At 40.1% G+C, this 288,358-nt stretch overlaps 12 protein-coding genes and 1 long non-coding RNA gene across 27 annotated transcripts; 5 read left to right on the forward strand and 8 right to left on the reverse strand.

Annotated features, from left to right (window-relative positions):
- Positions 1–12,945: 12,945 nt before the first annotated feature.
- On the reverse strand, positions 12,946–18,640 carry nrarpa (NOTCH regulated ankyrin repeat protein a). 2 transcript variants are annotated; one of them, XM_046375843.1, is made up of 3 exons: positions 17,363–18,640; positions 16,351–17,173; positions 12,946–14,017 (listed from the first exon to the last, which is right to left on the reverse strand). In XM_046375843.1, exon 2 carries the CDS (start codon positions 16,704–16,706, stop codon positions 16,368–16,370), a length of 339 nt encoding a protein of 112 aa, XP_046231799.1. In that variant the 5' UTR covers positions 16,707–17,173; positions 17,363–18,640; the 3' UTR covers positions 12,946–14,017; positions 16,351–16,367. The 2 variants fall into 2 exon arrangements, with proteins under 2 accessions (XP_046231799.1, XP_046231798.1); XM_046375842.1 differs by lacking the exon at positions 12,946–14,017 and having other exon boundaries at positions 16,276–17,173; positions 17,363–18,624.
- Positions 18,641–23,475: 4,835 nt separating this feature from the next.
- exd3 (exonuclease 3'-5' domain containing 3) lies at positions 23,476–59,411 on the reverse strand. Of its 2 annotated transcripts, none has more exons than XM_046375026.1 (21): positions 59,096–59,411; positions 58,077–58,136; positions 54,782–54,846; positions 53,853–54,014; positions 53,128–53,313; positions 52,956–53,009; positions 52,687–52,826; positions 52,489–52,595; positions 52,333–52,406; positions 51,480–51,518; positions 51,159–51,325; positions 50,596–50,749; positions 50,265–50,463; positions 50,061–50,170; positions 49,040–49,223; positions 48,724–48,896; positions 47,746–47,964; positions 47,574–47,627; positions 47,334–47,465; positions 24,606–24,672; positions 23,476–24,423 (listed from the first exon to the last, which is right to left on the reverse strand). In XM_046375026.1, exons 2-21 carry the CDS (start codon positions 58,102–58,104, stop codon positions 24,074–24,076), a joined length of 2,664 nt encoding a protein of 887 aa, XP_046230982.1. In that variant the 5' UTR covers positions 58,105–58,136; positions 59,096–59,411; the 3' UTR covers positions 23,476–24,073. The 2 variants fall into 2 exon arrangements, with proteins under 2 accessions (XP_046230982.1, XP_046230981.1); XM_046375025.1 differs by having other exon boundaries at positions 59,044–59,411.
- A 318-nt stretch (positions 59,412–59,729) lies between these two features.
- On the forward strand, positions 59,730–68,782 carry cdc37l1 (cell division cycle 37-like 1). Of its 4 annotated transcripts, XR_006841842.1 has the most exons (9): positions 59,730–60,114; positions 61,130–61,429; positions 61,643–61,736; positions 62,003–62,118; positions 62,704–62,826; positions 63,022–63,195; positions 64,879–65,194; positions 67,146–67,235; positions 67,724–68,782. XR_006841842.1 is itself a non-coding variant. In XM_046375033.1 (7 exons), exons 1-7 carry the CDS (start codon positions 60,010–60,012, stop codon positions 64,975–64,977), a joined length of 1,011 nt encoding a protein of 336 aa, XP_046230989.1. In that variant the 5' UTR covers positions 59,730–60,009; the 3' UTR covers positions 64,978–68,782. The 4 variants fall into 4 exon arrangements, 1 of the variants encoding a protein (XP_046230989.1); XR_006841840.1 differs by having other exon boundaries at positions 64,879–67,235; XR_006841841.1 differs by having other exon boundaries at positions 67,146–68,782.
- A 232-nt stretch (positions 68,783–69,014) lies between these two features.
- On the reverse strand, positions 69,015–74,936 carry ak3 (adenylate kinase 3). Of its 3 annotated transcripts, none has more exons than XM_046375034.1 (5): positions 74,412–74,936; positions 72,453–72,572; positions 72,037–72,209; positions 71,289–71,407; positions 69,015–70,452 (listed from the first exon to the last, which is right to left on the reverse strand). In XM_046375034.1, the coding sequence occupies exons 1-5, from the start codon at positions 74,557–74,559 to the stop codon at positions 70,341–70,343; spliced, it is 672 nt and encodes a 223-aa protein (XP_046230990.1). In that variant the 5' UTR covers positions 74,560–74,936; the 3' UTR covers positions 69,015–70,340. The 3 variants fall into 3 exon arrangements, with proteins under 3 accessions (XP_046230990.1, XP_046230992.1, XP_046230991.1); XM_046375036.1 differs by having other exon boundaries at positions 72,453–72,537; positions 74,412–74,546; XM_046375035.1 differs by lacking the exon at positions 74,412–74,936 and adding an exon at positions 73,779–74,355.
- Positions 74,937–75,540: 604 nt separating this feature from the next.
- On the forward strand, positions 75,541–85,051 carry rcl1 (RNA terminal phosphate cyclase-like 1). The gene is made up of 9 exons (XM_046375030.1): positions 75,541–75,763; positions 76,219–76,290; positions 76,562–76,737; positions 77,596–77,670; positions 77,778–77,902; positions 78,372–78,497; positions 78,672–78,828; positions 83,848–83,951; positions 84,887–85,051. The coding sequence occupies exons 1-9, from the start codon at positions 75,634–75,636 to the stop codon at positions 85,038–85,040; spliced, it is 1,119 nt and encodes a 372-aa protein (XP_046230986.1). The 5' UTR covers positions 75,541–75,633; the 3' UTR covers positions 85,041–85,051.
- Positions 85,052–85,215: 164 nt separating this feature from the next.
- anxa3b (annexin A3b) lies at positions 85,216–90,566 on the reverse strand. Of its 2 annotated transcripts, none has more exons than XM_046375032.1 (14): positions 90,432–90,566; positions 89,313–89,355; positions 89,157–89,204; positions 88,881–88,968; positions 88,632–88,726; positions 88,395–88,508; positions 88,216–88,306; positions 87,995–88,074; positions 87,480–87,536; positions 87,004–87,097; positions 86,337–86,432; positions 86,177–86,235; positions 85,667–85,789; positions 85,216–85,542 (listed from the first exon to the last, which is right to left on the reverse strand). In XM_046375032.1, the coding sequence occupies exons 2-14, from the start codon at positions 89,322–89,324 to the stop codon at positions 85,483–85,485; spliced, it is 1,017 nt and encodes a 338-aa protein (XP_046230988.1). In that variant the 5' UTR covers positions 89,325–89,355; positions 90,432–90,566; the 3' UTR covers positions 85,216–85,482. The 2 variants fall into 2 exon arrangements, with proteins under 2 accessions (XP_046230988.1, XP_046230987.1); XM_046375031.1 differs by lacking the exon at positions 90,432–90,566 and adding an exon at positions 89,795–90,010.
- Positions 90,567–90,799: 233 nt separating this feature from the next.
- On the forward strand, positions 90,800–101,188 carry si:ch211-282j22.3 (ER degradation-enhancing alpha-mannosidase-like protein 3). Of its 2 annotated transcripts, none has more exons than XM_046375027.1 (21): positions 90,800–91,285; positions 91,405–91,872; positions 92,013–92,058; positions 93,047–93,147; positions 93,429–93,468; positions 93,589–93,701; positions 93,897–94,050; positions 94,480–94,614; positions 94,771–94,876; positions 95,096–95,193; positions 95,383–95,508; positions 95,627–95,710; positions 95,830–95,913; positions 96,078–96,202; positions 96,374–96,539; positions 96,692–96,849; positions 96,945–97,062; positions 97,330–97,503; positions 97,623–97,788; positions 97,915–98,106; positions 98,396–101,188. In XM_046375027.1, the coding sequence occupies exons 2-21, from the start codon at positions 91,721–91,723 to the stop codon at positions 98,653–98,655; spliced, it is 2,598 nt and encodes an 865-aa protein (XP_046230983.1). In that variant the 5' UTR covers positions 90,800–91,285; positions 91,405–91,720; the 3' UTR covers positions 98,656–101,188. The 2 variants fall into 2 exon arrangements, with proteins under 2 accessions (XP_046230983.1, XP_046230984.1); XM_046375028.1 differs by having other exon boundaries at positions 90,800–91,072.
- LOC124051553 lies at positions 95,728–103,274 on the reverse strand. The gene is made up of 3 exons (XR_006841843.1): positions 102,878–103,274; positions 102,602–102,691; positions 95,728–96,520 (listed from the first exon to the last, which is right to left on the reverse strand). It is a non-coding gene; the product is annotated as an uncharacterized LOC124051553 (long non-coding RNA).
- A 2,319-nt stretch (positions 103,275–105,593) lies between these two features.
- On the reverse strand, positions 105,594–168,987 carry ank1b (ankyrin 1, erythrocytic b). Of its 5 annotated transcripts, none has more exons than XM_046375354.1 (44): positions 168,910–168,987; positions 166,389–166,680; positions 165,884–166,169; positions 139,915–140,016; positions 136,369–136,467; positions 135,905–136,003; positions 135,570–135,668; positions 134,917–135,102; positions 134,474–134,572; positions 134,211–134,309; positions 133,934–134,032; positions 133,586–133,783; positions 133,131–133,229; positions 132,423–132,521; positions 131,286–131,384; positions 130,834–131,031; positions 130,398–130,496; positions 130,075–130,173; positions 129,647–129,844; positions 129,370–129,468; positions 128,839–128,937; positions 128,488–128,586; positions 128,124–128,216; positions 127,883–127,955; positions 127,685–127,705; positions 126,160–126,283; positions 125,817–125,880; positions 125,369–125,481; positions 124,189–124,413; positions 123,481–123,635; positions 123,050–123,261; positions 121,130–121,334; positions 120,838–120,934; positions 120,048–120,276; positions 119,545–119,673; positions 118,025–118,144; positions 117,675–117,759; positions 116,454–116,528; positions 116,244–116,375; positions 115,880–116,038; positions 109,523–110,174; positions 109,238–109,367; positions 108,665–108,736; positions 105,594–107,921 (listed from the first exon to the last, which is right to left on the reverse strand). In XM_046375354.1, exons 3-44 carry the CDS (start codon positions 166,007–166,009, stop codon positions 107,844–107,846), a joined length of 5,637 nt encoding a protein of 1,878 aa, XP_046231310.1. In that variant the 5' UTR covers positions 166,010–166,169; positions 166,389–166,680; positions 168,910–168,987; the 3' UTR covers positions 105,594–107,843. The 5 variants fall into 5 exon arrangements, with proteins under 5 accessions (XP_046231310.1, XP_046231311.1, XP_046231313.1 ...); XM_046375355.1 differs by adding an exon at positions 108,145–108,239 and having other exon boundaries at positions 165,884–166,680; XM_046375357.1 differs by lacking the exon at positions 127,685–127,705 and adding an exon at positions 108,145–108,239 and having other exon boundaries at positions 165,884–166,680.
- A 24,947-nt stretch (positions 168,988–193,934) lies between these two features.
- Positions 193,935–198,632, forward strand: nefma (neurofilament medium chain a). Its single transcript, XM_046375994.1, has 3 exons — positions 193,935–195,149; positions 195,891–196,015; positions 196,125–198,632. The coding sequence occupies exons 1-3, from the start codon at positions 194,091–194,093 to the stop codon at positions 197,725–197,727; spliced, it is 2,787 nt and encodes a 928-aa protein (XP_046231950.1). The 5' UTR covers positions 193,935–194,090; the 3' UTR covers positions 197,728–198,632.
- Positions 198,633–202,136: 3,504 nt separating this feature from the next.
- On the reverse strand, positions 202,137–205,029 carry nefla (neurofilament light chain a). Its single transcript, XM_046376074.1, has 4 exons — positions 203,989–205,029; positions 203,703–203,827; positions 203,084–203,502; positions 202,137–202,991 (listed from the first exon to the last, which is right to left on the reverse strand). The coding sequence occupies exons 1-4, from the start codon at positions 205,027–205,029 to the stop codon at positions 202,648–202,650; spliced, it is 1,929 nt and encodes a 642-aa protein (XP_046232030.1). The 3' UTR covers positions 202,137–202,647.
- A 3,669-nt stretch (positions 205,030–208,698) lies between these two features.
- On the forward strand, positions 208,699–210,539 carry pgam2 (phosphoglycerate mutase 2 (muscle)). The gene is made up of 3 exons (XM_046375786.1): positions 208,699–209,221; positions 209,327–209,507; positions 210,057–210,539. Exons 1-3 carry the CDS (start codon positions 208,805–208,807, stop codon positions 210,224–210,226), a joined length of 768 nt encoding a protein of 255 aa, XP_046231742.1. The 5' UTR covers positions 208,699–208,804; the 3' UTR covers positions 210,227–210,539.
- Positions 210,540–211,730: 1,191 nt separating this feature from the next.
- On the reverse strand, positions 211,731–215,946 carry LOC124051959 (syntaxin-2-like). Of its 2 annotated transcripts, none has more exons than XM_046375784.1 (9): positions 215,885–215,946; positions 215,470–215,542; positions 215,289–215,388; positions 214,552–214,626; positions 214,010–214,077; positions 213,649–213,757; positions 213,111–213,184; positions 212,809–212,946; positions 211,731–212,702 (listed from the first exon to the last, which is right to left on the reverse strand). In XM_046375784.1, exons 1-9 carry the CDS (start codon positions 215,923–215,925, stop codon positions 212,514–212,516), a joined length of 867 nt encoding a protein of 288 aa, XP_046231740.1. In that variant the 5' UTR covers positions 215,926–215,946; the 3' UTR covers positions 211,731–212,513. The 2 variants fall into 2 exon arrangements, with proteins under 2 accessions (XP_046231740.1, XP_046231741.1); XM_046375785.1 differs by having other exon boundaries at positions 215,860–215,933.
- Between the last annotated feature and the right edge of the window lie 72,412 nt (positions 215,947–288,358).

A 288,358-nucleotide genomic window follows, 5' to 3' on the forward strand; every position in this document is an offset into this window, starting at 1 on the left:
CAAATACATGCTCACTGTTTTTTACTGACCGGGCATAACCAGGAGGGGGCGATGTGGCTTTATATATGCTTTACATTTAGAGCTTTTCACACAATTTCAATCAGAGACACGCAGACACATTGAAAAGACACAAAAAGTAGACAGTGGATCCTTCCTCATTCCTGTGTCATTAGCTCCTCTGTTTCCATTCCAACCTTCTCCTTGCTGCTTGCATTTGATTTTCTTAACAGCAAACGAGTCATTCAAATCACAACTTCTCACACCCTTCTCTCACTCTCTCTTACTCCTTCTCTCTCACTCTCTTTCTCTCTCTCCCTCTCTCTCTCTCTCTCTCTCCTGTGAAGGAGCCAGGTTTCCTGCTCTTACTTCCCAGAGTTCCCGGCTGCTGGCAGCAGAATGCTGGGAATATCCGGAGAGGAAGGGGAAGTGACATCACAGCAGTGACCTTCCGTACCAGGCTATATTACCTGGTGCTGGCTGAGAGCTGCTAAATAAATACACACGCACACATACACACACACACACACACACACACACAATGAATGACACACTTCGCTTAGCTTTTCAGGAGACGAGAAAGGGAGAGGAAAAACTGCAAGCAAGTTCCCATGAAGAGAGAGAGGAAGTGATAACTTCATGTGGTCATGCAGAAAACATTCCAGTACCTTTGCACAGACAGGCTGAGCTGACCACATATTTCACAGGAAAATTCACAGCACACACACAAAAGTCAGTCACAGCATGTGGTGCCATGCAGGTTCACTCCCTCAAAATGTTTTGAGAAAATACAGAACTTGAACTAGGTTAGAACACGTTAGAAGAAGGTTTGGGGAAGTAACATTAACATTAACAAAGACAGCTGGATGAAACCAGACCCCCATCCTCAACCCTCCACTGTACACTATACTCCTCTACTGTCCATATGAGGCTGAAGGTGGGTTTGTATGTGTTTTCCAGCTTTTGCCTCTGCTCTCCAAACTCATTAAATTACTCCACCATGGGCCATATGTTAACTATGTGTAAGTCCAGCCTCCATCTATGTGGAACCTGTATGCACTGATGTCTGTTTATCAAATTACGACATAAGCACTCGCAGATAAGTATGTGACACTTTTAATATACACAGCAGAAGGAGGAAACGACTGCACTCGTCAAGAGTGATCTCACAGCCTCATGAACTGCAATATGAAATGTCAAAGTAGCATAAAGAGGAAATATAATGTACCTAAAAACTGCACTTACCTACATAATTAAATCTACTTTTATTAGTGTATGTTTCAGACGTGTACTTTATGTGTGTGTGTGTGTGTTAACTTTTATTTTTTAAACAAAGGCCATTTATGTTTGATCAAAAACATTTGTACAGAGAGAACAGTCATTCCTGCCATATCTTCAACTGCTGAAAGCTGTTTCAGGATGTGACCCTGAAGAGTTTTTCTAGTAAAAAGACTAATGACGACCCTTCCAAAGGTGAAGTGTGCTTAATACACGAAAGTGGACAATATGGAGGCCTTCAGCTTCATATGGACAGTAGAGGAGTATAGTGTACAGTGGAGGGATGAGGATCAGGATGGAGATCTGGTTTTATCCAGCCGTCTTTGTTAATGTTAATGTTACTTCCCCAAACCTTCTTCTAATGTGTTCTAACCTAATTCAAGTTCTGTATTCTCTCGAAACATTTTGAAACATTTTATCTGCGAATGCTTATGCCGTAATTTGATAAACAGACATCAGTGCATACAGATTCCACATAGATGGAGGCTGGACACATAGTTAACATATGGCCCATAGTGAAGTAATTTAATGAGTTTGGAGAGCAGAGGCAAAAGCTGGAAAACACATATAAATCCACATAATTGCACAAACACACACCAAGACACACATACACGGCAAAAGACATACTGAAAGAACATGTGTCCCTGAAGAGAAGACGTAAGAGTCAACAGGGGAGGTGTGGAGAGAAGGGAGCAAATAGATGCCAACAAAGAAGGATAAAGCTAAAGAGAAAAGAAGATGCAGAAGCCCCTTAATGCCAAATCAGGAAGAGAGGGAGGAGGGATGAGTAGCAGTGGGGTGAGGAGGGAGGGAGGGAAAGGGAGAGACAGTGAGTGTGTGTGGTGGAGACGTCATTATGCAGGATGACAAAAGAAGAAGGGATTCTCTGGTCAGCTGCTGCTGCTGCTGCTGTCTATTGTCCTTCCAACAGAGGACCCCCCCCCCCCCCCCCCCCCCCAAGCACACACACACACACACACACACACACACACACTCATTACTCTCTCTCATCTTGTGTCGGACATCACTTTCTTTCCCTCTTCAAGTTCAACTCTGATTACATGGCCGACCAACTGGCAGCCCCCGACATTTAAAGACCCTGTGAACCCCCTCCCCTAAACCCCAGCTGTGTTTTTTGAGTGTTTTCACTAAGTCTGGGATCTAACAGATGTTTTCCCCAAAAAGGCAGAATCCCCAAAATTTTCCAAAGAAGTTCACGCAGGGAAAGAAAGTACTTGAACATCTAGGTAGAAGTAAGATTATTAATAGAAGCTGATGTTGCAAACTCATAAAGTAAAAAAAAAAAAAATTATCTTAAAGTCTTTTTTAAGTATACATCCTACCAAGTAATCTGTTTGTCTGTCAGTCCGGTGGTAACCAGCAACTGACTCATAAATACCTTTATGAGGGACAAGAGATTCAAATAAAATGAAATATCTACCTGACTGTGTCAAAAAAGCATCATGGAAAGACAAGTAACCTGCTGCTGACTTCTTTACTAACCTTTAGAAGCAAAGGTCTTCTTTTAATAGATTTATTTTAAAAAGATATAAGGTAGGAATTTAACTTGAAAGCATTCTTTGAATTCATTAGCATTATTTAAAGTCAAACTTTTATGTTAAGTTATATATCTTAGCCACAAAGTTAGTTAAGTTGAGTTGTTACAGTTCAACCACAGTGCTGGGAAGTTACTGTAAAACTGCTGTCAGTTCAGTCATATCAAGCAAGGGCTTGTTTGTTATTTTCATTTGTTTTCCACCTACTTTTCTTGTTTTTGATGAATGACATTTCTTAAGTCGACAAACAGCAGCAGCTATAACTGAACTTCCTCTCGTTCCATTGTGTGTGGTGTGCATGTATGTGTTGCACGTAGCTGCCAAAGGTGCTGAGGTCTGCATTATCATTTATCTGTCTCCGTGGTGTTTTCTCGAAACTGTACAGTGTTGGGGTGTGTATTGTGCATGCAGTGTACAGCGTCGGGGTGTGTATTGTGCATGCAGTGCAAGTTCCTAGATGTTTAAATGTAATTTTTCAGTGTCTTCATTTCAGTGTCTAAGTCAATCCAGATCCAATGACCAACCAAACTCAAGAATATTCAACTCTCCACTGTGTCTGTGTGAAACTCTGGGCCTCTTCTGATTGGCCTCTGTTTGAAACTACTTACACACAGAGAGACACTCATGGACATATGACCACTCTGTGACACTCACTGACAGACAGACACAATAGGGACCCAGCACATTCCTTTCCCCAGGTGGCATAAAAGACACAGACAGATCAATGGCCTAATGTGCTCCAAATCAATGGCCGACGATCATTAACCCCTGACGAGAGTCAGTTCTTCATGCCCCAAGCCAGACAATTGTGTGACCACTGTGTGTTCACATACAGGCTATTGTGCAAGGGTTCTTTCTGTCATGTGGAGCTGGTTAACTGTTGGATGAGGGGTCTAACTTAGGGCATGAGGTGGTGACAACATGTTGTCTTGACCTGAGAAAAATATCGAAAACTAGATTTAAAAATAAATAAATAAGAAAAAAAAACAGTGTAGGAAGTGTCAGACAGTGCAGGTACTTATAGCTATTTCTCAGATTAAGATTTTACATAAACCATATCTTATCAAATATGACGCATTATTTAATTAAACTGTGTAACTTACAAAATTACTTCATGTTAAAAAAAAATTTAAGTATTAAAAATGAATGCCTCATAGTGATAATCCAGCAATATAACTGATAAATTACACTTTATCTTTTTTGCGTAATTGCTTGAAATACACTGAAACACTGAAATACCTTTACTCACGCAATAATTTCCAATAAGATTTTCAATCAGAGTTTTATTCTGTGGTGCTGCAACTTTGCTACACTAGTCTTTAAGTGATGAGTGATAGTTACGAATTTCTGGTTTAAAATGTCACCAACTGAACAAAAGTCATTTATCACAGCATCAGACAACTGGAATTTTCTCGAAGTTCAGAGCACAATGATTAAAAAAGGCTCTCATCACACTGTGGCTCTCAGATTAACACACCAAGCACCAAACCTACTGGTTTGTATATCTGCTCTGGCACATGATTTCTAAAACATAGCATATTATTGATTAATCAACACAGAGGACTGCGTGCAGTGTGGCGCAATCAACAGTCATAGCTACAGAGCAGCTCAGGATTCTGCACCAGGACAGGTGAGTGGGGTTAAGTTCTGTGCACGCATGGTTGAACAACAGCACTTTCTGCGACATCGTGAACATTTTGGCAGCACTCAGATTCAGCAGGAGCTCACTTCATACATCTTTCTCCTCCAGGCCTCAACTGAGTCCCTACAGCCGTGTGTGTGTGTGTGTGTGTGTGTGTGTGTGTGTGTGTGTGTGGAGGACTGGTGGTGGGAGGACAATGGGCAGTAAGGGGGCTGGCTGAATAGGACCATTGAGTCTGCTCAGCCAAACAGAAAAGCATCTTCCATCGCACTTCAAAACCCACAGTTTCACTCCATACAACCAGGCCTTTATTCTCCTTAATTACTCCCTGACACACATGTATAGACATATGTGCACACACACACATACGTGCACATGCATACATAAGTATAAATATATGAATGCACTAATCACAAAAATAACACAAGCAGACTGACTCTTGACAGTCTCAAACTGTGTCAAGTGTCATTTGAACTGTTTAAATGATACAGCTCAATATTTCATTCTATGCATGGGCGGATACATAATTAGTACACCCAAATAAGACCTGTATTTGTATCTCAGTTTATATGGTACACGTTATCAGCACTAATCATCCCTGTAGATAACCACAACAAATACAAAGGGAAACTGCCATTCTTTATACTCACTAAATAACTCTGGTAAACACGTCTATTGCGACTAAAACATTTTCTCAGTATGTTCAGTTCAGTAAGATTTGCGTTTTTTTTTAAATGAATAAAATATATTTTCAGAGACTCGATCTTATGTGAGTAATTGCCAACATAACATTGCGTACTGAGATCATTTTGTTCATAATAATCAGTCTATGGATTTTTCATACCTAAAAACACCTGCCTTGTTGTTGTTGTTGTCTTTTCTCATGGCATCACATTTAGGCTGCTTCCAGCTGAAGGTGCTGAAGATCCAGCAGCAATGCATGCAGTGTTTTACTGTTGTGCTTAGACACTTGCAACATAAAGCCTTTGGATTCGAATACTTCAAACGTCATTCAACAACAGGTTTTGAAATCCTATTTTCACTTGATTCTGGATGTTTTCATTTGTAGAGATATTGTCTGGCATAATATATATCCAAATATTTTGCGCATATCATTTTTGTGAGTTCTGAGACTTGAATGTCTTATTATAGATGTAATCAGTTTTATGTGTATGCAGCTCACCCCATGTCACATTAACCATTTGACAGACGAAGACCTGATAGGGTCAACTGTTGCCTGTCTTCAATCCAATAAAGCTTGGATGCTATTCTAGTCAGTCCTAGAATGCTTTCTATTACATTTGCTGTTCACCTGCACCTGACCTACATGGGATGTGCACTCATTCACCCTGCCCATTCTTCTCAAAAGCCCACAGATAGAGAGAAACAATTCAGTCAGTGTACAAGGAGATTAATTTCCAAATCTCTCTAAGCATCATTTTCTTTACAGTAATCGAAAAAATAGCCACAACAGCTGTGTCACAATATGTATTAACAACCTAATTCACTGTAAGCCCTTTAACAAGAGGTATTATGGTAAAGAGCCTGTCAGACAATGGCAGCAAGCCTTGACAGAGAAAGTGTTGTCACAGAGTGCAGTATCACCGACAGGTTTTGTCAGTGTTACACTGGGCCATTTAAACTCCACCGAGCTCGTTAGCCTAGATCCAGCCCTGCGGCCAGCCTGCTCATTGTGCGTCCGGCACACTGAATCATTGTGTAGGAGGATAATCCATACAGGGTAATTGTTACACCCTATCATGCAACACATAAGGACAGCAGGGTTTAGGTATGGATGGATGTGTGGGTTGATCCAGCCATCCAAAAGACAGATGTAGATAGATATGAAGTACTTACAGCATACAGAAACATGACCATAAATGCAAACATGAGCAGAAGAGTTTCAACACAGACTTGATTTCAAAACTTAACATTTGTCTGTTTGTGTAAAAAATGGCCTCTCGCTCACGCACACACACACACACACAAACACAACACACTCACTTTAAGAGTCCAGCTGGGCAAGGTCATGACACAGTGGCCCCGGCAGAACTGTGAGCATGTGTCTGCTTTTCTATCTATCTATCTATCTATCTATCTATCTATCTATCTATCTATCTATCTATCGATCTATCGATCTGTGAATGCAAACAAACAGTCTCAATCTCAATCCTCCTTCTACCCACCTGGCTTGCAGCAAGTCTGTGTTGGAATGGCATGACATCTAACACACACACACACACACACACACACACACACAGAGGAACAAAGCATGTAGAAGATGTGTGTGTGTGTGTGTGTGTGTGTGCATGGGGATGGGTAGAGGGGCTGCTGAAGCTCCATATGGACACCCCACCCCTTGAACCCCCATCTCCTCCCCCCCCTGCAAACAGGCAGATGTCAAATGGGACGTGCCTCCCTGATGGGCCACAGGGTCACACTGCACAGGGGTAAATAACAGAACAGGAGGGACAGAGAAATGCCTTTCTGCAACACCCCCCCATCCTACCCCAAGCTCCCTTCCCTACCCCAAAAGAGATGTATACATATGCTACCAGAAAAAAAGCTGCTGACGCAAACATGCCAACACACCAACACACAGCCATGGCCATTTAACTGAATTACAAGCAGCCTGACAAACCTCCAGCATATTGAACCTGATTTTTGATCAAATCAAGTTGTTTCAGCATTGGCTTTCATGCAGGAGAATTTTTAAACAGCAGAAGCAACTGTTTACACAAAATCTACGTCTGGTAACTCTTCAGATTCAGATTGTTTAGAAGAATTTTTCAAGTTCACTGGCGCATTTGTTGTCATATTATCAGAATCATCAGAATATATATGTTTATATATTAGAACATATATATAAATATATATCATCTCATTCTGGTCAGGCCTCAGGTATCCCACCTCAATTGCATATATTTTTCGAGGCACAACCCTTTTTAACTTTTCAACTTTTTTATTTATTTTATTTTTATTATTTTATCTATTATTATGTGGCACTGTTACAACAGGTCAAATTCCTGTGTACATTGTATATTTGGCAAATAAAGAGATTCTGATTCTGATTCTACTACAACTGATGTGAAGGGGGTGGTCAAAATGTGGTATGACACACTACAAGTCAAAGTACAGCCTGCAAATTAGCTATAAAATTGATTCAGCACTGCTCTAAAACAACTTCACTGAGCATTACTCTTTAAGTTAGTATTTATTGCAGGGCTGTTGTATTAAACTGCATTATTTTTAGCAAGGTGTACCTAATAAATTGGCAATCTAATCATGATTGGTGTGTGTTTGTGTGAAGAATGCACGTCTCTAACGTGTCTGCCACTACTTGACTAGGTAAGGAGATGCAACTCAACTCAAGGACAGGTGTCAGTTTTGTGTGTGTGTGCGTGCATGTGTGTGGAGGTATGGGCTGCAGTGCTAAACAAAGCAGGGGAATGGACTCACACACACACACACACACACACACACACACACACACACACACACAGGCTATTCTCTGTGTATTGAGCCCTGAATGGCTACGCCCGCAGGGCAGGAGTAAGGTTACTTTACATACTGCACTTACAGCTCCCTTTACCACTGGGGTATAAAATGGATTTGAATGAGAAAGGGGGGAACAGAGGAGTGGAAGGAGTGGGGGGAGAGTGGTGAGAAGAAGGGGGAGGAGGACTGGGGGAATCCCTTTGTGTAACAGGAGGTCTGCTGCTGCTCTGGCATGGCTATGGAGATGGAGGAGTGGGGTCACTCTCCCTACCCTCCCTCCCTCTGTCCCTTTACTATAGGCTGGCTGCTGTGTCTCTCCTCCTCATCCCTCCCTCCCTCCCTCTCTCCATCCATCCCTTCCTCCCTATTAGCATAGCAGCTGCCTGATACAGGGTGTAGGGTGGGGTATGGCCAGGTTGCTGTGTGTATATGTGTGTGTGTGAGGGTGTTTGTCGGTGGGAGGGATGTTGGGGGGGATCCAGTCAATGGCGGTCCGTCTGGCTGGTGAATAGCGGCTAAAGCAGGCCCCCGCAAGCTAGACAAAGGAGCCGGGAGGGAGGGGATCGGGTCGGGGTGTGTGAGGGAGATGGAGGGAGGAGGGAGGGGTGGAAGAATGAGGCAGTGAATGGAGCGCCTTGTCACTAGAGCTATGGAAAGAAGCACAGAATGAACTGGAAGAATGAAAGAAAAGTTCAAAAAGGAGCGGAGGGCAAGGAAAAGACCGGCCCAACCACCTGTCTCTCTCTCTTTCTCTCTCTCTCTCTCTCTCATTTTATTTCTTTTACTCCCCTTCTTACTCACAGGCAGACTTAGAGGAGGGGGGTGTTCAATTGGTTGTGTTTAGCGACAGACATGTTTTTGTTTTCAGAGAGAAAGTGTTATATCAGCAGGATTTAAAGCTCACTGTCATCCACCGGCAGCGCTGACTCTGTGCTGATTTCACTGCCTATAGGCTGACACTGTGGTTGAAATGATTTTGTGCTCCGTTCTGTGAAAAAAGCAACCAGCATAGTACAAGACAGTCAGACAGGATGAATCCACAGTAAATGTGCCGAAAAGTTAGGAAGTGCGGCTGAAGAATGTGACTATGGACACCCGGAAGAGTAGTTGTTGCCAAGATAACAACTAAACAGGGTCTGAATGAACAATAAACAATCCTATGTTTAACAGTAGCAGCTGTTGACACCTGGCCTGATAGACTGTGGACAGAGAAAATCTGATAAAATTGGAGGGGGAAGCTGTTTTATTTATCAAAGATTATTGTTGCATATGGAAGGGAATCTCACTGATTTTCACACTCTGCAATTAACAGGAATGCTGCATGAAAACGTGTCATTTTTGAGTGAAGAAATAGATAATTAGACAAGCGTTTTTTTTTCCTTTAAGCTGCACTTCTGTTATGGTAAACTACACCATGTGGCTAATGTTGGCTAAACTTAGCTAGATCGTGTGTAGCTGACAATGCACTCAGTCCACTGACTGAATTCAATGTGCTCACCACATAAACACACATTTCTGGCAACAGTAGCTGCAGTTCACCCAAGTTTGAAAATAAACTCATTTTACATTAAAATGTAACTTTTTGCAGTCATGTTCACGCAACAACCAGTGACAATGCATCTGTAATGGGTAAATTTAATTTCAAAGATAAGCTGATAAACAGAGAATGTCAGTTAGTTACAAACTCATGGAGTGCAAATCATCATGACTGTGTTTTGAAGGTTTGTTGATTACGATCATCTTGAACATGTTTACATTAACGATTGCTAAAGTGATTACTTGCTAAGTAATGGAGTAGTTTGTCGTGATGCAACCTGAGAGAGTTATTGACCAAGTCTGTAGCGAGCCTTCTATCACCTTTAAAGTCATTCTTTTGGTTTTGTAGTGCCCAGTCTTGCTTTTGTTAAACATCTGCATGCTACTTGACTGTCATCAAAGAGCACACTGAAAAAAAGTTAAAGTTAGCAACTAACCATTGAACATAGTGGAACATTTAGCCGCTGAAGAGATGTTTCCCACAGCAGTCGGTTGAGACCAAAACTGAACAAAAAATGAAAGTTTTACTCTTGTTAACCATTCAGTCAAAGCCTAAAATTGTTTCTAAAATCAAATTGATCCCAAGTACCAAAATTATTTGGTAAAAATAAAAGGATAAATATCTTATGGTTTAAGACAGACTCATTCATTGACATCATCCTCTAAAAGAGTACATGCGGGATCTAACAACATCTATGGCGTGTACATTGTGGAAAATTCCCAGAACAGTTGTGAGTGATAAGTACATGTCAGGACAGCTTTCCCTCTGCGCCACAGTCCAGTAATTCTTGTAAACACCCACACAAGCATTTTCAATTACTTTGGATCATTAGACCTCTAGCCAGGTGGAAGTCAGGTGGAAAAGAAAGGAAGTCCCATGCAAACAGGTGCAAAAAACTAAGAGCAAGTCAAGAGCAGTTTGCACTCGTAGTCTTGAGAAGAGCTCTAATTGGGTAACATAAACGATAACATGTGTGTGAACTATGGGCGTGTATCCCAAGTAAAGTCTGGGGTTGGTAGGGAAAACACTGAAAGCAAAATATCTCTGGAGGCTGACGCTGCTTGGTGTTTTCAAGGGACAAATACAAAATCTTGCCACAAGGCTAAATTATTTTTTCCCAAGTCCCACCTTAACAACCTGAGGTCATTTATCACATATCACAACATCGTTCAGTATAATGCAAGACACTGGAACAACTGTTAAACACTCCTCTAAGTTCCTCTTTACGTGGCTGTCATCACTCCACAGTTTCCCACAGCAGCTCTAAAAGTTCCTCAAACGTGTTCTCATATAAAATATTTCGTATTAAAAAAAGCCGTTTGTCTTACATTATTACTCAGATCAAGGCACATCGAGGAAGTCATATACAGCATCTTACAATCAAAGCTTGTGCTGGAAAACCAATTAAACTCTATTGTACATGTATCACAAGATGTTCACTTAATCTTGTGTCTTACAGATCAAGTGTAAATGAGGGTATAAGCATGGATATGAATATTTTATGAGCCAACGAACAATGGCCTTTTGAAGGAAGATTGCAGACAGTCACACGGTTGTACTTGATTACAGCTGCTGTAACACTGACGCACCGGCAATATTTTACTCAGTTTACCTGTAAAAGAAATACAAAAATAGACCATACATACACATACATGGGAGTGTAACTGTTTTTTTTTTTGTTTTTTTTTGCTAATGTGGCCTTTTTCTTAATGAAGTGATTTTGATGCATCTCTCTTAAGCTTCCTGTACTTAATAGGATTTCCCAAACAATTCTTCTGATTTTCTCCCACTGTCAAAATTCCTCTCAACATGCCTTGTGTTGTCTGGCTCACTAAAGCAGGCTGCTCTGCGCACAAGCCAGACCAAGACGAGCAAGGAAAGCCAAGGCACATGAAGAACCTATTAGGGGGCCTAGCGGCCAGCAGCAACCCTGGGAGGCCAGCCAACTCAGTGTGTGAACAATAGGGAACCCAGCTCAACAAAAACATCCTGCAGAAGTGAGAGACTGGGAGGGAGAGAGGAAAGGACAAGCCAACGGCATGCCAGATAGCTCATTCGTCCTGCCACGGTATCAAAACACAGAAGGGCTGGTGTTTAGAGGAGCTAACTTTCCTGGTGTTGAGTTTGACAAAGAAATGCATCAGATTGGTGCACTTGGTGTGGTCGGTGCAGAACATTTGAGCTGAGGTCAGGGATGGTTCAGCTGCAGCCCAGAGTGCAAGTTTAACGGTCGCTCTAACAATAGCACAAATTTTCCTTGCCGGTGAAGACCAGATGTGAGAAACTACATTTTTTTTCCCCACTTAAATTCAAAGTCATTCTGAAATGAAAATTCTCAAAGCACAACCCAAAGCCCTCTTTGCTCCAACATTTGCAGTTAACAGCAGGTCAACATCCAGTTAACGTTACAACACGAACAGGTCTGACATGTAGAAAGATGTACTGTCATGTTGCTTTTTCCCACGACCCTCCCACAGCCATGCAATATCAGTTGCAGCTCAGCATTTCCATGAAACGAGGAGAACATGACTCAATGAAAGGTTTCTTTTAAAATAAACAGGTGCTGAGACTTATGAGTACAATGTAAAAAACAAATTTTGCAGAGCTGCACTTTTGATCAAACTCTGCAAAGCTTTAAACCTTAACTATAAAAATCAGAGCAACTCTTTTTGGCCAGCATATGAGACACACTTGACACAGTGTTTCCCAACCATTTCCAGTTCCAAATGAAGCCTTGTTCCAGTTTTTGACTCATGACCGGTCTAAATGAAGTGAGAATGGTTAACAGTTTAACCAACCATTTACGGGGCCATTTAATGCATCATTACAGGAGGCCAGAGGCTTCAGGGTACATATTTCACAAGAATCACAGAAACAGACATAAAAAATAACAAGCATGGCTGGTTCCCCTTCCAACAAATCGGCAGAGCCATCTTTAGAAGCTTATGAGAAGGGTTTACTGAAATGAAATGGACAAAGTTAATGTGAGAAAAAGTATATGGATAATGAGTAAAAGACATATTGTAGTGAGAGGCGAAGGCAGGTTGTTGGCAGAGAGCTGAATTGTAGTGCAGGGACTGGGCCTCAGAGAGCACAAGAGAGGAGTGTGTGTTGGAAAGTTTTTGAGTGTGTGGGGGTAACATAAAACCAGCTCTCCCACAACACACACAGGGGAGGGGTCCCTTCTTTAAACTGAGCCTACCCACAATGCAGTGGGCTCTTTTATCCCGGCAGTGAAAGGATGAGGCCAGATGAATGACAAAAGGAGAGAATGGGGATCTGGGTTGGGCCCGGCTTGGAAGACAGGGGAGGGAGAGGAGTGAGAGGAGGGTAGGGGTGTGTTTCCCAAACCAACCTTTTCTATGAAAATTGCAGGAGGAGGACGAGAAGAAGAAGAAGAAGGGGTAGATTTTGCTTGGGAGATGAGAAAGAAATGTATGCATACACAGAGAATTTGAGTTTAATGATTTCTTTACTGGCTTGTACACAAACGTACAAAAATAATACAGCACTCATCTCCACATGACATCACGTCATCATCACAGTGTTACAAACGTTCAAAAATAAAAGAATACAAACAAAAACAAACAAAACCAAAAATCAAACATGATGGAACATCTGCATCACTCATGAAAATCAGCTGTTTCCTCTCGCTTGAAATGAAGCAAGACCAGAAACACAACTTGGTCCAAAGAAGTCAGCACTTTTTTCTATTTTTTTTTTAAAAAATCATCTCACTCATGTACACCAATCCGGCGGCTGGCTCCTTACGTCATAAATGTTATGACCCTGGTAAGCCAAACAACCACACAACCGTGCAATTTTTAATCATGTTACAATGATCTTACCATCAAATGTATTATTCCCCTTTCAAATAAACAGGAAGACAGCACTTCAGAAAAGAAAGTGCCCCAAGATGTCATCATCATCATCATCATCATCAGCGTCGATATATATATCCATTATGTATATATACATACACCCAATCACAGAGATACACGCATCTTTGTTAAAAAACATCATGTTTTTTCCACAAAGTAACACACACATTAGGACATTATCACCTGGAGCATATATTTATACAATAGTATTTTGTTGTGTTTGTTTTTTTCTATTCAGAAAAAAATTCAAATGTTGACACATAAAAGCCAACTTTTCAACAACAGTCATCAGTGCAATATTCAAAAAAAAAAGAAAAAAAAAAGAAAAAAGAAAGAAAAACAAAACAAAAACACCCATCAAGTTTAAGACAAGCGATGCATATTTCATTTGTTGCCTGATACCAATCTAATACCTTGATGTAGTGGATCTATTGCTTCAGTTACTTGTGGTTGTTTCCAGGTTTTAAATGGGAAGATGTCAGCGACACAGGGAGGTCTCATGAGAGGCACACACACACACACACACTTCATTTAAAACACACACACACACACCCTTAACAGCTTCTCATGAAGTGAGCCGGTGCTGCTGTGAAGCTTCTATACAACTGTTGGCCATTTGAGCAGTAGGCTTAAAAAAAAAAAAAAATAACATTAACATTAAAAAAGGAAAAAAAACAAAAACCAAAACAAAACAACATACAAGCAGCATTGATACAAATGTTAGGGTGCCATGACTTTCAAAATGCAGCAGGCAAGTTTATGAAACCAATTTTCTTCCTTTTCTGTGACATCCTGCAACAGTCATGTGTTGTTGTTCTTTTTTTTTCTTAAGTCTTCATCGTCCAACAGTAATAGGGTCCTGCTCAGTAGTCGTAACTATTCCAAAGCCTTGGCTCCTGCAGTTACCCCGTACAAACACTGGGGGCGCACAAGGCTCCGCATTTTTGTGCAATAAAACTCTCTGCATTTATAAGTCATGAAATACAATTCCATTTTTTTTTGTATGACTGAAAAAATATAGAAATAAACGACCATACTAGCTGATGAAGACAGACAGACAGAGAAAGAGAGAGACAAACAGAGACAGTGGAGGTTTATAGGGTAAACATGCAACAATGGCAGTGTGTGACAGACACATGCACACACACACACACAGATAGAGAGAGGGAGAGAGAGAGAGAACCACAGACTCCCTTGCAGAAAAGGCAAGACGATGCTTTGCTTGTCAGAATTGGTTTGGTTGTAGTGTAGAATAAACTGTCCCGACTGAGGATGCAGGAATTGGGTTCATTGCATCTTTTTCTACTGAAGTCCATCATGTCTGCCAGGCTAAATTGCCAAACAAAAAGAAAAGAAAAAAAAAGAGAGAGAGAGAAGAAAACATACTGGCATGCATCACAGACAAATTGTGAATCTCTTCAAACTCCAGACAACGTGGCAGAGTGGTGAGGGAGAGAGAGCTGAACAACTTGAGAATACTTTATAGACGAGGTAGCTGGCAAAAGGCAACCAAACAAAGTCCTTTTAAAGGAAAAGGAGGGGACAGGGGGTGTCCTCTTGAGGGGGTATAGCGGAGGGGTTTTCTGGGGGGGGTGATGGTGGTGGTGAGGGGAGTGGCAGGTATACCTTCACACGGGACAGTTTATACTACGAGTCTGAAGCAGCTTGAGTCACCCTAGATATTCTTACACGTATAGATTACTCATAGATCAATTACAGAACCACAACATATCTAAAAAAAAATGCATCTTCTCAATGTACCTTCATAAATTAAAAAAAACAAAACAAAACAAAAAAAAACCCAGCCTGCTTTCACAGTGATGACTAGGATGTTAATAAAATACTGAAAGGAGATTATAAAGTGAATTCCAAATGCGATTTTTTTTTTATACAAAGCAGAAAGCAGCGGTTTTTTTAATAACACATTGACCACTGGCGAAGTGGTCGCACTGGCTTGAACAGATGGACGCCAGCACAGCAAGATCTGCAGAGCGCATTCAGCTACTGTCTCTTCTTTCTTTCTTTCTTTCTTTTTCAAATACAGAAACAAAGTAAAGCTATTGTGTACAGTACTTCACAACAATGATGGAGTCGATTGTTGTTTCATAATGATTACACATCTGAAAGCGTGTTGGATAGCCATAATGCCGCTCTTTGAGTAAAAAAAAAAAAAGAGAGAAAAAAAACAACAACAACAATAATAAAAAAAAACAAACAAACAGAAAAAAACGAATGAATGAATTAAAGAAAATAGACCTCTGGTGGCCAACAAAGGGCAACCCTTCTTCTCTTGTTCATGTGTCTTCCCTTTCAGATATTCCAGCATGCAGCCAAGTAGCATCAAGTGCCGTGTTTCATATAAAATAACTTAAAAGGGGTTTTACAAGACTGAACAATGAGGAGCAACAGGTCAACTCTGATGCCCCCCTCCCACAAAGAAACTATTCAACTGTACTGGGGATGGGAGAGAGAGAGAGAGAGAGAGAGAGAGAGAGAGAGAGAGAGAGAGAGAGAGAGAGAGAGAGAGAGAGAGAGAGAGGAAAACTGGGCCAACTGCACTCTGGAGTCCAAACACACACACATGTGATACACAGACACTGGCTTCTTTTATAGTGGACGACAAGATCTAGCAAACACATTCAAGAGGAAAGCTTTAGTACCAACAAACTCACCGAAATGGCGTTTCTTTTGTTAAAGGTTCGTGTTGAAGCGCTGTGTATGAACCATGCGGTGCTCCACTCGGGAGTGCACGGAGGGCCCCGTTTGGTTTACAATGAGGGAACAATATTGTGCAGGCCTATTCTTATTTTCCTTTTCTATATAATTTGGCACAACTATGTAGATAATGGCAGTTCTGTTTGCTTTTACAAAAGCCTAGCTTTCCCGTGTGCTGCAATTTTATTTTCCACTTGTTGTATTGTACATTTTTTATTTTTTTTTGTTGTAATTTTCTTGTTTTACCTGACAGCAGAGACAGATCACCGGGCGCCAGAGGAGTACTTGGCCTTGGTGATGAGGTATAGCACAATGTCTTGGTGGCCCCCGAAGGCGGCGATGTGTAAAGCGCTCCACCCTTCCCTGTTGGCCAGCCGGATATCTGCACCAAACTTCACCAGCAGTTTTACCAGCTCCAGGTTGCCGTCAATGACAGACTGGTGTAGGGCCGTCTGTCCTTCTGGCCCGAAGGAGTTGACGTTGAACTCGCAGTTTGTCATGTTCTGCAGCAACGAGTGCAACTCCTTGGTGTTGCCCTTCTTCACCGCCTCCTGGAAAACTCTTTGCGGCGCGGAGCAAGTCGACACATCCGCCTGGCTCATGGCTGCAGCTCGCTGGAGGGTGGGGAACCAGTAATCCTGCCTCGGCCCTAAAGCTGATAATAATCGTCTTCTCCCTGTTGAGGTGTCTCTGGTCTGGTGACAATGCCACAATTATACTGGATTATAGCCAGTTAATAAGGCACTTTAAAGTACTAAAACAGAAAAAATGAGCACTGTATATATCCCAAAAAGGACAAGAGAGGAAATAACACACGTGGTGTGAAAAAATGTTAATATTTGAGAGATCCTAAAATCCCTAAAACATAAAAAAGGGTGCTCTCAAGCGATCCAGGGGTCTCTAGATGTAGTTCCCCCTACTCCGTAGCAGCAGCAGGTAGCCTGTAGCAGGGGATGGAGTATGACCACTATCTCCACAGGACAGTCTCCGCAGGTTTTCCTTGAACAGTCCGACCTGTTTCCTGGCTACACGTCCCGGCTATATGTCGCTGCTCATGTGGCCAGAGTGTCTGGGAAAGACAAAAAAAAAAACAACAGAAGTCCGCATGAATCCCGACTGCGAGAGAGACCACACATTCCGCCACATCCAAGAGTCAGAGAGGAGACCCCCGTGCGCACAAGTTTACGCATGGACACACGCTTGATTTTTGTCACTTAACATGTCTGGAAATGGAATCCGATGCAGATATGCAACTTACCTGTGACAGATGGACGGGTCCGTAGCGATGAAAACGATACAAATCCACCGTGGCCCGGTTTGTGTCCTCCGCGGGGTCCGTATGAGTCTCTGCCTTGCGCTGCGCTATGGGGGAATCTTTTACGCGTCCTTTATTTGCATGACAATACCATCCCAAAGAATCAACTGTGGAGGAATGGGCGGAAACCCGGGGAGGTTATAGGCTGCCGGCTCGGCTAGGGGGAGGGATCAGGGTCCTGTGAATCTGCAGGGGGGGGCGTGGTTTCAGAGGGGGGAGCCAAATGTTTCTGCAGAAATATTAAACAAGCCGCCCGCAGCAATATTACGGTGAGCTCTGTATCCGATCTCCTGAACCCGACCCCGGGAAGCAGACTGAAAGCTAGAGGCATGGTGCTGCCAGAGCTATAAACTGCTGAGAAAGCGGGCACGTTGTAAAGGATCATCCACTGGATTAACGGCAACAGGAACGTGAAACAAAACTCTCATCAAACTTGGTGACTGAAGAGCATTGGAGAGGATATTTTTAAATAGCAACACAGAGTCTATAGAAATAAAATCACACAGCCACTTTATTTAAAACACGACGTCCCACATCAGTGAGCTACCTTTACGCGGAGTTAAAATGTAATGCATGTTGTACTTTGATTCTCTTAGCAAAATTTGCGGAAAGGCGATTGTACCATCTCACCTCAGTCCCTAATTTAACTTGCTATAAGGAAAGCAAAATTCAAAAGGTGCTGATAATGATACACTATCCAAGACAGGGTGGGGTTACAGCTATGTGCTGCTGTTGGAGTCGTACGCGGCCCAGCTTTCTCCACAGCTACCCTGTAGACCGTACGGCGGCTCAGCGATGACCGAGTGTCAGTGAAACCTTTAGTTAACCTGTGCGCAAATGTGAAACAAAAAAAATGAACAAACGTGAGCTTTCAGATTTGCTCGTGGGTAAAGTTAAAAGCAGGATGTAAAGAGCTTTACTGCCCAAAAGGTTAAATACATATGGTCTTAAGGGCCACTGTCTGTAAAACCTCAGAGTCGGTGCGCTCTCTCAGACCTCCGAACCAAATGGGAAGGACAGTAAAATAAAAACCCCCAAACGGTCGTACCCCTCCATATAAAACACCTCCGAGGAGGAGATTATGGGTGGCTGTTTAAATCATAAACTGCGGATATATTCCAGTTGTTTCTAAATGACTAGACTGTAACAAAAGCCCTGCGCTACTTCCTTTTTGCAACTGAAAAGACGTGACGCTGAGCGCAGATTGACACGCCGCTCAGCCCCCCCACCACCACCACCACCACCGTGGGAACTGGGTGCCTGTGTGTGTGTGAGAAAGAGAGAAGGTACAGATATCGCTAGATAAAAACACACATTGACAGAAAGAATGCATGTGAAAGTGACAGATGGATAGATTGAGGGATAAATATGTGGAAACCACACCAGGTACATCTCAGCCTCTCTCGGGCCGTTTGCTCCGTTTGGCGGCCTGCAGGCCTACTTCATCTCATCTGTGTAACACTTTATAAACTGCTCTCCGCTCTGATGGTTTGGTGGCTTTGACACTGTCCTCTTTTCCCACACTCTGAACTGTACATTTGGCGCACCTCTGAGGCTGCATCTGTTTACACGGGTGTGAGCTTGTGCATATGTGAGTCAAGTGTGGGAGAGACAGTAATAGAAATCCCACACATGAAGGTCATGACCTATTTTATTCAATCTATAAAAGTGTATATGACTGACTTTATGGCTGCTTGTGGAGTACAGACCCTCTCATGCCCCTTTCATATCATATCATGGTAGTATCACCTGTTTAGAACGAAGCTGCTCACCTGTGGGATGTTTTATTTTGAGCATTTCACAACTTTTCACAACAACCTTCTCAGCCTTTCACACAGAACTCCCCCCACCCAACCTGTTTGTATAGTATATAATATAATACAACCTTATTTTTCTGTAGAAGTCCATCACCATATACCCTCACTTACTAATCAAAGCTGTCCATGGTTGGCTTTGAAACTAAACTAAGCTATCATGTAAATCCAGCAGACTGCTTGTGTGCTTCTATAACAGGACACTTTGGGGTGTGTTTTCAACGTTTAAACCATGGCCACAAGCCTTCTGAACAGGATCCACCTTTGCAAGGTCTCACTTCCCTTTGTGACTTTTACTCTATGTCAATAAAACTGACTTGACTTGAACCCATGGTACGTTTAGGTCCAACAGTAACGTTACTGTGGTTAGCTGCAAAATATCATACCACCCACTCTGAACCAGAACAATATAAAAGTGTCCCAGTATACAATGAAATTTAATCTGCCGCAGTGTGCCACTGTGTCTCAGATGTTTGTCAGAGATTTGCTGGACAAAAGGCCAAACGCTCTGTTTGGGGATACTGTGATTCATCTTATTTGGACACTTTGAGGTGCACGTGCAGGTGACTGTGCGCTGCCTGTTTACTGTTTGTTCCCCTGCGTCTACAGCTGCAGATGCTCCAAAGCAAAGACTGCAGGGCTGACTCATTTACAGAAATGTGGTGAACCTAACACAGAGCTATTTTTCATAAGCTACAGTACCACGTTGCTCTTATTGACCTGCATAGTGGAGTTTGTTGTTAAAAACTCTCTGTCAGTATTTTAGCAGAAAATGCTCAGAGGTTATGCTTAGATTATTGGATGCGATTTCAACTTTGGTATTTTGAGGATCAGAGTAAGATTTTATTATGTTTGTTATAAATACATTTTTTTTTCTTCTGGTTACTGAATGTTGCAGAACATCTTCTCGAAAATCAGGAACATCTGTCCGCTATCAGAGCTTTGGCTGCGGTGCGTCTGGACACTTGGAAAACATTTGCACAGACCGCAGGAGCCAAGTTTCTCTGACTGGATGGGATGAACACCCCCTCCCAACCAGCACTTCGCTTGTGAGTCTTTTCTTGGTAATGAGCGTCTGGGAAACAGCCCAAACCAGATACAATCATGGGACTTTGTGTGGATATACTTCAAGCAGAGATTAAACACCTTGAACAATTATTTTACCATCCCCCAGGTCGCATTATTAAAGCAAGTGGATCTGACTAGAACGCGTTCAGTGCGTGCGTAAAAGCGGACGCCAGTCACAGTCATAATTCAAAAATCTTCTTGTTGTCATCCTTCGGTGAGGATAAGTCACGTTTTGTGCAGTTACCCTTAAACTAATGAAAACAGAGAATACAAGTCTATTCCGGTTGCTTCTATTATTGCTATCTCTGTTCTGTTGCTGTGCGTTGATAAACACACCAGCGAGTCGCGCTGTGTTGTGTTGCTGTCTTGTAAAAGGAGCGCCGGACAGATCGAGGCAGATCCGTGCGCTGTGCAGAGTTTTGGCGCCGAGATCCGGGACAGCCGGGGCCAGACCAGACGGGAGGAGCTCCGCCTGTCCCGTCCCGGCATGTCCTCCGCTGAAGAGGACAGTCACTAGGAAAAACTCATACTGCGATAAACTTTCATGTAAAAAAAAAAAAAAGCAAACCATCGACTTTAAAATCATGACGCGTTGGCAGTATTATTTTACATTCATGCCAGAAAACTTGTTTTACTAAACTCGGTGTGTTTGTGTGTGAGAGCAGATAGAGAGAGAGAGAGAGAGAGAGAGAGAGAGAGAGAAAGAGAGGGAGAGGTGACGTTTTACCAGGAGGGATGGCCTTCTGAATCCAATTCATTCCGGGCACCACGTGTCCCCCGAGCGTGGGAAAGAGGCGAGCTTTTCTTCCCAGCAAAGAAAGAGCAAGGATCAAATAACACGGTGCTGCAGCAGAAAGCTCGCGCTCTGCGCAGAGGCAGGGGCTGCGACCACCCGGACAAGGACGGGACAGGACACACAGAGAGGGGCTTATTCAGGAGCCTGGGTGTAGACTTCATTCATAGCAATAAAAATACTTCACGACAGAATAATATTACTGTAGCTATTTTGCAGCCTGGTTTAAATAAAAACAAAACAAAAAAACGCGCACGGCAACATGCCAGGATTTTTGATATTCCAGGATGTATGTTTGAGAAAAGATACGCCATTTTGTGATATATTAGGAGTAACTATAAAAGACTGGAAACACCCTCGTATTTCGAGTATTTTTCCCCTTATAATTTAACGTCCCACAGACATCTCAAAGTCTAATTTGAGCTATTGTAATATATAGATGGGAATCCGTTACCCTTATCTAAATGCATATGTAACATACAACAAATACAGAACTTTAATCAAGTTTCATTGTATTTGGTATCTCTGAACACCAGCAGATTCAAAAATACTCTACAGTCTCTTTTTTTTAATAAAGCACACTTTAGAAAGGGTTTAACTACCTTTAACAGTGTTTCTAATAATTCACTAATGTTACTAAAAACAACTTTTGGGTGCCCGTGTTGTGAAAACTGCCATCAGCCGCTGTTTATCCTACCCCAGCATGACACTTTCTTTGTCAGCCTAATCCAGACCTGTGAATCACCGCTCACAAACTCCAATTCTGTTCAAATGCAAACAAAACGAAAGAAGTCTGCTTATTAGGCGGGCAAGGTTTGGGAGAACATTTTGGGAAATACGCTCATTTTCTTTCTTCCTGAAAGTTAGATGAGAAGATTAAGACTGAAATCTCTAACTTTCATTGAGCTACAGCCTGCAGCCACTTAGCTGAACTTAGCACAACGCCTGGAAACAGGGGGAAAACAGCTAGACTGGCTGCCCTTTAAAGCTCACTTTTAACACATTATATCTTGTTTCTTTTATCCACATCAAAACTGAAACTGGGCTAGGTGTTACCCTCAAGTCTTTTAGCTAAACTGACCTGAAAGTGGCACAGATCATCTCAGAAAGAATGATCATATTTTCTTCATTTTACCCTCTGAGAGTCTGGATCACAATCCATGTAATGAACTTGCCGGCTTGGTTCATCTTTAATTAATAACTTAACATTTATGAGAAAGTTACATGCTGGAGGGGAATGTATATCAGACATTTTAAACAACCTGGCACCAAAGGCATTAGTCATTACATAAAAACCCTTTTTGTGAGAGTATGGTACCAACAACAGACTATATATACTTGATTAAATCCCACATTTTACAAACCTGAAACATTGACAAGAGGGTTACTGTCTTAAATTAAAACATTTTAAGTTTGAGAGTAACTCATAAGCAAAACATCACAGGATGCTCTGCTTCAGACAGTAATCCATATGATCTGATCTGTGACAACACAGAATCCAGCGTCCATACAAGCTACAGGTTCACATCTTGAGTACCACAGCTCACCCAGCACTCACAACAACAACAAACAGTGAACACCACATTCACAGCCATAGACACCAAGCCTTGTAACTTTATTCTTCCTGGAGTTACACTGCCTGCATCCTTACAGATAACTGCAATACTGATGGTGCAACGTTACGGCAACAAAAACCCCAAGCCTACATTTTGTAATGCTCTTAAGATTATGCAACTGGTAATATGGTGTGGCATGACTTACATGTACTGGTCCTGACTTGCTATTCAGAGGTGATGTTGAAAAGCTTCTTCCAAATTACACATCTTAACCCAAGTGATTCATAGTATGATCTGTCTTTGGAAATTAACGCGGCTTTTTTGATGCATGCTAAGTGATCAGTGCACATCTGGTTATGCTTAGCTTAGGTTTTATGAGAGTTTTATAAAAGTGAGCCTTTTCAATGTAGTTTCAAAAAACGTACTTATCCCCCCCCAAAAAAAAGAAAAGAAAAAAAAAGCTGAACATCTTTAATTACAGACTTTTCCACATTAGATCTCTTAAAATCCTTTGGGGCAATCTCATTTTCTGCAATTACACAAATCCAGTGTGGGATTTGTTAACAGAGGACAGCAGAGTTAGAAAGAAGGGGTATGAGAAAATATGAAGAGATTCAGGCGGTGTGTGTGTTGGGTTACTCCGTGACCTGTCTGCTCTTCAGCTTCAGGGCAGGAAACCCCCACACTGTTAGTGTTACACCTGACGGCCATCAGTGAAGCTTAGATGATCTCATCAGTCTGCCCCCTCTTAGTCCATTACCATCTGTTTTCCAAATCCTGAAACATACTGGCAGACTGACAGAAGCAATTATGACCTCTCACAGATTATTACATGAAAATCTGTTTATTACTACTTATTCACCTTCCAGCTAAATAACTGAAAGTTACACAAATGTAAACACAGACTGCTAAAGCACAATGAACTGCTAAAAAGGCAAAGAAAACGAGTCCTGTTATCATTTAAATGCAGCTCTTAAATCAAAAATGAAATTTTTAAAAAGATGCCACAAAATACGACCCCAGAAAGTGTTAAATGGACCAACATTTGCTTAGTGCACTCTGTAGGCTGATGATATGATTCCCAGCTGAGTGAAAGAGTTCTTGAGGAATAAATGTATTACAATTCAGATGATTTCAATAGGATCCAAAATGTAAATCACGATGGATGTGCCATCTTATAACGGTGAATACAACAAAAAATAACCACGTGAGAACACTGTCTTTGGTTGACTGAATTTGAAACCAATGAAACCTTATACAATTAAAAAGAACTTTAGGAAGACAAAAGATGTAACTGCATGCACTGTATAAGAGGTGATTTAATTGGACTGCATGGTAAATGTATAAAAGATGAATCTGAATGTTGGTTTTAAAAGAAATGTCAGTTACTTGTGTCAAATTAATTATAGCAGCTCTACACATATCAGTCACGCTGAGCTGCTGTAACGGACACTGCAGCTGATTCAGTTTCTGCTATGTGGAAGACCTCCTCAAACATGGAAAGGACACGGCTGTAGTGAGAGCCTTCCCAGAACACCTTGCCACACCTGGTGCAGACGTAGAAGAGTGGTATCCTCGACAGGAGGCTGGGAGGCACGGTGTGGAGCTGTATGGATGCCCCCCCGGGAAAAGTCAGGGTGTCGGGATCCAGATCTGAAAGGGGGGCCCACTGACACTGAAGGGCATACCTGGGGAGGTCAGGGGTCACACTGGGGGTCATCTCCTCATCCTGTTGTCGTATGTGGTCAGCGTTGTCCTGGTCCTGCAAAAATCCTGCAAACAAAATTCTAAAACTTAATGACTTTATTAGAGTTAGGTCAGCCATAGCAAGTTCAAAACTGCATGGAAACAGATGAGTAGTACATGGAAGAGGCATTCTGTTATATTCTACTCAGCATCATAAGGAATGGACAGAAAATAAAACCACTTCCGTGATATTTTGTGGTTTGACTGACCCTTTTGTTTAAGCATCCTGACCATGTCCTTTGCAGGCACTGCCACGTACTGATCACTGTTACATGCCTGGACAAACAGATGAAAACATTCAGTCATCAGAAGCGGGGTTAAAGGAACTGTTTTCAAGAGCTTTCACTAAATCAAAAAATATCTTGAAGAGGGAAAAAAAGAGGAAATTTAAAAAAGTCAGTTCTCCTTTACGCTGTCTGTCGGATTTGTTTGACATAAACCAACCATAAAACCATAAACTTTGTTGTTTGTTCTTCTCTATCCAATCATGAAACAAAAATAGGAATTTGAGAGAGAATAAAATTAACTGAAGCCAAAAATAATTTCAAAACCAAAGCGAACAAATTATTTGTGCGCATATGTAAAGATCACTCATCGGGCTCTATCGTTTACAGCTCAGTGCCTCAGATATTATTCAGTGCAGCAGGCACTGGCCATTCACCGCCCACTAGCTAACTTAACTGGATTTGTACAGGATTAATAAAGTCAAGTGTGAGTATTGATCACATATCTTACTGTGACTCAAAAACTAATCAGCCAATAGGGCTGCACCTCTGAAAAAACCTGGCCACCCAAGATTTGTGTCAGAACAGGGGGGAAAAAAATAAAAAAATTAGGCAGCACAAACAAAAGAGCTGGCAGCATGACTGCAAAGCCAACACTGGGAGCAAAAGTCTGATGAATGAGAAGGAGGATGGAACTGTAAACAAATAGCTTCTTAAGCTGTTTGACAATCTGACAAGCACTTAGCTGGAAACACACAAAACCCTCAAACGTGCTACAGCATATAGCGACTATTAGCCGTCTCAGCCACGTAGCAGCAGTGCAGCGTAGTGTTCAGAGTTCCCTGTTCATGTTGAAAAGTATGAGGCCTGTGATAGAAACCAGGTGTAGACCAGAGTCGCAGAGCCTGAAAACTTGTGCTGACCCATTCAAACAAATGGCATACAGAAACATTTCCTTAGCGGCTGCTTTGGGGCGAAAGAGGCTAAGTGCTACAGAAAGATCAGATCAGAGTGTGTGTGCGTAGACAGCATTTACGCCTCAGTAACATTCACATGTCCATGCTGTCCTTTCCCTCTCCATACTAAAGGTCTCCCGGGTGGGACATTAGTGACCTCTTGTTCGCCGGCCCCTAACGTGCGCACACACACTCGTCTGTAAGAGATCCTGACAGCATGTCAGTGCTAAAAGCCTTGTCAACACACCTGAGCTCCACCCAGCAAACAGCATTCCACTTAGAGCTGGGCCGTAAATCAAATCACAATTGCAGACCTAACAAAGCAAGGATTGAGGACAGCTTGCTTCTCTCCACTTGGGAGAAGTTTAATGAAGACTGCAGGTCAGAAAAAGTATGTCCACTCCTGTGTGTGCACATGCAGAGAGGTGTTTGCCTCTGCGGTAACTGAGGTCAGGACAAGAGAAAGCGACGAGACAGTGGAGGTGTGGGAATAGCAGAGGTGTCATCTCCTGTCTTGCCTGTGGGAATGAAGCTCATCTCTCCCTCAGTACATTCTGTATTCTCCTCTTTGTATTCTGCCTTACCCACACACGCACACACACACACACACACACAGACATACATACACACAAGCTCACCGCACAGACAAAACACTTAAACAATTCACACAGGCAACACTACAGTGCGCAAAAACCACATGCATACAAGTGCTCACAGCGCATACACATGGCTCACACATACAAGCATGGCTGCAGCCAGGAAAACAGACCCAGCTATTTGCTCAGCTCAAAGTTTCCCAGAGTTGAGCAAGCCAGAACCTGCTCTGAACTCTCAAGGCTAAGCCACAGGCCGGCAGGCACACACGCACACCATCTCAAACACACGCAACCTGAATGGAGATAATTCAATGTATAATTAATCAAAACACAGCTATCTACAAGTGCAAAGATCCTGCAGAGATCTATTAGATAAATAAAGCAAAGGAAGTTGCGAACAAAGTGAAATGATCAAAATTTAGTAACTGCATTATGAAAGATGTAGCCTTGCTACTGAAGTGTGATATTAACAGACATGCAAATAAAAATCTATTTATGAATCATCAGTGCTTCATGTGCATAATGTTTCTCAGGGAAATGGCAATTACAAAACATACGCGGATGAAGTGGGGAAGTATTGTGGTGGCCCAAATATGTGACTGAACACAGATGGTGGCTCTGTGCCTTCATCTAAGTTTTGAAGCTGGGAGGGACAGGATCATTTGCCTTTCTGCCGGAGAGAAAGCTTGATTTTTCCACAGCACCTCTTAAAAGCGGAATATTTAACATGTATGTAAGAATATAAGGTCAAAACATTCACTGATTTTAGCATGCTAACCACGTAGCCGTAGCCCATGCTGGATCGTAACGCCACTTTGTGCTTCAACAGGTGATACTCCAGTAATAGTATAGTAGGAGATGTTACTTTACTAAGTCTCAAATTTCCTTTAGTCTTATGAATAAGCAAAATGAACACACAAAATGTCAAGAGAGAAAGTATTCATACAGGTTGCGATCCAGATTAGTGTTGCCAATATCAATCAATCAAAAGAAAATGAATTGCCAATTATTGTGATGATTAATCACTTCAAGCAAATTTGTTGGTTCCAGCTTCTTAAATGCTTTTCTTTGTCATTTCTTGTAGTAACTGTAAAGTCTTCGGGTTTTGGACTGTTGATTGGACAAAAGAGGCGATTCTGAAAGATCACTTTGGGCTCTGACAGACTGTAATGAGCATTTTTTTTTCACATTTCACAGACTAAATGATAAATCATCAAAATACTTGGCAGATTAAACAATGTTCAAATTAATAGTTAGTTGCAGCCCTACTCTAGGTAGAATACAATCAGCTAATAGGGCCACTAGTAGCACAACTAACTGAGCTAACTAGCTAATGGCAGCTAACAGCAACAGTCATAGATAGCAGATGAGACTATATACTATACTATATTTTTGGAGTGACCTTCAACAGGTACCAATTTTTACATATTACACCTTAAAAAACTAGACTAAAACTAGAGCCTAGGAAACACAAAGGTAAAGGTGCTGTCTCTGCAGCTCCTGCACGTCCTGCGACACAGAAAGACTTAAGACTGAATTTATTGTCAAACCAATTCAAATTTGGCATGTTTGCACAGGCAAAATATGTTTGTGATCATAAAGATGCACGGCTTCACTCAGCACATTCTGTGCAGGTTGGTCAGCCTGGCTTTTTAGACTTTTTCTGGAACTGATGCCCGCAGCTGATCCACACTGCCATGTTGATTTTTGCTTTAAACACGTCTTTGAGATGCATATCTTCACTAACCACAACTCGCTTCTTATGGCACCAAATGTACCGACTATGGATCCTGGTTTTTGCTCACAGTTCAACAGCATTTGCAAACATAGCAAATTATATTTCAATACTGGCTTTAAACTGACAACCAATAAACCAAAACATTATTTCTTATCTTTATTTATTTAACTCTATAAAGATTTAGGCAGTTGCTACATAGCCGCATTACTTTGTCTTTTGTTCTTTCTGTGTTTTTCAGGGGAACCTCCTTCATTCTCACACTCCGTGGCCATGCCAGAGAGAGAATGCTCCTTGTCGTGACAACAAAAGCTATCTAACGTGTGATACTGTGTTTCAAAGGATGGGAGGTGGTGGAAAAAAGAAGAGAGAAAGGGGGATAGTGGAGAGGAGGTAGGAAAGAGAGGGAGGGGAAAGAGAGAGGGAGGGCTGTGGGGAGATTTTTCCCTAACGTTCTCAAACGCACACACACACACACACTACACTGGTTCTGTAGGCAGCTCCCATGGGAAAATCCTAGACCAATCTCAAAAGGCAGTGCTTTTAGGGCCGATGTAGGTCACATGGCCTGAGCAGCCAATTGGCCGCTAGTGATTTGATTCAAATTGTGGCAAGTCAGGTAAGGGGCAGCGTGGGAACCGGAGAGAAGAAGAGCGAGACTGGAGAGCAAGAAGTGCACCATCGTTTCCTTTGGAAGATGTTGTCTTTTCTTTCACAATGTGAGTTTCAAGTTCAAGATAAGGTTAATCTGCTGCCATGGTCTAAAACATACACATATATTTTTTTAGCTACTACAATATTCCAAAGGAAGGAAAAATAAAACATACAACATCAACATCAGAGATTCACTGCCTGCTCCCATCATCCCACGTCTGGGACTTCTGCCATCATGATTACCCATCATTCTGTTGGGCAGATATGAAATTTTTTGTTGGCGCTGTGAAATAATGTAGGTTGACTGTAAGGGAGATGGCAAGCTGAAAAGGAAAAAAGCAGACTCATACTACTGTAGATATGATGAGTAATCAGAAGCTACGCGGCCACAAACACTGACCTTGTTCTTTTCGGTCTCACACAGGCCCAAGGTCATGCTAGGTGGTTTGGAAAGTTTCCAACAGGGATGAACAATCTCACATATGTTTTTTTACTGACGGATGCAAACTGCGGAAAAGTGACCCGGTTTAATTTTCCTTTGCTGGACAGAAGGGATGAGAAAGCAGTGGAAACAGTTGACGTCATTAAGCACTTTCCCACTGTGAAAGCTGACATCATTTCAGAGTTAAACATTAAATAAAGTTATCTTTAAGTGGAAAATGAAGCCTGGAAACCAACCGTCTGTCTCCAATGAAATGCCGGTGACCAAATAAGCGAGAGAGTCATAAAATTCCTGTTACTGATAAAACACATATTGGAACACTCGCTTTAAAAATTCTTGTTATTCAGTAGCTACAACATCCTACTACAGGTTTGAACTTGGCTGTAGGTATTATTTTATCACATCATCATCTATGCTGTTTCTTTGGTATGTAATGGGCAGAGAGAACGCATTCCACAAATAAGTTAGTAAGTAAGAAAATAAATAAATAAATCACGGGAAAATACAACTGGTTATTAGTTTAGAAGTTCATTTTAAAACAGTGATTTGTCACATTGGAAAACAAATGAAATCAACAGACTTTCATACGTTTTAAAGTAACTTCTTCTTGTAGATACTGTATCTGAACACCTGAAAGAGGGGTCACTTCTCTGCTGCAGCAGGAGCATGAGGGAAATACGGCAATGACCTACTAAATGTACTTTCCCACAGTATCCTGAGGGTATCTGGCCAGCGTCTCAGCCGGACACTCTGAGGTAATTACCAGCTCTGTTAACTAACCACAACCACCTGACAGCAACCTGAACTTGGACCACAGCACAGCCTGTCTGGGCTTGACATCACACACACCTTTCTCTGACTCACTTCGCTCACACACATGTACAAACCATACACACTCGCACATACTTACCAGGAATGCAAAAGATGTAAAAACTCACATACACACACATGCACACCCTTCCCTGACTCATGTTTGTGTGCACTCATTTCACCTTGCATGAAACACAAATTATATAAGTCACATCATGTTATTTCTAATTTTCCCAGGGATGCATGTCATTCAGTTGTGCTGCATAGAATATAAGCCTGCTGTATGAATATTGGCTACTTGTGTAGGAATAAATCTAATAAGTTGCATACAGGTGTACAATATGCTGCTAGGAAGTAGCAGGGTCACGTTTCCAATAAATAAATTATACAGCTTCAGTTCGATGCACAGACACATGTAATTGACACTACGCGATCCAGCATTTTGGACAGTCTCAGAGACATTTCTAATAGTGGTATCAATATCAGAACAACCACGTTTTTAATATCAAATTTTATGCTGTATCATTTAATTACTCCTTGGGCTCTACTCAAGTCAAGTCTCTAAGGGTTGAGGGGGTGTGAACTCATCCACCAGCATCTATCTTTTTCCCTATGAATATAATAGTTCCAATCCCTGAGTCTGTTTGACTGTCGGCTCAATCTCTTTTTGTTTCTTGTTCTTCTCGTCAACTTTGTTGCCCACTTTTAACCATCTTCTTACCCGCCACTTGGTCTCCACATTTCTGCCTTTTCTCCCTTCCCTCCTTTGCTCCCTTTATTGGAGCTCACTAAAAGAGGTAATGAAGAAGATAACAGTCTAGAGTCTTGCAGATAACAGCCTAGCCGTCCCACAAATAGCACCAATGCTTTCTCTTGGCTTGGCACAGCCAGTTCATTCTGTGTTTCACCCACTCAACCTTTAACCTCAGCCCCTATCTCTCCCACTCTCCATTTGAACCTATGTCTTCTCTCTTGTTCTGCGGCTTGCTTGAAGCACCATCTACCCCCTTTCAGTGTTCCCTTCGCTGTAGCTGTCTTTCACCTCTCACCTCTTTCTCTCCTTCTACAAGTACTCTTTTTTCCCTCTTTCTCTTTAGATGCCAGATAGCTGGGGCCGGTCTAAGCCAAACAGCTGAGAGGTAACAACGTACTGAAAAGGTCCGTTGACAATGCTACTCACTGGGCAATGGGATTTGAAGAGGGATCAAAACAGCTTATCTCAGAAACTTAAAAGCTGGATTAAACCACCAGCCAGCCTTTACTGATATGCTGCTTTATTGTATTATGGGTTAAAAAAACAACAACTAAATTTCAACAAGTTGGAATGGCAGTATTCTCTGCCACTATGACATTCATCACATGTCATACTGTGGTGTTCAACTGTGGCAGTTAACTCACATGTCAGTGTTGGGTTAGGTGACAACGAACAAGTGTTCAGTAATTCCAAAGTTCACCTAAACGGGATGTCTAAGAAATTCCAGTGGCTGATTTATGGAGAGCATATGGGCCAAAGTTCACACAATGCCAGCTGACTGATCTGGGACTATTTTAATAATCAACTGATTGTCATTCATTATGCCATTATGCCAAACAGCTGCTGGATGTACAGCAGCTCCTCGATTGCCAATCTTTCGCTTTTAGGAAAGTCAACTGAATGTTGGAGTGTTAGAAGGAGCTCCACTGAATCACACTCTGAGAAATTACAGACAATCCTTACTTGTAGGGTCGTACATGAGACGTAACAGTATTCTGAATTGTTACTTTGTACAAGAATAAACTGGGAAAGCTCTGAATGCTTGAGTGCATAAGTTTTAGGAAACCATGAGATCCTTCTCTCCCTGTTTTCTTTTGCAAAATATGATTGTTGAGGAGACAAATGGTGGCTTTTATGGCGCCATCCTATGTGCCATAAAGACAACTGGTTCAAGCAAATACAGAGCAACCATGCAACTGTCCATTAACATTTGTCTTGGAGGTGGACTTGCTGCTTCAGATGTTCTCCCTAGTCAGTGTGACGTTTACACACACTTACACGCTAAACTGTCTAAATATGCAAATTTTTCCCATTCCTTCAATGCGCCCATTCAACCCAATATTGTTACGACATCCAGTTTCCCTTGACATGCGCTAACAGTTCTCAAACTGTCATTACACCCACACACTGCAAACTGAAATTACACCCAGTCAACCTGAGTCCATCAACCTGAACTACATCTGCGCACACACACGCACAAACATACAGACAGTCCCGTCATGGGAGAGCCACCAGCAGATTCCTCTACTCAGCGTTTATCTCTGCTGGCACATATTTCACCCTCCAGCCCCCCCGCCCCCCCGTCATCCCTTCTCTCCCTTTTCCTTTTTTTCCCTCATCTCTTCTTGATGCAGAGGCACGCAGGGAATGTTATTGTAATGCAGAGCGATTCATCCAGGACTGTAAATATTGACAGTGGTGGCTGCTGCTGCTCTGGTCTGTTCTCTCCTGGGGAGCGGTGAGGGGGGAAAAAAACGAGTCTCCCACATGGCTTTTCTGACAGACAAGGTGTCAGGATGGGGTAGCAGCAAATCATTTTACATACTGGTCTTCGTGTCCACCGGTTCAAGAGTCAAATGCATTAATGTGTGTAACCAGATGTGGGAGTTCCATAGCAACAAACACATGTGAAGTATTAGACAATGGCTAAAAATAACCAAGATCATCACTTTATAGTCTTGGTTAGTCTAAAATGTTTTCATTTTAAAACAGAGATTCAAAACAAAAAACAACATCCTCCCAGCAGTAATGCATCGTTTCACAGATAATCTCCATCCATATAACACACTTGAAAATACATATCACCAAGACCGTTCACATGCACATATTTATTGACTGACTTTTATTTTTACCTTCTATTACTTTACTTTCTATTCTATTAGCTACCGGGGCTGATACATAGGTAACAGATAATTTTTCCTGAAATAAAGGACTATTAATAATTATGAAGCAGGCAAACGTGGCTGCTTTTGAACAATTATTTGAGCACCGTTTCTTCCTGGCCTAACTGATAACACTCTTGGACACAGGAATTGTCACAAATTGCTTGAATAATGCCTTGTCTCCTGCACATGTGGGCAGCAGCAGTATTATAAAATGCAAAATTTAACTGACATTTTCTTCCGGGAAAGGGTACAAAGACAGGGGAGTGACAAATTAGAAAGAAACATATCAGAAACAGAAAGAAACATATCAAGACTTCAAAAAGTATCCGTGTCTGCTTGTCCAGACTAAAATGTAACTGTAGAGTTTTCAAACCAAAATAGGGTCGGCGGTGCTTTCAAACATCTTCGTTTTAGGAGTTTTAAAATGGTGGGGTGGTGAGAGGCAAGGTACAAAGATAGGAAAAAGTTATGCCCTTTAAACTGAAAATGTATCAGTGCGGATGCAGCCTTATTCTCTGAGTATTTGTCTTTCCAGCTGAGCTGTAGAGAACAGGAACATCTCCAGTATTTCATCATACATTTTGATTTCACTCAGAGTGGCAGATATCCTGTCTAAATCTGCAGCTTGAGACACTGCCAGCCAGATTCACACAGGTTTGGGCTGGTCTTTGTTTATATGTCACCCATGAAGGATTCAAATGAAAAAAGTGTGGTCTCTCATTTTGGTGCAATTTGCTGAATAAGTGGGTAGACTAAATGAGATAACAACATCCTTTATCATCTTAAAAAGTAATTTCAGATACAGCAATGGCACCTAAAGCAGTACTGAGCACAATTTATAGTTCATGCATTCATCTATGTTTTTATTCCATTTTTTTTACTCAAAGTAGTGAGTTAAAATCCTAAGAAAAACACACAATCAGAGCAGTTGAAGTCAATTATATCAGACTCACACCCCAAACCTTCAACATCAAATTTTGTTCAGCAGTAAACAGATTCAAGGAGGAAACAACGTGTGCACACCCAAAAAGCAAGTGTTTATCTCAAGAAAAGCATAAAGATAGTAAGCTGTGCTATGATGTGGTTTTATAGGCGCCACAAATAACCAAGTGGTCCATGACATAATGAAAAGAGATGCTGAGCAAGATAGTACCATCATTACTGCTTCAGACTGTTATCAAACCACTGCTGAGCTTGTGGACACACACATACACCTCACAATGGACAAGCTATGGAAGGGTAAGATAAAGGCAAATAAAAGAGGGAAAGGGCTCAGGGTTAAGTGGCAATAATGATGCAGAACAAGACATCAGTGCGTGTGTGTGCGTGTGTGTGTGTGTGTGTGTGTGTGTGTACTCAAACTAACTTCAAAGTGTCTCTGGTAGCCTTGTTCATGTCAACAGGAGACACAGGGGAGGAACATAGCATTAAGTAATGCAGAGAGGTAGAGGGGGAGGTAAAAAAAGAAGGGGTACGGGGGTAAAAAGGAAGCAGTACACAAAGGCTGAAGGGAAAGAGAGGACTGAGGTTGGAGGAGGGTAAGGGAGGGTCAGGGAGAAGTGGGTCGGAGGTGAGAGGTTGGGGTATTAGGACAGAGGAGGGGAGGGGACTTGTGGTGAAGGAGTTCACCTCTAGTGTGAATGCAATGAGGTAAAACCAAAAGAAAAGACGATGGAGAGAGTTCCTGTGTCATACACGCTCTTTAATTCCACCCTTCCTTCCCTTCCTCCCCTCCTCTCCTCTGTCCTCTTCCCTCCCTCCAACGCTGCTCCCTCTCTGCGACCGGCCCCAGCAAATTCCCTAGGGCCAGGGGCAGTCCCCTTTCAGTCTCCAGTGACACAGTAATTAGAAGTGTGGGAACTGGATCCGTCCCTCTTTCTGAGCCCTGCACTCCCTCCCGCGCTCCCTCCTTTCGCTGGCCCTCACCCCCCTCTACCCTTCCCCTCCACTTCCTTTGCCACCTCTCTTTGAGCACCACACCTCATTTCTCAATCTCAGGAAGTAGCATCTACCCTCTGAAGGAGGTCTCACATGAGATTAAAACGCATATGTTGACATCTGAGGCTGACATTGAACTTCTATGAAAAATACAGTATATGCAAGCCTGCATCATTTAATATGATGGACAGCTTTTAAATACATAAAATGTTATTGGATCTTTTTAATTTTAATTAGCAGTTTTAACGATACAGAAGATATATTATCACCTACTATTAAATTCAATTAAACATAATACATCCAAGGAAAATCCATATGGGGTGAATCCTCTTGGGCCACCTGTGATGGTTATGGGAGCTACACATCACACACACTCACACACATTCAACCCCATACCCTTCATTCAACCCCCCCCCCCCCCCAACCACCACCAGTCCACCCCACCTCACCCCCGCCTCCTCTACAGTCCCCTATCTCTTAGAACAGAGCAACGCTGTCTCTCCCGCTCTCTGTCAAGCCCACCACCGCCCCAACCCCCATTCGCTATCTCCGCAGCGATAACCATGGGAACAGCAGCACTGTGGGAACGGGCCACCAGTTGACCAAAATAGACAGCAGGAAAATGGAGGGAAAGAAAGAAAGAAAGGGCTCCCTGCATCCAAGGAGGCCTGTGTGTGTGTGTGTGTGTGTGTGTGTGCGCGAGTGTGTGTGTGTAGGAGGTCCATGGGATCATCGAGATAGACAGGTACTCAGGCACTCCAGTCACCTCTGGTTTCCATTGGTAACAAAGGGGATGGCTTGAGATGCCACATTAATTCATGAATGGTTGGAGTTTGTGGGACATACCGAAGATTCTCCTTCTCACCCACACACAACCACACACCCACACCCACACACTTTTAACAATCCTACAGTGACTAGGTAGCAGCGTCCCATGCGAAAAGACTACACCCTTAACCACAAACACTCACACCCTAGTAGCACATTGATACTACACCATCACACACCCAGTCACACAACAGTCACCTCTGAAAGCACACTATTCAGACTGGATGTTCACACAAGTTCAGGATTGAAATGACTGGAATGACTGGCATTCAAAAACTCAAAAATAGCTATGAGATAACAACTTTTCAGTTTTAGGCTGATTCTTTTGTAAACTGAAATTCATTCATTCATTATTACTTTTTTGACCTTTAATTATGTTTATCATCACCTTATTGCATGGATCTCTGCAGATGGTGCAGTCTTTCTCTATCTTCATTATTAAGGACATGCCAACTTTGTTTTATGAATTCAGGTTACTCTTATCATCATTTGGTTATTTAGATAAAAGGATTCTTTTATTTTTGTTTTTTTTATGCAGCCTCACTGCATCCTGGATGTCAGAGATGTGATTCTTGCCGTCATCATCACAGCTTGAATACACGGTTCTGTAGAAATCAAAAAAACATTACTGCAGCCGACCTATGTATCAAAACTGCTCGCACTTATTTGCTTTGTTTATACTGAATTTGGTATATGTATATGCAATGCTGCTTGTCTCTAGAGAGTATGGATAAGAACACATGCATGCAGACTTCATGGTATTGGTTAAAATGCTAGGATGCAGTTCCTGTGAGAAACATTACACACTGGCTTCTGGCTTTCCTTCGGCTGAGAGAGGAGGAGGAGGAAATGGGAAAATGACGCAAGTATCATCATCATCATCTTTTTTTTTTTTTTACCTACTGCTGGTCTAATTTTCCATCCCTTTTATATACTGTATGTCTCTTAGTAGCTTAGAAGTATAAAATCTTGGCTTCCAGTCTTATTTTATTTCCCCTTCTCTCTCATCTTCATCTTTCACTCTGTTGCTCTGTGTTTGTTCCTCTTCATTGTACTCTCTTTGGTCTCTTCTCTTCTGATTTCTATCAATCCACCCATCTACCCTCTCTATCTATCTACCCCCCCCTTTCTATTTTGCTCTTTCAGGCCTTTCCCAGGCCAAGTAGCCTGACCCCTTCAGCCTTCTACCTCTTTGCTCCCTGGGGGTAGGGGGGGTGTCTGCCTGTGACTATTCCCACCCCACAAGGACTTTCACTTTAATCTGACTGTGAGTAAGAGAGAAGACAGCGAGAACAAAAAAGTGTGTGTGTGTCTGTGTGCCGACCAAGTCCAAGGTTCCCAAAGAACACAGAGATGAGTTAGAAAAACAGCAATACATCGCAGGGGCATCAGCATAACATGCAAACACACAGACTACAGCGGGTAAGTTCACAAACCATAGACTCTGCGGGGCGGGGGGGTTACCATCTATTATCTCAGTCTCCATGAGGTTTAAATCTAATTGTTGACACAACTCACTCTCGGAAACTGCACACACCCCCACAGGTCTGCATAGTTATCCTCGTAAGAATATTGCACTGATTTCAATGCATTGTGGACAGCCTAAGTCAAACTCTAACCTCAATTTACACCTTGAGCTAACACACAGCATGTTCAAACCCAGGGAGAGATAGGTTCAGAGGTTTCCAGTGTTGCTGGTGTTCTATCCTTTCAGTCACATTAAATACATTCTCATGAAACTGAAGGTGCGAAGGGAACAGAATAAAATCCAGCAGGGCTCCAGTTGTCCAGGATCTGAGGTGCATTTTACATCAGAAAGTACATATCCTGCACACAGTAAAATTGTACAAAACCTGGAACTCATGGAGCATTCACCTTTTCTTGACTCCAACTATATTCTAACAGCTTCCATATTTTTATTTACACTCACCAGTCATGAAAGTTTAAACAGGAGACAGGAAGGCACATACAACCACAGCATTTCAATACTCCTACTCTTGTGCGACTCTAAGCACATCAACAACAGACCACACACATTCATCATGCGGAGAGACAGCAATCATGAGCTGAAAGGTAGCTAAAATTATGCAGTTAATAACCTAACATTAGCAAAAGCACAGCAGGGAAGGACAGCATGATGTGCTTCCTAAAACTCCCTCATGTCAATGGGGGATGCTGTTATTAAAGCGCAAACCTACCTATAATGAGGTACCTTTTATACTCAAGTATTGTTTTATAAATGTCAAATGTCTTCTAGACATTATACTGGTGTCCTAAACCTGTTAAAAATCTGCCCCCCACGTACAGAAACATACATCTTCAGTTTCTAATTTTCTCAAGTCTAAGGCTGGGTGCTACAGTGCTGTCTGGCAATGGAATTAAACTGGAATAAAATTTAGCACAATGACAACAACAAGGTAATAACCAGTCTTGAATCAATCAGTAAACAGAAGACAGGCTCCACGGTAGTCTTTTAAGTTGTCTGCCTCCACAAAAACTGATGTAAGCCAGGTATTCTAGGCTTAAACCTACAATCAAACAGTTCTCTCTCCTGGAAGTCGCAGCAATCAGGTCACAGTACAAAAAAAAAAAGAACCCTTCAAATCCAACACCAAAAAAGAAAAAATTTGGGTTTCTGCCAAAAGGACTCATTTGCAATATCCCATGTGAGCAAGCACGGCTGCCTCCAAAGCGTGACTGCATGTGGAGGAGTTACCCAAGCTACTAAAGTGGGCCCGTGTGCCACAGAGTTATGATAATAACAACACTAACCCTCTCAGCTATTCCTCACTGGCAGGTATTCACATGGTTGAAAAGAGTTCTTTATGATCTTAGATGCGTGCAGACTGAGTTTGGATGGTTTTGCTATGTTGCTCTGTGCGTTAAGTGTGAGAGAATGATCTATGAATCACAAATCACTGAGCTGCGAAGACTGAAGATCACATTTCACTATCACAAGGGAAATCACTATACCATGACCGCATACACAAAGACAGCCATACTAGCAGTATCTCGGTTTCTCAAAACATGATTGCTGGGGCTAGTTCTCACAACACTTCTCTAAACTTCCCTATTTAATTTCCATTTCACTGGTTGATGCAAAGTTTACAGGTAACCCCCCTTAAATCTAGACGAGATATTTGCATGGGTATGCACACTTTAGATGGGAAAACAAATTGAGTGCAATTGCTTGGAAATATTTTCAGATATTCAATCAAAAAATCTTTGACCTACTTTTGCAATTGGTTTCATACAGCCAAGGTCTCAGCATGTCCCAATTAAGTGCTTGGCCTGACCCACAAGAATGCACACATTTTCCAGGTTATTCAACAGAGTGAACAATAATGCATTTTTAATAGGTTCATGTGTGTTTGCTGTGTGGTACTGTTGTCATTAGCTGACCCAAGCTTTGTTATTATACTCCAAAGAATTTTGCCTCCCTTAGGAGACTGTTTAGAAGCAGAGGGCAATCACTCACAGCAGCACAGTCTGGCTATGCAGCTACTGTGCTCTGAAAAACATGAGAAACTTCCTCTTTCTGTGTGTATGTTTCAGAGGAAGGCATCAGTAAGTGGTTCCCTCTCCCCGAGCGGCAGGGGAAAGTAGACCCTCTCGAGTGCCTCTCGGCTTCCCCACCTCCCCCATGAGCCAATAACACAGTCAGACAGAGATACACACATTCATGCTTATGCTCACACACACACACACACACACACACACACACACACACACACACACACACACACACACTCTCAGACACACAGTGCGGTTTCTCCTCTGGAGGGGAACATAAACAGGGCTGTCTGTCTGCGAGCGCAGAGCTAGTTCTCATGACATCACCACCCAGCAGGAATGCTCCGCTCTGCCCCGTCAAAACCCCTCCATCGGCCAGCAACTCGTGCATGCATGCACGCACACACGCACACACACAAAAACACATGTTGAATGATTTATGCACATCCACATTTTCACAGGGAAACATAACACATACACAACACGCACAAAAAGGCATTTTGAGTGACTTTCTCTCGTCTGGCATTCTCATTTTCATCAAGAGTGTTTTTTCCTTTTAATTTCTCGTTACTCACAGACATATTCTTCCTCTGCAAGTCTTGCCTTATCTTTACTGCACTGTTTTGCTCATTCTTTGCCTATGGTTTCTCCTCTCCTCATACACGCATATTGTCTGCGCTGTTCGCAGTGTCAGACCACACACCCACACAGAACACATCAACCATGACAGATAAAGGAAAATACTCAAATATAACCACCTGCATACAGTGAACAAAGTGTGTGTGTATGTGTGTGTGTGTGGGTGTGGGGGACATGGGAAATTACGCACTACTTCATTGTATTGGTGTTTGGAGGAAAAGCCCTATTGAAGCTCTCCCTCCTTCCTTTTCACCTCTCTTCCTCCCTCTCTAACTCTCTCCTCCCTTCTCCATCCCTTCATCACTTCCTGCCTCATCTCTCTCTTCCTAGTGCCCCCATCCACGCTTACTATTTTTTTTACTTCTTATACCACCCTCTAGCTTCCCTGTCACCATCTCAACTTGTAACTGTAATGTTTTCTAGTATCTTCTCTCCCTACTCTTTTTCCTCCTCTCTGTTTCTGTAAAGCTTTTGGAAAGCAGGAGCAGGAAGCAGCTTGGCTCTCAGACAATGGAACACATCAAAAAGCAGCACCAACCTCACCAACTTCACACACACACACACACACACACACACACACACAGCAAGACAAACAGGACATTCCAGCTGCCGGCTGCACCGGATTCCTCGCCTTGGCTAATCTGAAACGGAGGAGAGTGAGACTGGGAGTGGAGCGGAGCAGGGAGGCAGGGTGAGAACCAGGGTGAGAGAGAGAGAGCAGGGGAGATGGAGATGGAGAAAGAGAGAGAGAGAGAGAGAGAAAGAGAGAGAAAGAGAAAGAGAGAGAGAGAGAGAAGCAGAGAGTGCAAAAGTGAAACAGAGAAAAACGTGGGGAGCAAAAGAGGGGAAATTGGAAAGTGGGGATTACAGAAAGTGAGGCACGACACGGTTTGTGAACAGGAAACAAATATGTTCCTGTAGAATCAATGTTTTCATATTGTCTAAGAAGACACAGGTTAATTGTAGTATGGATACAAATTTTGATATGCATATTACATGAGACTGCAACTACCTTCTAAGGCACTACTTCTGAAGGAGCTGGCATCTAACTATTATTTTTGTGTTTGTCATTAATGTTTTGTACAAACAAAGTTAACTTAGGGAGAAATGACAGACATACAAAGGCCATGTCTACAGCATTGCAACACTATATACAGTTAATTAAAAGGTAGGCCTGCTGTACAAACTGAACTGAGAGGCCTTCTTCCACCTTTTTTTAGCAGTTGGCAAACAAACTAGTAAAAACTTTGTCTGAACATAAAGGTCGTTTTGGCACAAAACTTAGATCCTCATAGTCTCTCTGTGCTCACTTATTTTCTGTTTCAACCCACAGACTGCATGAGATGAGTATGCCCTGTAGTTCTTAACTCAAAGAACTATACAACTGTAAAAATAATTACTGGTGTGTTTGAAGTGATGTCAAACTGTTGTGTAAGGTGCAATGGAATGAATGACATGAGAGAAGTGAGACTGGCAAAACATGGTCAACTTTTAAGGTATGATAGTACTGACATATGTTTTTTGGAAATATTCATTTGTATAATTCAAGGGATGCACAACATTAAAATTGGTACAGTTCACCTAATGCACCAAACTCCATTGCCAACTTCCATTGCATCATACACACCAATTTGGCATTGTGGCTATTGAGATCCCATCACATGATGGACTTAAGTTCTACCCAGTGTGGTAGCTAACATAAATGGTTATTAAAACTTGGACAGTGATCAATGAATTCAATGAATGTGGGCCGGGGCTTCCCTATATCCTACCCACGTCTATTTTCCAGCACCCTTAACTGGACCACACCCTTCTTCAAACTTGGCCTTCATTTTGATCTCAACAGCACACCTGTGAAGTTTCATGGCTGCACCTCGCACGGCTCTGATGATAATACACTGACAACATCTGTTGAAAACAATACTGTGCTGCAGCTGGTATTACAGTATATCAAGCACAATGCCTGCATTGTGTAATTGGCTATACTCACAAAAAGTACTACACAGACAAAAGTATTATGATATTGCATTCTAAATATATACACAAGATTCTGAAGCGTTTCTGTGGGAATTTTTGCCCTCTCATGCTGCAGAACAATATTGAGGTCACGCACTCATTTTGCCACAAAGTTGGAAGCATAGCATTGTCCAAAATGTCTTTGGATGCTAAAGCATTTTATTACTTTTAAGGTTTCCCTTCATTGGAAGCCAGAGGCCGACGCAAGACCCTGAAAAACAGTCCCATCCCAACACTTTTGTCTAGTGTAAGGCAAAGACAGGGAAAGCTGGAAACTGTAGAAAGCTATCTTCTTAACAGATTCTTAACCTCTTGAACGATCCCTAGATCTAAATTTAAATGTCCTAAAAACAGTTAAAATGCACTTTCATTTGAGGGCTAGGAGAAACATTAGTGGTGTTTGACCAACTATAAATTCACACACAAGCAAGCAGAGAGACAGACAGATGGACACACAGACACAAACACACAGATACACATCGTGCATAAACCCACATGCACAGGTGTGATTGTGTTGCTATGCTATCCTGGGGCCAACTAGACTGTGGGAAAAAGGAGCAGGCATGATTTCTTAAAGACCAGATGCTTGGTGAGTGATGGCTCATCTCCATCCTTATCTATCTGTGAGTATGTGTGTCTACGTGTATCTGCTATTGTGTCTGCTCAGACAGCCATGAGGATCAACTTCAAAATGAGTCAGGGACACTACAGACACCATCAAGACACGTCTTACAGGTTACAAGTCATCGACCCCCTCGCAAAAAAACAAAAAAAACAAAAACTAAACAAAACTACCTGCTTCTCTCAACAATTAACTACTACTTTCAGGGGAATCATATTGTGACAATAGTGCGTACTACCCATCAGTTTGGTTACGTCATATGATTATTTTTATATGAACACATTAACACATTTCTTATATCATGATATACCTATCAGATAGTATCCTTCTTAAATCCAATTTCAGTTTTTCTTTTCAGTGGCTTCTGCATGAATTCCAGTGTAATCCAGTGAGTCACACAAGAATACATTTACAAGGAACAATAACTCTTTGCCACAGAGGACATTAGTAGCAAAGTGAAAGCTTAATATTTGTGGTCTCACTAGCTTATTCATTCATTCATGTATTGGTGTGACACAACAATCTGGCCTTTGTTGATTTGGCTCCCCTACAGACAGACAAAAAGACTGACTGTGTGACAGCAAGTCAATCCTGCAGACAAGAAATTGACAAAGGAGACGGACGTAGAGCCTGCCAATAACTGCACCCACTAACTATCATGTGTGTACAAGTGACCGGTGTGATGCGTGAGCAACTCTTTCTCCCAGTATGTGTGTATTCGGTTTTAGCACTTTCTCAAGCCGTATGTGTATGTGTGAGTGTGTAACAGGAGACGCAAAGCCCTCACCACAGACAGTGGGAAATATTTGGGATGGTTTCCCTCGGAATGTCTTGGCGTGCCTATGGAATGCCCCCCTCCCCATCGTCTCCACCTCCTCCCCTCTCGTCTCTGGCGAGGGGAGAGAGAGTGGGAAAAACGGCAGGACGCACAAATCTGAACGCCTGTTTTTTCGCCACGAAGAACGGTACGTGCGCAAAACGACCGCACCGCAAAAGCAGGGGAAGCCGCAGAGCTCAAACACGCTCAAGCGCACACACATGCACATAATTTGAACGAGTTTGTGAAAATGAAAGAATGCAACCAAAGCGTGACACTGTTCATATTTGTGGCTATCTACAAACACTGTGCGAATGTGGATTTAAAAATGGCAAATATGATTTTAACTCATGACAATCTGTAAGTCAATAAAAGTGAATGTTTTCTGCTGGATTTTAACACATGCGTACATCCCCGTTCTGACTAACAATATTTCACTCGCACATGGTCGAATACCCACACAAAGCCAGTGAAGGGTAACTTTAAACGTGTCTCAACCTTTCACATTCCTCCTGTTTCTCAGCCTGCGGCTCTCTTTGTAGTTCAAAGGACAGACAACAAGTCTTTCTATCGCCTCTCCCTCCACCACCCCTTCTGTTCCTTCAATGCCACCTTTCTCAGACACTCTGTCTTCCTCTCGCTCTTCCTCGATCAGCAAACACTCATCTCACTGATTATTTCTAACACAATCTCTGTTATGCCGTCTCAACTACCTCACGTTATTTTTGTCTTTCTCCCTATCTCTGACTGCCTTCTTTTTTGCTTTCACTACTCTTCCCCCTCTCTCTCTCTCTGTGTAATTTTACCTCACTGCCATCACCTCTGTTCTCACTTCTCTCCCTCCCTCCCTCCTCTTTTCCTCTCCCTAACCCCCCATCTCTCCCACCCCTCCTCTCACGGTGTGGCAGTTCCTGTTGCTCTTGTTTTCACTTCCTCAGTAGTCTGGTGCGTGGGAACCAGTGTTTCTGCTGTATTAGTGTCTATGACTGAGCATGTGTACATCTACAAGCGAGTCTGTGTGCTTTTAACCGCTGTTTGTGTGTAAAGAGCTGCTGAGGTGACTGGTGTGTGTGTATATTGTGGTGTCAATATTTGTTTGTGAATTTACAAGCATGTGTATCACTGTATTTTTTTTATTTTGTTTTGTTGGCTTCATGTCTACCTCTCAATATATCTCTGTCATCTTAACTTGTCTACAAAAGGCCAGTAAGGGACAGCAATGGAAGAGTGTGTGTATGTGTGTGTGTGTGTGTGTAAAGTATAGACACAGCAGGCATAAGTGGTAAGGATAGGACATAGCTGAATAAGGAAAACTGTAATGGACCAATGGCCAACTCCACCCTCTTACCCAACCCCTTGCAGGAATCAACATGTGTGTCAGCCTCTTCTTGACAAAGTTAAATTTATCTTTTGAAATAAATTAAGAAATTTTATTTTTATTCTACAAATGTACAAATGTGAATAAACTATAAATAAATATTTATCACTTGAAAATAAATGTATTATATATGCTTATTCCAGTACGATCAATATTCAAAACACATCCACTGTATGCTTACATCCTGTAGCTCTTGCTTGTGGCAGAGGGGAGTGACAAACAGGGCTGCGTATTGGCAAGAATCTGGTGATATATTAAGTATCATGATACAGGGATTATTATTGAGTATATTGTGATAGCCTATATTGTGATACTGTACACCAGGCCATGTACTGTTTCTTACGTCTGTGTTCTTTGTGTTTACACTAGTGATATGTGCTTCTTCCTGTCTCAGCTGATGTTATTATGTTGGGTATTTGGACAACAATGTTGTGCCTTGGTCACACTACACCACTTTCAAAGTCGTCAGATTGCTGCATTGTTCACACTACACAATGTTCTGTTTTTGTGATTGTGAATCTTAAAATCTTTGTGGTTTGCACACTATACCTGTGGTCACACATTACAAGAAATTTCACCAGGAGGAACCCCCAGCCATCTGTCTGATCTCCAAACTACATTCTGCCACTGAAACGTGCAAATAATGAAACAGGGAAGTGTACCATGAAAAAACCCTTTGAATGATAATTTTAAAAAACTTTTTACCTTCTTATCTCTTTTTATCCGCTGCCTTATTGTACAAGTACGTATGCCATCGAGGAAACACATTACATTTCCTTCTTGGGATCTCGATGGTGGACACATTCCTATGCCACTAAAATGCCTATTGATGCACAGAGACAAACTTTAACCCTTTTCCTGCATAAATCTTTACACATATGCAAGCAAGCCTGTGGCTAATCACTTCTTCTCTATCTTTTTATTACTTTTTTTTCATTACATTCACCATGAGGGAGAAACAAAAAGAAACAAAGAGAGAGAAACTAACACATCCATTGCTAATCAGAGAGCTTTCACAATCAGATAACAAAGGGGGTTAACTTCGCCTGGGTGGGCCACAGAGAAGCCCAGCCCCCCCTTTCATTCACACACACACACACACACAAGTATTAACTAGTATTTAAATATTTCAGTAAAATGTTTCACTTTTCATGCAGTACTGAAATGTGTATCAAGTTTTCTAGCCCGCATGCTTGAGGTAAGATGCTTCAATACACTCATTTATTGCAAAGGCGGGTCCTGTCTTCTTTTTCTTTTTAAAAAAAGATTTCAAGTTCGACTGAGGGGGGAGAGAGATATGCTCTGGTTGAGGTTGTAAAAGATCACCCACATGCTGGGACAAAAGTTTTCTCAGGTTTGCTGGCTAAGCTGATGGCAAAGATGGAAGGCAGACCTGCTTTTAGTGGTATTTAACACTTAAGTCACACATGCCTTTCCTTTAGCCATAATATATCAAAATGACTGCTGAAAGGAAAGATAGGTGGATGACCATTTGGTCACCGGTCATTTAAGCTGGTTTTTTGCGTTCAAGTGTGAATGTGTGTGTGTTTGTGTTGTCATTGCATCATAAAGTCTGGAGGTAGCATGAAGGTGGTCCAAGGTTTTTACATTTTGGGTCTGAGACAAATGCACCCGGTGGTGTATCTGAACACATTTAGGGCCCCCTACTAAGAACAGGACAGAACACCCACGTTTAGAGACTGTCCTGGAGAAGACATCCCTCTCACAGACACACAAACATCGTAGCACACACAGGATTCCCTAAACAGCCACCCACTGAGATATCTGCAGGAGGTCAGGTACCATAAATCTGACAATGACTGGCAACAACAAACTGACTAACAAATAGGTTCAGGTTCCACAAACATGATTAGCGAGGAATTATGTAGGATAATGCAGTGCGTGGCACCTTTATGTGAATCCATGTGTAAGTACGCAGTGTGTCTGTAACTGTGGAAAAATATGATACTGAAAGGTGGAAAGGAGGAAAGCACCCATTCAAACATATTCAGTTTCTCTATCAGGTTCAACTTATTTCTATCCTGGTTCCCTGCTTAAATTACATCCCAACTGCCACCACATGGTGAAAAATGTCTTTCTCAGAATACCTAATGTTTAGTTCTTTCCACTGAAACATTTATTTCTGATTCCTTTCATTTCTCTTTTCTCCCATTTTCCAACACCTGTACAAGTCCAGGTTGTGGTGGCAGCCCAGACATCCTTCTCCTCAGCCACACCCACCAGCTCCCTCTGGGGTCCCAGAGCCATTCCTAAGCCATATGGGATATGCATATCCATTTCAGTGTCTCCTGGGTCAGCCCCAGGGTCTGGACACCTCCACAGGGAGGCCACCCCAGGGGAGATGCTGATTAAATACCTTAACAGTCTCAACTGGCCACCAAACTCAAGGTCATTCCAAATGTCAGACTTCCTTGTCTTTGAGTGAAGGTGAACCCACTTTGGTTGCCATTATCTAAAGTCTCATTCTTGGGATCAATCCAGTACAATCACATTACCAGTCAAGATGTCAATCTTTCACTCATGAACAGGGCTGTCAAAATTGACCAAAAGTCACATCTGATTATTCCTTATAAAATACATGCATTCCTTGACAGCCCTACTCATGTACAAGATCATCTACGATCAGCATTTAAATCTTTCACTCACCCTCTTCCTTCCTCCTAATTTGTCTGTTTGTTTTATCTCAGATGTCAGTTGGCAAACTTAAGACTGCCTGTGATCATTGTACTTATTCCTCTTGTGTATACAGATAATCATGAACGCTGTTTTAGTAAGCAGAACATGACAGAACTTGGCCAAGCTGAAGTTACACACAGTTCATTTACTTACTTGGCAGCGGCTGAATACATCATTGGGAGTGGGCTGGATGTTGAAGTGTCTGAGGACTCGAACCGCCTGGTCCCTGGCTTTCTCTGTACAGTCGAGGGACAGGCAGCGACCCTCACCTACTTGGGAGCGTAACTATACGGGGAGAAAGAGACAGCATATGTAAACGCAAACACACATGATATGCACCACAAGTTTATAGATTTGAGATTTGTTCATGAGTTCCCACTAGTAGCTACTTACAGTCTGGAATGGTTGTCCACAGGTGAGTATGACACGGCCTTCAGCTTGTGCTAACTGACATACAGCAAACACAAAACAAAAACACATAAACGCAGTAATGCTACAATTGATAATCCAAAATACAAATTTGTTTTACTTAGTTTCTTCTCTTCAACTTGGGACGCTAACTAACCTTTGCAGCTACTCTGTGATCGTCAGTATTCTCCAACATGATCACATCGACTCCTAAACAGCGCAGGTACCTCCCAAGTCCCTGCAGCATGTTGTCACACACCACCCGCAACTGCTGTGGGGGCAGAGGGGGGGTGTCTTCTGAGGGCTTCCCACCACACAGGAGGTCTTTTTCTGTGTCAGAGCAAGGGGGTCTGACCCTTTGAGCCCCCTGACATTCCTAAATGGACAGAGACAATAATGTGAAACTTAACTGATCCCCACATGGGGATTCTTTTCATTTGCACCACAGTACATGGAGGTCAAAGCACAGGGTGAGCTATACGACTGCACCACTGGAGCTGATGGGAACCGTTGAAGTGTATCGGTCAAATATGCCTTATCCTTCCAAGCAGGGTGGATGCTCAAACTCAGGTTCTTCAGTTAGATTTTTCTTGGAAGTTCAAAGAGGATTGTTCAGTGTAACAGCACAATAGTTAATAAAAATAGAAAATGTCAAACACATCATCAGAGATCACCCTGTCAGTGTTCTTCTGACTGAATCTTCTGAAGACAAGCAGAAAAAGGCTGAAATTTGCTATGTTCTTCCTCATGCTCGTTGTTTATTCCAAACAAAGTGTCAGGAGAATGTGCAGAAATGTGTTTTAATGAAGTGAAGCAACAGTTTGTAGGCCTGAGAGGATAATGCAAACATGAAGTTGTCAAGGTCAGAGTCAAGGGCAGGTCAAGTACTAAATGGATCTTAGCTTCTATAGTTATTTTTGTATTTATGAGATTTTCAGTTCTTGATTTCAAGCAAAAGTAAAAGGAACACAAAAGGAAAAGTTTTCCTGAATTACATAATTTAGAAGCTTAGAAATTTGGGATTTTCATTCACTTATCTTCACATCCTTAACCTCACAGCATACATCCACCTCATAAAAATGATTCAAAACTATCAGCAACTTTAAACAATGGGGAAGGTAAATTGAAGCCTGACCTCTTCACCATGGTTCTGTTTCATCTGCGCAGCCTGTTTCTCCTTCTGCTTCTTTTCTCCACTCTTCTCTGATTGGCTTAAAGAGATGCTGTGCAGGTCAGCCGGTAGCCCAAAGCACTCTGGGTTGCTGGAGAGGACGGAGTACACCTCCAGCAAACAACAGGCATCTGCCACTAGAAGGAGAAACAAGAAGAAACTATGTATTTGTTTGCAATTCATCAGGGAATAACAAAATAATCTTTGATGCTCCATAGTGAAACAAACAGCGGCCATCTGTTTCCCTGTCATTGTCTGCCTGTGCATCCAAATACGTTACCTGCATATCTAATTTGGCTGATGCGCAGTGGCCGTTTCTCCCAGTTGGACATCTGCTCTGCCTTGTCCAGGGGCTTTCCCAAGACCTGTTGTACCAGCAGACTGAGGCCTTTCTCGGCAGAGTCCTCTCCTACCAGCACCTCTTTTGGTCCATTTTGAGTCCTCTTGACATGACTACGCTGGATCTGTAAAAAGCAGTACAGAAATTCAAGTTAGGATTAAATGCTATGGTCTGTGGTTGAATATTTCTCCACTAAAAACTCAATGTCTGTGATTAAAGCCACTCTGTTTGCTTTAAAATACATAAAATTTGTGACCAGGCAAGGCTCCAAGCAATACATGTTTGAGCTTTCCATCTTATAACCTTAACACCTTCTGTCAACTAAATATTCCTGGTGATTTTCAAAAACATTTCTCAGGTTCCTCACATCCTGCAACATGCAGCCTACTCCAGCAGATGGTGAAGCAACCTCATCAGATACAGACCCATGCTGCCGTTCCTACATTCCTATCCACTGTGAGCTCAGCTACATACATCTCAGGAGGACGACTGTGCTACAGCTGCAGTTTGTACCTGAGTTATGACCATGAAACCAAACACAGACAAGAGAAGTGCTGACTATACTGATAAATGTTACAATCCTCTCCTGTAGCCCTGGCTGAATGGAGTACAGCAGAGAAGTGGCAATGCCAACACTGATGCTTGCTGAGCTCGACCAGACAGCCTTCTCAGTTCCAGCAGCACATACACACACTCACACATACATTTATAAACACACTCTGCAGTTACAAACTACTACATGTTTATACTGAATGTTAAATTGAAAATAAAGGAAATAAAGACAATTCCCAAGCACTAGTTTTTGCTGTGTGTGATGAATTTAATAAAACATTACTTACACCACTTTTGATTAAGGTAGCATGATGCTCACGTACAGTATTTTCTAGTGCTGCTATAACTGAAGAATTTAATCTAGAAGTAATTCATCTGAAGTTATATGAATGACATGTGATAATGTTACCTTCTGATGTACATTAAGAAGATCAAGCATCCCCTCCATCTTCAATGGCTCCTCTAAAAACTGCTGCCAGGTGGCCAAAACACATTTGAGATCCCCTGACATACCATAACCTGAATAGGAACAAAGTAGAAATGTTAGAAATAGAAGTATGGATAGAAAAACCCTGGATGAATTGTATTTTATTTTGTCAAGTTTGTTTCTTACCCAGTTTAAGAACATCTTTCATAGAGAACAAGCTCCTGATGAAATTAACAGTATCTGGGTGTTGACAGAATCCGCTTGCACAGAGGTCTAATAAGAATACCTGGTCAAAAACTGCAAGCTGTATCAGAGCAACTTTCTGAGTTGCAATACAGCCAAATGTAGGCGGCCACTCCATGTCAAGTCCTACTACACTACCATCCTAAGAAAGAAGCAAACAGAAAATGATTCGTCATAAATACTTCCAGCAGTAACCCCATTTGCCTATTAATCTTATGTACAAGTTTTCATTACAAGACTGCTCTCAAATAGAGACGGAAAACATCCTCTATACCTTCAGCACAATGTTTTGACATAACTGGAGGGCTTCCGGTGTGTCCACAAAGTGAACCTTGTCTCTGGTGAGTGGCACCTGGTAGAACTTCTCACAGTGAGACTGAGATGGTATCCACTCCTCAGTTTCTGCTGAATTACTCAGTTGTATCTGTCTGAGCAGAGGCAAGAAATGTGCATGAGCGTGCACATCAAAAGGAGACAAAAGAGGGCGGGGAAAAAAAAAATAAAAACACAAAACGGGCAAATGCAGAATGAGAGAGGACAGATAACCTTAGACATACAGGAGAAACAGATATGTTCCATCTTCCATCATTAGAGGGCAAAATGGGTCATCAGCAAAGTAATTTTGTTTCAAACTCTAATAACGGCTTTAATCCACACGAATATTTTAGCGTCACAGTCACAATCCAGGTTAATAGTCAAAAAGATAACTAGATAAAAGATAACTCCAATTGTTTGTTAATAAAACAGCATTGAACTGAACTGAGATTGGAACTATTCCTGTCCTCAGCCTGTGCATTTCGCAATTTTCACCACAGGATATGATAATGTGTCACTCACCTCAAATGAGGTGGTAGACTCTGCTGCGTTTCCCACACCCCACTCGGAAGTCGATATCTATGGATGTTGTATCTCAGTGACCACTGAGCAGCTTTCCGAAGACCACAGTGCTTCACCAGCATCTGCACCAACTGGATCTGTAGCTCAAGGTCATCTGCCACTACATACTATACATACATGATGCACACAAAAATCACACATCTATCTATCTATCTATCTATCTATCTATATAGATATAGATATACACACACGTATATATATATATATATATATATATATATATATATATATATATGTGTGTGTGTCTGTATATATACATACCTGTACATGGTCACACCAGTTCTGCTCTGTCATGCTTTTCTAAAAGAAAATAGAGGGTGAAATACGGGAAAAAAAATCACAATGTGTATAATTAATGAATTCTGTAAATGGGCAACCTGGCTCTGATATTGCCTTTTCCATATTGTGGTGTTTCTAAATAAACCACGATTGCCATTAGTCTAAATTTTCACTCTTTCCAGCAGTTCTTTCAACATGGATTCACGTAATTTCCCGATGGTTCCCAAAAGTCCTTGCTCCAGATGTTGATCAACTGCCATCAATATCTAAAACCTGGACCTCTGACTGCTCATGTTTTCAGAAACTGAATCTATCTCTCATTCTAAAATCAACCAAGATTCCTCTGAGGGTCATTACTGGCTTTTATTGGCTAAAAAGAATTTCAACAATTTTGACAGTGATTTAAGTTGACATAAAGAATGTGTAACCAAAACAGGAATATTAGCAGAAAAACATGACATTTTGAATAAACATTTCCAAGATACGATTAAGTCCTGAAGACACAGGGGGGTGTACATACTTCTTTTACATGCTTCCTTTCTTTTTTATGTGATGAAACCACATTAAACTAATAAAAATAAACAACTGTACTGTTGTAATTGAGTTAAAAAAAACTGCATGTATCAATGAAAAAATCCAACATATTTAATTTTAAAAAGGTGTTGTAGTTAAACAATTTGAGCAAAAATCCATAGGTTGTACATATGTCGTATATACATACTACGATTATTCCCATTAGTTCGTACCACCTAAAACAAATGCCACTGATCAGCCTCAATACCTGGTATATTTCATGATGTTTGAGTAAAACAAAAAAACCTGCAGCATCTTTTACCTCCACAAATCTTGCGTACATGAGGAAACGCAAAGAGTCCAATCTCCTTTTGTGCAGCGCATTGGGACACAGTCCTAAAAAGATGAGGTCACAATCATTTCTGCCTGATGAGCATACCCATACATGATCAACTTCACATGTGTTTCCGTCACACACCTTGGTCAATGTTGAATTTCTCCACGAGCCTGAAGACTTGCTTGGTGAGCATTTTGGGCTGGATCTGGTCCATGCACTGTCTGGACAGAGAGAGGTGAGGGAACCGCCTGTGGAAACACAAGCAGACACAACCATATGAGTTCATATAGCAGTGCACCAACACACACATGTTCCATTATGTTTTCCCATGCTCCATACCTCCTTACGTCGTTCACATTGAAGCTGGGATGGCACCACGAGTCTAGCAGAGTCACCAGTTGTTTCTCTAGATCACTGTGGTCTGTGACAAAGGACTCTGCCAACTGAAACTTATTCTGCAAGATTAGCGGTATACACATCTGTAGGAGAAGATTGGAGACGACAATTATTAAAGTTGGGAAGACATTTTAGAGAGGCCATTTTGAAAATTTTAGATCTTAAGCACACTAATACAGTATAATAGCTGCTCATGACACATCATGTCTCACCTCCTCCATATTCAGTTCTTTTTGTAACTGCAGCTTTGTGCTGATCACTGCTGCCTGTAAAAAACACAAAGTGAAAAATCTAATTTTGTAAATGTTTTATTTTTTTTTGTAAAAGTAAATATTTTGTTTCAGCATTCATTCACTTTGGCTACCCAATAAATGAGGCACACACCTCTTTGTAGCAGTTAAGAGACTGCAACCTCATAATGTGCAGTCGAAGTACGGCCAGATCCAGGGACTTGAGCTGGTAGATGTTCATGAGACTATCTACAAAGCTAGCCTGGGCGTCCGTTAACAAACCCAGAGCCCGCTGTTGGAGCGCCATTGCTTGTTGCTCTGAGAGTGAGTTCAGGGTCACCTGGTGGAGGGACATTAATAATGAAAGGAGGAATGAAAACAAGAATGGCCCATAAAGCAATAACCGCTGGAACTAATGGAAGTAATCCCACTTGCGATGGTAGTGGTAACATGCGGCTCTGCAGGTGGGTCAGCAGGAGGTCAGTGATTAAAAAAAAATGTACCGTACACAGGAATGCAAGATGCAAGGCCCTTTATGCGCTGGTATCTTAACATGTCGCCATGGTGTTTGACAAAACACCTGTAAATATGACTCAGGCAATGTGACAACTTAACACCTAGTTGCATTTATCAAATATATATACATGTATTATAGGGTAGGATGCATGTCTTCTGCCAGCTTACAAAGATGGCTCTTCAACTGTTTTAACATATAAGCCAAGTCATTACAGCATGCACAAATGAACTGATTCATTCTTTAAGCTGTTAAAAAAATGCAAACGTAAAACTCATTGTCAGCAGGTGGCACAAACAGAAAAAAAACTGCGACTCTGCAATACATTTCTTTGGTTTAAAAAGGTTTGTTTGAAACTTGTCAACCTGCGGATGTTCCTTTAACCATGTCTGGAATTCCATGAGGATGTGATGGCCGAGGGTGTGGCTCCGACCCTTCTGTTTGCCTGGACAGCTCTCCAGGATTGTTAGCAAGGCCTCCAGAGGCTCGGAAAGCTTTGAAAATCCCTGGAGGGCTGCCAAACGTAGCTGTGGGGAAGGGGAGGGAGTGGTGTGAATTAAAACCAAAATTGTAAAGAGAGAGATAAGACAAATGTATGAAACATTACAGCTTATCTTTTTTTTAATATATTCAATCCTATTTTTGAGTAGATTTATACAAATCAGGACCTAGTGTGTGTCATTCTTATTATACCCACACGGTATTCATTGACATAATCTCAGTTAGTTTGTAACTAAAATGGGAACTATTCAATTATATTGTAGAAACCTGTAATCAGGTCATGAATTTTTAGAAAATCCAAACCAAAGTAGCCGGTCAAGACAAACAGCTAATCTCCCTGCCTAACACCAGCAGAAACATGAACCTGTGACACATTTTAGATCTCTCAACTAAAGAATGCAAACTCCGGCATTAGAAACTTCCTACACAGAGAATGAAAATAATATCTGTGTGAGAAAATACTTTGCGCTGTGTCTTAATTTGCAAAACAGATGTCATCCACTCAATATCCTCCTCACACAGATCTCAAGTTCATTCAGTGCAACACAAATTCCTTCCTTCCTACAGACAGACACTCTGGTTTCCTCATTAACACACACACACACACACACACACAAACACACACACACTGGTAAGTGTCATTTAAACATGCTGGTATCCAATCTCTCTCTCGTCTTCCTTCCTGTGCAAGTGCTTCTTGCAGACACACAAATACTCTATCTCTCTACCACTGTAAACACACATGCACACTTGCATGTGTGGAACTGACACATGCTGTGAAAGTGACTCTCACCGTCTGCAGATCTTTCCGGTTCCATACCTCCAAGAGTTCATCTCTCAGCACGGCAGGGTCAAGACCTTGGGGATCACACACAAACACACACACAGAGAAGAGGTGGGGTTTCACTCTGACCTTTGACCTCAGTCAACCTGTCAAGGTATCAAACCTATTTGCCTTCTTAGTTGTTTTCTTAATTAACCATATGAAACAGCCTATGGGGCCTCATTAAGAGTTCCAATTTGGAAAGATGAAACCTTAGCAAGATACAAATCCTCTAGATCTAATTCCGAAAAATAAATAAAATAGAAAAATGCAGAGGCTATGCAAATGGGTCATTTTGTCAATAATTACAATACATTTTTTTGCTGAAGCCTCCAGGGACATTTACTTTTTCCAGTTAGCACGATAGCCTGCTTGGAAAAACATTTTTTAATCAGCTCTTCCTGGCTGTACCTGCCCTTACCTTGCTATGCAAATAGCAAGCTTGGTACAGGTTATGAAAAACATTCTGTAAACCACAAAGCTGATTTGCCCTTTCTAGTAAGTAGTGGTCACAATAATAAAAGGTCACATTTGCTTCCAAAAAGTCTTGAAATTCCATGTTTTGTGTCCAACCTAAATCTTAGCTTATAGGTAATGTGATATACTGGAATACACTGGAAATATTGTTCGTTAAAACAGGCAAAGCTGAGCAGCCATAACGAGAAATATTATTTCTTTAACAGGCATAGCAAAGCAGCCATAACATCGGATTAACAGCTGATGCTAGTTGGATAGTAGAGGAACCTGGCATTAGCTCTGCATTCCAGTCGAATCTGCAGCCAAAATACTCTAGGGACAACTCTCAGGGCATAATTTTTTGGAAGACCACAGTGGGTAAAGAGGCCTAGAACAAAGGAGAGATGTAAGCATGCATGTGTGCTTGACGTTTTATCCATCTGCCTGTGCATGTATTCCATTGAGCCTTCTCAAAAGTACCAGCTCCTTTCTCTGTCGCTCATGCTGTGTGGGCTCCACTGTACCTGCCCCCATACCCCCCCCCCTCCCTTCCCAGGACTAGTTTTCCTGTTCTCCTCTCCCTCCCTGCAGCAGCCTCTCTCGATTTTGTCTCGGATTTCCCCAGGAAAGGGCTATGCGGTGGTCATGGTGTAAAAAATACAGCCTTCCTGATGCACAGCCTGGGAAAGCAGACCAAAAGACCTCTGCCTCTCTCTCTGTGTTGGCCTCTTTCTTCACTGTATTTCTGCTGGCCTGACATGTTGCCTTTTAAACATGAGATGAAACAGGAGATTCTCATTTGGTATAGCGTTTTCATTTTAAAAAATGCCAGTTGTGTTTTCACCAGTGGTTTTTGCATTGTTGTGTTTGTTAGTACAAATCATGCACGGTCAACATTAGTGTCAGTCACTCTCTATAATATATATTAGTTTCAGATTTTTGTAAATGCATTTACTACCTTTCAGACAATGACTACACTGAGATAATTCCCATTTGACATGAAAAATTTATTTCCAGTTAGTTTGAAGTTGATCAAGAAACTGTTTGTACTCCACTTCAATGAATGCAATATCTGCTTTTACTAAAGCAACAAAGGCCTTTCAAACAAACCTACACTGCAGTATCTCACCATGACGCCACAGCTTTGATAGCAACATTACAGCATACCATAGAAAACAGCAAAGCAGACTGGATATGTAGTAAATGGGTTACGACATCCAAAAAAACACAGCAACAATCCATTGAAAGGCCCTTGAATTTCAAGCATTTGAATGGCTACAGAGTTTCCTTTGCTGTTCTGCATGGTTCTCTGCTGTTAGACACCCCACTCCAGCCCATTCATCCCACTGGTGAACATGCGTACGTGCACAGAGACTCACACAAACACAAACAGCACAACCCACTTCACTTCACTTTGACTGTTCGTGTGAGCACAGAGGAGGATAGAGAAGGAGAGAAGGAGAGCAGAAGAGAGGAATGTGGAGCATGAAGCTTCTTTATAGTCTTGGCTTGTGGGTGAATGACAGAGCTGTAGGCTCCCCATTCACTACAACATAATAACCTCCATCACAAATACACACGGACACCCGTACAGTACTGAACTCATTCACCCCTGACAGAGTGATTTTTTTTTTTTTATTATTTGATAATATGAAACGTGAGAAAACACCTAATTTTACACTAAGTAGGCTTTAAAGTAATTGTATACTATCCTAACCTCCCACTCTGACAAAACAATAAAAGTCAAACTTTAATTTTGGTAAAATAAGACAGAGATTAAATCCACAGGCAGGTCTAACTGCCTGTTGCCAGGCAGCTGCCAAAATAAAAGAAACACAAAGATCAAGTGTCTAAATGGGGCATTTGGTGTCACTACAGCCACCAGAACAGCTTCAGTGTGACTTGGCAGAGGTTTTGCAAGTGGCTCAACTCCACTGGAAGGATGCCACAACATTCTTCTACAAGCACTTCTCTCCTTTTGTATTCAGCTGTAGGTGCAAGAAAAACCTTTCAACAGGTGCCATTACAAAATCCTGAAAATGAGGAGAGTACAAGCACTTGCAGAATTTGATGCTTTTTATAGCAGTGTTTACATGTTAATTACTTCTTCAGAACTGACCCACTACAGCTTGGTTTCTATCCAAATGCAACCTGACACATACCTACAGGCTCAACAGTGGAAAAAAAAAGAATAATGATGTTGATATCACTGTACAACCCTTGAGCTCCTTGTGTTCAGCAAATCAGCCCTTCCAAGAAACGTGTAAACAAAGCTACAAATCAAAGCTACAATTCACTGCGCTGTGGCAACACATTAATCTATTACAATATGGAATACCTTTAAAAAAACTGTTGTAGCTGAACAAGTGTTACAACAACTGTTAGTTCGGATTTAACATTTCATCTATCAAAAGGCCCAAGATTATTTTGATAATAAAGTTAATTTTTACCTGCTAAATTCATTAGAATGCATGTTAATACACACACCTTAATATACACCACCATAAAAATGATATGTTGCCTGACATGAATTCAAGATTCAATTAATTGTCATTATACAACACAAGCCTGTGTAATGAAACTCCAGTTGTAGTTCCTGATGCCACACACACACACACACACACACACACACACACACACACACACAAAGGCATCAGAGAAAATGTATATATTTTCACTGGAAACTCTGCTCAAATATGCCTTGAAGCTTTGGGATCTGCATACACACAGCCACCGTACAATTAAACCTCCTTTGTTGTTTCTATATTAAATATTGAAAAAGAATTATGTGTAAAACTGTGATACACACCCTCTGTCTCCTGAGTAGTATGGCTCATTTGTGTCCACAGGATGGTATGCTGCTGTCACACTGTTGAGGAAGGCACACATAACAACACAGCACTATAAACAGGACAACTCCACCATAACTGTACAAATATATCACTGTCACAATATAAAAGTAGAGATACTTTTATTTGCAAAATGTGCAATTGCACACCACACCAGCTAAGAGGCTGAAACAGATTACTTTATGTATAGTTTGTAAAATTATGAACTTATTCCCAACTATTTTGGGCAACAATTTTGCAGTATCTTGAATTATGTTACTGTGATAAGTTAAATGACACCAAAATAAAGTGAGAAAAAATATATATGATTATTAGCCAGTTTATCTGATATTATCATCCCTGCCCACACAGGCACACACACAGAAACCTGTGGGAACAGCAGCCTGAGAAAGGGCAAGATGCCAGCTGGCTATGAGACTTGATTTCAGCCGGAGGATGTTTTTTTTTTTAGGCCTGAAGTTTGGTTGTTTCTCCTTGTCTAAATGTCTGTAGCCTCTAGAGGCAGGCATTGGCACTTAACCCTGTCCGTGCAACAGCATGAGGAGCAAGAAAACAGAGCCCTGGTATTATCTTCTATCCCCACCTAGAGGTGATCAGACACATTCTACTTCCTCATTGCTTCAACTCACATTTTATGCTAGCAAACATTAGCTTGTTTGGCTCCGACAAATTAAGCAGCACCTTCTGGTGGCATCAGTCACAGTGTTAATTTAGTACTTGCTCGAGTATTTCTGGTGTTAGAGCCAACCAAAACACCAACAGCGCCAACAGAGACGTTGTATTGATTAGCTCGTGACTCACTTCAAGCTAGCTCAAAACTCAGTGCTAGGCTGTCAAGCTGGGCTCCGATACACAGTCGACTTTAGTGTGTTAGCAAACGAAATATATTTAATTACAATAATGCGTTGTCGATGTGAATGGACTCACCATGTATTATTTGCTTCCAGTAAGTTAACATCAGGTGGACTACAGTACCTACCTAGTTAACTTTAAATACACAGTCTATAGTGGGGACTTCAGACCAATATCTCAGTAGTTGTTTTTTTTTTACTTGTAACAATTTTTACTCAGAGTAAATCCTCCCAGGCAGTGTCATGGTCTCACACTCTACACAAATCCGGCTTTATTCGTCAAGACTTACAGATCGAAACCATGAAATATGTTATAACCCTAACAGAAAACATACATAACTACAAGTTCAGATATTTAATTGATTGCGTTTAATCAGGAGCGATGAATATTCTGTTGGTAAGGTTGCCTGTAAAACTAAACATAGGGCGAATTAAACCCTCTTCATTCTTGGTCTACTACTTGGTTTTGAGTGAAGACTGTCAAGCAGGATCAAGGTGCACTATCGCCACCTTCTGGTCATGGAACGCGGAGCAGATATTTTTGTGTTAGTTGAGTTTCTTTTCCACATAAACAACAAAACAGAATAACAAAATCGAAAATACAGTTGAACACAATAGAAATAGCTGAACATATGAATGGGCCTTATGCATTCATTCCTCAATAGTCATTTATCTTTGTGTAATGTAGGTAAACATATAACAGTTCTTAAAACTTTACTCTGCGCGACACTTGGTCACGTGGTCGATGTTGTTTACCACGTGCTCTGCGTGTCACCACTTAAAATGACGTAGCGGCGGTCCGCTGTACTCCAGTCAGTTTCTGTTGTAAATATAGTTAACGCTGTTATTTATAGGAGCTGAATTCATCGCCGCTCTGCATCATATTCCGCCGTGGGCTCTGCTGAATTGTCACATTGGCATCAAACATAAATCTGGCTGACAGCTGATCGAGGAGAGCAACGTTGTTACTGTTTATTCCAATACAGTTAGCATTAGCTGCTGGATCTCACAGCAAAGCTAGCCAGCTAGTTGCTTAGCAGTTATGGAGTGGCTGAGCAAAGGCTCTTCAGTTTACTCCTGTGAAGAGTATGACAGTGAACCGTCTTCTACAGCCAGGGGCTTCAGTGGTACTAATCCCCACCAACAGGTAATTAGCTCATGCTAGTGACCGGGTTGTTGGCGAAAGACTTTTACCTTACTTGACATCACAGACATAACGGAATGGTGTTAAACGCATGCTAACTAGCTAAACCTATTTAGGGATCACTGGAGTGTGTTCTTGCCAAGTTCGTTTGCTTGTCAGTTAGCAGCGCAGTATTTACCTGTCTTTCGATAGTGTTAGATTTATTTTTTTATTCCGTTTCCCAGTTTCTTCCTTCGCCACTGTGGCATTATTATATTAGATTTGGGGGAGCAGCTGCCATCGTAGTTATCCAACAACTGTCATGGTGCAAAACATTAGTGTCCAGGCTGCATACTATAGGGAATGCTAACCCAGATATGCACAGTCTGGCTGGCTGTTTTCCACTTTAACGCACGGTTGCAAGGTAAACATATCATTGTTAATGTCATCGCCCTGTCAGGACGTTGCTGAAATCCGCGTCAGATAGTACATAGATCCTCGGTACTCACATACTGGCTGCTATGCGCCGTGTAAAGTGGAAACAAGCATTGACTTATATTTAGCCCTGTCGCCCCGCCCTGTACCAAATACTGCATGGTTGTGGTCATGAAAGCTTTAAAAGCAAAAGGCCTACATTTTATTTGTGATTCAGAGCGAGTAGAGCCAATCCTGTCTCCTCAGGAAGAGGTCATGACTGTGACTTCCGCATAGCAATTTTTGCATGTTCAACCTAAACACTGATAGACTGTGCTTGAACAAGTTAATATACACTACTACCACAGGATTCTTGCAGGCATGCAAGTGTTTGCTCTGATATGCTAATTTGATCTAGTAGATAGTGTAGATCTTTTTTTTTGAGATGGGAAATATTTCCTTCCGTAATTTGTACAAACTACAATAACACTGGATAAATGTGTAATAAATGTGGAAATAATAAGGGCTTGCCTGAATAAGGACAAAAGATCTACTGTTAATTTGAGTCACTGACAGTATGTTCCTCAAGTACTAATGTCTTTGTCTTCTCCTGATCTCACACCAGTCAGCATCATCGCATCTTTGTGATTGCGCCATGGTGTCACTGTGTCAGAGCCAGCAGCGCTGTGTCAAGGCCTCTATCGTCTCCAGCTGGAGGCTGGCCGAGGCCCAGGATCAACTGTGCTCTCTAGGCGTCCACAGCTCCGAGTCCCTCGAGCAGGAACGCGCTCGGACTCTGGCTTGCCCCAGTGAGCTCACACACACTGAAGAGGAGTGGCGCCGCAAGGAGAGCATGCTGGGAGGTCAGGAGCCCAGCCGCAGTCCTGTGCTCGGAGCTGTTGGAAGCTGGGACGTTTTTGATAAGGTAAGTTTGCAAATAGTTTGGATTTTTAATTATTATTATTTTTTTTTAATTCTTGTGAACAACTGTGACATGTTAAGCGTGACCTAGAAAAATAAAAGCAATCAGAACATTTAAATGATGTCTATTAACATTTTTTTATATTTATTTGACTGTCTCTACCTGCTGTATACTAACCATGTAGCAAAGTCAAAAGTTAATGTCTATCTGCTCCAGAGTATCATCAATGTCCCAAATCAGCAAGTAGAAAGGGATCAGGACAAGTGCAAGACGTTTCTTCAAAAGTATGAGAAAGAGCTCAGGCATTTTGGTAAGTGAGATGCCAAATATGAAGTCTCTAATATGACTAGTCTCACCCTCAGAAGTTATGGCTGAAAGGTGAAAAGGTTAACTGCATGAGCTTAAGCATCTAATGATACAAAACTGTCTCTGTTTTGCATTTATGAAAGGTACAAAACAGTAGCAAGCAACAAGCTTTTGTTTGACCATAGTTTCACATACAGAGATCACCCATTTGGTCCTTTTTCAGTGAATCTGAAATTATGTTTTTTTTTTTTTCTTCTATCCATTCATCAGGTATGCTGCGGAGATGGGACGACAGTCAGCGATTCCTTGCAGACATACCTCAGATCATCTGTGAGGAAACGGCAAACTACTTAATTCTGTGGTGCATCCGACTACAGCAAGAAGGGGTAAGGCGGCTAGTGTTATTTTATCTTTTTACCAAACCAACAAGGAATTTATCCTGCTAATTATTATTGACATTTGAGTCAAATCCTAATATAGCTTATACTATAAGAGTCGTGTTGTATCCCTTTATTATGAGCAGGGCCAGCGCAGCTCATTCCTCCTAGCTAGTCAAATTAGAAAAGCAGTGGAAACATGGAACCACATGCCTGAGTATGTGCACTGACATCTGCAGGCACTGACAGTGCTGTTACTAATAACAGTAAGGATGGCGCTGTTGTAATCAAGTGTACCAGCGAGTCATGACGGTGAGTCAGCATGTGCAAGACAAACTGGAGCAGCAAAAATGGAATTCAGCCATCATCCATTTAAAATGTCTTCTGTTAGACAGGCTGTAAACAGCACATATTGCATCGACGATAAGTGTTAAGATTTCATCAATTATGCAGCACAAATGATTTGAAACAAGACAGAAAAATGTAGTGTTTGAGGGGAAAAAGTGTTTTTGAGGTTAGTGGACAGCTCAAGAGGCGAGAGAGGACGACCTATTAAACAGTCAGACATAAAATCATTGTTTTCGTTTCCTGCAGAAAGAAGCATTGATGGAGCAGGTGGCTCACCAAGCTGTAGTCATGCAGTTCATTCTGGAGATGGCTTCAAACTCCCAGCAGGATCCTCGAGGCTGCTTCAGACAGTTCTTCCAGAAAGCCAAAGTAAGACGCACAAATCTAATTAATACTGTGTGCACATAGTGAATCTGTTGATTCAGGCTACCTGGAATACATTTTGTTTTGTGTTACAGACATTGCTATGCTCTGTGCCTGATTGATTCCATGTCAAACAGGTGTTGTTTGCTTTATGCCATTCGTATTCCTTTTCTTTGTATCTTTGCTTTTGTTACCATGTAGGATGGACAAGACGTCTACTTAGAAGTCTTCCACACAGAGCTTGAGGCCTTTAAATACAGAGTGAGAGAATACACAGTCAAAAGCAGAGGCGATATAGTCAACAGCGTTGAACAGCATAACACTGACACAAACCGCAGACTCGACCCCAAAGAAGCCCTGGACTCTTTATCTCCAGTAAGTGCTCCTTCTCTCTTTTTCCCCATTGCTGCTGAGGCTCATACACGCATGCTGTTACCCCACACAGCTGTGAGGTGGCACCACTGACCGATTATATGTTATTCCCCTGATATACTGCACTCAATACAGATCATCTTTGTCAGGTTGTAAATTGTCAGCACACAGAAGAAGCAAATTATTTTTGCTTGCTCATGTTCAGTTTCAAGATGTGTTTTTCATACACTCTGACAGCACCAGGGACATCATGGCAATTAGAAAAACATGGATTAGCCCACAAACCGGTGAGACCAGATGAAAGTCTTTGTGGACCACCTAAAGTGAAAGCCCAGTTTTCTGCCACACAGTAGAAACTTGATACGCACCTTTAATTTTGCATGACTCAGTCAAAGGTGCTCGCTGGTTGTGTGATGTCCGAAGCTAAAGCTCGACAATCTAGCAGTGGTACCTGTTGGGAAAAGACAATAAATTTAACATGGACTCAGTTGGACATCACACAGACTTCGTACTAGTGAGACTGCAGGATTAAGTCAACTTGGTGTCCAGTCACACATGTGAAAGGGACTTAAAATAATCGGAACTGTGAGCCTGTATGAGTGAACGACCCGCTGAGGCGGATTAATAATCTGCCTGAAAATGTATCAGTTAAATCAAGCATTCATGAGGTACTTTAGAGGAGATTTCAAAATATCAAGAAATATGCCTTGTTTCCCTATATACCCTTAAAACATTGCAATATTATTTCCAGACCACATTGTCCAGCCTGATGTGTTTGCGTATTTCCCAAGTCTAAACTATAGATACTACCTTCATGCCTGCCATCAGTCCGTCTTTGTCCCCGCTCTATATTCATCAGCAGCTCAGGTAAATTCCCACTTGGAAGAACATTATGCTACATCATTTTGTTTCCTGGATACATGAGTGGAGCTTCAGCAGCTCTGCCATTTTAAAGAAAAGGAGAGGTTTCATCTGAGTCACCCTGAGTTGTCTGTCTCTTACACACATACACATTAAAGGCCCATTGTATATGAAAGTGTAAACTAATGACAGGCATAAAAGATATTTTATTTTAAGGAAAGCGTTTCAATATTCAGATGACGTAGAGTGTGAAAGTTGCCTAACGGCTACTTAGTAAACTAATCTCTCTGTAGTGTAAAAGCCTTTTGTTGAGTGAGAGAGAATGAGGCTTCCTCCCCCTCGTTGGCCCCACAGCCTGACTAGCTGCCAAACATCTACTCGGAGAGAAGAAAAAAACCTCCTCCTCTCCCCCCACAGAGGGAAATTGGCTACCCAGGAGTCTGACTGAGCCTGTTGAAACTGAGGCCTGCCTCTCTAGGACCTGCATTTGGATTTGTGCCATTTCCTTCTTGTAGCATCTCTCCTCACCCTCAGTTTGAGCTCCTGTCAGTCTCTGAGGAGCATGTGTACATGCGAAGCTGTCTATTTATAAAGAGCATTTGTTTGGGATAAATTCAAAATGTTAGTTTTAGGTCAGATCAGTGTTGAAGAGGCAGAGTGCAGTTACGTAACCATTATAATCCTCTAACCAGGCAACAGTAGCTTAATCCCCTAGAATCTCTCCAGTGCTGTTAAAACCTATTTTTGATTTTAATTTGTGCATGACAGTCCTCACCTGTGAATGGATTATTGATCGTCTCTCCCTCTCTTCTCTCCGTCCACTAGGTGGCAGAGTATCCAGTCAAGCGTTGCATAGAGACCGGATTGTGGACAAAGGATGACATTACAGAAACAGACGATATGCGCATGATGGAGACCTCGTAGGGATTGTAGGATTGGCCCCTGCTTTTCTCCCATCTCCACAGCCTCCCCATTAAGGAACTACATGAATTTTAAGCCCCCTTCACACAGCAGACCCGCCTGAAAAACACCAGTGCAGAAGAGGAATAAACAGAGAAATGATTAATCTTTTGTGGTGAAAATTTCAGTGGAGAACCTGCGGGAAATAATGTTGCACTGATGGTAAACATTTCTCATTGAGGTTGGTATATCACTGTGGTTGGCCTCTGGCGAACGTGGTTCCTCCGCGGTCTCTTGGTGGCTAAATGCATATGTTGTGCTGTAACCCTGGTTATACAGATGGAGTTCTTACACTCTTCAAGCTGGTATTCTGAAAAAGGGAAGCATTCGTCAATTAAAGCAAAACAACAAGTTGACAAATCCAAAATAAAAATCCAGACAACACAAAGAATACTAAACCCATAAAATCTTTGGGCCAAAGTCAGTTATGTGTGAGTATGAGTACTGCTCACTGGGACTCATCTGAAGAGCATCGTTATAGCTGCTTAAAATGAATCGTGTCAAGTATAAGGGAAGAATGACAGACGCATGAGTGGTGAGCATTTAATACATACAGTGTACTAAAGTAAGACTACCTGATCGTGTTTCTACAGGTTCAGTGTACAGTAACTACTGTGACGTAGGAGGTGGTTGCTCAGCAGTTGTGACCTGTTTGATTTGTGATCAGACTCTTCCGAGCACGTTTGGGACGCAGTTCACCTGAAGGCAAGGCTGTGGTTTTATGTCCAGAATAATAGCTGTCATACCTTTATATTTGGTACAGACATGTATGGCCTCACATCTTCTATTATTTTTTGCAATAAGCAGAAGCAGTTTGTCCCTATTTAATGGCATCATGTCTCAATTTGTAAAGTATACAGTAATTCAGTTGTGGTTTTTCGTGTTTTCCCCAGCATTTAACTTGTTAGGCTGGAATGAAGTCTAGGAGGGGGTCAGACAAAACAGGTGTTCATGATGGTAGCAACAAAAGTTACTAAAAATGATTGGTTATGCAAATGCAGAGTAGGAGCTTACATTGTTGGTTTTGAACACTTGAACCATTTGTGTCATTTTGCATCTTTCTAAAAGGACAAAAGTGGTTTTAATGTTTAAGGGGGTGGGCAGTCGGAGGATCTTATATCGTCATTGATCTCGAAGGCATCCACAATCTACCTCAGGTGAATCGTTAAGATTGCAGTGTTCAGAGTACCCTTCTATTTCTAAACTTAACATAACCCCATTGACTGGCAGATCTACATGCACATATCATGAGTGATGTAGAAAAGTATTCCTAGTGTTGTCTGGAGCATAAAGCTTAAATGTTAAATAAGATTTCCTCCATTACCACTACATGTTCAGATTTTTATCTAGTGTTTAAATCTGTAGATAAACATACAAAATTACTGTTAAATCAATTGACTTTCCACATTGTCCACTTAGAAAAAAAAAAACAAAAACGTGACAATTATGACAGTAATTGTTGTGCCGTGGCTCACATTGACCTTTGCTGTGACGGAGCTGATCAGCCTTTCTTAACAATAGTCAGTTGTTATTTATGCGGCATGCTTTTCAGTTTGTGACAGTGATAACTCAGTATTTATTACATGGCAAAGCACACAGCTTTCGATGCAAATTTGCATTTTAGATGGACAAAGTCAACCCAATTATATCAGGATATTTGAGGGTGTAAATGTGAATTATCCATATTCTAAGGTGTGTCTGTGTTGTTTATGTATAATTAAAGCCTTAAGTTACAACTGGCATGCAGCTGATAGAGTTCAAATCAATTGATCTCTTAGTACATAAAAGGCTTACTAAGCCTTCAAGGCCTTTGTGTATTTATTTTGGGCCCAAGCAAAACCTTCTTATATTTTCTTTACCAGCTTGCCATCTGTATTCAGCCGAGTCACAACCACCAGTTTCCTTATAGCTACAAGTTCTCTGTGCAGACTGTTGTTGGTGTTGTGCGGGTTAAACTTCTGGATTCTTGGTTATGCACCTGAGCAGGAGCTTAAAAAGCACCGTTATGGAAGGGAGGGTTTGGGAGGGGGGGGGCGGGGGGCTGAGCTCTCCACAAAGACTTTTACTGTATATTTGTATCTGAATGCATCTGAATGTGTGTCCTGCACTTTATATTTCTCTCTTCAAACCAGAAAACGTTTTAAAAAAAGAGGCCAAGGTGGAATGAGTGAAGCACTTGACTGTATTTTTCTTCCCAGTCATCAAGAATTTTTATTTTACAGGTAGGCTGTAGGCTGAGTTTGTGTTTTGAAATGTGTGACATTTTGCATTGTTTTACTTTTGTACTCTGTTGTTGGTTGACTTTGGTTTCGAGGGTTGTGCCAGATTTATTAGGCTTAGAGTTAACTGTCACCCTTAATGATGACAGTATTGTTTAACATGACAGCTAAAATCCGTGTGAAAATCTGCTGAGTAACATGATCAGTAAGACTTATTGCAGGCTGTGGAATTAAAGATGCCATATGATGCATTAAAGTACGATACGCGTGTTTATGAGTCAGAGCTGTTATTTGATGCATAGTTGATGCTACAGTGCACCTGGTGTTATCTCACTGGTCATTGTGTCTACTTTACCATACAGTGCTAGTGTCGGGCAGTTCGCAGATGTATCATAAATACTGTAAACATAAACAGGTATTGTGAGCATCGAAGCTAAAACAATGTGCTTTAGTGGTCTAATTGTGTTTCTTTTTTCTCTTTTTGTCCACAGTGACTAATCAACTATGCAAGATAATCATATGGCTTATTCTGTTGTACTGAACCTGTGGTCAGTGTCCATAGTGTCTTAACTTCCCAAATTATCTAAAAATTATTGCAATATTTGCAACCCTGAGATTGAAAGACTTGTGAGAACTGTGAGCTTTAAGAAAATGAGTCATTCACAGTAGAACATTTGGCTTCTCTTGCCACTGTTGAAAGCTCAAATATAAAACCTCAATATCTGTGTCTTGTGGTCAGTTGCCACATTCCTTTGTTGACGTGCATTAATTATAAATCGGGATCCTCTTGACGGGTTCAAAATTAAGAAGTCTAAAATGGTGCCATCTTTACATGGTAACTAACTTGACTGTTTTTAATGCTGCATGTCACTTGAACCAAAATGCTCACCTTATATTTAGTAACAAACAAAAAGAAGAAGGAAGAAGAAAAGAGGAAGCCGGTAAGGGCTTTAGACCCAAATAACAATGAAATGACCAACTTTTTCACTCAGCTCAGAGAGCTGCTACCAGCCAGTGACAGCCAGGAGGCTAATGTTACTAAAGACAAGATGCTAGTGCCAGTGAAGGAGCCACCACTACCTGAGAGAAAGAGGACACTGTCAGAAATAGAGAACATGTCCTCCGTGTGTTAACGTGGAAGAGAGTTAGGAACCGCATGCATGTGCTGGTTTGAGTGAAACAGATGTGGGAAGGGCCTGATAACTGGACCTGGTCCTGCGCAGGACTGGTCACTACTGCAGGTTCGCATTAAGTTCTAGGAAGCTTTTTGCGGCTCCAGATGGAGCTGCGTCGAGTCTGATAAATGAATAAAACAGTTTTATAGGTTTGGTTTAATTTTTTTTTTTAAAAAAGAAGTGTTACATAGAGGTGAGCTAGCAGACTTCTGCGGTCCGCTTCTCGTATGGGCTTGAGCCTAGCAGCAGTAGCCGAGGGGGGGACTTTAGCTGCTGCTGGCACACAACACCTGAATCACCATCTGTCTGTGCCCGAGTTGCATTGTGGGCAAAGTAGGCGCCAGGTTTGTGTGGAATAATAAAACAATATCTCTGTTTCTGTTGCATTGATTTGAATTCTTTGTCTGTGTTTGTAACTGCCAATTGTGAGTCTAACTGTGTTACTGAAGCACAACGCTCAGCCGGTGGAGTACTGTTTTAACTGTCTGCTTTTGGAGCAGGTGTGTTAACTGTCACAATCAATCCAATTAAACAGTGATTGGGAAGCTATTTAGTTGTTTTATCCTGGTGTAACGTTATAATAATATACTACATACAGTAGCCTAACTAGTATCAGAAGTTTATTATAATTCATAATAAACACACAGCTGTAAGTTGTCCATCAAGAGCAGATGTGCTTTTAAAAATTCAAGTGTTGAGAAATACACATAGGAGACATTCACTATAGGTGAACACATCAGTGTACAGTACATTGTAAGGCATGTTGGCATTTCTGTGTTTTTTAACATGATGAAACATTCTTCAGACAAGGTGCAAAAACACAGAACTGCAGATCAACCTTGACAAGATGATAAACTGCTTGAAATATTTTAAGTTAATATATGTATCAATAAGGTTTTCTGCTGTTCAAGTCACATTAAATGGCAAATATTGGTATACATACATAGACTTGTTCAAAACAAGGTGGAATGCCTGGTTAAAATGGAAACAATGTGGTGTGTTTTGAAAGACAAAACAATTAAGACTGGTATTTAATATGATAAGTGTATTCAGGTTATATATTAGCCTGTTCACTCTGTTGTCCATATGAAAAATATAGATTAAAAGTCTACATTCAAAAGCAGCAAGAGGCACTTGAGTGGAAAAGTGAATTTACAATAACTCGCGGAAAATGGCACGTATCCCTTTAGGGCAGTTACCCACACTATAAGAACAGTCCCAAAGCCATATTTGGACTGTTGTGTTGGAGCAATAAGTTCATGACATATTGCTTTCACAGGATGTCTAATGAAAAAAATCTTAGTCTCTTATTTAACTCAAGATATCTCGGTGTTGTCTATTTTTCGTTGTTGCTGCCATCAACTACAATTAGAAGTCATGTTTGAATTTAGCAAACCTTTAAAGGCAAAAGTGTATACATGACTCCACTCCTAATAGTTGTTTGCATTCACCAGAGGACATGCCATTAAAACGATTCCTATCTTCGTATAAATATAAACATTTCTCGGGAATCGAACTTTGATTTTGGATTGTACAAGATCTTGATATTTGCTTCGGTGATGTCTCCTGCCTTTATAAAGGCACGTTAACCAATAAGGAGATTTTTTTTTTTAAATTAAAAGGACTAATATTGAATCTTTGAATAATTGATCTTTTTGCATGCATCCTGAGAGTTTTCCAGCATTGTGGAAACGGCACCACAGTAGAGCCGTAAGTACTTCAAAAGTGGAGTTTTTCCCCACAATGTCTGTAGTCTTACCATGACTTCCTGACATAAACTGAGGTTGCTCCTCATTCTGAACATTTAGAATGTATTATTACACAGATGGCTCTCCTTGTATTTCAGAGAGAGTGGCTCCTGATTGATCAATGCGTACAGAGTGGTTTCTCATGGTAAACTTTAACCTTTCTTGTGCCCTTCTGTTCTGGCTTTCTATGCAACTTTCTGGTTGACGGAGGAGAGTTTTCTGTGGAGGAAAGCCTCGACATGCGGCCAGATTTTGTTGGTTTCTGTCCCAGAGAAGGTCTGTAGTACACCTTTACTCCTGGAGGGGAAACACAAAAAAATATTTTTTTATTACAGTCACTGCTGACCGTTTTTCCCCCAATATTACACAGCAAAAATATGTGCATATTCTAAATGTATTGTATTGAATTTACTGTTTACTGTATTGCCTTAAAATATTCTGTACAGGGAATAAACTATGTTAAGCAGCATTCAAATATTACAATAATAATAATAATATGGTCAAATATTTGATGATCCCATAAAGTCAACACTTTTTATACTTTTCCATTTCCAGTCTATCACTTTGTGTACTTCCTTCAGATGATGAACAGCCTCTCAAACATTGTGGTAAAAATAAGTGGGGCACTTGCTAAGCACATCCCTGTGGTTTGAGGGAGCACAGTGTATTTTGTTTTCCTGCCTAATTAGTCCAAAAATAGCAGTTATGATGAATGCACTTGTACACTGGTTCCACAGTCTCATAACTCTAGTATTTGTACTTCTGTATTTCTTGCCTGACTTTTAGTTAATATTTGTGTCTTCTTTTAACTCGTGTAAGGACTCTTGTGAAATGCGTGTTTGCACTTGTTAGCTTGTCCTCCTGGAAAGTGGCTCTTAAGCAGTTTTTTTTTTTTGTCATGCAAGCAATTGTGTTGAACGACAAGGAAGGACAAGGCCCAAGACCAAAGTTCAGTAGCATTTGCCTGTAGCCTTTGAGTGGAGTATACTTTTATATTTATTATAATGATTTCCTCTTGAGTTTCTTGGTACAGGGGTACAAAATAGGTTATTGTAAAAAAGCAAAGTCCAAGTGATATCAACATATAAGCACGTAGGTGGAAGTATATTTTGATTTGTCTGTGCTTAGAGTACCTGTAGTACTCTAGGACTGGCTCTGTCTGGGTTTCATAGGACTTCAGTCTCCTTGTGACTGTCTCTGGTGTGTCATCGTCCCTCTGGACCAGAGGCTCCCCCGTCACATCATCAAAACCCTGGAGAAAACACATAAACAGATGTCACTTACTTCATTACTCAAAAACGACACCTGTACATCATTCTGTAACAGTACTTTGTAACCATATTTACTCATTAAATGAATGCTTTTGTTCAGTTTTCATGCCTTCTGAATAATACATGAGAATATAATGTAATGAATGTTTACCAGAAAGAAAATATAAAGAATCTGTTGAGACAGAGTTGTTTAAGTAAATGCTTAAGGCACTGTAACTTTTAGCCATTTTACTCGTCCACAGTCATAGCATTTTGTCCAGCCCGAAGCCCAGACACAACACAGACAGGACTGGAAACATCGCTCAATAAACACAAAGTATTGTCTCTGCTCTGCTGGTCAAAGGCAACTTCAATAAAACAGCCTCAGCACACACACTTTTGGCCATAACCCAAGAATTCATACATTAACTATGACAACATTTCAAGCAAATGTTTAATAGGATAAAATGAGGAAGTGATGACATTTTTGGAAGTCAACTTCTAAGTCAAGGGTGGAGTGTGACCACATTTCATATTTTATGGATGTCTCTCTGACAGAGAGAGTATTTGTGAATACTTCCCCAGAATCTAAATCAGTGGAGGATTGACTAGAAAGAGAAGATGTGCTTACAGGGACTTTAGGTGGGTTGAAGTCTATGTTATAAACTCTGCCACTGGGAAGGTGAGTCCAGCGAGAGGTCAACCTCTGTTTGATGGTTTGGAAAGGGACATTGAGGTTAATGACTGTATCCACACTGTAGGCGTCATCCAGAGCCTCTGCCTGGGATACTGTGCGAGGGAAGCCTGGTAGAGAGACAGGTAGGCACGGGAAAGAAGGGTGTGATAAATAACTGTACCAGGATTTGATTTAAATAGCAGAAGCAAACAAACAGCAACAAATGATGTCTAGGAAAATGTTCTCCTAAAAGCACAAATCTAAAAACAGGCCATACAAAACACTTAAAGTTAAATGTGAATGTAACTGTGAATAACGGTCTCAGTTTAACCGAAATATCCTATCAGAAATGAGTTGTGATATAAACTTACCATCAAGCAGCCAGCTGCTCTGGTCCAGTGCTCTCAGGTCATTCAGGATGAGGCGAGACATGACGTCATCGGGTACCAGCTGACCCTGATCAATACAGGACTTCATCAACAGGCCGAGCTCTGACACGCACACACACACAGAAGCACACAGACTTATACAGAAGGATATTGTTTATACTCTATATTGGCTGCTTTAATTACAACATGAAAAGATTAGCTGTACCTGTTCGCTAAAGGCGTCTCATGACATTCACGTACTCCCTAAAAATATTCACTTTTGAATGTCTTTAGCTGCTTCAACCCTTTGTTTTAAGACATGCATCCAAGCATTGTTCAACACCACAGAGTGGAATTTAGATGTGAAAAAAGATGGAGAATGCATATAAAATGATGCACAAAAAGTATAATTCAATTTGAGATATCAGTGCAGCTTTGGTACAGTACAGTCAAATAGAGGAATATGTGTGCACTGCGACACATTGCAGGACTTTTTTTTTAACTTAAAAACTCCTTTATGGAAAATTATTTGAAAAGATAATCCGGGTGTAGGAGGTTAAGGCATGACAGGTTTTCCCCCTTCCACTTCCACTTTAATCGGTCATATTCCAGATGAAGAAGGAATTTCCTGACAAGCCTTATTGATATGAATGTGATTACTTGCTAACGATGTGATGTCACATTGAAACAAAAGGGTCAGACTGACTATAAAACAACAGGCAACAACTGGGATTTCACACAGACATTACGCTACTCTGTGTTGCTTTGACATACAAAGACATTACTGTTTCCTTTGTGTTTAGTAAATACAAAGCCTGCATGCTGAGGTTGTTTGGGACAGCAAAAATGAGCCCTAAACAAGGATTTTAGAAAGCAAATGCATTCTTGCATGATTACTACTTTAGCAAGGCAAGTATTGGCAGAGTGACAACTTAACTACTCGGTTAAAACATTGTGACAGAGTTTATATGCAATGCCAACACCCAAAAAAAATGCTTTTCTAAAGTTCAGTATGACTTGTGATACGGTCTTGGGGAGTGGAAGATCGCTGGTTCATATCCAAGGTTTGTTTGGGAAAATGTGAGCAGAGAATGTCAATAAGAAGATCTGCTGTGCCTGCCAGTTGCTCCACTGGAGCTGCACAGCTGCTAACAACACAAGGATTTAGTTCAGGTGAGGAGCATGAAAATGTCCACATGTGGACAGTATGAAAAGTATATGAGAACCTGAGGAAGCATGCAAGTGTGCATAGTTTTAAATCTGGCTGTACAGCTACAGTCACCCCAAACCCCACTTTAACTGTGCATTACTGCTGTAAAATCCTCCAACCTGCAGTAGTCCCTCTGTCATACATCCGTAAAAAGACACCTGCTGCAGCCATATCATCTTTACATCCCTCTTTATCTTCATCCAAGGTGATATTGAGAAACAAAGGGCCTCCTTCCAAAGTTCAGGAAATGTGGAGGAGTTCGAGTGTTTGAAGTATCAACATGAAACAACACGCTCTATAACCCTGCTAACCAGTTTGACCTTGCCTGAAGTGAACGCAGATTCTTCAATCCAATCCCATTTCAGCCTCTGTACTACGTAACGTAAGATAAGAAGTCAGACTGGTGGAAGGAGTGGCGCTGTTATCACGGTAGTCCACATTACTTTTCACACTATAATTTAACTTCCTGCAAAGGGAGTTTTAGTGCGTGTGCGTGCTGATCTGCTTATCTTTTGAACATTCTAGTAAGTGGTGTTTTGTAATTATGTGGATCATTTCGAACGAACCATCCAGGAAACGGTGACGTGAAATGAGGTTTCTTAAGCGTCTGTCTATTTGTTCAACAGGTGACACATTATGCAAATCCCAAATAATCTCGTGTTGCAGTCTTTTAACTTTTAAGAAACACGCATTCAGCTCATATATAAACTCTTTCTTAAATACGTGTTTGAGATTGCGCACCACTGTCTTACCGGTTTTGGCGTTGATGTTTGCTCTCAAAATGTCCCCACTAGAAAGGTGCTTCAGTCCAAAACTTTTTGTTATGCGCCCAGACACTGTTCCTTTCCCCGACCCCGGTGGTCCCATTATGACAGCACGAAAGATCTTATGCAGAGCCATATCTGGACGGTTACTTGTTAAAACTGACTTTAGAGGAAAAGAGCAGCCGTGTCCTTCCCATGAAACCCCCCTCTGGATGTGGAGCCAAGACTGGATCGCTCAGACTGACCAATACTTTCTTTCCTAAGAAGTGCGCAACGTTGTCGAAAGTGGGCGCGTCTTCTGCAGCCAGGCTCGACTATCTTTGGACCTTCAGTTTGATCTCGATTAACGTCGCAGAAACCGAAGGAAGAGGTGGTGCAGCAGCAGAAGGAGGAGGAGGAGACAGAGGAGGAGACCTGCGACGCGTAACCTACAGTGTCAGTGGGGGCCAGATGATGATGATGATGATGCACGATGAACTCCGAGCTGTGATGTTCTTTCTAAAGCGTGTAGACAAACTTCCTCGCCTAGATCACTGTTTACGGTTTGCTGGAGATGTATTTATTGTATAATACGGTTATGTAATTGGTCTACAGGCGGAAAAAGCTTGTTGGCAAGGTTGCAGTGATTAATCCCTTCCGCGCCCTCGATCTCCTCAGCAGGCAGATCTGCAGATTGGCAGACAGGCTGGGCTGAACAACAGCCAATCACCTTCAGCATCCAAAATGTACTCGATGAGTCTGGCGTTTCAATGGAGCTAAAATAATGGTTGTAGCCATTACTGCCTTGAATAACATAACAATAACAGCTCAGTAACAATAACTTTTGGGTTAGATTTCATCATAGTTTCAGTCATTATTAAAATCACAGTGGATTTCAGTTCAAATTAATTTGCTTTATTTTCTACCTGAAGTCCATATTAAAGAAATATAACAGAAATGGTCCAATTAATTACAAATATCGATAGTAGCGGATTTGTTTACACTTTGTAACACGTTCTGTGCCTTTAAGACGCAACGATATTATTTGGCCGTGCTCACATACTGTGGACTGAATGGTGGCCTGACGCCATCTAGTGGTCACTTGTGACAATGCAACCTTAAAAAACACATTTTTGATCCCCTTGCTTTGCCGTATCTCCGCCTCCCACCAGCGTCTTCCTGGACAAACACACGTGGATTTCCACTGACGCCAGGCAGAAACAATAATAACATGGCAAGCCACGGGCTTGTGTACGACGGCTGCAATTTCTTCAGACAGCGGCTCGTTTTGTCCACACTCAGCGGGAAGCGTGTTAAAATAAAAAACATAAGGTCTAAAGATGACGACCCGGGACTCCGCGGTGAGTTTGCAGCTTCACTCTGCATGTGGCGTCGCAGCTAGCTGGGCAGCTAACGAGCTAGCTGTTACGCAGTTGGGAGTGTGTTTTATCACTGGGCGTAGGAGGTGGGGAAACGATGGGACAATAGTGTAAACGTGAGATAAATTCAATTTTACTTTGCGTTATAGGGTTGGGTTGTTGTTTTGCTTGTCAAGAAAAATTGCGTTTTTATAGTGTCGTTTGAATGACATACATATTCGAGATATTTTCGCAGTAGACGCAAAACACTTAAATCCACTTGTTTGACTCTATGTTTTGGTCGTGTACACCAAATATAAAAAAAATGCATTAGACCTAGTTGTTCACGTTAAAAAAAAGTTTAGGTATATTTTGCGTGAAAAAAACACGTCTTTCATCCTCAGAGTGAAATGTTGTAGGATATTTGGTTTGACTAACTGAATGTCTGCCTTTTCCAGATTTTGAGGCCAGCTTCATCAGACTGCTAGACAAAGTGACCAATGGCTCCAGAATAGAGATTAACCAAACAGGTGTGTGTTATAATTAGGATATAACTGATATTACTTTTGTCGCAGACAATGTGGTTTATCTAATTACCATTTACTGTCAGGGGAGTGTGTAGATTTAGCACTAACAGGCACACTGATGATGAATATTTGCAGTTTAGCTTAAGTCATGTAGTTTTTTCTACAGTGTGTGTTCCCTCGTAATTACAACAAGACTTCATTATAACAAGACTATAAAGAATCTTCCACTACAGTGAGGACTCACGTCTCGTTCTTCTGTGTTTTTCTTTACAAGGTACTGTGTTATTCTACCAGCCTGGCTTGTTGAGCGGTGGATCTGTAGAACATGAGTGCAACACACAGCGCTCGATTGGCTACTATCTGGAGGCCCTTCTTATGCTGGCTCCGTTCATGAAGACCTCTCTGAAGGCCACACTGAAGGGGGTCACCAATGATCCTTCTGACCCGACGGTGAGAACACACATGCATCTGATCACCTCGTAGCCATTGTTTCTTCATTTTGATCCTCATGATTTAATCTGGCTAAACCAAAACACCACTGTCTGTGGTGTGGTGAATTTGATGGAGTTGGCAGTTCTGCACACAGACATGTCAAACAAAGTACTCAGTCTGTAATTGTTATCATTTACAGGGATATTGCATTTTTGTAAAAGAAACTTGAAAGGCTCATGGAGCTAAAGCTTATTGCTGCAAAGGAAAGTGTCAGCTTCCTTGTATAGTAATTTCTAGGTAAAATTCACACCTCTCAAATCCAAATGGACACGCCTCCCTGCTGCACACATAATTATGTGCAGTAATACTTATTGTATGTCTGTTCCAACAGTGCTTCAGAGGAAAGCTGGCGTCTTTACAGACTGCGCTTTTGATGTCTGAGGTAGTTTTAGAACATAACAGGTCAGGGTCTTAGTAAGATTTTTTACACAATTCAGAAGTTCTTATATTGACTTGAAAAAGTTTATTAATGTTCACAGTTGAACATTACACAGTCTGTTTTTCTTGCTGTCACACCCATTGCTGATTGACATGTTGTTATATCTCACCCACGCTATCATCCCTTTGTTGCTCTTTGATATGACATGCACTGTTTAGCGCATAATGTCAGCAAATCACAGACAAGAAAACAGTAAGAAGCAGCAGCACACCGGTGTTTCCATGGAAACAGTGAACAGCGTCTCTTTTAGTTGGTGTGATGAGCAATGGTCTATGATAGACTCTTGTTTTGGTGTTCTTTTGCAAGGTAGTCTCCATTTTGAACCATTGGAAGACACAGAAGCTTGTTTTAATTATTTAAACACTTGTCTCCTGCAGGTCGACCTGCTGAAGTCCACGGCCCTCCCTCTGATGAAGAAATTTGGCATAGATGGAGAAGGCTTTGATCTCAAGGTGAGAACACAGTGGTGGTGCATGGTATAATGTTATAAATTTTACTTTCAAATGTAGTGCTGCAGCTGCTTTAAAACAACTCACTTGCTCTGTTGCTGCGCCCTCAGGTGGTGAAGAGGGGGATGGCACCTGGTGGGGGAGGAGAGGTAGTGTTCACATGTCCCGTCCGCCGGACCATCAGGCCAGTGCAGCTGACTGACCCAGGAAAGATCAAGAGGATCAGAGGAGTAGCGTATCCTTCTCAAGCTCACACTGCCTTTTTTTCCACCTGTAAACAGAGTTGAAGTGATGCAGATTTTCATTTACCTTTTCACAGTTCAGTCTCCTTGTTATGGGTTGTGTCTATTTGAGCTGCAGATAATTTTGTATTATTGATTAATCTACTGATTAGTCCGTATGCCATAGTGATAAATCACAATTTCTCATATTGATAACATCCTGAAACCCAACGTAACAGGTGTTAAGCGTCTGGATGAGTTCATTTTTGCCATTTCTGCTCAAAAAATTTCTGTTGACCAATTGATTAATCGAATACTCTTTTGATGACTCTCCTTCTTGTATCTGTCCACCGTGGATGCCAGAAACTAAACACGTCTTTGTGTTGCTGAAATTTGTTACCACACGGTGTGCTCCGTACACCTTGATTTCAAGCTATGGTTTGAGTCATCAGTGTTCAGTGGTCCTTCACAGTCGAAACTCAGATATTCAGTGCGAGTTTCTCCTCAGATGGCCAACAGGATAGTGGAGTCAGCCAGGGGAGTCCTCAACCAGTTCCTTCCAGACATCTACATCTACACTGACCACATGAAAGGAGCCAACTCTGGCAAGTGAGTATCTAACCCTTTGGATTACATAGATTATATATACAGTATGTGTGCAGCCTGGGGAAAACTGCCTACTTACATGAGGACACCAGCAGCATCTCCCAGTTTAACGTGTAAAAACTTTGTGTGGTTATAAAGCAAGTTTCAGCAAGTTTAATTCGTTTTGGTTAACCCCAGGTCTCCAGGTTTTGGTCTGACCCTGGTGGCGGAAACACTGAATGGCTACTTCCTCAGTGCTGAGATGGCGTCCACGCCGCAGGGGCAGGGAGACCCCGTGCTACCAGAAGACCTTGGCAGGAATTGTGCCAAACTGCTTTTGGAGGAGGTACATCGGGTAGGTACTGCAAAGACCCTCACATACAGTACATACTCCCAGTATGCAATCAGGGCAGATGGTTGATGTGAAGAGGGTATGTTTCTCATTGTGAACAGGCAGAGACACTCAGGAATCTTAACCTTTTCAGCCTTTGCACAAGCAGGCCTTGTACGCATAAAAAGTAAATCCAATTCAAAAATAGCATTTTTAATCAAAAACGGACAGACTTGATGTTGATTTCCAGTAGCCTACTGTGAAAATGTGCTTTGTGTTGTTTTGGCTGTAAGAAGCAGTAGTTTAAATCAAGCCAGCAAAGACTTGAAAACACAAGGCTTTGCTACTTGACGTATTGTGTTTCATTTGCTCTAATACTGCAGGGCTCTTTCCTCGCCTAACCTATCTACACATTAACTGCCATTCGAAATACCAAACCTGTCCTGTTTTTATTTGCTTAACTCAAGCAGGCATAGTGGTTACCTGCCCGTACTCTTTTCCAATATGTATGCTAATATATTTTGGTATAGTGGTATATTTGGTATAGTTTTGTAAGCTTTTCTGCTTAGAAGTCTTTTTGAAATTTTTTTTTTTAATTTTGAAAACAAACTTGCAATACTTGTGATGGTGAACCTTAATCTTTATGGGTTTTCTCCTGTGAAGAATCCAGTTAAGTTCAATTTAACTAAAAAAAAATCAGCTTGTTTTGGTTGGTAACTGTACTATAAAACCTACTTTTTTAAGCCTGTCCTGTTTTTAGCCTGTCTCTGGAGAAATGAAAACTCTCGGGGAACACCTGACACACGCAGTCAGGATGCATTAGAATCTGAGCAATAATGACATTTGCTGCTCTTGTTTACCCACATTCCATGGTAATCACCCCAGTCTGGAATTCAGCTCAGAAACTGTGTGTTACAATTTGACTTGATTTTGCAGGCAGAACTACAATGTATAATGCAAGTACTTTCATTCAAATCAAATGTTTTGATCCTGCATTTTCTCAGTTCATTTAGAGTTATGCAGCGGGCTATATACAGTGTGTCTGTTAGCTGGAAAAGTTAGCCGTCACAAGTTCCCTGTCCTGGGTGATACAAGTAAAAGCTGCTGAAAAGCTGTTTGATTGATAAAGCAGTGACCCTATCACCTTTACTGAGTAATGTGCTTAAACTTGTGTGTTGATTCATTATTATGAAATTGTATTTTGCCATTCTTACATTTTTAGTAGAGGTTATTTCACTATATAATTTATTTTAGTTGTATGTCACATGTTCACATGAAATATAAATGAACTAACAGAACGGATAACAAAACCCACAGTTTGGATTGTCTCACGGTTTTGAGTCACAGGTCTAATCAAAAGGTGAAAAGGGTTAAGTTTGAATTAAATTAAAAATGTGCTACTTTGGCTCCATTGCAGCTGCCTCTCTCTGTCTGCAGCCACCACGATAAATGTACTATGAGCATTATTATGCAAGTTATTTGTTATTTATTTTTATTATATAGGTATCATAAGCTCTTGCATTTCGTCGTTGGTCTCACTCAGTATCCCTCCCACAGCACTTTGTGATTGCTTACAAGTCATGAGTAACGCTGAAGACTAAAGTGCTTGACAGGCACAAGAGAGTCTGGAGCCGCTCTGGTGGGAATTCAGCAGATATTTCCTAAGTTGGAATAAACAACACAATGTCATGATCTGTCTCTATGGAGACAAGCATGCCCAGTTTCCCAGTTACACCGCTGAAAATGTCCAGAGTCACAGTTTTTCAATCAGTTACTCATTGCGTTTCAGAGCACAACGCAGCATGCAGCTGTCTCATTTGTCCTGTTGAGACTAAAGTAATCCTTACTTTTAAGAGTAAAGGTGTCTGTGAAACTGTATTTCATGCCATGCTGATTGTAATGAACCTGTGGCTCACGTGTGCCTTGGCGATCCATAGGGATCATAAATCAACTACTTTGTTACACGCGTAAACAAAATACTTATGGAAATACAAATAATGACATTTCATAATGAGGTGGATTTTAATAATTTCTTAATAGTTTTACATTACTTATTTGTATGTGTACTTATTTTGTTTCGTTGTATGTTCTGTTTATTTATTATCAAACGCAGGTCAGTGACTTCACTCAGACCAGTGTTAGAGTTGATCAGGTGACACATCAGTTGAATAGTGTCCATTTAAATGGGCTTCATAAATGAGGAATTCTTGAGTGGAGCTTTATGGTTATGATTGAGGCCACAGAAAAACGAAAAACATTCTCAACGCCATATTTTATGTTTCTTAACGGTAGTTGTTGTAGGGTAGAATAACTTGGCTGTTTTACAGTTGCACAAACACATATAATTTCACATAGTGACACAGGAAAAAGAGGCCAATTCATCAGAATATGTCCAATTAGATGCAGTGATTCTGTGGCTTCAGTTTGCCTCCACATGCTCTGCCTCTCATAGGAGCCATGTGAATCCAGTTAGCTGGTCAGGGTAGTGCTCATTAACTCTGAAGCAGAAATATTGTTGTTATATCCTCTTAACTCCAAGCAACGGAGTGGGTAGCTAACAGTTCTCTCTAGCAGCAATGGAAGGGTGTTGGATTTCCATTTTAGCTGTTTTGTTCCTTTTTTCATGAGCCCAGAGCAGCTGGCAGAGGGAGATTCACCACTATGGAAACTGAACAGCATTTGGTTATCTGCTGATTTTAATACAGGGTGAGTGCTAAAGAAGAGAGGAGTAGGGGAAGAATAGCACAGAGTGAAACTGATGGGTGACTCTTGTGCTGGGGTAGTTAATTTTTGAAAATGAAGAGAAGAAATTTGCTGGATTTGCATTAAAGGGCATGGGTGCTCTGTATGTGTGGGTCTGTTTGTTTTATGGTTAATCAGTACAGTCTTCTTGTAGTAAACCAAAGCTGCTCGATGGACATTTTGTTTTTGGAAGCAACATCAACACTGGACAGGACTTGATGTAAGTGGCAGACCCTTTCAGATGTAAAATGATCTTTCTTCGTATAAATTTTAAAGATGATTTTGCCATATACAGAAATTTTCCATGTCACTGCCTGCTGATTTTGTGATTAAGTTTGAGAGCAACAAATAAAAACCTAGACCATAGTCGTGATTATGCAATGAGTCTGAAGATATTAGACATCTTAAGACATAATTATTTCTTACCTGTATGTGGATTATAACATGATTTTTTTTTATTCTAAGTATTGCTGTTGGTCTTACAGTGGTCTCGCTGAATTCACATCTCAGGTTTGGTAAGAATGGTGTCGAATTAGGTTAAAATCAGCCCTCAGGAATGAAATCATCTTTGACAAAATTGATAACAAATCTAAAATCATAGATTTCTCCTTCTTTTTTTAACTTCACGCTGTTGGCATCCATTCAATTTTAATTTTAGCTTATCCGATTTTATGGGTTTAGGTTGAATAAGTCTTTAAGTTCTTGGAAGTTGACTCACGATTTTTACATCGTATTGCTTCGTTGAACTTGCTTGAGTGCACCTCTGTTTTTGGCAGTTTGATTGTTGGGGGTTACCGTTCACTCGAAGGATTCAAGGGACTTTTCCGTGAGGCTGATGGATGATTGCTGGCCTCTTGGGAGATCTTAACCGTCTCATATTTTCTGTGGAAGGCAGGGCCTGAAAGTAGATGTTAGAAATAGTGTTAATGTGGTAGATTTCTCATCCTAAACGCAAAGCTACTTTCTAAAAAGGACATGGCAAAACAAAAAGTGGAAAAGCAGAAACTGTTCAGGAAAGGTTTAAGCGGTTTGAACTTCTGTAGCCCTGAACAGCCACGTGAAAGGTAAGGTGCTCAGACCGACACTTTTTCATTAGTTCACTTTATCTGCTCTCCACTTTCTGGAAAACGAGAAATGTCTTGGCGTTGGACAAAACTTCACTTACAGTCTCAATAGTTTTACTGAAGGCAAATTAAGCATGATTATTAACATTTTGTGGTTTTTAATATAAAAGTGACGGTCACTGTTCAGTCAGTGGGAACTATAGACAGAAAACATTTGTGATAAGAAGTTATAACTGTAAAGATGGAATTAGTTGGAGCATTATATGGTAAAAGCTATGTCAGAATATGGAAAACCCTTCAGTGCAAAGCTTGTTGTTATAGCAGAATGGTGGAAATATAATTTGCAGAGTTGTAGTTTTTCATAAGGTACAGCATACCAAGTTTTATGTACAGGCAATGTTGTCAAAATCTCTGCCTTATCAACAATAAATGCAATATCACCATAGTTTTGCCATGATTTCGGTGATATGATTACGGTATGTAATTGAATCATATTCCTGCTGACAAGCTGTCACGATGCCATAGTTTGGTGCATGACTGGGCCAAATGCATGTTATGAGCTTGTGCAGCTGCAGTTGTGTCCACTGCACCCCATGTTAATAAATAAATGTTAATACATTAAATGAGAAAAGTCTGAACAAAACTTAATCTGACAGAATCACAGAAAGGACAGGCATTTTAAAGTTCACTTGGTTTTATAAAATGTCTTTGGGTGTGTCCAGTTACAGGCCTCTTTATGCAGCCTGGTGAATAGCACATTGCTGTTGTTGGATAATCATGGCATGTGATAACTGGGACATGGAGAGAGGGTCCTCTGTCCTCAAATTCCTCTGTGTTGGAGGAAAAATGGCAGCAATAGGCAAAGGGCTAAGAAGAGAGAGAGAAGAGAGAAACATGCAGGAAGATAACAACTAACAGGATGCATGAATTTGTCGAAATGTGTCATGTGTAAGCATTATTTTGGGCAACTTAAACCCAAAGCTTGCAGAAACAAGCAATGCATCCTGTCCTGGACTGATTGACTCTTTGTAGTCGATCTAGGTTTGAGTTTACAACAATATCACTCTAAATTTTGTGTCTGGAGCTGAAACAAAGTATAGCTGGCTGTCACTGTTAGATAATTAATTCCCCGTCAAGGGGTTGCTGACTTATTTTTAAGAAGTTCTGTTCTCCATGACGTACTTCTGTGTTGTTTTTGTTGCTCAAACATGTCGTCCCACCTCTTTATCTGTTTTAGGGTGGCTGCGTGGACTCATCCAATCAAAGCCTGGCGCTGCTCTTGATGACCCTTGGCCAACAGGACGTGTCGAAGGTTCTGCTTGGACCCCTTTCCCCGTACACGTAAGCTGCTGTCATTCAGTAATGGACACACACAAAAACAACTCCCTGCCCCTCTGAACTTTACAAACAGGCACTTGGCTTATTCATAAGTTGTTCAACAGATGCACTTTGTCCAAATGTAGAACGCATTGGGCCCAACATTTTGTTATTCTTTTACTTGTCCAAAGTTCACATCCCATTGTAGAGCACGAAACACAGGACAAATAAACAACAGAGAATATAAATACTCTTGCCAGTTTGTTATACACAAGCCTCATTGTTTAGTTATACTGATTGTCACTGAAAAATACCAGGATTTTTAAAAAAGTTTGCAACTAATTTGCACCCAAATTAAATCTGCATGGTAAATGTAAGTTTTATATTTACAGTTTAAGATGCATTTTCACCACATCATGTTGTTGTAAACAAATATTTGAAATGTTTATGGAAAAAGAAGACAAATATAGAACAGCCCTCGAACACAAGGCTGATTTTAGATGTGGTTGTCATCATGAATGAGGAGCGGACTATGAACTGTCCATTTTCAGTTATCATGGTACCGGTGCTGTGTCCCTCTCAAGTACAGTACTATGATAACTGAAGATTGGCAGTGCCATCACAATACACTCCTCCTACTCAGGTATTGCTGATGACAGATGACGCAGCATGTTACCTCTGACGCTTATTCAAAAATAACATTTGCAACTTTTGCATTTTTTTCCTGTTTATTCAAATTGCCATTGTCTAACAGTGCCTGACATATTACTGACATATACTTAAGAATCGAAGATAACGTGCATGAGAGAGAAAAAGATGTCCTGGAGTAGACCCAGGATGCTGTGTCTTTTAACTCTCAGTGTGTATTATTTATAGACCGGAAATAATAAGTCATGTTATGAACTTTCTTCCTCTCTCCCTCCCTCCACCACCGCTCATCTCTTTCACTGACCCTCCAGGATCGAGTTCCTCAGACACATAAGAGATTTCTTCCAGATCATGTTCAAGATTGAAGTTCAGAAGCCTTCAGAAGATGAAAGGAAAGGTGGAGACAAGGTCCTGATGACCTGTGTAGGTGTCGGTTACAGCAACATAAACAAAACAATAAAATAAGTTTTTATATATATGACACAGTGTCCTCTTGTATCTCTGTGCTTACTCACATCACATTTATATAATTATAATTATACATTATACAGTATTTTTATTTTAAAAGATATGAAATGTATATTTGTGTGTTTACCTTCTTGCAATATACAAGAAGGTAAAATACTAAGTAACAAATTTGTGGTTGTTAAGTCACATGGAATACATAGAATTGAATAATATTCAAAAAGACATTCAAAAGCATCTTCATGAATAACACTTTCTTTACTGTTTGCTACGTGTGTGTCTTGATTCCACTTTAAGAAGATTAGTTCCTACCATGGTTAAGGCTAACTTCCAGCTAACATATCGGTATATTTATCGGAAAGCTCAGCAACTGGTCATCCTTATCATCAGATGCGCTTCGTCCCGTCCGCTTTGCTGCAAAGCTTCACCTTGTTTGGGATAGTTAGTCGTCTTGGCCGCACAGATGCTTTAGGGTGTCCCCAAAACTGCCTGAGACTTCAGACTACTTGAAGAAGAGAAAGGAGAGGGGGCAAAAAAGGAAATTATGTATGTGCCTCAAAAAAAATTAAAATGTATTGATATGTTGAGTTTAATGAACATATTTAATTTAGTCTGTGTGCCCGGACCTCTAACTGAGAGTAGAGGGAACATCCAAACAGCTTCTTGTACTCAGCTCTGATGTCCAGTAAGTCAATCTCTGAGCGACTGACTAGTATCCTGATCAGAATGGACTCTGTGGTTCCCAGACCCTGGACAAATTAAAATTTGGGGGTAAAAAAGAAACCGAAGGCACAGATTGGATCTGGATATTTCAAACAAAGAAGCAGCAGCCTCTTCTTCCTGAACAGCAACTCGTATCATTTGTTCACATACATTATCCTGCTTTTGTCTGCAGTTTCACGTTTTTTAGTTAATCTGGTTTAGAGCCCGTTGGCACATTTAGTCAAAGCAGCAGGAATAAAACAGTGGCTTAACATTCCTTTTCACGCCACTGGTTCCCAATACATTTGTACAGTGCGGTTAAAAAGGACAGTGCAACCAAACAATATGTGGATTTTGTTTTCAAAGCCACTGGTAGAGCTACTGGCTTTTGGGTTTAAAAGGCCCTCATGGTCAATACATAGTGCACAACTCACCTTCATGCTCTTGAAAAGCCTCTCGGCAAAGAATGCAGGAACATTCTTCACACACTTAACTAGACAAAAACATAAGTTACTAAATTAAAACATTATTTTTAATAAGTTTTATAGACCTCTGTTCAATGAAATAGGCAAACAGAATGACACATTTTCTCACCAACAGCCACAAGCAGCTTCTCCAGGTTTCCAGACATTTCGCTCTCAATGCTCTCCTGCAGAGTCTTCTTACTGATGCCCTTGTACTCTACCAGAGCTGCAAAAACATAACAGACATCTGAATACAACTTTTATTCTCCTGTTGAAGGCACAGCTGGATTATTTTATGAATTTGTGTTTTAGCCAGGCGAGCAGCATGGCTCTAAGGATGACTAAATCACCCTGTTGGTCCATGAATTTGACAAACTTTGGTGATTTCCTGAAGTGTCACCATGGGGTTCAGATTTTTGGCTCTTATTGAAATATCTTGAGAATTACTGGACAGACTGCTATCAAGTGTGGTGAAGGTATCCATGAAGCTCAGAAGATGAATCCTAATAACATATCCCAATTTTTTTTTATCTAGCGCCATCATCAGGTCAAAACTTTAACTGATTTAACTTTGATTTGTGACTAAATACCTGCGATACTAATGATGATCCACCAGCCACAAATGTATTTTATCTCTACTGCTGGTGAAGTGATGGTGATTGGTAAACATTTTAGCTGCATTTAGCTAGAGTTATGCCTTAGTACAGCCTCACAGAGCCACAACCATTGCTGTCGACCTTTAGTATTTTTTTATTACATTAGCATCTACAGAAAAAATATGTAAGAGGTGTACCCACTCTGTCGGAGCTGGGGAATACTCCTGTGGCACAGGATATCAATAAACTTGGCCTCGTCAGTCCCCCACTTCTTCTCTCCTGCTTCATACAGGGCCTGGGTGGAATGAGAGCGAGTGTGGTTTTCAAATCCAGTGGATGCAATACAAGTAACGCTTTTGAACACAAGAAAAGTAGATTGAAACTTGAATCAGCAAGAGAGCTGTTTTCTGTGGTGAGCTCGGCTTTCAAGCTCCATGAATGTATCAAGTCAAACTGAAAATGCCAAAATAACAATTGAAGAAGTATGCCAGCACCGCCCTTACAGACCAGTAAGACATGGTAGCTAAACTGCTCTGTAATGTTTCCTGTAGCGTTAGACACATAGAGTCTGCACCACGTTCCAGTAAAAACACAGAAGTATTCTAAATGTATTTGAGAAAGAAGCAGAAAAACAAAGGTTAGCTACATGATAGAAGATTCAGTTGCGATGAATGCACCTTAGCATCTGCTTTAGCTTTGGCAGCATCCACAGTGGTGCTCTCGTCTCTCTTCCCCTGTGAAATGACCAGAAGTGTTAAGTTAGTGATTTGCTTTAAACTGAAGTCCAGTTGCCCCAACTTAAGCTCTTCTACGCAAGATGATCTGGATGACTGAGAATCTACACAGACAGGTTAGCAATACGTATTTTATATACTTGCTCATTTGAGTGATGAACCTTTTTAAAAACACTTGTAATATTCTTGTAATATTATAATATAAGCTAAACATTGTTTGTACTTTGATAAGTGATGACAAGTTTTCCAAAGATTTACTGATCTTGTAGAAAACATTTTATTTGTGCTGATTGTGTGACTGTATTGATTTCATTTTTGCTTCATATAAAGGCTTTTAGCTGCAATTATAGATCAGAAATATGAAACAGCATAGGAATGTTCAAAACTGTCTGGCTACAATAAATGTAATGCTTTAGTTATGATTCTCATCTGTTGGGAACATAAAACTCTTTTAGTACCTCAGCCAAGGTTAACAGCGCTTTGCCATAATCCCCAGACACCTCCGCCTGCAGATCATGAATCATCGATCTTCCAGTTTCTTGCATGAAACAGCACAATACAGAATATTTCACAATAATCTAGACACCGCACACCATGAACATTTGCCAAATATTTCACAATTGTCTGAGCAACTATGCAACCAGTGAAATTACAAATATTTTGTGCTGAAGACACCAACCTGCAAGGTATGCTTCAGCGATGGCCTTGATCTGCCTGTTGGATCTCGAGGCAAAGATTTCTGTCAGCGTACTCTCTGTGGTCCCCGCCCCCTGAATGGGAAATGGTATTTACTCCCTTTAGAGTGTAAGTTTTAATCAGCAGGCCAAGACAGATTCAGTTAATACCACACAAATTCACCTTGATTGCTTTCATGATTTCCTGACAGTCGTAGACAGCAGGGGGCGTCACCAAGGCCACTAACAAGTCCTCAAAGTCTCCATGAGTGTCGCCCTCGAGATCAGCTACTAAAGTCTGATGGAGGAAGGTTGATAACACACAAACCTGTCAAGATTCATCATTATGTGTCTTTCGCACAAGACTCAGAATTAATATTATAATACTTATAATTTTTATAATTAATATCCATTTATGTACCCTTCCTGTGGCTTTCTCATAGGCCTTAGAGATGAGCTGACGCTGAGCGTTACTTCTTTGGGTCAGCACCTGAATTAGAGTCTTTTCTGTTGTACCTATAAAGAAGAGGACAACGCAAAACAGGCTTAGCACTCAAACAGCATCAATATTTTATGGGTTTATGGCCATATATATTCCACTAACTGACAGAATTAGTAAAATATGATAAAAATGCTTAAAATGTCAGATAATGGTATCTCACCAACTTACCAATGCCCTCTATAGCCTTCCTTAGTGCAGACACATCCTCTTCCACTTTGAAATTTGCCGTGTCCTTCACAGTTCCTCTTGCATTGGACTGATAAATACAGAAAACATTCAGAGGCTCACACATAACCATGAATCAACCAGTAGCCAGGTTGTAGATTAAACACAATAAATGTACAGATGCATGTATTGATTCCTATTAGTTGTGGGCTATCCATCCAAATCGGTATGCATCCTCTCCATATTCATGCGCACTAAAAGGTAAAATTACCAACTTACAGTCACAGTGAGTGAGGAGGGGGAGTCTAAGAGCAGGTCCAAATCATCCTACAATACAAGTCAACAAACATGCCAGGATTTTCATATTTATTTTCACATGTTTTAAGCTTAAAATCTAATTTAAATTATTTTAACAGATAGCCTGCAACTACTTACCCAGACAGACATTGTTGTGGTCCAAGAGTCCTAAAGTTTCAAACTAGGGAAGAGAAAAAGCACACAGAATTTGCATCTCCACGACAATGCATGGTGATATTTTTATAAATTATAGCAATAATTTGCAGTGGACTCCGGCTTGTGATTGGTTTTGCCGTCTCTGCATAAATCTTTTTCGCTTCATCCTCTAATTTGGCATCCACTTCGAGTAACATAATACAGTCACATTTTATTATTATTACATATCTCCGTGGTAATCCGCAGTAGTTACAGTCTCCTTTGTCAGTTAAAGGTTGGGTAAGACAACAAGGTCGAGTAGACACGTCTAAGAGAATAAATCTACAGAAAATGAAACCCAAATGTCGACCGCTGCAGTCCACACAACAACAACAACACAAGAGTAGAAAACAATACTGAACACTGACTCAGGATGAAATAAACACTGTGATCAACGGACACAAAAACGACACTTCTCGTCTTACCTAAGCGAGAGCACAGGTTTGACGGCACAGAAGAGGAATTTCACAGTGGGCCAAAATCGCCACACCTTCCGGAGAAGTTGAGAAAGCAACGCCCATATCAACGGGAGGAAGTTGAATCACGGAGACCTTTTCCTTGTTCGTACATAGCAACAGTGCACCGCAACGTCTCATGTGTTACGGGATTTACATCTATTTAGGCTCATCTGTAACTCCCACCTCAGCAACATCTGCTGCAGGCGATGTATAAAACACAACCATTTTAGTATCTTTAAAAGCCTTTAGGTTTCAGCAATAACCCGACAACATCTGCAATGATCTGTTGGAGGGTCTAAAAGTCTTGTTTGCTCTCTGGGCAGGGACAGGGATATGAGTCAGAGAAAGACAGAGGGAGGAAAGACATACTTGTTCGTTTAGTCTATTCAAAACTGACCGATAGCCCCCCCAGTGGGGGCAATTAGTTTGTTTTCAACGGAAATAATATCAACAAGACGATACAGCCGAAGTCCTCTTGAAAAGTGGCAGCAGTCGAGGATGCTTCAGACTGAAAATATTAGCACTGATCATGTGTACAAACAAATCAATGTAAAATCCAGATAAGGTATATACAGTGATACGCTGAGAGGAGAGGGACACTTACGACATCTTGTGGCGAATTGTAGGGACTACAGTAGTGACTTCTTTTGTGGTGACACCGCTTTACACTCTTCAGTGGGTATGGACATGTTTTTAGGTTATTACTGTATTCTTGATTAAAATCTTAAACAATATTTATTTATTTGTTAAGCGTAAATATTTATTCAAATACAGCATGGTCAATTAAGTGAGATAAAACACATTAAAGTGTTGGGTTAGTTGACTCCTTTAATTGAGGAAACAGAAAGAAAGTAACAGACATCATCCTTGACTCCGCCTATCTTATGACGCGTGTCTTTGGGCCCAAAGATTTTTTTCCCGAAGTACAGTCTGTCAGGGATGCCTTCCACTCTGTCCGAACAAAAATCCGACATCTGTTAAACAGTCAGACTGAAACTCTCCGCTCATTTCTACCCTGAACCCTGTTTAGTCATATATTCATCAAGTTAAAAGGTAGAAATTACCGAAAGGAAGACTTCACGTAAACTGACGTGGAAGTAGGGCTTGCCTGAGATCTTTGCGCAGCCCGTTCAGCCCGCTGCGGAGAAGCAAAAAGCCTGCCAGTTATTTGACAGCTAGGCACTCGACGTCAGGATACCGTACAGCCATAGTGATACTTGGCTACGTGTCATCGGCAATTTAACTGTACGATAATAAGTTTACACGTCAAGTGAACCACTTGTTTTGAACAAGATGATCTTTAGACCTAGGTGGCTTTATTTTAGTAAATTAACGTTAACCAACCTGCATTGTTGACGGCGAACTAGCAACTTGTTAGCTGGCTAGCAATAGGGAACCTCCTAGCACTATTATGGTTAGCAAGTGTTAGCTACATTGTCTTACTATGTCATTAATTTGGTAACTACCACAATATTTTCTTCATAATTCTTTACCATTTTAGGCTCAACAATAAGTGTGCTGTTATCCATGTGTGGTCTTTCTCTTGTTAACCGGTGCTTCGTGGTTGGTTTTATCAGGATATCGTCAACAGTCGTTGTTTATCGAGGCTCAGCTGGAGCTATCTTGTGTTTACATGGTCAGCTGAAGTGCTCTGTGAGCATGTGATAGTCGTAACAATACTGGATCAACTACAGAACAACCTCACTGGAATATGGAAATGGAGCTGGGAGGAATCTTACATTTATCTACATCCGTCTCTCTCCCAAAACGAGGATGATCGGGGCTCTAAAGGAGGACACCTGTGCCTGCTGGACTGTTTGACTTTGTGTGGGAGTTGGACAATGGACAGGAGTTTGTTTGTCCATATTAAAGCTTAACCCGAAGCAAGACTACATGAGGAGAGTAGGAAACAAACAGTGCTGGGGAATGAGCCACACATCTGGCACAGGGATGATGCTAAAGGCCCTACTGATCGCCAGTCTTCTTGGCTGGGCGAAATGTCAAGAGAGTCAGAGCATGACGCCAGAGGAGAAGACTGTTATCAGGTGAAGACATGTCTAGACTGACATTTTCATCATTTTTTACATGTGTTTTTGAACAAGCAGATGCTGAAGACGACGAAGTGTTGTGAAAATTACAGGTTGGTGCCATTTGATTAATTTATTTCTTTCCCTTTCTTTTGCAGGGACCAGATTGTTGAAATGTTTGATCACGCTTATGGCAGTTACATGGTAAGGTGTTTCTTTGATGTAATAATTCCGATTACCACTACATTTATATTTGTATGTATGAGGTTAAGAAAAGTTGAAGAAATACATCAACATTAGTTATTCTAACTTAATAACTTAATTGTGATTCGAAACCTACATATTTCTGCTTGTTGTCTTCATCGAGGAGGTTTGGTAAAGAAAACTTCAAACTTCTATTGTCAGTATATTTTTACATACACTGGAATTCTTGAAAAGCTCAAATCAGTGGCTGGACAGAGGAGTCAGTGAAGTTAGGTCTGATTTAAGATAAGATGAACTTTATTGATCCCGCAGTGGGGAAATTTACTTTACAGCTCACAAGAACAAGAACATTTTGTGAGGTTATTCAGAAGTTAAATAGGCATTTTGTCAGTCTGATACAGCAGATGCCAGTAGAACATTCTGTGATTAGTGGTGGTCTCAGTAGTATTCATTTGACTTTCATCAGTGATGACAGAGATGTCTTTCAGGAATTAAGATTACACAGATATACACATAAAAGAGATTCCCTCATTATAACTCAGGTGCTGTTGTTGGCTATGAAAGAAACCCTTTAAATGGTGTATGCACACTTTAATCCCTTTAGTTCACTGACTCTCACTTGTGGTCCTCAGTATTGTCCGCACAATACTGCATTTTATTTGGTAAGTATTAATATTTGAGAATTTAAAAATTTGTTCATCAATTTAGACATATACACAGCAGGCTAATTTACAGTTTGAAATGCTCAGTGCTCTCCCTGGTGTGGAGTCTGGGATATCAGATTTAATTTTAATCCCAATATCAATCTTGAAATAGCTAGGAAAATAACGGTTTCACTAGTGATCCAGAAGTTGTCTAGGGTGTTTAGCTTTGAGCTGCTAGTTTCTTTTTCTGCCTAAAGAATTCGCGAGCCTCCAGTTGTCTTTCCTTAATGATACCATGACTGTTAAATGAAGCTTGTAGGCAGTTACTGTTGTTTGTGTTGCAGAAATATGCCTATCCAGCAGATGAGCTGATGCCTCTGAGCTGCAGGGGGAGAGTCCGTGGCCAGGAGCCCAACAGAGGGGACATTGATGACTCCTTGGGCAAGTAAGTTAATTATCAACGAACAGACCATCTATCATTTTAGGTCAAAGCCACATGTACTGGCTTTATGTGCTGTGTCTTCCTGGAGTCTTCCTTAACAGAGTTGTGCTACAGTTGCTTTTTTAAACTCCTAGATTTCTGCTACTCAGATTAGAACTACATCAGGTTATAAAAATATCACTTGTTGTATAAGTCAGAGGTTAAGTGGGGCTAACAAAAAAGCAAGACAAACTCCACTGTGCTGTGCCAGAGGCTTTCATCATTTTTTTCTGCCTATTCTGTAGGTTTTCTCTCACATTAATTGACACCCTTGATACCTTGGTGGTGAGTACTTACTTTTCTTTTGTTTACAAGCATAAAAAGTTTGATCTGCTTTTGTTTCTGAGTCATTTTTTTCTCTCCCTACTTGATAACAGATTTATTTTTCTGTGTGTGCAAGAGTAGGTCTTAAATAAGCTTGATGAGTTTGAGGACGCAGTGAGGAAGGCTGTGAGAGATGTACGCCTGGACAACGATGTGGTGGTGTCTGTGTTTGAGACCAACATCAGAGTTTTAGGGTATGAAACATGTCTGTGATTTATTTGGCCTTGCACTGTATTTATAAGTTGATGCTGTTTTTTAACAGATTAACATTTACAATATCTGACTGAAGTGGAATCAGTATTGTGTCTTACTATTACTAGACAGAAATGTCCAGCTGAATAAAGTATCTCAATCTGTTGTATCTTCTTCCTTCCTTTAATTTTACTCAGAGGGCTTTTGGGAGCCCACGTGATGGCTGACCTTTTACGTCAACGTGGGGAGAGGATGCTGTGGTATCGTGATGAGCTCCTACACATGGCCAAAGAGCTAGGCCATCGATTACTGCCTGCCTTTAACACCACAAGTGGCCTTCCCTACCCAAAGGTATTCCTTTTATTGTTGAATATTACAGATATTATTTAGAGGATATCATAATTTGGTCATGATGTCAAAACTGACATCCAAATTAAAGTTTGGTCTCATCTTGAACCGGAGCATCTGTAGGTTAACTTCATACACGATATGTTAATGATCGTCTAAAGTTAGGCGTGATATAAGATGAATACTACCTCGTTTTCTGTTATCTTTGCTGTCATCTTGACTCTAACCCTGGTGGACATTTGCACTCTACTAAGGGCAATTTATTGTTTTAGTTGTATTATGTTCAGATGGAGCAGACACAGCATAAACAGTTCTTCACAGACAGTGAACTTCAGAAGAACTAATAAACAATTTATTGCTTATTTCAGTAACTAAGTAAAATTTAAGCTGATTGAAGGGATGAGATTAACTTCTCATTTTTGGGTTTTTCAGGTGAATCTGCGGTACGGAGTGCTAAACCCACTTTCACGCACAGGCACTGAATCAGACACCTGCACAGCATGTGCTGGAACAATGATCCTGGAGTTTGCTGCCCTTAGCAGACTATCAGGAGAGTCTGTGTTTGAGGTACTACACTCTCTTTTTTTTTTTTTGATTAATATACCTTTTAACTTTATTATTTTTTTTAAAAGAAATTATAGCTGTTGCTGAAAGATAAAACTATAATTTAATTATGTCATTACTTTTACCAGAACAATATTAATTCTTATAATTGTTTTAAAGGAAAATGCAAGGAAGGCCCTGGATGTCCTCTGGGAGAGGAGACAGAGAGGAAGTGACTTGGTGGGGACTGTCATCAATATCCATAATGAAGAATGGGTCCGGAGGGGTGAGGCAATTTAAACACACGCAATGCACAATGTAAAACCATCAAAACTTTGGTACAGACAAGAGATAAAAGCTGCAACCATACATGCTCTCTCACAGACAGTGGGTACACAACATTATTCTGAAATACACATGTAGTACATATTGTCATATATGACACTTGGCTATGCATGCACCATATTATAGTAATTTGACTGTCTTCTCACGTCTGTGTTTTCAGACAGTGGAGTTGGTGCTGGTATCGACTCATACTATGAGTATCTGATGAAGGCCTACATACTCCTAGGAGACAATGTTTTTCTGGAGAGGTTCAACATTGTAAGTCCTCCATCACTGCTTGTCCATATAGAATTCTGTCCCCAAGAATTTGATACTTTTTGTATTATACTCCCTGTTGCATCATGAGTGGCCCTTAGCTGATCATTGTGTTCATATTCTAATTGTTTCCTGAAGACTTTATTCACTGTTTGCTAATGTATGATGTATCATGATGTTTCTCTCCAACAGCACTACAGTGCCATTATGAAGTACATCAGTCAGCCTCCCCTGCTGCTCAATGTACATATGCACAACCCCACTGTGAGTGTGCGCAGCTGGATGGACTCTCTCCTGGCATTCTTCCCTGGCTTACAGGTCAGGGATGCTGTCTTAAGACTGTACTCAATTAATCAAATTTGCTAACATTAACACATGGTAGAGGGCACAGATGTTGTTGCACACATTCCTAGAGTGATGTTGATTTTTCACACAGGTTTTGAGGGGAGATCTGAAACCAGCCATTGAGACACATGAAATGCTTTACCAAGTCACCAAACAGCACAAATTTCTTCCAGAGGTAAATGATCTCTGCTCTGCTGTCTTCAGTTACATAAAGTAGGCGTGTGTTGGCAAGATAAAGTATTTATTGTTTCTCATCTCATCTCATCATCTCGTCTTTGATTAAACTCCCTGCAGGCTTTCACTACAGAGTTTAGAGTTCATTGGGGCCAACACCTACTGAGACCAGAGTTTGCGGAAAGCACCTACTACCTCTATAAGGTGAAAAACCAAAAGGCACACACTGTAATTCCCTTTTTCTAAAAATACGACACTCCAGGTCATTTATAAGTAGGCTAATTATTGATGCGACACCACCATTACACTGAGCAAACTGAATGTTCCATGTGAGATGTGTGGTTGAGATATTATCTTTATCTCTGCAGGCCACTGGCGACCCCTACTACCTCAGAGTGGGACAGTCCATTGTGGAAAAGCTCAATGCCTATGCCAGGGTGCCTTGCGGGTTTGCTGCTGTGCAAGATGTTCGAACAGGGATGCATGAGGACAGGTATAAAAACGCTGCGAGACAGGTCTACACTGATATTATTTAAAACTAGTCTGCTAAAACCTGTCTGATGATAAAATAACTGTTATAGTGCAACTAAAAAATACTTGTATCTTCCATGAATGCTTAATAACACATTTTTCTCTGTATATGCATGTTTATACTTGTGTGTAGGATGGACTCGTTTTTTCTGGCTGAGATGTTTAAATACCTCTACCTGCTGTTTTCGGAGAAGAGTGAGCTTCCCATAGATATCGATGACTACATCTTCACCACAGAGGCTCACCTTCTTCCTGTATCTTTATCCACCACCAAGCCACCCTGCCAAGACAACAATACGGTATATAAATTATACTGTATATTAGTGTTCAAAAATAGGTCCTTTGTGTATTATTACATTATGGAGTCTTTTATGACTTACCATCTGACCTTTTCATGTGAACTGACATGAGTGTAGAAGCTAATAAGCTAACTGTTAGTTCTGTGTTTTAGGAGACAGTTGCTGTCCCTCAAGAAGAAGATCTGTTCACACACTCTTGCCCCAGCATGGAGACGTTGTTCCCCAACAACCCCTCATTTGCCAAGACCATCCGGGACGGCTACAAGTACCTCACAGGGGTGGGACGAGCGTTCCACCCCTTACCTGTCAGGTATGTCCAGCTGATTTTAGAGAGAAATCCCTCAACAAATTTGTTAGCCATGATTACTTTGAGTTTTAACTTGGGTGTGTTCGTATTTTTTACAGGGAAATTGAACTGCCGCTCCATGATAATGGTATGGAGCCAGTAGAGTTCTTGAAAAGTATGGGCATTTCTCTTACTCCACTAAATGAGGTCATGGCAGGAGGCACCAGAAGTCAGAAGGTATTTTACTTTGTACTCACCACATGACAGGAAGTCCTGCCTGTCTTGCTGCTTTTTATATTTTTAGCTATTAATAGCAATATTAATAGAAATTGGGATCAAGGTAATAAATGTACTGCTTTGAAGGTAAAAACATTGCCTGGATACAGGATCACAGTATTCACAAATTCCTTGCTAAACCGTAATATAATCTCAACAGGTGATAGCATACAACTACCCTTCCTTAAATGAAACATGCCAATTGTTTTTAAATATGAATCCCGTTAGGAGCCTAAGGCAGTGTACCGGGTGAAACTTGTGGCAGAGGTAAACCAGATGCCTGAGGAGGAGGAGGTGGTCCCTCATATTGTTCAACTCATATCCCCCCCTTTCCTGGGAAGGACGGTCCTCACAGCAGGACCTGCCAAGTTTGGAATGGACCTCACCAAGCAGGAGCACGGGGTGAGCTCCCAGTGTCACAGTACTACAGTATAAAGTACCAACATTAAAGATCCCACGTGTAATTGTAACATGACAAAAAATTAAAAATGCTACAAGTGCTCTACTTTCATGTGCTGCAGGTGAAGGGCGGCATAGTGAAAGCCTCCCCCTACACTGCATGTGGGCCAATAGATAATGCAGCAGAGGTTAAAGGCCATATTGCCCTGGCGTTGCGCGGTGACTGCATGTTCGCTGCAAAGGCTCGCCGGCTACAAGAGGCAGGAGCCATAGGAGTCATCTTTATAGGTGAGGATGAATATCGGGGAAGGTGAAACAACCTCAAAACATAATATGCTGAGATTAAAATCTTTGCCAAATACTAAAGGCTGGACCTCAAAATGGTTACAGTTATTCTCTTATTCTCCTTTTCAGACCACCGTGAAGGAAGTAATAGCAAGGACACTCCCCTCTTTCAGATGGTTGGAGATGGTGACTCCACTGAAGACATAACCCTGCCTTTGGTCTTCCTGTTCAGTCGCGAGGGTGTCATCCTCACAGCCGCTCTAGAGGAACATCACAATGTGGATGTGCTGCTGCTATCCAAGGAGAGGCAGCTGGGACATGGTGAGGAGGAGGAGGAGGGAGTTTAAAGGATAAGGCTAAGGATATTCTCTGTTGTTATTTTTAACAAATCCTATGAAAAGGACAAAATCTGAAAATTGGGCTTTCGCAATCCTCAACCCATTTGTTCTTACTAAAAATAAATTTTATGTTATCATCCCTAAATTAGATTTCAACATTCAAAATTACAGTGATTATTCAGAAGGCAAACTGCAATTACATCAAATGTCAAATCTCAGTTCTTTTCTGTTTTAATTTGGAATACCATCTGTTGTTCCTCTTTATTGTGCAGATAAGATGGAAAAACCTCTCGGCATGAACATCAAACTCCGCCTGGCAAGGGAGGGGAAGCTTGAGGAGGGAGCAACAGAAGGGCCTACCTTGGAGTTTGTCTTTGAGAAAGATGAGATGCTTGTAAGAGAAGAAGAGCTCAGAGGACAGCAACAGTTGGAGCAGCAGTTCTGCACAAAGGCAGCAGAGAATGACAGAATCCAACCGTGCTCGACATCTCAAACCCCAAACTCTGATACTGGACCAGATGCAAACCCTTGACCAGTGCTGATCCCGGAAGAGCCAAGTTTCCAAACACTGATCCCTCATCAGTTTCTGAATGGCATGTGCCTCAGAGTCTCTCACTGCCCTACATGGAGCCCTAACAGACCCAGCCCTCATGTTTACAACCAATGAAGGAGTCAAGCAGTGCGATTGCTACACTCTTGTCCTGTCATGACTTTGAAGCCTAAAGATGGTTCTGTATTTATTAGACATAGAGTCAAAGTGGAGCTTTTATTCTATGCTGTGCGGGTGAAATGAGGGATCATGAGCCTAAATTAGGTGATAAAAACCAAACAGCTGTAAGTTACGATGACTGGGCTGGTGTTGCTCACACCAAATCTGAAGTGTTGCTACTGTAGGAAGAAAGAAGCGTCGTTTTCATTACTCTAACTGAAGCTGCCTCACGTTGTCTCTCCTCCTATAATCTGGAAATCATTCTCCCTCCACCATTATGGAGGAATCCTCGAGTGCCCTAAATGAACCTTAAGAAGAGGAGGAGAGAGGAGGCATCTGGAGGACCTTAGAGCAAGGAAACAGATGTATCTCATGCAGAGGCTTTTAAACGGATGCCAACACCCCTTTGGTCAAATGTCTTTATTGATTGACCAGCTGACCAGAGTAAACGGTCGGGCTGTTCTTTAAACACAGCACATCAGGAAAAACTACTTGTGAAATGACTGAATCATGAACCAGTCAATCATAAAATACACTCTTGTAAATTTTTTTCATAGCCTCAACCTCAAAGTCCGTTATCAGCCTGGTGTCACTAAAGGGTGCATGAATAACACACCAATATTTCCAATCAGTTCTCCTGTTATCAGTGCACTTTCATTTTTTGCACTTTTCATGTCATTTTCGGTGCAAATGTCCTAGAGCAAAAAAAGTTGTGTAATATTTTTAATTTATGTTATACACTTAATGTTTACTTACATTACATTACGTGTGCTATGTAAGTAAACTCATTTTAACTCAAACCATAATCTTTTTGTCTATGGAACCAAAGGGCTTGCTCTTTTGGCAATTTCAGCTCCTCCATCTTTTCCTTGCATCTTTCTCTTGATCGCTGCAAGGAGCTAAGAGGTGTGGATGAGACCCTAGTGAGGGAAGCAGGGAGACTTGCTGGCTTAATGAAAAGCACCCTGAGGACCTTTCCGCTATGCCCTCTCCCAACCTACTTTCACTCTGTTTATACGTCCTTGCGGAGGGTTCACCAAATGAATGCCATCCCAAACCAATCACATTGGAGTTGAGGTGGGTTATAAAACCTTCCCTCAGCAAGTCTACATTGATGCGGACTCTCATTACATTTTGTTCTGAACGCAGAAAAAATCAAATGTAAAATTACCTCCCCCTAGAAAAACCAGTCCAGGCAAAAATGCACTCTGCTAGGTCTTTATGCAGCGCAGTTTATGTTTAATGTAGATTGCAGCTTTTCACTTCAACAACTAATGGAGTTTATATCTGTTGCGCAGCACTGAGACAGGAGTGGGTATTATGAAAAGAGTAAGAAGAAAGAGAAAGACAAATGAGAAATACATAAGGGTCCATCAGCACAACTGTCTGGACCAAAATTATTAAACCTTGAAGTCATGCCTCCGATTATGAGAGCGCACTGCCTGAGGAGATACAACATGCTCATTCTACGGCGCCTGGGTCTTAAACCCACATGATCATGTTGAGGTACCCAGAGAAGTGAATTATGAGGTGGCTTCACATATGATTATGACCAATACATGAAAGTCCGTCAGCAAAACAGCCTGGACTACAGCCTATAGCTATATAATTTACTATATCTTAAGCATTCATGGGCAAACACCAAGGGCAAGTCACGAGCTTGCTGAGGTACCTGCTGAGTGAGGGATCACAGATCACTTCACATTATGACTTAAGAGGACAGTCTGAAACTGCTTCGTTGCATTGTTGATGTCGACTCAAAGCCCCTGAACATTTTGGTGGAAACTGCAAAGTAATAGCATGAATGGCTGATTTGTTATCAATTTTCAAAGTTTTAAACACCACCACCTGGTCTTCTTGCTTGCAATGCCTATTCAAGAAGTTTGGCAAAGGGACCGGACCTATGTGCAAAGTTTAATTTATTTTCATGCATGGGAAGGACGATTTCATGGTAGTAATAATAATAATCCTAATAACTACAACATACTAAATGTTCAGTAATAGTGGATTAGTACTTGGCCAGTAGGGGGAGTTAGCGGCCATAACTTCTCAGTAATATAATGTTAGCAAATGAAGGAGAAGAGCTGGGGCCAATTATTTTATTTTATTTTGTAATTATAAGATACTTCAGGGAATTTCAAGAGTGAATGCAATTTGCGAGGTTGATCCATTTGATGAAGTGTCTGTGTGTTGATGGGTTCTGCATTTTCCCTGTGCTGCAATGTGTGTGTGTGTTTGTGTGCGCACGGTGTGGAATAACTTATGTCAAAGAATGCATCTCAACTAAAACATCATTGCCATCAGGTGAGACTCTCATCATGCAAGGAATTAAGAATAAAAAGTCTGTAGGATCGACCACTGTGAGTGTTTTGAAAATAAATTAGAATTTTTCTCAGGCTGTATGCTACTTCTCTCCTATAAATAACAATGTGATCATTGTTAATTTGAAATTAATTATGTCATCTTAAAAACATTGAAAAAATGACCAAAGCTGTTTTGTTTGTTGCCACTGAAGTCTCCGAGTACCTCTGCAGTTGTTCATCATCCCATCTACATTATGTCAAGATGTTTTGTTTATATCCAACTTGAAATTTAAGGAAACCTCCACAGTGACATCTCTTAAGATTGCTGGAGTAGTTTTTTATTTTATCTGAAATGACAACAAGTGACAAGTGTGACTGGTACAGCTGTACACAATTTTCCTGATGCATTTTAGATCCAATGTTGTCTCTTTTGTCAAGACTTAAATGTACCTCCTTTACGTCTCTCAACTCAGACTACATAAACTAAACCATATTCTGGGCATTCTTCTGTGTAATAACTTTATGCAACAATTTGGAAAGATAACTTTTAAGTTCATTCACTTATTTCATTATCATTAATTATTTGCTGCATTATTTTTTGTCTTCAGTAGTATGCATTATGAAATGTGATATTATGTTTGTCTGGGGAAAACAAACACTTTTTGTGCCAGAGTATGTTTTCCTTTACGTTTGTTTAGTAGACCTTTTCTTGATGCTGCTGTTTCAATTTCAGTTCTTAATCCAGCATGACATTTTATTGTTTTTAGACTGGATGAGGCTTTGCCAGTCGGTATACCTCAGGACTGTGTACTGTATACTGTGTTCCTTTTGTCACACAGTGAAAAGGACCATAGGCAAGAAGTGAGAAATTTACTTCATTATTTTGTAATGTTATTTAACTTTGTGTTTTTGTGTTGTTTTATGAGGTTTCTGTTGATCAGTCACTGAAAGTCAAAAAGTGCCAAAAGTTATGCATGATACGGTTCCTGTTTCACATTTTCGCTGTATTTAGATTATGACTGAGAGCTGGGGTAATCCCATCAATCACATCATTTTAATACACCTGCTAATCTAGTTAAACATTTGCTCCTGAACCTTTTCTTTCAACCACAGTATTCGTTAGGGTATTATTAACCCAATGCGTGTTGTTTAATGGATTGATTAAAATTAAAATAATGACTGCACTAAAATAAGATTGTGAATTTTTCTCAGCACATGCCACTAAAATCAGAAGACAACAACTCCAAATATGTGTGAAACCTGCATCTGTTAAAAAAAACAAACAAACAAACAAAAAACAAAACCGACTGTCTGTAAATTTCTTATTCAGAATCAGCTGCATCTGTCTCTCCTTCAGCAGGCTCGTCACTGTATGTACACACAACCCCTCATTAAGCCTCACAGTCCACGAAATAAACAGATTCAACAGGCTTATTCACATAACGTGTAAATACGTATTCACTTACCACACAAACTGCTGGAGGATACCTCCTGGGAGCTGGCACTAAACATTCACTGCTGAAGTGCTTGCAAAACACCTTGGTGTTGGGTGTTATCTGTATGAACATAACACACACAAATGCGTTCCAGTGAGCATAAAGTCACATCTCTAAGATGGGATGAACAAACAGTAAGAGAGTTAACGTTACGTTGTAAGGCTGAATGCTAACTTTAGCATTGTTTTCTAAAGCTAACGTTTACTTTTAGCTAACATTAATTGGTTATCACTGAAGAGTTTTTACCTTAAAATATGGAATGATGTGTTTACTGTCCACCGTTTATTCTGCCGCTGATCAGCTGGGAGGCGGTGAAATGATAGCAATCCGTCAGATAACAAAGTTTGGGTCCCTGACAACCTGGAGCTCAAAAGTTCCATGGCGTCCCAACGTTTGAGCTTCCCGCCTGGAGCGTGACATCAGACGAAAATGGCTGCAGCGTGGATGTGGTATTGCTTAAACTTGCTTTGTGCCTAAGGATTAATCTGTACAGGCCTAACATTTGTTGTCATTGAACTTTTAGCATATTGTATCATGGCTGTGAATCTTGAACCACATTATGCGCACACAGCCCTTCTAAGAACTGTCCTTAACTTGTACTACTAGGAGAAATCCTTTTGAAACCAGGAAGCGTGACAGGGGGTCTCTCTGATATAGCTAACCCTTTTTATGCCTGATTAAATGATGTTTTTATCAAAGTCTCATTCAGGTGACAAAAATTTGGGACACATTTAAAGGACAACATTTTCATTAAAAATGAAAACAAACAAAAATGATTTTAATAGTACATTTTTTTTTTACCTGTGTAATCAGTATCATATGCTTTATATTTGGAAAAAGTGCATTTCCTAGCAATGCAAATGTAGCAGCCAGATATCACATTAGGTGCTTGTACCACTCTCAGCTTTCACTGAGCGCACAATAAGCCATATAGGACCATTTGGTATCTTATGTTTAAAAAGCAGAAATACACAAAAAGCCCACAGTGATCTGACTTTTTACAAAAACACATACAACATTTATGTCACATCTTTATTAATTCTTGTAAATGGTTTGAGCTGGTGTACAGGATAAGATGATCTATACATATCTTCATGGCAGAATGATTCTGACTGAAAGGCTTGTATATATATGTTCACGTTTGTTTATCCTCTCTCCAGGACAATACAAAAGAAAAGAAAACAAGTGGTCATAGCTACAAAGCCTCTACATTCCCCATGATGTGGGCATTGGCCTAGTCTACATAATGCTTAAAGAACATCCATAACAACTTAATGAGGGTGCATAGCATTCTAATTAAATATATTTTGTCATATATTTATACATATATTTTCATAAAAACATCTTTTTTTTGTGCATGTGCGCAGTTGCATTCCTTAGGATAGAGTAATATGATATTGCGTTTACATTGTCATGTATCCATTCTAAAAGGAGTATAGGTGAGCTCTATTCTTCGCAACAGTTAAAATCTTACAATACTCTTTTTTTATTATGTTTTTTTAAATACATCATCGTAGGTTACATGTCCTCTCAAGTCACAAGCCTGGTAAAAACTTTCTCTCTTTTTTCCCCAGATTCAACAAGTACTATCACACACACACACACACACTCTCTCTCTACATACAACACAAGCATGGTGGAGCTGAATTGTGCAGAGATTCACTAACGAGTTTCATTCAGACGACAAATCATAATTATGTTTATGTAAAAATCCACCCGAGGGCAAAGAGATTTTAAATGAAAATAAAATTACTCAATGCATCATTGAAAAAGAGTAAACTCCGCTAGATTAAAAATAGTATTTTAATATTTTAACTAAACAAAGGGATAAAGAATGCGTTAACTAAAGCTATAATCCTAAAGATTTCAGTGTTGGGTGATTTAGCAACATCTGCTGTTACTGTTGGTAAACATGTTCAGGAGTCAGAATGTTATAAATACTGAGGTCATGAGTTCTGTCTTCCCTGATGAAACCTTAATATCTAACACATTTTTGACGATCCACCAAAGAAAAGTGTAGTACTCTAAACACATTTGAAAGGTTTCTTCAAACACGTTTTGCATCTGCAGCCTTGATGGATACTGACAGAAGAGATTACAAGATTCGTTTTGAACACTAAAGAATGCAGTATTGGTAATCACTAATGCTGATCAAATGTTGTCCTGCACGTTACTCAAGACATCATGTCCAGCACAAGGAATCATCCTTCTCCTTTTTGATTTAAATCCTGCATGTGAAAGACCAACATCGCCACTGTGAATAAATGCCACAAAAATATAAAAAAAATTGGGTTTAATGTGAAGAAAATCTTAAGGACTATGACTTTCAAACTAGATTAAGTAGCTTCGTTTAAAGGGCCAAATCCAACCTCTTTCTTGTGCTGATACAGTACAAGATGACAAGGAGAGACTAATAAACAGAATGGGTGAGAGTGAGTCACATAGATACTGAAGGAGTCAGTGGCTGCTCAAAAGCTGTCAACACAGCGTGAACATAGAGAGGGTGTTCTGGATGAATTCAAGGCTCAAAATTAAAACCTTCACTTTATGAGAAAAGCTGCTTTGGTAAGATTACTGAATAGGTCAAAAAATATAACACTGTAAGGACTGTTTTTAGTCTCGCATGTCACAGGAAATGAATTAGTTGTACACTAATTCACAGAAATTGTTTTTGTTTAACTTGGCGTGGCTCTTAAATGGTTCTAAATGAGAAAACGAGCTCCCCACCACACACACACACACACACACACACAATCTTGCTTCATAACTTCTTACCAAAAACCCCACCGTGCACCCCCATCCCACCCCAAAGGCCCCCAACACCAAAGATTTCTGGACCACTTACTTTGTGTACTGCGCTTGTCTTTTGAGAGGACTCTGAAATTAAAAACGGAAACATTTTTGTTTCTGACAGAGCAGAACTGAAAACCTGAGTGGAGTAACAGTGGAAAACGTGATACGTGTTATACTGGATGAGGCTCTCACGTGCACAGACTGAGAATGGGGAAAATTTGTGTAATGTGTAACTAATGTGTCTTATTCATCCATTCATTCAGTGTCTCACTCATTCAGGCTACAGTAGCAGTTACAGTACATAAATATTGTGTTTTGATTTCCAGGAATCGTGTGCTACTATGATAGTGCTGCCGTCAGGTTTCTGCATAAAGTGTTTCAGAGATGAAGAGAATGATAGGTGGTTTACAGTGATGCCAGTGTGTCTGAAAAGTGTGAAACACTTAACAACTAAATTACTCACAAAAAAACAAAAACAAAACATGGAGTTAGGTGGTCTCCACCTCACGGCAGCAGCAGACTCCTTAATAGGTATTGGTGTATTAAATTAACACATCCTGGTTTATATTTTGCTACGTTAAATGCTGTAAAATAAATAATCCCTCCCAGGCCTCCACAGTCCCATCACTGCTACAGCTGAGTCATCTGATCTTGCGTCAGCGTGTCCTCTCTGACTTGTTCCCATCAAGGTCGATGGAGCCATTCAAACATAAGCACAGCTGCCCAGTGTCAAAAACTTGACTGCTGTTTGTCCAGATGGAGTTTCTGTCTTCGATGAGGAGTTCAGTCGGTTACATCTTTCAATTTTAGATCCTTAATGGAGATATGCAGAACCCCAGCCTCCATCTTCTGTGCTCTTGTTAAGTGTTATTGCTGTAGCAAACTTCGAAAAAACTATCCAACACTTTGACCAGGCAACAGTTATTTAATTACGTGTTCTGTGATTATGTGTGTGCATATGCATGTGTGTGTATGTGCTTTTTGTTTGAATATATGAATGTCTGTGTGTCTTCACGATTCACGAGTCTGGGGTCAGTGTTAATAAGACAATCACAGTGCTACCTGTCTGTCCTGGCTGCACAGCTCCTACCACAATAGCATGTTGTCGTAGCAACATTTTTGTTTTGCCATCACTAAACCTAAGAATCCTCCAAATGACTACATCCTCACATGAATCAGATCCTCCATTGCTCCACTTCATTCACTGTTTTAAATGAATGAACCAGAATTCGACAGTGGGGCCCTACAGCCACTGCAAAACAGATAAAGAGGGAGCACACACAAAGTTAAGTAACATTAAATGGAGAAGCGAAAGATGTGATGGAGAGGGCTGTGATTTTACTGCATATTGACTGAGGCTACTGACAAAGGATGTGAGTCAAGGTGACGTGCTGCTGGAGAAAAAAAAGGAAGAAGGTAGAAAAGGTCACAAAGCAGGAAAACGGCGATCTTTGTGTCGTAGAGCTGCTGCACTTTGCAATCAAGCAACCAACCCCTTTCCAAAGAAAACATTCCCCGCTGTCCGAAAAACTCATTTCTCCCGAAAACACGAGGGGTGAAAGAGCTTCACGTCCCTATCAAGGTTAGACAATGCTTAAAACCAAGGTGGACCGGTTTCAAAGGAATGGATAACAAGAAACAAGCTTCATCCACAAAAGGGGGAAAAAAAGACGCCAGCGCACGCAGACAGGAACACTCACAAGCAGGGGAGCACAGCGGCTTTCTCATTCCAGCACTGAGCGCGCCATGACATCACAGGGGCAGCGAGCCAATCATGAGGCAGGGCTCAGCGCCAAGCCAGAAGCAAGAAACACATGCGGTAGAGAAGAATACACGCACACATACACACACATACACGCACTGACACATGTCCACGTAGCATAGAGTGCATATATCACATTGAGAATAACAGGGGAAAGGGTCCAGTGAAAGAAGCATTGGTAGGCTCAGCAGAGGCTTAGCTGTATACAGAACCATCCATTGTGGGACTTTTTTTTGGCTGTAGTATTATTGGACTCAACTTGCTTTCCATTCCAGTTGGGCGGGAATAAGGTCCTTAAAATGGCCTGCAGCCCAAGCATGGGCCATCCCCATACCTTGTACCCCTTCAGTTTGTAGATAATGACAGTTCAAAAGGTCAAAGGGCATGCACCAGCAGTCATCATGCGATTACAGTTCACAGGAAGCACTTTTTGTTACTTTTTTTTTTTTCTTGGTTGTTTTACCGACATTTATGTAAAAAAAAGAACCATCATGCCTTAGTCTAGTTGATATTTTTCTTTACAAATGTTAGAAAACTACAAGTCGAACTCCTCTTTTTTTTTTCTCTCTGTCTCTTTTCTTCCATGGTGCTCCATGGTCAAACGGCGAGGATGATTCTGTGCCATTTTGTAGTTTGCGCTTCTTAGTCGTTGTCTTACTATTCCTCTCCTCCTTTGCTCCTTCCCTTGTTCGGTCTGGTGGTGTTTTTGTGGAGGATGGTTTGGCAGTGGCTTTCCTAGGGAACAGAGAAAGACACCAATAACACGCAAATAATGTTGGCATTCCCAAAAAATATTATCAAAGCGCACTGAATGCCAAATCCAGGGTTCTAATATTGAACGTAAATAGAACAGAACAGCATGTGAGAGACTATCGAGCTCTATCGGAGTGCATTATGTTGCCATACAGGCTTATATTCAAGCACTGGGATGCACAAGTGCTTGCTGTGTGTCCCGTACCTGGAGGACTGGGTAGTATGTGTATTTCAGTGTTTAACTCTTCGCAGACTGGTGCGCTGCACTGATTGAGCACCCTTTTTCACATCCACCCCCACCTGGAACAGGGAGCGAGGGAGGGAGGGAGACAACACTCGGACCGGTTAACTTCTCAATCCTCTACATGTGATCAGAGCAGGAAAGCAACTTATCTGTCCCCAAAATTTACCAGTCGTAACTGCCGCGTGGAACTTTATTAGCCAATCAGTTTGAAAGAAAATAAATACACAAATGTGTTTTGCCAGTGGTGACAATAATGCTGTTGATGGAGGGGGCAACATCTCACTGTTCTGTGAACTCAGGATCATGGTCAGTTTATGGTTAAATCTGCTGATGGGGACAAAATACATTTGACCAATATTTGGCTTGTGGTTGCTGTTAATTTCCCACACTTTGTGCCAGGCTATGTGGAAAAAAGCTGTCTGCCCAGGTTTACAGTGTTTTGTGAGAACATGACTCAGTGCAAATGATGCGAATGATTCACCTTTCGAGCAAGGACGTTTCCATGTTCAGAAACAAACTGTGCCTCTGCAGCATAGTCCTCTTTCTCCTCTCTCTGTACAGAAATAGCACAATTTACATATTAATAACAGCTCACAGTACTCATTTTAAACACCCACAAATTGTTTACAATAGGAAATGTAAAAAAAAAAGAAAAAAAGCATCAGGCATGACAGATATTCTCCATGTGTTGCACCACACAACACATCATTCTGGTCAGGTTCTGTGACTTCATCAAAATAATCAATTTTGATGATTGTTCAGTAGTTAAGTGAGGCTTAAAATTTTTGATGGCCGTCAGCAAAAAAATCCAATTGAATGGCTGCCCCCCCAATCTGATAATAATAAATGATTAAGTGATGACAAAGATGTTCCCCCTCCAGGCGCAGGAAGCGGCGGCTGGTCGGCGTGGCAACCTGACCTGGCCCCGCCTCAGCTCCTGTTCCCAAGCATGTTGGCCCGCCTCTTGGTGAGAAAAGCCCAGCCCCCTGTCAAAGAGCTGCGTGCCCTGCAGGAGGTGCCCACGCAGCACATAAGAGTAACCAGTGTCACACACCGGAGTCAGCAGAGCCTCCTGGGCCACGCGCAAGCCTGGCACGTCATGTCCTGACGACACCGAGCCCACCCAGCCCTGCAGGGAATCCTTGTCTGGTAAGTAGGGTTGAAATGCTCCGCCTCCAACCACTCTGGAGAGCAAAATGCAAATAAAGTAAAGAGAGAAAAAAAGAAATGAAAGAAAACCATAGTGATATAGGAGACACATTGGCATTTTGAGTACAGACAGTGGAAAACAACACACAATGCAATGTCAAGTTTGACTTGACAGTTTAAGCCAGCGTACCGGTTATCTCCGTTATGCTCTGTAGCCCGACTCAGTCCTGACATCTCACACCGCTGGGCATACGCCTGCTGGCCTGCAACAACAGAAATCCCTTCCACTGAACCCAGGCCTACACCTCCAGTGCCCCCTTTTGTTCCTCCTGCTGCGAGAGCATCCCCTCTCCTCCCATCCGACCTCTGACCTCCCAGCTGCCCGTTTAGGTTGACCTTGGGGACGGCGCCACTGGCCCTCACCCTGTCCCTTTCTGCCAGCGCACTTGCTAGCTCCTGCGGCGCCTCCTCCTCCTCAACCTCCCCTTCCTCCTCCTCCTCCTCCTCCTCTTCCAGCTCCATGATGGAGCCACTGGCCCCACTGGCTCCACTGCTCGGGCGACCCAAGCTGCAGGGGAGGGAGAGCGTGGCACCCTCTGAGTCGTCAGCCCGACTGCTGCCCTCCAGTGATGAGTCCTCCACGGTAACCAGCGAAGGGCTGACCCCTGCTGGCCACACCTGAACATCCGACATCTCCATTAATGTGTCTTCCTCAGTGGTGGCAATGGGGGCGCACTCGAGGCTGGAGACTTCCTGCCAATAGGGCTCTGCGCCCAGTGGAGAGGGTAAGCTGTACTGCATGGAGGCCGGGGACAGCAGCTCCTCCTGCACCAGCCCATAACCTGGAGGGTAGACAGGGGCGAGACAAGAGAAAGACTAACACCACGCAGGCATAGCCTGAGGTAGAATGGGGAGGTGGTGGATCAACTGTTTCTCCAACCCATGAGGAAACAGTGGTGCTCAGCCTTGTCCCAATATACCAGGAAAAAATCTAGTCTGTCTTAATACAGCCACAGATTTAGGATTAAGATATCTTTCAATCCATTTCATTTACAGTGAAAATGAAGATAAACTGATCCCGAATCGTGAACCAGCCACTCTAATAAATTCCAGCCGGTATGTTAAATTCTACTTTCAATTTGAAAAGTAGGTAGTCTTTCATTTCAGTCTTCCTCCATCTTTACAATACTGGTTTGTCTAATTGATGTTTGAATATTTTGATTGATTTCATTCAAATCAAAAGCACTTATGGTCACTGTCATTGGGACACGGCAGTAAGAGTGAGGTGAGGATCAAAGGGGTCTGGTGTATCATCCATTGTCTGTGAACAGTGCAGGGCTCTAGTTTTTAAGTAAACCTGCAGATCGTAAATCATGTTCCTTGGTAAGTGAAGAAATGGTGAGTCCAGAGTCATACAACATGTTAATTGTGTGGTTGGCACGATATAAATGTATCATTAGTTTATTATCTAAGAAAAGGTTTTCAATTCAGTTTTAGGAAGCTGATTGCACCTGGAGAGGCCAGAAAAGATAATCAGGAGTGTAAACTTCAAGCTGTTGGATTTCCATGCAGCCAATTACAATATTTAAAAAAAGTATTGTACATTTTAAAGCGGGTCAAAAAAGAAGCATTCACACAGTTTCATAAGTAATTTTAAATTGGTTAAATTGGTAGGCGACTTTTCCAGGAATCACAAAATATACCAGACACGATTAAAAATGAAAAGCTCTTTTTCTACCTAGCTGCTGTGATGCAAATACCACAGCTGTGATAAATTATCGTTCCAACCCACATTCCTGAGTGGGAGTCAGCAGCAACTTGCAGATTCTGCAGAGGAAAATGCAAGTTACTGTTGCTGTTGAATCCCCCTGTGGTTATACAAAAGAGTCATGCATTTAAATGTCTGCACCCCAACATCCAAATAAAGGTCCAGTCATACACACAAACATACACACTTATTCACATACATTAGACAAACTATTCCACCCACATACATTTTATTTAATTGACTGTGCCTGTAAATGAAGGCACTTTACAATATCATATATGAAATACTGGTCAACATTTTGTCCTAAATTGTAACTTTTAAAATGTATAGTCAGCCACCTGGTTGCAGCCTCTTAAGATTCAGGAGGTCTTACTTAATGAATTGATTGTAAAATATGTTATTCAACACTTTTTAATCACTAATGACTCTTGAAGTTTACAGACAAAATATTAACAAAATATTTTTATACATTGTTGGGTTCTTGACGATAAATCTTTGTTCTCCTTTGGTCCTATTACCAAGACATCATCCACCAGCAAAACACACAAGGACACACACAAACAAACTGTCAAAAACACAGATTATATTCAGTGATAATTTTTCTTTATAAAGCTAATTTCAGCACACAATAAGTGTGATTCATATTCATGTCTTGATTTATAGTACAGGATAATGAGTTTAGTTCATAACTATTAGATTTAATGTCACTTAGTTTCAGGCTTTTTATACATTAACTGTGTCTCAATAAACTTAAAAGATGAGATTTTCCCTCGCTTTTTTACTCATTTGTTTATTTGCAATAGTTTGATTGTGTGACATTTCTTTTATCCAAGTTTAACATAAATGCATGGTTACATGCCTTTATTAATATGTGATTTGGAAATGTTATGTGAATAAAGCACATGTTGTTTATCTTTGGTGATACCTAAAGACAATAAAACTCTCACACATTTAGGGTACATGTGGCACGTGTGGTTTGGATTGGAGATTGATTTTAAGTAAATGTTGTCGCATCAATGAGTTCAGATGAATGAAATTAGGTGAAATTGTAAAGGAGTACTTCACCCAAAATCAAAGTTAGGATGCACCAAGGTGTGACACTACCTGATGTATCAGGCTAAAGGGTTAAAACCACAAACATCTCAAAACTAAGTAGAGCCTTTATATATGTGTGCCAGATAAGACCCTTTCAAAGAGCCCAAGCTATACTGTGAGCGTAATCAAAAGGTTTTATTACAATCAGTTTAACTTTGTGTGTGTGAGGCAGTTCAGCTTCTTGAAATGTGGGGCTTAGTAAAAAAAAAAGATGACTTTCATCTGCTAGTACATTTATGGTCTAGAAACTGTTGTAATATACAGCTGCGTCAACAGAGAGTAACTACCAAGAGACTGATAAAACTTATTAGCCAAGCTGACATATTTTGAAGAAACAATCCACAGTATCTGTTAGGTACTCTCCTGCAAAAAATGACATAATGAAACAATGAAGCAAAGTCTACCTTATCTGACCTCCTCATAAGTGTGCCTCTATTCTCAGATTTTAAATGCTTCCAGAATATATAAAAAAAAAATCAGGGCAGATATGTTGAACCAGCACCTGTTCTACCATAAATAACACCTCACAGCAAGTCAATGGAATAACAACTCTGACTGGTGTAAAAAAAAAAGAAAAAAAAAAGTATGTACTAATGGGTGAAATACTTCTTTACTGTCTGAGTATAGTTTGGCAATCACTTTTGTGGCTATAGAGTAAAATGTAAGTAAGCATGTCTGTGTGTGCCTGTGTGTGTGTGTGTGTGTGTGTGTGTGTGTGTGTTTCTGGGATGGTACTGGGCCAGGAGGATGAGTGGTGGCGTCAGAATGAGGTGAACAGGGAGGAATAATGAGGCAGGATTAGAAAGAGAGTTAGAATGAGTTAGATGAATTTGGGTTAGCCTTTCCCTTCACTCCTGCTATTTAAACACAAACACACACGTACACACACAAGGTGTCAAAGGCACAGGATGTAAGTGAAGCACAAACTGCACAGAGAAAAAAAACCCCAAAACAAAACGAAAAGACAACAGGCTGCCAAGCACGCTACTCACATTATCACTGTATACACACATACACACATACACACACACACACACACACGTACAAATACACACAATACTGCACTCATTAAAACATAGATGAGGACACACAGTTGTTTTGGCTCACAGGTGGGCCTCAAACGCACAGAAATAAATCACACACACCCAAACCAACACAAACACACTTCACAGCAATATCCCTGCTGGCAGATAACGTTCAGACAATGTTAGCAGTGAGTCCATCATCAGACTTGGGCAAAACAGAAAATCTAATTTGATATTCAGTGTAGACTGATTTTAAAATCAAAATTTCAGTAAAACCAATTTACATTTGTTTCAATAAGCGAGAAAAAACCAGAGAACTTTTTACAGTAACCCGCAGCTATTTTGCCCATGAATGAAAGACGTGATGTCACAGCAACACTGAATATTGAGCATTATGTGCTATGCAGCTGACCTTATGTTACAGCGTAGCATTAAACAACACACAATTCAATTGTACAGAAAAAGAAAAAAACAGTTGTTTGTTAATATAGCATTAAAAACAAGACTGAAATACACCCATTGAACAGAGAAAACATTTTACACTGTGAAGAAAACTTCATACATTGAAAGCATGCCATGCACATAAAGGTGTCAGAAAACTTTATTTCTTTCAGGAAACTCCTCACTCACAAGCCCCACTCTATCAATCTCTCTCTCTCTCTCTCACTATACAGACTAAAATCATCTCGTGTAGGCCTGGGTAAATATGTATTTTAAGTTATATTCACACACATAAATTTCTTTCAAACTGAAGCAACTAAAGTATTTTTCTTGACTCTATTTGAATACTAACAAATGTAACTATTAATTAAAGCCCAGATCTGAAATTCACTCATGTGCACACACACTCACACACAAACAAATACTTTTAAAACAGCAAAGCATGCAGCATGCACATGCACAAACTGTTGAAGACACACAGAGCTGGATTGAGAGAGGAGGAGGAGAGGATCCCCGCTCAACTGAACGAGGGAGGAGCGCAGGAAAACAAGATGACAAGAGAGGAGGAGGCGGCCCAGAGGTCAACATGAGGTCATATGAGGTCAGAGGTCGGACAGGAAGAGCTGTGAGGAAGAAGAGCAGGAGAGGGGAGAGGAGGAGGAGGAGCAGGGCGGCTGGGCAGCAGATATGACATGTCACAGGTTCAGAGACAGACTGAAAGTAGGACAGACAGAGATTGTCCTGAGCAAAAGACAAAAGTTCAAGACTGCTAGAACATTGTTGCAATGTCTGCTGTCTATTGGGCTCAGTCAGAAGACAGATTCTGTCTTGTTCTCAGGGAAAGAAAGAGAAAGAAAGACTGAAATATAGAAAGAAAGAGCGAGGAATAGAAACAAGGTATGGAGGCCCAGAGCACACTATCATCTGTGTACTAACACCACTGCTGACTAGTGTATCCATCCCAGACATACGAAGATGTATGCGCGTGCGCGCACACACACACACACACACACACACACACTTGCATATAATCTAAAAAGAAAAGGTTTAGCCTTTAAAATGTCTGAGTTAACTCTTAAAATCTTGTCAAAGTGAGTTATCCTCATTTCTCATATTAAGTAAGAAGAATAAGAACCATCATGTTCAGGGCTCAAGTATGAGGTGTGAAAAACTGTAACTGAAAAAAAAAACAAAAAACAAAAAAATGACTTGTGCCCCATTGAGGAATGCACAGAGGTGGTGTTAGTGCATGCTGCAAAAGGCCAGGGCTCATGGTGGGAGAATGACACCATTCCTCAGACCTCAAAAACACCATTTGAGATTCACTGTCAAATCATCATCATCATCATCATCATGTACATGTCATGAGCAGCAAACCACCATGCAGCCCCGAGTTCAACTTCAACTTACCCCTTCTGAAAAACGGGGGTCTAAGAACTCGTGGCTTGTGCACTAGGCGCGGTGGCCTTGTGTCCGTGACCTCTTGTGGAGCAACAGAGACAAGGTAAAATAGCTGTTACCTAGACTCACAGGGAAGCAGGGAGGTTTTCAGAGGTGGAAACTAAATGAGAACTACAGCTCACCTTACTGTGCTGAGGCATTTTGTCTCAGATTTTTAGTGGTGCTGAACATCCAGCTATAGTGAACAATTCATTCATTTACCAAAGCAAAAAAGCCTTCGAGTAAACAAATCCTGGGAGGAATAAATGTGAAGTGTATCGTAGAATCACGGAGAAGGTAAACGATTCTTCTGTAACAATCTTGTAATATTTAGTATATGAACTACTGAATTCCTATTCCTACTGAGCATATATCTCTGCAAAGATTACAAAGTACACCAAATACTGTACTTGGCAACTGAAGAAACTGAGCCTCCATTTAACTTTCCTTCCAGATTCTGCTTGAACAGGAATTCCTTTCCATTTCTGATCTTTACAGATCATCATGGTATAATCAAACAGGTTTATATATAACTTGTATACACATTTATGTCATATCAAACTTTTCTAATAATCAAAACTGTCTTTTCTTTTAAACATATCTTGAATGGGGAAGCATCCACATTATTAAACAAAGGGTTTCCCAACATAAAATAAAACAGCAAAATGATTTAACCTTGGTGATGGCTCGTTTAGCTTTAAGGTAATTATGATGTAATGGGTTAATTCACTGTACACTGTATGTCTTGTGTGTTGTTTGACGTGTTTGTGTATCTTACCATTGATGACACTCGGTGACAGCAGGGTGGAGTCACGGTCGCTGAGTCGACAGGCACCCTCCTCTAAAGAACCGGGTGCTGGCTGTGGAGCCGGACCCTCCAGTGAGGTTACAATGTCTGCACGATCAATGTTTTTGAGAGCGACGTACAGGCTCTCCACTGAGGGGGAAAAAAAATTATTGAGGAATTGGTGGGAGGCAGATAAAGAGGAATGGAGAAGTACCGGTATATGAATGAGGACAGGGAAGTCAAGAGAGACATCAGGTCAGAGAGTATTCTGCAACCAGAGCCCGATATGAAAACTTGCAGCAACTTGTATGTTCTGATAAATGAATCGGACAGTATTTAAGCAGTCTGCACTTACTCTTGGCCCTTTTGCCTTCTCTGCTGGCCCACAAGTTGAGCAGAGCAGAACTTTGGTCCAGCAGGGAGTTGGGATTCTCCACACGGATCCTATTGATGTCATCCACACCAAACTGAAGCTCACGTGCCAACTCTGCCAAGGAGATAAATACATAACATAAGAAACAGATGCAGTAAACTGATAGCTCATTTGATTTTTCAAATAACTAACCTGCCCAGCTTAAACCCAGTTGCTCAGATATGATGTTGATCTTGATCTCGGTCCTCTCCATGGCATTTACTGTGGCTAAAGAGGAAAGTAAAAAAAATCCACTGTCACCAAGAAAAGTAAGCATAAATATACTAAACTTATGTGACAGTAACTCTTACTCTAATTTAACAGAAATATATTAAGTGTAAGTCAGAATTGTCCAGCTGACATTCAAGGGACTAGGTCTACAGGTATTCAGTGCTTGGTTGGGACTTAATAGACAGAAACGTCAACTTTTTGACTATCCAAGTGTGTGTTATTGATAAACACACAAATACTGCAGACAGATGCTATTAGATATTTGGTCTCAATGAATGTTATGTATCCTAAAATGATGCTGACTTATTTGTCATTACAGTTATTAACAATACTCACCTTGAAGAAAGCATTGCTCTGTTGAAAGAAATGAGCAATACCCACAACACTGTTTGTGTCCAAATAATCTTCAGGGTAAACACACCATATGGACAGGAGGGGACAGAATTTGGGGTTCATTCAGGTGTTAGACCCACCAATCAAAGTAGCATTCAGTAACCATTATAGAGGGACTGAGGTGCAATGTAGCAGCGCTGTGTACTTGATAGACAGAAAAGGCCTTTCCCCGTAAACTCACACTTCCTCCACGCCACCAGCAACGTTTAAACTAACCAGGCCATCTATACTCTGTTCATTTACAGCAGGCCAATCAATATTAGGACTCCTCTGTCTAGCTCCACTGCGAGGTCCTGCCCATTCCCAATGCTAAGCTACAGTGCTAACAATATCTGCTGCCATGCCAGTGGAAATCGCAGTGGAGACATCAGCGCCATGCAAACCAATCACAGAAGTCATTCATCGGTTTTCATAGCTACCAGGACACTTTAGTAAGAAAAGGCTAATTTGCCATGTGCCGTGGAGCCATTTTGGGTCATGTTGGGGACTGCTGCTCAATTTTTGGTTGCACATTCAATACGGTTTCCTCTAACTGCACTGCCAAGAACTCAGGGGCATACTGTAGAGCAGTGCATTGCATACAAGGCTCAGTCTTTGTGCCATGCGTGCACGCGAGACAGATAGGAGGAAATAGAGAGGGTAGAGTGGAAAGCTAAGGGTTGTGGGTAAAGGGGCGGTGCAACATTCAGTGCCCATCTCCACTGTGTATAAATCAGGAGAGGACTGAGGGCCAGGCAGTGATGGACTCACCCACACCGGGCTCGTTCAGTGCGCTGTAGCGTTCCCTCAGGGCGAGGGGGGTTAAAGTTCGTCTGCGTTCCTCACTTCCAACAACCTAAAAAATTTGTTTCAAAAGAACAAAATCACATTATAATCACCTACGTATCGTTAATATAGCACTATTATCACACCCACTGTTTGGCGTGGAAGACATTTGGGATATTTGGTGGACTGCTGGTACAATGAAAAGATAGATGAATGTGAGTGCGTATTATATGTATCAACAGAATGTGCATGAATCTTTTTAACCACTGTGGTTCTTTTCAAAATGCCTTTTTTTGCATATGTGTACTTGCGTAGAGGTGTTTGCAAGACCTTACCTTGACACATGGCGGCATGGTTATGTTAAGGTTACACAGTACATGCTGTGTGTCCTCGTACTTGGTGCACTTCCGCAGGAAGGACAAAAACCCAGTGGCATCCTTGTTACTATCTCTGACCTAACAGAGAGACATGACAGGCAGAGAGAAAAAAAGAAAAAGAAAAGACCGAAGACGAAGATGGAGAATATGGAGGGAGAAAATGTAGGGAAAAAAGAGACCAGATAGAGGAATGAAAGACAATGGGTTGGAGAAAAGAAGCAAGCATGAGAAGAAAATGAAACAGAGCAAGAGAGAGGAAAGGGGGGTGGGGGGGGACAGATCAAAACAGGTATTAGATTTCTCCACAATGTCTTGACCATGTGGCGCAGTAACATGGGACGAGAAGCAGGGGGAAACAGGGATTGAAGCAGTCCACAGGCAGGCGAGAGAGAGAGATTTACCTGCACATTTTACCTGGACATCTGTCAGACCAGACAATTACAGAGTGACCGTGAGAGAGAGAAAGAGAGACAGTGAGACAGACACATACGGACAGGCAAGGCCGCAAGATAGGAAGGCAGGCAAAGACAGTGAGGGAGTCACAGGACATGCAAACAATTACCCAAGAGAGTTGACAGACAGAAAGGTAAGTTGTTTGTTGCTTGGCTACACTGTAATAAATAGGTATTTATCAATTTATCTGACTGATACTGAACAGTAGTGTGTCACACTGACAAATAGATGGATTACCATACAAAATGAACAATAAAAAGACGGTGATATGATAATGAGACAGGCACGAAAAAGACACGCACACGCAGGAAAGTCTGTGCAAGAGAAGGTTTAAATAATATTAATAAAATGCAGGTCAAAAACTGCTGGAAAGGAAGAAGAACTAATTTTACAGTGATACATCTGTAACCAGAGACATGGGACACATTGATCAAAAATAAATTGATCAAAATGAAGCAGAAAGAGAATCAAACTAGGAAAAAAAACAATCTGGGACAAATCTGGACAATCTTAAACTCATTTGTTGAGAAAGAATGATCACGATTTGACAGAAAAGAACAGACAGACATACACAGACCAAGAAACATATTGATATAAAAAAAACAAAAATAATCAATAATAGTAATGCTCACTGATGTACCTCCATACTGTAATTGTTTTCTTAACCTCAATGTTTTTCAGGTATACATTTTACTTTCTTGTGCGTGGTGTTGCTACAGTCCTAAATGAGTGCAGAGAGAACAAAGTGCTGCACTGTTACCTTAACATTAACATGCTAATGGGGGGGGACAAACTGAGAGACAGCCTGGCAAATATGACAGCGGAAAGCAAACACACAAAAACCACCATATGAATAGGTTGTTTGGGTGATTGACAGGTGTGCGCTCAGGAGGGAAACTGGCTAACTGGTGAGAGCATCCTTGACACACTGAATCCAAAAACTGAAGAAACAAAACCACAGTACAGTATGAACACATAGCGAGTGATAGAGAAGCAGGCATATGAACAGTCAGATAGAGACAGACCTTGACAGAGACAGGCAGTCTGTTATCTCTGAATGCCTGGAAGCTGAAGCTGCGAGGCTGCTGGGTCGCCTTCCTGATGGGCACTAGGTTTCCAGAACACTCGAGGTGCAGTGGCATGCCCTCCATCAGCTGCAGAGAGGTTCATAAAATGTTCAGGATGGCAAGATAAATCACAGCAGCGAAAGAATCTGCCCAAAAGGATTCTACCCTTGTAAAACAGGGAGGGTGCGGATCGATATCGTAAGACGCAAATGCCAAATCCAGTGTGCGGATGACACCTCTCTCCTGTCTACCTGCAATATCATGCCTTCCAATAAAGCAACATTTTGGGAGCAACTTCTGAAGTATAGAGTGAGTATATCTAAGCCACAATTAAATCCATATTATATAAATCATCATAGTTATGTGAAAAATATTTGTTTGGGGACTACTTATAAGGTTACCATGACCCCTGCTGTCCGTAACACCTTCTTGTGAACTCGGCTATGTTTTCTTGTGCTCACCTCGATGTCTCGACTTCGGGCCACTTCAGTGAAGTTTTCATGCAGCTCCAGCGTTTTGTCCATCTTGTCATCCGTCATGCAGTAACAACGCAAGCGTCCCTCACGCGCCTCATTCATCTTGGCAAAAATAACAAACTTGGCCATATATGGAACAGACATCAGCTCCCGGTACAGCAAATTGGCAAAGGTCACTGCCTCTGCCGTGCGTGGACAGTCTGCTAGCCAGAATCTGGATAAAGTGAAAGAAGAGAAAGGATAAGGATGAAAGCAGTAGATAGAAACTTGATTAACAATATAAAGTGTGCAAGAGCACAGGAACACAAAGCTGACTGATGAAAAATTTGTCGTGATCGCAGAGCTGTTCTGAATCATTCGAAGCTTTGTTTATAACGTTAATTCTAGCTAACAAAGATTAGGCTACACTATTATCATTAGTATTATACGGTTTCTAGAATTAGATTCAAGTGGTGGACCCAAAGAACTTTTTCCGATTTGTGTGATCCAAACGTCTCCAATAACTCCCAATAAGTCCTTTTTTCCTTTTGTCTCTCTTGCTAAACGACATACTGCCCAAGCACACAGACCACACACTGCCATATACAGTATGACTGCCATATATATATATATACATTTTTGATGCGAATAAACTATATTCTAAAGTTTAACTACTGATCACCCTGGTTTCTTCAGGCTTCAGTCACTCATTAGAAGGATAACTGGCAGCAGACTTGCATATCACTGATATCTGATCATTATGGGAAAAAATTAATGTGAATGTTTTTTTCCTCACCTTGCAGAAACATTGGTAGTAAAGTTTGCACAGCTGTTGGCATACATCAGCTTGGTGGTTCCAGTGATGTCCTCCCACTGAGCTGGTGCTGTGCCACCTGACACACAACAAGCACATTGTGTCATTCATGCCCTGATAACCGAGCTAACAGATGTCTACATACACCAATTTGAAGCATGTGTTATGTTATAGGTACATCCACAAAAATCAAACCATACAAATAGTTTCATTACTTCACAGAAAAAGTTGGCAAACTTCTGAACTTTTTGATTAATTTCACAGTCGATAATACCAATGACACTGCAGAGGAGGCGCAAGCTGGTGGTATCACCCTCCCCAGCATCCCGAGGACTCTCCCTCCAGGACGGTGGCAAAGGAATGCGCAACCCAATTGGACGGTGAAATTTGCGTCGGCGTGGTTCTATGGTAACCACTGGGCTGAAGGTCGCCTGGTTCCCAAGCTGCCGAGTCAGCAGTTCATCAGGGATTGGCTGCGCCTGGGGTGGAAGTGTTGGGGAGGTGGGAATTATTAAAAAGGAGGATGTCAGAACATACAGCTTAAAGCGTATGAAGTTGAAGAAGGCTGGGTACATAGAATATGTTAAAGATAAATGCAAGCACAAACACAGTTTAAAAGCTGAAGTACAGGTGATCTAGAGGGATAGTAAATAGGCAGAAGGTAGGAAATAAGGGGTGGATACAAAAACAAAACAAAGCAGCACGTGCAAGAGACTGAAATGTCAAACTCACAGCCATACTCACACATGCAACCCATTTATATTTCACATCTGACCCAACTCAGATCAGTGCACCAGCTCAGTCAGTGTGGCTCACAACTTAAATCAGGGAACTGAGGAGTGATGAATGGCTGGATAAAAGGAAAACATAAACAGAGCAGCATAAGGCAAAGCAAAAACTCATGCAGTTTCCTTAAACAGCAAATCTGTGCTTTCTCATACAATGTAAACAATGTATGCTGAAGTGACCGGAAAAAAAAACAAAAACAAAACTGAAATGTAGAAAATCAAACTCCAGCGTAATTGTTCAGTTGTGAACAAATAAAACCAAGACAGGGTGTTTTGTTGTTTTTTGAAAAGAGATAGTCAGCATGAGTATTTGCCAAGGTCCCATATATGTGTCTGGATGGAAGACAGTTAGCAACACCTTGGCCAAAAGCTCCAGTTAGGCAGGACAGACACTATGTGCCACAAATGCTAATTTAAAAATGGTGCAGTATGGTATGACAGGCTGAGATGCTCTTCAGGTCATGTCTCCTGGTTCTTGACTTTCAGGGTGATTCAGGGTAAACTTAATGTCACAAAGTATCTGAAATGTCATGATTGTTTTCCCCCTCACTCAGTTCTTCTACATGCTTAAAGTTAGAACAGTTTTGGTTATTTTTGGAGATTTCTGTTTGTATCCTTACTTTTCTTTACTGGCTTGAAGTGGGCTGAGGTCCTGATAAAACAAATTTGCTTCTTTCTTTAAGACAAATGTTGACTGACGTAGTCCTAAATATTTTTAAGCAGTTTTAAAACTGTATATAAGAAACAAAAGTTAGTGTTTATATCCAATTCAGTTTCAGTAAAAGCATATTTTATGTTCACTGCGATTCACTTATAATATAATTAAATAATGGAAACCAACTATAAGAGAAGTAAGTCAATAGAAATACATCTGAAAAATATATCATATACATAATTTGAAGTAAATGGGAAAAAAACATGCAAAAAACAGTTCATGTCAACTTCCTTCAAACATCAAGATTCACAATAATAGGAGAAAGCATCTGTCTGCAGTCAACAGTACCACACATTCATTCTCGATGACTGATGTACAACTCTGACATATTCAGGCTAATTTGTCCAACAGACAGAACATCAACTTCAGGATATGAAATCTGTCAAATCTTAACTCAAACAGACTGAAGGCAGCACAAACAGGAAATTCACAGGTAAACACGTTGGCACAGAACACTGAGTTACAGACTGAGAGTCAGCTGTTTATGTAATTCAAACATCTGCCCTCAGTAATTTTACGAAAAGAACCAGATTTTCTCTGTTGTACAAGCACAATAACAAACAACTGAGCAATTATGAAAGATCTACACAGGATCTATGTCACGTTTTTTAAATCTGCAATTCCCACTCCTCTTCATCACTTCTGCTCACTCATCTCTATTACTGTTCAAATCGCTGACTTTTCGACTTACCTGCAGTCCCAGCCTCACTCTCTTGGTAACAGCTGTCTCGGGGAAGATGGCCTCGACTTGGGGCACCAGCTTACTGGTCAGCCGGCCACCCTCTGGGCCGATCAGATCGCTCTCCTGCTGAATGCGCGAGACCACAGCGAAGTAGAGGGGGAAGTCGGTGGAGATGATCCGACGAATTCTTTTCTTCTCCAGCTCGTCATGACTCTCCAAATCTACACACAGGAAGGAGTGAAAAGGAAGAAGGTTCTTGTATTTTATCACACGTGTCCAGGTGAGACAAAATATATCTTTGTGTCTGTCGTTGCTTAGACAACTCTCCCATAAAAAAGTATCTCCACCCTGTGTCCTTGTTCTGTAACTCCAGGGTCATAAATCAGTTTACAACTGACATATGTGCAAGCATGCAGTCTCTCACAAAGAGACACACTGACCTTCATCCATGCCATTCAGAATAGTTTCCAGCACTTCATCACCATAGCGATTGCGATGTTCCTTCCAGACTGAGCCATTTTCACTGCGGAGGACCACAAGCTCTCGGTCCCCTCGGCCCAGTGAGGCAAAGTGGGGGATTTCAACAATTACAGGCCTGTAAGAACCAAGAAAACATGCATTAAAATCAGTTTCAGGCTTATACTTCTATTCAACACACAAAGCACCATGGATTAGTCTGAAACAAAAAAATTGAATAGAATTCCAAGAACAGATGTTCTTGCCTTGTTTGAAGGAAGGAAACAGTAACATCAATTTTCATTGTAAGATTATTGTTGTGAGGACCAATCCATTGTTTACAGTTTTATTGGGAGCCAGTTCAGGGACCCTCCGGTCACAAGCCGCTTCTTCAACCTCTAGGCCCCATTATTTTTTGGGGTTTATTGCTTAAACATACCTACGATAAAAACATGCTCATCAGCATCGGAAAAGGAAGTGCAATTTCGAGATGAACAACTCCCATTTCGACAGCATATTACTGCCATTACCTTACACAAATTCAGCAAAAGTAAGTTTTACCTCTACTTTCTGTTTAACTTGACAGCTGGTGCTCTACTTCAATAATCTTTAAAATGTTCCATAAATAATATAAGTTAATGAAAGAGAAAGCGTATTTTCAGGAAACCTATCAAGTATATAAGTTGACTCACCCAAGAAACTGCATACTGGAAGGCCCTAAGGAGATGATACGGCTTGCTAGTCCCTCCCCCTCCACCAGCGGAGGAGGAGTGGTCAGTTTCTGAGGTTTGACCAGACGGCAGGTAATGCGTGTTGGGGCAGTGCAGGTTCGAGGAGGAATGATAACTCGCAGGCCGTGGTGTCTGCTGCCACGCATGGAGCCTCCTCGGGCATCCACCATAAAACTCACCAGGAAGCTGAGAGTCAAAAAGTGATATGATGATTACAAGAAAAGGTTCAGATAGTCATTTAATAGTCTTTAAACTTTATGATCAAGATGCACTTAGAGTCAAAAAACACAGGCACATGACATTTAACAACCAGAACACTTAAGGAGTCGGAAGAGAAGCCAAGATGAGGGTGACTTTTCATTTGTGTGTCTCAATATGGGCTGGGAGGACAGGTGATCTGCAATGGCCACCAAACGCAGCAAGAATGACGTAAAAAGAGAGCCCCATGCTGTTTGATCCCACATTAGACAAGCAGCTTCATACAGAGGTGTGTGTGCGTGTGTGTCCGTGTGGCAGGGTGACTCTTTCCTCTTTACACCCTCATTTTATTTTCAGTTATCTTTTCACAAGCTGACTCACTGTGCTGTGCATAAGTTATGACTAGGCAGACTTAATAAACAGAAACATTCCTTAACATTCTGAAACTTAAGATGCTTTAATTACACACATTTTATGCATCAGCAGTTTAAAGCAAAACGTAAACACGGGGACAGCTGGTGAGCTGGTGGGTGGAGCATCTGTGTTTCAGTCTTGTCTGCTGGTCATCATCACTCATGTTTTGGCATCACTGATGTTTTGATGTCAGGGACGTTATAACATCAGTGTTCATAACAGATGAGGGATGATTCAGCAAAGTGCTGCATTGTTAGTAGTGGAGCTTGTGAACATACCTTCTTCCTCTCAATTAGAGGGTTCTTTGACTGATCCGTACATATTTTTCACTTATTCCATCTCCACTGTCTTGCACGTTTACATTCTGTGCTTTCAACATATTCTTCAAATGTTAGTAATCTCACTAAGCCTGCAAAAATCCACTCTTTATGATAAGCCAAACAAGCAAACGTAATCTGTAACATAATTTAACATAAATAAAGCTTTAAAAATGAGGATTAACATGCAATAAAAAGTTTCATTAGCTGACCCAGTGTGAATCGGGCTGGCCACAGGGCTGACATTGTCTGAAGTCTCTGTAGCTGGACTGCTCGGTATAAGCGAGTCTTCGTCATACTCCTTTGGCAGTGGGACGGGGGTGTGCTGAGGTCACAGAGGGAGAAAAACGACAGGCAGTGAAAAATGGAGAGGAAGTAAAACAACCATGACTGAAAAGATTAAGATTAACGCACAGACAAAAGCAACGGCGAGTGACAGAGAAGAAATAAGAAAGGAGAGAGGGAGGGGAGAAGGTGATAATCAAAATATAGCACAATGAAAGAGGTGAAAGAAGAGAGAACAAAAAGACAGAGAATAATCCAGAAAGAGAGGAGACAGTCTAACAGAATAGATGAACAGAAAATCAGAAACCAAAAGGAGAGATAAAGACATTAATGCAAAATGTAAAGCACCCTTTACGCATCATGAGTTTAGAATACCTGATCCAGTAGTACAGTCTCTGGAGACACACAAGGGATCCTGGGAATAGCAGGAGAATATGGCCTGTAGAGGGGGAAGTGAGAATAGTGTGAGTCAACAGCTGACCACTGATCTGCAATTTAATAATAAAAAAAAAAAAGTCAAATTAATTTTATCTCAGCCTTCTCATAGTTTAGAACTGTGAAAATGTAAATGATGTATGCCCGCCATTTAACTACTCACTCAGTCTCATTATATAATATTTATTATGTTAGGTATTCTCCAAACTAAATCAAAACAAGTTCAAAACTGTCACATGCATGCTCCTTACCAGACAATTCAAATGCAAAAAACATGACTTACGTGGTACCCATGCCACCCTCAAAGTCTCTAAGGGTTTTCTTTGGGGAGAGGAAGTCATCGTCCTGGTCCTTGAAGTCATCAAGCTTCAAATAGCGTGCTCCATCCATCCCGAGCAACTCATCTCCTGTGGGCAAAATAAAGAGCTAAGAAAGGTGGAAGAGAAGCAAAGAAGAAAAAAGAAAACTTGCAAAGAACAGGTTTGCACACAATTAAGAGAGAAAAGCACGAGACCAGGGGAAAACAGGGCAAAATGATGTTGATCTCAGTTCTTCCACTCAGCCGTAAAAAGCTTCTCGTTACTTAAATCAAGTACAAAAATCTGCCAATTGAATTCACCCCCCCACACACCCCCACCCCCAATGCTTTAAGGCTTCTTTTTCATTTGTTTTTAATAAGTGACAATATCTTGAACTGGCTGATGTCCCCAGCTGAACCAAAATAATGTCACTTGACTCTGGATAGATGAAAGCAGTATTTATTGACACCACCATCCTTCCCATCCCTCCACCTTCATGAAACCACAAAAAAATGGTCACAAAACACTCTGAAATATTTGAGTCTAAGCGATGGAGTCAAACCAACAACAATCAGAGCCAATGGAAACCAAAGGAGTGAAAGAAGAGGACTAGAAGACACTGAATATTAACACAGTTTAGGACACTGCATGGACGGCAAACTGCAAGGCACCTGGTGATAGCTTTTATAGTGAGCATGCCCATTAAAGATGAAATCACATGTGGTGATGGTTGTTTCTGTGTAGGAGAAAATACCTCAATTATTAAGGAGGAATGATATTGAAATAATAATCATAACAACAATAGTAAACCATAAACCACTTCACAAAAAAAGAGCTGCTGACATACAATTAGACATTCATTGGTACAAGCTGCACAGGTAGACAAAAATGTTAAAGAGGAAAAAAGCAATACAATTAAACAAGTACAAGAACAAAACAGATTAAAAATGGAGCCTGCATATAAAATGCTGTTGTAAAAATTCCACTAATTTGATTTAATTCTGAATTTCTTTAAAGCACAAACACACTGCATAAACAGCAACTGTGCATGCTATTTGTAAGAGAGTGTCACAGCTGGGGCACAGCGTGTGTATAATCAGCTTATTGATCAATTAGGCAGTAAATGGTAGGAGCACTCATTTTCAAACTGTCTGGATATGGAAGAGAGCCATTTGTCTTTTAAATAGTGAAGATCTGTCAATAATGAATCCACGGACAGATGTGCACTGAACGCTGGTAAAAGGAAAATGTCGTGACTACATGCTGATGAAAAACAGACACTTTTTTTTAAAAAAAATAAATCTCTGAGCGAGAGGGAGAGGAGGAGAGAATCAAGATAGAGAAGATAAAGACAGAGAGGAGCAAACAGGGCTGGAGTTCAGAGCAGAGGAACTGATTAGAAAAGACAATTAGTGACACACAGAGAAAATGAGAAAGTGCATTTGCAATGAAGGCACAAGTTCACTAGCCACCTGACCGGACAAGTTAGAGATACAGACACAATCCTACCTAAGGTTAGCTGGGCAACCCCTACAAAACAAATGGAAAAGGGTGTTATAAACAGTCGTGTACATATTTAAGTTCATGGTACTGTGAAGTGTCAGTGTATGTCCCATACAGTCTTCTTCTACAAAAGTACTGAATCACAGCTGAAAATGAATTATCAAAGCTGTACAGTGGTTGTCAAGATTAAATTGGAAAACCTACCTTCATCTTCTGAAACATCCAAAATCTCATCAACTGTCTCAGGAAAACTCATCCGATGCTTCTCTGCAGTGATCTGTGAAGGGCAGGAGGAGGTTGCAAGAGCGAGAGATATGGCAGAGACATGAGGGAGCTGAAAATTATCGTGACAGTCATTTGATTGAACGTCTGAGTCACGGTGTGTCAAGGCTACTTCTTTGCGTACTGGTGTAACCATGCGAACCATGCATGATGTGTTGCTCACCGTGGAGACCGACTCCTCAGTAACCAGTTTCAGCACATCAATGACAGAGATGTAACCCAGTCGCTTAGCAATTCCCAGAGGTGATGTCCCGTTCTATACAGACAAAAATGAGAAGCATCATGCAAAATAGCTCCATAGATGTTTCAAGTAAAATCAACATCTGGTATTTTGCCAACCCTTAAGTTGTATGTCAAAATATAAGCATAAAACACAAAGTCAATAAACATAAATAACTTGCAAACAGAATGCAAATAAATGTAGGTATGATGTACTTAGGTACTTTTTACATACAATGTAACAGAGGGAATGCCCAGTGTTAAAGGCAAGATTCTAACAGGATAAGGTATTGCTAAAGGTGTCTCACCGAAGTAATCTCATTGGGCTGGGCTCCATGTTTCAACAACAGGGTGACAATATCAGTATGGCCCTGCTGAGCTGCCTGGTGCAAAGGGGTGTAGCCCATCTGGAGAAAAAAAAGAGGCAGGATGGTCAGACAAAAGAAGAAACACAGAGAGAGTTGCATATTAATCTATGATTTTTGCATCTCATTCAATCTGCTCATGCTGGTTAACTAATTTCTGGAGGTTAAGCAATGTTTTGATTAAGTTTCATAGTACCGACACCAAGCACCAGACACATACACATGAAACACAGCGAATCATTGGGTTCTTGTGCAGTCACATAAAGTCATACAGGTGAGATAGACAGAGCTTACCCTCGTCTTGCAATTGACGTGGGCCTGGTGCTGCAGAAGGAATTTCACCATCTTGATGTTGCCATAGTGACAGGCCACATGAAGGGGTGTGTAGCCCATCTGGGACAAAGATGGAGAGAGAGTTTGCTGTTGTTTCGTGGCTTTATTAATGAATCCTTATAGACAGCTTGGATCGTATTTAAAACTGTTACTAACTTTACCATGAAAAATTGTACAAACACTAGACAAGCTGATAAATGATTATGCATTCATTTAAAACACACATCATCTTCTTTTATAAATCAAATTTTTATATTGTATATTATACTTTTGTGATAGATTTTAAATAAGTTTTCAATTTGTAATATCTTAGCCCACATGCAGTGCATTAAATATTCATATTAAAATTTCTTTGGCTAAAAAAGAAATTATATTATTTCAAATTGGTTCTAAAATCCTGTGGCTCTTTTTTCCAGCCTCATCTTTTAAATCTCGTCAGCTTATAATACCCATTTTATCATTCCGTGTAGCAGCGGAAGTGGTGTAACTTACCCGTGAGGCAGCATAAATCGAGGCTCCTTGTTTGACCAGTGTGTCAGCGATTCCCACATGACCTTCCTGAGCGACAAGATGGAGTGGAGTCAATCCATTCTAAAAGCCAGGGAGGAATGAACAGGAAATATGAACAACATGGCTTTTAAAAACAGCATTTTCAAGGTATATTCACTTTCCTCGATACCATATAGTGTAACAACTATACAACTTTAAAAAGAAATACAATTTTGAAGGTTGAAAGTGATGTAAATCAAATTTCATTACAATATTATACCTTGTTTCCCAGATTCACATTGGCCTGTTTCGAAATGAGCAAGGCCACAATGTCGGGTCGCCCCTCCTGTGCAGCCAGGTGTAGGGGCGTGATGCCTTGCAGGGACTCTGCATTGGGCGATGCCCCATTCTGCAGCAGACAACTGGCCACCTCTATTTGGTTCTGCTTGGCTGCTATGTGCAGAGGAGTGTAACCATTCTGAAGTGAGAAACAAGGACATACAGATACACCTGTTTATGTCTAATCTTATATTAAAAACTGAATGCTGTTGTGAGAGAGTGGCTCAGAGCACAAAGACTGTCATGTAAGTTACTGTATGTTTAAGTATCACACACTCATTTGTTTTGGTATGTGTGTCAAAGATGGGTTGACATGCCATGATGGCCTGCCTGTGTGAGTATGTGCACACGCAAATGTGAGCATCTTACTCGGGCAGTGCTGTGTGCAGATCCTCCCTTGCTGACCAGGAGTTTAACAACATCCAAGTTGTTGTGATGGACGGCCACATGAAGTGGTGTCAGACCGTTCTGTTAAACACACACACACACACACACACACACACACACATATATAGACATGTACAGATATATAAGGCCACAAACACACAAAAACACACAGAGACATGTATATATGAAACACAGAACATAATAAATCACCTTTATGTGGGCTCTCCATGTAGCCTTGCAAAGAGTGTTTTATTGTGTTTGTGTACTTCAGGGAGCTGAGCTACAGGAAGCACAGATTGTCTCACCTTCCCAGCTGCGTTAGGGTTGGCTCCCCTCTCCAGAAGGAGCTCAGCAACGTCCACCTTTCCATATTTAGAGGCCACATGGAGAGGAGTGAAGCCTTTCTGCTCAAAAGATAACCAAATTAGGAGAAAGATATTCCATGCCTGTCATCATTGTATATTATAACCGTAGTTGGAAAACAGAAGAGTGCAGCAAGGCTTTTGTGTTAATTTTAATATTGTTTAGAAAATATGCATTTTTACTAATACTCAACATCTATAAAACTGTCTACATCAGAAAGGGATGAGGAGGAAAATTATAGAAATTACAACTAAGCATAATATACATCAGTAAGAGCGCCTGAAGTAGAAAAATTACAATGGATGCATTCACAATAGACCATTCCCAGACACAAATATTTCAGAAATTGCAGTAAGTAAGCTAAAATTTGTATCTTACCTTTGTCATCTTGGTCTGCTGTGCCCCAGCATCCAACAAGATTCGAATAGTGTGGATGTGTCCTTCACGTGCAGAGATGTGTAAGGGTGTGTGGCCTGCAGTGGTGGCTGAGTCGGGGTTGGCTTTGTGCTCAAGGAGCAGCTTGACAAGCTCCTTGTGGCCCATGCGAGCCGCACAGTGCAGGGGTGTCTGGTCATCCTGGACACAAGGAAGAAAAGGCAGTTATTTTTTAAATAGGAAAAGTGACGTTGTGACGCACTGGGTAATGAAGTAATACTACTGACCAGCCACCAGAATCTGTAACTGATGCATGCTAATAAAAGGCAATGACCTCCTGAAGAACAAGTAAAACTTTCTGTCCAGCTCAGGGAGGGAGACAGACAGCAGTTCTCTTTGTAGAGAGCCACAAAGTGAATACTCGGAGGAAGTAAGCAAGACTACACCGCTCGTACCTTTGCCTTGGCATCCACTTGAGCTGCGTTCTGCAGTAAGAACTGAGCAACTTCACAGTGTCCTGCTCTGGAGGCCATGTGGAGGGGAGTCTCCACTTTCTGAAATAAATACAGAATACATTAATAGTACGTCATTTGTATTTTATTTGTATCAATTACCACTTATTTTTGGACAGTGCCATACTCAACTTGTAAGCCAAGTACTTCTGGGCTTATCCTAGCCTACAAAAACACATAGCTTTTTATCTTAATCTTTAATTTATTATAAGTTCTATTCATTTTTGACCAAGTTTATTTTTTAATTTAAAAAAATCTTACTTAAATCTACCTTGTTCGTACAGGGGACATGGTTCAGACCAGTCTATTAATTTCGAAAGAAAGTCATGCTCAGCACTGGCTGCTGGTGAAAAAGAGACTTGAGACATCTATGGCTAATTGTTTAATGTTTGACCTACGAAATTAATCTTCTCAAGTAATTAATTATTGAATTCAGTGTGGAGTTCACTCTCTCTTAAAAGTCCAAGCATAAAAAAGGTACTTTGTTGGAGTATATCTGACCAAAATATTAATTCCCTCAATTAGCAATGTTGGAAAGCAATCTAAAAGAAAAAAGAAAAGACTCGAATTACTGCTTTGCATTTGTATAGGTTCAGGCACCAATCATGTCTGTCCACAATCATACAATATATGTACAGACTGATAGAGAACTTCACATGGTGCAATGTCTCCTGAAGCCCAATGTCATCAAACCAATGTGCTTGTGCTGGACTACAATTCTACAAATACAGATGTTACTGCAAAGAGGCTACACGTGCTGAGATTAACAGAAAATCTATACAATCAGCACAGTTTCAGGGTGGATACCGAAGACTACTGTCAACAGTCTGTTATCTGACCAAAAGTGAAATATGGTCTGGTCTCTTCCTGAGTTATGCTGCTGAATAATGGACAGAAAAGTGTTTTTGCTCAACGTTTTGATGTCACTGTGTGGTCCAAGAGGATATTTGTGACATATTTGAAGACATTCTCTAAAGCTGTTCCTAAGACATTGCATTCACAACAATCGGAGAAACAACCCACAGGGATAAAAAAGAACTTCAGTTCAGGTTGGGGGAGGAAAAAAAAAAGGGGACTCACCACATTGGAAGCATTTGGCGAAGCCCCTCTCTGGAGCAGGTTCTTCACTATGTTAAGATGGCCCATGAATGCTGCTACATGAAGAGGAGTAAGACCAGACTGCACACACAAACACAGATGGAGTCAAGGCTCAACAAACATTACCAGCTAACAAGGAGTTAGACAGGGGTTATAACAATGTAAATATACATCCCATGTCTTGTAGCTTCAAAACCACATAAGCTGCACATGTTCGACCATTGCTTGACCTTAAAGGTCCAGTTTATAGAATTTAGAGGCATCCCTTGTCCCCACCCTCCCCTTCACTAAAAAAGTGTCAAACATGTAAAACGCGTAATACACAAAAGGCTCTCTGTAGATTCAGTGTTTGGTTTGTGGGCTACTGTAGCAAAATGGTGACGCAACACGGCAGTAAGTGGAAGAGAACCCACTACTCATTCTATGGTAACAAAAAAAAACAGTGATTCTTAGTTTCAAACCATTCATTATACTAATCAACACATAACTATGAATATTATATTCTATTTCTGCCCCCAAATGCCACTGAATCCTACACAGTGGACCTTTAAATGTGCACTGAGAAGCAATAAGTACAGACACTAAATGCAGACATATGCTTGTCAAAAAAAGGGAGGAAACGCTTTATGAATGCCACTTGGGAGAAAGCTTCATTTTCAGACTCTCTCCCGAGTGGTCACAACGTCTCACCTCTGTGACAGCTTCCAGGGAAGCAGAGTGCTTAAGTAGCAAGTCCATGGACCGCATGTGGTTCTTCTTGCAAGCAATATGGAGAGGGGTGAAGCCATTCTGGAAATGAAAAGGAAAAACTAGGTGCAACTAGGCTACACAAATGCACAGTTCTGAAGTCACTTTATGCCACTTGATCCACAGATTCAAAGTTGGGTGGGCGCAACAGATTCATTTTCTTTCAGTCTTTTGCGTATCTTCAGTCAAATGGAAATAAAGCTGCACATCTTTAATGAAGTTGTTCTAAGCTACATGAAAACAACAAAACCCTAGAGACAGATAATCAAATTATACAGGACAATTATAGAGTTATCATTGCCACAATGCTTACTTCCTCACAACATGAGCAGTATAACAGACATCAGACTTAATTGAAAGTCTTTAATAATGAACAATAAAATCAACCAAAAACCTACCAGAGCACGTGCATTGGCTTTGGCCCCCTTGTCCAGTAGGACTTTGGCCATTCGATGGTGACCACAGTGGGCTGCTACATGAAGTGGGGTTAAATGGTCCAGTGTGATATCATCAATCTCAGCGTTGTACTGCAGCAGCTGCCTGACACAGTCCATGTGATCCCCCTGAGCTGCCATGTGGATGGGGGAAAGACCGTTCTGTTAGGAGAAAAAGAACGGGACACAGGAAAGGCAGAAAAATGAAAAAAATGTTATGATGTTAGATGTTAGTGAAGTCAAAATCAGTACAGAATTACCAACGACAGGAGTGGATAAAAGTCGATGCAGGATATCTTTCAATTTGTCTACCTTGGTCTTAGCCTGGATGGGAGCGCCATGTTCTAAGAGGATCTCAATGATGCGAACATGACCATTCCTGGCTGCACAGTGGAGAGGAGTCAGCTCATCCTGCGAAGAGATGAGTTAACAAAGAGGCCAGGAGCCAGGGGAGTAATTGCAAAAGTGTTAAACAACATGAGAGAGAGAGATGACCAAAGGAAGGGACAAAGACAGATGGTGGGAATAGATATGAAAAAGGTTAAACATGTACAGGAAACAAAATTCCAAAAGCTAACCAGTGCACTACCTTAGTTTTGGCATCGATCTGTGCACCTCTGTCCAGCAGTAATCTGACCATCATCACGTTGCCCCTCCTGGAGGCTATATGTAGTGGTGTGATGCCATTCTAGAGAAGCAGGGGAAGGAATAGGTCAGCAGTAATAATCATCACTGTTTAACAGAACAACAAAATGTATAGTGTTAAGATTCCTGTATCCTTTAGATTATTCTTCTCTGAACACACAAGTGAACCACATAATTCCTCTCAGATCAGTTTAAAAGTAAACTAACCTTTGGGGTGAAGTTTACATTGGCTCCTCTGTTCAGCAGCAGCTGGGCTACGCTCATATTCTCATAGTGAGCTGCAATATGGAGAGGTGTGAAACCAGTCTGCAGAGACACAATAGACAACTGTGAGAATAAAGGTGTAAATGAGGACATTTATGATCAATTTATATCACCTTTAAAAAACAAGGGTAAAGTACATGAAACACATTGAATAACAGTTCGAGACAAAATTCGAAAGTTAGACAACAGAAAGACGGTACTGTGCTTTATTTTCATAATAAAATAGCATTATTCTTTTGAAAGAAAGCTGTTGCATCAAACTGTATTAAGTAACTAACTGTATTGCTGTAATGTTCTGCATTTCCCTTTTTGGCTGATTGTGTCATCATAATATCGTTAGTAAGCCACAACTCCAGTGCACACACAGTCCCAGTGAATGTGTCTACCTTGCTGAGAACATCAGCGTTGGGGTCGTTCTGCAGGAGCACCGCAGCGGTGCGTGTGTCGTCGTTTCGTGCAGCGATATGCAGTGCGGGAAGGCGGACCTTGCCCTTGGTGCCATAGTTGATTAGCAGTGCCACAACATTCTCATGGCCCTGCTGGAGGGCTACAGCCAGGGGAGTGAAGCCATCCTGACAGAGTGAACAGCAAGTGAAACAGATGGGGAGATGACGGGAAAAAGTAGAGGAGGTAAGGACGTCAAGGACAGGCAGGAGTAAGAAAAGCTACATCTAGTGGTGAGATGCCATTTTAGAGAAGCAGACGCTTACTGCTTGTTTTTTTTTTAGCATGAAAACAAACCTCACTTACTTATATATTGCTTGTAATCTTATTTTTTCCATTATTAAAGATGCAAAATGTCAAAAAATGATAGAAATGGGTCTTCTGTCCAATATAAAATTAGTTAATAAGAGGATTTTGTTTTACAGTGTAACACACATTCCAATTTTGTTCTAATTTACGGTTGTTCAAGCAAGGCGTCACACCACATGTGAACACTTGATATTTAAGGAGGTTATTACAAGTCATCAGCAAGGCTGGTCTGGACAACCTTGAGAACAAGCTCCCAATCAAACAACCAGTTTGTAGAGACACATACCTCGGTTGGGAGACTCTGATTGGCACCGTTCTCGAGCAGGAACTTGACGACCTCTAAGTGATTCTCCTGCGCTGCCATGTAGAGAGGACTGAACCCTTTCTGTCAGGGCACAAATACATTATATGTAGCTACTAACACACAATAATATGAGCTTCAACCCATATTACAGGATGTGATGTTTATCAGGTGTCCATCTTTACACACATGCACACATTCATCCTCAGAGAAACTGCATGTAAATAAATTGACAACTCTCTAGCAGGTGTGTCACATATGCATACACAGAAATAAAACAGACACACACAGAGACTTCCACACAGCTTGCAGTGACTCACATGTGACTGGGCATTAACATTGGCACCGTAGTTGACGAGCTCAGCCACCACTTTCTCCTGTCCAGCCAGTGCTGCGATATGAAGAGCTGTGTTCCCTTTCTGGAGGTTACACACACCGACACACCAAAAGAGAGCGATAGGGGGGAAAATTACAGTGAATGAGAGGAAAATGACCGCAACCTATTTTAGATCTTTACAGTGAATAGAAATGTAGTTTGGTCAGTATTTTTTATACAACTTGTTCCCTCAACCTTTTCAGAAAAGAATGGATAAATATAGATGATCTGAATTCTTGGTCAGTCATTATTATAGTCATTTCTAAGTTCTCTAATTTCTGTAATCTTGTACAGCTGCATAAGCTAAGTTAAGAAAGGTGTTGGGGAAGGTGTGACTGCACTTTATTCACTTCAGTTCAGCATTAAATGTTACTTCAGATTAGTAAGCATACAGAGAGAACAAAGTACCTTGGTGGTGGCCTCCAGCTCGATGCCAGCGTGCAGCAGTTCCAGGACCATTTTGACATGACCTTCTTTAGAGGCCAAGTGTAACCCGTTGAGACCATTCTTGGGAAACAGAAATAGAGAGATTTAGTCACATCAGAGTTAGCATAAATGCATACAGAAATGGTACAATATTTTCTGAAAGGTTATCACCACCTCTCATGAAAGTGTTAATAGTTTATAGTAATAAACTACTGAACCTTTCATTAGACATAGGCATATCGGTAAAAGCTTAAAGCTCCAGTGATACGATAATGATCCTAGTTAATAACCAGGATTATTATATTCACAGTCCACATTAACTGAAAAGTAATTACCATATCTTTCAGGGCAACACGAGCTAAATTGTGGTATGGTGAATTAATGTAATAATATATACACACAAAGCAATACATTATATCCTCCTAGATATGTGATATGTAACAGATATGTGCAAAGAACTTTGAAACCTCTATATGTTCATGCCAAGGCCATCCATGGCCACACTTTGCCTTGCCCTCTCCTTGGCCTTGATCCTTGTAGTCTTGGCTATAGCCATTGACATAAGATATCTCTTTGCCAAAGTGTGCCATTTGTGCAGTGGTCTGAGAAACCAGACTATGGTGTGTTTGACTTCTGCTCCATATTCTGTTTTAAACGTAGGTCCTTTACTGATGAAACACAGTGTATCCTCCCATCTCATGTCCCAGTGAAGGCTGCAATATACTGCATGTACATTTTCTTCCAGCTGTGCAGAACATCAGTCGTCTAGTTACTGTATCACTAAAAATAAACCCGCAATGACAGCAGGAAAACTCAGTTCTGAGAAAACAAACAACCTGATGAGACTGATAAGCGGAGGATGAGTGTAGGCTTCAGGTGAGCGTGTGAAACAATCTCAGTATTGTCCATCTGTCTCTCTGGTTGGCTACATATGGTACTAGTAAAGTCTGACCTGACACCTGCCTGTTGTAACCAATATAACCACCAGGAGTCTCTGCTATCCAAGCAGTTTTAAGGTTTCTCATCAAACTGCGATGTCACTCAATTCAAACGAGTGAGATAGTCTCTCCACAAGCATGCGCAGAGTGCTTGGAAGCAAACTGTGTATCAGTGGCAGTTGCACTGTTAAATGTAGTGTGTGGACATCTGCTGTGCACACATGGGACTAAAGCTACAACACAGTGAGATTCAGTTTGTTTGTTCGTTTTTTTAAACACAAAAATAACCTCTTCAGTGCCTGCCAACACCTGTCTCGTAAACACCTACATTTATGAATGATGTGTATTCATACAAACATTGGTAGGTAGTTACCCTGATAAAGACTGGGAGAGAGAGGGAGAGAGACAGACTGCAGGGTTGTTATCTATAGTAAGGCCAGGTTGCTGCTGCAGAATCACATAAAAATACCACCTCTGCCCTTGACTCAGTATTCAGTGAAAAGTCATTAATGACAAGCAAAAATAGAACTCCATAAGGGAATGCCTTTAGTGCCTTTAGAAATACATGATCATATGGTGTAATTCTTCAGAAGATGACAATCTTAATACAGAGATGTTAATGACCTTTGAACATTGTGCAAAATGTAATGTGCATTTGCTTTTATTTCAATACTCATCTATCTTCTGTATCTCATCATCTGTCCGTCTCTCTGGTGCGTTTGGGTGCGTAGGTGTGTGCGTTGCTTGCATCAACACAGATCAAGGGACTGTTAACATCCATCTCACTGATAGTGTTTTGACTGTGTAAAAAAAGCACTTGTCCATTCATTCACCAAACGTCACTCCCACTCCACAGCCGTGCTCAACACAATAACACACTGGAAAGCTGGTGTTATGCGTCCTAACCGCACACATTCAGATGTTCACATTCATGTCTCAGGATACTGAATTTGTTGTGTTGTGGTTGTGATGCAACAAGGTGTAAGAGAGCAAGACAGTAGGGCTGAAGATTGAGGGAACTATAATCTAATGTATTAATTATTTATGCACACCACTTTACACAAAGATAGAAGAATCAGGAGGTCGAGGAGTCGTGAATTTTTAATTTTCTTTTTGGTCTTATTTCACACCCTTTGCTGATACTGCAGAATGACATTCCACTGAGAATATAGGGACAGCAGTGGTGCTTCAAGCTAATTTAAAGAGTAACAGCCAATTTTGTACAGTTTAGTCTTTCTCACAGGAATAAATTGAAGCTCCTAAGAACCATTCTACATTCAATCTGTTTCATGAACCATGGACCTCTTACTGAGGAAGGCCTTTCACTTTCCCACACACAACAAGGGGACCCATATGCTGCCACACCAAACCTTTCTGGTAGCATCCCTTTATTTATTGATTTATTTTTTTACAATTACATTCTTTATGGAATGAAGATCCATACTTATGAGTTCTCTTGGCAGATAGAACAAGTTGCTCATCTAAGCATGCAAAATTAATTCAATTGCAACATCACAATCTATTTAATCCCTGTCATCTAAATAGTGATCTTTTATCTCAATTTTTCAATGCCCACTTGAAACAGTTTTCACCTTTCAAACACAATATTACATTAAAGATATTTATATTTTTTGGCACAAGCTCCATCTTCTTCTGAGCTCCTCCACCATGCAGTTCACACTACATCATGTTTTTACAATATGGAAACCCAAGGAAGAGCCACGTTTCAGTAATTTTTCCAATTAGCAAAGCAATCCAGTTTGCTACATCACTCTATTGGTTTGTTTACATAGAAAGGTTCAGTGAGGTTCATTTGAAGTTTGGAAACTGCCTGGTTCATTCTGAATATATTCAAGGCTCATATTCTAATTCTAGCAAATCAATTTGTTGAGGACAATTTGAAGAAAGACTGAGTTTGTTCTTTATTTTTGAAATTTGTTATCTGGATTAGCATCTGACCTTGATATAATCCAGCTCTGGATTATATGGATTACATGAATGAATGAATTGAAGGGTGGTTTCACAGAAAACAACTTATGCTGCCCTTCTCTACAGGCTCATGGAAGATACTAACAATATCATCTAGGTGTAAAATTGATGAGGTGAAAATTTCTCCTGAGGAAAGTTCTCTGGCCTTGATCTACTGCTGCAGGGCGCTCAGGTTCAGTATTACTCTTTCATACTGACAATTTAAGTGCTTCACTGGCAAACCTAACTAAAATCATGCACCAATAAGTTCATTTATTTCATTTATCCATCTAAATTAAAACAAAAGTAAACAAATATCCAAATTTAAAAAAAAGACACAACATCATGCTGAAAGTTTTAAATTTACATTTTATATTCAAGAAAGAAAGAAAAAGTAATTCTGAATTTTTGGTGTTAGAGTGGGTGCTCCTGTGCAGGGTGCTATTTTTCATTAAGTGCTTTAATTGCTAAACAAATGTTGTAACTGATGTTGATGTGCCCTGATGTAATTTACCGTCTTCTTAATTGAAATCTGTGGGTGGTATGTTTTTTTTGTCTGTTTGTTTTTACTCCCACAATATACACACAGCTTGTGGAGACATGTTCAATGAAGCTATCTTACTTGATTAGCTGTGTTGATGTGGATTCCATTTTTGATGTGATCCAGAGCCTTGTCCAGGTTCCCTGATCGAGCTGCACGCAGAAAGCTGGTGGCTGCATCAGCCTGCAATGAACAAAGATGAGGAGAAAGACAGTGAGTATGTAAGATCAGCACTGTTTTACATAAAAACACAGGATATAAGACAGAGTTTACTTTTCAGAGCAACAGAGCAAAAATTGCACGTCTGAACCATCACCAGCTAGTCTGAAACATACTCAACATCAACTGATCCTTCAAAATGATCCAAAAGTACTCCATATCAGTACTTGATGTAGATGTTGTTGCACTAAAAGCCCAAGTCAGGTTACACTTCTAAATCCATTACAATAATCTAACAGTCACTTTAGGACAAGACACAAGGGTGGAAGCAGGAATTACAATACGACATTCATCGGCTCTCCTGCCCTCTGTAAAAGGCTAAAAATGTCAGACTCCTTACAGTCAAGCTTCGCCCACAATGCGGGTTTGGCAGACGTTCAGAGCTGAGCAAACTCCACCACGAGCTGGGCTGTCTGCATGTCTGATCTCAGAGGAAAAGCTCCTGCCGTGTGCACCTCACTGTGTGTCGGTGTTTGTACGCCCACCTCTGAATTCATTCATCAGTCAATAGTGGAATGCAGCTAACCTGCAAATGAGTTGTTTCCAATGCCCTGAAGAGAAATACTGCGTGGTGTACTGTACTCTTGACACTCTCTTTACCCTTGTCATCGGGAAAATGATGTATCTGTTTGAGCTGTTATTCTCAAGTGGTTTAATTATACTAAAATGCTGAAAGATACGCCTGCCCTTTTGCAAATGAATGAGACATTTTATTTTCTTCCCTCCTCACTTCACTTATCTGAGCCACTGCATCAGAAGCTAATGTTCCTGTGCCCTACGTTAGATTTTTATCTATCAAATAAACAAATAAGATCATTTGGTCTTTCGCCAGCATCCTCCCTGTCCACTTACCAGTCCTATTTTCCCTGAGAACCCTGTTTTCCTTCCAGTTTATTCACATTGTTATTATTTTTCACTTTCTGAAGACTGTAGGAGTGAATAAAAAGCTTTATGGCGTGTGTTTCATTAACTGAAAATCAACTCTCAGAAGTATACGACATATTACCAATATTATACAAATCCTGGTCATATCCAATAGCATTCCTTAGTGTCCTCTATTTCTCTGTAACTCTATTACCTTGTCTTCCAGCAGCGCCTACCCACAAAATGTCTGGGTATCAATATGTTCTATTCACTTACTCATCTTTGTGCTCTGAATGTGAGATCCAGACATGAGAGTCTGAAACCAATGAGAGACATCCAACAGCCACTGGCAAGAGTCTCTCTAACTTAACAACCCAATATATTGGTACTATATGCTTTAGGTGTCTGTCACATTATACAAGTTTCTTATATATTTATTACTATATGTTATGACTTTCATTCTACAGCCTCAAGCTACTTCTAATTTCACAGTGAATCCTTTTATGTTTCTCTTCTTCTTCATAATGAATTCATGATACGCACTATATGACTGATCACAGTCTCCACCTGCAGCCCTCCTCCTCCCAATAACTCCACCACCAACACTGCGTCATGAACCACTTCTCTATGCACATTCATCATCTGCAGTCCATGTTTCTTAATGAGCGGTGGTCATTTTGTATGTGTGTGTGTGTGTGTGTGTTGAGGCAGTCTAAGCCATAAGCTGACCACATTTTGCAGAAAATGAAAAATCTTGCAGCACCTTTCCAGAAACTCATTCTATACCAGTTTGAGTTCATGTTGCAGTCAGGTTGGAATTCATTTTCCTCTATGCTCTTCTTCTCCATGTTTTAACCACTCAATCCATTGTTCCTTTTATTCTCACCTCTCACAGATATTTGGGCTTTACATCAAATCCTGGTAGTTCCTGTCTACGTTATGTCTAATCATGGTGCCAGTAACACCAAATAATCAGATTACTAAAAACCTCTCATTCGGCATCACTCAATACTGTACACAGGAAGCCAGCCTGTACAAAAATCAGATTTTTCTTTTCCTGCTGCCTTTCCTGGCCTGGCAATTTTCCTTGCTTCTCTGGCTCACAAATTCTGTTTCCCCACTTCTATTAATACCATCATTACCTTTGCTTATTAACATCATTCATCACTTACTTTGTTACCATTTTGTTTGCTTGTTCATTGTCTTTCACAGGTGACTCCTATGTACCTCCTATGTATAACACAGGAGGTACGCTGGTTGTTTGTCACTGAGCATATGACACACTGCTGAGCAGGATGTTGAAACTTCACATTTTCAGAAAACCTCAACATCCGCACATATGAATCTGAGCTCCAAACTTCATACTTTTATTCCCAAAATTTTGAAATGTATAGAAGTGTAATATTTTTAATAACTTAAAATAAAGCTATTAAGCTATTGTAGTCAATGGGCCAATCTACAGTTTGTGCCAAATTCAAGCAACATTTCCACTCTATGATGTTGCAGACAATGACCAACTCAGATGAGCACAATGGAAAAATACACACATATCATGTGACTGAAACACACACACAGTGGCCGATGTAGACAGTCATAAATATTAAATATTAATAGTCTGAAATGTAAATGTACAGTAACATATATGAAAAAGGCTCTATTAAAAAGAGCATCTGACAAGTCTAATAAAAATAGACAGAAGAGGGAAAGCCAGCAGTAAAGCACAAATGAGAGAGACTACAACCTTGCCAGCAAGGCCAGAGTGGCAAAGAAGATTTCCCGAACACAATGCCCACAAGGACATGAAAAGAAGCGCCAACATACAACAGCCACCACCACCAGAGTGCAAAGAAGTCAAATTAAAAAAGTTATTTAACTGCATCTTCAGTTTTAAAATTAGAATTTTATCAAAAAATATGCCAGCAGAGGCAGTCACTTATTATTTTATCCCATTTCAAACAAAAATTTTAAAAAAATATATTGGTTGTGTAAATATGGGATTTAAAAGGGTGACATTTTTTGCAGAGCCTTAAGAAATCACACTACACCTGTTAATGAAACACACACTAAGTGCTCAAGAAATAAGCAAACTGTACACAAGGATGTATACAAGCATCATATTTGTTCTGCTCTAACCCTTAAAGAGTCGTATTCCTCAAGCTTCGACAACAGACTGACAGACAACGTGAGCAAAACGTGAGCCTAGATGACATGATTTCCTATGATCTCCAGAGACAAGTGTGTAACACACCACACCCCACACCACCTACTGTGTTTATGAAACTAAATCACATTTTATGGAGAAAATGTTTTCTGATTTTTTCCTCTAATGGCTCGGCCTCAGCTCTCTGTGATTCACAGGGTTTCCTGATGAACAGATCAGAACAGAACAGGAGCAGCCATTAGTGAGATGGCTCAGTTAGGTGTGCAGCTAGCAGACTCAGCCTGAACCGGAATGGGAGCTTGGTGAACTGCAGGTAGCATATAAGTTTTGAACTGCTGCAAGGAGGAGGTTTTCAGTCCCAGAGCAGGAAATGCAGGCTCAATAGCCTCTAATGACATCATGACAAAGGTGAGAGGACCACAGAGGAGTCAAAAAAGAGAGAGACCAAGTATGAGGCCAGACAAGATCAAATTTCAGACCGGCTTTAGTTCCTGGAAGTTTACAAAATTAAATGCTGCAAGAGAGATGTCAAATTGGCCTTCTCAGACACAATGTCAGAGTGGCACCATCGCACTCTGAAATGAAACCATTATTTCCAATGGCTTGTACAGCACAATGTGGCCTTTTCACTGCATCAAGCAAAGCAGCTATTGTCAGACTTCCTTTTTAATTGGTTTTGGTATGAAACAGACCAAAGCGTGCATTTACACAAATGCTGAAAAATGGTCTTTTATAAGTGAGAAATTTGGGTTGACAGAAACAGTTCTGCATAACACCTCTTGCCATTTAAAAAAGATATTAAGGCATTTAGAAAACACAACGATCAGATCAAAACAGAAGCTGTTATATCGGCTGTTTTTGGTGCAAATTTAAATGTGACGGATTTAATGATGAGAAAAAGTGTCAAATAAACATTATATTCAAATATTTCAGGACTCTCTGTCCATGAAGTGAGGCTTTTCTGTGCTGTGAATGTTCTGACTGAAGCCATTGGCAGAACCCTGGGTAACATGTATTTATTGTAGTGACAGCTCTGGTCACTTCTGATTCTGATACAATTTTATCACCACTACTTACTGTATATTTTGAATGAAATGCAGCAATGTTTTAACACCAAAGCATGCTTCTCATTGGTTGTAAAATGCACTTTATAGTTAATCCTCTTGTCTTCATTATCTTATTTCAAGAAGTTGAAGTTGACTTTTGACCTTCTGGTTATAAAATATAATCATCTCTTTCTATCCTATTACACATCTGTGTGAAATTTTGTCATTTTTAGTGCAGAAATATCTATGGCTTTGGCCAAAAACTGTTTTGTCACTGTCACAGCGACCTTTGATCACAGAAGTGATGATGATTCACTCATCATGTCCCATCACCTGTACAGTACTAACTCGCTCTCTCCCCCGGAGCTCTTGTGCTCCATCTTTCCTTAGCACTTCCGGAGCATGTTGCTGGATCCAGAATCTCCTACCCTGCCCTCCTGAGGCCTGGTACCACTGCTGGATCCTGAGCCCTCTATGGCCCTGCCTGCTGCACTGATAGTACTGCTGGATCCAGAACCCTCTCCATGGCCCTGCCTGGATCCTGCTGCTCCTGCTCTGCACTGTTCTCTCTATCCTCCCTGTCTCTCTCTCTCCTTTTTCTCTCTATCTCCCCCTCTCCTGTCTCTCTCCATCTCCCTGTCTCTCCTCTCCCCCCTCTCCCTCCCAGGCGGTCACAACAGAAGGCCGTCTACACTGAGTCTGGTTCTGCTCGAGGTATCTGCCTGTTAAAAGGAAGTTTTTCCTTGCCACTGTCGCCATATGCTTACTCAGTGTGGGGCTTTGCCCTGGAACCTGTTTTTCTCTGATTCTCTTCTCTTTGGTTGTTTGTGTTGTTTACACACCTGTAAAGTGTTAAGAGATAACTGCGTTATGAATTGGCACTTTAAATAAAATTGAATTGAATTGAACTGAAGTGTAATCAGTTCATCTTTGAGTTCAAGTGGACGAGAAGTGGAAGAAATTCGTTTAGTGAGTTGCTGAGATATCACTTTCATGAGAATGGGACAAACAGACAACTCAACATAAAGCTATTGCCACAGGGGAAGGCGTAAGAATGGTGGCTGTTTGTCATTGCGAGAATAATCAAGAAACTCATTCACATAATGCCAAGAAGCAATGCAAATAAATTACCTACAGACACATACACGCACACAAACTCAAACTAAAAATAGCTGTATGGATGCCACAGTATGTTAGTGTTGGCAGCAACAGGGAGAGAGATAGATCACAGTAATGAAACCTCATGGGTTTAAACAAAGACCCACTTCTACCACCAAAGACAGATTTTCAAGCAAACTCATACACACACAAAATAGGGCCAGACACAGAATATTACAAAGCAGAGTCCCACAGAGGAGGGTAGATTCATGCACAAAGCTACGGTACACATGATTCGCAGGCTCTGGTAGCAGGAAACAAAGAACAAGCCTCACAGGTCCCTGCTGTCAAATCTATCTCACGGTCATGAGGACAAAAAGAAGCAAAAGCTTCCCTGGTACTGTTCAATACCAGGGAAGCTCATGTTGTTTTTTTTTTTGTTTTTTGTTTTTTTTTTACCATAGGCTGTTTTAACAGGATACCAACCCCAAACCCTGGAAGTGTTAATGACATCCTCCAGCACGGATGCACAAGGGAGGAAGCTCAACACCTGGCTGCTGAAACCTGCACTGGGCAACACAGGGACACATTAAAACAACTCATCTAATTTATCACTTCTAATGTTGCTGGCAGCTTTTCTTCTTTCCCACGTTGTTCCACAGCTCTTCAAGCCATTCCCCAAATCCCTTAACTTGGCTTGTAACTGAAAAATATTACTTTGGCTGGAAGACCCAGAGTTAATGAAAAACACTGATCAGTATACTCATAATAAAACACCTGATTTAGACCGGCAGTGACTCTCTGCAGCTTTTTTTCACACACTACACCCTCTATCTTATGGAAGGATGCTTTGTTCGGCTTAAGAAGTATGAGAATTTTCTCAGTCTTCAGTTTATCAGAAAAATTCAAATCACCAAATTGATCTTTACTGGACAAGAAGGGTGTAAAAAAAATTGTAAGCTCAAAAGTAACTCACATCTAATGCTGTGACACAAATGTCTTGGAGTAAAATGTATATTATTTTCCTCCGAGACATAGTGGAGCTATAGAAAATTGAAATACTCAAGAAAAGTATGAGGACCTCAAATCTGTAATTAGGTACAGTGCTTGAAAAAATAGCACATAGTAACATTCCCACAATGAAAACCAATCACAATCCAGAAAAAATACAGAATGCAGTGAGTGCATAACAGTACAAACAACAGTGTGTTAACAAAAGTCTGAGACTGCAGTTACCAAACAAATACACAATAGATAATATATCTGCATGTAAGTCATTTTTATTTTAGCATGTTATCTCCTCTCTTGTTGAGTTCAGTTCTGTAATACAATATAACTGTGATGAACAACCAACACATGTTGGGACTGAAGCTGAGTAGTTGAAGAGTAAAGCTACCAGCCAACACAGTGGACCAGTCCAACATATCTTTGTGCAACCAGCTCCTTATCTACAAAAGGCTGCTCATCTAAAGCTTCATCTTAAAAATAAAGCATTGAAGCCTAAATAAAAGATTAAATGATTTCTTGAAATTAATATATTTTTCAGTGCGCCCAAATTCCTCTTTCCTTGTGAAACAGTGATGAGACACATCAAAACGAGGATGTTCCTGCTGTCTTCTCTATCCCGGTGCTAAAACAGAGCATCTGAAATATTTATAGCTTCTGTCAGGCCACTGCTTCTGCAACCCATTACAATCAGAGCATGTTTTTCCTTAGTTTTATAAATATATACAGCTTGATGTCTAGCTGCATGCACATCCAACACTCACACATGTATGTGCACAATATACTTATATTAGGGCAATAACTATATGTTATGCAGGTTTTGATTCTATTAAGTCTGAGGTACAAATGTAAAGACATGGCTGGCAATATACACACAAAACACACAAGTACATACAGTAACACAAAGAAACAAGGTAATAACAAGAGACTGAGAACATTAGAATTTAACACAAATACTGCACACATATTTACACATGCCTCTGTGCACATGTAAACGATTGATTTTACATGATTTTACTTCCTGCCTTGATGACAGCATTCAGGGATAAAATATTATCTGTAATGCAAAATCATACACCTTTGTTGCTGAACATTTTCATTGCTATTCTAAAATCTGATAAGGTTACAGGGGTATGGACATTACACCACCGCATAATTTGTATCTCCCTTTTTCTTTACTACTCAGTTTGTGTTTTGAACACTTTTGGCTACAGCACAGAGAGGAAAGGAGCCACAAGACTGAGAGAGACAGCAAGACAATAAAGAAATGTGACACAGGTTGAGGCAGCCCTGAACTCCTGAATTCACAACCACTTCTTCATTTGCTCAGCTACACATCATATCCACTCATTTCTTGTCATTACCCTGTCAGCCGTTCTCTCTCTCTCCTTCACCTACTCATTTATCTTGCAGCTTCATGCAGCCCCTCTCTTTTTCTCTCTCCCCCAATCTGCCTCCTCTCTCTCCTTTCATAACCTTTCAATATTTATGAGCACTGCAGAAATACTACTGGCAAAGCATGCTGGGTAAACCTGTCCCTCAGAGTCGGCTTCTGACGTCACGACTATGTGCTGACATTCTGGGCTCCATGCCCCGCCTCAGTGTCCGAAACAAGAGTCAAATTCCCTGCCAACACAACTGATATCTGAGAGTAGATTAATAATAACACACAGGAAGTGTCATTTCAGAACTGAGTCATTAACAGTAAAAACAGGGTGTTGAGTGTACAAAATATCTCAACTAAAGTCTTCAGTGTTGGTAATTGTATTGCACTATACCATTCACAATTGGTAACAGCACTGCAGCATCCATTTTTGTTGAAGAGATAGATTCCCATGAAGGTAATCTGTACCAGTTTTAGACAAGGTGATGGTGCAGTCCTTAATTTTTCTCTCAAGCAAAGTACTAAGAGGCCTAGGCATGATTGGCCAGAGCAACATGAACATTGCTTGGAACAAAGCTGCCTGTGATTGCCCAATCAGCTTAAGAGGTAAATGCTATAAAACAAGCACTACACGATTTAGAAGTTGATTTCAGCTGGATCTGATCATCTGGGTTTTAATGTGGCAGATTTAAATGTGTGCCTCTCACTTTTAATAGCCTTTAAAAATCCTCATTTGGAAGTATCAGATGATTGAGATGGAAGACTGTGAGGCTAAATTCAGTGGTTTTATGCCAAATTAGGCTTGCCAGTATGGCCATTATATATATATATATCTATATAGCTACACTGAACAACTAAATTGAACATCAAAGCAAAACTTCAGCATTATAAGAAATATACTTATTGGCTTATATCCGGCATAGAGTTGGGTAAGAATCTCAATACCACTTTTATATCTGTATGCTAAAGGTCCAGTGTATAGGATTTAATGACATCTGGTAATGAGGTTGCAAACTGCAACCAAATGAACACCCCTTGCCTCTGGGTTTTCAGTCAGACATCACTTAATCTGATGTTACCATCAGAATATTCAAAGGAACTGTTCAAAGGGAACAAAATCTGGCTATACGTGCTAAGCTGCTGGGAAGTTACTGGTCATGGTAAGGAAACAGTACAAACCCCCACAGTAAAATGTTGAATTGTCATTTGTATTTATCTTTTGTGTGGAATAAACAAACAGAATTCAGATTCAGAGGTGATATCAAACCAATGATTTTGAAGCAGAGAGGGGAAAACCTAGAAACTCATAAATGGTGAATGACAGCACGTAAAAACTGTAGACAGAAAAGGGAAGATGTAAAAAAGGAGGAGGACAAGGAAACTCATAGAAGTGAGGGAGTCACTATGTCTGAAAGTCATGTGTGCACAACTAATGCAAAGCACTCAGCTGCACATGGTCAGTGACTGTACTACCTCCCATAAGGCCAACATACAATCACTAAGAGGGAGCAGTCAGCAGTGGGAGGAGCAAGAGTGATGCATTGGAGGGAGGAGAAAGACAGGAAGGACATATAGAAGTGAAGGTGGAGGGGTTTGATAGTGTTAAACCAAAAAAGGGAAGGCACAAAGGACATAAAAGTGTAATGAGAATATGAATGAGAGGAAAAAGGAGAGTGGAGGGAGATGCTTCCAGGGGAATCCTGAATGGATTTGTAGACACCTGAGATCCAAAAAAATAACAGTAAGTTAGAAAACAGTCACATCTCACCTTTAACAGTGCCCACAAAGTCATTTTTGGTGGCTGAAAATGCTGGCATTAGTGTGGTTGAAAGGTCTGAGCAGAGCCCGATGCATTAGCATGGACATGACTTTACAGTGATATGGATCAGAGGTCAGGTGCAAGTGGGAAAAATGGATAGAGGAGAGGGTAACAGCCAGCAGTGAGAGCCATCACGTGTTAAAGCCACCTATCTGCGTGTGATGAGAAAGATGGATGGCCTAAAGAAATGAATTCCCACTGGGACCTGTTTTTTTTTAACTTGTTCTCCTTCCACCAGAAGAGGTAAGAGGTCATGATCAGATACAGAGCAGCACCACAGGGGCTGGTGGGGATACAATGTCTTGCTCAAAGTGTCTGTCTACATATACATCCATCCCGCTCAAGTTGTATTGTTTATACCCAGTCTGTGATCCATTCATCATCCTATAGTTGCTGTGTATAAATAGAGGCAATTTAAATTGTGATTTAGGAACAATGCCATCAATAATAAAATTCTCATCTTAACAGCTAGTTCTTTTTTTCTTATCTTCGCTTTATATTCACCTAAAATCACACACGCGGAAAAGAAAAGCTTCTCTCCACAACCGTCTCAGTAGATGACACACTGTTGTAACACTTCTCGTCTCAGCGTTGTCAGTTTGTCACCCCATCCTCCTCCATCCATCTGTCATCTGTTTTGAGGTGATCTGAGGCCAAGACTGAGCCCGTTGCCATTACCATTGGGCTTTGGTAGATCTAGTCTGAAAGATATTTTAGTGTAGGTTCGCAAAATCTTACGTACACATTTTCACAGGCGCATTTTTAATGCATATAAAATGTCTTACTCTATTTGGAGGATTGATTCCTGGAAAAGCTTATTAAGCTCACGTACAAGATTTTAATGACCATCTTATGACATTTAATGTTTATTTAAATAGCCTCAAGAACAAGAATGTGGATAGCACAATATCAGAGATACCATTCTAGCTACTATAAAGCTCAGTGAACAAAGAGTTCAGTGTTTAATTTTTGATACAGTGTTTATTATTTATGTTCCTACATTACTGTATGAACTGGGTTAACTTAAGTACTGAATAAAATACAAATTCTTAAATATCTATATGTGTATGTAAAGCATGTGTGAATCTTCTCAAGGAAAGTTATTTTTTCATAAATTAATTTTTTCTATGAAAGCAAGATCCAGATGTCTCCTCTAGCTCCCAAAAATAAAACCTTTATAAAAAAAAAAAATTCTTGCATGACATTAAGTATATATACACATACAAAGCATCAGTATAACAAACAAAACCACAACTAGATTAGATACCAGTGAGTAAGTTAAACACAAAACTCAACAAGGAAGTCACTCTGGTCACTGCCGTATGGCTCAGTAGCTGAAGGCAGAGTTTGATAACAGAGATGCAAGATGTCAGCTTATTTGAGAATGTGGCCTGGGAGAAAAGATAGATGGGCTGAGAGGAATAGGGGGTTCGGACTGAATAAAAGGAGTTGCTGCCCTATTGCGACTTTGACTGACTGACTACCAAATCACCCATGTCATGAACCAGGACTGTAGAGGGCTCTGGAGCTGACACTGACTCACACAAGTACACTAACAGGCACAAGAAAAATACACAGAAATGTGCACAGTTGAAAACTGCATGTGAATGCATGTACCAAAATCATTTTAATACGCAAATGTCTAATTGTGCATTCAATACATACGCAGACATAATAGTGTGGACAAACATGGTAACATGCTACATCATCTTCAGCCCTGCTGCCAACAGGCGGTCACAGAAGCTGACATATGCTCCTCACTGCAGGATGTAAAGACTCCAACAAGAATGCATGTGTCAGCTCACTGTTTGCTGGATGCGATGGTTACAACAGATGCAAACCAAGTCAGAGGGCCTCCACAACAACAGTGGTCTAAAGCTGTCCAGTTCATGAACCATGACCTCCTTTGTATCCACACAATCTTTTTCAATATATTCCAAACCCACAGATACATACTTTTTAAAAATGCAGCCCAACAATATCTGACATTCACCCAACCCTAAAAGCTAATCTCCTAGCTTTTCAGCACAGCTGGAGATGGAAATCCCTTCCCTATCCTTTCCTCCCTCTTTCAGTGGCAATCTATGGGACAGATACACAATGAGGGAAGGCTGATGGACCTCAGACCAGTTCAGGTTCCTCTCCCCAGAGGGTATATGTATCAAATACTTATATGGTTAAAATATATATGTACATGTGTGTGTGCATGTATGTGGCATATGTATGTTCTAACAGGAGCACTGTGAGAACACTCACTGTGCATGTCTGTGTTAGTGGCAGCGGGTCATCTCTAATCACTCAGCGGGTGTAGAGTCATACCAGTAACATGCTGAGAGTGCGATGGGGGTGCAGGGGGACTGATGGAGGATGAAGGAGGAAAAGTAAAAGAGGACAAACACAAGACGAAGTAGAAGACAAGATCAGAGGAGGGTGTGGCTACATCCAGCTGTTATTGTGAGTTCCCCACATTACTGCTGCTGTTTCCAAAAACAAAAATCATGAGGCAGCAACGGTATTAGTGTTAGCACTTGCAGTGTCACACTCTGCCTTGAGAATGAGCATTCATCATTTCCCTTTTTCATAGCGGAGTACATCATTTTAAATAAGGCTACAACTAAGGATTTCATTATCAATTAATCTGACGATTATTGTCCCAATTAACTGATTAATCGTTCGGTCTGTAAAATGTCAAAACAGTAACAAATGACCATCTATTTCCTAGAGCTCAACTGCTTCTTTTGTCCATCTTATAGTCCAAAACCCAAAGATTCATCATGAATGGCAATGAAAAGTGGTAAATCCTTATATTTCAGGAGCTGGAACCAGCAAATGTTCATCATTTTTGCTTACAATTTTTTTTCTTTTGATTGACTAATCAACTGATTGATTGATCTTTATTGTTATTAAATCTAGTACACTGGAATTATAAGATTAAACAAAATGAAACAAAATGAAAATGACATAAAAATTAAAGTGGTAAGTAAATTAAGTAAGAAACATTCACCTCTTCTAAGACAAAATCCACAAAATCATCTTCCCAGGCCACCATAACAGAATAATGGCATTATCCTCAGCCACACATTTCTACACTGATGGATGTCACAGGACGTGACCACTCCTCAAGGCCGGTCGATACAGACATACTCCTTTATGATTCAGCATTCTGCACAGGTTTTAGCCCACACGGAGCCATTTATCAATTGCACAAACTACTGATACCAGGGTCAGGAGCTGAAGCAAAGGTCAAGTAGGGGTTAACACATAACCTGACAATTTAAAACCAAAGCAAGTAGCTTGTGTCCAGTGGCTAGACAAACACAATTTTCCATAAAGTCTAAATTAGAGAAGTCAGTCACAAAGAGAGAGGGAGAGAGAGAGAGATACAGAGAAATTGTTATACTAAATAAATATTGATCTGAGCTCATTTAAATACTGGAAAAAAGAGGGCCAGGGCAGACACTCAGAAGATCACAGTAACAGAAACACAGACAAACAATAATAATAATAATAACAAGATAAACAAGACAGTAAGATGGCACCAACACAGCAAAGATTAACCATGAAGCTGTTTGTAGATTAAAACCTTATCTATAAAACATCAGCTTTTCATTTCCACTAATGCAAGAATCTTGATATACCCATTGCAGAACGTACTGTATTGTCCCCTCAGTTTGGGGCAAAGGACATTCACTCAAATGTATCATCAAGCTTTATCCCAAACACAAGCTGGTCAACAAGCACCAAACTGGGTAGCAGCATGACAATGACACACGTCACCTGGGATGGGTAATTTATCAGTGCTCCTATGTACTGTAAATTACCTCCCACTGACTGCCATTGAGAAGAGGTTTTGGACTTGTCCTCGGATTGGACCAGCTGTAGCAGAGGCAGGAGCAGGTTGGTTTGTTGAAGCTACAACTTTAACAAAAAAATTGCAAAATCTTTAAATGGGTGAGTTCATGAATTCAATGTGATTATCTGATCTCAATTCAGAGCACTCAGGACAGATTTTACTCAAAATATAAAAATACAATATGATGCATTATCTAAGAATTAAAAGCACCACCCTGAACTTGAGAAGTTAAGTAAGTGTACCTTGTGCATTCATGTGCATTCACTTGCTGCACTCACGGCAAAGAACGCTGACAGCATCGACTCTGGTGAAGAGTAAGACTGTTGATCGAGATCTGTCTTCTGGATTAGAAATAGCAAAAATTGATCATAAACAAATGTCTTAATCAGAAATGGATCTGGTGAGATAAACTGTGTAAGATAACTTTTATGTGGTGCCAATAAATAGGAAATCTCTTTTCATAATATCTCCAGTACCGAGAGCAGAACCAATAACGTCAGCACTTCGATACTATAGTCTTTAGAAATTTAGACCTGGGGTCTGTTTAATACCAGATTTCAAAACCCATGCTGATATGTCCAAAAATGTCACAATGAAGTCATTTAGCCCTTTCCACAGCTCATGCTATAATAAACTTTATGCACCAGGGAGAGCTAAAAATATAGGCAAGACAAGCTGACACTCTGCGTTTGCAGAAAGCTGCACTTCGCTCAGAGCACAATCAATCATCCTTATCATTCAGCAGTTGCTGATGCTTGTTGTTGTCTGTCCTGCGTATCAAACTATATTCACACACAAATGTACTCTAGTGTGCTAAAAATTCCCACACATAAACCTTAAACGTCAGGCTTGGACAGTAAATAGAACATTTCAAAATGTTATTTCAATTTTGGGATAAAATGCCCACATGCTAAGAATGACATAATTGTGCTCATTGTGTTATCTGCTGCAAGACAGACGACCATCATCAAAAGACAGACTCTCCATGTTGGAACAAACGCTTTTCATTTTACACAAAATACCTGGTATTGAGGACAAACTATTAAGCATTCTCCCTCTAATTAATATTTTATGTCAGAGAGGAAAGGCCCCGAAAGCCATGTTATAACCATGAGATGTGAGACACTAGGGAAAATACTCCTGCAGAAAGTCCATTATGTCAGATATTCCTTCTGGAAATCTGGAAAGTAGCTTTAAAATACAATAAATATATCTACAACAGACATAAGAAGTAGCTAAGATTTTTAGAAAGGGGAAAAAAAACCTGCAAACCTTTCTTCCTGGGTCCTTACAAAGCCCATTCTAGTTCCTTTTTATTTTCAATGTTAAACTGTCCTGGGAAAGATTTCAGCACTTGGTGCCTGCTTCAAATTAACAGCAACCAGAAGATCTGTAAAGTTTACTTGCTATATTTACAATGACAAAAGTTGTTTTTTCTCTTTTCTGTCAGCAGAGGAAGCAAATTATACTGCAATCAGTCACTCAAGACTGTTTGTATGGTCTAGTAAGCTTGGTCTAATGAAAGAATAGATGTCTTGAGTATACTTGAATACTTGAATGTACTTGAATAGATGTATTAAGTGTTGATTGGCAATCAGATTGTATATTTGGCAATTGATGTTTCTTATGCCTGTTTTGGCTCACTTCCTATCAACAAAAATAATCTTTGCAACTTGCACTCTACTGTGCATTTAGAGATGTTTGTAATGAGTAGTAAGTGTTAATTTTAAATCCTTAATTAAAGACCAATTTGCTGTCTTTTTTTCCGTTCTCCATATGCCTGTGCACCAAAACTTTGCCCTGCACTTCATAAGAGTAGTTAATGTTTTGGAAATGATTTGAATTGTGATATTGTCTTTCTTACTTGCACACAACAGATTGGCTACTAATTTAATAAATTTTCCAGTTTGCACCAGACTCCGTTCCACTCCGTGTAGGCTTGTGTTTTAACTGTGTCTCACTCTGCTGTGTCTCTCTGTGTTTCATGGGCATAACCACGACCATGAGAAATAACCATGAATTGTTTGTTTACACTTCAAGTCTATTCTTCCGAAAATAACTGTATAAATGTGATGCCCGACATAACAGTACTGAATGAATATATAATCATCTACATTTTGCAACCTAGATGAAGCAGAGTGTGCTCTCTGGACAATCATCGACACACACACACCTCTTTTAGACCATGTCTGATGAAAGCTGAAAGCTGGAGCTAAAACAACAACTCACATTTCCCATCATGTCCTGCTGGACTGAGTAGTTTGGATCATCTATTGGCGACCTCGGTGACCTTTCTTCTCACCTTGGTCTTCCACTGGAGTAGAGCCAGCAACACACACCAAGTCAATCAGTCCTACCACCTTAAATTAGCTGATTCAGACTCTCTGCTTCATTATAACCACACCACGATCCATAAATATTTTAGCTTGTATTTGTATGAGTCACAGGTCTCAAGGGTGTGTTTGAGTACGTGAGAGAGAGTGTATGAATTTAAGACACACATGCAATCAATCAATCAGTCAAGTCTGTGATCCACGTGTGTCCTGTGTGATACTCAGCTACTAGCTTGCATAATCATGCTACTGCACCACAGCTGCTCCATGCACTTGTGACTTTGGTAACAGAAGCTAACAGGAAGTGAGCAAGACAGATACGAGGATGCCAAGCAAAGAAGAGGCGCCAGGGAAGAGACAAAACTCTGCATTTAACCATTTTGTCATTAAGTCCTTCGTTGGCTTGGCAGTTATTCTGAAAAACAGGACTGAAGGGTTGAAAATCACAATAATGTTCTCCACTCTGTGTCTCCAGAGCAGTATTACATTCCCATCTGTTCCTGTCTTCATGCTATCGTGATGGTATCGAACTGGTAGAAAATCATCATTTATGACTCACAGGCTGTTTTGGCAAAAACACAGTGTTAACATGTATTTACTGTACTCAGCCTCTGATTCTGTGTTAATACTGCTAATGGATGGTTGTACTATGGTTGACTTATGCTGCCAGATTGTTTACTGTAGTTGTTCAATGTAGTTTCAATACTACACAACACAAACTGTGATGTGTTCCCATGGCTAACTGCTGACAGATCTCTCAAAAGTGTGTTAAGTTGGTGTAAAGTTAAGTATGATCTGTTTTCCTGTGTTGTGGAATGTTTAAATATGTTTAACTCATTCCCTGCCTACTATCCCATGTTCTTCTTTTTGTCAAAGCAGAGATGTGGTGTGTTGCATGAGCCACATGTGTGAGTGGTAAAACCATAGCAGACACAAAAACACTGATAAAAGGAGCCTGATTATTTTAGGCTGATCATGATCTAATGCTGCCCATATTGGAAAATAAATCCCAAAAATAGAGAGTGCAGTGCCACTGATATGCTAAGTGACTCAGTGTGGCTCACAGCAGCTTGTCTGGGATTCCAGAAAGAAATCCTTACAATCTTTTAGAATCATGGGCATACAGACATTTGAGAGAGTTTAAGGAGGACTAAAGCATGTGTATGGACTCTTTTTACACAGTGTTCACCCCTGGACTAACCTTTCACACTGGTGGCACTGGCTCCTAATTTTGTCATTTAGTTGCACCCCTTAATAAATTTTGAGCACACTTTTATCAGTTTCCATATACATTGGTAATTTCTTAACACGTAATGTAAATTGTGTGTGAACAGGGATTGGGAATGTTTTTCAGTTAAATTACAGCACATTCATCAAGAAACTGCAATAACTTTACTGGGATACTGCCTATATCTTCTAGTATTTGAGGATTTGCTCTTTTTCAATGTATTATCATGTGCTTTAGTGCATTATTTTTTTTCATGTGGACTCTTTCAGACAAAAAACAAGGAGGTGATCAAGAGGAAGTTTTTCAACTGTCCCACTGAATCCAAGCCACAGACATCAAAGTTAATAAGGTAACTAGTATTACTGCTGTGTAGTACAACAGGATGAGTAATTTGGCAAAATATCTAGATTACAAAATAGATCTGACAATTACAACTTGAATGATGAATTAAGTCAACATAGCCGACACAGGAAGAGTAAAACAGAAAGAGGAGAGGTGGGCAAGACAGTGTGTGTTTGTGTGTGCGTGTGTGTGTAGTAGTAGAAGATCAGAGGTGGAAAAAGAAACAGATACTGCAGAAAGCAAAGAGGGTTAAGCAAAGAGACAGAAAGATAGCTGAGGGCATAGTGAAAGAACAAACAGCTGCTTAATTTTCTCTCCTTCTATCTAAGAGTTTAAAACTGTAGTAGCAGTGAAGTATTTATACATGTTCAATGTTGAGTTCCAGCTTCTGTGCAGTACAGAGGCAAGGAGGACAGTGCAAGGAAACATACACTACTACTGATTGGTCTCTCTGCTTTTTTCTACATACATGTCACAGGCATAATGACAAATTATGCAGGCAGGAACACAAGACAATGCAGACAGAGGGAAGATAGGAATAAGAGTGACAGAGGAAAAAGTAACAGAGAGATGACAAGGATCACGAGGAGAACCACCCAGTTTTCTAGCTGTCCCATCTCCCCAGCCGAGCTGCCATCAGTGAGTGCTGATGCAAGCTTTTTTGGATCAGGGAGTGTGAAGCGATATCAGTGAATGAATGGCAGCTGGTCTTTGCAGTCATATCTGGAAAATGTTGATGCTATATTCTGTTTTCAGTAGTTCCACAACATTTTAACCCAATCACTTCATTTTTGTCTGGACATATGTGTGTGTGTGTGTGAGTGTGTGTGTGTGTGGGGGGGGGGGGGGGGGAGAGAGAGAGAGAGAGCGAGAGAGAGAGGGATGTCAAGCATGGATTAGTTATTGAGTGATGAGCCTGAATAGAGAGGATCCATTCCATCTGCCATCAGGCAGCAATCTCAGTGACACATCATGAGAATGGGTGTCATTCTCATCATGCAGACACACACCCACACACACACACACACACAATTAAACCACCTACATGTGCATGCCTGAGCAGGTGAAAGAAAGGTGACACTACTTGTCAAAGAACAGTTACTTCCAGAGCATCAAGAAATTAGCATTTTCCAATCACAGCTCTGTTGTCACAAAAATATCATATTAACTGCTACATGGGTGGTGTCACAATTAGTGAATAAAACAGTTATATCCATATTCAGAATTGTTTGATCTAAATCCTTGCAAAGTATGCACTATCTTTGCAGGAAGAAGAATAATCTATCCACCAAGTGCCAAAACACTAGGAATGTTTCTAATTGACTCTGACCTTTAACTGGGAAGTTTAAAATTCAACTGGTTGACTTGTCTAAAAGTAAGAAAATACCCAGAAAACCAAAAATGAATGAGGATAAACAGCAAAAAAAAAGAAAAAAAAAGAAGCATGGATTATAAGAGCCACTTGAAGCACTTAACAATATTCTTCAATAATGACGCAGACGCATCAGTTACCCGACAATGCCAAGATTACTAATGTTAATGTCAATCAATCTCAACTCCGTTTGGAATATGTGACAAATATACTATAAGCTACACTACAATGTCAGTGACTACATATAACGCCTCATAACTACAGCCAGTAACAGGGTGAACGTGGAAATAAATCATGAAAGTATTTCACAGCACTGCCGCTATGTGAAATCTTTGATCCTGCATTTTGTCCATTAGCCAGCACACATACTGTAAAATGCGTTTAGGCCAGAAAGTGATGGAGTCAGGCTGTGTCTGAGAGCGACTGCTTCAGTGCATTAGTGGGCTCCTGCAGGCCACATGATCCATGTAGACCTTGAGGAGCACTAATTCCATTACATAATGCCCATCTCCAGCACTAAGTATGTGTGTGTGTGTGTGGCATCGTGACATTCTGTATCACTTTCACTTTTCCTCTAATGATTCTTAGGAATTAACAGCCCTCACATACCGATTTTGCTAATGACCTGTGATGAGTCAACTGCATCAATAGTATTAGATACAGACTGTATGTAGGTCAACTGTGTGTTTTATAAGTGTCATATATTTTTGACGTCCCTCTTAATGTAAGAGTGTGAATGGCTTGATATGCAAAACAAATCTGAACTACAATTGCTGTCTGACTCATGTTTTCTTATTGATGTGTTCTCATCAGAGACACAGCAAGTTGAAATTAAACTCAGCAGTCACATAAATCTGGGACCATGCAGAACGGTTTGACAGTGCAGCTAAAGCATCAAGCTTTTTTGGATCCAGCATTTCGTGTCTAGCTGGCAATCTGTGCACCAAGACAGATGTTTTATCACCAACCAAGGCATGCCCTCGTCCATCTCCTCACCCCTTAATCATCCCACCACCTGAGGGTGTCACACAGTAATCGTCGTGGTAACATCAGTTATTCCAGACCAGTCTGCCACTGACCCCAGGGTCACGATAAACTTTGCCAAAAGATATATAGCTGTTACCCTTCCCCTCTGTATGCCACCGTGTCATGTTGGTTGGCCTTGCTAACAATGATGATGGATGCTCTGATTAGCAGGTACAGGCTGGCACATTAGCTGTGACTTCTAAGGAACTAAACAACTGCACATTGATCTAATGGACTACTGGCACAGTGACTCTCTGACCATGAGTTCAATATCATATTCCAAAATTTGTATAGACATTACTCTGAAAACACATTACTTCATCCTTGCTTATGATGACAGCATATAGAAAAGTATTCATGAATTTCAACATTACACTATATGTGTAACATTTTATCCCAGCTAACGCACAAATGTACCACAATTACAGGTACAAACAACAGTGGGTAACAAAATTTAATAGCACAAAATGACTTTCCCAATATTTATCAAAGGTGTCTAGGTGACAAGGCAAGCTTATCTATAATCACTTTGATCTCCAGATCAAAATACTGTATGTGACAGAGTCAAGTCCTAGATAAGCCCTCAGAGAAGTCTGATAAATATCGACCATCATGCTTCTATTCTGGAATCTTGCTGTGTTGTTTGAGCAGGTACGGATCCAGGTCAATATCACATACAGCATCAGAGCAGGTACTCGGCTAGCACACAGTAGTGGTGTATAGATAGATGGGTAGCTCTGGTCTCAGATGCACTGTAATCCTAGGCTGGCGGGTAAATATAGCCTGTGGCTACTTTGTGCTGGGCTGAGTGCTGTTTTTGCACTGCTCGACCTTGGCTCATCCTGCCCTCCCTTTCCTTAAATGGGATGAAAAGGCACCAGTCCACACTATTATGCTATGCATTACTGATGCCTTAGAGAATGTACCACCACATGTACCACCTGAACATGTCAAAATGTTGTAAGTGTCCAATCTCATGGACACAGTCTTATAAGTGTACAATCTTATGGCAGCAATACAGACAGTATTTTTTACATGACTCAATTTATTGTTGAATCACACAATAAGTGTGTACTGCTATGGAGAAGACATTTGACTCCTCTTTAGCTTTTTAGCCTCTTTTTACTCATTTTTGTTTGGACCTATAGTGGAGTCTTATTGCTCTCATCAACCCGGAAACACCCATTTTTAGGCAGAAAATGCTCAAAGAAAAACAAATCACATATTAGTCCCTTGGTTTGGACATGTTCTTAAGATCCCTACTCTCAAGGCAGATTAAAACATACTCCATTGCCTCCACTTCCCCACACAAACACAGAATGAATCAAAGTATTCATTTTTCATACTGCCTCTTTTGTCAAATCTGGTACAGCCTACAATACTATATTTAAATGCAATAGAACTGCATCTCTATATGCCACAAGATCAGCAATGGTTTGACACCCAGTTCATAGAGAAAACAAAAATGAACTCAAAGAATTAATTCAAAGAAACCAGATGAGTACGAAGTGACACAGACTTAATGTAAAAGCACATATAGAGCTTTCAGAGAATGTTGTGTTGGCTCCTTCAGTTGATAAAATGGATAAATTCTGGTCAATAAAGGATACCTTCTGCAAATATAAAGCTTCTGTAATTATTTTCTAACTTGTATCCTGTTCCAGAAATCTTTCAGTAAATTTAATCAGTGCTACCATGTATACCTTAAAAGATATCAAATGGAAAATACATAAAGATTTGTCATGTGGCTGAGGAGTACAGTATTCTCTTTCATGCACCATCCTCTGGGATTCTTGCAGTTTTCAATTGTCTGGCCTGAAGAAAATCAATTCAGATCAAAATTTTCATGCAGTTCACAGCAGTCAGAGGACTAATGGCTCAGGCAAACTGTGTGATGCAGTGTATGAAGAGACAGCTTTGGATGAAAATGGATTAGGGTATGTCCACTTTGCACTGCAATGGAAAAGATTATGGAGATAATCTATTGATTTGCATCCTCTGGAACAATTTTACCCATGTCCAAAAATGTTTTTTATGCAGATGATACTGCATTTAATCACCAATGTTAAGAACTACTGCAAAATACCTCTGACATCATTATCCTGTGCATTGTTTTGTACGAAAACAAAAAATGGGCAGAGAGGCCAAGACCACTTTCTTGGCCTCTCTGCCCAGAAAGTGGAAGAGCGACAGAAGACAATTTTGGCTAATTAGGGTTGGGTATCCATAAGGTTACATAAAAGTGGAATGAGATACCCTGAAGCTCTGCTATTCCACTCACACTTACACAAACTGTGTGTGCATGCATGCACACATTCAGCTCCATTGACATCATGAGCAGGCACACACACACACACATACACAAAGAGAACACACTATCCATTAGCAGATCTTTGGATCCACTATAATAAGTGCAGGCCAGGAGGAAATCGGAAAGTGGACAGGCCCAAGGAGATTCATGCTGAGGTACTGCAATAAAATGTTCCATGTCCCACATTAGTCTATCCCATTGGTCACAGAGAACTGAAAAATCGGATTGGGACATCCCTAATTCATAGCAGCATAAATCAATGACAGTCACTGGACTGTTGTGACAAGTGACTAGTAAACACACAGAAGTGATCAATGATGCTAGACATAATGGTCACAGTATGGTCACATAGGGATACATACAGCCAGTGAGGCAAGAATACACACTGCTGCCACTGCACTGAACTCCAGTTTCCACGTATGACACAATGCATTACATTATGCTGTATTTAAAACCAACTACTGACTTAAGTCCTCTGTGATGATTCACAATTCATTTTCACAGAATTATATTTGCCGTTTTCTTGTTATTTCCAGTCAGGTTTGTTCACAGTACTTTCCTTACACAGCATGGCACCACTCAACCCTATAGCATTTAGCATGTGAAAGTTTATCCATATCAGTTTGCCTCAGTAACATTTCTGCTCTTGTTGTTCTCTTGAAGATTTCGTTTTTCATTTTTCAGATATGAGTGAGGAAAGACAGGAAAGATAAGGGGAGACAATTGCAGATAACAAAGGTCATAGATCAATTCCAGAACCAAGAACTCTGCAGCTGTATGGCAGAGCTAGTTGAATGCCCTGTACTTTCTTTGCAGATTTACTAACTACATTACTGTCCAGTCCATCCAGACTTATGATAGGATCTCTGCTGAAACTGTAGTGGATGACCTTTGTGCAAGGGGAGGAGTAGGGAAGAAAGATGCCGTACTGCCAAGTTTGATTTACGTCGAATGGAGCTAATTAACATCCCCAGAACATTAAGACCTGCTTGTGCCTCCTCTTTCCCTCTCTATCTCTTTGACTTGCCTCCTCATTCCTTTTGGGTGCATGGCAACAATCTACTGGAGAGAGAAAGACAGATTCAAAAAGAGATACACAGTGAACAGAAAAACAAAGTAGCATGGTTGATGAATGAGGTGAGAGTGAGGGAGAGAAGCCAGTCAGACAGAAGCAGTGAAGCGGAGAGATTTTTCTTGCTACAAACTTTTCCCTATTGAGGCAATAAATGTGCCAATTACAGTATCAGCTGTAAAATCCAGGACAGGACAATAAAACAACACTGATGTTGTGCACTGCTTTTCATCCGTTTCTTTTTTTGGAATCATCATCAGTAGGAACAAATTTGTATTACAAGCTACAAAACAGACCATTACATGTTTGGCATTTGATTAACTGAGACATTGTTATTGGTTTTGAGTATATTTTACACAACACTGAAGCCAAATTAACTTTCAAGGCTTCCCAAGCCTTTACAAAGATGACAGTTAAGATGGAGAGTGGCTATGAATTAAGTGACCATTAATGAAATATTTCAATAGCTCGACCGATTTTTGAACCGTATAAACAAAAGTAGCGAATAAATAAATAAAAGTAGTGAATGTTAACAGCATAAAGATCAGTGGATGACCAACTAAGTGCAGTAACAGTAAATAAGCGCTCAAACTGCCTTAACATCTTAAATGACATCTACTGTAGGGTAAAACAGAATTAATGTTGCCTTCTTTGTCTTGCTTTGACTGTGGGCTCAGTGACCTAGTTTAACTTTGATCGCAATAATGAGTAAAATATCATTACCTAATCAGTTTAAGTTTACTTATTTAGACTATAATATTTTATCATTAGCAGGTCTCAAACATTTTTTAAAAAGGAAGAGTTGACTGAGATCAAACCAGAAATCACAAGACACAAATACAGCAAAGCCTACCAGATTTACCCGATGTAGCACCACAATGCCTAGACTCCTCTTTCATATTTGCTCATTTAGGCTGCAAATGAACAACTAACTTATGTAGCAATTAGAGGTAAACCAAATGCTCAGTTCAGGCAATTACCCAGCACCAAAAGGATATTTTGCCCTGATAGTGGCCAATAGCTTATTTATTTATTTTAAGTAGTTGTGCCTGAGCTTTGGGTAATTTATAATATACTATGTAGGAACTTTCACTCAGAGGACAGTTATTGCTGCCCCCTCTGTGACTTTAAGTGTAGCCTTAGCCTTTTAAACTTCCCATTTAAACACCAGGGAAAAAATTCAATAGGAACAACCCTAGCCAAATTCAAACTCTTGGTTAGCCTTGTTACACAACAAAACAGGGAAAAGAACAATTCATGATTTGCCAATGTAATCCCATCTATGATAGAGTTATATAATCCCCATCTGATTGTTTATTTGACTGGTTTTGTAAATGGCCTTCTATCAAGCGAACCATATATTTCATGTTTTTAAGTTTCCAAAATAATACAAACAACAGTTAAAATTGCATCGCTATATTGTTCTATAAAGCATAAAATTATATTATTTCACCTAGAATAAGATTTTTTGAGATGAAAACTTACAGAATATTTAAGGTTGGGCATAATGGATATTATACAGGGCACATTTTGCCAAAAATACAGAGCAAACTACAAATTCCAACCTAAAGTAAACCAGTAAAACAAACTGATAATCCCACTGCATTGCAGTCTGGACAAACATTGTGTTTTATGCTGAAAGAACATTAAATAACTTCCCTACAGAAAAAAAATTACACTCCATGAGCACCCCAGATCTCTCTGCAGATTCAGATACAGTTTTGTATTGGCTCTTCTGCTTTGTGATTCTCTCTGTTTCTCATACACACAAACACACTTACACATCTCTCAAAGTGAATATAAAAAAATCTATCCTGTGCTGCCATCAACCCCACATTAGTATGTGCACACAGAAATAATGCCGGAGGAACAGAAAACTTAGAACTGGCTTTTGCATTGAACACCTATGTCATAATGTTGTAAATTCCACGAAGGGATAAAATTCCTAAGCTTTTTTTTTTAATCTAATCAACAACTATCTTTCACAATAGAACATGTGTGTCCATAACTAATTTCAGTGCTGGCGTGCATAAGGGCAAGATGACACAACCAATAAAATCTGTACCTAAAGGCACAGTCAGAGTGCGGGAGTGCATGGGAGAAGTGAGACGGGGGAGTGAATGAGAGCTCTTATGCCTACAGATACAGCCATACCTACCCATGATATCCTGCACGCCGAGTTTGTGACAACACATTTAAATATTAATATTCTACACTGCAAATATTAAAAGGAGCAAATCATATAAATTTCTTGATTAAACAACACATACATGAGAACATTTCCCAAAAACACACATATAGCGATGGGTTAAAATTGCATCTATTATTAGAGGGTACCTCCATCTTCCCCCTCCATTTTACATCTCCCCCAGTAAAAAAAAGTCTGTAATATGGGGGGAAGACATCAAATTTGAGCCCAAGATATCTTCGTGGGGAAGATTAGGGTGAGTATGGGATGTTAAAGGTGATGTGATTATATATATAACAATAAATGTACATGCAGTACACTGAACTTACATGGCATTAATATAAATGAGCACCTATGTAGGACTAAAATCACTCAAAATGTTGGTCGTGTGAATGAAAAAACATTGCACTACCTGACATTTAACCACCAGCCTATATTAGTCACACCTCTAATGACATAAAACATCATCAGCCTCCTATAGCTAAATATCTGAACGAGCAAACGCAACCTGTACCAGGCATATGCGCTTGACTGGTAAGCCTTCATACACACACACCAGCAGAGGCCACAGGACCAAATGTGTAATTATATATGTGTAATTGCAATCTTGCACAACAGATGCGGTGAGAGAGAGACCGCTAGAGAGATCGAGAAAGGCAGGTAGAAGGGGAAACATGCATGCAAGGAACACCGTCACCTCCCCTGTCTCTTGAGACAGCACAGCCATACCTTGCGCCGGCGGTCCCTGGATCGATTCCTCTTTTTTATCTTTTCTTCCTCCTTCTCCCTCTGCTCCTGGGCGGCGGCCTCCGCAAGGTCCTTGGTCTTGCGGAGCTGCTTGGCGGCTTGCGCCATGGTGCCGCTGCTACTGTTGCTGCTGCTCCTCCAGTCACCGTTGCTCCAGCCCTCCTCTTGTTTGCACTACCACCAGTCGTCCCTGTTTCCTCGTCCCTCTGTCCCCCGAGCCCCGTCACTTACTACCTCTTCTCTGGTGGCCACCACGACATGTGTGTGTCTAAGGCAAGCAGTGGGAAGAGCTGTGTCCAGATATTTGTGTGTATGTGGATGATGTTGATGTTGATGCTACAGCAGCCACAAGACAGCTTCAAGCAGCCACAAAGAAAGATGCTACAGCTAGTGGTGCTGATGCTGCTTGCCTGTACCGCGGCTGCTACTCATCCAGTCAGATTGCACTGCGCTGAATAGCCTCCCCTCCCCCTTCTTTATTTCCTACCTTCCTCCCTTCTCTCCTCTCTCCCTCTGCTTGCACAGACCAGTCACGCAGTCCTGTGTTCAGCACGGTGGGGATCCTGCTGCAGAGCTCCCTCTTTTTATCTGTCAAATGTCCTCCTCTTCCTGCTGTTCTGCCTCTTTCACTACAGTTTTTTCCTCTGCAAAATGTTTTTATTTCACAGTAGCTGCTTTTTGTCTTGCCTAAGTGAGGTACAAAAGATGAGAACGCCAAAGCTGTGAAATGCCTTCAAATTATTTTCTTTCTCGTGTCTTGCCTCCATGGCACCTCCCTCCTGTACACAGATGGAGAGAGAGAGAAGACTAGTGAGAGAGATGGAAGCTTGTAAAATAGAAATGGATATCACATGCTATCTAATATACAGCACCTGAGCACTTGTTCTTCTGTAGAACAGCTTGGTCACTTTTTGACAATGAAAGGCTGATGTTAAGGTGCAAAAGCAACATGGTGCCACACATGAACATCTACACTAACCCACTTCCCTCATGTTTTAGTGTCAGGAGCAGACAGGGAGAAAAACATCAGCAACATGAATGCTTCATAAAAACTGCATGTGCTCTCCCTCCCCTTTTATTCAACCACATTCCCTCTCTCTCTATTGCACCAAGAGGGTCTGCATGGCTGTTTGATGCTGAAATTCAGCATCAGATGAGTAAACAACAGCAACAACAGACAATATGATGATTAAAGATGATACGGGGAGAAAGATGTTGACTGGTCTATGTTTTGACATCCGTAAGACGGACCTGTAAAAGCACTAATCACTGAAACGTTTTGCTGACTTGTGAAACTAAGTATATCATTAAATAAAAGCAAAACATAACTTAAGCTTTTTTTTTTTACTGCATGAAGACTGCACTATGTACTGATAATTTCTGTTTTAATGTAAACGTAAAATGAAACAGTACATGACGACAACAGTACGAACACTTCTGTTCATATTCTCATATAGAATTTAAAAATGAATACCACCCCATTTAGTATAAAAACAGAATACAATTTTACATTATGATCTTAACACGTGTACATACTGTCATATGATGCATATTCTCTCTGCAAACCACTTTTCAACTTGAAAAAAAAAAATACATTAACATTAAGCTCTCTCATGTATTCCCTCCTCCCGTCCCTGCAACACCATCTTTCTGCAGAATCATGTTGCAACGTAATATGCAGCATAGCTTCAATAAAGAGACTATGCGCCACGAGTAGAATATATATATTTTACAAACAGAGACGCCATCAGTAAACAGATTAGCACCAGATCCATTTCATCATACTGCAGCTTTATATGAATATTAAAAATCTCTCCACAATGACAGTATTTCTGGAGACAATTTTCCTTTGACAAATAACGTAACCCCTAACTTTAAGTGTTTCTGTGCCCCTGTACAAGCGATTCATATGGATTGTGAAATTTAATGTCCTCTTACTTCTGTTTCTTTCCTTCATATAACAATCTAATTGACTGTGCTACATAACCATACCAAAAGAGTGATGTAACCAACTAAATGGCTATGCTGACTGGAAGAATTATTTCATATGGCTTTTCCTTGGATGACACATTGCAAATGCAGTGTGAGAAATAGCTAGCAACATGGTGGATGAGATGCCTGTTCCAAAAAGAACCAAATTTAATGCAACATAGTGTTTAAATGGTGAAACTGAACAGAACGGAAATTCATAAGGTAGTTTAAGTCTTGCTCTAGTCTACAGTGCATTGAGAAAAAAAGTTCACAGTTTCAATTGTAGATTGTGAATGCAATAAATACCTATATTGCTACAGATTTTGTTGGGATAATCACACATGCCTATTTCAAGGCCAAGTGCAGATCAGAAATATTTGATAACAAAAGAGTTTCTGCACACAAGAATGATGCTTCACTCAATCTATCAGCTGAGTGACCACTTAAACATCTGCCTGAATAAACTATAATGGGAGAATCAGTCCAATGTATGGGTGTTTAATTTGCTTTTTGCAAGACCTGAGGACATTTAAATATGCTGTCTGTTACGAAAAAAATACGATTATCCAACTTGGTTTAAGTAACAGTTACAGGAGAATTAGTAGACTGCTTATTCTTACCAGCCAGTGAAGGAGAAATAATATTAATGGTATGTTACTGACTATAACCCACAGATTCTGTCACTGGTATACAATGAGCTCTACGTTACGCTAGCCAGCTAACAACTATCAACATTTATGAATTAAAACACTTTATGGCTTTCTTATTTAGCAATACTGTATGCTTCTCATGTAATGTAATTATAGCTTACATCAAAACGTCGCTTTTACTCATGAGAGAAGGAATGGACTAGTGTTGCAGGTAGCCTTAAACCTTAAAATGTAGATAAAAAACGCTAGTTAGTTAGCGGCTAGTGTATAGTTCTCCTATAGTTAGCCTGCGCTGTTAAACTACCATAACGCAAGCTTACGTATTATTTTAGAATCACCTGAGTCCAAGTAAACCTAATTACTCAACAAAAGCCAACGGTAGCTAACCTGTGAAGGTGTGCTCTGTGCTCTGTGTACCACAGGGTGACCACACTCATGCTGCCACTGCACTGCGTCACATCCCGGACAGGTAGCAAGAAATACTATAATGGGCGGGCCTTGCACAATAAAGTGACACAAGAAGAACTTATATCCATATATGTAAAAGGAGTTAATAAATTAATTTCATGGAAATTAAATCATGTTAGGTTTTAATATACATGCACACAATCATGAAAAAATACAGCACAGGATATAGATCTGTAGACAGTAGTGATAAAGAACATTTTACACCTGCAGTTAAAATAAAAAAAAGGACATAAAGGAGGAGTTGGAGTAGATGATGCTGGGATCTATCAATGATAAAAACACAGACAATACTGGTTCGGATCTCCTTTGCCAAACTGTGGTGTGCAAAATATAGAAGTGATGAAGCAAGTGTTCATTTTGTTACCTAAGGAAGAAACTGTAAACTGTGAAACTGGCTCAATGACTTGATAAAAACTAAGTGTGTAGACAGAAATTATCAAACAAATCCACAGTAAATCAGTTAAACCCTGTTTTTAGAAGGTTTGGTGAAGAATTAGGACACAGACTGCACACTGAGAATAAACTTTTCCTAACTAAGACACTTAACTGCTCACTTAAGCTATGAATCAGTCAGTTTACGGTATTTTCTTTGCTCTCTAAGAAATCCCATTCTGTTTTTTGTTTGTTTGTTTTATGTAGAAACATCTGAATTTCTTCACAGCTTATCTATCTTGGTCTTGAATAGGATCTCAATATGAGTGGACTCATCTCGGAATTGACTAAGATGTGATTAGGTTTGTTATGTGATACATTAAGTGTTGGAAAATGGACGGTGTGCCAAAGGGATATTTTTATTTTTTTTGTTTTGAAACTGCCTGCTGTGTCAGTCACTCTAATATCTTTGGTCAGGGTGTTGCATACTTTATAAGCAAAAGAGATAAAGGCACTTCCAGATTTCTCCTGAGTGCTTTTGGGAATATTTATCTTGCTGTGACGGATTGGGCTGTTGCACAAGCCTGACTCAACAACTCAACACTTAGTAAAAATTAAATCTAAAATAAAGAAGGCAGTGGCGCAATGGCTTCAGGAGTGAATTATGTGTAATCTTTATTTTGAGTTGTACCAGGGAAGTCGTGGTACATCAGTCACCCTATGGTGTAGCATGAAAGTGTATTATTTATTGGCAGCATGTCACGCTCTACATTTCTGAGTAGATTAAACTGTTTCCCATGGATGGTGATTCATGATTCGACTCTGCTGAGATTTACAAGTGCATCACTGCTATTTATGTAAAGACTCTGCTCTCCAGCAATCCTGACCATCCAAAGTCCACGGTGTTATACCACCCTCAAGTGGTGACTGATTGTTATTGCTACCAATCGACATTTTCCTGTCTCTTCCTTGTTATTACAGTATTGCCTTTATTTTTTAAAAAAATGATTAATGTTAATCTGGAATTGTTGCAGGAGTTTTATAGCACTTTTGCCTGAAAAATATTTTTGAGTTTTTACAATAGTGCCACAGAAAGAGATGGTAATTTCTTGTTTCAAGGTTATTCATTATGATTGAATATTTACAACTGTGTTGTCAATATGTATTATAAAGTGGTGATTTTATTTAGCATCCTATGCTTTCAACATGCTCTTCTTAATAACAGTAGTTTATCATTGTTTTATTTTCTTATTTTATTAACACCTTTTTGATATTTATGTGGTTAGATTTTGCCCGTTGCACTTACACTTCATTATTATTACTATTATATATGTATAATAGGTATGTTTGGGTAATATCCCTGAAACGCCCTGTTGTTATGCCTTGTCTTTCCAGCTGTGTCACATGCCATCTGGCCTAACTCCACGATGGACTCTGCATCCACTGGACTTTGCCCTTGATGATGACTTGCACTTCCCTCAAAAATAAATAAATAAATAAAAACTCTGGGACTCTGGGCAGTCCTGCTGAGTCCAGTCTAACGTCCACACCTATCTCTGATATAAGATGAGAGGCTGGGAGGGCTTTCTTTCTTTCTCTCACCTTAATATGATGTTTCCCTATTTGTTGTTCCCAGCCCAGGATCTATCAGCTTGACATAGCACATCCAATAATATATTAAATTGGTTTTCTATTATAAGTTGGTTAATAATGTGATTTAAATACAGAAGATGAAAGTACCCAGTATTGGTTCAAATCACAGCTTGTCATTTTTGGTGGTAATGTTTCAGTTTCTCTGCTGAGTTTTAATTTACTACCCTCATTATTAGAAAAACTGCTGGTGGCACTACTATAACTGTCACTGCTACTTTTAGTACAGGCACACAGCTCAATACACTTACACATTTGAAACTCTAGGTGTCACCAAAGTTATTACATATTCATTTGCCACGCAGGACTTTTAGCAGACAGAGGAGCGCATACTGAAATATCTGCAAATTGCTGTCAGATCCAAAATGTAAGTAAAATTACAACTACAAAAACTACAAGAAAAAAAAGAAGAAATTTTGCATCTCCTCTTTTGTTCTTCTTAATCTTGTTCTTTTTATATCATTTTCTGTGCTATAGAGATTATTTTGTGTCACTGACTCGTTAGAGCTGTTTGTGTCTAATTAAACACTGGGTGTGCAGTTTCTGTCTCTGAGGTTCGTTTAACAGTTTAAAAGTCCTGTAAGTTTAGTCATGTTCACTGACTTCCTCACTCACTCTCTCACTCTGTCACTGAAGATATGGCTGCACACGATAACATGAAACACGCAATTACAGATTTCTCTGGCATTGAACTTTGCTGGAAACATTTGGGATAATGTAAGCGCACAACACAACCAAATACACAACAAAGGTCTAGTTGTTTTTAGACTATTCAATGGAGTTCTGTTACATATATCAACCGCAGTATAAACAGTGGTATAACCTATAAAAGAAATGTACTGCTGGCTCCAATAAGCAATGCTCAGCAGGGTAGTAATAACATAATGCTGTACAAGGGTACCAAATGTTGAGAAACAGTGAAACAAAAAAGTTAGTTGAGTTTCAACATTTCAGCCACTGGTACAACAGGAAGGTGTGTTTTTCATTCTGATAATTAATTACTGTGATTCTTGGTAAAATAGACTGTGTGACATGATGCTAAATACTGTTGGCCTCAACCCAGTCCTCTGGGTTGTAATACTGCTGCATTTCAAGTTCTTACCCAGTCGCACTGACAAATCTTTTTGACATGAATAAAAAGAAATTTTGAATATCAGATTTAAGGAAAACATATGGGGGGGATTAGGTCAAATGATAAAGCATTCAGTTAGCATGGAAGAGATTTGTGATTTTACAGGAGGTTTTTGTACAAGACAGTTTCTTGGCTGGGCACAGGGACTTCCTAGTTTAGTCATCAAGTGGCAACAAGTGGAGAATTTTCAGAATTTAAAATGCAGGTTTTCCTTTACTCAACACTCATTCATCAAATTCAGTGTCCCATGTCACTATTTTGGAAGTGACTGGATTCATGTAACTGTGGATCTAATGAGAATGCAGTAATCAAAGCTTTCATAATGAAGAATTGGTCGTGATTTCAATCTAATGTTGGCTGAAAAAACAATAGTTGCATCCAGGAGGAGCATCCTTTTGTAGATAAAAGAAATAGTCCAGCACATAACCCTCCATAAAACCACAAATTGTCATTTTCTCACTTTGGTTTGGAAAAGTTTAAACAGTGAGATGTAACTACTGAATTATTAACAATCTGGAAGTGTTAGCATGCAGATGTTTTGTAACGCTGAACGGCGGCAGTATCTTTATGCTAAGCTAAGCTAAACAAAAACTTCTTTGTTCCTGCTTCATATTAAGCATGCAGACAATAACCTTTTCATCCAACTCTCAGCAAGAAAGCAAAAAAAGTTCCATATTCCAAATTGTCAAACTATTCCTTTAAAGACTAAAATACATGCATAATGTATTCTTGGGATGACTCCTGCACATTCGAATTGATCATAAAAATTAGATTGCCACCACTGATTTCAGAAAATGGCACAAAATCCTTCTGTCCTTTATAAATTTCTTGCTGTCACTGACAGCTCCTCCATTAGGAACCATTGATCATTAGAGCTGGGCATGCCAGACCCACTCTGTGAGAATCAAAGTGCTTGGGAGGTGAAAAGCACTTGGCAGACACCCAGAAATGATCTCAGAGTCACCCCTGTGGAAGCCAAGATGCCCCAATACTGCAGACCAGCTTCCTGTCAAGGAGAAGAATAATGCAAACTTTTTCTCTTTCCGTCTAAAATGCTGATGAGGAGACTAGCGCACGCTGCAATTCTCCATTGCATATAATACAGTCTCCTTTTTCGTTGTCAAAGCCCTTTCAGTAAGCAGCTGATGCTAATGCAACCTGCATGTTTACCAGCTTTTAAACACTGTTATTTGATTGCTTCTTGTGCCTTGAACTTGCAACTCTTGCAACAGCATCTAAGTCTTTGTTGTCTGTTTGTGGGGGAAGAAAAACTGTTACAGTGAAAGGTGATAATAAACTGTTATAAATTGCTACCAAATCTAGCCCCAGATTCCTCGGTATTTTCACTCTGCTGCCTTGCCTCCCTCACCCTGCCGGGAAATTTGTCGACCTCTGAGGCTTGGATTACCTGGCAGGGCCTCAGAGAGCAGCTCAAGAGCACTTGAGGACAAGACTCACGCTGCTCCCGATCAATACTCATTGACTCTGCCATTTATTATTATTATTTTTTTTTTTTACAAGAGTTACATTACAGCGAATGTGTCTGCTTTGCAGTGGTTCTGCAAACTGCAACGGAAAGATACCTTGTTCCATAGATTAGGAGGTAAAGCTGAGACGTAGAGGTTTGATCCTCTTCAGATGGCTGCCCGAAGTATGACAAAGCAAGTGCTTTTCTTTATTGCCGCTATACTCTTCAGTGTATGTCATTGCTGCGGCATAATGCGACATGACAAGACATGATGGGATATGACATAATGTGATGGGAAGGGTGAAGGCATGACGGAATGTGATGGGACAGAATGGGGCATGATGGATATGACAGGATAGGACGAGGTGTGTCATGATCTATCATGGAAATCACATGACCTAGTAAGCTACAAAAGCGAGAGGCCTCTAACTCCAGAGCTCGTGCATCGGTGGTTTACACATCATCACCCGTGACGTGAAACAGTTCAATTTTATGTAACATGAAGAATGATGTTGCATTTGAAGAAATAATAATAAAACTGCCAGCCACTAGTTTGAATAAGTTACAGTTTGTTTAAGTATCTCTGTTTAAACCTGAATAGATTTTTTTAAATTTAGCCTCAAAAAAAGGCAATAAACAATCACTTTAGAAATATTGGGAGTTGTGTTTTAAGTAAATGTAAGTCCAGTATGCAATTTTAGTTTTGTTTTGGTCTCCTCAACTCCTGAGGGTCCACTGTTTGCACCATCCATTTTCTAACGTTGGCTGTCTGGCGCTGAGCAGCTATTGTGCCGTTAGTTTATCGGAGCATTTTCGTTGACAGAGGCTGTCTGCTGCATCGTGAAATCCGGAAGTGGTGAAAGCGGATGAAAAGAGCGAGGCTTGAGTGACAACTTCCACACTGTGCATAGTCATGTGACAACATCGTTACTGTAAATTAATGTATTATTTAAGTAAAACTATTGTAGATGAAGTTAAAGTTTTGGTCATGGTAAGGGTTGGGTTCTGATTCAAACTGAGGGTCTAACAACATTCTTTTCCCTCTCTCTGATTTGAAATAGATATTACTATATATACAAATATATAAGAAAATACAACATACCTTTTTAATGCTTCTGCAGTTGCAGTACTTTTTTTACTTTCTTATATGTTTTTCATAACTGTGTTCATGTTTAAGCAACAAAACACAGAGGCAAATTCCTAGTATCTGAAAGCCTACTGGGTAATAAACCAGATAGTTACATGTGAAAAGCAAAAAGTATTTCCACATGACGTACGTCTTGTATGAGACTTAGATTCAGACTTTATCTTTTCTGAAGGAATGTCTCTTCCGTTTTTATCATTAATCCTAGAAATATCTCCATTCATCACATATGAGGGCTTCATCCTTCTTAGAAGATGCTGTCGAAGCCTTTTGTCTCCCCACCTTTTCAATTACTCCCAAAGACCCAGCACTGGCTTACATAACTCTGTTTCAACACATTAACATTTTTTCTTGGATAACAGCACTAGATGATATAAAGTACTTTATTACTGTTTTGTTAAAGTTATTAAGGTCATCAAAGTCTCACAACAGATCCCACCGCAAGAAACCACTCTGAACTCTCAACAAATTAAGTGCATTTAGATGATCTGTGTGAGTCTGTTTGGGGGTCATTAAGTTTGCTAATGGTGGAGGGGAGGAAGGAAGGGGAGGTGGAAGTGATAAAAAGTAAGATTCCTTTTTATTTTTTGTCTGCTGCTGTGTTTCTTTGGAAGATTTTTGAGATGCTTGTCCTTTTTCATCTTGTGTTTTATGGACATGTAAAACTAAGAAGAGGGACAGCCAGAATGAGTCCTACATTCCTCAAATGAAGTCTTTTAAAATGACAGCATGTTTGTTGGTTGACCATTTCCTATAAACTGAAGATATGCATTCTTTCTCTGTTTATAAGGCAGTGCATCTAGTGAGTGATGCAAAAAAACTCACTGCACTGTCCTTTTGTCCCTCACTGCAGAAAGGCGGATAGACCGAGAGAGAGATGCAAGGGTGTTCAGATCAGGAGAGGGAGGGGCAGAGTTTTTGGAAACAGTTGAAGTGAGCTGCACTGCAGCAACTGGGCGTTGGCTCAGCCCGTGGATGGAGGCAGAGAATAGCAGAGAAAAGAGCGAAACACAATGAGCAGTGTGGGGGAAGTCTGTTAAATGTGTTCAGAGGAGAGTTAGACACAAGTAAACACAAAATGTCAGGCTGCAAAACAATATGTGGGTATCTTTTAAAAGAAAAATATCCTCAAAAGTAATCTGCTAAATACTACACTTTTTAACCTCTTTATCTGAGAGCTGAAGTTAGGTACTCAGATTTTCCATGCAAAACACATTTGCTTATAAAATATGATGTATTATTGTAGATAAATCTGTACAACATTAATAATAATATACATTATAATGTACCACTGTGACAGCAGGGGCTATTTAGCATGTTTACTTTTTAAACTTTAAGTACATTTAACTGATGATATATACAGTATGTAATTTTACAATATTCCAGTGTCCCATTTGTACTTTTAACTGTGTATTTTTGCAATGTAGCATTTGTACTTACTTACTTACTTGTACTTGTACTTGCTAGTATTCCCTCCCTTTTTGATTAGGTTTGCTACCATGGGTTACTGTATACTGGCGGTTTATATAATTGTTGTAGTTAAGGTGCACATTCACTGAGACATCTTCAAACTCAAAACTTAACTAGACTGGTCAAGATCTCAGACTTTTCAAAGACACAAAATATGTATGGGTTTGGGGAAATATTATGTAGAAAACATATAGAATATATTAAGTTTGAGTAACTGTGTTACATAAAAACACAAAAAGATTTTTTTTTGTTCATGCCAAGGGAATTTATCATATAACTAAAGTTTGCAGCCTTGTATCTTAATTAAAACAGATAACTTTTGGACAATACTATATGTTAATTTAATCCAGGGTAAACTACAAAACAAGGTTGTAAACGGCACCATGAGAAACAGTTTTGGAGGTTGCGGGGTAAAACGTCTTAGTAATGGAGGCCAAGTTGAGTCAGTGGCTCAACTTACCCCCAAAAGTTTTACATTCCACAGATGTTCAGAATCAGAAGATTATCACTGTATAGGTGCAAATACCATAAAATTAGTAGCATGTGGTGTGTTCATTCACCATAAAAACTCTCAGCCTAAAATACATAATAAATAAGGAATGAAATGGCATAGTAGACCAATGACCAAGGACGTGGACTAAGGACCAAGATGGTGAAGCGGTAAAAAGAAAGACAAATAGAGGCTCAGCTTCACTGGATGATCTGAAGAGAGCCACGAGATAAGCAATTCCATTTGAAATGCAGAGAACTTTTTGAGTTAGCAGGTAAGAATGGTATTTCTATTACTGAAAACTGGACAGAACAAAAGATTATTACCCCTAGTTGGCTCAATGTATCCTGTCCCCATTCTCCTTTATCCTTTCCATGCGGCAGCTTGTGCATAGGACTAGCTATTTTTGATGAGTCATTGTAAAACCATAATAATTAGATTTTACTTGCATGGGTACACAACAACCTCAGGTCTATTTATTGGAAACTAATCCTTTATTTTGCAGTAAAATGGTGAAATGCAAATTATCATTTTGAGGAAATATCACAGGGAAATAACATGGTGTTATAATTTGGGGTTCGAAAATCTTAATTTTTGAGCACGTGTCAACCCTGTTTACTGGATTTTTTCACTCCCTTGATTAAACTGCTGCTACTGTCTGCTACTTTCCTTTTTGTTTTTGCTTTGTGGTTCACATGTCATGTCTCTGCATACTCACCATAGTGTGAAGTAAATTTAGTTTGGTTTCATTGGTTAGTCCTTTGTGAAGGTCGCAACTGTGCTTTTGATAATAATAATAGATGTTTTATCTCCTTATGCTCACCTGTGCCCCAGTAAAGATCATTACAGCCTAAAATTCTTATTCTACACTGTGCATGTGTGAGTATACTGACAAGTTCAAATGAGGACAGGAAATTTCAATCCTGCTGTCATATTGTAAAATATAAAGCCATAATGTGCAAGCAGGTCCTTATCACCCAACCCACCTTAAGAAGCAATATAATGTTTAATGCTCTAAGCAGATTTTTTTAACCCCCTCACTATATTTTCCTGTCTGTCTTGCTCGTTTTTTTTTTGCTGCCGTTTCTGTCTAATTTTGACCCTCTCTCTCTCTTTCAGTCCTTCTTCTTTCGTCTCACTCTTTCTTTATTCATTTCTCCTCTATTCCTTCGTCCTCCCTCTTTCTCTCTCTCTCTATTCCAGGAAAATGTGCTGTGTCTGCAGGGAGGTTATTTGGTGCAGGAGACAGGGAGTAATTGATAATGTTGCTGGTTTTACTATTAGGAGAGCTGTGTTTGCTTTTAAATGAAATGAGACAGAGACGGAAACGGAGAGAACTGCAAGTTTGTGAGGGCTGAAAAGCGTGTGAAAAAACAGGTAGTGTCATAGGAAGACACGAAGAGAGAAAAACAGATATTGAAGAAAGTCTACAACTAAGGCAATAGCTAAAAAATATACTTTCACTATGGAAAATCCTCAACTCTGTCACTTTGTGCATTGCATTAGGTTTTATGGTTCTTTGTGTATGAAGTTGCTACTTAACATTCATGTCTTTGTAATCCAAAGGAGCGCTAAATTAGAGTTGAAACTTTTGCTTGTTGCATGAACATTATTAACTCTTAATTAAGGCTGTGAAATGCTGACAGTAACACACACTGTGTTGCTTTCTCTTCCTACAGAGTAATACAGGACTGAAATAGTGAATACATCACACAGCAGAGATGAGAATTTTCTGACTGTGGGACTAATAATCTTCTCATATCTTCTCTTAAACACCGGAAATCTGATTCATGACATTTGATGCAACAGTAAAAAAGAAAGGCAAGTAAACTGTTTCAGTGAAAGAGGCAAAGTTCTATCTGTCAGACAAACTCCATCCACCCATCCATTTTGCTTATCCATCAGGGTCCCAGCTGACTGCGGGCGAGAGGCGGGGTTCACCCTGGACTGGTCGCCAGTCAATCACAGGGCTAATACACAAGGACAGACAACCACTCACACACACACTCACACCTAGTAGCAATGTAGAGTAGCCTGCTAACCTAATGTGGATGTTTTTGGGATTGTGGGAGGAGGCCAGAGTAACCGGACAAAACCACATAGGCACAGGGAGAACATGCAAACTCTGCACAGAGGGGCCCAGACTGGGATTTGAACCCTCTTACTGCAAGGCAACAGTGCTGACCACTGCACCACCGTGCCACCCATCAGACTGTAAACTGAACACAAGCTAAGAGAAAAAGATTCACTTTTGTCTCTGTGTTGTTGATGCAGTTGCTTACAATTCAGGGTTTCCAGCACTGGAGACCGACTGCGTCAGACCTGCTTCACCACTGAAATATTGATGAGATCTCCTAGGCTAAACCCAGACTCAGTGTGGCCTACAGGCAGCTACAATAACATACTGACTGAGAACATAAACTGTGCTGTATTTACTGCTTTGTTGATACAAAAGCACATACGGTGATACACAAGTGTGTATTTCCTGGCAAATTTGTACAGTCACACAGGCAACATTATCTTGACTTTCATTCTTTCCCTGAAGACTCAAGTGTAGTCAGTGATGACTCATGCAAATGTTTAGGTGTGTATGTTCATATTTCTAAATCCTTTCATTATGATATTTTTATACATTTTGTATGCAGAGTGAGTTCAACTCAAAAACATTCTAGCTCAAACGTCTCTTAAACTTTGAAGAGTTAATTCTGAAAAAAATAACAGCATGTAGGGAGACCAAAATAACAAAGCTGCATAAAGAAGAAAGAGTTTTGCTGAGAAACTTTGTGCTCGTTATGCGCTGGGGAACATTTGCCACACCCAAAATGCTTAAAACCCCACCACACACTCCTCACCCCCTCATCCCCCTCCCCCGCTTCAGAGGAGATGAGATATGCTGAAGATATGCTGATGAAGCTATAAGGTCTCTCATGGCTGAAAACGGAGCGTTTTGGCATTTCTGAGGCATCAGAGTGAGTCAGACATCTCGACGGGGCTGTGATATTTCATCTTTGTCAGTCTTTGGTGTTTTAACTTTGCTTGTTTCTCTCATCCTTGTAGAGTATGTTCTCAAAATTGTGTGATTGTCTCTGCCAGGCTTGTCCAGATCTTTTGAGTCTCTGATACTGAATCCCACTTTGTTAGTTTGGAGGACCAACACTGAGCCCCGTTTTTTAATTGAATTAGTAGAACTGCCAACCATTTAAACTGTTTGCAAGCAATCTGCTGTGTTACTACTTCCAGTTTTTTTGGACTGCAGACACAACTGCCATCCAGTTAATTTCAAGCCACTTACTGCACTACTGTAAGCTTAAAATGATAGGTCAATAAATGGATGATGGAAAGCAAATAAAAAGATGGATCAGACATGTATCAAACAACTTGTAGGTGTGCCACGCAATAAAATATTCCTTTTCTGTGAAGCACTTTCTTGGGTAGCTTTTGCAAGCTCCTTTGATTGACATATTTTTTATTCTAGGAAAATATATTTAGATAGGTCCACTCCTCTCAGAGACAGATTAGAATACTGTCATAGTGTTTCCTAAATGTGCTCTACACACAAAAGTTTTGCAAGCGTGCAGCAATTTTCTGCAGCCTGTGCCAGCCTCATGAAATATGCAATGTTGAGCTCAGTCACTGCCATTCACTAGCTAGAGTTGCGTGACTTTCAGTTTCGTGACCCAAACCAAAGAGACGGCTTACTCAGCCATGATACTACAGTCACTCTGTTCAGCCTGACTGCCTCACATCAAAGCTTACAACATGAAAAACCGAGTTTAGTGGATTGTAGAAAAAAAAAAGAAACAGTGTCACCCTTTGCATTTCTTCAGATTACATGAATATGCCATGCAACAGTGTTTGAGTGCAGATATGTCTGCCTGCTAATTAATATATTGAACATTGTGAAGCATTTGGTTAGGCTTTCAGTACAAAGCATGCAGCAAGCTAAGAGATAATACTTGAATATTCATACTACATTTTGCCTCTTGATCTGCAAAAAAATCAAAGCCACAAGGCCACAAGCCACTCACAAGTGCAGAATCCAGTCTCTATCTATGTCTTATTTAGTGAAAACAAGTGACAACAATCTGCTTTTGAGTCAAGATCTTTGCAGACAAACTTTTCTCCATTATTTTCCTTAAATCAAGTGATACTAACCAGCTCTGTCTGCAATTTTTCAGTTGCAGTTATAATTCAGGGGCTTGGCTTATAAAAGACTACAGTGTTTCTATTCATATTTAGACTTTGATATCCCTGAAGGGGACTCTGGCTGACAACAAAGCACAGAGCAGTATAAATTATCATAAAAACTATAGCGTACTTAAGCCATTTATATGTACAAATCATGCCATAGACTCTCTCAGTGGAAATAGAAATGGTTGTACGATCGGGTAAAGGAGGGGGACTGCAGGAGTTCATTTTGAACAAAAAATGGGAAGCACTAACTTCAAGGTTTTTCATGTAGGTGCAAAGCTGATGCAAGGCTCTGACAACCATGAGTCATCTCCATTAGGGAAGCACCCTCCCTCCATCTTCCGTCCATTCACCATCCCTCCTTTCTCTTAATGCATCTCATGATAGTTTGTTTTGAATGAGAGGTGAGTTCGCTGAGCAGTTAGTTTGCATTAACAACAATGTCTTTTTTTCATGCATAATGTACAGTTACATATGGAAGAGCAGACCTCAGGAAGGTTTAATTTTTGTTGTCAAGTGTTGTATGTTTATACATTTTTACAGTTTTTATAACTGAGTTGATGATAAAAGGGCACAAAAAAATGGAAACACACACACCTTTGTACATTAGTGAGGATGATCATTGTCAGAGCATATTTCCTATCACCAACTTTAACCATTGACCATAAGACTAAAAGCAGGTCTTAACCCCCAGACAGCCAATTGAAGAGCTAAAAGGACTAGTTCAAACCTGTATTGTGGTATTGTGATAAATTGTAATCAGTTTTTCACACAGACAGTCAATGGTAGTGTCTATAATGGGAATTCCTGCACATTAAAGCTTCAACTAATTTTCTTTTGTGATTCCAGAAATATTAAAGTAACATATCACATGATGTGATTAAGTTAAATTTGAGTAAATAAAAAAAAAGTTGTAAATGCACTTGCAAAAACAATACTTTCTGCTCAGATCTTAAAATGTTTTATCTGAAAGCAAAATTATAATGAAGCAGGAGCAGAACTCTTTAGTCTTAAAACAGTAATATCCCAAACCAGCAGAATATTCTGTACAGAGTGTGTGTCTGAAAGAGAGCACTGAGGACAAAATTGAGGACCGTCTGCTCCTCTCTGGAAAAAAACTGCTTGAGGACAAAATAGTGGACATTTCACCCCTGTTTTTGTTGAAAGAGCAATAGGGAATAGGGAAACCTCAACACAGGACTGGCTAATGGGGTAACTTCATCACTCAGACACTCACTAAGCTTTCCTGTGGTATGAAGCTTTCATACAGAGGCGCATGCAGACACACGCTTAATTACTGATATAAGACTTTCGTATACCTTAACCTAAACCTTTGTAGTACATCTAGAACAACATTCTTTAATCATTCAAAACATAAAAAGGAGACACACACATACACCTTTCTGGAGACAGTCACACTTGGGGGATTACATGCTGTCTCAGAATACTAAGTGGTACTTAGTAGGACTGACTACAGGCGCCCCACACTGGTGCCGTGCTACTGAACCTATTACGGTAAGTAAATAAATGTATCATCGTTCACCTCCAGCCACCCTCTGAATCTCGATTTAATCACAACTTTAATCACAAAGTCTGAAAAATGTCACTGAAATCCTCAGAAATATTGACCACTTAAAAGGTGTCTCAAACTTATGAGGACCTACTACACAAAGCACTCAATGTAGACTACTAAATATGAAAAACAGACCAACTACATTTCAAGTAGTCAAAAATCACGAAATTACTTTGTACATCCTGCTTGTCATGCTTTGCATGTAGTGAATGTGTAGAAACTGGAACTAACACAGATGGCTGATGACTTGGAGTTTGTTTGGAGGTCAGATATATCCATAACAAGGATAATGTTTCCCTCCCAACATCTTTTGATAAGAGTGTTTATATTCCAATGAGTGAAGGTGTTACACACTCCTCCCCCACTGGTTATGCTGTGTGTATGTTGTTGACTCAGGATGTCTTGTGTTCTTCCCTCAGGTGTATCTGATCTAGTGTGATCGATGGAAAACCATGACAATACCCACAGTGTTAGTGGGTCTGAAAATGGGCTAAGAAGTTGTTTAGTAGGTCATGACAAATTTTGACAGATAGGACTTGTGGACTGCAACAGGACAGTAGACAGACATCATCCCTTTCACTGCAACAATGTTTTATTCACTCTGCAGCAACACATAGAGTTATGTAATGCGTTTCGAATGCAGTTATTCTCCCCACAATGCACACACACTAATACCCTTCATAAACCCCAGTGCCTCTGCTTTCTTCCTCTCTCTCTCTCTCTCTCTCTCTTTCTCTCTCCTCCCCCTCTCTCTTTTTCTCTCTCCCTTCCCCTCCCTCTCACCCATTCAGCTGTATCATGATTCTGCAGCTCAACCTCTGCAGCATGACTCCACTTTCTTCTCTGCGTCTCAGTCTGCCTCTCCAGCAGCCCTTTGACAAGTCTAAGAGAAATACTGGAATTGCTTAAAATAACTGCACTCAGACCTATAGTACACACACACACACACACACACACACACACACACACACACACAGAAACACGAATTCCCTCATTCTCTATTTCTCATTCACATGACTGCATGGTGGTGCAGTGGTTAGCACTGTTGCCTCACAGCACAGTCCTTCTCTGTGGAATTTTCATGTTCTCCCTGTGCCTGCGTGGGTTTTCTCCAGGTACTCCAGCTTCCTTCCACAATCCCAGAAACTCACACATTAGGTTAACTGTCTACTCTACATTGCCCCTTAGTGTGAGTGTATGAGTGTGTGTGATTGTCAGTCTTTGTGTGTCAGCCCTGCGATTGACTGGAGACCAGTCCAGGATGAACCCCGCCTCTCATCCGTTGTCATCTGGGATACACTAAGACCCTGCAGTATATAAAATGGAAGAATGGATGGATGCATGTCTTACCAACAACATACCACAGTTTTACACTATGTGTGACAGCGGAATGCTCAAAAAACACTTGTTGGGAACATTCCATAGTTAAACAGGTACTGTAACACTGGTAACGTGTGAAAGCTTCATGATAATTTATGAAAGGGGTGTCCTTGAAAGGATCAGTTTTCACAAGCTGAATTAGGATGAAATTCATCACATTGTTAAAATGTGCATGGGCACATAGTCCCACAATTTAAGAAAAACTAAGAATTTCTAACTAATTTCCCAATCTACAATCTATGATATCATTAAAGACTTAGGGAATCCAGAGAAATCCTTACACATAACAGACAAAAACTAACTGTGACTGTGACCTTTGGGCCCTTTGGTGGCACCGCACAGAAAGCTAGCATTACTGTATAAAAGATATACGTGGGCTCAGGAACTTTTTGAAAATGGCATCTGCAGTGCGTTCCCAAAATACTGCGCATGCGTTTTCAAATGACTGAATGAATCTTTACTTAATTTGCACGTGTTTTGTCTATTTGCATGAGTTTTCTTAAGTGTAAGCGTTTATGTTTCACACTTTTTTATGCCTGTGTATTTATGCTGCATTGCTGCACAGATTTTCCTCTTTTGGGATAATAAAGATCTGAACCGAACACACACTCACCCACTGAAACACACACAGGTACTGTACGAGTGATGACTCATATCAGTTAGATTCAGGTGAGTCATCCAAGTCGATCAAGAGAACAGTTTCTTTCTCACCTCACATATCAACCCAGTAATATCCTGTTTAAACTCAAATGTTGCATTTAACTTTGTGCTGACCATATTCTCAAAAACAATATTATTTATTCACTACGATAAAGGTGAAACGAGTGCTCACAAAGATGAGGCTGAGCATCTGTCAAGTGTTGGCTACAGTAGATTGTTTTATGTATGTCTCATTCATGACTGGGCACCCTACTAGAGTGCTTAACCAACAGGACCCCACTAATTTGTGTGTACAGTCTCATCATTAGGATATGCGGCTGCACAACAGTCAAATATATTTCTAAGCCTTTTGGGAAATGTCATTGCAGTTATTCTTAGTCTGACTTTGTCACACTGTGTCTAGTGCATCAGAAAATATGCAATGAGGCAATTTCCTGAAGCACGAGTGCCGAATAGAAGATCCACAGGGGGCATAGCATTAAAAATGTCTAAAAAAAATATGGAGGATGGAGACATAAAAAGAGAGAGAGAGTGAATCTGCTCCTGTGTAGGTGGAGACAGCAGAAGAGGGAGGAGGGTTGCAGAGGAGGAGGTTGATGAAAGACTCTGCAGATTAAAAATGCGTTGTCAGACCACTGAAGATATTGGAGAAATATGGACACAATGAACTCTGATAATGACATCAGACGCTTTCCTATTACATTGGCAACTAAGAGGTACAATATTTGTATAAAATTACTTTGATTTGCTTTGCTGTAAGCCTTGGAGAGTGAGAGAAGGAAAGATGGGCACATGGGTAGCTAGACAATTTCCTGTCAAAGGTTAAAAAAGTATGATAAAAAAAACCAAAAAACAAACCCAAACTCACTGACAGTCTCAATGTACTCGCACACAGAAGCTTGCCTCAGAAAGAGCAATAGTCTCATCAGTTGAGCTGGCATTTATAGCCTCTTTCTGATGAGAGGATCATGACTCAGGTAGTTCGTGCTGTAGGCAACAACACTGAAAGGAGCCCTCAGTTCGATCCACCTGGAGACTGATGAGTCTGTCTTCACATAAAAATACTTGGAGGTCACAGAGTTCATCGAGTTTGCTTACATGATGAACACATTTTAATTGAGGAAAAAACAGACACTGATAAAATAATTAAATAGAAGTCAACCTCAGGAGGTAATTAATTTAAATCTCCTTGGCTCCCACTCGTTCACTTCCTCTTTCAGAGGCGAAAAGCTGCTCACCTCAGCGTTGAATACATTAAGACTCATCGTGAGGGAAGACATTATCAGCATGCGAGAGACAGAAAGAAAGAAAAACTCACCAAGACACTGATCTGCTATGTACTCTCTGTGTGTGTGGGCATATATTATTCATGTTATGGGGCGAAAGAACAATCTAAACAGTCACATTGTGGGGACTGGCCTTCTGTATAGGGTGAAGACTTGATTTAAGGTCAGGTTTAGGTTAAAGTTAAAAGAGAGGTGGTGAGAATCCTGAGGGTTTAGCTTGTGCTGTACAGGCACACGTAAAACGGCATAAAGCATTAGGCTGGTTATGGTTCCTGTTTGGGTAGGTCCCCGTGAAAGCCATACAAGTCAACGTCATGTGCGTTGTTTGCGTATTCAACACACAACACACACTATGTGATCTTTCTTTTTGTTCTAAATGACCCTGAAGAGCCGCATCCACAACAGCTTCCTGCGGCAGAAGGAGCAGCACAATCCAGCATCTTCCCCCCACAGACATCAGGTCACTTTACTTGCAAAGTAGAACACGTGTAAACGAATTTGTCTCAGTGACATTGGCACAGGGACGTATTGACAGCTGATGCAGGCACACAATACATGCTGACACGCATGGTTCAGGGACAACAGGGGCTCATATTGCGAGGAAGAGAACGCTACAGACATGCTGAAGACAACAGAAAGTCTTCAGCATGATAACATGCAGTTAACAGTCCATATGTAGTGAATATGGCTAAGTTGCTGTACTGCTCAAACACAACCAGCATTCAAGGTAAACAATAAATATTCTCCTCTCTTTTTTTCTCTCAAACATCCCCACAGGTCAGCTGCAAAACCAAAGGAAAATGAATGAATAACAGGCATCTTTAAGCGTAGTCCATTAAATGTGCACTCCATATTTACCTCATTGTCAAACAGTTTGATGTTCCATGTGTTCTGCAAGTGATTAAAAACTCTCCAGAAGTAGGTAATCTAGCAAAAATATTTGTTTGTCAGACTTACTTTATCATGGTAAGCTCTGAAAAGTCTCTGTTCAATAAAGCTTCAGCAGCCATTCTTCCTGTTTGCTTGTCAGTCTACTGGCTTTAGCTTTCAGACAACGTGTTTTGTAGATCCAGAGTCATTTGGAAGCCATTTGATTTCAGTGTTCAATGCATGATACATTTAAGAAAGCCAAAAAAATCGCAACAAATTGTTCATTATGGCCAACATACCTCTGCAACATTTATGTTTACGTGGCATTCATAATGTGGTCAAAAAACAAATTGAATTGATGCCTGGACAGAAGGCAATTATAAGTTAAAAGTCCCGCATCCAAAATAAAAATATTATCATTAAGATGTAGTTAAAGCACTAAAAGTAAAAGTTGAGTTTAATTAATGATAAATTAATGTGTATTCATCAACTAATGTGACACTTAGAAAAGATGGAGCAACCACTTAATCCATAGTACACCGTAATGTATTGGTTGATTTATATTTAGTCTTGATAATCTGAATCTGCAATCTTAGAAAATAGCAGCAGGAATACAAATACAAATAAAAGTAGAAATAGAAGTAGTGCTAAATGGTAATACTTCAGTACAATTTTGCAAGCATAGTATTTTAATACATTTCACTACTGGCAGCCGTGTGAACTGATGGCGATGTGACTGGAGGTCAGAACAAATATTATCATAACAGAAAGCATCAATAAACAGTCTAATTATCAAGTTTAACTGAATCATTTATCTCTAACTCCAAATGCTGCATAAAGTGCAAACAACAATATGAATCACTGGTTAATCAACACAAAATGAGAATTTCCTTTCATCACTGGGACATAAGAAGACAACTTTAGAGGAATAGTATGAGTGTGTGTGCTTGTTTGTGTATGTGTGCTTTAAATTGATTTTGCATTAACTCAGGGAGGGGACAGATTTATACCACACTCCCCACTTTGTTTGTCATATATTTTGTTGCATAATATCATTAGAAGGTGACAGATTGAAAGTGATGTTGACATTTTGAAAGCTTGGTATCTCCCTGCTGACGAAGTACCCGCTGAATGATAAAACTTGTTATTTTTCAGGGTTGCTTATCAAAACTTTACAGAGGAACTTGTGTACCTGTCTTACTTTTACATTTAATTTGTACACGTGAACTATCTGTCCAATCTGATAGCTTCTTTGTGTGTGTGTGTGTGTGTGAGTGTATACATCACAATAGATGCTGTATGTGTGGGATGAAACTATTTCTTGGGTTTTTGCCAGTCAGTTTCCCCATGTGAGGAGAATGTGGAACAGGTTTATTTCTGTGGCTACTTAGCAGTCCGCAGAGGATTACCTCTGAGAACAGAGAAGACGCTGCATCTGCCAGAGAAAGTGAAGGGGAGATAGATAGAGAGAGATGGAGAGAGAGAGAGAGAGAGAGAGCTACTGATGCATTGCAGATAAACTGCAGATCCGAGTGCAACCCCTCCCTTCCTCTTCTCCTATGCAACCCCCACACCTCCACTCTTGTTGCTCCTCTTTGCCGTACCACCATAGATGACATCATCACTGCCACCAGACCTCCCACTACAATCACCCCATACAGCTATCTACAGCCGGTCACACCCTGCTCAGCTCACTATCTGATCCTCCTCACCTTACACCTTTCATCCACCCATCTCAGGAGCCAGCAGAGCTTTGACCTTTGCAGCATAATGCAGTCTGAAACCATTGCTGAAATTGAAAAAAATATAATTCTGCGTAAAAAAGTAGTTTTGCCGTAAAGATAAAATGAAGTTAAAATGTGAATAATGCCCATCTTAGATTAGCAAAACTTTCCCAAATTAACAAATCTAGAAGAAATATTTATGCAAATAAACTCATATGTACACCAGAATTATTACAGAACATGCAAATATTTCTTCCCCTTATTAACAACTATAACATCTATGCTTCAAAGTGCATTCCTGTTAATTTGATGATATGTATTTTTGAACTCACTGGCAAACATTCCCACCCTTCGTTTCCCCTTAAATAGCTATGAGGCTCAAGAAATATCCAGTCTGTCTGACAGTATCATACATGAATTCTGATTTTGCTCATTTTAGCCTACAAAGGAAAAGGCAAAAACCATCAATGAACTGATCCACCTAATGCTTATTCTGTGTGGCAGATGTATTTCAAACTAACACAAGAGGCAGTTTTTTTCATTGACAAGCAACTTTTGAGATTTGAGTCTTTGGTTTGTATATTTATGTAGTTTGCGTGAGTCAGTCTCATATAAACCATCCTGATGCCATAAATACACGTTCTCACCAAATCTGAAAAAAGAGCCCACAAATGCTTACTCTAGTCCATTGTGAGTAAGGTTTGCAGAGTAGCGTGCCCCAGCTGGAAATTACTACGACACATAGTTGTTTCCTTTTTTTTTTCATTAGACAAACACCATACTCAGTGTTTTCACTGGGGAAACCCACGACGCTGTGGCTTTTATAGCTGCACCAAGTAACTTTATACATATGTTCCCAAAAGTCAGCCAGGCATATTTGGTTTCATTTGTTTCATAGTATGTAACGGCTGTTGCTCAGTTTTCCTTGCCTAATATTCATAAAATCATCATTTTCATAACAGTTTACAAAAATGATCAAATTCAACCACAGCAAATAATATATAATATATAATAACAATAATGCTGCACTCTAGTTTTCCACTTTTGAAAGTAATGAAACAAGGAGGCAGTAGAGTGTTTGACACAGTATTCCACAGCAGTAGAGAAACAGACTGTGATGCGGTACACAGTAGTAGATTCTTCAATTTTACAATCAGACAATCAAAGCGACATTTGAGTTCATTGTCATGCATTTCTTTCAACTCAAAAGACAACCCACATATAGATTTTCTAGGCTTATAGGTGCATCAGCAGGGCTGTGAAAACCTCAGGGAGCTGAATGGCCAAATGGGAGCTGAATATGCAATAATCTGAATCCTCAACCATCCAAAATGCACACACATGCACAAACACATGTGCACAGAAATGCAAATGGGGGGAAAAATATATGATGCACTGAGTAAAATGTTCCAAAACACATTTTTATAATAACAGTTTCTTTGTAAAATGGAAAAAAATTGTATCTGAATTTCACTTTCATATGTATTTCATTACCAAAACACTAAAATTACTTGTACCTTTAACATAACACGATTTATGTCAACACATGACAAACCAGATGAACACAACACCTCAGGTGTAATAGTGAATCAAGGCAGAGCTGTGACCTTGGCAACCAACATGTTTATGCACTGTATCCTGTGGAAGACAAGACTCTACAACAGCTTAACTGACCATAAATGATGTCAGATGTAACAGATGGATGTTGTAGTGTTGTAGAATTTATCACAGTGAACAAGAGGAAACAACCGTTATGGAACACTGGGAGGGTGTGAGCCAGACAGAGAGAGAGAGAGAGAGAGAGAGAGAGGGAGAGTCAGAGAGGAAGCAAGGAGGGAGGAAAGAAGTCAGAGAGAGGCTGGGAACAGATGGAAAGAATAGGGCGTGATAGAAAACACATAAAGATGAAGGAGAGAAAGAAAGAAAGAAAGAAAGAAAGAAAGAAAGAAAGAAAGACAGACAGACAGAAAGAAAAGAACACCAGCAGAGAGAAGGTAGGTGCTGTTCCGACTGGTGTCCTGAGCAGTTCAGTATTTATGTCTGTGTCTGTGTCAAGTCATTCTGTCTGGCCACCTGCATTCACCCAAAACGTCCTCCACATCTTCCTCAGGCTTCACCACCTGTAGCAACACACACAGCATAACCTGCACCAAAAACACACGACACAATACAAGACCCCTTTATTAAACTGAACATATACAAACAGAGAATCTTAACTACACCGAGAGGTGTCTATGTGGAGTTATAGGAGCCAAAATAATTCTTCTTCTGCATATTTTATCTCTCATATTTTTGAATTATGTTTCCTTATAAACTGATATTTAAAAGAATATTTTATTTTGTGGCAACATTTTAGGGCCCTGACCTCATCCTCATCCAGCACCTCTGGAATGAGCTGGTCTCATAGTCCAATATCAGTGCCCTGCCTCATTAATGCTCCTGTGGCTGAATGGGAGAAAATCCATGCAGCCTTATTTCTCTTGTCAAAAACAGGTTTTCATTAACACACAGTCACTTTAGAGGAAAGAGCATTGTTTTCATTTCAACCAAAATTGGTTATTTGTGCAGCTTGTAAATGCTGTTTCAGATGTGTAGCAATCACAATATTGACACCACCCATCACATGGATCATTAATCTCTTGGCCTCACACACACACACATACACACACACTCACTCACACAAAGTTGTAAGCCTGCGAGGCCCTGGTAGGTTGAGCATCATCAACGTAAATCTTAATTAAATGTCTCAGCGTTTGCTTTGCTTTTTATCTCAATGTCATTCTTCCTCTCCACTGACTCGTGATGTTCTCTCCTTCTCCTCACAAATATATTAGAGACAAAAGTACAGCTGGCAGCCATAGCTGCATGGAGGACATATTGCAATACCACAATACAACGAGTAAAAGTTGTGCGTTTAAAACTTTACCATAGCAAATGCTTATAAGCAAATATGCCTAGACTAAATGACAGGATTAAAAGTGGTTTTAATGCCTCACAGAATCTCTTGGTCTGCTATTACAGCAATATGTTGTAACATTTACCATTTTCCTTTAGTTTACAAATGTGAGTACAGTAGCTGTGAAAGTTGCAAAGTCTTACTGATCAGAAATCAATGAGGGAATCAATATAGAATCAGACCAATATTTTTTCTTTATGGGAACTTGACTTGACTCCTGACTATGATCCTTACGCTGCTAACTACCACATATCAAAGGATACTCTTGATATGTGCTTCATCTGTCAAATTACAGCTTTATTATCCTTCCATTTAAATGTCACTCAGTATGTCAGCTGAAAGATTCTGCCATGCCTGTGCTTTGACCTCATTCAAAGGCGAATGAACTCTCCATAACTCTGTGGCCTGATGCCGGCATGTTTGAGGCTGGGACAGACTGGAATGGGTTCATCTGCTTGCAAGAGCCTGTTTCTGCTGCAGTGCCATTTGAAAACACTTCAACCCTTCTGCAGTGCGCTGGAGCCCAGCACTGATGTTGAATGACTCTCCTGTTTTTTTTTTTTTTTTTTTTTTTTTTTCTTGGCCCAGCTCATACACTCTCACTCTGCTGTGTGCATCAGACCACCTTATACTGGCATCTGGAGAGCCCCAACACTTAAATATATGCCTCTAAAAACCTGCAGGAAGGGCACGCACAGAGAAACTCATAGAGCAGTGGTCAAGGACACTGTAACGTCAGCAAGCAAGGAGGTTGTGGGTGTGGCTCCTGTGGTATATAATCATTTACAATACATATTAGTGCTTAAAATAGGCGGACACACAGAAACAGAAAGTCATTGTGACCATATCTCCCTCCCTCCCTCCCTCCCTCTCAGTCTAGCTCTTTCTCTCTCTGTCTGCCTCTCTGTCTCTGGAGCAATCTAAAATTGGCCATGCTTGATGCATTAGATGTGCTTGACTAAAGATTGCAGTGGAAAACCAATGAGGGGGGGGCGGTAACATAAATGTAACCTAGTGATTAACTGCAAATGTCTAAATCAGTGTTGAAAAGCAGAATGAGTTCTCATCTCACATACTAGACAAATAACGATAAGATTTTTAAAAGTACTTGGGCAGGAGTGCAGTTATGACTTAATGCCCTGAAATTCAGTACAAGTTTTTTGTCTTGATATGTTGCTATTTGCACTCAGGTTGCTGGACTTATAATATGGCCTGATTTGTGGAGGAAAGTGTGGTGATCATTTTGACGACATTAAATGCATTAAGTAATGGATCCTGCAGAAGCACTACTGCAGCTGTTTTTGGTGCGTTACCTCGCAGTTGCTAATCGATTCACATTGACCTGAGCAAGATTTGAGATTAGAGTGAAGCGTCAAGATTGATCAGAGATCAATAGCCTGCTGGAGAGGCCGAGGCACCGGACAGGAAGCCCACACTGATGCCTCACTGGAGGGGGGGGGGAAACATCTCAGCAAATGGGATGGATAAGCCACAAATCCCATGTGGCTTTGTGCTACAGTGTAAGGATCCTTCAGACACCACTCGCAGTGTGTATTAGATAAAAGTGTAGACCATAGAAGTATACAATATACAGTCTACTTCATTAATATCTCAGTTTTGGGGATGAATACATTAAGCTAGACATTTAAAAAAAAATTGTGAAATCTTGGCATTGTGCAGTGACCTTTTATACCTCACTTATGTTATTTAAAATAATTCAAGAACAAAATAAATGAGTTTCTTAAAAGGCTGTCTTCATGAATCAATGAATGGATCTGAGTTTTTTCTATTCAGCGATACATTTAGCACTGAAATTTGAAATTACTTGTATAACCAGCCATTATCATTATTAGTAGTAGTAGTGGTAGTAGCACTATTATTGGTCCAATAAGAGAAAATGTTGCAAATGCAGAATCACAATAAAAAGAAAGTAAGGAAAATATGAATAAGTGCCACTTCTCTTTTGTCACTTTGCCTGCCTTAAGAGCAAAGCAGGTACATACATATTATTCATTTAAGGAGCTTAAGATCACTTGGTATACCCTCCTTATTTTCATGCATGACAAAGTCTACACATTCTTTAGACTTTGTGCCTGAAGAAATAATCATCGTCTGGTCGCTCAAGTTCTTGCATTAATTCACACTGAGTGAACTGTCATTTCAGCTCAGCTCTTTTAGGTAAAAGAAACTGCTGTTTGCTGTCCGTGGTGCTGAAATGACAGGCCCAATACAGGTGCGTTCCTACTGTTTCATAAGAGCGACCAAATTAATGTCTGGATTGGTTGATTCATAATGAATTTATTCTCTGCTTTGAAGGGATTTCAGACTTTTGACATCAAAATCAAAATTGTTTTCCAATTAACACAAACTTAACCTTATCTATTTATCTATCTAGTCAGTTCATTTAAATCGGCAGCCATGCAGCGCCTCCAGCCCACGTGGTTCAGACGGAACGGGACCCGGGACCATTAGCAGACGACCTGAGGGGGATGCGCCCTCCCCTCCCTTCCATCAGTGGACGAAACAAAACTGCTTGGCCTTGCCTTGTTAGCGGCACAGCCTCACATTGGCTATATAAGGCGCAGACAGAGGAGGTCTTAGTCGCTGTGAAAGCCATACACCCCTCACCTGCACACACACACACACATAACACACATACACCCACATACACGCCTCCACCTCCTGCACCGTCCCCCTTCATTCTTGCGCACATCCCCTACGGTACTCTGACCGGATGAGTTACCCGGTGGAAACGATAGGGAGTCCCTTCAGGAGAAGTATGGATACTAGGACCACCACCTACGGCTACAACCGCTCCGGCGGCACCCCATCCAGCGGCTTTCGCTCCCAGTCCTGGTCCCGGGCAAGCCCCGGCTCCACCATGACCACGTCTTACAAGAAGAGCGTGAATATGCCGGTGTCCCGAGCTTACAGCTCAACGGTGTTCAGCTCCGCCGACAGCGTTGATTATAGTCAAACCTCCATTCTGAACGGAGACTACAAGCGATCTAATGAGAAAGAGCAACTCCAAGGGCTCAACGACCGGTTCGTTGTTTACATTGACAAAGTGCACTACCTGGAGCAGCAGAACAAGCAGATCGAGGCGGAGATCCACGCACTGCGGCAGAAGCAGGTGTCGCGCACCCAGCTGGGCGACCTGTACGACCAGGAGCTGCAGGAGCTGCGCTCTTTGCTGGAGCAAATACACCATGACAAGGCGCAAATTCAGCTCGACACCGACCATATCGAGGAGGACATTCAGCGGCTCAGGGACCGCTTTGACGAAGAAGCTCGCATCCGGGAGGAGACAGAGGCCATAATTCGTGTCCTGAAGAAGGACGCGAACGACTCGGAGTTGGCGAAGTCCGAGTTGGAGAAGAAAGTTCAGTCGCTGCAGGATGAGATTGCTTTCATCCGCAACAACCACGAGGAAGAGGTGAGCGACCTTATTGCCCAGATTCAGGCGTCTCAGGTGACCGTGGAGAGAAAAGACATCCAAAAGGCAGACATCACCGAGGCGCTTCGGGAGATCCGCTGCGAGCTGGAGGGTCACTCGAAACAGAACCTGCAGCAGGTGGAGAACTGGTTCATGTGCCGCTACGCCAAGCTCACCGAGGCTGCGGAGCAGAACAAGGACGCAATAAAGTCCGCCCGTGATGAGATCGCCGATTATCGCCGCCAGCTGCAGTCCAAGACGGTGGAGTTGGAGTCCGTCCGCGGGACACGAGACTCGCTGGAGAGGCAGCTGAATGACATTGAGGACCGTCACAACAGCGACCTGGCCAGCCTGCAGGTAAGCCGCGGCAGCCGTGCGTAAAGAGCTGTGAATACAGGGCTGTGCTTTGGATTTACTTTATATTTTGCGATTTAGCTAATGTTTTTTGTGTGTTTAAACTTAATCCGCGGTTTGAGTTGCTGTCATGATGATTAGAGTTAATCTTCATTGTAATATTTCATGTCTTTTAGATCTTAGTGACGTAATTTTTATTTGAGGAACTTATAAACTTCTTTTTATAACAGCATAACTGGACATATTTTCTTTTCTATCACCGCTGAGGGTCCGTGTTTCAGCATTTTCTGCTGCGTAATGGGTGCTATGCGCGCCTCATTGCGCTCACACGAACCCAGCGGTGACTTTCTTTACAAGCTAGAGATATTTCCAGGTGTCAGGAAATGGTTAAAGGGAGACACTGCAGCAGACTCTCTCTTTTTCTCTGTGTTGCTGAGTCAGAGGCATGGGTCGATGCCTTTATTGGCTCTGTCCTTGCATCACACCACTGAGATTTTGGGGTGGGGGTGGGTGTGTATTGACAAGCGTGGAGTCTGCCCTTGAAAAAGAAGCATTCAACATCTCTAGAATACTGTATTGCGTCAGAATATATTAAAGCAACAGCCTTCGGTGGGCAGAGTCCACAGAGATTATAAAATGTGCAAGATGGTTTTGTAATAACGGACAAAACTGTCAGAGCTTTTCCAGACATAGTTTTGCTGCACTTGATCAACATTGTTTTCTGTCTGCTCTTTTATTCCTCAGGAGACAATTCACCAGCTGGATAATGAGCTCAAGAGCACCAAATGGGAGATGGCTCGTCATCTGCGCGAGTACCAGGACCTGCTCAATGTCAAGATGGCCTTGGACATCGAGATTGCTGCATACAGGCATGTATTGATAAAAGTAATTTAAAAATAACCTTTACAGTCATTTTACACATTTTCTGCTGTTCTTTGTAGTAGAAGTGAGGACTGAATACATATTTGTTGTCCCTAGGAAACTCCTTGAGGGTGAGGAGAGCCACTTCAGCACTTTCCCCTATCGCCAGACCATCACCTCTACCAAAATCTCTAAACCTAAATCAGAAGTTTCCAAGATTAAGGTGCAGCACAAGTTTGTGGAGGAGATCATAGAGGAGACGCGGGTGGAGGATGAGAAGTCTGACATTGACGATGCCCTGGCAGAGATTGCACAAGAGCTGTCTGCCACAGGTGGAGATGGAGAAGAGGAGGGAGAGGAGGAGGAGGGGGGAAAGGCAGAAGAAGAAGAAGCAGAGGGTGAGGGGGAAGAGGCAGAGGGGGAAGAGGCAGAGGGGGAGGCTGAAGAGGAGGAAGTTGTAGCCGCCACTGAAGCCAAAGTTAGCTCTAGCGCACCCACTAAGGAGGAAGAGGCAGAAGAGGATGAGAAAGGTGGTGATGAGGAAGAAGAGGGTGAGGGAGAAGGGGGTGAGGAAGGGGAGAAGGAAGAAGAAGGTGAAGGAGGGGATGAGGGAGAAAAGGGGGATGATGCAGAGGCAGGTGAAGAAGGAGAAGGGGAAGAGGGAGGAGAGGAGGAGGAGGAAGTTGAGGAGACAGTATTGTGTGCCAAAGCTCCAGAGTCTAAAGCCTCTCCTGACAAAGAGAAGGCTGGAGACAAAGAAGGCAGTGGAGGAGAGGAGGAAGCCACAGCTGAAAAGGAGGGTGGTGATCAGGATGAAGATGCAGGCAGTGATAAGGCATCCAAAAGTGGAGATGAGAAAGAAGAAAAAGAGGATGCAGACAAAGGCAAAAAGGAAGATAGTGAAAAAGATGAGAAGAAGGTGCAAGATAAAAAAGCAGATGACAAACCAGAAGAAACTGTAGCCAAGACAGAAGCTCCGAAAACAGAAGCTGCAAAGCCCGATGCCAAGAAGGAAGATGCTAGCAAAGCAGAGGCATCAAAACCTGATTCACCAAAGTCTGAGTCCCCAAAGCCTGGATCCCCCAAGTCTGAGTCCCCAAAGCCCGGATCCCCCAAGTCTGAATCACCTAAACCTGAGTCTCCCAAATCTGAATCTCCCAAGCCTGCATCTCCAAAGCCTGAGTCCCCCAAAGAGGGCTCACCAAAGGCTGGGTCCCCAAAACCCAGCTCCCCAAAAGCTGAGTCCCCTAAGTCAGAGTCCCCAAAACCTGAATCCCCAAAAGCTGAATCCCCAAAGACTGAGACAACCAAGTCTGAAGCTCCTAAAGCTGTTGAAGAGAAATCAGAGAAAAAGAGTGACCCAGCAGATGACAAGAAAGTAGAAAAGAAGGATGTTGCCATGAATGGCGACATAGACAAGAGCAGCCCAGAAGAGAAAGACAAGAAGGATGAAGAGAAAGAAGCAGATGTGATTGCTAATGGTGTGGACGAGAGCCCCGTCAAGGAAGATGGCAGCCAGAAAGTGGTGATCACCAAAACCGTGGAGACAATCACCACCGGAGAGGATGGATCCCAACACATCACCAAATCCATCACTGTGACCGAGACCGTGAAGGAAGTGGAGGAAGTGCAGGAGGTGGTGCAGGAGAAGCTGGTGTCCACCAAGAAGACGGAGAAACACTCCACTCAGTCCATCAAGCAGGTGGCTGAGGGCAACTGATCAGACTCCAGACAGCTGATCAGCAGGCGGAGGAGGGGCCAGAGGAGACGACACGAAGACAAGCAATCAAAACTAACATAGCAAAGTAAATCATACAGCTAGAGCAATGTAATAAAGATAACCACTCTCCAACATACAAAACAAATCATAGTGAAGCCAAAACTTAAATGCTACAGATTTCAAAAATGCATGTTGAGTGACAGCTTTTATCGGGCTTTGCTAAAGATGTGGTCAGGAGCAAGCGACTGAGACATTTTATCTTCTTTTTCATTTTTGCTGTTCAAGGGTGAGCTTACAGAAGGGTGGGAGGGGGGTCTCTGCATGCTAGCTCAAGAGAGGGGAGATCATTCCTCTCTTATATGTATGTATGGTAGAAACACACTGTAAAAAGAGTAAATATGTATAAGGAATAATGTTGGGGGGAGATTGAGAGAAATATTATTAATGTTAATAGGTTTTTTGAGTTTAAGTAAAAGGAGGGGCCAGGTAGGTGCAAGGGTCCTTCACACTGACATGTGCTCTTCTGAAGAAGCCTTATTCGACACATGAAGACACCAACTGAGCCAAAAAGAAACTAACAACAAATACACAACATACAGTGAAGAAAGAAACGGGCAGCGATATGATAAACACATGAACATATACATCCAGTAACTGAAGCAGTTAAAGCTTAACAAACCTGAAGAAACTAGCCTTAAACATGCTTTTTATCAGTGTCTGTTATGTTTACCTGAGTGCAACTGAAAAAAAAAAAGCAACTGTAAATGCGCACATATGCGCATTCTTGTATGCATAGGATGGACTTGAATTTAAATACAGAATTATATGAGGTGCTACTGTTTGCAATCCCATGACTCATCATGAACGATTTCCCAGCAGCATTTGCTCAATAAATGTCATAATAAAGTAAAAAAAAAATAAAAAAAAGACTGTGTCTTGTGATTTTGTATATATATGTATATATATGTATTGTATGTATAATACAGGTATCAAACATTACATTAGAGTGGTTAGTGTTAAGAAGGTTCTATGTAGTTGAAAGCATTATGACTTAGAGAGCTTTACAATGAATGTTTAGTATTGAAATGCATAGCTTAGTTCTGAATGAATGAATTGCAAGTTTGAAAACTTCTGATTTAATGTTGCTAACCAAATATGTTATCCACAAAGTTGCATCCACATTGATACCGATTTAAAAGACATTATCAGTAAATTAATATATAAATGATAATAAATGTAACACAACTCTGACCCCTCAGTCCGGGGAGCAGAGTTCACATTCAGCCAGATTAACCCAGAAAGATGAAAGATATTGGCCACATATTAATGTAAGCTGTATTGAGTTTTATGATTGATATTCAGAAAAACAATCATTGAAAGCAGATGTTAAATATTAGTAATTTTGCCATCAAAGCTACTTGTAAAAATAAAGTCATCAACTAAGACTGTAACTTATCTAAAATCATTTTTAAAGTTTTTTTGAATCCCTCTAATTTAATACCATTAATCATTTTCATGACATGTTTAATGGATATTAATAAAATAGTTTTTTAATAAGGAGTTTAATGAGTTTTTTAAATAAGGTTTAACTGCCCGTGCTGATAGAATGGGAAAGATTAATTTCTCAGCTTATAGGTTATCATATTGCTTAAAGTTGTTTCTTCATCTTTATTTGATTGATGTTCTGCTGAACTGATTTGTCGAGAGATTTTACACATGTGGCAGAGATTTATGTCTTTGTCTGCAGCAGAAGCACAGAACCAGAGAAGTGATGGTGGATGTTATCGCTGAAAGGCTGGGTGGGAAGAAACAGCACTGCATCAGTCTGTCCAGATTTTTTATGATCAGTCCTTTAAACCCATCACCAGGGCTGTATGCTACATATGTGATGCAGAGTGGTCATAGTTAATGCCTACCCAAGGATGTCAAATAACCGCGACCTCAGAGAAAAATGCGCATCAGCACGTGGATGGTTTCTTATTACATCTAGGATGATCATAAAGATTGTGAAAAAGGCTGTAAAAATCATAATTTCATGTTATTGCAACAAAAATGTTATGGGTTTTTACATGAGACTATAATTAGTTTCAACAGGTGCGTGTTGTTATGTATCACATATAAATGGAATAATAAAGCAGAAAATACATTCACATTGAAGTAATCTTATTTCTTGGCTTGGCTTTTCAGTACTCAGAGGAAATCAGTCCACCTGGAGGACGGTGGCTGCTGACTGGACTGCCCTTCACTTCATCTTTTCGTCAACCTTCACACTTAAAGTGAGAGTCACTGTATATGTAACTCTTGAAAGAAGAAAATCTAAGTATTCCTCTTAAAAATGACAAGTCAAATACAGTAAAACACACTTTCTCAATTCAAAAATGTGGAATATTTACTTTTGTTCATTTTTCACACTGTTTCATGTGTACTCCTTTAAAAGATCTAACATCATACAACATTTACTTTAAGCCTAAATAGAAAAAGTAGTGTTTCTTTATTTAAGAAACATATTTTAGCATTAAAAGGGACTATTACTTTAACAGCTCAACAGCACTGAAGAAACATCTTGTAAGCATATTCATTTAAAACAAATAAAACTCCCTCTGACGGTGGTGACACTAATCTGACTGTGGTGACAGTGTCCTCATTACAACATACAATTCCAAAATGTAAACCACTCAAGTCAATGGCTTCTTGCCTAACAACTTTATTTAACTATTTGGTCCAAAATATAACAATCCTGAGCATTGTGATAAACATTTTTCAAAGAATATAAGGTACAATTAAGCAATATCATTATTAAAAGTACCCCATCCCCATATAACCAAATATCAAATCGTCATAGTAAAAAATAAGTTTCTGGGTGAACTGATCCCTTTCTCTTACGTTCTCTTGATATTTGTTGTCTATGTTTCCAAGCCTTTCTCCGACTTCTCTTTTCCCTTTCATTCAAGTCATTTTTCATCCTCCCTTCCTCCACCCTCTTCTTCCATCTTTGCCTTTCTGTTCTGAGGTATTCCTCCTTTAACTCTGCCTCACTGTATATTTTCTCTCTTCGCTTCTTTTCCCTGTTTCTTCTCCTTCTCTCTTCCACAGATAGCTGCTGCCTAGCCATAACTTTCTAAGATACATAAAGTCAAACTGTGTGTGAGTGTAACAGTCAATGTTAGATGTGGTTAAATGTCATGCCATTTTCATTTGACTTTAGTCATTGGAGATGCATAGCCTACAAGGGATAGTGTATACTATGTGCTATATAAGTGGGTAGTAGGTGCACTCTGTGCATCCCAAATGACATAAGCCAAATGAACATGGCATAATAGTGAATTGGGAGAGAGGGAAGGCACACCTCATCCCCTAGGGTTGGACGATATGGAAGAAATACAGAGGGAATTTCATAAATATAAATATAAAAGAGGTTAATGAAACATTACAGGTCATATTGGTATTTATTGTGATCAAGAACTATATTCTAGCCTCCACTGAGGACCATCTGGAGGTTTTTGTCAACACCGTCAGACTGTACGTCACCACTGTCAGACAGAAAACCTGACGGTGGTGACAAAAACCTACTCTTTCACATGATATGCATTAGTTGTTCACATTAGCCATCTTGTTTCCCCTCTGTTGCTAGCTACTTCAGACCTCTTCTTAAAAAGTATACATTTATGTCATATACAAAAGAGACGGTGTTGACATGTTATGGTTGTGTCCAAAAATATGAAAAAGTTTAAGAGAAAATAGCAAACTTACAGGAGCTTGAGTGATCTTGAAGCATGCAGTAGTGCTGAAGGTTTGAAAATAGGGTCCTCAGGAATGTAGTTGGCCTTGCAGTTGCCTGATTTTATTGCTTTTTATAATTATCTGACAGTGGTGACAAGTATGTGGGACACATTTTGAGCAACCACAAAATAATAGTAAATATTGTTCAAAACTCACTTTTTGCAGTTTGTAATGCATATTACAATTTACTCTTTCATGTGGTAAAGATAATATTGAGTTCAATTATTACTTAAATGATTATCTCCTATCCGAGGACAACTGATTTTGTAGGCAATGGGCCAGCATATAATCATCCTCCTTATAACGAAAGAAAAAAAAAGATATTTTTAATGGTGCAAATGTGTCAAAATGTAAACAAATAGGCCATAAAGTGTATTTCACGGCTTAACTCACATCATTACAAGGATTATGGGAGTTCCAAAACTTAAAACATGATTATGCCCCTTTTGCAAGAGTTGGAGTGTATTTTTTTAACTTTTTTTTCTGTACTGTCAATATTACTTTGGACATGTCAATGTCAAATCAGAATGGCTGGTGGTGTTGTTTGGAGCACTGCAGCTATGTCGATTTAGTCTGAGCAGGACCTGTAGTATCATTCTGAAAACTCCTTGGCTACACAACAAATAATAATGATTCAAGAAGCATGGCTGTGACAGGGAAGTTAATAAGACAGGAAGACAGGGATAAATGGAATCAGAAAGTGACACATGGTGACATTTCTCACCAAACCACTGGCAAGATTATATTAAATTAAACAGATTTTCAGGGATTTATGCTGTAAATTTGTGTCTTTCATCTATTTGTCAAGTGTGAAAAGTTCTATATTGACATGATGTATGCTTTACCAAGCTCAAAATCAATGACATACATGGTTTTAAGAGGCGTTTATTTAACCACCAAACTCACACACTCACATTTGCATTCAGCAGTTACACATATTAGACTCGTCAGGAAGTGTGCAGCCAGACCTTTCAGGACTACTTTGAATATTGGCAAGCAGTTAGCCTTGATTTGTTGCTGTAGTTGGCTATTGGACTGTTTTATTGAGCACCATGTTAATAAGCAGATTTGAGAGGATAGCGTTGATGCCTCTACTGTTTGTCGAGCTAATGGACAGTCCTGACTGAAGACTTGACTGACTTATTCTTTACCCTTTGTGCTCTTTTCTTCAGCAGCTTCGGGCTTGGCTGTTTTTCCACCCTCTGTTTCCTTTTTGGCATCAACTTTGTCATCTGTTTTTGGAGCAGCTTTGTCATCTTCCTTGTCGTCTTTCTTGGCATCAGCTTTCTCTTCTTTCTCCTCACTTTTCTCCTCTTCTTTCGTATCCTCTTTTTCTTCTTCTTTTGCCTCCTCTCCTTTGTCATCAGCTCCTTCTGTTTTTACCTCCTCTTGTGCTTCTTCTTTAACCTCAGTCTCCTCTTCTTCTCCTTTTTCCTCTTCAGTGGCCTCTGTCACCTCTTCCTTTTGCTCCTCCTCATCACCACCTGTATCAGCAGATAACAATTTTATTATTTTTGACCTTAATAATTGATTTTTAACCAAGAAGTCATAGAAAATAATCAGAAATACAACTAACCCTCCTCTTCCCCCTTAGCCTCTTCATCTCCTTCTTTAGTCTCCTCTTCATCTTCTTTCTCTTGATCTCCCTCCTCCTCTCCTTCTTCTTTCTCCTCCTCCTCTTCCTGCTTTGCCTCTGTCTCCTCACCTCCCTCTTCTTCCTTACCTTCCTCCTCCTCCTCCTCTTTTAGCACCTCTTCCTCCTCACCAGGTGGGCTGGCCTCTGCTTGCTGGGCATGGCTGGCAGAGATGATCCCCTCGGTGGTGCTGACACTGGAGCTGAGCAAACGGGATGTCATCAGATAGGAGGTGCCAGAGCTCAGGCTGGAGAGGACGGGCCTGACGAAGGAGGGGGCTGACAAACTGTGGCTGTACAAAGAGGACACGCCCCCAGCCACCCCCGCACTGAAGCGAGACTCCTCCCCTTCCAGCAGCTTCCTGTGCAGGTTGATGAAAAGTCAGTTTGTCAGTGGCCATTTATTAACACAACAGGGTCTGATACAAGATGAGGAAAGTGAAGCTTATTTTTGCTAATGCACTCTGATTTACATACAGGTCCCTATTAAGAAATTTGATCTCTTTGATTATTTTTGTTCTCAGGAACTGATTTTTCTAGGTTCTCTCTTATCACTTCTCACCTGTATGCAGCAATCTCAATGTCCAGAGCCATCTTGACATTCAGGAGATCCTGGTACTCTTTCAGATAGCGTGCCATTTCCTGTTTGGTGGCCCTCAGCTCACCCTCCAGCTCTCCGATGGTGTCCTAAATAAGAGATAAGGTGTTTTATAAGTCACCAAGGTGCAATAACATGACCTTGAAATGAAAACCTAAGTAATACTCTTAAAGATTAATATTCTCCAAATCACAATATCTGAATAATTAATAACACGTCATGATAAAATACACCTTCAGCCACAACTGACCTGCAGAGCTGCTATCTCAGCACTCTGCTTCTCCTCCATCTCATGCAGCTGTTTCTCCAGGGATTCATTGAGGCCTCTGCATGCATCGATCTCCAGCAGGCGGGCCTGGAGCTGGCGCCTGTACTCTCCTGCTTCATCCTTAGAGCTTCTTACGGCATCACTGTGCTGGGCCACGGTCTCAGTCATGGAACCCACCTTCCCTCTGAACCACTCCTCTGCTGCCTGCATGTTCCTTGCTGCCAGCCTTTCATACTGGGACCTGATGTCCCTGAGAGCCCCGGAGAGGTCAGGAGTTGCGGCCTCCGACTCTACTGCCACCTGGACGCCAAGCTGGACCTGGGCCTGAAGCTCAACCACCTCCCCCTCATGAATCCTTTTGAGGAAGGCCAGCTCTTCCAGCAGCGTTTCAATGCTCCTATCCAACTCAGCCTTAGCTAAGGCAGCCTGGTCAGCCTCACGACGGGCATCCACCAGCCTGCCCTCAGCCTCTTCACGTGCCAGCACTTCCTCCTCATATCGACCCTGCAGGGCACTCAGAGTTTGTTCCAGACGCTCTTTCTGTCCCAGGATGGCCTGCTTCTCTGCCCTGGCCTCATCCACAGCTGCTCTCAGGGAGCGGGCCTCCTGCTCGTACAGTGCTCTCAGGCGGGATGGCTCAGTGTGCCTCTGCCTCAGCAGCAGCAGCTCTGCTTCCAAAGCACGATTCTGCTGCTCCAGCTCACGCACTCTCTCAATGAAGCCGGCAAAGCGGTCGTTGAGGTCCTGCAGCTGGCTGCGTTCCTGGGTGCGAATGGCACGGAATTCAGAGCTGATCTGGGCTGCCTGGCTGAGCTCCAACTCCAGGGAAGAGGCTTGTGAGGAGGAGGAGAGCAGCACCCGGCCGGGAGAGGAGTACTGCAGACGGGAGGAGGACAGAGGGGAAGCATGGGAGGAATAGACCGAGTGAGTCCTCCCTCTGGTCACCAAACGAGTGGGAGGCTCAACAATCCAGCGTCTGTATGATGAGGTGGAGTAATAGGGGTCATATCCGATGCTACTCATGGCTGAGTGGTGGGAGGGCAAGCTGCTCTCCCTCTCCTCTATGCGTATGTGTGTGCGTGAGTGTGTGTGTGGAGGTGTATGAGGGGCTCGGGTTTAAGCCTCGACTGCTTGCTGCTGCAGCAGCCTGTGCTTTTATAGCAGGACAGTGAGCTCTGACGCAAGCGCTCTCCACAAACTCTGACAATGCAGGTTCGATAGGTTTACACTGCAATGGCAAGAAATGAGAAAGGGATCAAGGGAAAGAGTGTGGGAGGAAACTGAGTGAGGGTTAAGGATGAAGTAAAGAAAAGAGGGAAGAGGTAGTAAAATTACATCTTGCAGGAATCTATATTTCTGAGCATGTCACTGACAGTTCAATTATGGCAAGATTCTTAATAACATGACCTGTAATAAAGCAGATAAATCCCAATGTGCATTACAATGCAACAAAACACAAACACATACAAAACAAGAAATAGTGGAGCCTAAGGTTGGACACTGATCATGACAACATTGCAAATAAGTGATACATTTTGTTTGGAGTTCCATATATTTTATAGAAGCAAAACATGGCTAAAACATACTTGCTGTGCTATCCTCGCTGCAGGGGAGAGAGGAGAGAGACAAGGTGGGGGTGTCCTGATTTAACAATCGTGACACAGCATCTCTCCTTCTGGTGGAGAGCAGAACTACAGCCAGGACCTCAATAGACCTGCAGTGATAAAATCCCAACCAAGTAGAAGGTAAGAGGTCATAATATAGAGCATAAAAACAAAAATGAAATGGCAACAATTAGAAGATATTTGAATACATTTTCTAATTTCTTGATACATCAATAAGCTCTGCTGTTTGTTTTGAGATTGGTTAATTAGTATTGTTTATACGACATCACAACATTTAAAGTTAAGTCCTTATTTCTTTCCTTTTTTCAGGTTGTTCTTTCATTTCTAAAACAGGCCCTCTCATCTGCACCTCAGATACTCTGGCAGGTCAATTACACCCGGCTGCTGACATGCATTTTCTTTTCTTGTAGCGCAAGAGCCATGCATTAAGTGTATTGCAGTGCCTTGCAGTAATGTCTGTGTATGTGTGGTTGCGTGGGTATGTGTGTGTGTACGTTCATGATCCATGGCGGGAATGCTCAGGTAGTTTGCCCCCAGTACTTACACACAGCACTGTGCCCAAACAGAAGCGAGGCAGGCAGCAGGAAGTGGCTGACTTCAGTGGGAGCTGCATGGGCTGTGGTGCAGGCTGACTCATCGTAACAGTTGTAATCACACACTCTTTCTCACTCAAACAGCAGTCTGACAATCTGCACTAGGACCATTTTTTGGCAGACCAGACACTTACAGGACCTGGGGAAATGAACGAGAGAAAGAAGACTAAAAACTTCTTTTCACAAACTAATTAACTCATTTATAGTTTGAATCTCTGGGTTGTTGCTTGGTAATTAAAATTATTAATGAATCAATTGTTAGATGGTGGCTTTTATAAAATTAATCTAAAATTTGTGATTTAGAGGATCATTGATTCACTGGGATTAGCACATACTTGGAGCAATAGTAATGAAATTAAAGGCTTGGTTTGCAAGTAATATTTATCATCCCCCCTTTGGCCACCAGAGGGCAGACAAGAAAACAAAAACAGCCACTGCCACAAATGATATTTCCTGGTCATTTACCCACCAAAGAACAAAACTAGCTTTAATTCTGTTTGTCTTTATTGTCAGATTTCTCAGACAACAAAACATACACAGCAAACATACAGTATACTGTGTATTGGATCACATATTATTAATAAGCAGCTGCAGTGCAAACAGATCCACATCTTGTTTTCATATCCAGTCCTTTGCCTACACAGGTATGCAGCATTTAAAGATTTTTGAAAAAGATGATGAATACAATGTACCAGAACCCAGTGTGACATGATGACCAAATTCTGATTTAACAGTCATGCTGGAGGGACTATGTCACACAGCTGGCCTGGGAACGCCTTGGGGTCCACCCAGAAGAGATGAAGCAAGAGTCTGGGGAAAGGGAAGTCTGAGTATCCCAGCTCAAGCTGCGACCTGGTTCCGGATAAAGTGGTAGAAGATGGATGGATGATTTAACAGTTTGATAGAGTGAGTTCATAAACCACCTGATCAATATTAGACCGGTGTTTTCTTTCCTTTTCCTCTGGTCTCTGCCAGCTCTTGAAGAAAACAGCTATCAGCCATTCTGTAACTTCATCTGCTTTCTGTTTGATTGACAGGTAGCATGCAGCTCTTTATTAGCTCTTTTTTGCTGGAAAATGGTTGAAAATTGGTTAGTAGTTAAATATCCATTATTTCAGCAATGAAAGCTTGGATTGTCAAATTAGTTTTATTAACTAATTAGTTTTATTAACTAATTTGACAATCAAATTAGTTAATAAAACTAATCAGAGTGGCAAAGCCATAGAAAGGCACACCTAGTGTTTTTTTTTTTTTTTTCCTGCAGCTTTATCCTTGTAGTTCCTACTATGTATAATACAATAGCCTAATCCTTTTTCATTTGGGCAGGTTGGCATTTTGCCTGGAATCCCATTAATGTTATATTTGGACTATTGCATTTCTGTTGTTTTTTTTTTGCTATATATATGGACAATAATGTTACTGTGAGTGGCAGGAGACATTGACTAGGCCTGACAGCTTTGGCTCTGAGGCTTAGTTTACCAGGATTCATCGGCACTTTCATCTCCGGCCTGTAAGTTGGAGTGCACCTCCACTTCCCAACATTACATTTCATGAAGGATGCTGCAGAATATTTAGCTTCAGTTAGTGGTCCCAGTGACATATAATATTTCCAGTGAGGGTGAACATTCTTAACTCAAGACTCATGAATGACTCATGTATGTTCAACAGTTTCTTGGTAAAACTACTTACTTAATACATTTTGACATGTTGCATGGTGCAAGTAAAAAATACTTTATTTCTGTAAGTGATACTAGAGCAACTTCTAGAGGTGATGGATAGAGAAGACACTTTATACATTCCTCTGCCTGTTTAAGATGAGTCAAAAAGCAAGATCTTTGGATGGGGGTTAAAAAACTCCTTTCATGCCTTTTCTGTTTCTGCATTCTTACCCTACTCTTAATTCTGCCTGAGTTCATAGTAGCGGAAGTAGCTGCTGTGTGTTGCTGGCATAAGCAGCTGCACACACAGTAAGAGAAAGCACATGAATGCATACTGTATGCAGCTATTAATTCAGAAGTGTGTTGGCAACAAGTTGTCCAGAGATCTTTCCTTACCACTGTCTTGAAACTGAGAGGACCTGTATGAGCCTCCTCGGCATTGTTATACACACAACAAGTGCCCAGATATTTACTGAACACATGAACTCTTTACAGTGTAATGAGCTGCACATTTTCTTACAGTGATCAGCAGAACTGTTTATCTCAGGGTGAGGTGCCCCTCTGCAGTCAACTCTGATCCTTACACTTTTGTTGCACAGATCTCACTTTAAAAGTCATGTTGCTATTTTGGCTTAATATCTGACCTCTGGCCTTACGAGCCAACACATGTCCCACCAGCCCAGCAGAGGTTTGCTTTTATTGGCTGGATTTATATGTCAATCAGAGCATGAAAGCCTCTCACAGGTGGAGAGTAAAGGAGGCCTGTCTGCTATGCTCTGTCACTATCCAGGCTGCCATAAAAAGAGCGTGGTATGCTGGTTAGGGCTCACTGTTGGTAGGCCAGTGTGTGTGTGTGCACAACTTAGAAGGGCTGAGGGTACTGTGTTTGGTTTAAGTTCAGCTCAGGAAACACACTGCAAGCATGGCTGCTGTCCATCGTTTGGTTATCGTCCGCCATGGGGAGAGTGCCTGGAACCAGGAGAACCGCTTCTGCGGCTGGTTTGATGCTGATCTCAGTGAGAAGGGTGTGGAGGAGGCCAAGCGTGGAGCCCAAGCTATTAAGGAGGCTGGCCTGAAGTTTGATGTGTGCTACACCTCTGTGCTGAAGCGTGCTATCAAGACTCTGTGGACCATCATGGAGGGCACAGACCAGATGTGGCTCCCTGTGATTCGTACCTGGCGTCTGAATGAGCGTCACTATGGAGGCCTCACTGGTCTTAACAAGGCTGAGACGGCTGCAAAGCACGGCGAGGAGCAGGTGAAGATCTGGCGCCGTTCCTTTGACATCCCACCTCCACCCATGGACAAGGACCACCCTTACTTCAAAATCATTAGTGAGGTAGGACAATTGGCAGAAATTGATTTTAAAGTACCCAACAGGCAATTAGTAACATTTCTATTGTTGTGTGAGTAAAGCACCTTCTATCATTCTTACTACCTCCAGTCCCGGCGCTACAAGAATCTGAAGCCTGGTGAGCTCCCTGCATGTGAGTCACTGAAGGACACCATCGCCCGAGCCCTGCCTTTCTGGAATGATGTCATTGCCCCTGAAATCAAGGCGGGAAAGAACGTTATCATTGCTGCCCACGGCAACAGTCTTCGTGGCATCGTCAAGCATTTAGAGGGTGAGTGTGACAGTTTGTAGGCTGTCGTCGCATTTGCAGAACAAAGCCTGAATAATCACAGTCACAGACACTCATCTTTACATACACACACAGAGTTGTGGACTACAGTGCATAAAAATAGCACACAGGGACTCTCACACTAGGACTCAGGGACAGAGGAGAGGGTTGTGAGCTTGGTTCCCGTTACAGTCATGACCTTTATGTAGAAAGGTTGGACATTTTCAAGGAGGGGCCAGACACGGATAAGGGAGTGATACAGCCAGAGTGGCTCAAGGGCAAAAGTAAATGTCAGACTAGAATGGCATAATATCAGGATGAAGGATGAGAGAAAAGAGTAGGTCAACTTTCTCACCTTAAAAGTTACAGACTACTGTAATCTAAATAATTTTAAATGCAGTCAGATATAATATGTACATCTGCCCTGCTGACTACTTTTATTATGTAAGACCATTATCCTTCCTGTCTGCCTGTCTACCCAGCGGGGCCACAGACCGCCTTTTAATGTATCAGTTACTTCTGCACTGTCTGCTGATCTGTCTGTCTTTCCAGGTATGTCTGATGCAGCCATCATGGAACTGAACCTGCCAACAGGAATCCCAATTGTATATGAGCTGGATGCAAACCTGAAGCCCGTTAAGCCCATGTCTTTCCTCGGTGATGAGGAAACTGTAAAGAAGGCCATGGAGGCCGTGGCCGCCCAGGGCAAAGTCAAGAAGTAAGCCTGACTCTGGAGGTTCTGTGAGGAGGCAGAAGAAGAGACTGTTCCCATCCATTTGTCAATCTTTATAGTGCATTCCAACTGGGGAAATGTTTAATTGTTCTTTTGTAGACAGGACATTTTCTGCACATTACTGCCCTTTTTGTTAAATTGACAGACAGAGGGAAGACCTGTCAATCAAAGCAGACAGCCTCCCCCTGCAATTTACGCAGCTAAACATCACTCAGCCCTTTTAAGCAATGGTCAAGTCCTTTATGTTGAGCACTTCACCAACCTGGCACAACCAATAAATGATGAAATCATGTTTTTATGTAGGCCTGTGTCTGTTGAATTTTTCTCCTTATCGTCGTGTCCCCTTTTTCTTTATTCAAATTACATTGTCACCGTTATCTATCGCTCCTATTCTTCAGTTTCCCATTTAGAAAACAGTGGTTTCAGCAAAGTGCAAAAGGTGCTGTGAAATCTTATCCATGAGGTAGAGAGGAGCGGGAGGAGGAGGAGGAGGAGGAGGAGGAGGAGGGTAGAGAGAGAGTAATGCAGTCTGGGACACAGGGAGACTGGGAGTCAGTGGGTTCATCATGGCAGCATTCCCATAATGCAGGAAGGTTTAAGAATTTTTGTCTGGCATCCCCTATGGTCAGATCACACTGAGAAGCCCACAGAGGAAAAGTTTTTTTAAGATGACAGCTATAAAAGAAAAAGTCGTGGTCCTGGTAAAAGGAAGGTGACAAATTAAAGGAAAAACCTGAATATATGAGTGGTGGAATTTAACTAATACAGACAATATGCTGTGAGGAGGTCGATAATGCCCTGTCGACTGGGCACAACAGATCACTGAATAGCTTAATGTGTTTGCAGATGATGTAAATCATGCTATGACCTTTGCAGTCACTAGTTAGATTACCAATCAAGATTTTGGACCAGCTCTCTCAAAAAAACACCATCAATCACTGACTGAGGAAACATCTTACCATCAGGTAGAATTCCAGAGAATTCAAGAGTAATGTTTGCCATGGAGAACTCAAGCTGCACAATTTATCAAGATGTTTGCCACCCATCTGAATGTACAATGAAATGAAAGACCTTTTACTGAGTCCACTGCATTCCTTGTATTTGAGTGAGGACTTTAGCATGACAGTGTTGCAGTGCTCAGTAGACAGATTTTAATCGTAAAACTAATGTGTACCAAATATGCAAATTTTCTTTGAGTGTACTACTGACACTTATTTTCAGTGTGAGCACTGTACAAGGTGAGATACATACAAACAAAACATCCACAGGCAGTCAAACTCGGCCTAAGCACAGTGGTGCTTTGAGCTAATGTCAGGATGCTAACATACTCACAAGGACAATGCTACAGTGCTGATTTTATAGGTGGTGTAAAGTCTGTCGTTTTCACTTTCTTAGCAGTAAAGCACTAAAGCTGAGGCTGATGCCACCAACTTTGTGGTCATAAACTAAAATCAACAACAAGACAAGACAGAACCAGATGACCCTCAGGTGGGTGTGATTTCATTTTTTTATGGCAATGGCTATAGTTTTGTACTTCACACATAATGCCTGATTGCAGCATCTGTGGTCACACTAATCCTTTTCCCTCTTTTAATCACACATTAGAATAAAGCACCATTAATACATAATTTACAGTAGCCACATATTCATTTTACAATTGACATAGACAAGTCTTTCTGAGTATCAAACAACATGACATCAAATTGTACTACATTAGTAAAAGACAGTATCAGATAAAAACGCCAGAAACAGAAATCAGCAGGACTGCAGAGAGGAAAGAAGCTAAATGATCCTGGTTCAGAGCTCTCACTCATGTTGTCATGCCACCTACTGGTAACTGAGAGGAAGACCAGCTAATACACAAACCAGTGGGTTTGTGTATTTAATGGTTATTGTAAATAGCTGAAGTATCATAATGGAAATAGAGAAAATTTGCCGGTCTGAAACTGAAAGTCTCAGAATTGGCCGACTGACAAATTAGTTACAACTTCTGGATATTTGGAGTTTGTATGCAGCATTTGTTCTTTTAAAAGTCCACAGGTGAGCCGACATTCAAGGTTAGTCCACAGCATCGTGCCACTTTCATCTGACAGGTCTGTGTCACAGCAGTTCAAATTCACAATATAAGGCAAAAAACAACAGATTCTTCAGTATCCCGTAGAAAGAAGAGGGAGTAAAACAGGCACATAAATCAGGTGAAAAGTGTGTTCTGTTGAGGAGAGGCTTTGATGCTGATCAGGAGGTAATCAGTGTTCAAACTGATCAGGGTCTACGTCTCAGGTGCTCGGATCAGTAGCAGTTTGAGCAGTGGTTTTCTTTTTGAAGGGCTTTAAGAAGCTTGGGAGAGATGCTATCTTGTATGGATTTTTCTTGTACGCGACTGCTTCAGAGGTCTCTGATATGGACATGTCTACAAACTCTGCAGCACTCGTCACATTCTTTTCTATGTTGTTGATCATCTCCCCCTGATAGAAGAAAAACAGTCATCACCAGTCAGGTTTTGGGTCCAGTGGCATTAGTACATTACATCCATTGTTATCAAAACGCTTCCACGTGAGGCGGCCGTCTCACCTGAGTCTCCAACAGCATGGCAGTGTCAGCAAATATCTCGTGCAGCTCTTTGATGCTGGACTCGAGGCAGATGATGTCCTGATGACGAGATTCAATCTCACTCAGAGCCTGGCTTGAAATCCGAGTGACAGAATTGATCTGTGAAATGAAAAGCTGCTTTTATGGTCATCATCCAAACAGCGCCAAGCTATACTCCAACTGCATGTCTAACTGATTCAGTAACAGAAACAAAACTACAATAAGTATCGCTCACTAATGCACAGCTATTTGCATGAACCAGTGCTGAGGGAAATTCCACTAACATCAGATATGAAGATGGCAAGATCATCACGCTGCAGCATCTCTTCCAGCTCTTCATCTGTAGTCACTTTATCCACTGGAACGGAGACAATAGTGATAAGCTTACAGGGCAAAAAGAGCCTGAGTTAACATGTGCTCCTGGATGTTCACCACAGGATGGCGTCATTAAACCTCTACCCCTCCATACTGCTATCCAACTTTCCTTCAAACCAATCTCACTCAAGTTCGATGTAGATTTAAACCACAAACTCTTTGTGCAATCTAAAAGGGGAAACGTAGTCAAAAATAGATCATTAAAATTTAATATTAATCTTTTTATCCATAGTAATGAAGTTATAGGGAAGAATAAATAATATTACTGCCTCAACATTACACCATGAGTTGTTAATGTAGAAATACCAATAAAGATTTTCTTTCTAGTCAGGAGTTGAAATGATAAGGTATTGGTTTATGGTATGAAATCTATTTAGAAAACAATGAACAGAGCGGGAGGAGGAACAAGTGTTTATGTTTTGGTTTCATTTGTTTTTGGCAACTCACCAATCTCCAGCTGTCTCCGAATTTGAGCTTTGCATTTCTCTCTGAAGGAGAGTTGGGCCTTATGGTAGTCCTTCATTATGTCAGCAAACCACCGAGTCAGGTGAGAGTGCTGGTGGAACGCAGTCAGCAGAATTTCAGATCAGATTATTGAACCACAAATGAAAAGGAATTAATTCAAGCATCAACCTTGTACACAAATTGTTGTCAATAGTGAGCTTGTCAGGTGCGTAAAGATTGAGGCCGCTTTTAAATGAATCATTTGGTTTGGATTTTCTCCCTCCCTCCTGGAGGATGTGATAAACTCACAGGTGGCAATCTTTATGCACCTGACATATTACAGGAAATTCAAGCACTGCCAGACCTGGTTCTTCTGAATACGATGGATTACTGAAGTACTTTTATCATCCGCAGGAATGTCATCCTGCATTGCTGGAAGAAAACACAAGACAAACCTAATATAAAAACAAGTACAGCATCAATTTAGAACTTTAATTAAAACTCAAACTGTATACACAACTCTGTACATGCAGTCAAAGGGAAAAAAAAGTTCATTAAATTACAGATTTTTGTTTTTTATCTTGTTTTATCTTTTGTCCTATCAGGGTTTTGTTCATCTGAGACTGTATGTCCAGAGAGGAGTTCACTAGTCTGTCGTTTCCTCTCCATTTGCAAGTCAAATTCAGTGTTATATACTGTACAGTCCCAGAATTTGAAGAAGCGTGATGTGTGGCATGGTTCCTCCTCTCAATAATGATAATAACCTTACACTTTTAAAAACTGCTGGATGAAACACTGTTGTATTTGCACTAGTCGTGCTACGTCCCAAACACAAAATGAGACAAAGCAATACCCGTTGTACAAAAGTACACAGTGCAAGGATTCAAAAAAAAAATCTCCACGTACATTTTAGCTTGGACCGGACCAAGTTGGCGTTCTTTTTGGTCTCAATGTTCAGTTGCTCCAGCTCCTCTTTGGTTCCTGAGAACATCATCATCATCATCATCACAGCATACAATCTGTCATCAGATTGTGTTTTTGTATGATTAATGGATATAATGTATTTAACATTCTGATAATGGCAGGCCTGCCTGTATGTCTGTACTATTTTATCCCTGAACAGCCAATCGAGGATGAATTTAGCTAATCAAACGAGTTCAGTAATTCTTAATAACATACAGATGGGGGATACAGAGGCACCACGTGTGTGTGTGAGACAGATAACTGTTAACAGGTATAAGTGCACATACTGCAGTACAGTGCAACAAATGAATTGGTTATAATCCTCTCTCAGCATGTGTATGCAGATTCTGTAATTTTATACATGCATTAATCCATGTTCAAAGCTTGTGTTTAAATTCAAATTTAGCTCTAAAATTGCCCACATCCATCATTGGTGAAGTGCTTTGTTTATTTCAAAGCATTCCCCCACAGAATACCCTTTTCCTGCAACAAACAGACACGGGTGTGTTTGTCAAAGGCAGGCTGGCCTTTTTGTTTGTCATCTCAGCGTTGTGTGCCCCGAAGGTGGAGATGGATCTCTGAGAGCATCAGCACAACAGTGAAGGCAACTTTTCACTTCTATCATTTGAAAAGTGACTTGAGTTCACACATACAGGATGATGCTGGTACTCTCTACTTACTCTTATCTTGGTTTGGGGTGGATAGAATGGCGCCATGTCTCTTCTCCACTTCCTCTGCTTGACATGAGATTTTTTCAATAAGGCTTCTCACCTCCCCCACCTGAACACACACACACACACACCAGCTTCCGTTAGGCCACTGTATGAGCCAAAAACAGACACGGGCTTTCTGAAATTTTACCGTTCTGAAAAACTCGTCCATGTTGATTGTGCTCTCCGCGTTATCCGTCATATCCGATGTCATCCCACTGCCGCTGTTACAGAGGGAATCTATCAGGATCACCTGTTGCTGTACATAAGCAGCTTTTTGAACGTTGTTAGAACCTGCTACACTTAGATGTGCGATTCAAAAATAATAATAATGATCATACTAATTTAAAAAAAAAATCCGCTTTGACACGACGCGACCGTAACACCAGCTGGACTTATTAGCGTTTTTTTATTTTTAAATTTTGCTCAGGCAACAAGATGTCGTTTATTTCCGGCAACCAGTTTCCATGTGACAGCTATGCTCGCGTTGTCGCAACAGTAAAGAGGAGAAGACCTCACACATCCTGTATATTAGTCTCACTTTCGACGGCGCTCGAGCTTTGTACCTGCACCGCTTCCCTTTGTGGGCTGAGCTCAGAGCGCACATGTGTCATAAAAAGCGCGCAGCACGCAGGCGCGTTAGCGTCTAACCTGGCGAACAAAGGACCCGTTTAACATCTGTGTGTTCACGGTAGCCTACAGGTGCACGGAGCACAGCGGCACACTGAAACGTTTATTAGTTAGTTTTTAGTTGAACTGTTGTATGTGTAGCCTATAAATCTGTAACTGTAAACTGTAATTTCCCAGCCTGGGGTCACTAAAGTCTATCTATCTATCTATATTTATCCTCTAGCTCTGTGCTCATTTTATGTCTTTCTCTTGTTCAGTGGACATGACCCTGACAAATACACAAAGTTCATCATTTTTAGGGCGTGTATTTTGACTGCTATATTTAATACATTGTGTTAAATTTTATTGTTTAGACCGTCCAAAGAAAAGAAATTGCCAACTATTATGATAACTCATAACGCAAAGTGTCAAACATCTGCTGCTTCCAGCTTCTTATACCAAAGGATTTGATGCTTGTCTTTGTCATTTTTGATAGTAAATGAGGAGTTCATTGGACTAATATGCAAATATGCCAACACTGATAATAATATTGACTTGTTCGTGCTTAGCCTATAAATCATTGGCTACCTAAATGAAACATTATAGCCTGATATTTTAGATAAACTGTGGTATTACAGTAACAAAATCTCAGTAAGAAATGAGCCAAAGCCACAACACATTCAAATCTAATAACAGCATCATTTCAGTTTTAAAATGCACATGGATTTCGTTCTATGATCAACTTGCCACATTGTCTGTGCATTAGTCGAGTCTTCCTCTGGCTTTTAACAAAGGTGACACTGAGCCTGTGCTTGGAGACACGGACAGGTCGCTGCATCTGCATCTTTTATCAGAGGGCGCTAAATAACAGAACCTTCAGTGACATACAGCATGGCCTTTCCACATGAGTGACACACTGTGAAAAGCTTCTGTCTCCAGAAGTGTTTCTGTTCATAAATAAAGCAGCAAGTGCTTATGGATCCTAAAGAGCTTCTTGATTTTTTTTTGGTGCATGATACGATACTATTGTGTTTCATTTTACCAGAGTCCATGAGCTAAAGCCTTGGTTTTTCAAGAGAAATTTAACAGACCATCTTGTATCTTAATAATATTAATATAACACTAGTGTGAAGTCTGATGTAAAAAAATAAATAAATAAAAGCTACAATCTCATTTACCTCAACAGATGCCGTAAATGTTGAAGCTCATATCTCATAATCATCCTGAAAGCAGATGGACCCTTGCTGTTATCAGGGCGTTGAAGGATGTTTGCTTAGCCTGCTAACTGACATTAAATAATCTGGCTGTTAAACACCTGTTCAAAGTCTGTCATTTATATCTTTGTCACCCTGTATTTACACACACACACACACACACACACACACTGAACACAGAACACAGAACACACACACACACACTCACACTCACACACTTTTAAGGATTATTATTTTCCATTAAGAAGAGACCTGGCATCTCTTGGATTTCACACGAATGAATCACATTTTAGTTTCATTTTATTATTTCATGCATTTCTCCCTTCCCACCACTAGAGGTAGCTGCAATATCAGAAGCTGAAGATGATTTGCATTTTCTCTTGAGTGTTAAAGTTTGATGATCAATACCTGAATCAGCACGTCAGCATAGTTAGACTCAGGTTTTCTGACAGCTCCACATTTAATTATGTATAACCAACATTTATATAATGTATAACGTTTACAATATTATATAGCCAATCAGGTTGGCTGGTTCACTATATGCTTTCTGAGTCGGCAAAGGAGATCACATAGGTTTTTTGTAATGTGATGCTGTATAGCACAGCTCATATTACAAGGTTTTTTTTTTTTTTTTACCTTTTTTGAAAAAAAAAAAAGGTCTAGGAGGTACACCAACAAAGGAGTCTCATAAATAGTTTTTAAATGGTTGACCACTGCACACATTCTCCTGGACTGGCAACACCTTGCATAGGTAATTCAGTTGTTCTTGGCTTATGTCCTGTCCAGGCTATAATGAGCTGCTAATTACTAATCAGCAGTTTGTCCAGTCCACACTAAAGCTAAAACAGATGTACCAGCTGGCTCTCAGTGTCAGTACTCTTGTCCAAGCCCCCCCCCCTCTCTCTCTCTCTCTCTCTCTATCTATATATATATAGATAGAGAGAGAGTGTGTGTGTGTGTGTGGTTGTGTGTGTTTGTGTGGGATAGCAGCAATGGGGCTTAACATGTCACTGTAAATCATGGGTTGGAGGTGCTCCTTTGCAGAGACAATCTCTTGTAGTGTCATTTCGAGCTAGCTTGGTCAGCAGACTGGTGTCTACCGTCCTGCAATGGATAGACAACACTGAGAGGAATGAACCTGAAATCAAAAGCTTATTTACTCCCAGGGAATAATGATGAACTAATCCACGGCCTCTACATTTCCTCAGTTTAGTAACTTGAGTATGATTTTGATTTTGAAACACAGATAAGATTTCTACATATCAGACCAGCATACTTTACCTGATGGATCTATGAATTATTTATACTTAAAAAAATTACTTAATTCTTTGTAACACGGTAAACTATTATATACTCTATATGATTACAGTTATCAAGTATTGATTATTTATACAAGTTATATATGCTTTCATTTTGGACATATATGTTTAAAATATCCTTAAAATACATATTTGCCTGCAGGTACAGTTATAGTAACATGTAGTTTGTTATTATGTACTGTGAACCAAGGGTTTATACTGCTTATAAATACTATTTACAAGCGGGTTTAAATGAAACCTCTCCATGAAACGAAAGAAGAAAACCAGATGATTTTATTAACAACAGCCATCAGTGGTCCCAGAGGGAATCTAAGCTTGTGCCTGGCAGTTTTGATGCTATGATCTAACTGTTTTCAATGTAGATCAATAATGCATGCTTGCTGGCAGTGCTTAGCAGTGATATTCTGGACTGGCACATCCACGAGTAGGCAGGCAGGTAGCTGGGGAGCAATTCTGCTACATGGCTGAGGAGGAGTTCTCAGTGAAGCAGCAGTAGGACATCAGTGGGGCAAAGTCCAGCAGCAATTTGTGTCAGGTCTCCTCTCTGGGAAGTCCTGTCAAAGCAGATGACTGTAATTAGAATACATGGATATGGTACGACTATCACCTGGTATTAAAATATTGTGTACTAGATGATTTATGGGATATCAGATTGGATTCAAGTATTTTCAGAGTTGGTATACACTTTTCAAAAATGAGATCCTAATGCTGAGTTTCTCTCTCTCTCTCTCACACACACACACACATACACACACACACACAAAGCAGGCATACATAATTTAATATATCCACACCTCTGCTGCCACTGCTCCTAGCACCTGCACCTCTGTGCTGCCTTCTGACTATTTTTAAATGAAAAATTTCATTAGTTATTAAAATACCATCGCAAGACATATGTGGTGATTTTGACCATGGCGGGAGCTAACTGTGGAGTGAATGTAAGCACCTTCAACATGAACCACATAATTAACCAGGCAGGCAAGGGTAGAGGTTTATGCTCAGTGCAATCCAGTTTAATTGCGTTTTCACTTTCACGATTAAAAGCTGGATCTGATATAATCATGTGATGCTCAGTGGGTAGAGTATACGGCTCTAACACTGCCGTGCTGATTCGCAGTGGGCCAGTCCAACAGCAATACCTCCATAAAGGCTTTCCCATAAATAGTAAAGTCCATGCTCATAAATCCTAGATGTTCAGAGTATTCCAGACCCATTTGTGATAAGTTGGCGTAATATATGATTATGTTTTACTGATTTTATCTCTTTCTGCCTCAGTTATTGACTCCCTATATTTCCCAAAATGGCCTCCTGCATCTCACAGAGAACTCGCCCAGACAAGGAACAATAGTTTCCAGCTGAGATAAAACAAATCCTCCCCCTAAACACAATCTTTAACATCCACAGTACATTATGGAAGGAAAATCAAATGCATCTGTTTATTTTATGATGGATTTCTCTCTGTTTGATCATTAAATGTCAGTAAAGAAACAAGAAAAACAAAGTTATTGATCTTGAGAAAGACATATAACAAAAAAACAGTTAAATACAGTTTGCCAGATAATACTCAAGAATAAATGAATCAATTTAATGTTCTTTAACCAGACAATAACAGAATACTGAAATATAACTTGCAATTGGTGCGCTCAATTGACATGCTAATTCAGTTGCACCACTCCTGTTTTAACAGAGTTATCGGTCACTTTAGAGCTCACTAACTGACTATAAATTATTCTTAAATATAGAAATTAATTGTTAATCAGTTTTTACCAGTTGCCATTAATAAAGTTGATACCGTTTCATACGAGGAGAATCAAGAAATGCTTCGTGGGGTGAGTGTGGGAAGGAGGCAGGAGGGAGAGGTGTCTCTTGAGCAAGTTTCTAGAGATCATTAGTTTCAACCCATCCACACTTACACATTTGGCACAGTAAATTCTCTAATTAGTTTGGTCGTGTTACAAGTTTGGAGGCAGTAATCACTTAACAAAACCATTAGAGCTCAATTTGACTGCTTTCAAACACTCTGTTACCAGTGTTGGGCAAGTTCCTTATATATTTATTTATTTTAGATGACTTTTTTATGCATTACTAGAAGTAAATAGACTTTTCAAATGCTTCACCTCCTTGTACATGTAAAAAAACTCAACAAGACAGGTTTAACAGCAGCGATAGATTTTGGAGGCCCTTACTGATCAACAAGAGCCAGCTTAACATTAGCCCTGGTGACAACACACAGCTTTCCTACACTGAACAAAGTCTGCTGATTCCCAGTTTACCAGTGGCTGATGTTAGAAAGCCAGCTAAAAGGACATGTAGAGATTCTAGGGATTTGAAACAACTGAATTTCGATCTGTAATCCCTTATGTAACTCGTTAGTGAAAAAGTAAACAAGTTAATGGCCAAAGCTGTCAGTTCCCGTATTTAAGTGAACGAAAGTGAAAGAATTTCCAATCTCTATGGAAATTCCCTGTTGTCGTTCAGTACTTAAAACATTTCCAGTAGCTGCCCTGTGCCCTGCTGACCAGTCATCAAACTGAATGTTGCCTGAAAGAAGGGTATTACAAGTTTGATAGAAAAATTGATATAATCTCCATTCTCCACTTTATGATATGTTGGACAATCATGGGCATGCTGCAATTCATCACACACCCCATTATCACTTGATGGCATATATTAAACAGAACTTTTTGATTGCCATGAATACTTAACAGATTTACCCTTGGGAGTCCTTCAGTGGAGCACAACACTGCTTATTAACTTCTCTGTCACTCTTGTACTTTTGCGTTTTGCAGATTTAATTGTGTGCACGGTGGGGCACAAAATCACTGACACGCAGGAAATCGAGGTTGTATGAACACACAAGCAGACGCACGCATGTTAGTGTTTAAGTTCTTGTTCTGAACACATAAAATAAATACATTAATTAAAATGTGAGTGACTCTAGTTTAACCTCAACACCAGTCTCTCGTTCCTTCAGACCAGCTCCATCGCCTTATTTTACATTGCTAACCACAGCTGTGGAACTCCTCTCTTCCTTTTCTAGCCCTAATCTTGAAGAACTCTTCATGCTGAAAATAAAGTTGTGCTGCTCATTCACCCAAGATAGATTTTGTTGCTGAGTTTTATTTAGACTACGAAGCTCAGTCACTTTAAAATGGGAAATCTAGGATCCTACTTATTAAATCGCCTTATTTAACATCAAGTATGACAGCAGCCTAGACTGATCTGCAGCCCCAAAATATGCACAACGAAGTCCAAGGTATTTTCATTACTCATTTCCTGTTACAGATGGATACAGTTTGGATTACAAAAGCAAGGTCGTGATGTCTCAGATGTATCAGAATGTGATGTAAATGTCAAATCTGGTTAGTTAGTCAGATCTTCCCTTTGATGCTGTGCACTGAAAAATAAAATGTTATATTGTCATATACAGGACTTGTATTACTGCCTCTATTATCACTAATCCAATAAAAATTCTCAGGTGTTGGTGGCATATCAGCACAGAGAGTCATGCTTTCTTGCTTCGGCTTTGTCAGAAAAAGCCCTTTTTACATGCAACGTTTTCTCTCAGGCAATCTGGCTCCCCCCAGTTTCATTACCTTTTATAACAACCTGCCAGTGCCATTTATGTAAATGGTTCATGATTTCATCTTTAACAGAAAAACAGCAGAGTTTTTTGTGCTTTCATTTTAGTTTCAGAGGAACAATGAAGGGACACTCTAGAATAGTTTTTCCTTCCCTTCCCTTTTCCCCATCTGAGCTCACCATGAATAGATGCCATAATTTATCAGAATGGATCGTAGTTGAAGGCTTCAAATGACGAATAGCAGCAGAACAGAACCTGGAGGAGGAGGATTATAAAGGGAATGAGAAGGAATGACCCACCCTGAATTATTTTACATCACAGGGCTACAAATGTCAGAATAGGCCTCCCTCTTTCTCTTTTGTCGTTCCTAGTTTGTTTGAATCACACACAATACAAAATCATTACATCTTGATAGTTGGGGACATCAATGAGAAAAAGTGTGAAAAAGAAGAAAGTAAAGAAAACAGCCATTGGGAGAGCAATTTAAATGCTGTTTTGGGAGGTTTATTTTATTGCATTTTCTTGGTCTGATGTTACTGTTCCTAAATATTATGTCCTCTATCCTACACCAGCTGTACTCATCACCTGCTTTTGTTTATTTTAAACCAAGACACTTGACTTTTGTGTGTGTGTGTGTGTTTATATTTGTTGCAAGGCCCACTTTTCACAGACTTTTAACAGGAAATGAACTGGGTAGCGAAAGATTCAAAGTCTGAACATGGACAGCGGCGAGTATTGCAAAACAAAAAAAACTAGCAAAGAACAGCAGTTCTGAAGCTCCTTTTGCAGAAAAAGATTATTCACAAATCAATTATACATGGACAGATTTGAGCTCTAAATCAGCGTGACAGACTAACATACTCTGGAGACTCAAACTTCTATCTGATGAAACCTTAGATGACACCCTGGCCTTAAATCTCATAATTATAAAGAAACTGTCATAATGGACAACAGTTGCTGCTGCCTGTCTACCAAATGGGCAGCCTCCTCACCCTGTATGTCTAGTCATTCAGCATGACAGATCCCTTTTCTTTTAGTTGCTCTAGGGGAAACTGCAGGCTTTAAGCACCATTTCTCATTTTCAGCTGAGGCAAATGATTACAGTAAGCCATGAACTGTAGCTCAAGGCTCTTCGGGTATTCAAGTCTGACTGACACTGACAAGGTAGGTCTGCAGCAGATGAACCTCGTCGACTCCTGGAAGCATCACTGATCACAGCCATGACGGAACTGAAAAGGGAGTAAAAAAAATACTGGAAATATAAAATGGAGGGGACTTTAAAATATACAGGGTCACGTTTACTATTTGTTGGAAGTTCAATGAAAAAAAATACCAAATCATATGGAAATGAATGTTTTCATTTGATATTGGCTGCTCACAGGAATAAAATCAGTTCAAAGTGGCACAGGGAAGATTTCCTTCCCAAGTCTCAATGGAGAGATGATTTGAACTATAGATGGCAGTCTTGTGTGATGACTCTGTCCTCCTGATGTCAAAAACAATTCCATTTTCAGCAAGAAAGTCTGGTAAAGCTAAAGTTTAACCAACACTAATTACTGTAATTGCAATTGTTTACTTTCATTATGTGATGCTGATTGAAAGTGAGGTTGCTTCCCTTTGAAACCTCACAAGGCTTTCATTTTCTTTTCTTTCTGTGGAATGTTAAACATGCTGGATCAGTTCAGTCTCAGCACAGTCTGGTGTGTCAGCCTTGTCTCAGATCACAGTCAGAGGTAACCTTCGCACAAAAGAACACCCAGAGTGATACTCTGAAGACCTGGGAGTGGATGAGGAGATGATTTTGGCTTTCACCTCTTGGCGCAGATTATGCTGTGATGTTGCTTCCTGTTTCTAATCTGTGTCTAGACATTATTCACTGATCTGTATGACCACTGATCACAGATTGTACTGTGTATGTACATAATTGTAGGTAATTGTGATTTGGTTTCCACACCAAATGTCATGGCAGCCCATCCAATAGTTGAATGTTGGACATTTCAACATCTCAGTGTTTCAAAATGACCTGAAGGATACAGTGTTTTTGTCATTTCTGTTCTACGATTACCTGTCAGTTATTGGCTGACTTGTTCTGTCTGTGCTGCTCCCAAAGATAAGTATGCAATGAACATATATAGGTGTATAGGTGCAGGAAAATTAAATTATCAATCCAGCTTAAAGTTTTATTATGTTACTTTTGAGAAAAAAGGACTAAAGACTAAAGTTTTAAACTGACAGGTGATTTTGTTAATCATATTCGACTTTTGTGTCAGCCTTCATTCCCCCACTTGTCTGATTAATTCATTTTGCTATAGGCAAAATGACAGAGCCAAAGGTGGACAGAATCAGAAAATGGACAAAGGGAATTAGTTTCATTTAGAAAAGGACAGAGGGTTGAGACGAGGAAGCTGTATTTCACCAAATTAAAACAACAGAGCTGAAGATGGGAGGACATAAAGTGAGACTCTCTGCCACTTGTGGCAGTGTGTACACCTCCCTGGTCTTGTGCTTATCTTTCCTCAGTGCACACGTCCTCTTGATAAATGCTAAGGGCAGGAAGAAGTGTAAGTGAACATGAAACAGGAAAAACAGTAATAGTAGTCATTTGTATTCTACTCTTTCATCTATTAAAAAAGCTTTACTTTTGGTATGTGAAGGAGCATACTGGAACCACTGCATTGACACTCTAGAGAAAGGTTTGGCAAGCATGAAGAATAATAGCATTTAAAAAATATTAGCCTCTGAGGCCTTTGGAACAGGACAAAAGCCGAGGAAGTAAACATGGGAATACAGATATTAGGCACCGGTGATCTGTTTTATTTATGAGAGCTTAAACTTAGGTTTTAAACTACTGGAAGAATCGATAACTAAGGAGTAACTTGAACAGTCCGTCTCCCTTAACAGACAGAGCCATACCACTGTCCATGCCAAATGGCCTGAGGTTGTTTACCAGGCTAAGGGCAGAGGTAAATGTGTGTAAGATGCCAATTAAGTAATGTAGCTTACTCTAAACTAAAACAGTAAGTAAACGATGTGAACGACGACTCTTTGGCTGCTGACCACATTCTAATCCGTAACAATGACCCCATCCCATTAACCAGTTGGAAAGATGTTTTAACTTAGCTTTGAATCCATTTATGTTCTGGATCATCATGCTAATTTTGTTTTGTGTATGTGTCTTGTGTATTGGGGATTTAATATCCAGAAAAAATGCCTAAAGGCAAGGGCAAGTCAATCCATGGGAAAATCAAAGTTAAAAGGCAGGTGCTGAAGGCTTTTTCGGCACATATGAACTACACAAGCTTTTTACATTCACACTTTATATAACAAATTTTGATGTTTATAGGATTTATCCAAGTACTGGTTCCTTGTTTTATCATCTACAGTATTTCAAGCAGAATAAGATTGTCCAGACTGTGATCAAGGTTAAAAAACAACTGTGTGAGCCACACATTGACCATAAACCATCCGAAAAACAAGTCACCGGTCATCACAGGTGAATGAAAATGATGCCAGAAGCTAAGATTAAAGACTTAAACTATTTTTAAACATGCAGTTAACTGCTAATGAGGCCTTTATTGTGCATTTAATTTACATGTCTATTCCTTAAAGTCTACAAAGATATAATTTGAGTAGGGAGCAGATGTCACATCCTTCAGCTGACTGAAAAACTGAAAGATTCTGCAAAACGCTTTTATTACAAACTGACAAAACCTGCAGAGCAGAACCAAAACTGATGAAGCTGCTAGCAATATTTTTGTTCAAAATGTTCTCATTTCAATCCATTTGTATTTGACCTCCAAATGTTAACTGTAATTCACACTTTGAGCAAACACTGCAAATTAATTCACATAAAAAGTAATGCTTATTCCAGTGCTTCCATGGAAACGCTCCTTCATTGTGTTCTCCCTCCATGTGGGGTATTAGGGTCCACATACGCCAGATTTCAGGTGGAATAAAAAGCCTTTGTTTTGATTTTTTTAAGTGACAAGTCCTTGAACATGTTAACAGTTCAGTTTGCCTGTAGTCTGCCTCTCTGAATCAGATGACAGAATTCAAATAAAGAAGTAAAGGAAAGAGTCTTTCTTTTTCCAGGAAGCGTGTGAATGCACAATGGAAGTTTAGCCATGTGACACAAGCACAGAAACTGATGTAAATGAGTCAGCCATTCTGCCCTTAGGTGCCAGTATAAATCACATCACAAATGTAAGACTAATGATTTAACTGTCAAGTATAAATTCATGCATAGAAAGGGTTTGAGCACTATAGATACGGCAGACATCACCTGTCAAACTTGAGTATTAGAATATTTGAGTATTTGAGTGACAGCTCTCAGTTTTTATTTTATTTTTTATGCAGAATTATTTGCAGCATTTGTTTGTTAAACTTATTGAAAACTATATCTAAATATATCTGCTAAAGCCTTTAAAGGATTCAAAGTTCAAAAAGCATATTCTGTACCGTATTTGGATTTGATCAAGTCCCTTAAGAACAACACACAGATTTTCTTTCTTTCTTTTTTTTTTTTTTTTTTTGTATTTTCTGATCTGATGCTTGAATCAATGGGAAGATATCATCTGTCATGGTCTAAATAAAACTTTTCTGATCTTTCACTGCTTTGATCAAGGTTTTGGGTTTAGGGGTTAGGAAAGGCTCTGGGTTTGGGACAAGGTGACAACTTTGTTTAGTTTATGGGATCTTTAGTAAGTGGTAAAATGGTTGACCAGTTAACACGTGGCTGAATAACATCATAGTGCAACCTTTGCTCTTGACAGACACGAATCTACTAGAATGAAATTAATTTGTGCATGTCAAAACTGCAGCATTAGTGGCGTGAAAAGGACAGATAACTGCAAGCCCAACATGATATGTTTGCCCTTGGAGAGCTCCTGCTTTTTTACCATGCTACTTTGTAACCTATATGGCTGCTTGACACATGTACTTTTGCCCATGTGAGTCTGCTTGCCCAGAAATTGTTCCACGTTGTCCCTGAGTGAAAGAAAATGGGCACCAACGTAACCAACAGCGTCTGAGCGGAGGGAGGCAGACGAGGGGTCACACAAGGAGAGAAAGAAGCAGAGGCTATTATTGGATCACTGAAGGGAGACGTCAGTCAGTTTATCTAAGGATTATACAGTATGCCTGAGTACACACATGCACATGTACAGTCGCAGCAGCCTACACACACACACACACACACACACCGTATCACTCAAGAGGATAGATCCTGACAAGCATATCTTTAGCCTCTTAACTCTCCAGAAATCTGCTAATAAGTGGAAATGAAGACTTGATTAGAAAATAACTAAGCCAACCTTGTTCAAATTGTATGACACGCTTGAGATTTCTAAAGGGAGAATTAGAAATTTCCTGAAGCTTGGGAGTTTTGTTCTACATTGTGTGACCAGATAGTTGCACATAATGCTGCTGCAGCAGCAGCAGAAGCAGCCTGTGTGGCGTGCCAGGGCTTCTTTGTTGAGCCAAATGTGCCCTGTCCAATCCAGGCGAAGAGGATCTCCTCCTTTGTCTCACCCGCTCCACGAATAAACAAAAGGTTGTTGTTGCATATCATGGAGGGGACATAACATAACATAACATCTACAACAAGCATAACTGTCTGGCATTCACTTCTTGTAGCTACAACAGCTGTTTTTTAATTAGCTCTGTTCCGACTCTGAGGCTTTGTCAGAATACAGGAGAACCCTGCTACAAGGTGATTGGAAGGTAGAAATGTTGAACTTTTGCTGGTTCCAGTATCTTGCACGTGTTCCAAAATCTGATGCTTTTCTCCATTGTATTTTATGATGAAATGATTACCTTTGGCAATTTCAAGGCATGGCCTTGGGTTCTGAGAAGTTGTGATGGTCATTTTTCACAGGTAATTTTATGGACTAAACAATTACTATAAAGGCCAATTTAGAACAATAGTCACCAAATGAAAGCAATCATTAACAAATATCATAATTTCTCCAAAGAGGCACTTTATGTTCCTAACTCTCCTCTATTATTTCTATCCAATCTTCATTCGATTAATCTCCCCATGAGCAGAAGAAGAAGAGAGAATAAAATGGATAGGACTGGTCACACCTCTGCCAAAACACACACAAACATCTGTAGCTCTGTTTGAAGTGGAACAGTCTCTATTTAAAGCGTTCTCCTCGTCTGGCTAACTTTCTTTGAAAATGAGTTGAACAGGCTTCTAAAAATCTTTAACCTTTAAATGATTGGAGTCAGTACCCCGAGAAAATTCTTTTTATTGGCTTAATGTTGAACTCGTTGGCCAGCGGAGGCATGAGGCCTGAGGTTAGCGAGGAGACACAGAGGGCTAAGGAGAAATCAATAAGGCTGCCATCACCTCCCACAAGTGCTCAGCATTTAATAATGAATTTAAAGGGGGCAGAGGGGTTTGTCACAGCAGACACAACTGAACACACACGCATACATGCTAGAAATCCAAGTGACCATTTAGACTTCAAAGATTTGTGTGATCAGTATTTTGTTCCATTTTTAAATATTCTCTAACATTCATATTTTTTTCCTTATTACATCTTCAACTTTTAACTTACTTACTCTTTACCTGAGAGTCGGCTCTGACACTGCCTGCAGCGATGGCCCCCAAAATACAACCACAGCAGGAGAGAGTGAAATCAATCATCTCATGTGGAACACAGGAAGAATAATCTAACTGGATTCTGGAAAATGAAAGATCAGAGGACAGTCCTGCAGATATAAAATGCCCAGTAAAGCCGTTTAGCATAGCAAATGTGTCAGTCCAAGTATAAGAGGGAAAAAATGTAAGGTGGATGACAGAAACAAGCAGCGATACCTGTAGATGTAAACTGAAATGGTGGTTGTGTGTTGCTTGGACTTTGCTGACTCTTCCCTGCAGCTCTGATTGTCAGCTGATCAAAGGGCAGCTGAGCCTCCATTAGATTCTTAATGTTGACTGATAATGACGCTTGTTGTTAGGGCTGGGCAATACGGTCGAAACTGATGTCATAATAACGTTGTAAACAGAATTTTATAAAATGAAACAGTATGATAATATCACCACAATACAATTCCACTGAGATCTGGTTGACAGTAATATTAAATTAATGCTCAACCCTTTTTGTTACTGTGTGTTTGAACAGATTGCAGTGTGAATTTTAGGAGTGGAATGGTTGCATTCAAGTCAACGCAAAGATGCAATAAGATGCAAATTTCCACAGGTGGCACATTGTGGAAACGAGATTTGAAAATGTTTAAACTTTAGAGAAACGCTGTCATAAATGTGTGCAGATGAGAGGAAATAGGTGATAGACTGGAACTAAATAACAGAAAGAAGTGGAGGTGAACACTCACGTAGTAATGCTGTAATACGCTGCCTTGGTAGTTTGCTTACAGTTAACGTCAGTGCAGCTGGCAAACAGCAATGTATTTATGTCAGTAACTGCACTACTCTCAACACACACACACACACACACACACACAGACAGTTCACACACCAGTAGCAGATTGTGAATTATAGGACTTCTGTGAGCTGTTGAGAACTGGACAGATTCCTGGGCGTTTTCTGGTACTGACTGGACTCCTCGATCATCCTAAATCCAAACATTAAAAAGCCTCCACTAGTTGAGAAGAATCTGTGGTGAAGCTGATGTCCCCAAACAGATGGACAGATACACTTCAGGGACTGCACAGAAAGAAGCTGGGTATCCAGAATTGTGTGTGTGAAACCATTTTAACATAGATTACAATTACTGATAAGCCTTTCTTAAGCATTCTGAATAACTAAGAAGAAATATTTTAAGGAAGACTGTGCACTGATTGCCGACTGCTTTGCCTCATATTTTGGATTTCCGTTGCCAATAGAAGAATTGTCACATACATTTTGTTTATGCAGTCTCACACTGCTGCACCACACCAGTCAGCATCAGAATACATAAAACCATAGTCAACACAGTGCACATTTGAATTCAGCTCTTGCTGTTAGGCATGGTGAAAGTTTTTCGACTGAGGAATGTCATTTTCCTGCAGTTTGGTGGTTTATGAGAGTATAGACAGATCAGCCACAGCATTAAAACCACTGACAGGTGAAGTGAATAACATTAATCATCTGTTTACAATGCAGTGTTCTGCAGGGAAACCTTGGGTTCTTGCAATCATGTGGATGTTTTTTGACACTCCCACCCAGGTGGGGCATATCCAGGTTGGAGAGTGTATTTGGTCTGCAATGCACAGGACTCAAAGGATCCAATATTCCAATGCCGGTAACCACAAAATATCACCAGAGGTCTTGTGTCCCTCCCAATGAGAGATCAGGGCTGTTTTGGCAGCACAAGGGGGACTTGCAAAACATTAATCAGAATCAGAATTGAAATCAGAATTCGTTTATTTATCCCCAAGGGGAAATTCTTTAAACCATATTATAAAACAGAATTTTATAAAATAAAACAGTATGATCATATCACCACGATACAGTACAATAAACAGGTGGTTTTAATATTGCACATGATCTATTCTTTACTGTCTAACATCTGCCTTGTTTTTTAAAACCAAAGTTCACTATTTGTATTTGTTCAATTTTCAACAACAAAACTTTCAACAGTTTTTGTTTTGATTGCCCATAGCCTTTCCACTTAGGAAAGAAGGCGGCAGGTGCCAACCTGTCCACCCACTTGCTGTATTTCTTCTAGTATCTCTGAATTTTTATACACTAAATGCAGGTCTCATAGGAGTCAGATATGATTGTCAGCTCACAGCCCATGATTTGTGAGGCGGAGTGCATTTTATCCAGCTGTTTCCTCTGTTGGGCAGTGGAGTTGCAAAACCACAGTGTAATGGAATTTTTAAGCTGTTCTATGAAGGCCGAATCCTAGAAAATCATCATTTTGAGCTGGCACAACAGTCTTTGAAAGTGAGGCTCATTTAAAAAAAAAAGAAGATTGTCTTTCACAATAACTTTAAACTGTTTAAATAGCCTGCTCCAAGTCCAGACTTTGTCCACCAGCTCTACAGTTTTGAAAATGCTCACTAGGGCTTCATTGTCAAACAGCAGCCCAACACAGATGAAGCATCAGGCCTCAATGTTTCAAAAGTAAGTCTTCTTACTGTTGTATAACCAGCAACCTCAGCCAATTTGAGATGCTGTCATCTGTGCATTGATCAAAACTGAGAATCGCTGAACTCTACAGTACAAGATATGTGAACTCTGTTTGAGTGTGGCCTTCTGAGTTACAGCCCCAGAGTGAAAAATCCTCAGTCTCACTCTGGCAGTTGAGACATAGATGACAATGTTATGTTTTAGGCTGTGATAGCCATAGCGCACAGGGCCCAGACAGGGCTTATGGAGCAGATTTGCATGTGTTTGAGGGGTGATGCAAACAGCCATCAACCCTGTGTTAGCCCTTTTACAGGAATTGTTCAAGGCCACTTCAACCTCCACTCCTTCCATTTTATCTCTTCATGAAGTTGAGTCATAAGTACAGGAATTGTACACATTTATTGCTAAGGCAATACAATAAAGCGTAGAGAAAATGTATGTCTTTTTGTGTCCATTTGTGATTTGTGTTGAGTTTGTATGCAGCTGTGTCACCTTTGACTAAGCTTCTTGTTTAGTCTGAACACACCTCTGATTCTTTTTAAGCATACAAATGTCCACTCAGAATTGGTATATTGATATTTGCAAAATTTTGTAACTGAAGGGTTATGTTGGTAGAATGATTTGGGTTATTTATGCAATAATTTCATACATAAAGGTGTGTCTCACACTTAAGCTGTGAGCGAAACACTATGGCAACACTTACTGTGTGAGGGGCAGCGATCAGACAAACGTAAACGTTACTTTTTGAGGTAAAGGTACATATTAGTTTCAAAAGTTAAATTGATATGATGTCTCTCTTGGGTTTTCTGTTGTCTCTCTATGTGGATGTGCATGCAATTTGTGTGATAGTGTTTTTGTGTGATTAATGGATTAGAGATGGTTAGAGAGGGTGCTGTCATGTTACATTATATCGAGTGACAAGCTTCACTGCTTCATCTCATAGACCATATCAGAGCAAACCCCTCACACTCCTGACAATTTTCTGCTTGAATGCATGTGCTTCTCAACACTGTAGGCACGTAAAGTGTGTGTGAACAATGAATGAACAATCTATCTGATATCAGTTCAGCAGGTTTCACAGGCTAACATTTCCAGCTCACTTTAAGTTCTTTGTTTTGAACATGTGGTGGAAGAAGCTGGTGGAGGATGTGTTTATCTTATAAACACTGTTGCACATCACATGTCTGTAAACTGGAAATGCCAAAATTAGCCATGCAAATCATTTGCCAACTAATCTGATAATTCTTTAGTTAGTTTAGTCATTTTTAAAGCAAAAATGTAAAACATTTGCTGGTTCAAGCTTCTTGAATTTAAGAATTTAGTTATTATAAATTTATTTGTATGTTTTTGAGGTGCAACTTGGAATTTTGCTTTCTGTCTTGCAGTTGTTTTAAAAATGTCTTTTTTTCTTTAATAACTTTTTTTCTGACATGTTTTGTAAAATGTTGCTGTGTTCCATGATGTAATTTTGTGAGATGCTGTTGCCTTTTCTTATTTGTTGACTGTTTTGTGAAATGTTGTTTTTTTCCCCCTGTAACTTTATTATTTGTCAAATGCTGTCATGTTTTGCAATTTGTTGACTTATTTCCCGAGAAGCTGTTGTATTTTTATTTATTTATTTTGCATTTTGGGTCTTGTTGTTGTGTGTTGTTGTTGTGTTTTCTGGAATGCCTTAATAAAATGCTTTTATAAAATGTGATTTTGTTTTGTGAGCCACGATCCATTCATTTTAAATATGCCACAGATAATACTTCAAGTTTGAATAACTGTACAACGTGTCAAAAAGAGACCACTCAAGCAACCTTTTAAAATCCACATTTGATTGAAATATTTTCTCATGAAAAAATTGTTCTAAATCTTTGTGGTATCAAAGAATTTGCTCTCACTGATTTATTTGCTGCCTGTCGACACGGTCTAAAGAAAACACAAGGCTCTTTGCTGGGATCAATAGAGTGGCTCTTTCAAACAGTTGTTGCCTCAGTCAATAAAGAACACTTTAATACCACATACATATTTTTGACAAGTCCAATCAAACTGATACAGAGCAAAGTTGAACAGTTAAATACCCACAAATAAACATCTAAAAGGAGTTCGAGAATGTGATACCCATCAAAACTCATCCATCCATTCATGCGTGTATGACCACTGGGGTGAAACGGTAACATCTTCACAGCCCAGAAGTGAGTGTGCTAATACACAATACCTTTGGAAAGCCTCCTAATCCCATTGCTATCTGTAGGAGTGGAGAGACAGAGTGTTTATGTACATAACACACTTGTCCTGGTTGAGATATAATTTCCCCTGGTCCCTTGTGTGAGCTGAGCAGAGTGTGGGAGAGAGGTTATATTTGCAAATATAAATTAATAGAAAAAATGACAGGGATAAAGAACAACAGGGGGGTGGTGAGTGGGTATCAGACAAAAAGTCCTATTCAGTCTTCAAGCTGACAGGCTCATACGATGAAAACCATGGGATGAGGTCCTGTACAATGTAGTTGCTTGTCAAATCATTCATCATCTGTGTTTGCAGGGTATAAGCAGCCAATCACAAGCAGTACTGAGCCGCGAGCGTGCACACGCACACACACACACACACTTTTGAACCAGTGCTATTCTTCCTTTTCTGGTGAAAAAGTGACATGGAGAAAAAAAAGAAAGATGGGGAGCAAACAGTGAGACAGAAAGTGAGTGAAGGTGAGAAAGGGTTGTAAACACTGGGTAAACACTTGCTTTGTGTGAAATTGAAAGCACAGAGCAGCTCCAGCAGTTGCATTAGTGACCCCATGGGAGTGACTGTTGGCTTCAGAGACACACACGGGCGATTGTACTTTGAGCAAACAAACACCCCGCAACAACTTCTGCTTCGGTACCCACTCTCAGTATTGAGCCATTTTTTTTCCAGGAAAGGCTTATTCTGTGTTCCTCACTAAATCACAGTCAATAGTTTCTTTGTAGAAATGTCATTCACGACTGACGGGTTTTGTCATGTCAATATGTGGATATGGTAGCATTTTCCAGACTTCACACTGTTTATGTCGTGTGTATGTGTGTATCTCACATTTGTATTGGATATGGAGGTGGCACAGCAATTAACATAATCCCAAACGCTGAGTAGACAGGAGAAGACAGGGACACAGTGTCCAGCTCTGGCACAGCATGTCTCATTATCTACTCATTTTGTCAGGAGGGCTGCAGGTGGGGTGCCGCTGAGGATGAGGAGGGGCTGAAGGGAGACAGGAAGGAAGAAAGACTCACAAAACCATTAAAATAACTGAAGGGTAATGGATGAAGAAATATAACTCAGTGTCTTTTTAAAAAGATGTGCAGGGAGGAAAGGATAAGGATAGAAACAACAAACAAACACAGCAATATCACGTTAAGCAAAATGAGAGCAGCAGGGAGAAAGAGTAAAAAGACAAATCAAGACAAATTGTAGTATAGCTTTGGTGCCTATGGGGAAAACTGTAAAACAGTGTACATATCAATAATTCTCCTCTCTCTTTGTCCCTTTCCTATACTGAATACAATGGGCTCCAAAAGTCCAAAGTCCAAGTTCAAAAGTTTGTTTAGACAACGCTGTCTACTGGAAATAATGAGTAAATTCACTGCATTTAGCACCTGTACAGCGCGATGTCCACCAACATATAAAAGTTTAGGTTTGAGAAGTGACGTGTGATAATTAAACACAATCTGTTTGCTCATGAGTTACCTATTATGATTATAACCACATAGAACACCTAAAAGGTCCAGTGTTTAGGATTCAGCAACATACTGAATCCTCAAGTTTTTCACCAGTTTACAATCACCTAAAACTAAGAACTGCTGTGTTTTCATTACCTTTTAACAAGCAGGTTGTCACACTGCTGTGGTTTCTACAATAGCCCAGAATGGACAAACCAAATATGGACGCTAGAGAAGGCTAAATAAAACACTACAGACAAAAAGTTTGGGTGGAATGATGTGTTCTACCATTTGCATTTCTCCGAGTGCACCTTCAGCTGAGACACTTTTCAGTTTAATTGTATAGGTGACTGTACAATGACAATAAAGGCTATCTTATCAAAATAGTTACATGACTGGGCAGCAGAATCTTGCAAAAATATAACATTCAGTCCTGGAAAAATGTTTTCACCATTTATCAAAAATGTCAGCTTGACATTAACAAAATATAGAGGAGTTCATCAGTGATCTAGTATTGCACTTTCATCAAGCTGGGGGACTCACAGAGGACACACACACACACACACACACAACCAGATGGCAAGTTTTTTACAGATTGTTCCCACAGTACGCACTTGCACACGCATGTTCTCAAAGAAAAGCTCCAAATTTAAATCCAAACATCAGATAAATGAATATGCTTCCCGACAAAATATTGTTGCTGCTGCTTTTGTTGATGGTGATTCTTCCATATTGATTGCAGGCTTCTCTTCCATACCTGTGATGTTCCTGGCTGGCTCTCTGCTGGTTGCCAACTACCCACCTCCATCAGTTCAGCAGACACCCACAAGCTATGACTATCAATAACATCTTCATATTCCAGTTTTATGCACAACCCTGAAAGTGTCTGTCTCCGCATCTCTCCAGTTCTTTTGTGTCTTCTGTCATCCTATCAATAACTGTCAGTCCATCTCTGTTGTTTTTCCACGCAGATCAGGGTAAAGTAGAACTGAAACACAAAATGACAAAAAGGGTGAACGTGAGCAAAAGCAACACTGATGTGACAAGACCTTGAAATGTGTAGGAGTGCCAAATCACATTAGACCTAACCAATCAACAACTGAAGGTCATATATGACAGCAAAGTTTACATGACATCTCATTCTTCCCTGCACATCTAAAACTCATTAAAAGTGGTGTAAAATAACACACAAAAGTCTTTAAAGGCATGAAATGACATGCAAAATATCCTTAAAATTGGTGTGCTTATATGCCATCTCATGGGATGGCATATAAGCACAAGCAAATAGATGTTTCCAGGGTAACTGGCGAAGCAAAGATCAGAGAAGGATATAAACCCAAAGCACAGGCAAACACAGAGTGCAGAAAAACACAAAGAAACCACTGACAAGAACCTGACCACAGCATTAGTATCACATCAGGCAAAGGTCTGATGAGGGGTGAGCGAAGAGCCAGGGTTTATGTGCTACTTGGGCTTGATGAGTGGATGGGTTTCGGGTGTGTGGGTTGAGTGGCAGCAGGAGTGAACAGAGAACCACACCCAGGCAGACTCACACACAAGAGACTAACAAGAAACACAAGGGAGGGCTAAACAGCAGGAGCACGAGGAATGCAGGATCGGCATAGCTGGACCACGACAGAATACAAATAAGTGAGCAGAGGAGTAACTAGCAGGCAGACAGACCAGGCAGAGTTCATCACTCCTCTGATTTCAGCAAACTGAAAGAAGACAGGCTGCCATTTTTTGTTTGTTTGTTTATTCATCATTAGGTGAACTGACGGGACTTTGGCATCGTTTTATTTCTCCGCTCTTTCTCTAACATGGGCAGATTTGATCAATTCTGGCAGACAGGTTTTGTTACTGTCACTTAAGTCCACTTGTGTGTTGTGGAGCCTCATCGGTTGCTACACTCCCTACCAGAGACTAAAGAGTTCTCGAGGACCCCATATTGCATCTCTTGAAAATCTACCTACCAGCCCTGTTAGATTAAATACAGAAAGAGTCAAACATTTTGGCAATGAAGAGTGTGTTTATAGTAAGACAGAAAGCAATGCATGTAGCTGGAAATGATTATAATGGGCAAGTTCTCTTACATTTAATATCAAAATCTCATGATGTTCTTATCAACAACAGAGGCATTTTGAATTGGGTTGGTGCACATAAACAAAATACTATATGAGAGATTGCTGAAAGTAGATCAGCAACAAAAGAAAAGAGAGGGTACCTAGAGGCCGAACATTATTTCAGTCTTCACACATCAGTGGGCTGCCTTGATAAGTTGGTGTATATTGCATAGATCCAGCAAAGCAAACAGGAGAACATTTTGCTGGAGAAATAAGGAGTTATGGAAGAATATTTTCTCTTTTCTTCAAAGTGATTGCAGATGTCCTCTCTCTTTTTTCTTTCTGTCAATCTGTATGTATCCATCTTTTATTTACTGCCATCTCTTTCCTCTTGTACCACTACAAAGTTGCCCTTTTATTATGCATGCCTTATTCACTTTTCATGCATTTATATATAAATTACCCAGATTGTAACTTTCAGTAGTTCATATTCTGTCACAGTTTTACAAGCATTGTATCTGATTGCAGCACAATCAGATAATCACATGTTGTTTTAATAGAAAAATCAGTCAATAATAATTGCAACCGCGATGTTATTTCATGCTGCTGCTTGGTTTGAAGGTGTGTGCAGCCTGTTGCATGAAGCTAGCATCGTAGCTGTTCCTTCTTGTTTACTTTCTTGCAAATATTAAAAATTATTCACTGAAGATAAAAATCCCAAAAATGACTGTTGTCTTGTTCCGCAGACAAATATTTCATAAACAACGGTGGCCAGTTCTAACCTCTGTGACAAACACACTGCTTTTCACAATATAAATCACCCTGTGTTTTGTCAGTCGAGTGCTTAAAAATGAGAAGTAGTGACATGAGATGAGTTTCATTTGTATTAGCAGTTAGTGATACTGTGAAAAATGAGTCAACAGAAAAAGATAAGATCAGACTCTATTAATCTCCGTGGGGAAATTTTGTTGTTACAGCAGTCAATATTTAGCAGGGCAAGACAAAATTATAAAAAATATAAAAGATTATAAAAAAAATACAAGGTTATATTAAAAGTATGAAAAATATACAATTCATAGATAGAAGATATATACAAATACAATCGAAGTATAGAGTAATGGTGGATGAATTCTATGAACAGTGAGGCTGTTATCAATGACATTTTTCAATGACAATGACATGACATGTCATGACATGTCATGACATGATAACATGACATGTTATCAATGACATTTTTTATCATTTGACATTCAATGACATACATGTGGATTACATGTATGTATCATTTGAATATGAAACCAGCACAAGAATGGTGGACTCCACCACCACCAGTAAAATCTATATATCAACATGCAAATACCAATCATAAATAGAATGAAAAAATGGGTTTCTTTTCAAAAAAATCTTGAAGATTATAACTTATGGACATAATTCTGAGAGATACTGGGCTGCATGGAGACAGAGTACACCATATACCACCCACAAGGTTCACTCTCCTCATCGAGCTCTTTTCTTGCATTGAGAAAAGAGAACAGATTGGCAACATCATGTGTACAGGACACATGCTTCCTCCTGCCAGAAGTGGAGTGATGCAGTGATATCAACTGAAAAATGTGTGGAAAGGAGCACAGGAAAAAAAGTGTTTATACAGATTCTATGGTTAATTGGAGTAGCATTTCTTGGTAAGATCAGAAACATTGCTGTCATGACTTTTTTAGTCTCCCATAATAACAAAGCACCTATACCTGAGTCTGACAGTCGGTAGAGACCCACAGGATGAATATTGCACTCAACTTGAAACACTCAGTTCAAGTGGATGTGTCTGTGCAGCCTTGAGGCCTTTGGACTTTAATTATTGACATTTTCCATAGCGGTCTAAAACATTACAGTCTGTGACATTTTAAATAATACGAATAAGCGGTGTGTCTCCAAATGAATCGGTTTATATTCATTCCTGTTGTTCTTGTCACTTCACGTCTTCCTCATCTTTATTCCTCAGCCATTTCACTGTTGAGTCAGTCCTCTTGAGTCCTGAGGTAATCTCGGGTGTCAGTCTCAGTAAATAAAGAGCAAATTTAGTAGGCTGGTTAGTGCAGGAGTCGGCCGTAAAGCATGCCATAAGCCATCTGTGAATTTACTTTCCAGATGGATTGTTTCCAGGCCCCATGCACATAATTCATCACAATTAACATCAGTTAGTCCTGCAATATTCTGAGCAGTGCTTATTTGGACGCTCTTTCTCTCACACACGAAAGATGATGTGATATAATAAGCTTTGTCACAGTTACACTAAGATTAGTCTTCCACTAACTCCTTGAGTTTCTCCATTGCAAAATGACAGATGAGTGACTGATCATAAGATCCTCATTCATCATTGCTTTTATTTACTGCTCTGCCTAACATTTGAGTCTTACACATTTGCATCAGATACTGTTTCTGGGGGATTAGATATATACCAAACTTGTATAAAAACATCAGCTAAGGTGTAACTTGTCTAAATGATAGATGCACCAGGGAAACAAAATTGAAATGCCATACATTAGTACTTGATTTATGGAACTGAAATAGTGCCTGTGACAGAAAAGTTCTTGTTGAAAGATTGAAAGTCACAGATGCAATCCCACATTTACATTTTAATGAGGTTATGGGAAATAACTTGAAATATATATCAGGCTATATCGTAAAGTGGACATCAGGACTGTATAATCAGTCCAAGGCAAGTCAACCCAACAAGTTCAATTAGGAGAGACTTGATTGAAAGAGAAGACTAAAGAGTAGATATTTGGCATAGATATTTGACAAAAGGAACAGATACATGTTAGAAATATTTGGTGATTACCATATCTTGATGTACTGGGGGTAGTTATGCCATGAGCTGAACAGGAATGGAGTCTAGACACTGGTGTTGGTGGTGAGGGGGTGAAGATCAATGGCTGAAGCTTTGGATGGATGTGATGTGGACATAAAACTGGAGAACAAGATGGAGGAGGGTCATATTAAACTCAACAATTTTAAAATTTGACAGTAATGAGATGATTGGCGCATGGAGGTCATGGCAAACTGTGATTGGTTTGACTGAAAAGGCGCATATGCAGTTTGAGTTTCTGAGCACCAATGAAATATTAAAGTAACAGACCAAGACAAAAACATGTGAAATAAACCAAAATAGCAAATAATACAAATAATTATTAGAACAACAATAATAACAGCAAAAATACATTTTAACAAAATTACAATTCTACCCACATCAGATGTCCATTAGTGCATGTTGGTTCAAATTCCCAGCCTGTTTGAACCTTTTTAAAAAAGCACCCCTTTCCTTCTTGTCTACCAACATATGAAATATTTGTTGCATAAGAAAGGAAATCCGTGTTACATGAATTATTTTAGTCATTTCAAATGGCAGGTAGTGATGCCTTCGGCAAAATTCGCAGTTAAGCCCTCATGCTATTACCGGCTGAGGATGCCTTATGAAGACACACTGCAAAAACACGAGTCTGTGGATGGTTGTAGCTGTTTTTGTGCGGGTTCCATTAAAAGACAGTTTCTTGCTGGGGGAACATTAGTTAAATGTTTTGAAACAATCACCAACTGCTGCATGAAACGGATTGTTGTGAAATGACAACATCCTTCATTCTATTTTGCCTTTAGAGATGTTAGTTATCAAAGCTGGAGAGGAAAACCTCTTTGCACAAAATGAACATATTCAAGTCTGTTGCATAGATATTACCTTTTTATAACTCCAGTTGTACATACATAACTGTGTTTGCACATTTTCAGAAAAGTATGGGTAGACAGGAAGAGGAGAAATATGCTTTAAAAAAGCCTTACACCTTAAATGGACTGCTCTGAGGGTTTGCCATTAGGAACCTCACTTACCGTGCTTACAAGCACTGCGGGACAGGCTCTTGGTTAAAGCAGGAGAAGGCTGCTCAATGGCACTAAAATGGTTTCACGTTTAATGGGCAACAAGAACCACAAGCACAAATATCCACAAAATTGGTCTAGATAGTTTCCTCCTGTCTGTCCTGTTAAAGACCATCCCAGCAGTGCTGTGTGGAAGGCAAATGGGCAGGTCACTAAAAGGTTAACCCACAGACATACACAATCACAACTGTGGACAATGTAGACTAATCAAATCACATGATATGCATAGTTATAGACCATACACAAACCTTTACTGATTTAGGATTGACTTAAACAAAACAAAAATGTCAAAACTGATGAACAAAAGTTTTTTAAAGTAATGTGTTCACATAGGAAACTTTGGAAATAACATCACTGTGCACTGAAAACTAAAGCTACCAGTGGGAAAATTAACTCCTGCTCAAAGCCTTTATTGTTTCTGAGTGTCCAGATGGGATTTAACTCGATCCATCTGTGGACTGGGTTCTTTGACCACCTCCATTTCATTTCAAAGTATACATGAGATCTTTTTGGTTCTGTTTGTCCCAGATAGAGACAGTAGTTGCCGCACAAGCACTCCTCTGTTCAAAAACAATTTTCTGTTCAGATAGGTAGAAGTCACACGTGAAATATCATGCGCTTTGTGGAGGGCTGTTAAAGTTACATTACACAGAGCAGTCACACAGAAGATGCTCACTTCAGGCACCAAAGGGTCAGTGTTCTTGTTGTTCCTCTGTGTTTTCCTTCTAACTTTATTTCCCAAATGCTCCCAGACACACACATCCTTCCCTCACGCAATCTAAACAACATTTACGCTAAAACTACACCTGAGGCGCTATTTGCAAACAAAGGAAAGGAAAGGACGCCGAAGGAGCTTTTAACTTTTAACGACTACACTGTGATTTTTTGGGACAGTTTTCGAAGTAAGTACGATGTGGTTGGTCAGTAAATTGCATTTTTAAAGTTTCCCTGTAATGATATCCTCAGTACTCTTCCGCACAAATGTAAGGAGTGTATTCAATAATCTAACAATACTAAAAGCTCATGTCAAGACCACTGGATTTAACTAATTTAAATTTCTTTTTTGAGAAATCATACCTACGAGCCTGACTTGTTTCTATGGTGTAATAAAGTCATGCCGAGCCAACAACTCGAGCTGTAGCAAATTTGCAACACTTCTGTTGTTGCAGTCGTGAACAAACCATTGCATCATTCTGGTGGCTACTGAAATTATCTTAAGTTGACACAGAATCCAAAACTTAATTCATTTAAGCTGCAGACGGCATTATGCACACACCCGACTTCCCAGGATCTAAGTCTTGCAAGGATGTGTATGTTAAAAGGGAATTAATTTTATTAGTAGCTACCCAGAGTTTTTTTCGGAAAGTCTTGAAGAACAAAGCCTTTTCTGTCAAATCAAATTATACGACCTTTTGCTATAAATGGTAATTTTTCTGATTCGTTGGTAGCACCCGTGTTTACTACTTTCATGTTAAAATGAGAGTTTGGCTGTGCATCCAACTGGCCTCAGGTTTAATAATTTCAGTGTTGTGAACAGAGCGCACTTTGGTGGTGGTGGGATTATATTATGGGCAGGCATAAGCAAAGCAACACAGGTGCATTACTTTGATGGCAGTTTGAATAGAGGCACTGTAACAAGATGACCTCATCAACTCATCCTGCAGCATGATGATGCACAGCTGCACGTTGTGAGAATCTATACACATTTTTTGGAAGTTGAAAACATCCCAGTTCTTGCATGGCCTGCATACTCATCAGACATGTCACTCATTGAGCATGTTTGGTCTGCTGTGGAACAAAGTGTGCAGCAGCATGTTCAAGTTTTGCCAAAATCCTTCAGCTCTGCACAGCCATTGACGGGCGTGATCAGCTCTATGTAAAGGAGATGTTTGGCAATGCGTGGGCTAAATGGTGGTCAAACCAGATACTGACTGTTTTTCTGATTAGTGACCCCATTTCTGTTTTCAAACGGTGTATTGTTTTTAAAAAAAGGATTTTTCAAAAGAATTGTTAAATTTCACCACCAGTATGAGGATGTTTTATGAATTAATCTCCCTTTGTGTAAGAATACAGTGAGCATGATGGTAAATAAGACCCAGAATCATTACATTAAGTGCTGGACCCAGTGTTAAGGATGTCTTTCTTCCCTTTTTAAAGGTGAAGTGGACTGTTTCACTCCCTCTGACTCAAATCATCTCTCTGGAGCTTTTTTGTACAGCTCTGATTCCTACATCATTATGTCTTTCTGCTGGTCAATCAGTCTCAAACTCAATCTCAGTGTCAGTCTCTTTTTCTCTCTCTGTCTGTGTTTTGTGTTTTCTCCAGGGGTAGCAAAGATTCCAGAGTCAGACTGCTAGAGATGAGGAGTTGTTGTGCAGTAATAGCCTATTACAAGTCATTTCTCACACACAGTGTCACTGCTACACAGCTAGTCCTGTCACTCAGTCACTCTGTGAATGAAGGCTCATAATCAACAGAAAACGGTCAATTCTACAGGGACACGCTGAGTCTTACACACTCTAAAACATAAAATGAACAGACACTAAATGAACTCGTCACCTTAACTTCACCACCTCTCCTTAGTGTAAAGGGACAGTTGACCCAAAAACACAATAAACTCTATACTTAACCTGACAGACATGAAGTTTTCTTGAGCATTGGGACATTTAAACATCTATCCAAATGTTTTCTGATATAGATTACACTGTACCTAAGTGAGCAGTAGCTAATATCGCCAAATACAATGAAACTTGGTTTTAGGTATGACAATGTTGGTCTATAGTTTAATCTGTCTGTTAGTACCCTTTAATACAGACTGAAACATATTAACTATTTGATGGATTACCATAATTTTTTTCCTCCAGCACTATGATAAGGTGACTTTACTGTTTTTGAGTGAAATGTCTTAAGTAATGGATGGATTTGATTGTCCTGAAAGAGTTTTCATTTAACACAATAATGTCAAAACTTTTGTTTTCTAATCAAACACCTGCAAAAATAATGACCTTCTTATCAGCCTCAGCTGTAAGATAGTGCTGATTCAGTCAGGATGGACAAGTGAATGAAGTAAAGATAACTGTTTACTACAGCAGACGATAAGTCTAGCCACTGATGGGCTGATGAAATGATGAAGCTGGTGAATCCGTGGGGGCTGGGCGGCGATGGGGAGGTGGAGGGCCGCTCATGACAGCAGTATAAATGAACTAAGGATGAGAGAGAACCGTGTTTAAAATGGACAGCAGCAAGATGATAGGCTAACGATGTGGGTGTGTTGCTGTACTACTGGATTAATGTGACAAGCTGATATCTCAATTGACAGCCCCAGACAATGATAGCAGGAAATTATGAATTAGCATGCATGAGAGGAGTGAATGACAGGATGGTTAGGAAATTAATTCAGGCCTGAGCAAGTCTTCTTGACTGAACTTTCACTAGAGTTTCAATTAGTAAATGTTCACACAACACTCAGTGAAGATGGTGAATAAGGTAAGCTTAATATCTGCTAAACAACAGCATGTTAGTATTCACACTGTGAGCATGTTAGTAGCTCACAGCGGTGCTAGTGTGGCCATAAACTCTCAGTTTAAACAGAAAAAGACAGTTTATAAGCAAATAATTGTTGTGCTTCAAATCTAATAAACAAACTATTTGTGAGATACTTCTAAGTAGCTACAAGTAAGCTCAGTTATGCATGATGGAAGAAAATATCCTATCTCCACTATTTCGTTTTGTATGAAGGTGAATATTTAGCCTACAATGCTCAGGTTTGTTTTCTAATGAGTGCTGTGAAAATGGCGAACAATTTCAACTTTAATCTAATCTAGGATATTATAAACTGAGGAATTATACATCAGCAATCCACTTGCATTAATTGCTTTCTTCATCAATAATTCATTCGCTCCCCTGAGTAAAATGCAATGCTCATACATCTTTGTTTTCAGTCCTTTCTCTTCGTTCGTCTCTCTTTTCCCACCTCAGCCTCAAACCAATATTCCTCTATTGTTCTCCTAGTTTCTCTATTATATTTGCACAACCTCTTCTCTACCACCATTGGAGTCTAAATGCAACTTGTCTGCTTCTCAAGTAGACACATTAGGTTTATTTTCAGGTTTTTGCTGTCTCTTCTTGAGACAAAATTCAGCACTGTGTGGACTTTGGTCTAATATAAAAAGGACCAGTACACCCCACCATCTAGAATGAATTTGTTGTATGTATTTGTTTTGTAAACATTTAATAATACATGGAAAAACTTCCTTTTACACAAAGAAATCTCATGTTTAACTACCATTCAGACAAATGTTTTTATCCAGCACCAGGCCACAAAGATAATATAATTAAAATATATAAAAAAATAAATGCCTAGCATTTTTGAATTTTTATGTTTTTAAAATGATTGTACTTGAATTTTACTGTAATATACAGTTTTTTAAAAAAGGACTGTGATATGCACGACAACTGTCCTTGGAAGTTGTGTTAAACCTGTGCAGCAAAGATGGTCACCTTGTGTCAGGAATTGCACTAGCATTGTCATAAATATTCATGACAATATGATATCCACTTGATCAGAAAGCAGCAACTTAATCACAGACATGGCGATCACCCATGTGTGGAAAGAGAGCAGAACAATTCATTGACAGCAGTTGTAGCAGCAGGGGAATACCAAATACTGGACACAGACATGTTAATACTCCATGTGCCTGCCACATTCACACTGAAGAGGACCTATGCTGCATTGTTATATTCATAATATTTATTGATAGTCACAACAGCAGACAAAGCCTGTACAATCCATCATCTGTCCTAAATTTCTGAACAAGCAAACGCCGATGGAGCAGCACAGCATGGAAGAGCTGACTTGAAACTTAAAAGGTAAAGTTAAATGCCTTTTCTTCTCTTTAATCTTTTGATGCCTGTCATTAAATTCACACTAGCCTGCCATTTTCACATCAATGGTGACGATACTGTCTCTGTGAGCTCCACTGAGCCATTTTTAACTGTTTTATATACTGTCAGGAATTTTAATCTGCAGCAAAATATCATATTCTATAAGATCGTCTTATGTTTGTAGATGAAAATCGAAAGAAGCTGCTCTGTAGTCCGGCAGTGGATACTTCTGTGTCATTTGCCAGATGGCAACAGGCTGAGCTGGCTGTGGCTGAAGTGGGTGTTCTCTTTTTGCATTGATCACAAAAATCACTTGGTTTGGTTTAAGAAAAGATCAGATTTATCAGTTAAGATGAGATTTGGGAACAATCGTGGGCTTTAAAATAAAAAAAAAAAAAACCACAAATGGTAACTGGAAATTGAACAGCACTCTGTGTTGAGGTCTAAAATTTTTTGTTTAGGATTTTGATAAATTTTCATTTATAACATATCGGGAACTGCAACATCACATCCCTTTTCCACATTCGTTCCTATGAAAGGTGCTCAGTGGTGAAGACAAAAACTACCACATAGCTTCAGCTTTCAGGTGCCTTTAGAGCACGTGCACCGATCAGCTGAGCAGCTAATGTGCAGTTCAGCTTTCTGTTAATTTGAAAGGTGGCAAAATCATTCAATCACTTGGCACTTAGAGACTTTCCAAATGTTATCAAACTGAATGGATCAAATTTTGAAAATAAGCCTTTCTTGGGGGTTCTCTGACCATTTTACAGTTGTGTTTTGTTTGTAAATTTAAAATCAAGAAATGGCAAAGTACACACAAAGTAATACAAAAAGTAATACACAAAGTAATTTAGGTAACAGTGCTTGCCATTAGATTAATAATGAGTATCAAATCTAAAAACCATTTGTAATCTGCCTGAGGGATCCTAGAGAAGAGGACAGAGGGAAGAGGAATTTGAAAACTAATAAAAGCTACCAAGAACTATGACTGTTCTACTTCATTTTCACACTCCCCTGATGACACACATAAATGTTAATATGTAGACAGTGAGATATGAGTGACAGTATTCAAACACTGAGATCAAACAGAGAAGTGACTCACTGAAGACTCAGCAACCTTTGAGACAAAGGCTTTTTATACGTACAAAAGATTTTTGTTTTTAAAGAAATTTTGCTCTTGTTTGTTTGCGGTTTTACAACATACAGACTCGCAGCATAATCAAGATGTTCAGAACATTGTCTTAAAATACAGAGAGAAATAGATGGAGCTCAGTGCAGAATAAGGGAGATTTGGGCAGCAAGGTTTGCAAGCGATACAGAGAAAAAGGAGCTAGGATAAAACTCTCTTCAGACTGACAGTGACAAGAAATAAACCTGCATCAGCGGTCGATCAGATTGGATTGACAACAGGTCAGACGCAATTTGGCATCCGTGAATTGGCGTTCAGGGATGGGAATTTAATGCAATGTTATTGACATTTAAACACCATTTAACCTCATCTAAAAAAAAAGTGTGTTTGTGTGTGTGTGTGTGTGTGTGACTGAGAGAAAGAGAGCAGAAACTGTTTGGACCTGTAATTCTGTGTTTTTAGTTGTTATGTATTAAGTGAATGCAGATTCAGGAACTTATCTACTGTGCAGATATAACAGTGATAATTGATCTTCTCATCTAACTGAAAGTGAGTAATTGCCAAGGGGTTGAATTATTCCTTTAACCATAGTGCCTCTGTTGTCTTAGACCACATGCAGGACTCAGGTGGGAATCCTGCTTCAAGGTCCAAATTCATGCATCCTGAATGTATGAATATTTTACATCAAGAGTGGTATTCTCACATTGTTTTCATGCATCATGCATGCAATATTTTTATGATTATTATCATGTGGGCTAAGTTTTCCATCTTACTGTTTTATGTTCATTTTATGTGAAGCACTTGGTACTTACAGCTGCATGTAAGGTGCTATGCAAATAAAGTTTATTATTATAATTAAAACAATGGCAAGACACATACAGGCTGTCAGCTCAATCAATGGTATATGGAAAAGCAATTCAGGATACACACCTTGATGAACCCCGGTTGGGCTGGCTGGACTACTGTGGGAAAATGAATAGAAAATGATGGCAGTGGTATAATCTGGTTGGCAGTGTAAAAATCATGAATTCATGCATCTACCCTGCATGGTGTCAACATTGCAGGCTGAAGCTGGTGGTGTGAAGCCAATGATTTCTTGGCACACTTCAGGACTGTTTATACTAGCAAAACATCATGCGAATGTGTGTGTATTGAACATTATTCCTGACAAGGTGCATTCCTATCTATCCAGTCAATTATTTTTACTTAACTGAATACTTGCAGAAAGAAAATTGCACCTTGCCACCTTACATGCAATGGTTCGAAGAACATGACGTGGACATTAGTTCTCAATATGGGGCCGAGATCTCAAGTGGAGTGAGAAAATCTTTAGGATGAGGTGGCACAGGATTTTCACAGCATGAATGCATCACTGCGATTTCTGTAGGGAACTTTGATGCTATCAGACTAACAACTACCAAAATCCCTGTGGAGGATTTCTGCCACCTTCATAGTCCTGCTTCACAGGCTGCTATGGAGGCAAAATCTATATCACACCCTGTGCTAGTTATGTGTACTTGTGTACTCATACATGTACATGTGTAATGAGATTATAAACAATACTGTATGTATTACATATATGTACTCACAAGGTGAATTTATCATTCTGCTACTCTGCTTTCTAAGGGACCCAAGATGGAAAGAGTGCAACCGTAATCCCTGTCTGTGTGTGCCACTGTTGTTTTATCATTCCAATGTTTGTTTTCACATAAGTGTGAGGACAGGTGCTCTAATAAAGGAAAGAGAATTTTAACTTGAACTTGAATTCCTTTCAAGACAAACAGAGGAATGATTATATCAAGCTACTGTTCATACAAAGTGAGAGGAATAAGCAATCTGCACACAGAGAAACAACATTGAAATCACAATGTTTGGTAGAAAACTTTTTTCAACTGACAGTTTGTGAATAAAAAATTCACAGAAAGCAGGGCTTCTCTCTCCATCTTATCTAACACCCAACTGAGCAGTTTTATGTCTTTGTCAGTTCGGTCTGTTTCATGTCTCAGCTGCAGCATCTGGCCTTTGAAATGATCCTCAGATGTCAGCACTGCAAAGGGGAAATGATGGCTGAAGCATGCACTCTCTAAATCTTACATAGTGCACAACCTCTCTCTATACTGTAGTGTTGTGCATGAAAATCAAAGAACGCGGTAAAAGAGCATGTATATCGAACGCGCTCGTGTTTTTAATGAATGATGAACAGTTTTAAGGCACCTAGCTTTAACTGTCAGCTTGCTTTGAGTACTGCATAGGTGTGAGTGTATTTGTGGGCATTACTTACTGTAATGGGTCACATTATGTTATTCGGTCAAGCATTACAGCAATACTATTATTACAGCAATGAGATGGTATATAGCAATAGCATGCTAATTGTATGGAGTTTACGTATGTTATGTACATGATTTAATTTAACTTGATGTAACTTCCACTTAAACAATGGCTCACTGACATGGATTACAGGGACACTCGAACAGAACAGAGCCGTCGTTAAAATTATCAGTAATAAAAAATGTGCTTTTCCTACAAATTAAACGTCTGCTCAAAAGGAAAAAAAAGGCCTGATTAACCAGTTAGTCGACTTGCCTGAAGTTTCTTGAAGCAGCACGTTATTGTACTGAGGCAGGTTTCCAGGTGTTCTTACTCAAGAGTGGCAGGACAACACGTTTTTGGTGAGGGCAAATAAGTGAAAACACCTGTGTAGCTGGGCCACGGGTATGTCGAGCCATAAATCATATTATATGTTTATTAATGTAATAAAAAGCATTTTGTATTTACATTAAGCATTTTAATAAAAGTCATATTAACAGCATTCTTGGCATTGAGAGATAAAGTTCTGCTTAAATTTTGTTTTACCACCTTTAACACTTTTGAGTTCAACAGTTAAATGGAGTTTGTATGCAATGATTAGTGCACACACACACACACACACACACACACACACACACACAAAATACAGTCATATTGAGTAGACAGCAGCTCATGTCAGAGTGAGAGGACAAATCGGCAGAGAACAGCTGCTGGCGTTCTAAACTTTTTGTACTCTTCAGAAATAACATTTGGGATTAGCACAATGGCTGAACAAAGTGCACAGGTCTTTGTGTATTTAAATGCATGTTTGTGTGTATGAGACAGACACAGTATACGTGTATGCCTATTTACTAAAGTTTCATAACAGATGCTGCTGTCATTTTGCTGATGCTAGCAGTGCAACTTTTCTGTTGTAATTTGCTGCAGCTCGTCCTCCCACATTGCTAGAAATGCTGACTGAAGTGTCAGTGTGTCATAGTGTTCAGTATTTCTACTTGTTCTGGAACATTTTGCAGCTTCAATTACACTGCAATCAAAGCAATTAAATGTCTGCTCTCCAGCACCGACAGTAAGAGGTGTGTCTTTTCGAATACGCATCAGTGACAACAGAATTAAGTCATAAATCAGCTTCTGACAGGGGCAGCTGCCATGTAGCCAGAGGGCAGATACAAATGATACAAGTGTACCAAAGGAAAAAAGATGAATGGCAAAAAGGGGCTAGCATGTGAAGTACACATTTCCATATATGTTGTCACAGTTGAACACTTCAGTAACAATAACAGAGATCATAACTTGCACTGCCTTCTGGCATCATTGTACTGGTAGACCAGCAGCTGTGCACTGGTCATCTAACATGTTATATTTTTCTGCTATCAGATCTCAAACTTATTAGGTGTCAAATATTGCATGCTTAATCATATCTGCAGATCTTGTTTTCTTTGTGTTGTACTGAAAAATGAAAAACGGAAAATGCAGGCCTTACTTTTTACTTCAACTGATTAATTTGTCTGTTACTGCTTTCACCAGGCTTAGTGTTTACTGACTGATTGACTCCCCAAAGGCTGCAGTGATTACAGTATTTACACTGGTTGCTCACGTTATCATGTGAGCAGACTGTAAAGAGCTTTTCACAGCAAGACCATCACAAATGGTTAATCAACCAGTGTGCTGTCTACTCAAACAGCTTCACATGATTTTATTTAATATAATACGCCATACTTCTAGGAAGTATTCTTGTTTGTTCTTTCTCACAGGGAATTGGATGACAAGATCAATATTAATTTCACACTGTGCATTCATTTCAGAGGCAGCATTTGGATGTGTTTAGCTAGCAATGGAAGTAGTAAGAAACAGTTGGTCTAGCCCCACAGATGTAACGTCTCACAGCTCCGATCTTATTTAGATGTTGTATATGTAGGCTGCATTGTGTGAAAGTAGAAAATGAGACTGTGGGATCATGAATATCCTTCGGTCTGAAGCCATTGAAGAGGTACTGTACACACACTGTTATTTGAAATGTAAACGAATACACTTTGATGTAACATATCAATTGGCATTTCTTTCAAAAGTGATAAAAATCAGCATTTTGAGGATTGAAAATGCATCAAGCATGAAATGTGCTGTTCCAAACCAGCTTGAATGTTGCGAGGCCAATGCTGACGTGGAGTCAGCCGTTGGGGACTTATCTACATCGTGACATTTATATTAAAAAACCATCTTCCTTTCACCTTCTTCTGTGGGGTGGGTGCATCTGTGAGTCTGTAAAGCAGTGCTCATTTTCAAATATAGTGATCCAGACTCACTACTCACAGAAGTTTATGCTATGTTATTTTTATCCTCTACTTATTATTTTTCAGTTTGGCACAGCGGTATGGACTTGTGCCTCTGACAGCTGTAAAAGCACCACAGGACTGCATTATTTCCCTTTATTACAATCTCTTGATAAACAGCAGTGCTAAGGCTACGGACACCTTCACAGACACACACACACACACACACACACACAGACCAGAGGCAGCCTGTCAGCCCCTCTGAACCACTAGCTCAGCCACACAGACACCACACAGAAACATTTTACAAAGGGCCACGAATGTGCCGCTGCCTGTCAGAGCTCCAGTGCAGACACAGCCTGACAGCAGCTGCTCATGACTGCTTAGCTCTGACTACCAGCTGGATGTTGCTGCTACAGTGAGCGCCGGTCAGTCTGTCACACTGTCCACGTGTCAGTGGGTTCTTACCTCATATGTCACACACTACACTGCCATGATGCCACACCTCCTGCAGTGGTTGATCCTGTGCAGTTCTTGACTGCATTTTTTAAATGTGCTGGGAGAGAAAGAGCTACTAGAATTGGAGTGTGCAGTTAACTGAAAAAATGTAGCAGTGCTAGCTTCTTGTCACTGTTGTTGCTCTGATGATTCTTGGATGTATCGGTGGTTAGCTAAACAAACACCATACATTATGCAAGCAAGACAGTTTAAGTGCTGTGGAAAGATATTTTCCTCTTTAGTGGAGGATATCCTTTTTCTCTTTAGGAGTTATAAATGCATCCTGGACCAGACGTCTTACTGATGAAAAAGATATCCTTCCATCATCTGGTAAGACAGACAGCATTTCCCAAATGTTATAATGTGACCCTTAAGGTGTTCTCTTCCTTCCATCCTTCATTCTGGATCATAATTTGGAGGTATTCTGGCATCTGAAGGGAATGGTATTTGACAACCTGGGAATGAGAATCAACGGTCAAGGTGAACCTGTGGAGACCACACACCTGTATGCCAGGTGTGAAAACTGGAAGCCAGTGACACTGAAAAGAGACCGTGATTCCTTTTACAGTTCAGGTTTTGTCTTCAATAAATAATTTTATTTTTCGACGCTAAAATTTAAATTCATCAGCCTGCCATGATCATCAATCAAACTGTAACACAGTGATCCTTATAAAGGATCTGTATTTGTTGTGGAACAGTTTGACAAGCCTGCACAGAAATCTGAACTCCACGTCCTCAAACATCTTTGGGATGAAAAAGAACTGTGAGTTAGGTGTTATCACCCAACTTCAGTGCCCAGCCTCCTTAATGCTCTTGTGGCTGAAATTGGAATAAAATCTCCAAAATCTTGTGGGAAGACGTCTCACAGCATCACTGTTCTAATGGCTGTATCATGCTACTGTGTCATGGATGTTATAGTGAAGATTTCCTCACCATGAAATGCCAAAAACGTCTTCTTTCTCCCTTTCCTCCAGTCTTTGTGTGTGTGTATCGTAATCACTGCTGTGGAAAAACGTGATAGCAGAAAAACAAGATGAATTGATGGTTTTAATCAATAGTGTTCTTCAATCTCCTTAGAGTTATATCCTGCCTCTCTTACCGCCTTTGTAGCCCCACAGCAGATGCTACCTCTGTTGCCTCTGGGTCCAGACAGAGCCTGGGGAACGTGGCTCTGCACAAACACCATTAAATCCTCCTTCACTTCTCGTCTCATCTTCACATCCTTGTCCTCCTTCAGTTCAGTGCTTCTTTTTCTCCTCTCCTCTCTGCTTTCCCGTCGTTTGCAGTCCAGGTGGTGGACGGTGGAATCATATCCTCATTATTGGCCTGTCTATATGACGCCTCGCAGCATCCTGCTCCAATCCACACAAGCGATAATTTCTCACAAACTGCTGGGGGAGGTAAAGGAGGAAGGGAAAGAAGTGGGGCTCGTGGCTTAATGCTCTCCATATATTGCACATCTGTGCCTGTCAGAGTTGCTCTAAAACAGAAGGGGAGAAGTAATATGCATGCCAATTTCACAAAGCTGGGCAACAGACAAATTGCAGCGCAAAACAAAATACAGAAGCCATTTGGTGACATTATTTGTATGACAAAGCATGTTAGCTCAATAGATTGCGAGACTGAAAATGAGATTCCAAGAGGCACATTGCATAGCAGTAACACCAAAAATTACCTTGAAACACAGAGCTCCAATTTGCTCTGCAGACAGAAATTAAAAAGAAGGACAGGGAAAGCAAAATGTAGCCAATGCTGTGACACCCAGATGAACCAGCTGAAGAAAATCTACTTGAACTCCTATGCTATTATTCTGGTCTCACAACCTCAAAGTTGCTATGGGATTCAGGGCTCAAGCTCTAAATGTTTGTCAGTTCATTATGGTAAAGAAAGGTTGGCTGCTTGCTTTGGACTGAACAGAGCAATTATCTCCCAATCAATACCCTGAACGGATACCTTGTTGCACCTCATATAGAATCAATTTGCCACAGAGTATTACAGCTGAACTTCACCTCCATTGCTTTTACACTCAAAAAAAAAAAAAAAAAAAAAGTTTTATCCTTGTCAGAAGGAGTTGAACCAAAGTGGTAAATGAATTTTTCAGCTGAATATTCCCAACAGCAGCAGCAACTGTGCAGAGACAACATATGCTGGCTGCTTTGTAAAAACGATGTAATGGAGTGTGGGTGCAAGACAATAAATCATTTTTCATGAGGATAAAGTGATACTAGGATAAAATCGATCTAGTGACTGTCTAACACTCACCTCCTGTTGGTTTTATTGTCGTCGTGTTTGTCTGTATTGTCTGTATTGTCTGTAGATGTATTGATGGCATTGAGTCGTCACATTGTGTGACGAGTCTCCAAGGTGGGAAAAATGTTCTTCATAATGTCCTTAGGAACATGTCAAACCAGGCTCTGTTTTTGGCGTCTGTCTGTCTCTGCATCTCTCTGTGCTGCACGAGCACTGCCACTTCTCAAGCAATATTGCAATTTTATATCCCCACTTATTGGATATGGACTATGAAATATGATAAGTGTAAATGTATGAATAATCAAAATACATGGTAGTGCTGACTGTGGTAGAAATATGTCCTCCAGAGATTAATAATCCTGAACTTTGATCACATCTTTTTTTTTTAAACTTTTACTGCCAACTACTTTCCACACATGTGTAACTAGCTCTAAATGGTGTTTGCTATCAGTCTAACCTTTACTACCAGTTGTTCTTCATGAAGTTCAATAATTCATTTCTTCAACTTTAAATGAAATGTGCCATTATCATCAGTCATGATGATATCTCTGAACTGGCCTATTCGATGTTGCTGTAAAATACACGATTAGTCTAATGGGTATTCTAAATGATCTCTCTAAAAGTCTCTAAAGTGGTATTCTGTCCAATTAAATTATTTTATGCCAGTGAAAATCCTCTCCACTAACCACAGCTCTTGCATGAATCACTGATGTATAGCTATTGAATAAGTCATCGGGCCAGAAAGTCAAGTTCTGCCACCAGTCATAAAAGTTCAGGAGTATAAGACTGAATGACTGAATTATCTTCAGTGGTAACCAGTATTTGAAATATGCCACAGTGCTGCCATCCACTGTGGTTTCTGTCTGAGTGTGTCAATCTGTCACTCCATTAAACTCCAACCAGTTTAAGATAAAGAATGAGATCTCTGCTGCCTGCCGACCGTGTTTCACTTAACGCTGCTAAACTGTCTTATATACTATTAGGACAGTGGTATTCAATCAGAGCCTGTCTTTCCTGTGTTCTACTCTGCTATCTGTCTTTATTCATCTGGTGGTCCATTTATCTGTTGTCTCTTTGCATTGTTTGTTTGACTTCTGTTGTTGTTTATTTCTAATTTCCCTTTGGCTCTTCTCTGTTTATATCTCTAAATTATCCCACTGGAAGCATTTATGCAAATGGGAAATTAATGACAAGGTATACCCTGTAATTACAGAGCATCTGTCATGACATTGCCTGCAATTTCATAAAATAACCAAATTTTTATTTAATTTAAAATGCTGAGGTGAAAGTTCTTTAGTTGTTTGTGTGGTCACAAATATTTATCTTGGAGCTGCAGCTCAGGGAATAAAATGCCAAGTCTGGGCTTCATGGTAGCATCTATACATCCTGAGGCAGTGGTCAGGATGAAATGGGCTTTACTCAGCACCAATTTAATCCTGCTAAGAGCTGCTGTCTCACAGCATTTCAATTCTTCATGGGAAAAGGCCACAGGAAAAGGTCGATATAGTCAAGGTAATGTTCAGCTGATTATTAAAATGGTTACCTTTAAATATTTGTGATGATGGTAGCAAAATAAAAGTTTAAAATTCTTTTTTCGGCCTCGCTTTCAGTTGTAGAGGCCAGTGTTTTTGTGAATTAAGCTGTTACCCTTCAGTGTATCTGCAAAGGCTTTCTGAGACCTACTAGGTCCAAGAAAGGGAAGAAATATCTGAAAATAGCTACTTTAAAGGTTAATGTTAACAATTTAGACTTTGTATCTAATATTTCTTCACCTTTCTCTGGGAAAGCAATCCCCAATGGCCCTGCCTTTAACCAACAACTCTGTGGTGGTAAACTCAACCTTGATTATTAGATACATCACCCTCTCCTGCATTTGTGGATCATTTTTTTCCTTTGTGCATGTAATTATGCCTCACTTGGAGACAGAATCCAGAGCCTGAAGATAAGAGTCTGATAAAAAGCTAAAATATATCTTGGGTGAGATTTAATCAATGAATTGATCAGCTGCTCATAATGAACACCTGAGATAAATAGCCTAAAGGAGTCAGCACAAAGTATCTAATCTACACCAACCCTGCAAACAAAGTTCAGATGGATTAGCAGGCTTTCATTAGGAATGTTATTAATATTTATAAATTAATTTCACACATTGTTTAACCTGAGTTAGCACAAAAAGTTCTCCCTTTGTGAAATAATCAGAGGAGCCCAGGAGGTTCATTAAGCCTACGACTAATCCGAACAAATCCATATGCCTCCCCAAAGGCCCCTTACCTGAACTGTTTTACTACTAAATAACAGTGACACCCAGAGCACCGACACATTTGTCCTTGTTGTCTCCTGTCCTACCTGTCACTCACAGAAGAGCTCATCTGGTTGAGCTGTAGTGTAGGCATCCTGGCAACACAGATGAACTAGCCAAATGCTCTGTCCTGAGTGTATTTTCATTTTTTTATGTTTGCTTTTTTTTTGGTTTCTGATCTAATCCACACTGTATGTGACTAGGTGGAATTTGTGTTAATACTACCATAGTCAACCCGCAGAAATCTCCCTTACTGCTGTGACCTCTTGTCAAATAACGGGCTCTTTACAAACATGGTCCAAATATCACTGCAGTTTATGATCACCCTCCCTCCTTGGTTTGAATTGTCAGTGAACGAAATAAAAAAAAAAAAAAAAACACGATAAAAATAAGCCGAAGAAATGATTTGAGTGGTTAAAGTGTGGAAGGAGCAAAATATAGCCTATGGTTTGCAGAAGACTGCAGTTTTAAAGTCATTGTGGTTAAGACATAAAATAAAAGACTGATTCTTGACACTGGAAACAACAATCTCACTCGGAGAATGATTCATTTTGTAGCTGTGCTGGAGTTTTTGATATCACATAATCTTCATCAGCAGATGGGCTTTGCCAGTCATTCTGGAATTGTAGATAGATGAGTAAAGCACTGGTAGCAACAGACAGGAGTGGTCGAATCTGTTGTGAGTTTATGTAGGCCTATTATTGTTAACTGTCAATCCTCGCCTGCTCTACAGTGAGTGAATGTGAGCTGTTAGAGCTCACTGTCATGACACTGATGAAAATGTCTTCTTCCTTTATTGGGTCTGTCCTTTCTTTTTCTGTGATTTGTTGGTTTCTTTGATTTTAGTCTTAAAAATAGGAACAAAGTAGCAAAAAATGCCAAGCTGTGCAAAATTTCTGGTGTGACTCTTAATGATCTTTTGAACCTGCATGAAGTGCGGGATATCTCAAAGACATTGTTTGGACCTTTAACACCCTTCGCACGATCCACATGTTTTAATCAGGGTGTTTAGTCCAAAGGTAGCGCTCATAGGTACAGATTGTCCCTTGTTTCATCTGCCATTGGTCTTTTAAACAAATGATATGCATGTCATCACATCCCTCTTTTCTTCTTTTTTTTCATAGTGACAGTGAGATATGGATCCTTGTCTGTGTTTGATTATAATGTATTTTGTGTATCTGTGTTGGATTGCCTTTCGTTGTTGAACAGTCAAGCAAAATTATTCTCATCTAGCAATTAATGAAAGCCAGGCTGTAAGTACTGAGTTGTCAGGAAGTATCAGTTTCCCACTTAGGTTGGATATGTATGTACAATAAGCTACATTCCCATTTGTGCAAACATGAAATATTAATGCCAAGTATTTTGGCAGGTCTATAGATGCTTTACTCTTTTGTCACTGGTGAATTCTGTCATGCTGTATAATACATGACAAGCAATGGCAAACCTAATGCAGAGAGTTTGCATTTTTCAGTAATGCTACCATGTGCGGCAGGATGCAAAAGGTTACAGATTTCACTGCTGAGACTTGGAGGATTTATATTTATCCCCTCAGAGGAAAATCTATCTAATATGACAGTTTAATCCTCTTAGAGAAGTATTAACTGTGATCAAAGAAAGGACTTCAGCATTCGGAGTCTCCCTGTGTTTTTGCCCCTGTCTAGTAAGTTAACTCTTAACAGGAAGTATAACTGAGTCAGCTGATTGTTTTATCCCTCCAGCGTATTTTGGAATGTAGGCACGAAGAAAAATCTTGTTTAAATACACGTTTCTGAATCGCTATCTTTATTTAATTTCTTCTCCAAGAAATTGTTTTTAATGATATTTTGCAGGTTGAGGATTTTATGCAAAATTAATGAATGTTTTCTGTCTTGCACACAACCTAAGTACTAATATTCCTCAGTATGAGAGCCTAATTTTTTTCCCTTCCGTGATGTGCACTGATGATCATCAAACAGATGTTGCATTCAAGACTTTTTGCTGGATCTTCTGTGACATATGAAGATAGCTGGATAATTTTAAAAGCTCTTGATTGTAGCAATCACTTGGGTCTCACTGCAAAGCCTGCAGCACAGCAAACTGATTGTGAAGAGGGAAAAACTGGGTTGGATATTTAAGGGTTTTTAATTGGGACTACAAAATTCAGCAAGGAGGGGTGGACACATTAATGATTCAGTCTGAAGCCTGATCTTTGAAAGGATATCTCATATGTTTGGGATCAACATATTGCTTCAACATATTGTAGAAATAAAGCTCACCATGCAGCTTCCAGCTTTTTGGGTACAGGTTATCTTCCAAAAGAACCTGAATCTGCTATGTCTTTTATGAGACTATGGGCTAATAATATGCAAACAAATGCTGTCATTTGTAGTACACCCTTTTGCTTCCTGAAACTGCATCTAAAGAAGGAGAGTTAATTAAAACTGAAGCACTTTTTTTCTTTTACAGCCTTTTCTCCTTCCTTTTCTAACAATCCATATACCTTTGTTGCAATTAGATTAGATAAGCAATTAAATGTGTAGTTGTGTGCCAGGATAATCACAAGCAATTAATTCAGTACCATTATAAAGTAAACAGTAAATTTTACATTCTGCCCTTTCACTTCAACTGACCACCAGGGTAGAGATGTGAAGATGTAGGAAATCTTTTTTTCCCCTCCAGGCCAGACTTCCCTTTTTGTCTTACAGATGAAATGTGTTTAACCTGATCACTGCCTTTGCCTCACTTTTTCTTCATCCCCTTGACTGACGACACCCCCAAGCATGACTAAGCACAAGGGCAGGTGTGTGTTACCTGCATACAAAAGGAGAAGAATGATATAGAAGGTCTTTGGAGGAAGGCCATGCTTGATTTATAAGGATAGGCCAGCCTACATTCATCCTTGTGTGAGGTGGAAATGTCTCCCCTGTCTTTGTGGAAATAATGAAAAAAACATTTTCAAAAAGAATTACACTTTATATGTACTATCATAGCACTGACTATGTCCAAACAATGTATTATTTATGCATAAACTTTTGGAAACTGCACTCTCTCCACTATTTTGCTCCATCTGGTGCTAAATTATATAGCGTACCTGTGTGGGTTGGTGCAGGTGTTTGCATTAATATGATATGTGAATAAAGTGTCACTTGTATTAAATTAGCCAAGGCTTTATTTGACCTGTTGCCAAAGAATTATGTAAGTGCCTCCAGTAAGTCATGCCAGTTAGATAAATAGACCTAATAACTACATCTTTTATTTTAAGCACATGCCACAAACTGCTTTCAAAACAACACTCAGCATGCGGGTATGTGCTGTGGCTTTGTGTTGTATGTGCTTGACATTGCAAAGTGTAATTAAACAACAATCAGCTGGCATGGACCTGAATTTCCAAATTGAGGATCAAAGTCGCAACCTACTGGTCTGAAAAGTAACTCCAACGGGAAGAGTCAAGTGACCATTCCTTGAATGGCCACTTGTAATGTCCATAGAGCCTTATGTTAAAATAGCCAGCTTTACAACAGAGATAAACATTTTTGCTTGGTACCATAAAGCTTGTGGTCTCTATATCTAACATCCTCATGCTTGACAACTGTACAGAAGGTCATTTTTCTTTAATGTACCTGCTCAAATGATATTAAGATATAAAGTGGCACTTTGAGTGACAGCCGTGACCTGTCTGCTAACTGTTACCTCAGCTAATTTGAGTCAAAGAACTTGACCTCTCAGCCATATTGATGGTGTTGGAAATTTTTTCATGCAAATATCAGACAAACATTATGGCTTGCAGTGCAGAGGACAGCGCAGAATTTATTTTGTAAACTTTTGTGGTTAAAAAGTGGATTTACCTTCAGTCCAGTTTCTCAACTTCTACAGCTACAAGCTGCAAATTCCAAAATCCACTGCAATATTACTGTAATTCTCCTATTTGATTGCTCAATGGAAGTGAAATGAATGTGCTTAATATATTCTTAACATACAAATGGCTTATCTTATCTTATCTTACAGTCTGAAATAAGATAACAAATGAGACAAGGAGAGAAAAAGCACAAAAAAAGGCAAAGACAAAGAATAAAGGGGGGGCAGATGTATAATTTAAATTCTGAAAATGTATGAAATATCATTCAAAAGATATCTGTATACCTGAGGTCTTTAATTTCCAGATCAATATTTTACATAAACAAACTAGAGCACCAAATAAATAAGTTCAGTCTTAATCAGTCTTCATCTGATTTAAACATGCTGCATGACCTAACTATATTGCATCATCTCGTTGATGCAAACAGTAAAGTCTTGTTCCTCATTTGCAAAAGGGCTGCACATGCCAACATACATAATTAATGAATGGACTTCTTTGTTGGTTATTTTCAGACTCCAAAGACTGCAGCAGAATGTCATACTGTTGCACAGGACTTTCATTCAAATTATATTGGTGCACATTTACATTCAGTCACTTAGATGTGAGTCTTGGGAAAACATTTGGGGAAATAAAGGAGCAGAATTTCCATCATCTCGGTGGCTGATGGCAATTTCTGCATGCCACTATGTGGACCCAGGGGAGGGCATCAAATACTGGTGTTTCTGTTTGTCACAAATTGAAGAAAGCTCCTCAAAGGGGAGTCTTGGGCTGCTTTTCCTCAGGCAATCGGTCCAGTCTGATAAAATGACAAATGCCCAGTTCAAAATTTGCGTTCCCAGCTAAGGAAAGCAATGTACTTGGAAATACATCATAGCTGATATGTTTTGAGAGTCCAGGTAAGTACACAATAACCAGGATGTAAGTCAGTCAGGTTCTTAATATTACTTGGGGGGGGGGCTGTGTAAAGCAGCTGATTTTCCTCCACAATGATCCATTGATCCCTACATCTTTCATTTTAATGATGAATCACCAAAAGGAAACTTTCCCTATAGCTTTCATGGTGATCCATATTGTATCTTGACAACCATATAATTCGAAACTCATGTTTTTATGAGTTTGTATACATGTCAGAATTCTATAACATTAAAAAAAATATAAAAATAAGACTAACAAAGGTGTGGAGTACATTCTTTAATCTTACTTTTGAGGGCACTGAATTGCCAACAAAATGCCAAGGGTCCAGCAGGGAGATGGAGTTCATGAATTTTTCATGTCTTCCCTAATGTCAGACACTCTCACTGGTGGAGAGTCTTGATCTTCGCTGTTGAAGAAAATGCTGCGATAAATAATTAGCTCTAGCATTGCAGACTTCACACTGTAACAAGAACCAACAGCTTGAAGACATTTAGCGGTAAAATCAAAAGCTTTCCAAATTCCAGCAATGAATTGCTGGAACCAGTGTGACTGGGAGAAAGGGCTGTGACACTGAAATTTGCTGTTGTCCAGTCACAACTGAGTACATACCATGCAGAAGAAAAAGTGATGGATAATTGTTCTAAGCAGCAATTGTCTCCATAATGGCAATAAGCAATTTGGTGTAGTGTATTAGTTGTAAATGTTTTGTGTTTGGAAAAATATCTGACAACTGTCAAAATTTTGAGAAAATCCTTATTCTCTAATAAATGTATATACGATATAATCCACATCACATATTTTATGAAATGTATCAGCACATCTTTTGTTAGCAGAGATGGAAAGTCCAGCATAATGTCAGGCTTGTTATTAATTTACTCTATGAGTCAAAACAAGAGTGCACGAGAATTGAACTTGATTGTGATCAAGTTCGAGACATTATTGGAACCATTCATCATCTAGGATTGATAGGAATTGTTTTTTGATTCATTCACAGGAAAAAAAAAGGACAGGACAGAACACACATAACCCTGACAATGATTAAATGTCCAATTCTATTTTTTATACCCAGCAAGTTATGAATCTTATAAAATGTTTGATCAAACTTTAGTTCTATGTGTCAGAGTCTAAACAGAAAAACACTTCACTGGCTGTGAGTCCCTAACCAATGTGGGGCTAACATGGATCTGTTGGCTGGATCCTTGTGAATATTATAAATTCATAAAAGCACAGCATGTCCTCCACCGAGGTTTAGTAAGGAGTACATTATTTATCTGTGCGGAAAGACTCTTTTATGTCCAGATGTTGATCTGTGTTTGCAGCTGAAACCATAAAAACATGTGGTTAAAGTTGGACACCTGAAGATCAGATCCTGTGTGTAGAGAAAGTCATCATCTATTATTCATGCTCGATTTCTTAAAGAAGAATATTTGCTCTTCTGGATATTACTTCCCTGTTGTTTCAAGGTAGTGGCAACAATGTATCACTGAGAGCACAAAGGATAGGAATAATATAGGGATAGGAATATATATAATTGTTAATTAATTATTTTCTTTTGCGTGAGCTTTTGCACATTTCCATCCCATGTGTATTTTTGAGTAAGTATCCCTCCAAGGAGACCTCTCCATATAGATTTCAAAAAACAGGTTTCCATTTCCAGTCTCTCAAATCTAAGTCTGCGTTGGCTTAGCTGTTGATGTTCTGTTTTGGAACTTGAGAGTTTTCTCATTGGCTTTACAGACCATGTCCGTGCCCATCCAGCCCAGCCTGTTGAGTTTTATCAGGGGACTTTAAGTTTCATTTGAAATCATTTTCACATTTCATAAACATTCCTCCTACATTAACCTTCTCTGAGTGCTTAGTTTTTTTGAAATTTGAAATAAATGGGGTTTATATGTGGTCCACGTCTATAGTATGCTATTATATGTACTTAAATACCGGATATTTTATGCACTGTTATCATTTTCAACTGAGCAGTCCATCAAGCTTTATTTATGTAGCACCTTTCAAACAATTACATGAAAGGTGAAATAATAATAATAAACATATAAATATTTTATATATTAAAATACAAATAAATAAGAAGTAATGACCAGCAGGAAAATCCATCCATCCATTGTCTATTCTGCTTATCCTTGCAGGGTTGTGGGGGGGGGTTGAAGCCACAATGGGCAAGAAGCGGGGTACACCCGCTTCTTGTACATGAGCCTTGAAATTAAAATCTGAGTCAAAGATCACTGAGATTTATTGCTTCTTGACTAGAGTTAAGTCTAAGTGTGTTTAGTTTGAAGGTCAGCTTGTCCTTCTGAGCCCTTGAGCCAATGATCAGTACTTGTGTTTTATCCTGGTTGAGATTTAGAAAATTTTGAAGAAAATCAAGCCTTTTTCTAAAATATAGTTATTAAAATAGTTGTCCCCCTGAGGTCGGAGCCCTCAGTTTGAAAAGATGCTGAACAATCATGACACCATTACCTGAATCTCTGCAATTCATAAACGAAGGCCATTACGGCAATGCCTCTTTGAAATTAGCAATGAACGATAGTCACAGGGTGAGAACCATCACATCTATAGCTGTAACATTCACACACAGGGCTTGGCCTGAGGGCTATAATCTGGGTGTTCAGGAATAAAATGCTTCTATAGTCAAACTCATAATATGAAGCATTTTTTCATGCATGCTTTTTGCAGTTTGCATTATGTATCTGTGTTATCTGCAGAATCCCATTCAGATCATGAAGGGATGGCAGCTCCTTCTATCCCAGTCCATTTTCTCCACAAAAAAAGAGTTCTCACCTGGAGAAGCTGATGAAATTAATAATTTAGTTGGATATCAGCCATTTTCATTGGGCCTTTAACCCACATGGTTATTACTTTCAATAAGTCTGCTCATCTGCTGAGCTCAGACTGAATATTCTCACCTTCTATCCCCCTCACTTTAGACTTATTCATAAGGGGTCGGACAACATTGTCATGAAATGGAACCATTTCATACGACTATGTTCCATTACTGTGTCTACTTTCTATTACGACTCCCACCTGTCCTGCCAACAAAGTCATTTATTTTTGACAGAGCAGGGAGAATGGAAGTCTGTTGTTTTACAGAAAGAAATGAGTTCTTTTTAACGTCAGACTGTGGATCTCTCATCCATAGAGACCGCTCCTTTTCAAATCCAACAGTTTTGTCTAGTTTATTTCTTTATTTATTATGGGATTTTCACAGGCAAGGGAGGGGGAAGGAAGGGGAGGACATGCAGCAGAAGGCCACAGGTTGAAACAGAGGGCCAGTGCTAAGAACTCAGCCTTTACCCATAAGGCACAGCCTCTACCAGGTGAGCTAATGGGCCTAGTCCAATAAATCCATTATTATTATTATTATTATTATTATTATTATTATTATTATTATTTTGTAACACCTCACTAATTTGGACAAATTGGACTTTTTGTAATTGTATGGCACCTGGACTTAAAATTTTTATGTATTTTCACTTTCACATCTACTCTTTCCTAATACTAAATAACTACTTCCTTTCACTTTTATTCTGTTAATTGAAATGATGAAGTTGATTAAGTTCCAATTAGAATATTCCCCCTGTGTTAATTGCTGTAATAAGTCAAAGACGAGATAAGCTCTTTATTATACTGGTGTGTTATTGAGCTTTTATAATGTTAATTAAAAGGCCAAAGCTTGTATTTTCTAATTTAACTATGTGATTATCAAAGTTGTAGCAACCTATTTTCACCGCACAATACGTATGTGTCTAATTTAGAAAATCAAAGAAGCATTTCAAACACATCTAAAATGCTTCATAGATTTATCTTTTAATAATCTAGAAGGGGTAATTAGTAGCGTGAAGATGAAATATTCAAACTTAATTCCATGTTGGCTGAAAATGCTCTTGTTAAGAGTTAAGTTCAGACCAGTTTTCTTTGTTTATCTAATGTCAGTTGCATTAGAAAAAAATAAATAAATAAAAGCATCCTTGGACTTTCTCTCCAAGCGATCTTTTCAGTTGCTAAATTAGCAGACCCAGAAAAATACTGCTAGCCAGTGAAACATTTTTATATACCCAAAATTCTGAAAAAACAAGTCAAAAGTGGCCCAGACAGACACCCAGATGCCTCAGCAATGGCTTCGTTAACGGACGATGAAACCAGTTTGACGGCAGCCCTGTTTCAAGATAAACAAAGGAAAATCTGACTTCCCTAGACTCTCTGCTCGGGGATACATTCTCCAGTGGCTGTGGGTTTTGGTGTCTGATTTCAGCTTGTTTTGGCTCCAGCCGACTGAGATGGAGCTCCAGAGGGAACCATCTCCCCCAGGGAGTGTGCTTGACAGGGTGGAAGTCGACCTGAGAAGGATTGATGAGTCTCACAGGAGCTGGACTGGGATGTTGTGGGAGTCAGACAACAAGCCATGTAGGGCTTGGTGTACAGGTGATTCAGTGTTTGAATGAATTTTATTGATTCAGTACAAGGTTTTTTTTTAATTACTTGGCAGTTTCATTTAAGTGTTAACAGTGCCAATGATTTTCATAATTTTCTGTGTGTCTTATCTGTGTAACAAACTGATTATCCAAGATGTTATTTGGAACATTTTGAAATGCAATCAGGGTAGGATTATATTTCTCTCTAAACATATTTGCTGTTGTTGCAGTGTGTAAAAGTAATTACAAGGGAGAGAGTCTCTGAGTAATGTTCACCACCCTCTCTACCACTTGGTGAATGGTTCAGCACATTGCAGTGGTAGGATTTCAAGTGTTAATTGTGTCTTTTATTCTCATTAATGGAAATAGTACTTTGTGTCTTTTAATTTGTTCCACTGCTGTTTTGGACAACCTGGAAAACCCTAATTGTAATGGAGCTCATTGAGACAAGTATTGCTTGTTTTAAAGATGAATTTGGGTGGACTTAATACAATGCTGGTTCATTTCAGCGTAAATGTAAAGAAGCAACTTCTTAAGTTGACATAAAACCTGGAGTAGTGTTACATTGAGGCTTAAAGACCTAAAGACAACCTTCAGACCCAGCAGAACTGTTACTGAACAAATAAAGGTCAACACTGCACAATTCATCACCTCAGTGAAATGTTTTTTGGCTTGCTTGTTATCAGATTTAAAATTGTTGCGAGGGTTTAATTTAACCCCATGCTCAAATTCTAATTCACATTTCCAGGTTAACCACAAGCTGAGTTATTTTAACGATGTTTTCATCACTATAGTGTATAAGTACTGCACGTCCATGAAAACCAATTTAGACCCGAGGAAAATGCCCTGTAATTATTACGCAAAGACACAATATTAGACAATACGTTAAACTCAAATCAGCTTGTGACTTTGTGTCATAGCCACCTACACAAAAATACTAAGAACTCCGAAAGTGGGTGCCAATTAATGCCGAATGCAGTCTGCTGCAGTCGCCTAAATAAAGTTATGGCCATCAGTGCCTGCTGGTCCTTGAGTGTTTACATCCTCATTGTTGGCATCTATTCATCCCTGTGACAGCTGTGGAGGATGTTTACTGGACTGTTGTTTACTACAGAGGGGAAACAATTACAAACACTAAATTAGTCCTTTACTCCATGACTGCTTAATGTGGCTGACAGACATGATGCATGCTCTGTGTACTAATTTTTTTTTTCATTGAGAATATCTCTGTTTTCATCTAGTTTTCTTAAGAACAGTAAGAACAATTCAAGAACAATACTCTTCCAGTTGCAATACTGAAAGACATATTCTCAGTGGGCTAAACATCCATCCATCCATTTTCTATACCGCTTATCCGTCAGGGTCGCGGGGGAGCTGGAGCCTATCCCAGCTGACTACGGGCGAGAGGCGGGGTTCACCCTGGACTGGTCGCCAGTCAATCGCAGGGCCAACACACAAAGACAAACAACCACACACTCTCACACTCACACCTAGGGGCAATTTAGAGTAGCCAATTAACCTAATGTGCATGTTTTTGGTATTGTGGGAGGAAGCTGGAGTACCCGGAGAAAACCCACGCAGGCACAGGGAGAACATGCAAACTCCACATAGAAGGGCCCAGACCGGGATTCGAACCTGGAACCCAGTCGACAGTGCTAACCACTGCACCACCGTGCCGTGGGCTAAACAAATTTTTTTTTTTTTTTTTTACTGTATCCAAGCAGATTGTTTTTCTTTTTTTTTCTTTTTTTTTCTTTTTTTGTTTTGAACATAAAGATGTAGGGTTCACAGATTCAACTTTTAGAGTAATAGCTTCCCCTGCTTGGTCCTATTCAAACAAAACTCCATTCAACTAAAGTACTACTTTAACCTAAAAAAACAAACAAACAAACAAACAAAAACATGAATGTAAGCATTTCAGATTTAGTGCCGTTAATGTTTTTATCCTCTTCATTTATGTGACTCTTGTTTGGCTAGCTTGCCTAAATTTTTCCTCTTTTTAGCTTCTCCCTCCCTTCTCATTCTTTCCCTCATCTGTCTTCATGCATGTGTCAATAAATCTTAATCTCCTCACCAACACAAAGAGGTGCACAAGGGTGAAAGTAATCACACTTGCTTGCAGTTCACCATTGGAAGAAGGACCATTACAGTCAACCAAAACACTGACTGAAAGTGTTTAACTGGCTCTCCAGTGTCACTTGCTTGACTGCAACTTTTTTCTTTTGTACTGTACTGCATTTAGTATTTCAATAGGTACATCTTTACTTTACATTCTGAAATAAATAAGGTATTCACACTTATGGTTCTGTATGTTCATCAATACATCCCACTCACTATAATATAAGAGCTATTCAGTATGTTGCTGTTCCAACATTCCTCCTACGCTAAGCTGTGTACACTTTGTCGTGGATCCTCATCCATATATCACACTGACATCAATCAAGTGCCTTCACTCGCCCACACTTCTGTTTCCAGTGTGTGTTCAGCATGCAGAATCATGGAGGACATTTACATGGAGTGCACAGTCAACACCCTGATTTTACCCATCTTGTTTTCTCTTTTTTTGAATTATAATTTTTAAAACTGATAAATTTAAACTTAAGTTTAACTAACTTGAGAAAGAGTCCACCTTACAAAAAATAATAACTATATGTCCTAAGTTTTTGGAAAACATTCTTATTTACTTTCTTTCAAAGAATCAGATAGAAAGATCAGTATCACTTTCATGTCTGCCCAAATTTGGCATGCCATAAGGTTTGGAAACCCCCAATTTCTAGTGAAAAAGCATTAAACATTAAAATGAAAACATTATAATAATGTTTATGCAGTTTTATTTTTTGTTGCCAGGTAATAAAAATACACAGGATCAGAATCAGAATTGTCTTTATTGCCATGTAAGTGAAGAGGTTTCACATTACTAGGAATTTGTCTTAGTGATCGGTGTATACATAGAACGTAAGAACGAGTAACATATAATAATAGAATAAAACAGAATAAAATACAATAGAATAAGGTAAAACAAAATAAAATAAGTAAAATAAATATGGTTCTGGAGGTAGTACAAAAGTGAGGTAGTATAGAGTGGAAGTAGTGCAAGTAGGTGAAGTAAACAATGCAAATGGTGGATCATGACAAGAGGATCCCTATTTATCAATCATTTTCATAATCTGTGCATGCTGAACAGACAGGCATTTTGCACAGGAAGTAAACCACTTGAAGGAACTTGTTCTTGGAATGATAATAATGTATTTTCCAGTGCAGTAGGGGCTCACTTTTCCCCTGTGACACACCATTAAGTTTCCAAAAGAAAAAATTTGGCCATCCTTGCTCTCTAAATATGAAGCCAAAACCAGCAGACGATTAGCTTAGCTTAGCATTAAGTACAGTAGCATGAGCAAACAGTTAGTCTGAATCTGCTCAAAGTGTTTAAATAATATATATATATGTATATATATATATATATATATAATATATTTTGTTTCTTCATTCTGTACAATCTGTAATCTTTGGCAAATAAGCATATTTCCCAAAATGCTGAACTACTGCTAAAAGAACACAGCAGGGCCAGACTACACAGGCATAAGCCAATTTCTGTAATTATCAATCTTAATAAGATATACAGATATATGATACAACCCTCCGTAGAACAGTTTGCTCCTCTCATACATGTTATCCTCATTAACAAAGCTTTAGATTCTATTTCTTCCATGCATATCATTTTAAAGATACAATAGGCATGTAATATTTCCAAATTAAACCTGTAAAAATGACTGGAACCTTGTTATATATATTGTTGAGTTCTGTATTTAGATTATTCCTGATGTTTTCAGCTATATTCAAACCCACAGAAATCTGTTAGATTTTTTTTTCAATTATCAGCAATGGTGGTTGCATAAGGAATTTAATCCCCTGCTACTTCACAACTTCATTAAACTATGATTTTACTTAGAGACCCTAAAAGCAGAATTTAGGTACAATACATTTAAGAGAACTTAGTGCTTGACTCTGTCTCCTTGAACAATATGTACCAACCCCTCTGACAATGAGTCTGGTTCCTGGATGACAACATAATGTACCTTCTGTCACCATTATCATGATAGGAAAATTTGAAGCCATTTGTGTGCCATTATTCCAGATTTAGGGTGAAACTTTTGTCCAATGGAATTCTTAATATTTCATTTTATCAGGTCTCATTCTTGTGATTCAATATAGCTTTAACTGCAGTTATTTTTAATTCTGAATTAAAAAGAATCAAACACAAATATTGTTCTCGAGTAAATAACAAATGACAAAGGATCTCAGCTTGCCAGCTGGTTCCATTTTACCAACCTTTGAAATGCAATCAATTTCATGGGGTTAACACACCCACATGTGAGAACGATACACACCCATACAATCTTTAATCAAGCAAGGGTACATCTGTCATTCTTTCCAAAATCAATTCACGCCCTCAGGCTGCAGTTTCCACAGTGGCAGTGTTGGCCATCATTCCCCCACCGCCCGACAGCCAATCCTAGACGAGTTGTTGAATTACACTGCCTGCAATAGCATCAGGCGTGAAGTGCACAGGACCTAGGGTGAGTGGTCTGATCAGAAATAAATTTGTTTGAAGAAATCTTCCTTAGTTTACTCTGTGGTAGACTTTCTGCAGTTCAGGAAGCAATACAACACCTATTACAACTCTCATTTCATGCTCCTCAGTCTCCTGTCTCTCTTTCTGTCTTTGTATTCATGTGCAAAAAAGAGATAACAGATCCTTACTCATGGCAACAAGTCCTTATACTTAATGACAAAAAATACCATTGTCTTGCCACAAGAACAATTTCAAAAATTATTCATATATTTCTGACATTGTTATGAGTTTTGGTTACGTTAATGCAATTAAACTAAAGGCTATGGCTAGGGAATAACTGTGGTCACAGTTAAATGCACAGCAGGTGATAAAGTCTCTCAGTAAAAACAATGAAAACAAAAAGTGTAGTTTTCTGACACTGTGAAGGAGCATGGGATTATGGAAGCTATCTTCACTGTTACACAAAAACACCTTTGGCAGTGAAAATCTATCTGACAAAATTCAGAAAGTTTATAGGTGAGGTGGTATTTTAAAGTTTTATTTATGTTAGATTCAGCCACAATCACTGACTTCCTTCCTCACTCTCTGACTTGTCATGTTTCCCTTGAAGCTATAGCAGCAGGGGACCAAATGAAATGCACTGTTTCCATGAGTAACATTATATATTTTTTGGATGGCCGTGTAGTGGATGAGCTTAAAAACAAGAGGCTTGAGGCAGAGGTCAGGTGCAGACCCACACAAAGACATAACAGGAGAACAATGAACAAACACCATGGACCACAGGCAGCATGTGGCCCTGACAGCCAGGCCTCCTAAATACAGACAGCCTTTTATAGTCTGCCACTGATTAGGACCTCAGCCACTACCAAACATAGGGAAATATACCCCTCCCCTAACATCAAACATTACAGCAATTTACAAACAGAATCAAAATTCATGTTCCCTACATTTGTCTCCCACAGCTGGCATGCTCTCAATTTATATTCTACTATACAATAATGTGACAGAAACCTGGAAAGAAAACATCCAATAAATTGTCACCCCCTTTCCTATTAACAATATGGTATCTCCCAGAACCTTAAAATGGTGTTCAGTTTTCCTAGGGACTCTTTTTGCCTCTACACCCCATTTCCTGTCTCACTTCCTCTACATTCAGTCCAACACCACAAAAAGAGGAAATGCTAGGAAAACTAGTAATGAAGAGGACCTTCATTGCACTGGGTTTGAACATTTTTGGTAACATTTGGGATAATCTCAGTCCACAACTCAACACAATACATCACAAAGGTCTAGTCACTTTTAGAATTTTATTTTATTTTCTTGTAGCAATGTTACATATTATATCTTTAAAAGAAACTACTGATGACTGGTGGGAGATATGATGCACACTACTGTCTACAGTGTGAAGTTCAGACCCTTAACTGTAATCTCATTAACACCTGGGCAGATCCCCATCTTATCTCAACACTGAGATATATAAAGATGGAGCCGGTGTGTCAAGCTCCATACACCCACCTGGCTCAGTCACAGATCACAACTGTCAGTCATGTTGTTTCATTGCCTTTTTATGGTATCTAATAACTAATTAAATCCTAACTTGTCAAGAAAATTAACACAGAAAGTGATCTGTCGAACAAACATAAAGAAACTCAGCACAGCAGTAGTTACATATTGTGGATTTGTAAGCATCATTATTGTAAATTGTTGTTCAGCTTTGAGCCCTGGTGTGTTAGCAGTGTTTTAGGTGCTCCGTGTGGGTTGTGTGTAAAAGAAATCAAGAACACAGTTTGTCACCTCAACCAAGATCTCTCTGGTGAAATAATCAACCAAGACACACACACAAGCTATGTACTGGTTGCCAACATTTGTTTAACCATCAGGCGCATCTCAAACAGGAGACACAAGAAGGACATAAGAAGGATATCATTGATGTGTTTGAAAGCTGACAGTGTATGCCATTGTTTCCATTATCTCTGTTGCATTGTACTGGATTTGTTCAACAGGAAAATACTCACTGGGAAGACTTAGTTCACTTTTTCTGTAGATAACACAATCTTGTCAGAATACCCTGGCTTGTTTTTCTTGCTCAATATTTCATACAGGTCTCCATCTGGTGTTTAAATGTCAAAAGATTAGAATTATTGAAAATTCAACCAGGCAGATTATCATTGTTCACCAGTCCATATGGCATCAGTCCTTACCCATTATGCAAAAGGTGTCAGCTTTTCTTTAAATTAGCCTACATATTTTTACTTTTTGGCTGAACCATCAGAGGTTATGGAGTTTACAATCCAGCACATTGCAGAATTTTGGATTAAATATTTAACCACCTGTCTGTCCATCTTTCTGCACCTACAGCACCTCCACCCGTCACACTTGCTGCTATCTACTCCTACCCCTGTTTACACTTATGCTCAATCAAAATCACAAATACACAAAAGACACTGCCAGAGACAAAGAGACACCCACTATCACTCCCAGGGATCACAATCAGCACTCAATCGTGGTATAGCTGTCACTCAGTATATTTCACCGTTACTATCACTTCTCTCTACTGATTTTACACCTGTGCCTCACAATTTTACACTTCCTGCTCCTATTTACAAAATCAGAGTTGACAGTCATATCTAATGTGGAGCCAAAGCTGGACTTTCCCCAAGACCCTACAGGGAGGAGTCAAAAGAAGCTTTTGAAAGGAGTGGTACAAAGCCAGGGTACTCACAGTCCAAAGCTCATTGTAACCACAGCTTCAGGTGCATTACCAGTACCTTCTTGAATGGAGACAAGCCATTCCTTATTTGCATGTAGTCTGAAAAAACAAGATAGAAGATAGAAAGATTACAATTGAACTTGTGATCTGGACAACACATTCATATGTGGGTAGGTGTACATTAAAGCGTATACTTCATACTGTGGCACCTGAACTACTTTGGAATCTATGCCATGATTCCATTTGTGGGCTCTTCCTTCAACACCATCATTCAAGCTCTCCTGTAGGACCGGCTGTCCCAGCTAAATGTGATTGGCTATTGCAAGTCACATTGTTACAGTAACAGCTGAAGACATCTTATCTAGAAATCTTATCAATTAAAGGGCTTTTCAACACAATATGGCAGCATGGACCACATAAAATATGTAATATGAGATTACCGGGAAAACACTGTAAATAGCAGCCTCTTCCTATAAAAGCTGTCAGGAACCCTGAGAAGAGCTGAATCTCTGCTCTTGATTCAACCACACTGTAATGTGATGCATGTGGAATAGTCCTGTTTTGCCCAGATGATGTGGAGCTACAGAGGAAAGTGATCTCTGCATGCTGGTTTTAAAATTTCAACTGTCAAAGTACAGATTCAGTGGACAGTGGACAGTAGACACCTGCAATCATGACCAGACTGTGTAATGTTTTATTCAAGTAGACGTCTGAAATGATGGAAAAGTTAGAAGACCTAGAAACCTGTGATTATGCTTTATACCTACTGTCTTTATTTTTAATTCTAATTTTGTTTAGATGACAGAGAAGACATGTAGAAAGGCTTTATGTGTTGAAACTCTATTTTGATACCTAAGTGGTCTTTTTCACCTGGTTAAATGAATTTATTGACTCTGTCTCACTTGCTGCCAGAAATTGATTTTGCCTCAGAAATATTTAATTGGAAACTTCATCTTGGTCAATGCTGCAAAGAGAGAGTTATATGAGGATAAACAGGCACTCTGGCTAATTGGAAATTAATCATTAGAACATGGTTAGAATGAGATAGGTGCCTGTGTCTCTGTCTCTCTGTCTGTCTTTGTGCTCTAATCCCTAATTGATCCTATTATAAAATGAAACATTGTGCTGTACATCAGTCTTAAAGGAAATTAGGTATTGAGTCTTGGCAGATCTGAAATTGAATTTAGTTCAGTAATTTCTATTTGTAATTCCCACAAAGCACACAAATTTGTAGAGGAATCAGAATAGGGGACAGCAAGGTGTAATGAAAAAATGAGACTTATTATACTTGAATATACTCATTATATTCTACTAATATTAAATGCATCCATACCTTTGCCACTTGAAAACACATCACTTTAGACCAAACTGTACAAATGTCCTTGTATTTACCAACATTTGACATTTAAATTTATATAATAATGATAAATGATCAGCCCTGCGATTGACTGGCGACCAGTCCAGGGTGAACCCCGCCTCTCGCCCGTAGTCAGCTGGGATAGGCTCCAGCTCCCCCGCGACCCTGACGGATAAGCGGTATAGAAAATGGATGGATGGATGATAAATGATAATTAATTAATGGGCTGACCACCTAGTTAGTAAATTGGTTAAATAAGGACGAATATGTATTTTGGAGATTGTGCACATACATTGTCTTCCAGGTTTTCACTGGATGGACTTTACTTGTCTAGATGATAACAGATCTGTCCGTACATTCTAATTATAACTGTTTACTTCATGTGTTTGTGAACCTTAATGGTATGTTGCAACTACCAGCTGTGTCGACAGAGATGCATTCATTAGCCTAACTCTTCAGTGGCAAAGGCAATGCATCCTCTATTGGTCTATTTCTGACCAGTAACTGTCACCAAGTTGGTTTAGCTTAATGTCCTTTGCTTGAAGATGACTTGAAGGACACATGGAAAAAAAAAACAAGACAGTATAAATCATCTGTAGCAGTTCTGAAAGCATTTGTTCTTTTGTCTTCGTCGTTTTCAGCTCAAATATAATTACACTTATGAGAATATAATATACACTAAACCAGCAGGCAGAGCAGGTCCCCTTTGTTTTGGCACAGCAGGATTGAGTTGAGTTGATGGAACGACTGTACTAAAAGAAACTGACTTTGAGCTACACTTCAAGCTGTGGTCGAACTTCTAGGGTTTCCTCAAAGGAATAAGCAAACAAATAAAACTGCTAATTAGGTACATAATATGCCAATCGATTTAGGTTGTAAATCCTGTCCCCATGTAGACCTACTCCTTTGGAGCAATTCCTGCACACACCTGCAGTTAAATGACAGCCTGTGTATATTTTACAACCCCTTCCAATTCCAAAGTTATCTATCTTATGTGCCAGACAAAATGAAGCCTTTTATGGGCTCAACTCTTTTAAAGTTGGCCATTTTCTCAGCAGGTTTCCTTGTGGAAATTAACTCATGATCTCAATGTGAATGCTCATTGTGGTCAATTCACCACAAGTATCTGATAGGTTGCTGAAAAGTGAGGAAATGGATTAAATCTGTTCTGTTAAGAACTTTGCAAAAGACTCAAACACTGTATCAAGTCAGTGGGGATGCCATTTAATCATTCCATTCAATGCCTACATGCACTTTTTTTAAATCACTGTGAACAAATGCAAATGAACTTAAGTCTGTCCCTGTACAGTACCCTTTGGATGCAAACTTGTCTTCCTGGCACACATAACATGTTTTAGCATCCTGAGGCTTGTCATACTGTGAAGACTTGTGCTTTCATTAAGAAATCACAGCATGCTGCTGCTCAGTGTTAAAAGATTACAGTCCCCACCCTCAAGCAAGCTGTATTACTGTCACAGTGCATGTAGGGGGTCATATTCGGCTCTAAGAGATTTGATTTGCTCCACCCTTACAATCCTATTACCACTTTTAATATGGTAGATGTAAGCCCCACAGTTGCCTGATTGTTGAACCTGCAACAAAGCCCACTTCAACTTTGACAAGCCTATTTTTCCAAATTCATTTAACTATTGTATTTACTTATTTGACTATTTTTCATGTGGTGAGTATGACTGAGATGGTTCTGTGGTTAATGTTTGCGCCTCACAGCCCGAGCGTTCTGCGTTTGAGTCTGCACGTTCCTGTTATCTTTGCTCGTGTGTCTTGTAGGGGCTCCAGTTTCCTCCCACAGCCCAAAGACAGTGAAGTTTATTTGAACTGGAAAGTGAATCAGCTTTACAAGAACACGGTCCCTCTAAGTCAGCAACTTTTGCAGACTTATTTTAAAAAGTAAACAAGTAAACCTTTATATTTATGGTGTGTGGTGTATGATTATTTTTTAAAAAGAAGTTACCTGCCCACACTACAAATAAAGGAGAATTCAGTTCAGAGTAAAAGCTTCTCTAAGGAATAATTTATTATCTGTCAAATCCACTTCATTAACCTATCAGAATGTAGAGGAGTGTGACCAATTATTGTACAATAGTGCTGCCCCAGTAAGAAACTGGGCAGCTTTTCCACTGAGAAATCTACCATCTTTTTTTGGTTTGTGTTCAGGGCTTAAGGGATGCAGCTATTACTCCCTTCGATTGTTTTATCTTTTTTGTATAAAGTCCTGTTTGGGAATAAAAACTGTGCTATGTTGTGGGCCAGAGTATTTACTTAAATTGGTCTCCAGGCTGAACACTGTGAAGGCCTAGTTTTACCCCTGGATAATCAAACCACGAGAGAGAGGAGGTGTAGCATGAGGACTGGGTACTCTTAGTCGTAAAACATCCTTTATTCATGTCATTCTCTTGATCTTAAAAAGTTCAAGGAACATTTATAAATAGTAATGATTTTTACAGCAAAGTTTCAAGCTAAAATGTCTGTGGTACTTGGTATAAGACCTATTCATCTGTTTTTCCACTTAACTTTATCTCCTCGTAAATACATGCCTTTACACACTGGAGTATGTAAAAAATTAAAGTCCAAGTAAAAAAATGTTGACAAGGTTATCCCTTGACAGCTTGACAAACAAATTTGGAGGCAATTTATTCAGAGAGATAATAAGCAACCTATCTAAGCACATGAAGGAAAACTCTGTGGCCGAGGTGCAGGATATAAAAGATCAATACAACAAAAGTACCAGCACTCTGGTTGTAAAGCTCTGCTGTGAAACAACACTTTATTGACAGCATTTTAACTAAATAGGCCTGTTTCAAGAAACAATCTATTGAATTATAACAAGATATATATTTGACTATTGCCTCTTGGCTTGCAATTTGCTCAGATACAAAAATTAAGTCTCATTTTCATCAAAACTGATCTTCTTATATCTGAATGAATCTCTGAGTCTCTCATAAGCAAGGGGCTTCGTTTTCATTTCATAACAGCAGCATCATTCTTGTTGCCGTACAATGTTTATTCTCTATTTGTGATGCGTTCTGTTTTTATTTCTTCATGACTGTTATGAGTGATTTGTTTGTATGTTTCTCTCGTTGATTCACAGCAAAGTTCAACCATGAAATCATTGAGCCACCATCCGTCAGCTGGGCTGGAAATCATAGCTGTTTGGAGTTATGCTTTTTGATTACAATAATTATCACAAATGATGGTCTTCTGAGTGGAGTTGGTCTCGAGGTCCACTTAGTCCTTTGAAAGCACATCAAGGAGCACAAAATGATATCACAAAAATCTGTGACTATTGCCTAAAGATTTTATGTCACATGATAATTATGACAATTCTGAACGTGTTGTTTGGACTCAAAAGCAGAAAAGCAGATATATTTTTTCTGAAAAGATGGAAGCAGCAGGCAGGCAATCTGCAGGACATGTAAACAGAATGAAGGCTACAGCACAGCTGAAGTGGCATAATATTAATGATCTGGCACAGCACCAGTGTTTGTGGACAGGTATACCGTACATACTAAGTGTCTGATAAAAGGGAGTGAGGGACAGGTGTGCTGGTCAGGTAACTTGTGTACAGCAGGGAGAGCTTAAGACTTACAGTATGCTGAATGAGGATAGAATGGCAGGGTCTGACAGGACAGGACCTGTTAGGAACAAACAGGCTAACGAACAAAAAAAATGTAAATCAATAGTCAATGGAGTATTTGGAGAATTTAAATGATTAACTGGAAGAGGTAGTTTGCCAAAAAAGAAAGAATAAAAAAGAAATCTGCGTTCTAAGATTCTTTCTCATCACTCACTGATCTTATATTACATGTGCACAAATTATCTCTGTCACAGCAGCTGATCTCTTTCTTTGTTGTTCCCCTGCCAAACTATCACTGATCACTCAATTTTTTTTTTATGTTTTTGTCTGTTACTTCAGTGTCAAACATCAGCTAATAAAAATGGCTGCCATGTCTGCCTTATTCAATCGCATGTCTCTACTGCAGGATATTGATGGTTTATGTAACAGCCTCAACAGCCAGTTGCCAGGCGCCTGCGTGTGTGTGTGTGTGTGTGTGTGTGTGCTGAACTTGGAAAGGGAGATCATCAGACTTTTTTTAGTTTTTTACTTAAAAAAGTTGTATCCAGTGGAAGTAAAAATGGACCTCTGCTGAAAGAAACGCCCCCAAGTCCCACCTACTTTTACAAACACACACAGTGCACATAAAACAGTCAACAGACATACATACCAGTAACAGACAAAATTTCAAAATTTCCATTCAGAGCAACACCTTTACTTTTGCCACTTGCTCAGATGAAAGCCCAGACATGTTGTGTTCAGGCTGTCTTTGAAGCTGTTAAATGAATGTAGCCCTCCTTCAAACACACTCAAACAAACAGCAGTTGGTCTCACCAGTGCACACACCAGGGCTGATTCATCTTCTCGCATAGTCGGTCACCACTAATCTTTCTGTAGCGGGGGAGCCCCCCCCCCACAGCGAGCCTTGATCATTGACTTCATCTTACAAGGTGTAGACAAAATCACGTACACAGCTCAAGGAAATCTTGTGAACTCTGGAGAACCTTTGTCAAAATTACAAACAGGGCTACAGAGGAGCGTTACATCAGGTTCGATGCTAAAGAGAAGCCTTGTTACTTTTAATGTTTAAATGTGCTGTTTTTGTACATCTGAATTGCAAGATGTACTAAAATATCTAATCTAAAATGTATCCATTAATGCTTTGACACTGTTAAAGGCATAACATACGGAATATTTCCATCGCTATTTGTAAACACATGTAATTCAAAGTTGGCTGTGCGTCTGAAGGTCAGTGGTTGATTGAGCTAGACAGAGAATGAAGAGAAGGAGCGGAGGATAGCACGAACAAAGCAATGAATTAGCACCAAAATAAACTGTTATTTTCTGTTTGTTTGGCAGTAGTTGCCTTCTGAAGCACAAGTAAATATGTGCACACCTCCGCACCACCTTCCAGATTTTGTGTGAATATGGTAAAAGTGTAGCTTTTATCCTTTCCTCGTGTGTGCAGCCTGCCTGTATGCAGTTGACACAGATGTGCATCTCTTTATGACACACACAGAAATAAAGACAGCGGTGGTAAGTTTTTACAGTCTTGACCTTGTGCTGTTTTGAGCTGTAGGCTACACAGCGCTGCACAAATGGTGACACCCTGAAACGAAATAAGGAAATGCAGGCAGAGGGCAAAGTCTAAAGCCGATAGGGGATCACAAGTGATGAATGACAGAAATTATTATTGTACAAGTATATACATTTCTTTCAGCTGTTTAGTAAGGAAATTTCCTTATATTATGTCCTTAAGGGTCCCTCAGGGTTTAAACCTGTGACTCTGTATCATGACTTTTCCATTCTAAGCCCCTCAGCAGGGTATGTTTGGGTTGGGAGCCAAGAGCACTTGGTTTATAGGTATTTCTACAGAGGGTTTCTAGTTATCTGGTTTTTGCAGACAGGTTTACAGTGGCAAGTAAGCCACTGATATGGGCTATGTGAAGGTACTTCATTGATGTGTTGTGATAAAGGCTTTGCTTACCTTTTGCTGGCAATGCAGTTTGCCAGCTCGGCAACCAAGCAAACAGTCCGTAGTGTGTGTCTGTGATAAGTATAATGAAACTGCTGAAGAAATGAAGAGAATTTCATGGACAATTCTCCATGAAAAGTTGTAAGTGAGGAAACACAGCAAAGTCAGTGTGTGGTGTATTCTGCATGATGAGTCTAATGTACACAAACACAACACACTTGTGTATTAATTGCACTAAAATGGAATGACCAAAGTACATGTGAGCAATCAATGCAATAAGCCATGTTGGTCCCTTTTTCAGAAAAGGAAGGGCGGCTAAGTAATCCCCCTTGTTGCTAGTTCTTAAAATATTTTTACATTTGAAGTACGTTGTGTATTATGGCTGATGTTGCATAAAATGCATTTCTACAGGGCTTAGATTTGAATGGATTTGTTTGGGACCTGAGAGAATGTAAGATGCATAACTTACACTTTTTTGAGATACCCTTTTGAAATACTGTAAAAAAATAAAAAAATATAAAGACAAAAGAAAAAGAAAATAAATCTCCAATAAAATTGACTATTATGTGGAGGTCTTTTCATGCCAATGAATTGTTGTTGACATTTAGGACAAAAACCTTAACATTCATTATGGTACCACATTTGTACTGCACTCTTTCTTCTCCATAGAATCAATGACAAGTTGTGCTCAAACTTAGAAATACTCATAACTTCATCAGTCATCTTAGCCACTGAGTCAGTGTTGTCACTTCCTGTGTCCTTCGTTTTCCTCTTGCATTTCCTTCATGGTCCAGCCACATACTAGATTTTTGACTTAGTCTTGTTTCCAACTCAGAAATGCTGACTATTATAAATAAAAGCAAAGTAAACTTAAAAGCCAACAAAGGAAATTTATGGGTGTAAGTTCAATCTGATTCTGATACTCAGAGCTTGATATTAGGTCCATCGCATTGGAATTTCCCCTTGCAGAGCACTGAAGGAAAAATCTCCTTGCATGGCATATCCATATCCATTCTGGCAGTCCTCTGCAGTTATTGCCAGGCAACCAGCATTCATTGCCTCCAGGATGGGCATCTGGTTGTATGGCCGGTGATCACATATCTTCCCTATCCAAGCAAAGAAGCATTCCTCAGTTGTATTCACAAAAGGAGAACATGCAGGGGAAGAATTGCATAATCATATGAGATTGTGCTGCAGATATTTATCCACAAGGAGAGAGCCATGGAAGGCGACTTTGTCAGAAATGATAGCACACAGAGTCAAGAAAGACCTCAACAACTTCTTCTTCTTCTGTCTTCCTTCAGGTGAAACCAGTCTTTTATTCAGTGCACCAAGAAATGTGATGAGGTCTGTATTGCATGGGCTGAGAGACAGTATGCGGCAAAGGACAACATCCCTGGAGATGGCAGCACACGTGGTGATAACACAGGTGATCTGTATTAACGCTTTTGAAAAAGTGTACTGTTGCAGTACTGTCAGAAACTGCAGATTTGTAAGTCAGTCTTTGAATCTATTAAGAAGGAATAGTTCTAACAAGTAGTTTTAAGAACCATGCTCAAATCCTCAGATGGCCCCATTACCCACAGTTGATCTAGCTACACTGAATCTGCAGTGCAGTGGTTAGCACTATTGTCTCACAGCAAGAGGGTTCCAGGTTTGAATCCATGTGGAAATGAAATACATACACTGGATGGTTACAACCTTGTACATGATGAATTTAATACGTGTAGTTTGAGTTAACACTAATGCACACAATATGAACATAATATACAATATGAGTATGAACCTAACAGCTACTACCGCATTCTCAGTCTGGTGTGTTTCATTGAGATGCAGAAGGCACCCTTGGGTAAGGGATGTGCCCATAGGTGGTATTTGATGCCCAAGAAATGATACCAACTCATGTCACATGTACTGAGATAGATAGTTGCAATGCCTTGTGGAGTCAATATAGGAATCCACTGAGAGGAAAGCCATTTGAGGATAGATTACAGTTCGGGAGTTCGGCTTTGTAATCAATTTGTTTCACCAGTGTATGGCAACCAGGACCAGCTCTGTCAGTGAGAGTGAGAGTCAACAACAAGTTCCATGAGTACTGGTTAACAGTGTGAGTAGTTAATGCAAAAGTAATTTCTCATAAATAATGAAAGTGGAAAACTGATACTGATATTGATGGCTGTGTCTTCTTGTAAAGTACTTTTTTCATATTTTCCATCCATGTTGTTTTGCACCAAATTAAGGATTCTTCCTCCATTTACAGTTTAATTGTGACCATGCCACAGTATTATCTGCACCCACTGTCAAAGGAGAAATTAGCTATCACCATGACATAATCACCCCCTGAGAGTTGCTGAGCCAAAATGTGCCATAATTTGGTCATTTTTTCATGGCCATTAATGAAAATGTCCCCAACTGTGATATTTGCAAGAAGGCTGTCTTCTAAACCACAACAAATTTGGTTAAAGATAACGACTGTTTTTGAGTTAATCATGAGACGGAATATACAGCGCTGCACCAAAAGACGGTGGATAAAGGAAAATCCCCAGTGACCAAAACAAATTTTACTGATGGATGTTGTTAAGAGACAGAGTGTGTTCAAGCAGGCTGCAGTCTTTGTAGGGAACTAATGCACTTGCCTATCAGCTTTTGCAGTGAATTTTTATTATTATTTGGGATTATTTTACTATTATTTTCAGACTAAAACATCAGTTTATCATTTTTTTTGTTATTTTTTTACTAAATTTTAAATTCTCTTTCTCATGATATTACATTTAAAGGTCCATTTATGAGAAGTATTGTGACAAGCAAAATCTACTCTGGCATAACTTGGTATGCTCTGTAACCAAAACGTGTGATGCTAATCACTTTTTGGTCATGGAAGAAGAATGTAGTATAATGAGTGACTGCCTTGCCCACATGATGCCGTAGGTGAATGTGTCATAAACAGGGCTTTGACCCAGGACTGTGGGGTTTGTGTCCCTTGACAAGTTTTTATTTTTTATCATTTTGACTTTTCAGACACAGTTTGATTAAGTTTGGGCACTTAAGCTACTTGGTTAGTCATGAGGCACCAAAAACACTTTGGATAGAGAGAGAGAAAAAGACAGAAAGAGAGAGAGATAACTGTAAAATAATACACTTCACCTGATGAGTTTTTCATGCCAGTGTCATATTCTGCAGATAAAGACAATGAAACATTGATCATTGTCAACAATGATACAGTCTTAATGGTTAGCTCAGACAATTATTTTTGAAGCACCTAATCCAGGTATAAGGTCCTCATTCTTCTTATTAATGCACACTGAGAGTGATATGCAAATGTATGTTTACAAGTGTTTGGATTATTGGAGTATGGGAAGTTTCAACTCTTGGTGAAGTGTGCTCAACTTCATTTCAAAATGGAGGAGTAGCTTTTATGTCTCCTTCTATTTATTGTTTTTCTTTGGATATTAATTTACTTTCCCTACAACATTCCCTACAGCGGTTTGGATGAACTACTGGTGAAGTGTCTAGTCTACTATGTGATGGTGAATAACACTGGTGATCATGTGTGTCTATTAGTCCGAGGTCACGTTATATGTTGACATTGGAAGCCTTCACTGTCTCCTTACAGTTTGCGGAGAAGCAGTATTTAGTGTAAATTAATAAGAATAACTGCAGAATAATAATGGTTATCTGTTATTGAATAAAAGGGATCTACTCCGTTGTGTGCAGAAGCTGATGGTGGTGATGATCTTGTTGTAGTGAAAAGCCACTGCATGGTTCCTGTTTGCCAAAGGGAGCAGTAGAGTGTCAGTTTGGCATGAGACCACAGGTTCACCACTGACCATTGCTAAGAGGAAAGAAAGGAAAAAGGGGATAATAAAGATAATTTAGCAACACTGTCCAGGATAACAAAAGAGAGAGAAGATGAGTCATACAATTTCTTTGTAGGATAATGATTGTCATAACAAGGTTCCCCTGGGGTTCTGACATAAAAAAGCAATTGACTAGACTGACTTAAATGAGCAGTTCTCAGGAAAGTACAGACATAAAGAAATTAAACCTTCAGAGTCCATCACTGTGATGTTAAGATCACAGATTTTTATTACAATCAGTGTTACGCATTACCACGTAATGCGTTGCAAATTTTAAAAAGTAACTAGTAATGTGTAATGCATTACTTTTTTTTGGAGTAACTACTCCAACACTGGTTACAATAGATGAAAATAATGTAGGTCCCTGTACATAACTGCAAGACTGTATGAAACGGCACCGCCTTTCACCAAAGTAAAGTGTGTTAAACAATTAAGCGAAGAAAGTAAACAAAGATTCTTAAATTGTTCTGTTTCACATATTACTTTACTGCCTCTTTTGTACAATTTCAAAGAATTCTGCAGTCATATGATGGAATATTTCTCTATGACTTCACTGATCTTTGCATCTCAACTAGACTCTGTTTTTGTTTTCATTGAATTAAAGTGTATTTCCTATAAGAGACACCGTAATCTAAGGGATTACCAAAATACTCAATGAACAGATGTAGTCGGTAGTTGTGAGGTCCAAACAGGGAATACTGTCCTCCTAAGAAAACATATGTTTATGCTGAAGTGACAAAGCCTTTTTGGAGGAATGTCAGTCGTGTCCACTGAGAGCAAAGAAGGAAAGAGTGTGATGTAGTTATAGAGACACAAAGTGTCCACAAAGTGAGAAGGTCATAGTCATTAGACAGGTCAACAAAATCTCCATCTTCAACTCAGGAGATGATTGTTTCAACGCTAGCTTCTTTTATTTGTGATGGTTCCCTAATCGTGTGGCTTGAGTCCCTAACTATCATTTTTGTGCTTAAAACTAACTAAATCTAAAATAAAATAATAATAATTAAAAAAAAACCTCATTTGTCACCAAATCAACTCATACAGATAGCAAACAATACAGACGTTGTATTCATATCAGAGAACAAATAACTTGATAAAAATAGAGGTTTGTAACAGTTTTGGAAGGCACAGATAAATTAGGTGTCGCAATGCCAGCCAACTCCAAGTTCTCACATTCTGCTGCCTGCTTTGTTTCCCTGCCACGTTCTAACTCTCCTGTCATTTCACATCCTGCCACACCCTTCTGACCTGCATTAACTTCTTTTCCCACCATTCCTCATCACCTGACACTCTCCCGCCTACCTGCCCCTTTTCCCACTGTCCCTGCCTGATTGTCTATTGTCCTGCCTTAGTGGTCCTTTTGTTACTGACTCCTTGCCTACTTATTGGACTTCCCAGCTTAACTCTTTGGATAGGTTTGCCAGTTCTTTTCTGCCTGCCTGTTTTGGACATTGTCAGCTTTAAATTTTTATCCTGTTGTCGTTCAGTTCAGAACTGTTTTCATTGAGCCTTACATTATGTCGCCCTGCCAGTAAATTCATCAGATCAGAAAAACTTGTGAAACTTTGTACAATTGTTACTTTGCAAAATCTATCAAAATATGAAAGATATGTTGGCCATATTTTACATCTGGCAGTCAACAAACAGTTTCAAGTTGGGCTAATATTCAGTAAAGACTTTTATTTCTTTTTCTCCTTTCTTTCTCTTAACTTGCCTTTCTCTGTTAAATATCTGCTGTGTCTGCCTGGAGATTGCTTAAGGTTAAAGAGGGCAGGAACTAATTTGTCTTTCCCTTGCATAACGTTTTGCTAAAGCTCTGCTCATGTCAATGACCTAAGCAGCAGATGTCATTTAACATTTATTCCCTGTCTTCCTTTGTGACCTAGTTTCACTGTATCACCCTTTCCTCTCTCTTTAGAGCTTTATCATACACTTCTTGTTTTCAGTTGCTGCATTACCTCTTTTATCTCTATTACCTGCCCAGTCTCTTCAATTTTTCCAATGGTAATAGCAACATTAGTTTTCCCACACATGCACACATACATACACCTCCACCAGAATTGCACAATCAAGGACAAAGCCCCATTTCTACTCTAAGATTAGAAATGGACTGGGAGAGCAAACGCTGTTGCTGTGCAGACACTTGCAGATTGAAGTTAAAAAGCAGAACCTTTTACAACAGCTATACCAGACTGTGTTTTCTTTTCCCTCTGCCATGCTTACAACCCTGCAAACATCTCGAGCCAAGTGGGATAATTTGAAACCACCACCAGGCATCGTAACCTAACAATATTAAGATATTTGTGACAAATCACACATCTCTCTCTCCTTTTTCTTCATCTGTTTTCTTCATCTGGATACTTTACTGTCCACCACATTAACGATTTGTTTTTATGGCTGTATCACAAACTAATAAAAGCCTCCCAGAGAGCAGGAAAACAAAAAACTGAAAAATGCACATGCCTGTTTTGCATTAGAGTTTTATGACTTTCTTTTTACTTGCACGATCATTCTTCCTCTTACGCTTGCTTTTTTAGGGTAATAAAACAGAACAAAACTCATAAATGACATGAGGATTCTATAGGCCTGCTCTAGAAATGAGGTTAGGGAAGGCTGTTGGGCACACTAATTTCTGGCCACAGCCTCTGCAGCCCTTTAATTAGTTTATTCGTTTCTAAATGCAGACAGAAGATTTAAGAGTGTTCCCTTTACTTGCTTCTCTGACCTAAATGGAATAAATTGGACTGGGATTAGTTCTCGGCACAACACTCAGCATGTGATTGGTGAAAAATGATTCCTCCCACAGGACATTGTAGAAGCCAAAATATAAAAAGCCCGAGGGAAATGAGCCATCCTAGGATTACAACTTTTGCATAGTCTGAAGGAATAACCCAAAAAGAATGTCAATTTGAGATCTGAGAATGGTCATAAGTTTACTATTGTCACATTATTTTTTATTGTATTCTGCTGTCACTGTCTCCTTGAATTATTTTAACCTCCACAGGTGTTGGTTTATTTTTGTTTGTAATGCAATGGGCAGCATCCCCGCATATCAGATAGACTGGACTACTGTTGCTATGGTGCCGAAACAGGTGCTATGAAAAAAATAAATAAATAAATAAAATGGGGATCTGAGTCCAGGTATGTGTATGCATTTTCCAGTGCAGAAGCTCATGTTGTGTTGGTAGCAAACCTCAAAGAAATAGTGTTCATTTTGCCTACCTAAACACCTAAATGGTTGAATTTTTTATTTTTTTTTTTCCATCTCCAGTCAGTCATCAAAGAGGAAAGGATGTGATTCAAATGCAAATTGGAATGCAAATATATTTATGTTCCATGTGGAAAAATGGATTGGAGGAGACATTTGCAAAGAAGCAGGTTGTTTATGTGCTTGGGTGTTTGCTCCCATTGTTTATATGCTCTTTGTATGCAGACACGGTGCATTCAATGAGGTTTTCTTGATTGCTGATGTAATATGGTTGTTGCTTTGTGGTGTTGTATTGTAATTTGACAGAGCTAGCTTTTTTTTTTCTTTTATATTGCTGCACATACCTACCCCTCAGTCTCTAAAAACACCACAGTGGATATGAGCTTTTCAGCTTTACTGTATTACCTTTGCTGCGTGTATAGAAAAAAGAGCAGTTTAATAGACATACCTCAGATGGAGGTATGTATTTGTAAAATTCGAACATAACTCTGACTTTGGCTCTTGATATGCCTTCTGACCACCTGTTGCATCACTGTGTGCTCGTCTGGAGGAAAGCATCCTGTGACAATACTGTGTTATGATATTTTCCACACTTGGTGACCAGTTTTATTCCTGAAATGTCTGATATCCGGCAGACATTTTGCAAGATGATCATGGAGTGGGGAAAGAGGACATCAGCAGTGTTGCTGAGAGAAACTGTTGGAGAAGATGCAGCCTAAATTCACTGACCTCAGTAAAGTATTGTCCTTCCCTCCAGCTCCAGCACAGCCATAAACCTTTTGAAGGTCGCCACGTGGATGTGTTTTGAGAAGATTATGAAGAAACGGGACAACTGTTGGGGATGTCAAGCTAACCATCTGAGCCAGAGGAGGTATGATAATCTCTAAAATCTGTTTGTTTGTGTGACTGTGTTTGTCTCTTTAGGCGTGTAACGTCTCCTGAGATCCACGTGGCCTGTTCCTGCTATACAGAGGCTGTGTGGCACCTTGTTTCCTAGTATTTGCTGTGGTGCAGCTGTGATGTGAGTGTTGTCACTGTTTAATTGACTGGGCTCTGTGTCTGCCATGCTCTGTTGCAGACAGCGAGGCCCAGTCCTTTGGGAAGGATGTCATCCCTATGCAGGCAGCTTTACACAAGGGGCTCAAGACTTTGGCAGTCTGCTTTAACATCTTGACACAAGTCAGCTAGCTAATGAACAGCATTAGAGGCCTCATGGGCCAGCTCGTACAGTCTCATGGACAAAGACACATATATGCACCCAAGAAAACTCTCTTTCTCCTCTTTCTATCTCACACAATTTCAGGATGCTCTAAAACTGTTTCAAGATCTTTTCTCTCTAAACTCTCTCAGATTCCTTGTCTTTTTTTCACACTTCTTCTTCTTGTCCCTAACTTCTGGGGAGTTGTTCAGATGGATTCACCAAGCAAATGTAGACAGAATCAGATTCCTTTTTCATCACAAATCTCAATGGTTTGAGCTCTGAATTATCTAATGCTCCCTG

This window comes from Scatophagus argus, chromosome 20 (assembly GCF_020382885.2).
Source record: "Scatophagus argus isolate fScaArg1 chromosome 20, fScaArg1.pri, whole genome shotgun sequence".
In the NCBI taxonomy this organism is placed as follows: domain Eukaryota; kingdom Metazoa; phylum Chordata; class Actinopteri; family Scatophagidae; genus Scatophagus; species Scatophagus argus.

What these genes read in the sequence shown, in the direction of transcription:
- si:ch211-282j22.3 (XM_046375027.1), top strand. Translation starts at nt 91,721, where the DNA reads ATGAGGAGAGTAGGAAACAAACAGTGCTGGGGAATGAGCCACACATCT. An exon ending in CATTCTTCCCTGGCTTACAG is followed by an intron (nt 95,509 to 95,626) that starts GTCAGGGATGCT and finishes TTTTTCACACAG; the next exon opens with GTTTTGAGGGGAGATCTGAA. An exon ending in CCTGCCAAGACAACAATACG is followed by an intron (nt 96,540 to 96,691) that starts GTATATAAATTA and finishes TCTGTGTTTTAG; the next exon opens with GAGACAGTTGCTGTCCCTCA.
- ank1b (XM_046375354.1), bottom strand. Translation starts at nt 166,009, where the DNA reads ATGGCGCAAGCCGCCAAGCAGCTCCGCAAGACCAAGGACCTTGCGGAG. An exon ending in CCAGGGACCGCCGGCGCAAG is followed by an intron (nt 140,017 to 165,883) that starts GTATGGCTGTGC and finishes TGTTCATTGCAG; the next exon opens with GCTGATGCAGCCACCAGCTT. An exon ending in ATGTTAATGCCCAGTCACAT is followed by an intron (nt 135,669 to 135,904) that starts GTGAGTCACTGC and finishes GTGCCCTGACAG; the next exon opens with AAAGGGTTCAGTCCTCTCTA.
- pgam2 (XM_046375786.1), top strand. Translation starts at nt 208,805, where the DNA reads ATGGCTGCTGTCCATCGTTTGGTTATCGTCCGCCATGGGGAGAGTGCC. An exon ending in ACTTCAAAATCATTAGTGAG is followed by an intron (nt 209,222 to 209,326) that starts GTAGGACAATTG and finishes TACTACCTCCAG; the next exon opens with TCCCGGCGCTACAAGAATCT. An exon ending in CATCGTCAAGCATTTAGAGG is followed by an intron (nt 209,508 to 210,056) that starts GTGAGTGTGACA and finishes CTGTCTTTCCAG; the next exon opens with GTATGTCTGATGCAGCCATC.
- rcl1 (XM_046375030.1), top strand. Translation starts at nt 75,634, where the DNA reads ATGGCAAGCCACGGGCTTGTGTACGACGGCTGCAATTTCTTCAGACAG. An exon ending in TGACGACCCGGGACTCCGCG is followed by an intron (nt 75,764 to 76,218) that starts GTGAGTTTGCAG and finishes TGCCTTTTCCAG; the next exon opens with ATTTTGAGGCCAGCTTCATC. An exon ending in ATGATCCTTCTGACCCGACG is followed by an intron (nt 76,738 to 77,595) that starts GTGAGAACACAC and finishes TGTCTCCTGCAG; the next exon opens with GTCGACCTGCTGAAGTCCAC.
- nefla (XM_046376074.1), bottom strand. Translation starts at nt 205,029, where the DNA reads ATGAGTAGCATCGGATATGACCCCTATTACTCCACCTCATCATACAGA. An exon ending in ATTGAGATTGCTGCATACAG is followed by an intron (nt 203,503 to 203,702) that starts GTGAGAAGTGAT and finishes CAACCTGCACAG; the next exon opens with GAAGCTGCTGGAAGGGGAGG. An exon ending in GGCTAAGGGGGAAGAGGAGG is followed by an intron (nt 202,992 to 203,083) that starts GTTAGTTGTATT and finishes CTGCTGATACAG; the next exon opens with GTGGTGATGAGGAGGAGCAA.
- exd3 (XM_046375026.1), bottom strand. Translation starts at nt 58,104, where the DNA reads ATGAGCCATACTACTCAGGAGACAGAGG. An exon ending in TGTACGCAAGATTTGTGGAG is followed by an intron (nt 51,519 to 52,332) that starts GTAAAAGATGCT and finishes ATTTTCTTTTAG; the next exon opens with AAAAGCATGACAGAGCAGAA. An exon ending in GAAAGATGTTCTTAAACTGG is followed by an intron (nt 50,171 to 50,264) that starts GTAAGAAACAAA and finishes GTTCCTATTCAG; the next exon opens with GTTATGGTATGTCAGGGGAT.
- nefma (XM_046375994.1), top strand. Translation starts at nt 194,091, where the DNA reads ATGAGTTACCCGGTGGAAACGATAGGGAGTCCCTTCAGGAGAAGTATG. An exon ending in GCGACCTGGCCAGCCTGCAG is followed by an intron (nt 195,150 to 195,890) that starts GTAAGCCGCGGC and finishes TTTATTCCTCAG; the next exon opens with GAGACAATTCACCAGCTGGA. An exon ending in ATCGAGATTGCTGCATACAG is followed by an intron (nt 196,016 to 196,124) that starts GCATGTATTGAT and finishes TGTTGTCCCTAG; the next exon opens with GAAACTCCTTGAGGGTGAGG.
- anxa3b (XM_046375032.1), bottom strand. An exon ending in CGCTGTTAACCTTGGCTGAG is followed by an intron (nt 87,537 to 87,994) that starts GTACTAAAAGAG and finishes GTCATTTCACAG; the next exon opens with GGGAAGAGAGACGAGAGCAC. An exon ending in TATTCCCCAGCTCCGACAGA is followed by an intron (nt 86,433 to 87,003) that starts GTGGGTACACCT and finishes ATGTTTTTGCAG; the next exon opens with CTCTGGTAGAGTACAAGGGC.
- nrarpa (XM_046375843.1), bottom strand. Translation starts at nt 16,706, where the DNA reads ATGAGCCAGGCGGATGTGTCGACTTGCTCCGCGCCGCAAAGAGTTTTC.
- cdc37l1 (XM_046375033.1), top strand. Translation starts at nt 60,010, where the DNA reads ATGGAGTGGCTGAGCAAAGGCTCTTCAGTTTACTCCTGTGAAGAGTAT. An exon ending in TCCGACTACAGCAAGAAGGG is followed by an intron (nt 62,119 to 62,703) that starts GTAAGGCGGCTA and finishes CGTTTCCTGCAG; the next exon opens with AAAGAAGCATTGATGGAGCA. An exon ending in CCCTGGACTCTTTATCTCCA is followed by an intron (nt 63,196 to 64,878) that starts GTAAGTGCTCCT and finishes TCCGTCCACTAG; the next exon opens with GTGGCAGAGTATCCAGTCAA.
- ak3 (XM_046375034.1), bottom strand. Translation starts at nt 74,559, where the DNA reads ATGGCTCTGCATAAGATCTTTCGTGCTGTCATAATGGGACCACCGGGG. An exon ending in GAGCAGCTGGCTGCTTGATG is followed by an intron (nt 72,210 to 72,452) that starts GTAAGTTTATAT and finishes TCTCTCTACCAG; the next exon opens with GCTTCCCTCGCACAGTATCC. An exon ending in TCAACCCACCTAAAGTCCCT is followed by an intron (nt 71,408 to 72,036) that starts GTAAGCACATCT and finishes TGTTTTCTCCAG; the next exon opens with GGTTTTGATGATGTGACGGG.
- LOC124051959 (XM_046375784.1), bottom strand. Translation starts at nt 215,925, where the DNA reads ATGTGCGCTCTGAGCTCAGCCCACAAAGGGAAGCGGTGCAG. An exon ending in CACAAAGGGAAGCGGTGCAG is followed by an intron (nt 215,543 to 215,884) that starts GTACAAAGCTCG and finishes CCTCTGTAACAG; the next exon opens with CGGCAGTGGGATGACATCGG. An exon ending in TTGCCATCTTCATATCTGAT is followed by an intron (nt 212,947 to 213,110) that starts GTTAGTGGAATT and finishes TTCATTTCACAG; the next exon opens with ATCAATTCTGTCACTCGGAT.